This window comes from Microcaecilia unicolor, chromosome 2 (assembly GCF_901765095.1).
Source record: "Microcaecilia unicolor chromosome 2, aMicUni1.1, whole genome shotgun sequence".
Taxonomy (NCBI): domain Eukaryota; kingdom Metazoa; phylum Chordata; class Amphibia; order Gymnophiona; family Siphonopidae; genus Microcaecilia; species Microcaecilia unicolor.
The window spans coordinates 172665487-172953844 of NC_044032.1; the positions used below are offsets into that span (position 1 = coordinate 172665487).

The following is a 288358-nucleotide window of genomic DNA, read 5'->3' on the forward strand; positions in this document are numbered from 1 at the left end:
ACTATGCACTAAAAGGAAGTGTATTTGTTTTAAGACAATCTATGCTTCTATTTGATATTATTGGTATAAATTGTTTTGTGGTTTTAATTTTATGTTTTTGTTTGATGTTGTACACCACTCTGTTGGCTAATATCGTTGAAGGACAGCCAAGCAAATTTTATAAATAAACAGTCTACAGAGTATTGATTGATGAAATGTACAAATGTCATAGTCAAAGCACCTGTTGAATCCTTAATGAAAAGGCACTTCCATAGCAAGTAAAGGAGTATGTCTTCTACTATATACCCCTGGTTCAGTCTTTACTTGCAAAGGCATGAAGGGGCAATTTTCCTAACAGACCTCCCAACACAGCCAGCTGGTGGTTCACTGGTTTGGGAGGCTGAAGCAGAAAAACAGGAGAAATGAGGACGAGGAGGTTCTAAGCTACATATACATTCTCTCTTCCTTCACGCATTACTCCCCTCACAAGAGAGCTGCTCTTTATGTATTCTGTATCAGATAATAGAATAGTTTACAATCTTTGGTATCTCTACTGGCTTTGCATCTTTTTTCCCATCCTCTGCCCTTGTTTCTACTCCATTTTTTTTATGTTTCTCTTTGGCGTTCTTCCTTTTCTGTTCCATTTCAGTTCTCACTCTTCCTTCTTTATACCTTTCATTCAGCAGCAGATATTTTAATAATTTCTCTTACTTCATTGTCTGTCTCCTGTTTTTTTTTTTTGTTTAGTTCTTTCTTCTCTTCCTTTTTGTCTTTACTCCCAGTTCTTCCAATCTGCTGTCATTTCATCATTCCTCCAAAAGAGTAAAATAGATTTCATGCTGCTTATATAAGCAGTAGATTCTCCCAAGTCTACTTAAATAATGGTTTACGGAAATCCTACTATGTTAACTGCTTTTACCATATTCTCCGACAATAAATTCCAGAGCTTAATTGCAATCTGTGAAAAAATATTTTATCTGATTTGTTTTAAACATACTACTTAGTAGCTTCATTGTGTGCCCCCTCTCCCTCCGCCCCATGTCCAGCATCTCCTTTCCCCTTCCCTTCCCCCCGCCAGACCTTTGTCACTGCTGCTACCGCCATAGCTTCTCCCAGACATGAAGCTGCAAGTGGCCTGAATGCGTTAAGCACAGGCCCATGCTCAAGTGCTATTGCAGTCCACGTTCCTCTGATGCAGACTTCCTGTTACAGGGGGATAGGGTTCAGCAGTGCTTCTGCAGATGCCTATGTGTAAAGGCCCCATGCAGTGCTTATTTATGTATTTATTTTATATTATTTGTATTCTGGGTAGAGAGCAATAAATGTACACAATCAAAAACATTGCATTCAGAAAATAAAAAATAAGACAACACAGCATTACTCAGCTCTTACATCAGCTCTCCCTGCAGTTTTGGGCCAGGAGGCAGGTTGTGCAACAACGGTGGCAGGTCTAGCAAGGGGAAGGAAAGAGGGAGGAGATGCTAGATATGGGGCAGTGGTAGGGAAGAGGAGATGAGATGCTGCTACCTCCCACAGCCATTCCACCCCCACCTCCCATCCCAATTCTGCTGTTCTAGGCAGATGCCAATCTGTTTAGTGGCAGGGCCAGCCCTGTCTCTCTGCCTCTCTTTCTCCACCCTCCCCCAACACTTCACACACACAACAAGCTCTTCCTGTGTTGCAGGAATTGATGCATAAATTTATGATACTTCAGGAGTCAGACAGCACACACCAGAATGAGAGAGTAATCTTCTTTATTTGCCAGCAAACAAAGTAGAACATCAGCATTAAGTCTCTTCTTCTCTTTCTCAGCTCTCTTTGTCTCTCTCTCAGCTCTCTGTGTCTTTGTGGCTTCTGTCTCAGCTGCTTCTCTTCTTATGCTGTCTTCTCCTTCTTCTGTCTGTTCCTTCTGTCCTTCTCTTTCTTCTGAGCTCCTTCTGACGTAACCTGCTTCTTCTCCCACTTAAATACAGTTCTATCTAGCCTAGCCTAGCCCCCTTACTCTCCAATTGGTTAAGGAATAGATTGATTACCTTGCCTCAACCAATCAGCTCCATACAAATATCAGTTACATAGGTTCCAGACATCCTAAACTGACCTGTGACCTGGGGCCCCTTACACCAGACATTTGGTCTCCAGAACTCCTGCATGTTATTATGATTGATTTCTCATCTATAGCTTAACCTGGGTTCCCTTAGAGGATAATGGATATTCTTACATTTATTATTCTCATATTCCTAGTACTAACTGCTAACTAAACTCTGGTATTCATTAAAGGGGTCAAGGGCCAATCTTACTTAATAGCATACATATCAGGTTATTACTTTCAAGACCATTTCTACATTTTACCTATAATTAATCAAGGAGAAGAGAGCTGACTAGTCCTGACCTCTTTCACCTATCAGCTTATACATTGAACCAGCCAGAACTGCAGATAACTTAAAACACATGTTGGCCTCTTCACTGCAGTCCTTGCTTAGAAAGTCAGACAACGAATTGAACAAATATTCTACATAGAAATTACAGAATAAAACATATTCTAAAATAAGCATCCTTATAAAACATATTCTAAATATCAAGAACTTCTAAATAATATTTCAGCCTATTCCTTAAACTACAATGTGTCATATGTCTGGCTCATGCCTGCTTACAAAACTACAGTATGCCTAACAGTATACAGATGTTGAGCTAGCATTGGCAATTCACAAGGGTGAGAGTTTCATTTCTCACTGACCTTTCTAACCTTTGGCTCGGCAAGCTAGACATTGAGTAATTAACCTGAACCATCTGGCATTCCTTCATTTTAGTTGCAAAACTGAGAATTTAAAATAGTATTTGAGCACCTTTAAACAAAATTAACCCTTAATATGATTTCTTATATATATTATGCCCATGGCTGCCTCATTCCCCCCTTTGAGACTAAAATCAGCTTATGCAGAGATAAGTCTCACTACTCAAACTCTGGAGATTATAGTGATCCTAACTAGGAATAGACTTATGAACCACCATTACCCTACTTGTTAAGGTCCGACGGCATACTGCCGAAGCACATGAGGCCAGGAAACAAAACAACAACCCTGCTAAAACTAAGACTATTAGGGAAATGAACAAAGGACGTATCCAGGAGGTCAATGACCACCACCAGGAGGTAAGGTCTAATCCTCCTCGGTAATCCTCCACATTAAGGCTGGCCAACTGTAGGACTTTATCCATGGCATGCCTAACTACATGCGTCCTATTTATGACAATAGTACAACACTCTGAAGAATTTAGCACTGTGCAGAGACCACCCTGGGCTGCAAAGAGATAGTCAAGACCCATACGGTTATACCGAGAAACTATACTTAATTCATTAATTTGATCCTGCAATGCATTGACTACCACATTCAGCTCATGAACTAGAACATGAAGTAGGGATTGAAGTCTCCGGGTGGCCATACCTAGTTCAGTAATACCCGCTACCGGGCCCCCAATTGGAATCCAGGCCGTGGCAGAAAGGGCTACAAGTCTCTTTTTAGTCAGAGGATAAGTAGAGTTAATATACTGGAGGGCTAATTCAATCGCCTCATCCTCTGTGGCAACGGAGGAGGGTAAGGACAAGGCCTCTCGCTTAGAGCGGTGCGGGGATGGTGGCTTGAGAAGAGGAATAACTTTAGGAAAATAATTCAAGGTTACCAATACACAAAAATCATATGTGGGGGGAAGAATCATGTGGAGGACATTATCACAGAGCCAGTAATGACCAAGGAGAGGGCGACGAAAGTTCCCAATAAATGTAGGCACAGGATGGAGATTAGGATGCCCATAATGCGAGCCCCTATCCCAGGGGGAACGAAGAAGAAATGGAGACTTTGTACACCATAGGTGCCAATCCCCAATTGTAACAGACCGCTCATATGATGCAACCCCTTCATACCCCGGGGACTTATGAAAGTAGAAAATAGGATGGGACACTATAGTCTTCTCAGTAGTATAGTTAGGAGCCAGATAATCACCTTGGTCATAATCTACAGGTATGGTAGTAGGGCACATAGGAGTACCTGGAGAAACTACCCACACAGGTTCCTCCTTCTCTGGGAGAACATTAGTATAGTTACAGGGAATGGGAAGAACAGTTGAGATGTCTCTTGTTAAACAAAACACTCCAGAAGCTGGATAGGGAGACGTAAAAACTGGCCTTAGAGAAGAGTCAGAGGGGGAAGTAGCATTATAAAGGACCACCAAGTATAATCCTGGCTCCAAGGGCCTGAACTCGAAAAGTAGGGAGGTATAAGAGCTGGGAGCTGCACAGGAACAGGAACAGCTGGGACATCTGTAGTATAAGGAGAAAATCGGGAACACACAATACAAGGGGAAGTAATCTTTGCCTGGCTAATTAGTTCCTGGACAGAGTGTAACCAAAGGTTGGAACGAGTTGGGGTTTTAGGAACAAGGAGGCAAGGAGTAGAAAACAACAAAAGCATCCAAACTACTAACATTTTCTTTCTTCCTAATCTAAAACAAATACAGCAAACTAATTAAGCAATAATATTTCAACAGTCTGTGCTAATCACAGATTACTCTCATATAATGTTCTCAGTCTTTGAGTTCTTATACCAGTTGGGATAGACCCTCAACTGACAAGGATCAAGCTCTCAAATTCCAAGAAAGCCAGAATCTGGACAGAAAGAGTCTCAGTGTGAAGCCGAAGTTCAGCAGCTCCTGCAGTATGCAGTTGACCCTTCTTTTCAGCTAGTAGATTCTTTGGTTCGGGTCAAGCGCAACTTCAATGGCTCCGCTGGATCTCTTTCTGCTCTCCACTGTTTAGGCTCCGTCTGATCCGTGCTGGGCTCAGTCTGGTCAGCAGACTTAATTCGAGACCAATGGACCCATGGAGTAATCCCTGCGACCTTCACAGCTGCAGGGGTAGAAAGCAAAACAGTAAAAGGTCCTTTCCATCGGGGCCCCAAAGGCTGGAGCCTCCAGTCTTTCACCCAAACTCTATCCCCTGGCAGGAAGGAATGTACCTGAGCCTGGAAGGGGACAGGGTTTATTTCTCTCACATAAGACTGAAGCTCAGAAATTATCTTGCCCAAGAGGGCTACCTGCTCCTGTACCTGGGCAGACCCTAAAATCCCTATGTCTCCCTTAATTCCCTGCAAAATGGCTGGGGGCTTCCCATACACAATTTCAAAGGGAGAGAGGGCTGTTCCTTTAGTTGGAGTGCATCGGAGGCGGAAGAGGGCTAGTGGCAGTGCCTGTGGCCATTTCAGTTGGGTTTCCTGACAAATCTTTGCTAGGCTATTTTTCAAGGTTCTGTTTGCCCGCTCAACCTGCCCTGAACTCTGGGGACGATAAGCACAATGCAATTTCCAGGTAATGCGCAATGCGCGGGACAGGGCCTGAAGTGTAGCTTCAACAAAAGCGGGCCCATTATCTGAACCTATGGCAAGGGGCAGTCCATACCTGGGGATGACATCCCTAAGGAGGGCTCGAGCTACTTCTGTGGCTTTCTCAGTGACTGTAGGATATGCTTCCACCCACCCAGAAAAGGTACAGACCATGACCAAGAGGTATCGGAGCCTACCGCTCCTGGGCATTTCTGTGAAGTCTATAACTAGGGACTCAAAGGGTGTTAGTCCCCTAGACTGAACTCCTGGTGGAATACGGGGTCCCTGACGGGCATTATTCTGGGCACAGAGAGTACATCGGGCTGAGGCAGTGGCAACCAGACTATCCAATCCTTCCAGCACCACTACTCGACTGAGTAGGCGGGCTAGTGCTGTTTTCCCTAAGTGTGATAGGTCATGAGCTTGAGACACTACAGGCCAAGCTAGGTGGCGTGGCACCAGAACTCTGGTATCAGGGAGATGTAACCAGCCATCAGGTCTCCTTACTGCACCTTCTTCTTGAGCCCATTTCTCTTCCATTTGGGTATACATAGGCGTCCATTCTTGCAATCGAATCTGGAACAGGGGAGTCACAGTACTTGCTAGGGGTCCTCGAGCAGCTTCCTTGGCCATCCGATCAGCATGGCGGTTCCCTCGGGCCACTGGAGTATCTATCCTTTGGTGTCCCCTGCAGTGAATAACAGCTACCTTCTTAGGGGCCCACACAGCCTCTAGCAGCTGAAGTATTTCGGGTCCATACTTAACAGGTTGGCCTGCAGCATTTATGAGTCCCTTTTCCTTATACAAAGCTCCATGAGCATATAGAGTTGTAAAGGCATACTTGGAATCAGTATAAATGTTGGTTACCAGTCCTGCTGCTAACTCCAGAGCTCGTATGAGGGCCACAAGTTCTGCTTTCTGGGCTGAAGTTCCTTGGGGCAGGGCTCTTGCTTCTATCACCTTGTCCTCTGTCACCACAGCATAGCCTGCCAATCGCTTAGAGTTCTCCACGTAACTGCTTCCATCTGTGAAATAAATTACATCTGGGTCCCTCCACGGAACATCTTTAAGATCTGGTCGACTGGAGTACACTTCATCCATGGTTTGGATACAATCATGATCCGGAGGTCCCTCAGATGCTGGCAAAAGAGTGGCGGGATTGAATGTAGCCACTGTTTCCAGGTGTATCCGTGGATTCTCACACAAGCTAGCTTGGTACTTAACCATGCGGTTATTTGTAAACCAGTGGTTGCCCTTATACTCCATGAGGGTAAGAACTGCGTGGGGGACTTTAACAACCAGTTCTTGCCCCAAGGTCAGCTTGTCAGCTTCCTGGACCAGTAAGGCTGTTGCTGCAATGGCCCTCATGCAGGCTGGCCATCCTTTAGCCACTCCATCCAGCTGTTTAGACAGGTATGCAACAGGCCTCTGCCAGGATCCCATCATCTGGGTCAGCACTCCCAGAGCAACCCCCTGTCGCTCATGGACATACAGTGAGAAAGGTTTCTCCACATCAGGAAGGCCTAACGCAGGGGCTTGGAGTAGGGCTTTCTTTATGGCAATGAAGGATTGTTGAGCAGTAGGTCCCCATTCAAATGGTTCCTTTTCACCCCCCTTTGTGGCTTGGTAAAGGGGTTTCGCCATCAATGCAAAATTTGGAATCCAAATTCTGCAGAATCCGGCTGCTCCCAGAAATTCCCTAACTTCTCTTCTGGACTTGGGTTGGGGAATTGCAGCAACTGCTTGCTTCCTACTGACATCCAGTCTCCGACTTCCCTGGGAAATACAGAAGCCCAGATACTTCACTTCTGACTGACAAAGTTGGGCCTTTGAGCGTGAGACCTTATAGCCTGCATCCAAGAGTAACTCCAGCAATTCTCTGGTAGCCTCAAAACACTCTTCCTGAGTCACTGCTGCAATCAGGAGGTCATCTACATACTGGAGTAAAACTCGCCTGGAAGGCTCAGATTTAAAAGTCTTAAGGTCTTGTCCTAGGGCAGTCCCAAAAATGGTGGGGGAGTTCTTGAACCCCTGTGGCAGGCGGGTCCATGTATACTGAAGCTTCCTTCCTGTTACTGGGTTTTCCCATTGAAAGGCAAAAAGCAGTTGACTGGCGGGGGCCACCCGAATACAAAAGAAGGCATCTTTTAGATCTAGTGTCGTGAAATGGGTAGCTCCAGAAGGTATCAATCCTAGCAAGACATATGGATTAGGCACTACAGGGTGTAATGAAATAGTGGATTTGTTAACCACTCGTAAATCTTGGACTGGCCGGTAGTCCTCAGTCCCTGGCTTCTGAACTGGCAACAGTGGCGTATTCCATGGAGACTGACAAGGACGAATAATTCCATGGGATAACAGACGATTCAGGTGTGCTTGGATCCCTTCCAGAGCCTTTCTGAGAATTGGGTATTGGCGAAGATGGATTGGCCGGGCATTTGGAAGTAAGTCTACATGGACAGGAGGAATATTTCGGGCCAACCCTGGGGGATTATCTTCTGCCCATACCCCTCTGACTTGAAAGCTATCTGCCAGGGGTAGGTCAACTTGGCCATGTGACTGATGCAGCCGCCATTCTTCTTCAAGGGGGCAGCAGAAACTCAATATACCCTTTGGGCTAGATGTCGGGGGCCGAAAGGAGACTGAAGTCTGGCCATCAGAGTCAAAGGAAATTTGGGCCCTAAGCTTGGACAGCAGGTCTCGACCTAACAAAGGGATTGGACAGTCTGGCATATACAGGAATTCATGAGTGACTGTGTGTGAGCCTAACTGGCATCTACGGGTCGTCAGGAAGGGCCTCCGGTTCTGCACCCCCGTGGCTCCCACCACTCGGACAGTTTTTCCAGACACAGGCGCTAATCGCTCCGTCACAACAGAATGTTCAGCTCCTGTATCAATCATGAATGGAATTGAGCGGCTCCCTATAGTTAACTTGACCATAGGTTCCTGGGAGCCCAGTTTGTAGGAACCCGGTCTGTCCTATTCGTCCCATTCTGCCATCTCGGCTATCCCGATGATGTCAGATTCAGGAGGCTCATATCTTCCCTCTCGAACTCGGCCTCGGCTTCCTCGATCTCCTGGTCCCCTTCTCAGTCCCTGGCGCCTCTGGGGGCATTCATCTTTCCAGTGCCCTCTTTCCTTACAGTAGGCACACTGATCCCTCTCCAATCTTGGTCTGGGATTCTCCCCCCTTGGCCGGGATTGATTGAAGGAATCTCGGGGCCTGGCTGGTGGTCCGGGGTCCCACTTTGGCTTCCCATTAGCTAGAGGTCGACCTCGATTAAGGGTGGAATTAGTAATGGCTGCCGCTAAAAGGTCGGCCTTCTTCTGCATCTTCCGGTCAGCCTCTCGACGCACCTCCTGATCTCTATTAATGAAAACCTTGGTTGCGATCTCAATTAGCTGGGTGGTATTCATCCCTGCGAATCCCTCTTGACGCTGCAACTTCTTCCGGATATCTGGCATACTTTGGGCCACCAATGCGCTATTCACCATTCTCTGGTTTTCTAGGGCTTCAGGATCAAATGGGGTGTATGTTCTGTAGGCTTCAATTAGTCGCTCTAAAAAGGCCCCAGTGGATTCAGTTGCCCCTTGGAGAATTTCAGAGACCTTTGCCAGATTAATGGGCCTCTTTATGCCTTTCCTCATACCTTCCAGCAAGTCCCGGCAATAGCCAGACAACAGTTCATAGTGCTGCCCATTATTTGGATCCCAAACTGGAGCTGCGCGAGGAAACCGAGCTCTAACCCATTCCTCTAGGTTCTGTGTCCCCTCGGGGGCACGCGCTCGCGTGATGGCCTCAGCATTTTGCAAAATCTTCCGCCTCTCCTCAGTTGTGAAGAGGGTCAGGAGAAGTTGTTGACAATCAGTCCAGGTTGGGTTATGGGTGGCCATAATGCTAGCCACTAGGTCCACCACTGCCTGAGGCTTTTCAGTATAAGAGGGGTAATGCGTCTTCCAATTCAGGAGATCGGTGGTTGTGAAGGGTACATACTGATAGGCCTGTGCCTGTATAACCTGACCCTGATTATTAGGATCCGGTCGAGTGGTAGTTACCTGACGGAGTGGCAGAACTCTCGAGGAGGTGGGAATGGAATCTGAGGTAGAGCTAGGAGCTACCCTCCTATCATGCTCAAAGGTGATTGCAGCAGGTCTAACCCATTCAGGGGAGGTGTGTTGAAACCCTGAGGGATGGGGAGGGGTACTCATAGACTGAGAGGTGGTCACAGGTGAGTCAGTCCATTGAAAGGGATGCCGGGCCCCTAATGAGTGGGTAGGGGTACTAGAGGGAGAGGCTGGGCTGTCAGGAGTTGAGGAGTCAGGGAGTGGAGCCCAAAGCGGGTCTACAGAGGTTAACAGGGAAGGATGTGGCAGAGGAGGGTAGAGACTGGCTGAAAGTCCAACCTAGGATGTGGTGGGGTTCGCACAGTGGGGGAGGAACTATCCGGAGAAGCCTGTACTGGAGAAGCTTGGGCTGGGCGGCGTGGATCTCTAGGGGCGGCACGAAACCCCAACAATGGGCCATAAGGTGGTGGCTCAAGATCTGAGGGGTCATCAGAGAGTATGGGTTTCTCAGGCAGGGTAGGGGCGGAAGCCACCGATTGAGTGGTAGGCTTCCTGGGGCTCTTTCCCTCTTCTAGTTTAGATTTTCTAATCTTTCTTTGAGCACGGCCTAACATGAATTTTACTGGGGATCCCATATAAGTTTTCAACCAAGAGGGAGGGTCAGTCACAAGGCTATCCCAGGAATCTATATAAGGGAGTTGTTCAGAATATTCTGGTTCTCCTACAACTATGCTGTAGACCTTCCGGATTACTTCAATATCTAAGCTGCCACTAGGGGGCCACCCCACTCCCATAGATGGCCACTCAACTTCACACAAGGTTCTTAAAGTACTTGAGCTTAAAGTCTGTCCATAGTCATTAATTAAAAATCCTTTTTTAAAATTCTTAAGCATACAATCTAGGGGGGTAGCAATTTGTCTAGATGATGTCCCACCCATAATGCTTACAGTTACAACACACAAAGGGGGAGGGAATTTTTGAAAGTGCAGTAAGGGGTCCGCACTCTCGAGACACTAGGTAGACAGACAGCAATCGCTTCCTTCCGTTGCTGGCCAATTGAACTCGCGTTAATTGGAAACGCAGCTATAAGAAGTCCGCACTCAGTTAATCATTCACGCATCACACATTCTGCACAAAAATCCCACCCAACAATTTCAAATTTCTCAGATACAGATAAGCTCAAGCGGTTTCGCTTCTAATCTCCACTAGACTAGAAGGTACTAGGGCCTTCGCTGAGAGTTGATCAGGCTCTCCTTCCCTCAATTTTTGAGGGGCTGGTTTACAATTTTCTAGCTAGAATTACAATACAGAATACAGAATACATACCCGGCGAATGTTCTCCAGTCAGTTGGGTGCTGGGATTAATGCAGGATTCAGAATCCCACCGCTGCCACCAAGAATTGTTGCAGGAATTGATGCATAAATTTATGATACTTCAGGAGTCAGACAGCACACACCAGAATGAGAGAGTAATCTTCTTTATTTGCCAGCAAACAAAGTAGAACATCAGCATTAAGTCTCTTCTTCTCTTTCTCAGCTCTCTTTGTCTCTCTCTCAGCTCTCTGTGTCTTTGTGGCTTCTGTCTCAGCTGCTTCTCTTCTTATGCTGTCTTCTCCTTCTTCTGTCTGTTCCTTCTGTCCTTCTCTTTCTTCTGAGCTCCTTCTGACGTAACCTGCTTCTTCTCCCACTTAAATACAGTTCTATCTAGCCTAGCCTAGCCCCCTTACTCTCCAATTGGTTAAGGAATAGATTGATTACCTTGCCTCAACCAATCAGCTCCATACAAATATCAGTTACATAGGTTCCAGACATCCTAAACTGACCTGTGACCTGGGGCCCCTTACACCAGACATTTGGTCTCCAGAACTCCTGCATGTTATTATGATTGATTTCTCATCTATAGCTTAACCTGGGTTCCCTTAGAGGATAATGGATATTCTTACATTTATTATTCTCATATTCCTAGTACTAACTGCTAACTAAACTCTGGTATTCATTAAAGGGGTCAAGGGCCAATCTTACTTAATAGCATACATATCAGGTTATTACTTTCAAGACCATTTCTACATTTTACCTATAATTAATCAAGGAGAAGAGAGCTGACTAGTCCTGACCTCTTTCACCTATCAGCTTATACATTGAACCAGCCAGAACTGCAGATAACTTAAAACACATGTTGGCCTCTTCACTGCAGTCCTTGCTTAGAAAGTCAGACAAAGAATTGAACAAATATTCTACATAGAAATTACAGAATAAAACATATTCTAAAATAAGCATCCTTATAAAACATATTCTAAATATCAAGAACTTCTAAATAATATTTCAGCCTATTCCTTAAACTACAATGTGTCATATGTCTGGCTCATGCCTGCTTACAAAACTACAGTATGCCTAACAGTATACAGATATTGAGCTAGCATTGGCAATTCACAAGGGTGAGAGTTTCATTTCTCACTGACCTTTCTAACCTTTGGCTCGGCAAGCTAGACATTGAGTAATTAACCTGAACCATCTGGCATTCCTTCATTTTAGTTGCAAAACTGAGAATTTAAAATAGTATTTGAGCACCTTTAAACAAAATTAACCCTTAATATGATTTCTTATATATATTATGCCCATGGCTGCCTCACCTGGAGATAGCCCCTTTTGTACTGTCCACAGACAATATCCCTCCAATGTTTTTAATCAGCAGATCTTACTCCAGACTTTTTTAGCCTTGAAAGACCAATGAATTAACAGACCTGGTTCAATTTCAGTGGATTTTGTCAGAACTGACCCTTCTATAAAGATGAAAGACTCAGGGGGGAAGGGAGACGGGGTAACAGTGTAGCACAGCAGAGCAGCAAGTTACTGTCAGCTCAGCAGCAGGCCTTTGAGTACCCCTTCAGACAGAAAGTTTGTATCAGAGGGGGCAGGACCCAGCAGGTCATGTGCAAGCTCAGTGCCAAAGTCTCACCACTGTGCTGAATTTCTTTGTGATGTAGGCTGTGGCTCCAATAGAGAATGGAAGTAGGATGGGGGTGGGAACAGTGGGAACAGGGAGAGGGGAGGAGGGGGAGAGCTATACTCCTTGTGGGGAGGGAGGAGTGTTGGAAACAAGAAAAATGCTAGACATTATGGGGAGTAATGAAAGGGAGATGCTGGACTTTGCTGAGATAAGAAGTGAAATGGAAGATCCTAGACTATGGGGGTAGGGAAGGAAAGGGAGACGCTGGATATAGATGGTGTGGTAGGATCTTGACCCACCATAGGGGGATATATGGCTAAATGTCTGCTTAGAGCATTAGATACCCTAAGGCCAGCCCTGGTCAAAACTTTAGAAAAATTATTCATTTCTGTTGGGATGTTTTCTAAAAGAATTACAAAGTTCTAATTGTAAAAATCAGATCTATTTGAAGGACCAGATGTGAGAAGCACTATTCAAAAGGAACATATAACCCTTTTTCCCATACTTTTGTGATGACTAATGCTGGAAAGTTTCTAACTTAGACATACAGCACAGTCATTTAGATTTAGACTGTGTCATCTTTTTTCTGCTGTAATTCTATTTTTGGTGTACCGTGTGTACTGGCTGTTCAGTAAAGTTGCTCTATTTGGCATTTCATTCCTAGACCAGATTTATATAGATTTTTTTCTCTTTTTAATCATCCCAAAAGAATCTAAAATGAGGTCTAGGGACTGACTCAGAAGTGAATGTATTTATATTTCTGAAGCACTGTGTTTACACACTTTACTAACTTTATATGAGGTTCTATAGCCTGGCAGGTACTCCATTTAAACTACCACTTTAGCTCTTAGGTCTATGAAATTATATCTCCTCACTATGCACTATTTCTAAACATGGTTATAAGCCTCATAATGATAGCATGCTCTCCTAAACTGCTTCCTACAGTCTGAACATGTGGCATTCGGAGGTCACTGAAAATTCAACTCAGACATAGAAGATAAAAGAAATCAGAAAACAAAAGGCAAGATACTGCAAGCTGTGGGGGGAAAAGGAAAATGAAAGGTCAAAAACAATTAAATGGAATATAGTGGATTATAAATCACCAAAGCTTTAAAAGAGAGCAATAGAAGTCAAAGACAGTTGAATCAGTACTAGAAGGTGAATGGTAGTCTTTGAAAGGATACTAGATTCTAAAGAACAAGGATGAAAACTTCAGTATTAGACTGTTCTGAATATCAGTGTCTTGGTTTCTTGCCTCTAGTGGTATTATTATGATGATAATAATGGAGATGATATATAGCACAGAACACAAAGCTTTGTCTGGTATTACCAAAGAATTCAGGCTTCACCCAGAAACTTAGTAATTATCCATCTATCACTGCAAAATATAGCTTGAACTCAACAAAACAGGTTTTGTTTTGTTTTGTTTTTGTAAATCCAGTGTTGTCAAAGGTTTTGTGGAAACTTGTGCAGCCTTGTTATAATTCCACCCAAATTTCCTATAAATGATTATAATGATGATGATTAGTAATTTGTATAATGTTACCCAGATGGGCACAGAGGTACATAGAATCCATGCTCCTTAGAGTTTACAATCTACACAAGACCCAGGGGAATGATTTTAATACAGAACACCCAGGTAAGAAAGGTATATAAATGCATATGTTGCACTTACCTATGTGCCTTTATATTAATAACCATACCATAGTTGTATTTATATCCCACCTGTATCTACATAAAAATCAAAGTGGGTCACAAATAATAAAACAAATAACCTCACCAACACAGTTATATCTGCTCCAAGGCAGGTATAAATAAACTGATGTATGTGCCAGTAAGACTGGGTGCATATGGACATGCTATAAACTACACACATAAGTACCAAGCCCATTGCCATTTTGCTTATTTACTACTCCCCACGTCTTGAAATGTCTACCTGTATATCATACAAAAGTATGTGCTGTGTGGCAAGGTTTTATGCACCTGTGCCCTGAGCAATTATTATTATTATTATTATTATTAGCATTTGTATAGCGCTACCAGACGCACGCAGCGCTGAACACCTGACACAAAGAGACAGTCCCCGCTCAAAAGAGCTTACAATCTAAGTATATGAATGTCCTACTGGTTACAGTATTATTATCTAATGGAAATTGGGCACTCACATGATCTTATTAAATAGGGGATGCCTAAATGGAGGCATGCACTTATAGAACTGCCCCCTACAATAGAAGTGAATTTTAAAGATTGTTTTTCAACTCTGCCTTGACCGACATTGCACTCGAGGTCTGTATTTTTGAATTCTATTTGTGTGAAAGATAAGAGACAGCTCTAATTAATTTGGTATGTGAAGGGAGAGGTGGAGCCTGTTTCAAGTTCAGACTGGCCACCTGGACTGAGAAACATGTGACCACCTTCCCACAGTATGGCTTATTTACCAAAACAGAGAAATTCTCAAGCATTCTGTAATTTTCCTTAGCTCTGAACATGAGTTCTAAGCCTAATAAAAATGGGGACTTCTTATAGTGCAGCCAGAAGCTCATCTATGGATGGACGAATTGCATAGAACCAGACTCCTGGTCATGAGACTCTGGCTTCGCTGAAAAAGGGGCTTCTCTCAGCTGATGTAAAAAGCCTGGATGATGTAAGGACCAGTGATGTATGTATAGGTATTGTTTATATTATAGTGTATTGCTTCTTTTCCTGGCCTAGAAACTCCTAGCATTGCCTGGATGCAGGGACCAGTGATGTAATGATTGTTTCTTTTTAACTATAGATAGGTATTGTTTCTTTTTAGTTATATAGCTTAATCATTGTGTATATTAGACAATAATGAACCTCTAATAAAAGTCTCCACAGTAATTACTGAGTAGTCTGTGTTAGTGCTTGTGTCAGTGAGGCAGGCTGTAAAACCAGGTCAGAACACCCCCTAAGAGTTTAAATCAGGCACCATTCACTGAAGGAAGCATATATAAACATCTTGAAAATTTGAAAGTGGACAAAGCTATGGGGCCACATGGAATATATCTCAGGACATAGAGGAAGCTCAGACAACTCCTGGCGGGATCTCTTAAGGATTTAATAGATCTTTAGAGATGGGAGAGGTTCAACAGGATTGGAGACAAGCGGATGTGGCCCTCTTCATAAAAATGGGGACAGGGAAGACGTGGGAAACTACAGGCCAGTAAGCCTCACATCAGTGGTAGGAAAAATAATGGAGTCACTGCAGAAGGAAAAATAGTTAACGTTCTAGAAGCCAACAGGTTGCAGGATCCGAGGCAACATGGCTTTACCAAAGGAAAATCCTGCCAAATTAATCTGATTGACTTCTTTGACTGGGTGGCCAAAAAAACTGGAAAAAGAACATAAGCTAGACGTAACCTATTTGGATTTCAGCAAAGCGTTTGATATGGTCCCTTACAGAACATTCACAAATAAGTTGAGAGGACCCAAAGTTGTGAACTGGACTGGAAACTGGTTGACCAACAGGTGACAGAGGGTGTTGGTAAATGGAATCTGCTTCGAGGAAAGGAAGGTGAGCAGTGGAGTACCTCAGGAGTCGGTGCTGGGGCCAATTCTGTTTTAATATATTTGTGAGACTTCTATTATATACAAATGCAAGCTTAAGAGAATATCTTTATATCATACAATTTCAATAATCCCCTTCTAAAATGATCAGTTTTAACAGTTGACTTCAAACCACATATTTCATGTATATTTTTAACAATTCTTCAACGGAAGAGGAAAAAGCCTCAAAAGAGCTCCTACTAATTGTGGCACAGCCTACTTTATCAGGGAGCATACACTTTCATCATCAGCAAGAAAACTCCATCCTCCTTTTAATTTTTACTATAATTTCAATATACAAAAGTATTTTAATATACCAAAAAATGTTTTTACTAGCTGAGCTTTTTGGCTGAACTTATCTGTGCACGATGTCCAGTGTTATCCAAATGCCACGGTCGACTTGTTCCAACTGGCCAAAGCTTTGAACCTTCTTCAGGGTCTGTGGTGAGTCTCATTCACTGATCTGGCGCCCGGTGCACTACTTCTGCAGTTCTCTAGTGTCCTGATAAAGTAGGCTGTGCCACAATTAGTAGGAGCTCTTTTGAGGCTTTTTCCTCCTCCATTGAAGGATTGTTAAAGTCAACTGTTAAAACCGATAAGCTTAGAAGAGGATTACTGAAATTGTATAACATATTGGTGAGAGACATTGCTGAGGGTTAGAAGGAAAAGTTTGCCATTTTGCATTTACAGTTAGTCCAATTTCTAGATTGTTTAAATGCTTGTGATACCAGCATTAATTTTTCTAACAATATAAGAGGGAGACAACTAGGTTTTTGGATGTACATTTGCCTTTAGTTAATGGGGGTTTTCAGACAGAGGTTTTAGAAAGCCTACTGATAGGAATGCTGTCCTTCATTACAAAAGCCATCACCCTAAGGGGTTAAAGGACAGCATTACTGTAGGTCAGTTATTAAGAGGAGTGGCCTAGTGGTTAGAGTGGTGGACTTTGGTCCTGGGGAACTGGGTTTGATTCCCACTGCAGGCACAGGCAGCTCCTTGTGACTCTGGGCAAGTCACTTAACCCTCCATTGCCCCAGGTACAAATAAGTACCTAAGCCGCATTGAGCCTGCCATGAGTGGGAAAGTGCGGGGTACAAATAAAATAAAAAAAAAGATTAAAACGGTTTAATAGGCAGGCTAGACAATAAATAGATAGGGGTGTTATCCTAAAAAAAGTGATTCGTTCAGCCTATAAACGAGCTTGTAATGCCCATAGATGTTGGCTGATTGATGACACTTTGCGTCAACAGAAAAGTGAATCAGTGGTAAAAAGTATTTTACCTTTTTCGACTCAGGGGGCAGCCTTGAATTGTATTATTCGGAAGCATTGGCCCATCCTCCAGGTACATACACAGTTTACAGAAAAGCCACAGATTGCATATACAAGAACTGGTAATTTGGGGAACCTTCTGTCCAATAGTAGACGAGAGGGACAACAAATTTGGGGGAGTAGGACACACAAGTTGTCAATGATGTGTGTACTGTCAATATGCTATTATTACTCAGCCTCATCCTAGAACGGGGAAAAGTATTTTATTTATGGGACAGTACTAATTGTGATTCAGATCAAGTAGTGTATGCTATCCAATGTCCTCGTTCCAACTGGTACATCAGTCAAGCTAATTTCTAAATTAAACAGCAGATAATGGAGCATCGGAGCAATTTAAGAACACATAAAAAAGAAGCACCACTAGTGGATCATTGGATTTTGCACAATCACTTGGAAAGTGAATTGCAATTTGTAGTTTTGCTGAGAATCAGTTTAGCATGGGGGGGAGGGGAGATGTGTCTGCTTTGTTATTACAGAAGGAGCAATGGTTTATATTTGATTGGGCAACAGTTTCTCCTAAAGGGTTGAGTAAGGATATTGAGTGGATAATTTGACTATTACATCATGGATCTGCACCAATCAGAATAGAGGACTGTTGTATTTGAAGATCACATAAGTTAGAGAAGTAGTGAACATTACAGCATGTGTCGGCATCCTGAGCAGCAGAGCGGAGTAGGAAGAAAGGTCTCTTCCAAGCTAGCTGATAATGGATTATATTGAGAAAACAATGTTTGAAAGATGTAAAGACTTCTGAAAGAATACAGTAGGTTTTTGAGTAATAAATAACTATGTAGGTTTCATTTAGTTTATTGTATTTTTAGATTGATGTTCTCCTGAAGATGTCATTGGGTGGCAAAACGTGGCACCGCATCAAGAACAGAGAACTACAACTGCAGGAGTTAGGTTTTGATTCACGGACTCACAGAGGTTACATTTGTTAGTGATAATTGAAAGCACACACCAACTCCACAGGACTTCCAAGCTAACTGATTTTTCAAACTTTTGGAAGACATTGATTTTGATAAATGAACAGTTGAGAAATATTGTATATACAGTGAATATAATGGTTGGTACTCCAATAATATTAACAACTAATTTAAAGATTGTTTGATAGGGCAGGAGGTAGGGGAATGATGCAATGATGGAACAGTGCTTCAATAGGTGTTTCATTCACACTGAGCACCAAAGAACATTTTTAAAAAGAAAATTTTTTATAGTATTAACTAGTAAAAAAGCCCCGTTTCTGATGCAAATGAAACTGGGGCTAGCAAGGTTTTCTTCAGAGTGTGCATGTGGGAGTGTGTGTCCCCCTGCCCTCTGCCCTCTCTCCCTTCCCCTGTGCTGTCTGTCCCCTCCCCCCTCCGAGTCCAGTCCTTCAGTGTTAAGTTTCCTGCTGTGCTGTGTTTGTGTTACAGAGAGAGTGAGGGCGTCTCTCTCCCCTCCCCCCTCTGAGTCCTTCACTGTTACAGAGAGGGATTTCGTGCTGTGCTGTTTTCCTTCACTCATGGGGAAACCGGATATCTCTGGCGCTTCACACTTCCGGCTGGAAGCTTCATTAGAACGTTGGTGGTGCCTTTTATATATAGAGATATGAGTATATGAATAGGTTTACACTGGTAAAAAGATAGTAGTAGTTAAAATTAATGCCAAGAAGTGCAGAGTGATGCAGCTGGGGTGCAGAAATCCAAAGGAAATGTACTGGATAGGAGGAGATTGATAAGAATGGTTCAGGCGAAGGACCTTAGGGTGATGGTGCCTGAGGATCTCGAGGTGACAAAACAATGCGACAAGGCAGTGGTCACAGCCAGAAGAATGCTAGGCTACACAGAGAGGGGTATAATCAGCAGAAGAAAGGAGCCTCCTTTTCTTCCTTTTCTGAAATCAGTAGAGGAAACTGCACATTTTCTTTCCTCCTCAAAACTATCTGTTTCTCTGATCCTATTCCCACCCATCTACTTAGCGTTATCCCTTTTATCTGTCATATCCTCAATCTTTCACTTTCCACTGTGACTGTTCCTAATGCCTTCAAACATGCCGTAATCACACCACTCCTCAAAAAACCTTCATTGGACCCTACTTGTCTTTCCAACTATCGCCCCATCTCCCTCCTCCCTTTCCTATACAAGACCACTTGAACGTGCTGTTCACTGTCATTGTCTTGACTTTCTTTCATCTCAAGCTATTCTTGATCCACTTCAATCTGGCTTTCGCCCTCTTCATTCAACTGAAACAGCACTTGCTAAAGTTTCCAATTATCTGTCCTTGGCTAGATCCAAAGGTCTGTATTCTATCTTTATCCTTCTCAATCTCTCTGCTTTTTTTTTTTTTTTTGTTACATTTGTACCCCGCGTTTTCCCACTCATGTCAGGCTCAATGCGGCTTACATGGGGTAATGGAGGGTTAAGTGACTTGCCCAGAGTCACAAGGAGCTGCCTGTGCCTGAAGTGGGAACCGAACTCAGTTCCTCAGTTCCCCAGGACCAAAGTCCACCACCCTAACCACTAGGCCACTCCTGTTGATTACTGCCTACTCCTTGATGCACTGTCTTCACTTGGATTTTAGGGCTCTATTCTTTCTTGGTTTACTTCTTATCTCTCCCATCGTATTTTAGTGTATACTCTGGTGGATCCTCCTCCACTTCTATCCTACTATCAGTTGGTGTAGCTCAGGAATCTGTCCTGGGACCTCTTCTTTTCTCCATCTATACTTTTTCTCTTGGCACTCTGATCTCATCCCATGGTTTTCAGTACCACCTTTACGCTGATGACTCCCAGATCTACCTCTCCACACCAGAAATTTCCAGGCCAAAGTATAAGCATGCTTGTTTGACATTGCTGCCTGGATGTCTCGTCGCCATCTGAAACTAAACATGACCAAGACTGAGCTTCTTATCTTTTCCCCTGAACCAACCTCTCCTCTTTCCCCAATCTCTATCTTTGTGGATAACACTCTCATCCTCCCTGTCTCATCAGCTCGTAACCATCTTTGACTCCTCTCTCTCCTTCTCTGCACATATTCAACAAACTGCTTAAATCTGTTGTTTCTTTATATCACCAAAATTCATCCTTTCCTTTCTGAGCACACTACCAGAACCCTTATCCACAATCTTATCACCTCTCGCTTAGACTATTGCAACTTGCTTCTCACAGGTTTCTCACTAAGCCATCTCTCTCCCCTTCAATTTGTTCAAAATTCTGCTGCACGACTTATACTCCGCCAGTGTCGCTATGCTCATATTAGCCCTCTCCTCAAGTTGCTTCATTGGCTCCCTATCCGTTTCTACATACAGTTCAAACTCCTCTTATTGACTTTCAAGTGCATTTACTCTGCAGCTCCTCAGTACCTCTCCACCCTTATCTCTCCCTACACTCCTCTCCAGGAACTCTGTTCACTGGTTAAATCTCTTGTATCTGCAGTGCACCCTTCTCCTCCACTGCTAACTCCAGACTCCGTTCCTTTTATATTGCAGCACCATATGCCTGGAATAGGCTTCCTGAGCCGGTCCGTCAAGCTCCATTTCTGGCTGTCTTCAAATCTAGGCTAAAAGCCCACCTTTTTGGTGATGCTTTTAACTCCTAATCCTTACTCACTTGTTCAGTAACCATGTTTTATCATTCCCACCTTAGTAATTCCCTTATCCCTTATTTGTCCTGTTTGTCTGCCCTAATTAGATTGTAAGCTCTCTCGAGCAGAGACTGTCTCTCTTCACATCCAGTGTACAGCACTGCATATGTCTAGTAGCGTTGTAGAAATAAGTAGTAGTAATAGGTAGCGTGGGCACATTAACACATACTACATGATTAGCGTGGGAGTAGCGTAGGAGTCCTTACCACCTCCTAAATAGGTGGCGGTAAAGTATCCCACGGTAATGACCATGCACTAATGAGGAAATTAGTGTGTGACCGTTTCTAAAAAGTATGCACCCATTTTACTGCCATGCTAAAAGTGGCCATAGCGTGTGGGAAAACACACACGTTGACACCAGCATCATCCACTTATTAGCATGACTTGGTAAAAGGACCACATGCAGGGGCATAATCAAACAGGGTGCCCAAGTTTTCCTGAGGGCGTCCTCACAGGACGTCCCTGCAAAGGGGCGGGAAAACCCATATTATCGAAACAAGATGGGCGGCCATCTTTCATTTCGATTATATGGTCGGGGACACCCAAATCTCCACATTTAGGTCGACCTTAGAGATGGTCGTCCCCGATTTTCGGCAATAATGGAAACCGAGGACGCCCATCTCAGAAACGACCAAATCCAAGCCCTTTGGTCGTGGGAGGAGCCAGGATTTGTAGTGCACTGGTCCTCGTGACAGGCCAGGACACGAACCGGGCACCCTAGGGGGCACTGCAGTGGACTTCAGAAAAAGCTCCCAGGTGCATAGCTCCGTTACCTTGTGTGCTGAACCCCCCCCAAAACCCACTCCCCACAACTGTACACCATTACCATAGCCCTTAGGGATGAAGGGGGGCATCTAGATGTGGGTACAGTGGGTTTGTGGTGGGTTTTGGAGGGCTCACATTTACAAGTTTAAAAAGTATGGGGATGATGGGCCTGGGTCCGCCTGCCTGAAGTGCACTGCAGTACCCACTAAAACTGCTCCAGGGACCTGCATACTGCTGTCATGGAGCTGGGTATGATATTTGAGGCTGGCTTAGAGGCTGGAAAAAATATTTTAAAAGTTTTTTTTAGGGTGGGAGGGGGTTAGTGATCACTGGGGGAGTAGGGGGAGGTCATCCCCTATTCCCTCCGGTGGTCATCTGGACATTTAGGGCACATTTTTGTGGCTTGGTCGTAAAAAAAAAGAACCAAGTGAAGTCGGCCAAGTGTTCGTCAGGGACGCCCTTTTTTTTCCATTATCGGCCGAGGACGCCCATGTGTTAAGCACGCCCCAGTCCCGCCTTTGTTATGCTTCCGACATGCCCCCGTGAACATTGGTCGTCCCCGTGATGGAAAGCTCTTGAGGGCGCCCAAAATCGGCTTTCAATTATGCCGATTTGGGCAATCCTGGGAGGACGCCCATCTCTCAATTTGTGTCAAAAGATGGGTGCCCTTCTCTTTCGAAAATGAGCCCATTAGTGTCTCTTCCATCATGCTCTAATTTCTCTGGATCCATTTTCTTTTGCACCACGCCTTTTTTAGTTCAGTAGAAAATCTCACAGAAATAGGAGCATATTGTGATACAATCAGGTATTTCAAAACTGCCTTACTATTTGGTTGACATCAAATTTATTTGACATTTTTGGCTTTTTCAGCTCACCTGGAACTGGCCATCATTGGACTTAAATATTATGAGCCTTCTTTCACAATAACTTGGGGTTTTGCCCATATTTATTTTTTAATTTTTAACCCTGACCCCTCCTTTTCTTATTGTGGACTAAAGGTTTTTTTGTTTTAGCCTTTTTTAATTTATTGCTTATTGTAATTTTCTTATATCAAGTGTTAATTGCTTGATATGAGAATATATTTGTAAAAAAAAATTTTTTAAATTTAACTTTTAATCAACGTATTCCACCAGTTAATGATGGCCCTTGATCTCATTCAAGAATTCTGTATGTGTGCATCCTAAATTTAGCCAGCAGATGCCACCATTTCAATGATTTCTGAGAATATTTAATTAAATGAATTTCTGTGTAAATATTTAGTTTTGGTTTTAGTAAATTAGTGAAAAAAATGTCAGATATCTTTAAAAATGCTTGCCTCTGTCCAAAGTATGGTTTATTAGTATTTACTTAACCAGCTATATTAGAAACACAGGTTAAAGCAGTGTACAACAAATTAAGGGAGGTCTTTAAGGCAATTTTTAGATTCACAGTAGAAATCAGCTGGCGCTAAACGCTGAGACGCCCTTAGGAATATAATTGGTGTCTCGGTATTTAGCACCAACTAAAAAGGCTAGTGCACCTTAGTAAAAGTACTACTAGTAGTCATTTCTATAGCACTACTAAATGTACACAGTGCTGTACACATTAGCTACTTTCTCTATCCCTAGAGGGCTCACAATCAAGTTTTTGTACCTGGGGCAATAGAGGGTTAAGTGACTTGTCCATGGTCACAAGGAGCTGCAGTGGGAATTGAACACAGGTTGCCAGGATCAAAGCCCACTGCACTAACCATTAGGCCACTCCTCCCCTAAGGAGAACTCAATGGTGTGGTGGTATGTTCTCAGCTCCATGAGAATTCAGCTGAACTGAATTGGCATTTTCCTATTTGAGAGAGAAAGGGATTTGACATATTGGGGAAGGCACATGGAACTCTGCTCTCTAGTTCACAAAATCCTACATGGTGAAGTACCTGGCTATATGATAGATCTCATCAACCTGCCGCTTCGGAATACTTTCAGACTCTCCCGTTCATATCTTACCCTTCATTTTCCCAACTGCAACGGCATCAAGTACAGGTCCATGTATGATACCTCCTTCTCTTTCATTAGCACTCAGCTTTGGAATTCTTTGCCGAGGACCATAAAAACCATCACAGATCATCTAACTTTCAGGAAATCTCTGAAGACCATGTTATTGGAAGTGCTTATCCCACGGCTTCTTCATGTGTCTCCATTGCTGGAAGCGCATCGATCTAGAGGACACTGGACACATCCCCCTTCCCTCACAGTTTCCCTTCTCCTTTCATCCATTCCTACTCTTCACCAGTATCTCTTGTAGGTTTTTTGCTGTATTAGTTTCATTTTACTGCATTGGCATCTGCCTCTGTGGTGTATTGTAAGCCACATTGAGCCTGACACTGTTGGGAAACTGTGGGGTACAAAATAAATAAATAAATAAAATGTAACCTTGAATTACTTGGAATGAAATTGTATGAATAGCTGAAAAACTTATTTGTGTGTGTGGTGTGGGGGGGGGGGGGGGGGGGGGATGGGGTACAGATAGGCACAATAATCTTAAAAAAATAACTTCCCTGCTGGAAAACAGGCTAACTGGTAGGGGATAAATATGAACCGCTATATGTCTAGATTACTGTTTCGTTGCCTTTACAAGTAGTACATTCTTCCCAATGTTCAACTCAATCATTTTTGCAGTTTAAGCCTATTACTTTTCATGTTCTCTATACAAACAACTGATGGGTTGGATGCCCAAACAATTCTTGTATTTGTGTTCCCCCTATCCCACCCCTAATTAAGAAAACTAAATGTCTCTGAGTACGCATTATACACACATAATACACACTTTTATTAAAGAGGGCTCCTACTGTCCTGTGTGATTACATTCAGAATTGTTGGAAATAGTAATGGAGATTCCCTTGCCAGATGTCTGAGACACATGAACCAACTCTTCTGCGGCCAGTACAGGGATATTAATTTAAAGTTTCAAGTTTATTAGACTTGATATACCTACAACCCAATGAGATGCCCTTCTGAGTAGTTCACAATAATACATCAAAGTTGCATAGAAAATGTATGTGGAGTTTTCTCAAGCCTTTTGAATGGTCTTGGTTATTAAAGGTATCAGTGGGAATACATACAGGAATTTGCCTGACCATGGACAGGTGAAGGCATCCAAAGCAATTCTTTTTGTACTTGGATGCAAGGAGCAAAACATTTTGCATTTTGTGTTCTGTTCTGTTGCAAATAAGTGTCCCATTTCCAAAACAATCCTCACACTATTGTAGTGTTCAAAGACAATTTGTGCAGATTTAATTGCTTGCTGAGCCTGTCTGCTGAACGATTTTGACTTTCTGGAAGGTACATAGCCACAAGAGTAGTATGTAGGTCAACTGCAATTCTCCAAATGAGCATAGCTTCCTATACAATTTCCAGAACCCAGGCCACCCTACTTTTTTATGTAAAACACAGCCACTTGATTGAATCTGTAGCATTGTTTTGTGCAAAAAATTCTTGAAAGATTAAATTGCATATCGATTTTTCTCAGCTCCAACAGATTGATGTGGAACTGAGATTCCTCCCTAGTCCATGAATTCTGAATTTGCAAATGACCAAGGTGAGAGCACTCGACTTTGTGATGGATGCAGCTATTGTCAACACTATTTGCACGTGAAGGCATCCAAAATTCTTCCCTACCAGAAGATTCATATGGTTTCCACACCACTGTATTGACACTTTGAAAATCTGTATTATTGGAATTTGTCAGGAAATTGGTTAAGTGCACTGTTTCCAGTGCTTTTTTTAGATGCCACTACACTGCTCTCAAAGGCACACTAGAAGAATGGCCTACGGCCTAATAACCTGAGGACATGTGTTACTGTAGCATAAATTCTGGAAGATAGTTCCTCAACTAAATGAACTATTTTTCCACTGTTTACTGGCAATGTTACTAGATGGAGTTTCATGACAATAATTGTGCCTATGTATTCCAAACACTGAGTTTATGTAAGAATTTTTGTAATTTATTAAGAATCTCACCTTTGCGAGCAATTACACAGCTCTAAAGACACTCTGGCACTTTCAAAGAAGTGACTGTTATTAACCAGTCACCCAAATATGAAAAGACTACTAAGCTTCCTTTCTTGAGTTGCACGGTTTTGGGGCTACACACTTCATTAAAACTCACGGAGTTGAGCGACTGAAGGGGTGACCCCTGAACTAAAGTTTTTTCAAAAATCTGAAATGGAGAAAACGCCTGAGAGCTGGAAAAATTGGAATATGTAAATGCACATCTTTGTGTCTGAATACTTCATTAGGTCAACCATCAGTCTTTTCTTTAGGATAAATCAGCCAAGCACTTTTTACCTTATATGGCAGACTGGCACCACACAGCATATCCCAGATGCGCTGCCATTTTGAAGTTGATGGTGTCAGAGACAGGAGAGAGTGGATATCTCTCTTGCCTCATTTAAGGTACGAGCTTGGGGTGGCCTGTAACATGTATATTCATTATGGAAATCTTGAAAACCCAACTGCATTGTGGCCTCAAGGATTATGGTTGCCTACCCCTGTTTTATATTTTGGTGAGGCAGGGGGGAGGGAGTTGGGACCGATACAGATTGCAGGGGCTCCATGCTGCTTCAGACTTGGTAGTAGAATTCTGTCATTGTGCTCCATGGTAGACATCAGCGGGCTAGCTAACAGACTCTTTCTATCATACATTTTCTGCAGCCCACAGTTTTCTGCATCTGCTCCTATGCTACTGAGAATTACTGTTTGTATGCTGTAGTTCTAGGAACTGCTTTTTCCATTTGGGATGGTCCATCTCTCACCACATTTAGAAACTTCCCTCTGCTCACCTCCTTTTCTGTGGCTAGAGATGGCTTCTAGTGCTCCCCTCATTGAATGGATCCTGTGCACTGTCTCCGCTTCTTATCCTGGAAACAGAACTGCCAGGCTTACTCACGTGAGGGAGGATTGGAGATCTGCAGATAATTTTTAAACTCAGAAAAATGTCCAGACCTATTAACCATCCTTCTGGCTTCCAAATATGAATGTAAGAGCTATACAATTCTGAAAAAGCCAAATAGTTGTTGACCTTAATTTCCTGAGTCATAAGCACTTATCACAAGCCCAAACTTTGGTCCCTAAGTATGTTCCTAATTTGCAAATACCTTAATCTGGCCCTGACCACAGCAACATATATCACTTTGCAGTACACATAGCAACAAAGAAGAGAATAGTACAGTTTAGTCAGAAGGTTTCATAGTAGAAACCAGGGGTGTAGCCAGACAACAGATTTTAGGTGGGCCTAGGAAAGAAGTGGGTGGGCACCAAGTGTTCTCCCCTTCACCCACCATGAAAAAAAAAAATCTCAGTTGGTGGGAAAACGCTTCTTTCCACCTTAGCAGTCTGCAGCAGGCACGTGCTGAAAACTGAGCATGCGCAGGTGCTGGTATCCTGGAGAATAGCGTTTTCATTACCATCAGGGGGAAGTCTTCTGCTAGCGGAGCTTGGGATCCCCACTTGCTACACGTGCTGCTGTTGGGTGGGCCTGAGCCCTAATTGGGTGGGCCCCCGCCCACCTGTGGCTATGCCACTGGAAGAAACAACAAGGAAAATGAAATTTCCTTAGCATTCTTACCAGACCAGAATCTGTAGTTTATGCCTTTTGACCAGCAGATAGAGAGACTTGAATACTGTCTCTGAGTTCTGCCCTATAAGGGCACCATGAAGACTTAAGTCCTCAGTATTTTCTGTCTCCAATAGATGGATTGTACAGCTCCTGAACCATTTGGAGGACTGAGTCTCATTTAAGCACCGTGTGCCTATTAATTAGGCTTTAGCTCTAAATTATTTTATAAAAAAGAATTTAGTCTGTGGAGTGAAAGATTTCTCAGAGGAGTCTTGAGATCTCTCCTCTCCCTCCCCCCAGACTGCCTAGGGTCAGGGTATTTTCCTTTAGGTGCAATGTCAGGAAATACTACTTCACAGAAAGGATGGTGGCTGCCTGGAATGCCCTCCCACGGGAGGTTGTGAAGACAAAAATGGTAACAGAATTCAAGAATCTGTGGGATAAACACTGAGGAACACTATATAGAAAAAGGATAGAATCCAATTAAAGCAAAATGTAATGACCTCATAACTGGAGTGAGCTTTTGTGGCAGCTTCAAAGGTTGAGAAGTATGACCAATGCTGGGCAGACTTCTACAGTCTGGGTCCCATAAATGCCAAAACAGATCAGGATCAAGACTGGAGTGGGCTTTGATGGGAAGTAGGCCAGGTGCCGGACAGAATTCTGCACGCTGAGCTCCAAAGCCGGCAGGGAGAGACAGAGATTAACTGTACCAGTATTTAATCATGAAGAAGTGGAACCTGTGCAGAGTGCCAGATTCAAATTTGCCCCCTTTGTTGGTCATACTGGATGGACCATGCAGGCCTTTATCTGCCCATATTTACTATGTTACTATTTTTGGGAACAGAAGGATTTTATCCAGGTAGGATTGCAGTGTAGGGGCTCTTAGTTACTAATTGGGAGTGGTGGTTGGAGGGGTTCCTCATTGTTCAGTTGCTGCCAGGGGAGCTTGGGCAGGTGTCTGTGAGTCGGACCTGTGGGTGGGAGCCATTCTGATTAGACCATAGCACCAATTTTAAATTTCTCTCGCAACAGATGCACCTGAAGAGACGTGCAGGATAATCCCTGGATGGAAGCCCTGGCAGAGCTTGAAAAGTGCTGCTCACAGTATGGAGGCCAGCAGGATCCACCAGTAGTGTGTTCCTCTTATCAAAGCAGCTCCTGGTGCAGATCACAGGGAGAGCCCAGTGAGAAGATAATGGAGCATTTCTGCACAAAATGAGTCTTGCCAATTTTGTTTAGGCCTGCAGTTTTCAGGTGGAAGCCACCAAAAGAGCTGTCATTTTACCACAGCGATTTTCTGAGGCAGCTACAGATTCAGTATCCTCTGGGTTGAGGATAAAGTGCTCAATCCAACACTACCTTTAGAAATGGGTCTGTATAGTTTTTGCTGAGGTAGCTGCTAATGTTTCGAGACCTTCTAGTGATTTGACAGTTTTTTCTGGGAGCAGGGTTGTAATTTTCACCAAAGTTTGTAATATTCCTTCATGAGCAATTTCTATAAAGCGCTCTTAGATGAGCCAAGGAGAACAGGTTATTCTGTTGCTTCCTGTGGAGATAAAGGGAACTTCATCAAAGAGAAGATATTTGCAGATCCTGGATGATAAGGACACTAAAGTCAAGAGTGTCAGCTGCTGTTTGAAACCGACCTGGATCATTGGGAACTAAGTCATGTTCCCTTACAAGAGCAACTGAAAATTCCCTCACAGAAGAAGGAGATGATCCAATCTTTTTTTGTAGAGAAGACCTTCCTATAATCATCTCCAAAACCCTGGAAGTTTTGAACATTTAGATTGGAGACATCATGGCATGACCTGCACAAATAGGATGAGAGCTGATATGGAGGACCAGGATTGGGATTGATATCCCCAGAGGAGAGCAGGAGGAGCAAGAGAGTACGGAGAAAATTAGGAGAGGCATGATGACAGTGACGAAGGTGATATGAACTCAGATAGAATGGAGATGGTTGAATGGAAGGAAGGAAGGAAATGTTGACGATTGAGAGCTGAGAATAAAGGAGAAGACAAAAGAGATGGTGAAATGATGAAAGCAGAAGGTGGGCAATATGTTCCTGCAGTATACAGTGGTTTCAGATGGAGAAAGAGATTAAGAAGGTACAGTACCAAGAGGAGAAAGTGTACCGGAGCCATAAGAAGTAACTAGGTGAAAATACAAAGTGTATACAGAAAAGTTTTTGGTGCGTGGCACCACGAATGAAGGCCTTGGGAGGATTGGGGTGGACCTGGGAGTCACCCCAGAAAAGGCTGTGAGGATATGCAAATGGACTGGAAGTCCTCCACAGCACCTGGAAGGCAGCTGGCGGGGGCGCTGGGCACCTGATTAGCACAGGTACGCCTACTCTCTCTGCCCATGGGCACTCCCCTCCAGCAATGGAAAATAAAAAATACTTTCCAGCACGAGATTAGCATGTGCTGAGCGGGAAACTACCATGGGACACCTCAGCTCATCCTATGGTAGTCATCTTTTAGTGTCCATGTTAAGCCTACCACGCCTTAGCAAAAGAATTCATGAATGAAGAAATAATTCTTTTTTTATAGGGATATTCAAGTCAAAAAGACCAGCGATAAACAAAACTAAAAAAATATTTTCCAGCACGGGATTAGCATGTGCCGAGTGGGAAACTACCATAGGACACCTCAGTGCGTCCTACGGTAGTGCTCTTTTAGTGCCCAGTAGGCCCATGTTAAGCTTACCACGCCTTAGTAAAAGAACCGCTTAATGAAATGAAGATTATTTTTTTATAGGGATATTCAAGAAGTCAAAAAGTAAGACCAGAGATAAACGAAATAGTAAGATAACATAAAAACATGGCATATGACAGAGCTCTGCTTAAGCTGTAAAGCTTCACTGAAGAAGTAATTCATAGCATAACGATAGCTGCTTAGTTCAGAAGACTTCTTCCTGTTTGATGTGGTCCATATATTACTGGCTTGATTAAGAAAAAGTGGAGCCAAGAGGAGCTATTGTTTGACAACATGAAATTAGGAGATCTAACCCCATATATTATACTAATATATGCTTATATATGCTCAATGTTGATACCGCTTGATGTTCACACAAATTGCTTAATATATGCTTATGTATGCTAAATATGTTTAATGTTGATACAAAATTTCGTTTACTACCACCACCAGACATCACCAACCATTACTAAATACAGCCAATATGAATACCAACAAACTGCTCATGATAATCTATTTCCTTCCCCTAATCTACCACACATGGACCACTCCCAATATAAACAATAATCTACCCACAACACATAAACCCTACAGACAACCCAATTACAGCTCACCAGTCCAAAAGAGTAACAACCAACAAAAAGGAAAAATAAAAACATTCGGAAACAACCAACATAAAGGGCAGAAAGGACACAACAGAACCAAATACCAAGAAAGCAGGCAAGTAATAAAAATTAACACAACCACGTCCCAAACAGAACCTTACCGACCAATCCAAATGGGTTACGTAAATGCCAGATCAGTAGTAAATAAAACAGATCATAACAGATTGGATCACCACAGACAATCTTGACCTACTATTCATCACCGAAACCTGGATCCACGACCTCAAAGACCCCATAATCGTAGATTTATGTCCACCAGGATATAAAATCACCCACTGGACAAGAAACGGAAAAAGAGGGGGAGGAATAGCCATAATATATAAAGCGGAGTTTACCATCACAGCCACAGCCGAATCCATCCTGCCACAACTTGAAATTGCCTCGGTAAGAATTAATCACCCTAACTTACAGGAACACCTTAACGCAGTCCTGCTCTACAGACCGCCAGGCAACTGGCAAGACTCCCAAACACACTTCATGGACTTTATCTCGAATACTTATGTCTCTACCTCAAACCTCATCATAATAGGAGATATCAACCTGCACCTTGAAGATCTCAACTCAACAAGCACCCAAGAATGCGAAGAGTTCCTACAACTATGGGATCTTCACAGTACAAACACGCAGCCAACTCATATCAAAGGACACACACTAGACATTGTCACACACAAATTTGATCCCAACTCAAACCTTATACTAACAGACACAAAATGGACATCCACACCATGGTCCGACCACTATAAAGCAAACATCTCCCTCCAATGGCGAATGAAAGGCTCAGTGAATGAACAAGAACGGAAAACCTACACAACGAGAGGAAACATAGACCTGGTAATATTCTGGCAACAGATCTACTTCAACGAATGGACAATTAAAGCAGATACAATCCAATTCCTCTCAGAATGGGACGACAGATGCAGATCCATATTAGACAATATTGCTCCAATCCAAACCAGAACCTCACATAGAAAGAATTCAATACCATGGTTCAACTAAGAGCTGAAAAAACTTAAAACACAAGTTAGAAGGTTAGAACGAGCATGGAATAAAAAGAAAGACGACCCCACACTTAATGCATGGAAACAACTCCAGAGAAAATACAAATACACCATAAGACAAACTAAAAGATTATATTACAAAACTGTAATCGGACCAAACTACAAGGACACACAAACTCTTCCAACTCGTGAATAAACTACTAGATACTAAACCAGTTACAACCACCAGCAAAGACGCACCAGGAGCAGACAATCTCGCGAGATACTTCAACGAGAAAATCATACAATTACGAAGATACCTGTCGGTACCATCGACTATGCTGAACTCCTTGACTGTCTAGACCCAGACCCTGGCGTTTACCCAGCAGACAGAACCTGGACCGATTTCAAGACACTATCAGAGGACATTATCTCCCAAACGCTCAAAAGATTTGCCAAATCTCACTGCAAACTAGATATATGTCCAAACAACCTTATGACATCCGCTCCTCAACAATTTATAACAGACATAACAAAACACCTGAACTATATGCTACAAAATGGAATCTTCCCGAAGGACAAAGGAAACATTCTACTCACGCCCATACCCAAAGACGCAAAGAAAAGTGCCAACGAACTAACCAACTACAGACCAGTAGCATCCATTCCCTTAATAACCAAACTAACGGAAGGGCTGGCGACCAAACAACTCACAAACTACCTAAATAAATTTTCAATACTCCACGACTCCCAGTCAGGATTTCGGTCCAACCACAGCCCCTACGAGAAAAATTACACTGGCTCCCACTTAAAGAACGCATCACGTTCAAAATCTGCTCCCTAGTTCATAAAATCATTCACGGCGAAGCACCAGCCTACATGTCAAACCTGATAGACTTACCACCCAGGAATGCCAAAAGATCATCCTGCACTTCCCTTGATCTGCACTTCCCTAACTGCAAAGGTCTAAAATACAAATTGATGTACGCGTCAAACTTTACCTACTTGAGCACACAATTATGGAACACACTGCCGCGCAACTTAAAAATGATCTACGAACTAATGAACTTTCGCATCTCTTTAACAAGGCATACCACAAAGACCAACCAATGTCAATATACACAAACCCTCCACTTATATTCAGAACAATCTAACAATATCTGCTTGTTTACTCAAATATTATGTTCTATCTTTATTCTGTCGCCTAAGATCTTTCTGTAACACTAAATGTCCGTTTTCTAATATATTTCCATCACTCATGATGTATTGTAAACCACACTGAGCCTGCAAAGAGGTGGGAAAATGTGGGATACAAATGCAATAAATAAATAAAATTTCTCTCATCCCTGTTTTAATGTGATGATTTCACAGACATGTTATATACCCCTGAAGCAAGTGTGCGCCGAAACATGGCCACATCGGGGTTTTTGTTAAAAAAATTAACTTAATCACTTTCATTCATCCCTGGTCTTTTTGTTGACTTCTATTTCTTGTGAGACTATGCCTCTCGTTTGACTGTCATCCTTTTAGGGAAACTGGCCATATATTTTTGGAATGAGCCACTTAGTCTATAGAAAAAAAAGTCTATTTTGCATCTGGAACTTTGAAATAAAAACATAAAGGCTTACTTAGGGAGGTGGGGGGGGGAGTAGACTTCTAATATATACTGACACGAATAGTCCAAACTTCATTCCATTATCGGTATTTATTTTAAAAATTCAAACCAATTGACCAAAGTCACATTTACAATATTTTAAACAACACTTGCTTGTTAGAGCTTTTGACATGTAAAACTCTACATGATTTACATTTGTACAGAGCTTTCAGATATTATAAAGGAAAAGTAATTATCAGGTATATTAATTTAGTAGCTATATTGCACAATGATCCATAAAAACACTTCATAGTGTTTAAAGTGCTATTTTATAAGAAAATTATCAACTTTAAAAATATCTTATGCCACTGTACTTTATTTCTACAACAGAAGAGCCCCACCCCTTGCAATGTCAAAACTTTTACACTATAAACACAAGAAAAGATTTCATATTTTAAAAAAAGAGACTTCCTACACATTAAATGTGACCAAAGCATTCCAGTAATAATGTATTTAAAAATACACAGTAATATACACTAAGCCCAGCATACACTGTCCATATATAATAAATTTAAACACTATTAAAAACATAATTAGCCAGTTTGACCAGACAACAATCTCTTCTGGCTTTTATTCCTTTTCTGGGAAGAAATGTATAGACTATTAATTTGAACTGGATATATACTAAATAAAATAAATGAATATGTGCCCAAAAGCTGCCTGGGTGATTTCAGATGTAGTATAGTGCATTAATCTTGATGCAGGAACTATTGCTAAAGGGTCATAGCAAAAAATAGCCTATAGGTAAAAAATGATGTATCAACAAAATGTCATAGGAAATTAGATATTGAAAAACACACCACTAAAACTATTGTGCTAAAGTACTTAAGGCCCTGTTTACTAAGATGCACTGTAGGTGCGTAAACATTTTAGCGCGTGCTAAAAATTAGCACACGCTAATACTAGAGACACCCATAATGGGTATCTATCGTTAGCGCACGCTAAAACGTTTATGTGCCTACAGAGTGGCTTAATAAACAGGGCTCTTAATCTTTCAATATTAAGTGTTTATCCCAACAGTGGAACATACAAATAAATGTTAACTGTTCTGTGTAGTATGTGTGATCTAAATCCAGTTTCTCAATTAGTCAACATTTTTCATAAACCTAGAGTGCATCTAGCTTTTTATTAGTTTTCTCAAAATCAATACCAAATAAAATTCCACTTTTTTTAATCTAACAAGCTCTGTATTAGGAAAAATATACAAAAAATGAGCTTTATTGAACCATTTAAGCAGGGTAAATATAAACCAGTTTTAAGAATCATAATTTGAATTTCTAAACAAATTGGACCTGTATAATCAGATTAATTTTTTCTAATGCCTCTAGGTATCTCAATCAGTCTAGCATGTTTTTAAAACATTTCTTACCACCAGAAGGTTCTATTCATCTATTGTCAAGAAGTCAATACTGACAAGAACTCTTTGGCCATACAATGCATAGGATAAAAACCTGGCTCAAACTCTTGGAACGAACAATTAGAGAACAGACACAAATTTAATATATTTTAAACTCTGTTTTAAAACAAAAACATGAAAGTGCACAGTAGGAAACTAAAGCACATCATAATATACTGGATTGATAACCCTATAGCCATTTACAATGAAATTCAATATCAATACAGAAGCAATTTTCAGCCCTCGATGTAACATTCATAAGAGCTAAGTAGCTACTGAAATTTGTTTTCAACCTGAGAAAATACACATTTATATCCACATACACAAACCAAGGAGTTGAAAAGAAATCATAGCAGCCCAAGTTGGTGGATAAGTAAAATGATAGTGATGTTTTCTTCTTTAAATAAAGTTCATCCATAGCCTTAAGGACATATAATGCAATCAACCTGAATTCTTACAGAACATTCTAAAAATCTTCTCATAACAAAACAGCACCAATAGATATTTCTATTATATGTCCTCTGGATATTCCACATGCTCCAATGAAAGGGGTTCTTCAAGATGAATTCCACCACCACCCATTAATGCAAAAGCAGGATACATTGTGCCACAGCATTCTATCTGTCGTTCATACAGGCATTTCATGCTGTCTGCATCATAGAATTCAATGCTGCCTTTATCATAGTCAAGGCAAATACCAATATGCGATGTCATAGAAAGAACTCTGTTAGACAAATCACTGGCAATATTAGATGTTTTTGGGATGAAGAATTTCCTCATTCCTATTGTAGCCAAAATGAAAGGTTGTGATGTGTCAAAGGAGGCATCTTCACTCCCACTGTCATGGCCACTATCTTGATCATACCTAGAAGACAAAATTGTACCTGTATTATAAATTTATAACCCAAATAAGCATAGAAAAAAAGCTGATTAACTTATGTTGTCCACAAGATAGAAGTATAAAAAGGTGTCAGGAGATGACCACTTAAATCCACCCAGTTTGCCTCTTTGTCCCTGCCCACAGTGCTGTCACAGGTCTTGCTTGCTGTGATAATTTCCCCTCTTTCTGTCAAGAACATCCCTTTACCTTTATCCCATACATGCTTGAATTCTTTCTAGGGTACATCAAGGTGAGGGTCTCACCAGAGATTTAAAGAGGTAATATTACTTCCCTTTCTATTTGTGAAGGTTCTTTTTATACATCCAAATATATTATTAGCGTTTCCAACTGCTTTGTCACACTGAGAACTGAATCCAGCTCTTCCTCTCCAAATGTTCTTCAATTAAAGCACAGTTGCAGATTTTCTTATCTGCAAACTTGTAAATCTTCCCTTATACAGTATCACCTAAAAATATATTTTAGACAGCCAGACCTAGGATCCCTGCTACATCCTTTCCCTTCACTAGCATGAACCACTATCAAAAACAGGACTCAGAAAAACAGCAGTCAAACAATGTTTCATCCAGTTTATATTCTTTCAGACTAACTAGCCTGCCGTGGAAGTATCAAAGAGTTTATCTGTTATCTATATTTGCCACATGTACTGCATTCTCTGATCAACCACCTGAGAAGATAATCACATAATACCAGCTCTCTGTACATCATGACGTACAGAGAGCTGGTATTATGTGATTATCTTCTCAGGTAGTAGTAACATAGTAGATGACAACAGATAAATGGATCACCCAGTCTGCCCAATAGCAAAACTCATCAATTCATGATTAAACCGTGTGTATATATATATTACACACACACAGTGCACTCCATTTAAGTGCACGTCGGATAAGCGCATGCTCTATTTAACTGCATGCTGTACTTCGGTCCTGTTTTTGGTGCCATCAATCTCTATGGGGCCAAACTTTGGTTTAGCGCACCACTGATAAGTGCAAGATTCGCTTATATGCATGGTTCAAGACCGCTCCTCTGCAGGAAAGACCACGCATAAGCGCACGCATGGAATATGGAAGCCGATTGGCATGTGACAACCAACGAGATTTCAAATTTACTGCCTCTTTAAGTGACACACGCAGAATAAGCGAAAGAATGTTGTTAGAGCGTACACCGGCGTCGGCGTCGCAGCGGAACTGTAAGACTTTAACACTGGCTGAATGAATAGAAGTTCTTAAAAAAAATTAGAAAAACAAAAGTCAAGCATCTATTGGTAAAGAATATGGTGTCAATCCCAGTCAAATTTCACATGTCTTGAAGCAGAAAGACCAGCTTCTGGAAGACTGGCAAAAAAAATACAAATCCACAATGGAAACGAAAATGGGCAGGAAAAGCTGAGGAGGTAGAAGATGCTCTTCTTCGGTGGTTTTCTCAAGTCAGGAGCAGACAGTTTCCTGTCAGTGGTCCACTGCTTATGGAGAAAGCTAACCAGCTAGCTGAAAAGTCTTGGACTAACTGAATTCAAAGCCACTGTTGGATGGTTGGACAGATGAAAGGAGAGGAACAACATAAAATTCAAGAAACAGCATGGTGAAAAACAAGACGCTGATGATTTTGGTGCTGAAAATTGGGTTGTTTCAGTTCTTCCTACCATCTTGAACGAGGTTGCACCTCGTGACATTTTCAATGCTAACGCAAATTCATGGATGACTGGGGAAATTTTGAAGCAGTGGCTAAAGAAGATAGACACTAGAATGCGGGCACAGAAGCGTCAGATTTTGTTGCTTGTGATAATTGTGCTGCACACAGGGATGATGTCAGGCTGTCTAACGTCAAACACTACTTCTCTGATCCAACTTATGGATCAGGGCATAATAGCCAATTTCAAAAAACATTATCTGGCTCTTGTGCTACGTCGTCTGATGAGCGTTATGGATGACCAGATTGGCAAGGATAAACGTGCTGTTGAACTGGCTCGTAATCTATCACTGTTGGATTCCCTACATATGCAGAAAGAAGCCTGGAATCATGTTACACAGGCAACCATTGTGAACTGCTACAAGCGGGCAAGCTTTGTTAGGGATGTGGAGAGGGACGAAACAGATGCAGCTGTTGCAAACGCTTCAGATGAACAGGCTACTGACATCCCAGCCGGTATTACTGAAGAGGAGTTTCATCACTACATAGCTGTTGATTACGATCTACAAAAAGCTGATGACAGCACTGATGTCGAGATATGCGCCTACAAGCAGGCAACGGCTGATGATGAAACAGATGATGAAATGAGCAGCGAGGCACATGCTGACGAAATTCAACAACCTCCTCCTGTCACTTTTGCAAGAGAGCTGGAGAGTCTCAACACCATGCAGGCCTATCTGGAGGCCACTGGATGTCAGTGCTATGACAGTTTTTACCGTCTGGCAGACATAGTCTATGGAACTCACAGACACAAAGGGTACAGAGGACTATGAATGATTACTTCAAGTAAGCCTAACGTCAGTTAACGGAGACTGTATTCTGTACATATAATAAACAGTTCTGTACATATGTTTATCAGATGTCAAGAATTTTTGGGTCACAACGGTTAAGTGCACACTCCGGTTAACTGCATGTATTTCTTTGGTCCCAGACCCTTACACTTAAGCGGATTGCACTGTGCGTGTGTGTGTATATATATATATATATATATATATATATATATGATATACACACACACATATATACACATACATATACACTGTGATAGTTACATCCAGGATATTTGGGTTAAGGCAGTTTCAGTTTGAAATACAAGTCCCAGAAGGCATTGCAGGCAAAGAGCCAGAGGGTGAGATGAAGAACCCTGACTGGACTCCTAGCTGCAATCGGGGAAGACATGGGTGTAAGCGGGCAGGATGTGTAGAGTGGCTGCCACTAGGGGGAAAGAGAGATAGGAAACCCTGTGTACAGGAGCTCATCATTAGTCTAATGTTTAACTCAGCTGCTATGGGTGTGGGGGAAGCTAGTGGAAGGAGAATGATTGGTTGTGAGAGCACAAGCCAGGGATTGATTAGGCAGGTGGGAAGGAGTCCCAGAGGAGTTCAGTTCAGGAGGAGAGAAGAAGTGAGAGAGAAGCAGTTGCAGGGAAAATCTCTTGGGTGTGAGAAGTCCCTAAAGGATTGAAACCTCCTGAAGGTAAAGGCTGCTTTGTGATTTAACTGGGATGATGAACTGAATGAACTGTTTGACTTGGGAACTGAACTACTGTTTACTGTGCACTGGATAAAGAGCCCAGACTGAAGCTGACTGTGAGCCTGTATTGAATCCTGGTAGGTGCTGGCCGCCTACTGCTTAAAGGGGCCTATTTGCCACACACTTTCAGGTGGTTTACATGTGTTTAAGATTGAAGGTGAATGCTGCTGTTGGAACCGTGTATCAGGTCTACTAGAAACCTGCATGGAATAAAAGCCTTAAGATTGAAGTTGCTGGTGGACATTTGTTTCTTGATTGTACTGGGAGCGCTCTCCCTGGTGACAACACAAATACAAACAAACACTCTGAAATGTCATCATTTACACATTTCTGATGTGAAGAAGGTGGTATTGCTTTGCTTTCAAAAGCTAATAAAAAAATATATTGTTGGTCCAATAAAAAAGTATCATCTTATTTTCTTTGTTTTGTTTTACCTCTATTACCTGTTTTGAGCAGAAAGGGCAATTTCTGTTCTTGAATTTGAGATGGACATGGGGGAAGCCACTGCTTGCCCTGGGATTGGTAGCGTGGAATGGTGCTAATTGTGTTTCTGCCAGGTACTTGTGACCTGGATTGGCCACTGCTGGAAGCAGGAAACTAGGCTGGATGGACCACTATTCTGACCCAGTATGGCTGTTCTTATGTACGTTCTTATGAGAAAACCCTGCTATTGAGCCGAATTAGGTCACCAGAGCAGGTTAATTTGAAACGATTGTTTACTCTTTCAAAAGTACAAAGACTAGGGACATGTCATGAAGTTACATAGTAATACTTTAAAAACAAATAGAAGAAAATATTTTTTCACTGAATGCATAGTTAAGTTCTGGAATTCACTGGCGGAGGATTTGGTAAAAGTAGTTAGTGTAGCTTGGTTTAAAAAAGGTTTGGATAAGTTCTTGAAGGTAACGTTCATAAACTATTATTACGATAGTTCCAGGGGGATGGTAGCATGGAATCTTGCTACTTCTCCAGATTCTGCCAGGTACTTGTGACCTGGCTTGGCCACTACTGAAAGCAGGATATTGGACTAGATGAACCTTTGGTCTGACTCAGAATGGCAATTATTAAATTCTTATTAAACAAGACAGATATCTTTTTCTGCTACTGTATTCCAGTCTTCTTTTCGTACAAGATTCTAGATATGTCTGACTTATAGCTCATCTTTAAAAGATGTTAGAACATCATTATAACACTCTCAAACTACTCCTAAATACTTTACAAAAAGATGGTCTTGATTTTTGGAAAACAATTTGGCAAACATCTCAGGGCTATTTTTATTTATTTATTACATTTGTATCCCACATTTTCCCACCTAATTGTAGGCTCAATGTGGCTTACATAGTACCAGAGAGGCGTTTGCAGACTCCGGTGTGAACAAATACAAAGTGATGTTGTGGTAAGATCAAGTTCATGTGGCATAGCCACATTAGGGCATCGTATAACGGAAGAGTTGTGTTATGTCCATTACGTACTTTAGTTTTGTTGTGTTGCAGATATCAGGCATTTATGTTGGATCGGAGGGTATGCCTTTTTAAACAGGTTAGTTTTTAGTGTTTTCCGGAAGTTTAGGTGATCGTACGTAGTTTTCAAGGCTTTGGTAGTGCATGCCACAGTTGCGTGCTTATGTAGGAGAAACTGGATGCGTAAGTTGATTTGTATTTGAGTCCTTAACAGCTTGGGTAGTGCAGATTTAGGTACGTTCATGTTGATTCGGATGTGTTTCTAGTAGGTAGGTCAATCAAGTCTGCCATGTATTCCGGGGCTTTGCCATAGATAATTTTATGAACCAGGGTGCAGATTATGAAAGCAATGCGTTCTTTGATTGGGAGCCAGTGGAGTTTTTCACGGAGGGGTTTTGCGCTTTAAAATCGCGTTTTTCGAAGATAAAACTAGCTGCTGTGTTTTGAGCGGTCTGAAGTTTCTTTAAGGTTTGTTCTTTACATCCCGCATCTTGTAGTAGTCTACATGGCTTAGTACCATTGATTGTATCAAGTTGTGAAATGTTTCCCTCGGGAACAATTGCTTCAGGCATCTGAGCTTCTTGAGTGGAACATTTTCTTTGTCATGGATGTCACTTGGCTCTCTAGTGTTAAGTAGTGGTCCACTATAACGCCGAGGATTTTCAGGCTGTCTCAGATAGGGAGGGTGTAATCTGGGGTGTTGATGATTGTGTGGCTGTCCGCGCTGTGTTGGGATGAGAGGATGAGACAGTGTGTTTTTTCTTTGTTGAGTTTTAGTTGAAATGCATTAGCCCAAGAGTCCATGATGTTCAAGCTGTTCTTGATTTTGTTGGTGATTTCTGTGTTATAAGGAATGTATATTGTGACATCGTCTGCATAGATGAAAGGGTTAAAGCCTTGGTTGGATAAGGACTTGGCTAGTGGGGGTCATCATTAGGTTGCAGAGGATCGGTGATAGCGGTGATCCTTGTGGTACTCCACAGTCTGCTTTCCACGGTGATATGTTTGAGTTTGCTTTTACTTGATATGTTCTTGTGGTTAGGAAACCCTTGATCCAGCTAAGTATGTTTCCACCGATCCTGAACTTATCTAGTAATCTTATTAATATAGTATGTTTTACCATGTCGAATGCACTAGACATGTCAAACTGGAGGAGGAGGTTGTTTTTGCCTATTGCTATTTCCTGCTTGAATTTGGCTAGAAGAGTGAGTAGTACTGTTTCTGTGCTGTGGATGGGGCAAAAACCTGATTGTGATTCGTGTAATATTGAGAATTTGTTTATATAATCTGTAAGTTGTTTGGCTACCATGCTTTCCATCAGTTTGACTAACAACGTGATGGATGCTACTGGACGGTAGTTAGTGATTTCATTTGTTTTTTTTTCTTGGTGTGTTTTGGTATCTGGGTGAGTAGGATGTTGCCGTTTTCCTTAGGGAAGAGACCTTGCTGAAGCATGTAGTTTAGGTGGGATGTGCGGTCTGCTATGAAGCGGTCAGGGGCGGATTTCATTAGGTAGTTGGGACAGGTATCTAGTTTGCAGTGAGTGTTCGAGAACCTGCTGATCGCCTGTGTAACTGTATCAACGGTAAGGAGGGCGAAGTTTAACCAGGTTCGGTCAGCCGGGTTTTCTCCAGTGGTTGGGTCCAACTCAATAAGGAAGTTTTCAATGTCAGTGTTGTCATGAGGTAGCGTGTTGCGTAGGTTTACAATTTTTTCATTGAAATACTTAGTAAGTTGAACCATGGTATCGAGTTACTCTTTCGTGAGGTTCTTGTTCGCAAGGGTGCTATTTCATCTAGTATGCATTTGCATCCTTTTATCCTATTCCATGAGGAAGTATATGGAATCTGTTTATGCTGACCATTCATTGTTATATATCAGTTGCCAGAATGTTTTCGTGTCTCCTTGACCTCTTGTGCTGTAGGATGTGTGTTCTTGTATTTGGTGTAATCCCTTCTTCCACCAGTGTAGGGATAAGTTTAGTTTGTAGTGATCAGTCCAGGGTGTTTCAGTCCATTTAATATCTGTTATTATTAAGTTCTGGTCTGTTGAAAGTTTGTGTGAGATCAGATCAAGTGTGTGCTCTTTGACGTGGGTTGCTTGCATTTGTGGCCATTTGAGATCCCATAAGTGGAGAAATTCCTTACATTCCCGTGCGTTGATTGAGTTTGGGTCTTCTAAGTGAAGGTTGATGTCTCCTAGTACTAGTACATTGGAGTTGGTTACACATGCGTTTGAAATGAAGTCCATGAAGTTAGTTTGGCCTTTGTTCCAGCTTGAAAATCATGGGCTCATGGGCAAATGCATTTCAACTAAAACTCAACACAGCAAAAACACACTGTCTCATCCTCTCATCCCAATACAATACGAACAAATCCACAAACATAAACAACCCAGATTATACCCTCCCTATCTCAGACAGCCTGAAAATTCTCGGCGTTACAATCGACCGTAACCTCACACTAGAGAACCAAGTAAAATCTACAACAAAGAAAATGTTCTACCACGCGTGAAACCATTCTTTCCGAGGGAAACATTTTGCAACTTGATACAATCAACGGAATTTATGCGGGATCCAAAGAACAAATTATAAAGAAACTTCAGACCGCTCAAAACACGGCAGCTAGGCTTATATTTGGAAAAACACGATTCGAAAGCGCCAAACCCCTCCGAGAAAAACTGCATTGGTTCCCAATCAAAGAACGTATTGCTTTCAAAATCTGCACCCTGGTCCATAAAATTATCTACGGCGAAGCCCCGGGATACATGACAGACCTCACAGACTTACCAACCAGAAACATGAACATACCTAAATCTCCACTACCCAAGCTGCAAAGGACTCAAATACAAATCAACCTATGCATCTAGCTTTTCATACATAAGCACACAACTATGGAACGCATTACCAAAAGCCGTGAAAACAACTTATGATCACCTAAACTTCCGGAAATCATTAAAAACTAACCTGTTCAAAAAGGCATACCCTAACGACCCAACTTAAATGTCTGTACCCTGCAACAGAACGAAACCAAAGCTCGTAATGGACATATAATAACTCTTCCTCTCTACGATTCCCTAATGTGTCTGTACACACAAACCTTATTCTACCACAACATTAGTGTATTTGTTCATACCGGAATTGGCGAACGCCTTTACAGTACTATGTAAGTCACATTGAGCCTGCAAATAGGTGGGAAAATGTGGGATACATAGTAACATAGTAGATGACGGCAGAAAAAGACCTGCATGGTCCGTCCAGTCTGCCCAAGACAAACTTATGTTTGAGGCCAACCCTGCCTCCAGCTGTGGGGGTGATACAAATATAACAAATAAATAAATAAATAACCTGGAGGTCTGTAAAACAAGACACAATTCAAATGATCACGTAGGGTTTTGTTGTGGATTCTGATTGAGGCAATTTCAAGTTGAGGTGTCATGGTTTTGGTGGTAAAGTGGGATCAATAGATTAGTGCTATGCCTCCGCCTATCTTTTCCTTTCTGGTCCAGTGTGTGACTTTGTATCCTGGAGGGCACAGGTCTAGGATTATAGGGTCCTTTTGGTCTTGAATCTAGCGTTCAGAGATGAAGAGTAAGTCAAGGTCTTCTGCCATGATTCAGTCTGTTAGTACTGCTGTTTTGTTTACAGCGGATCTGGCGTTGATGTAGCCCACTTGGATTGTTTGGAATGGGTCTTCTGCGTTTGGTGTTGTGTGGACTTTTAATTAGTTGTCGTTTCTTTGTTGAGGTAAGTTTGTTTGGACCCTTCTTTGCATTTTGTGGTGGTTGTCCGCATGATGGTGTTCTTCCTTTGTTTAAGTTGTTGCCAGTTTGATGAGATGTGGTGTATCTGATCAACCTTTGATGATTGTATAGAATGCGTATACTGTTACTTTCTGCGAGAGGGGTGGTTAGTGTTAAGTGGATCAGTGTTAAGGAGTAGATTATTAGGAGTAGTTTGAAGGTATTCATTTTGGTTTCTATTCACTGTGGACTACTAATAAGACCGTGTTCTGATGACTTGGTACTTGGTAGGCCTTTTGTTCTTTCGTGTGAGGTCTGGTGTTCTGGTCTTTTGTGTTATTTCAGCTTGCCTTTTAGCTGTTAAAGATCAGTACTGGATCGGGTTTCAGTGATAAGTTAATGAGCAGAGGAGTTGAGAGGGAGGAGAGTAGCTCTGAGTCAGGGTCCTCCTTTAATCTCTCTCTTAGCAACTAATTGCTTCCCATCCTCCTTGCCCAGGGATCTTCAGGGCTCCTAATTCTGGCTTTGGCTGGAGGCAGAGGGGGAACTTCAGAGCACTTTCAAGGTAATTAGCAGGGAGGTGTCACATATGCAACACTGAGAACTCAGGTTTGAAGATTTCAAATTCAGAGCTCCTTCAAGGTAATTAGCAGGGAAGTGTTATACATGCAACACATAGAACTCAAGTTGGGAGATTCCTTCTCACTCTGATATCCTGCTTCAGAGTTTCTGTTCAGTTCTGCAATAGTACTTTAAGTTACTTTCAATTCTAATCTTTCTTACGCTTGCTTAAAATGTTAAAATGTTCACAGATTTGCCTATACAGAAACAGTTTCTCCTTCTAACATCTCTGCCTGTCTTTGATTACTGACAAGTCGGTCCAGAGGGGAGGGGTTGCTCTTGATCAGGGAGAGGTACTTGAAGGACAATAGGAAGGTACTTGACTTAATTGCTCATTGGAATGTGGTCAGCAAGGAATGCTATGACTTGAACACTGGTTTTAAACTTCCATAAAATCTGCTTTTTCACAAACAGCTCTTCAAATTAATGCACTTAAACAGTCCCAAACATTGCTTTTCTTAGCTGAAAGCTCACTTGTGTACAGTCCAATTAACATCCAGACTGATACAATCAGAGTTACTTGATTCACTTTCCTTTCTGGTTTGATTGGTTTACCCAAATCTGCTCTCTTCACAGCTTAACTTTTCTAGTTTGATCAAATTCAATACAGAAGGCTCTTTTAAAGGCACACTTGTCCTGCTGAAAGTGTCCTCATCTTCTGCAGTAACTATTTGGTTTTTACTTTGGTTTTTGCTGTCAGGCCTCTTAAGACTTGTTAGCTGTATCAATATCTTGAGGTGTAACCATTAATTTACTCACAGTCAGATGTCCAGATGTGTTGCACAGAGACGCCGTAATTCTGAGAGTTGTGTCAGTGGTTGGAGGTAGAAATCTAAAGGGAGGCAGCAGCCTCAGGCTGCTGCTTCTGCTGTGTGCTGAGCCCCCCCGGGGCCTGTCTTCAGGACACCCCCGCCGTGTTGCTCCTGCTCCTCCTGCTGCTGCTTTGACTGCTCTGCGCGTGAGGTGTTGTCGGCTGAGCCCTCAACGGCTTTTGCAACTCTCGCTGTGAGCATTTTCATGTCTCCACAGCTCCCATTCTCCTGTGGCAGCTCCACCGGACATGGGCGCCTCTCCTTCTACTGCCATCACGGAACTAGAGACTGAGAAACCGGCGGGTGGGCAAGTAGGCAGGGCCGGGCGCGCGACTGCTGTCATGCAAGCCTCGCTCAGTCGCCCCTCTCGGCTCCGAGGGTGGCAACGGCGCTGCTCTCGTTCGGGCTCTGTCGGCCGGTTGCTGTCTCCCCGAGCACCATCTCCTGCCTCAGCCCGGGCTCTGCTTTCTTAGATTACTGAGTTATCAAAGCCGAGAGGATGCTGGAAAAGGTACAGATGAAGCTTCCTTCACCTTTCCTCTTATTTTACCCATCCCTGTGATCACCTAAGGTAATAAAAATCAGGCATAAACTGAGGCGATCAGGAGTTGCCAGCCCGACATCTTGCCCCAGCAGCCATCTTGGGCAGCATACTGGCTACTGGTAAGTGATTCCATTTTGCCACAGCAATATAGTTACAGGATCCTTCAAACATTCTTTTAAAGCGAACCTCTTTCCTGGAAGGAAAATATGACATACTGAAAGTACAACATTCTATTATATGAAAATCAAACAAATTGTACATGTATTTCAGTGTAAACCCAATCAACATTTTAAAGACATGACACAGAATTTTAAACTGCATCCATGTGCATATCAGATGTGACATTTGTAGAATTGGGAAAGCTCTATCATATTTCTTCACTGTGGTACTCTGCAAAACCTGCAATCTACTCATCAATAAGGTATTTATTCCAGCGTAAAGAGAATTACAATAATCAGCACATGTCAAGCTCAGACTCTGAACATATAATCTAAATTGCTCTTCAGGAAAATGAGATTCTATAATTCTATAAGTTTCTATAAAACCTGTCTAACTTATTTATACTTGTTTGATCCATAGCTAGGGCAGAATTTAACACTAAATTTTTTTTATAGAGAGAATTCTAATGATATGACAGAATTAGATACAAGCAAATGTTGCAAATGTTTTTGGTAGAGCTGGATTCTTAGCCACAAGAAATTAGTCTTTCTTGCATTTATAACCAACCTATGTGATTTGGTCCAATTTAAGGCCGAATTAAAATACTGATTAACAATACTGATCAAATTATTCAGGAATAGGGATTAACAGCAAAATATCATCTACTTATGAATAATAATTTATACCCAATTCATGCAAACCCCTCCCAAAATAGCTATACAGGTATTAAATAAACTCAGAGAGAGCGGGGAACCTTGTGATAAACTCACAAACAATTCCCGAACCAATCACCAGATTACCAAAACTATGAAAACAACCTTTAATCAATCTAATTGAACTATTTGAATATTCAACAACTCTTCAACTCTCTGAAATATACACATACGAACTTGGAGGAAGACCTCAGATGCCCACAAAAAGACAAATATTGTCTGTTAATTTGAGTTCCTCATGCCTTTCATCATTCTTTTAAAAACCCCATTGTGTTATTTTTAAAGAAAGTTTGGGCTAGTTTATTATATAAGTACAAGGCTATTGTTCAAATGGAAATAGTGCAATATTGGTAGAACACCATAAAGTTTCTATATTTCTGTCTTCAGGCTGACTAATTATTTATAACTAATAACTGCTTTCTTGCATTGTGTTTTTATATTTTTATGCTGAAGTAGTTTTAAAGGTGCTTTTATTATCAGAATTAGGTATTGTGCTTTCATTCAGAGTTGCCTGTGCCATAATATCTGGTGATTAACAGTGAGGAGGGAGGGGCTGTTCTGGAGAGCCATTTGGTAAAAAAAAAAAAAGAATATTTTCTTGCTTTTGGAGCACTGCCAGTGAGCTGAACTGTGAATTTTTCCAATTTGGTTTGATTTCATAGAATCCAATCTGATTTTACCTGTCTCTTTCTATTAATATCTCCTTGATAATCTGCTGACTTTACCTTCACCTATCCTATAACTACAACAAAATCAAAAAACCTCTCTCCCTTTCTTCTGAGCTGCAGAGGTTCTGACTCTATAGTCCCACCCTGCCTAACCCTCTCCTACCCACCCCTAGGTTAACTACCTCTATATAGGAATATCAAGAGACAAGTATCTTCAATACACCCTAATTGGTCAATCATACTCATTCATATCCCTTAACACAGTTCACCTTTTCACACTTGTGAATCACATCAATATGACCCTTCATTCAATGTAATACATGTTGTGCTTTAATCCTAAGGCAAACCATCTGGAAACTTAGAGCTTGCCCCATCTGTCTCCAAATATCAGCTATGAAAGATGAGATCAACCACCTCAAGAAGGAATTGGCTACAATTAAGGAAGCATCCAGGATTACCCAATTCCCAGCCAATTTACTACCAGCACTGCTACAGAGAATAAAGCAACAGAGGAATAGATGGGTCATGGTAGGTTCAGGTAGATTAAGACCTGTGACACAGAAGCAGTCACCCTTTTAACCTTTGCCCCTCTATAATTCCTTTGCTGCACTGAATCATGATGATGCTGAGAAAAGAAGTGATGAGGTGGAACCAGAGGCAAGAAATGTAGTACAATGCAGGAAACAACCCCAAAACAATGTCAGATTGGTGTAAAGTAGAAAATTATTTCTGCTAGGAGATTCCAATATCAGAGGCATCAACTTAGGAACATGGTTCATGGGTCCCAACCTAGTGAAATTCCTTTCAGGATCCACAGCTACCCAAAGTACCAACCAAATACGGAATGTGATCCAAGAAGAGAGCAATGATTCTAATACTGATGTTGTAATCCACCTGGGGACAAATGACCTGGTCAACAATAGCAAGTTTAGAGCACAGAGAACATTCCAGAAGCTTGGGGAGGGACTGAAGTCTTTGGTTCGGACTGCAACTTTTTCTGAAATAATTCCTACATGTGGGAAGCGAGAGGAATGACTACGCAAAACAGAGAAATTTAATAATTGGCTCAAATCTTGGTGTAAAGAAGAAGGTTTTAGATACATAGGAGAATAGGGTAATACATGGAAAAATAACAGACTTTATAGTAATGATGGGCTACATCTTTCTGTGACAGGAAAAAGGATACTTGGAGACAAATTCAGACAGTATGTTTCTAGACATTTAAATTTAAGGGTGGGGGTGACAAAGGGAAACAAGGGAATTCAGACAGTCACCCCCAGAAAGAACATGAAGGCAGAAAGAAAGGTCATGTAACTATAGCAAACCATTCAGACTCACTTAGCAAGTGGAAAGCAATGAGCACAAATACTCGTATTCAAAGTAAAAAGGTTCAATATTTGCAAGCCCTGATGTTTGAGGAAAACCTGGACATTGTTGCTATTACAGAGACATGGGTCAACGATTTGAATGGGATGTGACCATACCGGGCTATAATTTTTTTAATGAAGGATAGGAAGGGCCGAAGATGTGGAGATGCGGCGCTGTTTGTGAAAAACAATATTAGGGTGGCTGAAATGCAGGGAACCTGGAGAAAGGAAGAAGCTATATGGATCATCCTGGAACAAGAAGATAAGTAATGGCATACTGGGAAAAGACCAAGGGTCCATCGAGCCCAGCATCCTGTCCACGACAGCGGCCAATCCAGGCCAAGGGCACCTGGCAAGCTTCCCAAACGTACAAACATTCTATACATGTTATTCCTGGAATTGTGGATAGAACCTGTATCCACACGGCTGTTATCTACAGACATCCAGCACAAGTAGAGAAGCTGGACAAGGATCTGATAGAAGATATTCAAAAGCTTGGAAGAAAGGGGAGAGATTTCAACTTGCCTGATGTGGATTGGAATGTCCCGTTTGCACAATCAGAAAGTAGAAGAGAGGTCATTGATGCCTGTCAAAGCGCCTTGCTCAGAAAAATGGTGACAGAACCCACGAGGGAAGGGTCGAGACTGGATCTATTGCTCACAACTGTTTCCAATGTCCATGTGGGTGCCCACTTATGCCGCATTGAGCCTCCCATGAGTGGGAAAGTGCGGGGTACAAATGAAACAAAAACAATAGTGATCATCATACAATATGGTTTGATATAAGAGCAAAAGAGGTGTGTGGATGTACAAAACTCAAAGTACTGGATTTCAGATGTACTGATTTTAGTAAAATGGAGGAATACCTGAAGAAGTTGCTGACGGCAGGGGTAGACACTGGAGAAGTGGAAGTGCAGTGGTCCAAGCTGAAAGCTGCTATAAATATGGCAACTGATCTTTATGCAAGAAAAGTAAACAAAAAAAGAGAAACAGGAAGCCTATATGGTTCTCCAAACAAGTGGCTGAAATAAGGGCAAAAGAGGTTTTGTTCAATAAATACAGAAGAACACAAGAGGATCGGGAAAAGATTACCAGATTAAACTCAAAGAAATGAAGAGACAAATATGGCTAGCGAAAGTAAAGGTGGAAGAAAAAAACGGCTAAAGATGTTGAGAGGTGACAAGACCTTTTTCAGATATAATGGGGAAAGGAGAAAAGATAGGAATGGAATTAGTAGAGACTGAAAGATGCTGAGAATGGCAATGTGGAGCATGATGAGGAGAAAGCGAACATGCTAAACAAATACCTCTCTTTGGTGTTCACAGAAGAAAATCCTGGAGAAGGACCGAGGTCGGCTGCCGGGAGAATATCTGGGAACAGAGTAGATATGTGCCATTCACGGAAGAAAGTGTTCATACACAGCTTGAGAATCTGAAAGTGGACAAAGCAATGGAGTCGAATGGGATATATCCTAGGATACTGAGGAAGCTCAGAGAAGTCCTGATGGGACCTCTTAAGGATTTATTTAATAGACCTTTAGAAATGGGAGAAGTTCCTCAAGACTGGAGACGAGCTGATGTGGTCCCCTCTTCACAAAAGTGGAGACAGAGAAGAAGTGGGAAATTACAGGCCGGTAAGCCTTAAGTTGGTGGAAGGAAAAATAATGGAGTCGCTGCTGAAGGAAAGTATAGCTAACTTTCTAGAAGGGTCTCTCTCCATCAAAATTTATTATTAAAAAAAAAAAGTTTTTTTAACATAAGAACTGTGTCCCTTTTGTTTTTAAAGGCCCTTTGGGCTGGTTTGTTTTTTTTGCTTGGACTTTGCTTGTACTCAGTTCCTTCTATTTGTTACACTAAACTCTCTAGAAGCCAACATGTTACAGGATCAGAGGCATCATGGCTTTACCAAATCCTGCCAAACGAATCTTATTGACTTCTTTGAATGGGTGACCAAACAACTGGATGAAGGACATGCGCTAGATGTAATCTACTTGAATTTCAGCAAAGCCTTTGAAACGGTCCCTCACAGAAGACTCCTGAATAAGCTGAGAGGGCTGAACTTAGGACCCAAAGTGGTGAACTGGATAGGAAACTGGCTGACAGATGGCAGAGGGTGGAGGTAAATGGAATCCGATCAAAGAAAATGAAGGTGAATAGTGGAGTGCCTCAGGTCTGTGCTGGGGCCGATTCTGTTTAATATATTTGTAAGAGAAATTACTGAAGGACTAGAAGGAAATGTTTGCCTTTTTGTGGATGACACAAAGATAGCCAATACAGTGGATATCCTGGAGGGAAGAGAAACCATGAGACGAGATCTCCAAATGTTAGAAGAATGGTCAAAGGTCTGGCAGTTAAAATGTAACTTATTACTTTACTTGAATACCTGTGATAACCAAATCCAATTTACATCGACAATAGGAGGAACGAATATTCATTTTCTTGACATCGAGATCAGTTTGAACTCCACTACATTCGAAACATCTGTATTCAGGAAACCTACGGACTCCAATTCACTCCTACACTATAAGAGTTTCCACCCCAAGTCCTTAAAGAATGGGATTCCAGTTGGCCAATTTCTTAGGATCAAGAAGCTATGTGCCTCAGAGGAAAGTTTTCAACATCATGTGAAGGACCTGGCTGAGCGGTTCAAGAATACAGGTTATCCAGTCAAAACTATCAAGAGAGCCTTTAAATGAGCTGCCAATGCTCAGCGTTGCTGGCTTATGCAACCACTCTCAATAAAACAAGCAGGGATAGACTGACCTGTATTCTTCCTCATTCATGTCAAGCCACATCTATTAGAAATGCTATTGTTAAATACTGGCCCTTATTTTCGATCCATGGGCTTCATCAGCTTCCTTACTTTTCTCATACTAGAAGCCATAACCTGGAGGAGATTTTTGTTAACTCGAGAGACCGAGTCATCAACACAGAGGATTTGACCGGCCATTGGCTATGCCACCATTGTGTTTATTACAGATTCGTCTGGGAACATCGGCTGTTCAAAACCCTAAGACTGGTCACATGCTTAAATTGACAACTTCTTCAAATTGTAATTCAGCACAGGTCGTCTACGGTATTAGGTACCCGTGCCATAAATGGTACAATGGCCATACTAAAATGAGAGTTTAAAAAATTGCTGAACATGTGAGCAATCTGAGAGTTCACAAAAAGGATGCCCCATTGGTTGAACACTGGGAACAAAAGAAAAAAACATCTTGAACAGGATTTGCAATATGTAGTTCTTCAAATATCTGCACCACATGGGGGGGGGGGGGGGGGGGGTCTCAGCTCTCCTACTGAAAAAAGAGCAACAGTTTATTTTTCGCTGGGATACACTGACACCTAGCAGTTTAAATGGGGAGATTGAATGGAATAGGTTGTTTTAATTCTCCCGCCACTGCTCTCTATAGATCCTGCAAGAGGCATGTGTCGGTTTCTGCTGTCAGAAACTCGTACTTGGTATGACCCCATCGCGGACCGCCTAAGTAGGCAATGCCCATTTATTTCTGTTATACAATGATTTGTAATAGATATTGTTAAGTGAATGGTTATGATGGGCCTCCTTTTTTAAGGGATTTGATTTTTTTACCACACGGCTATAAGAAATATTCACTGATTTGATGGCATTACATTGACCCAGAAAGTACTGTGGAAGCTCAACTTCTATTACTCCCGTCCTCACAGGAGCCAGCCTGCCGTTTTCAACAAAGCTAAGTGACTTTCTTTAAACTTTACTTTGATGCTTGATGAACATGTATACCCTGGAGGAAAGGAGAAATAGGGGTGATATGATACAGATGTTCAAACATTTGAAAGGTATTAATCCGCAAACAAACCTTTTCCAGAGATGGGAAGGCGCTAGAATTAGAGGACATGAATTGAGGTTGAAAGGAGGCAGACTGAGGAATGATGTCAAAGAATATACTCAGAGAGAGGGTGGTAGATACCTGGAATGCCCTCCTGTGGGAGATGGTGGAGATGAAAGTGGTAACGGAATTCAAAAATGTGTGGGATAAACACAAAGGAATCCTGTTTAGAAGGAATGGATCCAAAGAAGCTTAGCGGAGATTCAAAAGCAACACTGGTAATTGGGAATCAAAATCCGTACTGGGCAAACTTTTACAGTCTGTGCTCTGATCATGGCTGAACAGATTCAGCTTCAGAAGTTGGAGAACAAGGCCATTGCTGGGCAGACTTCTACAGTCTGTGCTCTGATTGCAGCTGAATAGATTTGGATGGGCTGGAGTGGAACTTTTCAGGGGCTTCAACGTTAACTTCAGAAATTTTAGAACAAAGACAGTGCTGGGCAGACTTCTATGGTCTATACCCTGAAAATGGCAAGGAAAATTAAGCCCAGGTATGCATATGAAGTATCACATACTATATGTAATACGTTTATTTGCCTGGATGGACAGTACAGCGAAGTTACTTACCTGTAGCAGGTATTCTCCGAGGACAGCAGGCTGATTGTTCTCACAAGTGGGTGATGTCCGACGGCAGCCCCAGGTCCGGAAATCTTCCTAGCAACAAAGCTTGCTAGAGCCCTCGTGCGCATGCGCGGCTATCTTCCCACCCGTAGTGCAAGCGTGCCGGCTTAGTCAACGTACAAAGCAAAGACAAGGGAAGAGACAACTCCAAAGGGGAGGTGGGCGGGATGGTGAGAACAATCAGCCTGCTGTCCTCAGAGAATACCTGCTACAGGTAAGTAACTTCGCTTTCTCTGAGGACAAGCAGGCTGCTTGTTCTCACAAGTGGGGTATACCTAGCCCCCAGGCTCACTCAAAACAACGAGGATAGGTCAATTGGGCCTCGCAACGGCGAGGACATAACTTATATTGATCTAAAACCAGAAACAACTAACTGAGAGTGCAGCCTGGAACAGAATAAAAATGGGCCTAAGGGGGTGGAGTTGGATTCTAAACCCCAAACAGATTCTGCAGCACTGACTGCCCAAACTGACTGTCGCGTCGGGTATCCTGCTGTAGGCAGTAATGAGATGTGAATGTGTGGACTGAAGACCATGTTGCAGCCTTGCAAATCTCTTCAATAGTGGTTGACTTCAAGTGGGCCACTGACACTGCCATGGCTTTAACACTATGAGCCGTGACATGACCTTCAAGAGTCAGCCCAGCTTGGGCGTAAGTGAAGGAAATGCAGTCTGCTAGCCAATTCGAAATGGTGCGTTTCCCGACAGCCACTCCTCTTCTGTTGGGATCAAAAGAAACAAACATTTGGGCAGACTGCCTGAAGGGGCTTGTCCACGCCACATAGAAGGCCCGTGCTCTTTTGCAGTCCAATGTGTGCAACTGACATTCAAGCAGGGCGGATATAAGGCAAGGGAAAAAATGTTGGCAAGACAACCGACTGGTTCAGATGGAACTCCGACACCACTTTCGGCAAGAACTTAGGGTGCGTGCGGAGGACTACTCTGTTATGATGAAACTTAGTATAAGAAGCATGGGCTACCAAAGCTTGGAGTTCATTGACTCTACGAGCTGAAGTAACAGCCACCAAGAAAATGACCTTCCAGGTCAAGTACTTCAGATGGCAGGAATTCAGAGGCTCAAAAGGAGGTTTCATCAGCTGGGTGAGAACGACACTGAGGTCCCATGACACTGCAGGAGGCTTGATAGGGGGCTTTGACAAAAGCAAACCTCTCATGAAGCGAACAACTAAAGGCTGTCCTGAGATAGGCTTACATAGTAACATAGTAGATGACAGCAGAAAAAGACCTGCACGGTCCATCCAGTCTGCCCAACAAGATAAACTCATATGTGCCACTTTTTGTGTATACCTTACCTTGATTTGTACCTGTCTTTTTCAGGGCACATTATATACCTTCCACACGATAATGATAAGCACTAATTGCACTAAGATGAACTCTTACGGAGTTGGTCTTAAGAACAGACTCAGACGTGCAGAAGGTATTCAAGCGGGGTCTGTGTAGGACAAGAACGAGGATCTAGGGCCTTGCTGTCACACCAGATGGCGAACCTCCTCCATTTGAAAGAGTAACTCTTTTTAGTGGAATCTTTCCTGGAAGCAAGCAAGACTCGGGAGACACCCTCAGAAAGACCCAAGGAGGCGAAGTCTACGCTCTCAACATCCAAGAGAGCCAGGGACCGGAGGTTGGGATGCAAAAGCGCCCCCTCATTCTAAGTAATGAGGGTTGGGAAACACTTCAATCTCCACAGTTCTTCGGAGGACAACTCTAGAAGAAGAGGGAACCAAATCTGACGCAGCCAGAATCATGGTTCCGCGATCCTGCTTGAGTTTCAGCGAAGTCTTCCCCACCAAAGGTATGGGAGGATATACATACAGGAGGCCCTTCCCCCAATGGAGGAGAAAGGCATCTGACGATAGTCTGCCGTGGGCCTGAAGTCTGGAACAGAACTGAGGGACTTTGTGATTGATCCGAGTGGCAAAGAGATCCACCAAGGGGGTGCCCCACGCTTGGAAGATCTGGCGTACCACTCTCGAGTTGAGAGACCACTCGTGAGATTGCATTATCCTGCTCAACCTGTCGGCCAGACTGTTGTTTACGCCCACCAGATACGTGGCTTGGAGAAACATGCCGTACCAGCGAGCCCAAAGCCACATCTGGATGGCTTCCTGACACAGGGGGCGAGATCCGGTGACCCCGCTTGTAGATGTAATACATGGCAACCTGATTGTCTGTCTGAATTTGAATAATTTGATTGGACAGCCGATCTCTGAAAGCCTTTAGCGCGTTCCAGACCGCTCGCAACTCCAGGAGATTGATCTGAAGACCGGTTTCCTGGAGGGACCAAACTCCTTGAGTATGAAGCCCATCAACATGGGCTCCCCACCCCAGAAGGGACGCCTCCGTCGTCAGCACTTTTTGTGGCTGAGGAATTTGAAAGGGACATCCCAAGGTCAAATTGGATCGAATTGTCCACCAATAGAGGGAATTGAGAAATACTGTGGACAGCTGGATTGCATCCTCTAGATCCCCCGCAGCTTGATACCACTGGGAAGCTAGGGTCCATTGAGCTGATCTCATGTGAAGGTGGGCCATGGGAGTCACATGAACTGTAGAGGCCATATGGCCCAGCAATCTCGACATCTGCCGAGCTGTGATCTGCTGAGACGCTCTGACCCAGGAAACGAGGGACAGAAGATTGTCTGCTCTCACCTCGGGAAGGTAGGCATGAGTCATCTTTGAGCCCAGCAGAGCTCCTATGAATTCTAGTTGCTGAACTGGAAGAAGGTGGGACTTTGGGTAATTTATAACAAACCCTAGTAGCTCCAGGAGCTGAATAGTCATCTGCATGGACTGTATAGCCCCTGCCTCAGAGGTGTTCTTCACCAGCCAATCGTCGAGATAAGGGAAGACATGCACTCCCAGCTTACGTAGCGACACTGCAACTACCGCCAGGCATTTGTGAATACCCAGGGCGCAGAGGCAAGCCCAAAGGGCAGCACACAATACTGAAAGTGCTGTGTTCCCAGACGGAATCGAAGATACTGCCTGTGAGCTGGCAGTATCGGAATGTATGTATAAGCATCCTTTAAGTCCAGAGAGCATAGCCAATTGTTTTCCTGAACCATGGGAAGAAGTATGCCCAGGGAAAGCATCCTGAACTTTTCTCGTACCAGATATTTGTTCAGGGCCCTTAGGTCTAGGATGGGACGCATCCCCCCTGTTTTCTTTTGCACAAGAAAATACCTGGAATAGAATCCCAGCCCTTCTTGCCCCGGTGGAACAGGCTTGACCGCATTGGCGCTGAGAAGGGCGGAGAGTTCCTCTGGAAGTACCTGCCTGTGCTGGAAGCTGAAGGACTGAGCTCCCGGTGGACAATTTGGAGGTTTGGAAATCAAATTGAGGGAGTATCCTAGCCGGACTATTTGGAGAACCCACTGATCGGAGGTTACGAGAGGGCACCTTTGGTGACAAACTTTTAACCTCCCTCTGACCGGCAGATTGTCTGGCACAGACACTTTTATGTCGGCTATGCTCGCCTGGAGCCAGTCAAAAGCCCGTCCCCTGCTTTTGCTGGCCCACTGAGCTAAGACACAAAGTACAAGCGTCAGGGCGATAACCGGCCCCAAGACACTGAATACACGAAGCGTGTGGATCAGTGGCTGAGATTGCCCGGCTGCACAGAGTGCACATCTTGAAGCCGCTGGTGATCCTCGATGTCATCGACGGAAAAATAGTGGCGGCGAAATCAAAAGTCGCGATGGTGCCAAAAAGAAAGGCACAAAAAGGGGAAATCCCGTACGGGCAGCCAAAATGGCCGCACACGAAAACGAAAGGAAACATACCGGGCAAACTAAGAAGTACAGGAAAAGTTTTTTTTTTTTTTAAACAAAGAATAACATGAGCGAACTCGCACGGGAAAGAAAAACCCGAAAAAGACGCTAAAGCGTAAAACAGCGAAGAGGGCTCTCTCCTGAGGCACAGAGTGACCGAAAAAACAGCCGCCCGAACCGCGGAAAAAAAGAGACTAAGCCGGCACGCTCGCGCTACGGGCGGGAAGATGGTAGCGCATGCGCGGTGCACGCATGGGCACGAGGGCTCTAGCAAGCTTTGTTGCTAGGAAGATTTCCGGACCTGGGGCTGCCGTCGGACGTCACCCACTTGTGAGAACAAGCAGCCTGCTTGTCCTCGGAGAAAGGTCTTTACCTGCCGTCATCTACTATGTTACTAAGAAAGTGGAGTGTATTCCTCAGTTTGAGAACGTTTAAAGAACAACGTGTTTTCAAGACAGTTAAAGATTTTTGGACCATTGTAATAAAATCTTAAATAAAATTATTTCAACTTAATGTTATTGATTATTAAAGTGTAAAAGAGCAAGTGGTGTCTGAGCTTATGAAAGATAATACGTTAGAAGAATTTGAAATGAAACAAAAATTTAAAGGACACATTGGAATAAAATCTTAAATCAAATTTATTTCAACCTAATGTTATTGATTATCGAAGAGTAAAACAGCAAGTGGTGTCTGAGCTTGTGAAAGATAATACATTAGAAGAATTTGAAATGAAACATAAAAATGTAAAGGACACAAACTTTAAAGATGGCTTAAAAAATGTAAAATGAAAAAAAAAATTGCTAGGGAAGAGAGCAGGGGTATAGCCAGACCTGACATTTTTTTTTTTTTTTGGGGGGGGGGGGGAGGGGACACTAGTCATATAGGTGTGAGTAGTGCTTGGTAAACTCCTAAATGTCTTAGAGTGCACTTGATAATGGATTCTTAGTAAACAGTCTGCCCTGCATCAACATAAACCACATACACACTTATGGAAACCCAGGAAACACTGACATTTTTAAATTAATTTGTATTATCCCAAAGCAAACATTGCCATTATAGTAGACGAGCCTGGTCAACCTCTAAACACACATCATAGTATCCTGGAAAATAATTACTGAAGTCACACGTATCCTTCAACTTTGCTTTATAACAAATATAAAATGCCTTATTAAGCTGTATTAATAAAATAAGTAAATACCTTTGAAGTCTTCTTGTCCCTTCCTTTGATTCTACTGCTTTCTCTCTTTTCTGAGGCTGACATTAACCACTTCAAGTACCTGGAGTTCCTGACAGTGTTCTTTCTACCCCCTTCTACTTACAAAGGAGCAGACAAATAAAGGATTGTCATAGACACGGAAAGATCTTCACAATGGACACTGCGATAGCAGTTAAGAGGCATTCATAGCAATGTTTGACAACATAACTGGGGAGACTGAATAACTAAATGTTTTCTTCTATTGTAATTTGCAGTACTTCTCTGTTTACTGAAGGATGAGGAACTAAGAGGTCTTTTTTTGAAGTTGACTGTAGCAGCAATGCTGCTCTGACAGTGTTTCCTTTCCTCTTTGCCGTCAGGACTCCCCTTTGCAGACACTATCCCTGGCAGGTAAGTGTGGTATTCACCTGTAGTAGCCACTTCACCCCTTCAGTTGAGTTTCCAGGTATTGGTGGCTGCCAGGGCTTGGCTGCACAGACAGGGCAGGGAGTAGATCTTAGAGCAGGTACAGGGGAAGATGCTGGCCATGAACCAGGCTGAGCTCAGGAACTCAAGAAAAGGGCTGTCCCAGAAAAGCTAGAAGATAGCCATACTCTGTTTCTGTTGGAACAGAGATGTATCTTTATTGTCTCTCCGGAATGTGTCTCCAAGTTAGTGAATTTTCCACACACCAAGACAGGAGTGAACCTCACCCCTATGTCAAAGTATATTTGAGGTGATATGACTCTCAGATGAATAAACTGCTATCTCATCAGTTGAATTGTACCAAAGAGATTTCTTCTGCAGTTTCTAAGGTAGAACAACATATAAAGGAACTTATAAAGGGATCAGTCAATGATTTATTTCTATCTGCATCCTCATCATGTTCTTCAGACGTGTTTTTTGTTTCGATCTTCATCCTTGCCATGATCTTCTGGATATGTTTTTTTTTAAGTAGCTTAGCAAATAACTTTGTTTCGCCATGGGGGTAGATTAAGGAACACTGTCTGGAAACTTCTCTCTTGGAAGCTAAAATCATAACGAACTTCCATAACTTAACATAAAAGATCCTTACTTCCTAAATAGTGTGCAGTGGAAGAATAATATAATGACACCATGGGCAATAGAGGTAACATGCACAGAGCAGCAGTTCTGAATTTTCCTTCACCACCCCCCTCACAGATTCTGGTACCACTTCAACAGCACAAAATCCCTTCACTGCCAAATCCTGCAAAGAAGCTTCTCGGACCTATATAGCAAACTTAACAGCACTAATTCTGAACACATAATCATCTCCTTCAATTTACTAAGGAGTGGGTGTGATATGGAAGGGCTTTGTATGAGGGGGTCCTCTTATAAAAAGCCCAGCATTTCCCCTGCCCTTCTCTTTATCCCATCCCCCAGCCTCTCATAACTCAGCATCAATCCTGCTCCCTACCCCCAAATCACTTCTGCTTTTCTCTATCCTTTCCACCTGCACTGACTCTCTCAAATCTCAATCCCACCCCCCAAAGCCCAGCAATCGTAAAGTATATATATATTTTTTTTCCTTGACACTATGGAGACTGGAGAGGAGGCTCAAGATTGAATAGTGGCAGGCACTAGTAGTGCCTGTGGGAGGGGAAGACAGGCTTCAGCGCCTATGATCAGCAGCTCCTCAGCAAACCGTGTGTATGTATATATATATATATATCTCCTCCCCCCAATGGTCTGTCAGCTCTTCTCCTTCCCCTCCTGCTCCTCCCCATGGTCTGTCAGCTCTCTCAGTCCCCTTCTGCTCCCTCCCATGGTATGTAAGCTCTCCCCGTTCCCTCCTGCTCCTCCCCATGGCCTGTCACCTCTCCCCCTTCTCTGTTAGCTCTCTCCTCTCCCCCCCCCCCCCTCCCGTGGTCTGTCATGTCTCTCCTTTGCGGTCTGGCATCTCTATCCTTCCCACCAGCGATGTGGTGGCTTTTTCTCCCCCCCCCCCCCCCCCCCCCCCCCCCCGGATGCTGCGTTTCTTGCTTCCTGCATACTCTCCCCCCCCCCCCCCCAGCAGGATCCTGTATTGCTCATTCCCTTCCCACTCCCTGCAATGATGCCCTCCTTCAATTTTCCAGGCCACCGGCAAAGTCAGCAAGGTAAGTACATTGCCTTCGGCGACCCCGGCAGCTTTTCCTTCTGTTGCAGCGTCCTACCTTTGTGGGACAGGAAATTGTAGCACAGGGAAAGCTTCAAGGCTGTCGAAACCAGTGTGCTTGCTTCACTTACCTTAAATCATAGCAACTCTATCCTACTTCATATGCCTGTTCAAATAACAGTGTCTTCAAATTTTAAAACTCCCTAAGTTCTGAGCCAATCTTCGATTCATTGGTAAAACATTCCATAAAACTGTACCAATTGATGAGATAAAGCTTTTATCATAGGGATTAACTTTTGTATCTACAACTTTTTATTGATGAGTTTCGGCTTAATATAGATTTTGAAAAATTCATTAGGTCTTTGCAGATCAAATTTTTTAATGATAAAAGTCATTGACAAGACTATCATTAATCTACCTTCCACATGGACACCATCGGGTCCGGTTGATCTGATCACCAATGTGTTCAAACAAGTAGTTTTGAAAGATGTCAAATTTTGGCAATTTATTGAGGAAAGAAAGGTTATCTTTGAGAAGTTTGAAAGATGACGACTAATTATCAAAAAGCAGATGGGGAGGAGCAGTTGTCATACAAGACCTGGAGATTCATGTGCAAGAAGTTAAATGATGTTTATCAGAAAATCACTTTAGATCCTACAAAACATTTACCATTTGTAATTGGCAAATTAACTAAAAAGGAGTTGAAGGATTTTTAACTTCCTGGGATCATAGATTTTTTTTTTTTAATTTGAGACATCTGTATATTCCATTTTTTGCGTGGTAAGCACACATTAGTGTGCACTTTGCCTAACATTCACAAACAGTTACACAATCCAGCTGGTAGACCAGAGTACTGAGTGATCTAAGATGTCAAAAGCAGATGAGAGGTCTAATTGCATCATAATTCCCTTTTTTTTCCTTCTGGAAAGAAGTTGCCTAGCCTCAGTTGTCAGTGTAATTAACAAAATCTCTATACTAAAACAAGGCACACTAATCTGGTTCACTGGATTATCATGTTTACATGCAAGAACACTAAATCAGCGATGATGTGCTGATGTGCAACCAGGCAAACAAATTTCCAGATATAGACCTACCTAAAGTAGCAGTAGCAGGCCATTTTAAAATTTGATTTCTATTATATACAGCTTTGCTACTTTTTCTACACTAACAGAGAAATGCCATGTACCTTGGACTGCTTGTATTGCGAGGATTCTGCAGCCATTCTTGCAATTTTGTATCCGATGCTACGCCAACTTTTACAAGGTAAGAATAAGGTTCCACATGGAAAGCCCAGAAATATTTCCCTTTTGTGATCCCAGTGTCTCCAATTATATAGTCCAGGCACATGTAACACCCCATCTGGATACGTTCAGCCCCAAGCAGCAGAGGAAATCCAGCCATGCTCTCCACAGAATCTCTCTTGTTGTTCAGGACAAGGTGTTCTTTGTTGTATCCACATTTATCATCAAAAAGGAAACTGAAAACTAAAAAAAATGTAAGAATGCATTACATAACATATAGATAGATAAGATACATACAGATAACCATGCAAATAACTTTGGCAGTGTTATTTTAAACGTCATTTAATTCAACTAGAAACTACAATACACAAATCACAATTTCTGTGACAATGAGGGAACCAAAACAAAATTACCCAAAGAGAATAAATTTTGCAAGACATTTTCACATGACCTATATATAGAAATAAGCTTTTATGTGCCTGTCTTCCCAGTATACAGTGAAACCTTGGTTTTCGTTGATAATCCGTCCAAAAACAATCAACGAAAACCGAAACAGACGAAAACCGAGGCAATTATTTCCATATGAATCAATGTAAATCCAATTAATTTCGTTCTAGACACTCCAAACTACATACCAAAAACACATTTTATAGAGAATAAATATAGTCCCATGATGGAGCTAAAGGGAAAGGGTTAACTTATTAGCAAGGGAAGCACTTAACAGGGAAAATTAGATTTGTGCACATGTGATTTCATCTTGCGTGCGTTGCATTAGACGTGCGGGGTGATGCTCACACAATGAGAAACAACGCCACAATGAGCAGGAGAACGCGTGGATCGCCCTTTGTTTTCGCAAAATTAGCAGTGAGGTCACGTGGGCACGCCAACGAAATCCGAGGCAACCAACAAAATCAGAGACAAATTTTTCACTGAAAAAATCAATGAAAACCGAAACCAACGAAAACCGAGGTCTTACTGTACATACAAACTTAGATGTACACAACCTTGAATATGCCTGTTTACCCGAATTGTGTGGAGGCACTCCCTGAGAGGGGTTACTGCATATTTGCACATTTGATAGAATACACACCTATATGCTGACGCACAAAAGCACAAACTTATTTCTAACTCTGTGCAGGAATAATTTGGTACAAAATCTTTTAGGAAGGGTATTTTATAATATAGGTGAAACACATATGCCTACGTACTTTTACTTCCTAGGTGCCTTGTTTTGAAATTACACACGCATGACTAAAAGGGAACTATGGATAGTTTATATATGTGATAGAACAGTGTGTTTTAAACCTGTAAAATTGCCTTTAACTCTTGAAGTGCATTTGACATTTGTGACGAAATACAACTCACATACAAATAAAATGATGATCATCAAAAAACACATTCCTATGTTAAATGTCCACCCTTGTTTTCAAAATCTTAGAATTCTGTTTGCTTTTCAAAGAAACAACAATTTGAGTGATATACTATGTCCGGCAGAAACTTGGAACCGGGTAGGTATTCCCATTCATGAAGGGGGGATATCACAAAGTCTCTGGTCGATGTTCAGTGTATGACATCATGAGTGAGTCTAATGCTTTTAAAGATGTCCGCACAGGCAGATTATATCCTCTAACTGCAAAAACTACTTGCACATCTGAAAATGTGATATATCTTTTGAGTTGCCCATGTAACCTGTATTAAGTGGGGCAAACATCGCGTCCTTTAAAGACTCGACTAACTGAACACAGGTATTGTATACTGGCAGAAAAAAAAGTTATGAACCTTTAGTATCACATTTTTTGACAAAGCAACATAATTTTTCTGATTTACAGTACATCGTTTTGGAGATAACAATCACCGAACGTAGAGGAGACATAAGACAACTGCTCAGACAGGAGGAACAGAGGTGGATATTTGTATTACAAACTGTGATTCCTAATGGATTGAATGTTTCCATCGAATGGAAAGCCTTCTTTTGAAGATCTACATAAATGGCACGTTTGTACGTCAATACAACTAGACGTCATTGATTTCTTATTCTTGTGGTCGATAACTATTTGAAACTTATAAAAAAAATATATATGTTTGTCTATATAATTTATTTCTAAATCGTGTATTATCATCCATAAAAGTGAAATTATGTTTGTTAAAAAGCTTAATAAAGATAAAGTTAAAAAAAAAAAATACAACTAGACGTCATACGCTGGGTATAAATCTTGATATGTCTGGAAGAAGCTAATCGTCATTTTGTAAAAGTGCCGAGGAGAGACTAGTTAGGTGAAGAATATAATCTTGGATGTATATAATTGGAATAAATTAACTTCCCCAGCAGGGTTCCCCTGTTGGGAGAACTGATCATTATTATCGCGAAGAGGATAATTTTGTCATCCAAGATAAGTAATATCTGGTTATATGCTTTCACTATAACATTGAGTCTCATCCCATAGGTATTGTGGAAAGGTGGTTATGTAGCTGTTTCATGAATATGAAATTGTATGTGGAGTTTTTTTTGAGGACTTATGATTAATGAGGAATCCTCTTTACTCAGAAAGGCGTGTCCTTCAAATTGAGGTATCTCCGTGAACAGTGGTCTTTTTTTCTCCACCAACTCTTCACTGAAACTTACAAGACACACCTTCAAATACCTGGTATATAATTATAGAATTAATGCCATAATATTGATATTGAATTCTACAGATTCCAAATATTGTTAAGTTTGGGTAACTGAAATCACCCATAATTACAATGTTGCCGAATTTGCCAACTTTCCTAATTTCTGTAAACTTTTCTTCATAAATCTGTTCGGTCTGTCCTGGCGGATGATAGAACAGCCCTACCAGAATACTTCTTCCCATCACACATGGAATTTCTATCCATAAGGATTCTACACTGCAATCTGTTTCATGTAGAATGTTTATTTTGTTTGACTTAATTCCATCATTAACATCCAGTGCAACACCCCCTCCAATATGATCCACTCTATCACTATGATATAATTTGTACCCTGTTAATACAGTGATCCATTGATTATCCTCCTTCCACCAGGTCTCTGAGATGCCTATTAAATCTACCTCTTCATTTAATTCTATATATTCTAACTCTCCCATATTATTTTTTAGGCTTCTAGCATTTGCATGCAGTTATTTCATATTGTGTTTTTTCCTTGCATCTATAAGCTGCTTAGAAGTTGACGGGGATAATGTGCATCCTTTACATTGCTCTCCCCTTAAACACTCCTGGCTTTCTTGCATCATTTTTGAAACCTCTCTATTGGGATTCCCTAAATGTCCTGTTTCAATAGTAACGAATAGTACCAAACCATGCTCCCTTGGATGACTGTTGGCTTTCCCTCCCATTTTTGTTTAAAAGCTGCTTTATTAGGCTTCTTACTTGTGCATATCATCACTATCACATCCTCTCTATATACATCACTGACTCCCAATCTCTTTTCGAATTCATCACAAGATCCTTACATTTGCGCATAAGGTTCTATATCTCAGTATTCCTTTATATATTTCCTCTCTTCTTGTTTCCTATACCCCACCCTGTATCCTTCATTCTGCTACTGCAAACTGTTTGACTCTTCCCATGGTCCACTGTTCTCGCCTTGAGTCTACTCTGCATTTTTTCAAGCCCTAACCTCTGGAAGACTATGCACAGCAAGTCAAACAAAGGCAATACAACAGTGCATAGTATGGCACAGTATGCTACTTACAATGGCAACACAATACCTAATAAAACATCTTTAATGCAAAGCAAAAGGTGTAAGTGGAGGTGGAACATACAGACAGATAAGACAGAAATATGCATGAATATGATCTCAACTAGGGTAGGAATGGATAGGCTTCATACAGTATGTGCAGCTGGTGCGTTAGTCCTTGTGTGTGTGTGTGGCCTGCAAATTAGCGGCTTCTTCCATTAACGGGCTGGGAGAAGACCGAAGGTTTCACCTGCTTCCTGAACTAGAGTCCTGCATTGAGCAAAGCCTTTCTGAGAGTGCATTCCAGAGTGTGGGGGCTACGCCGGAGAAGGCTCATTGGTGGGTGTCACTGTGTGATGCTCTCTGGAGAGGGTGTGGTTAGGGATATTCCTTGGAAGGATCTTGGTGACCCTGAAAGTGTGAAGAGGGAGATCCTGTTCAAGTACTCTGGCCCATTTCCTTTAAGGGCCTTGAAGATCAGAGTTTTAAATTTATCCCTGTATTGCACTGGTAGCCAGTGAAGTTTTTGCAGAAATGGTGTGATGTGATCATGTCACTTACAACCATTTATTATTTTTGCTACAGCACTATGAATCAACTAAAGCTGGTGCAAACCCTTTGTAATCAGAGAGTGTAGAGTGCATTCTAGTCGATGTCATCATGGTGACATTGACTAGACTTGTCTTGTCAATGCATAGAAGCAGCATAGCTGTCGTAAATGATAGAAGCAGCTCTTGAAAGTTGCTTGGATTTGGGGGATCAGTTTAGGTACCGAGTCTAGCGGTCCTCAAGATTTCTTTAAGCAGGAGTTTATCTCCCAAAAGATATTTCAATGTCAGGTGTGTACCTACTTGTTTTAAGGACCCAAAAGAGCTCAGTTTTGTGTTCAGACAAATGTTTTACTAGCCCATTCTTAGTTGATGTTAAATAGATAGTCAAGTTTATTCAGAACTATAGATAAGTCTGGATCAATGGGTATGAGTAGCTGCACATCATCCGCATAGACATAGAAGTGAATGTCCATCCACCGATCAGCCTGGCTAGTGGCGTAGATCTATATCTAGTGACTACTAGATAAGATAAATGACTACTACAAGGTAAAATTATGTATCATACCTGATAATTTTCTTGCCATTAATCATAGCTGATCAATCCATAGACTGGAGAGTTGTGTCCATCTACCAGCAGGTGGAGATAGAGAGCAATCCTTTTGCCTCCCTATATGTGGTCATGTGCTGCCGGAAACTCCTCAGTATGTCGATATCAAAGCTCCATCCGCAGGACTCAGCACTTAGAGAATTACACCCACAAAGGGACACTCTGCCCAGCTCACCACCGCCAAAACGGGGGAGGGGAATCAACCCAGCTCATCCCCACACAAGTGGGGGAGGGGAATCCGTCCAGCTCATCCCCGCGGAGCGGGGGAGGGACACCACACCTGCCGATGTGGGGGGATCTGGCTTATCCTGCGACCGCAACCGCGGGAACAGCTGGCTGACCCTAACACCGCCGAAGCGGGAGGGATATAAGGCTACCCTACTGCCGCACGAAGCAGGAGGGAGAGCCGGCAGAATTTAGGTCTCAATCCAGCCCCGTAAAACTGTAACACAAAATCGTCTCAACTCCAGAAGAATTCAATCGAAAAAACTTGAACACGAAGATCCTCCTGAACAGGAACTGAAGACTAAACTTGAACCTGAAATGCAACCAGAATATAAACAGTACAGATATCTGGGAGGGGCTATGGATTGATCAGCTATGATTAATGGAAAGAAAATTATCAGGTATGATACATAATTTTACCTTCCATATCATCATGCTGACCAATCCATAGACTGGTGGGATGTACCGAAGCAGTACTCACCCAGGGCGGGACATAGAAATCCCTGACCGCAACACTGAAGCTCCAAACCGGGCCTCCGCCCGAGCAGCCACAGCCAAGCGGTAATGACGGGAGAAGGTATGAGCCGATGCCCAGGTTGCCGCCTTACAAATCTCTTCCAAGGAGACGGACCCGGCCTCTGCCATCGAGGCCGCCTATGCTCTAGTGGAGTGAGCCTTCAGCTGGATAGGCGGCATCTTCCCCGCGGCCACATAAGCCGCTGCAATGGTTTCCTTGACCCATCGTGCTACTGTAGGCTTGGATGCCTGCAGACCCTTACGAGACCCTGCGAACAGCACAAACAGATGATCCGACTTCCGGAAATCATTGGTCACTTCCAAGTATCTGATGATGACTCGTCTCACATCTAGATATTTGAGAGCAGAGTACTCCTCTGGGTAGTCCTCCCTACGAAAGGAGGGTTGGCAGAGCTGCTGATTCACATGGAAACGAGAAACAATCTTGGGCAGGAAGGAAGGCACCGTGCGAATAGACACTCCTGCCTCAGTGAACCGCAGGAAGGGTTCCCGACATGATAGCGCCTGGAGCTCGGAAACTCATCTGGCTGAAGTGATAGCCACCAAAAAGACTGCTTTCAACGTCAGGTCTTTCAGAGATGCCCTCGACAAGGGTTCAAAAGGCGGCTTCTGCAAGGCTCTTAGCACTAGATTGAGATTCCACGCAGGCACCACCGAGCGCAGAGGAGGGCGTAGGTGATTAGCTCCTTTGAGAAAGCGCACCACATCTGGCTGCGAGGCCATGGAAGCACCCTTCAGGCGACCCCTGAAGCAAGCCAGAGCCGCTACCTGGACTTTAAGGGAACTGAGCAACAGGCCTTTCTCCAGACCTTCTTGCAGGAACGCCAACACTGAAGAAATTGGAGCAGTGAAGGGAGAAAGAGAGCCTGCCTCACACCACGATGCAAAGGTACGCCAAACCCTGGCGTAAGCAGTAGAAGTAGAGCGCTTCCTCGCTCTCAGCATAGTGGCGATGACCTTGTCTGAGAAGCCCTTCCTCCTCAGACGCTGCCGCTCAATAGCCAGGCCGTAAGACCAAAGGGGGAGGGATCCTCCATCACCACGGGACCCTGGTGCAACAGGCCCCGCACCGCTGGCAGCCGCAGAGGGCCGTCCACCGCGAGCCTGATCAAGTCCGCATACCAGGGACGTCTGGGCCATTCCGGACCCACCAGGATTATCCGACCCGGATGCTTTGCCACCCGGTCTAGCACCCTGCCCAACATGGGCCAGGGCAGGAACACATAGAGAAGCTCCTGTGTCGGCCACCATTGGAGAAGAGCATCTACTCCCAGAGAGCGAGGGTCCCGTCCTCTGCTGAAAAAGCGCGGCACTTGGCAATTGGCTGATGACGCCATCAGATCTATGCTCGGCTGGCCCCAGCGCTTCGTGATGTCCAAGAACGCCTGAGCCGATAGCTGCCACTCTCCGGGATCCAAGGTATGGCGACTGAGAAAGTCCGCCTTGACATTCATGACTCCCACAATGTGGGCCGCCGACAGCTGTTCCAGGTTCGCTTCCGCCCACTGGCATAGCTTCATGGCCTCCTTGGCTAGAGGGGCACTCTTGGTACCTCCCTGGCGATTGACATAGGCCACAGCCGTGGCATTGTCCGACAGGACCCGTACTGGCTTCACCGCCAGTACCGGGAGAAACTCCAAAAGTGCCAACCGAATGGCTCTGAGTTCCAGGAGGTTGATAGACCACTTTGCCTCTGCAGGAGACCAGAGCCCCTGCGCTGTTCTTCCCAAGCAGTGGGTTCCCCAGCCCGTCAAAGAGGCGTCCGTCGTGACGACAACCCACTCCAGGATCAAAAGAGGCATTCCTGCGGACAGCTTGTCTGTCCTCAGCCACCAGCTCAGCGCCTTGCGCACCGCTGGATCCAAGGGAAGGCGCACAGCGCAATCCTCCGACACTGGAGTCCATCGCTGCAGCAGAGAGTGCTGTAGAGGTCTGATATGGGCCCTGGCCCAGGGCACTACTTCCATCGTGGCCGTCATAGAGCCCAACAGCTGCACATAGTCCCAAGCCCGAAGAGGAGAGGCTACTAGGAACTGGTCCACCTGAGCCTGAAGCTTGACAATCCGATTGTCTGGCAGGAACACTCTGCCCACTTGGGTGTCGAAACGAACTCCCACATACTCCAGGGACTGAGTCGGGCGCAGCTGGCTTTTCTCTCAGTTGATGATCCACCCCAGGGAGCTCAAAAGAGCAATCACCCGGTCTACAGCTCTGCCGCACTCTGCATAAGAGGGGGCTCGGATCAACCAGTCATCCAGATAAGGATGGACTTGTACTCCTTTCTTTCGTAGGAAGGCCGTGATGAGCACCATTACTTTGGAGAAGGTCCGCGGAGCAGTAGCCAACCCGAACGGGAGGGCTCTGAACTGGAAGTGTCGGCCCAGGACTGCAAAACGCAGAAAGCATTGATGAGGAGGCCAGATGGGAATATGCAAGTAAGCTTCCTTGATGTCCAAGGATGCCAGGAACTCCCCTGCCTTCAACAAAGTAAATGAAGTAACGTCCCTTGCCAAGTTGATCTTCTGGCACCGGAACGACCGAACCCAGGTGGATCAGATTGTCCAAAGTCTGCTGCACTGCCACAGCTTTGACCGGAGACTTGCAGGGAGAGTGCACAAACCCGTCTCTTAAGGGTTGGCAGAACTCTAGCTTGTAGCCGTCTCTGATGATTTCCAGCACCCAAGCGTCTGAAGTTACCCCGGTCCACTCGCCCAGAAACAAGGATAGGCGTCCTTCAATCTGCTCTGGGCCATGGACCAGGGCCCTGTCATTGGGTACGAGACCCTGGGGGAGGACCGGAGGACGCACCTCCGGGACGGCGGTCTCTGCGAAAGGAATGCTGCTTGGGGGACAAGTTCCTCTTGAAGGAAGAGGGGGCAGAGGAGCCCGACTTGCCCGGGCGATACCGACGGGCTTTCTGAAACCGTCCTTTGGAGGAACCGGGGCGGGCACCACTGGCCCGAGCCCTGACCTCCGGTAACCTCTTGCCCTTAGACGTGCCGAGATCGGTCACAATCTTGTCCAGCTCGACCCCAAAGAGCAGCTTGCCTTTAAAAGGCAACTTAGCCAGGTGAGATTTAGAGGCGTGGTCAGCAGACCAATGCTTCAGCCAAAGCCAGCGCCGTGCAGAGACTGTCTGAGCCATACCTTTAGCCGAGGCTCTCAAGACATCATACAGCAAGTCTGCCAAGTAGGCCAAGCCCGATTCCAGGGCCGGCCAATCAGACCTCAAGGAAGGATCTGAGGGGGAAGCCCGCTGCACAATTGTCAGGCACGCCCTGGCCACATAGGAGCCGCAAACTGAGGCCTGCAAACTTAAAGTGGAGTGGAGGAGTGGCCTAGTGGTTAGGGTGGTGGACTTTGGTCCTAGGGAACTGAGGAACTGAATTCGATTCCCGACACAGGCAGCTCCTTGTGACTCTGGGCAAGTCACTTAACCCTCCATTGCCCGCCGCATTGAGCCTGCCATGAGTGGGAAAGCGCGGGGTACAAATGTAACAAAAAAAAAAAAAAAAGCAGCCGCCTCGAAGGACGACCTTAAAGCCACCTCCAACCTTCTGTCTTGGGCGTCCTTTAGGGCCGTGCCACCTTCCACCGGCAACGCCGTTTTCTTAGTCACCGCAGTGATTAAAGAATCCACGGTAGGCCAAAGAAAGGCCTACCGTTCACCTTCAGGCAGAGGATAGAGACGGGACATAGCCCTAGCCACTTTCAGGCTCGCTTCTGGGACATCCCATTGAGCCGAAATCAAGGTGTGCATGGCATCATGCACGTGGAAGGTTCTAGGCGGGCGCTTCGTCCCCAGCATAATGGCAGAGCCAGCAGAGGCTGAGGGAGAGACGTCCTCCGGAGAGGAAATCTTCAAAATGCTCATGGCCTGCACTAACAGGTTGGGCAAATCCTCTGAGCAAAGATCCGCGCTGCAGAGGGGTCATCCGCTCAATCCGAGCGGGAATCCGTCTCCTCCAAGGAATCCCCAAAGGACCGTTGGGAGAACTCAGATACGCTGCCCTCATCCACATCAGAGGAGACAGAGTCCTCTAGGGCCTGGAAATCCACCCGAGGGTGTTTGCTTCCAGAGGCCTCAACCCCTTTATCGGACAGGGGAGCAGGGGCAGCGTTTTGCATAAGGAAAACCTGATGCAGCAGCAAAATGAACTCAGGTGAGAAACCCCCCAGACTGTGCACTTCTGCAGTCTGGGCCACGGCCCTAGACGCACCCTCAACCGGCACTCGCAAGAGCGGGGGAGAAACATGGTGCGCATCCAAAATGGCATCCAGCGCGAAACTCCGAGAAGGAGCCACGCGGGAAAAACGGCGCTTAACTTTGGCCGCTTTCTTGCCATCGCCCGAATCAAGGGCGACCACAGCATTAACGTCTCCCACCTCGAGGGCGGCCCAAGAAGAAGCTGTCCGAGCAGAGTGGCCGGTCAAAATGGAGGGAGCGAGCAGCGGGGGATGGGCGTTTATGGCGGAAAAAACCGCTGCACCGGAGGAAGAACCGGGACACTGACCGGACTCCAAACTGACGCCCAAAAAAGGCGATTCAGGCTTTGAAACCCCCGCATCCCCGCTAGACGTGCACACGCGGTCCGGGGAGCGATTCTTCGCGCCCTCGCCCTCCGACGCTATAGGCCACGTGGAGACCGATCAGGGAACCCCCTGCCCGCTACAAAAGGTAAAAATTACCTGCTTCTCACTCCGAGCTGTAACAAACTGGTGTCCCAGTGAGCAGCTGCAACAAAAGCTGATATAAACGTTGAAATAAACACCCTTAAAGGACGTTCAATTTTTTTTTTTTTTTTAACGGAGCCAGCGGGAGGGGGGAGAAAAGGAGGGCACCACCAGGTTTGCACTTGCTCAAGAAGCGCCCTCAACCCCAGGTACTCAATAAAACCTAAGAATTAGGCTTGGAGACCTAGCCAGAGCTGCTGCTGTGTGTGACCACCACCTGCTGAGATAGAGAACATACTGGGGAGTTTCCGGCAGCACATGACCACATATAGGGAGGCAAAAGGATTGCTCTCTATCTCCACCTGCTGGTAGATGGACACAACCCACCAGTCTATGGAATGATCAGCATGATGATATGGAAAAGGGTGTTAATGTTTAGTCTCACAAGCGCAATCCTACAGGAGGACAGAACACGGGAAGGTTTGAGATGGTGAAGTCCATAGATTCCCCTTGGCAAAGCCTGCAGCTACAGTAGGCTGGTCATCCCAACAGGACTCCCCAAACCAGATGAACTCAAAGCAATCCGCTAATACCAGACCTTGTTATTCTCTGCTAAAGCAAATGTGTGAAGAAGAAAGACTAAACTCCCAGCTGCCAATAAAAAGGCACAGCTATAGCAGGACCTGGACAGCTTGCCATCAGTGATGGAATCATGAATTATGTTTTATTCAGAAAATTCTAGAAAAGAATGTCAAACCATCCATCTATGGAGGCTAAGCAAAAGGTGGGTCATGCTGCCGTGAAACCAAGCATTATCAGACAATGTTCAAACAAATCTAGTACAAAGCAGGTGAACAATTTCATATCTTGGATTGGCCAAGTCAAAGTCTTGACCTAAACCCTATTGAAATGCTGTCACAAGACCTAATGTCAGAGATGAGAGAGTTCCATAAGGATGAACAGGCCATAACATCAAGGACAATATGAGAGACTGATAAATAGTTACAGGAAATGTTTAGCTAAAATTCATGGTGCTCAACGAGCTGCCACCTTACCAAATGAAGGGTTCATACTTATTGCTGAATCCCTTTGTTACATAAAATATATAATTTTTCTCCAAGTTATTGAATATGGTTCTCTCTTTCTGGTCATGGTTTAGATTAAGATTTAATCACATTTTGTGTATAAATATAAGCATCCTAAAATATAAGCAATCCTAGGAGATTCACATGCATGCTCTGTATTCTACCTATAAAACAAAAACCTTTCAAAAGACTAACATCTCAGAAATTAGTCAACCAAACCTGTGCATTAAAAATTGATGCCATTCTATATGCTGATTACTATTTACCTGGAGCTGGAGGTGTACGGAAAGTCACAACCTTACTGTAAGGACTGCAGGCAGAGCCTCTAAATCCTCGAACTCTGAAGGTATATGCACTGTTGATTTCAAGACCAGAGATTACTTGACTGGTACCAGACAGCTCTATCTCCTTCCAGGCAAAATCATCATCTTTACCTAGCTTTCGGTACTCAAGTACAAACGTATCTGCTGCAAGTGTGTCTGCACGCTGTTGCCAACATATCAACGCCTTGTTATAGATTCTGCTCCTTTCTTCATTGATCTCTGGTACATCAAGAGCTGAAATATTAAACAAATGTCAGCAAAATGCATTCAAAGTACAGAATTGAAATGTTGCTACTGCTATTTATTTATTCAGACGTTCTATACCGCCTTTGCTACCCAGCAGTTCAAAGCAGTGAGTCAAGATCTGATGGACGGAACAGAGGAGGCTTTGTCTGATTGATTCACAAAGAGGGAGAATCAAACTGAACTCCTGAGGTGGGAGAGGGAAACAGTGGCATAATTTTTTTTTTTTTTTTTAAGATTCCACTCAGTATATTATCGTAAATCAGAAAAGTCAGACTCTACTTTAAGAGCCAGAGGTTTCCATGAGCACTAATTATGTTGCTGAACCATGTAAATATTTGGATAAATGGAATAGTTTTACTAGAAATAATTCTGCTTTCTGTTTCCCACAAGAAGTATGCTTTAGACGTGAAATATTGGTGTATTTAAGAGAAGTTTTAGAACATAAAAAGACTGCACAACAGATCAATGGACCCAGTATTTTAAATGATATAAGGAATGTTTAAAAGGTGATAAAGGACATACTCTATCAGGTTTGAAAAATACAATGGAGAAAAAGGTTGATGAAGTTAAAGGTGAAATGGAAAAGAAACTGGCTGAAGGTTAAAAAGACAGCTTATTTTGAAAATAAAAAGTACTTTGTATCCGGTACTTTCTCCCACTGCCCCGCTTCTTGAGTGAGTTGAGCTCAAAAATAAAATATTTCTCATGTTATAAAGTGGTACCTATGTCACCACCTCTCTACTTTGAAGGTATGGTTTTAACAAAAGAAATGTTAGGTCTTGACTGGAATGTTCAGCAACTATTCAATGTTGTACCAGGGGTGCATTCAAGATCTGTCTGTTACATACTACTCCTGTGCTCAATAATATGTGTTTTTACCATCCCCTTAGTCTTGCTTACAAATCACAAGGACATAATATAACATAAATGGCTTGTGATGTGCAACAATTTGTGGAATGAATGAGTTTGAACACACTTTAATTGTGAGTCCGTGAATGTGGTCAAAGTGGAAAAAATGGATTCTTTAATCCAATGAGCAATGGCTGGCTTAGAGGCCACCCTAACAAGAGCACAAATGGTCAGAACATTAAAATTTATTGGTAGCTTGCAGGTACTGAATGAGCACCTGGCGTACATCAAAAATGTAAGAAGTCAAAATCCTTCCCACAATCCTCCTTCATGAAGGATGGACGAGACAAAGGTTGGTTCAGATGGAAAGAAGAAACCACTTTAGAAAGGAAAAAAACAGTACGAATGGTGAAACCTGCAAAGAAAGAGATCACAACAGGACAGGACTTGCAGTTCAGAAAATCTGCAGAACAGAAGTTATAGGTACCAGAAAGACAGACTTCAAGGTAGCCTTCCAAAGTGTCTCAAATGGTGCTATCTAAAGAAAACATAGGACCAAATTTAGATACCATTCAAGACAAGGATGGTAGAGAATTCCTCTAACTTGTAACCTTCTCTTATAATGTCCAAGACCCATTGGTCTAAGTAAACTTGGTCCGCTCCTCCTAAAAGTGGGTGAGACATCCCCATATGATCTCTGACAAAGAGTGAACCGGAACCTCGTCATTTTGAAGAACAAGAGGCAGAGGAGGAGGATCTTGCTGACTGGGCAGCCATTTGCTTGTCTTAACAATAGGAATGTTTGGACTGGTATCTGGGCCTTTGAAAGGACCAGGTCTGAACCACCTGGCGTCCTTAAGACGACAGCGTGCCTGATTTGACTTAAAGGAGCTTCAATGCTTAGAATCCCTCAAATCCTTGACTAATTTTTCCAAGTCCACCCCGAACAAAAGCCCCCCCCCCAAAAAGGAAGCTTTGTAAGCCATCTGCTACCCAATGGCGCAGCCACAATAAGCGTCTAGCGGTAACTACCAAGGCCATTTGTTTGGTTGAAGCTCTGATATCATACAAAGAGTCAACCAATAGGCTAACCCTGTCTATACAGCAGGGAATTCAAAAGAAGCCTGAGGATCCGAGACAGAGCAAGCACCTTCCTCTTTCTGGACCCAACTAACGCAGGCTCTAGCTGCATAAGAGCTAAAAATAGCTGCCTGGAAAGACAGAGAGCTGAAACATCAAAGGACAGCTTTTAAGATGATTCCAGCTTCCTATTTTAAATATCCTTCAGAGCTATGCCACCTTCCATAGGAAGGGTAGACTTTTTAGTCACTGTGGCCACCAGGGCATCCACCTTAGACAATTTAAACCTCCAGTTACTCCTGAGAAATGATAGAGACAAGACATAGCTCTTGCCACCCTGAGAGTAGAATCCGGCGCGGCCCACTGTGCTGAGATTAACTCTTGCAAAGCCTCATGAACTGGAAAGGATTTTGTAAGCGTTTTTATACTGGCCATCTTAGAATTAGAGGAAGACGACAGAGAGTCAGGGGACAAAATATTCAGTACCTGCAGGACTTTATTGATCAAAGAAGGCAATTACTCTCTATGAAACACAAGGGCAGCCATGGGATCAACTGCTACATCCTGCAAAATTTCACCTTCCTCCAACTCCTCAGGTAACACAGAAGGCACAGAAGCTGCAGAAACACTCCTTTCAGAGGGGGTAAGAGAAGAAGGAGAGACCAAGACTAGCCCACAAACCACATCTAAACGACTCTTCTTGGAAAGGAGATATGATGGCTGAGGCTGAGAAGCATGAACAAACCCAGAACAGGATTGAGACCTTCATAAAACTTTGGGAAAAATGGTTTCTGGGAAGAAGCTGGAGCCCAAGAAAAAAAAAAAGAGTCACGAGAGTGCGAACTCAACCACGAAGAAAGAAAAGGAGCCTGTCCATTTCCTGAAGAGCACTCACCCTAAGTTGCACTGCAGGATTCCAAAATGGCCGTAGATGCCAGCAAACATGCAGAGGGGAAGGGAGAGAGTACATGGCAAACACTCTCCCATATGGGAGCCCAATGGCCTCGCTACTTCCAGTGCTGAATCAGACGAGTTTTGGGCCTGAAAACAACCCAGAACCTGCCCCAACGCTCATCTACGCTTCCCACAACGAAAGCACTGCTTAACCACCTCCGCCACCATGGGAATAAAGAAAACAATGCAACAAAAAAGTGAAACCAGACAATTAAGAATTAAAGCAGCACTCACATAAAAGAGAAGACTCTTGCCTCTTGCCAGTTTATCTGCTCAGACCATGCAGTTAAGACTGACAGGCGTGCAGAATCAGTTCCCTCCTAAAAAAGCTGCAGCAGCAGTATTTCTGCTGGATTTTCTCCTCAGTAAGGCGGAGCAGTTCCCTTTCTTTGTTTTTCAAATTTGAGTCCCTTGGAAGAAGTAGTGAAGAAGCGAGAAAATTGCAGGATTGGGGGGTTGGGGTGGGACCGGGCGCCACCAGGTCTACCAGTAAAGAAGGCACCAAGCAGACTAAACATCCCCAGATTGAGGGATGGCTCCTAACACCTAGCCTTAGATTTAATCAAAATTTCCACTCTTTTGCAAGCCACAGGCCTGACTGGACTGCAGCATCCTTCCTGGCTTACGATTAACTCCTAGCCTTAGATTTAATCAAATTTCCACTCTTTTGCAAGCCACAGGCCTGACTAGACTGCAGCATCCTTCCTGGCTTACAATACAGCGAAAGCTACATACCTGTAGAAGGTATTCTCCGAGGACAGCAAGCTGATTGTTCTCACATGTGGGTGACATCCAACGGCAGCCCTAGATCGGAGATCTTCCTAGCAACAAACGTTTGCTAGCCCTCGCATGTGCGTGCACGACCGCCTTCCCGCCCGCACGAGAGCGTGTTCCTCAGTCTAGTAGACTAGCAAGACAAAGGAAGAGACAACTCCAAAGGGAGGTGTGCGGGTTGGTGAGAACAATCAGCCTGCTGTCCTCGGAGAATACCTTCTACAGGTATGTAGCTTTTGCTTTCTCCGAGGACAAGCAGGCTGCTTATTCTCACATGTGGGGTATCCCTAGCCCCCAGGCTCACTCAAAACAACAAACAGGGTCAATTGGGCCTCGCAACAGTGAGGACATAACTGAGATTGGCCTAAAACTTATCCAACTAACTGAGAGTGCAGCCTGGAACAGAATAAAAATGGGCCTAGGGGGGTAGAGTTGGATTCTAAACCCCAAACAGATTCTGCAGCACCGACTGTCCGAACCGACTGTCGCGTCGGGTATCCTGCTGAAGGTAGTAATGAGATGTGAATGTGTGAACGGATGACCACGTCGCAGCCTTGCAAATCTCTTCAATAGTAGCTGACTTCAAGTGGGCCACTGACACTGCCATGGCTTTAACACTATGAGCCGTGACATGACCCTCAAGAGTCAGCCCAGCCTGGGCGTAAGTGAAGGAAATGCAATCTGCTAGCCAATTGGAGATGGTGCGTTTCCCAACAGCCACTCCCCTTCTGTTGGGATCAAAAGAAACAAACAATTGGGCGGACTGTCTGTGGGGCTTTGTCTGCTCCAGGTAGAAGGCCAATGCTCGCTTGCAGTCCAATGTGTGCAGCTGATGTTCAGCAGGGCGGGTATGAGGACGGGGAAAGAATATTGGCAAGACAATTGACTGGTTCAGATGGAACTCCGACACCACCTTTGGCAAGAACTTAGGGTGAGTGCGGAGGACTACTCTGTTATGATGAAATTTGGTATAAGGAGCATGAGCTACCAAGGCTTGAAGCTCACTGACTCTGCAAGCTGAAGTGACTGCCACCAAGAAAATAACCTTTCAGGTCAAGTACTTCAGATGGCAGGAATCCAGTGACTCAAAAGGAGGTTTCATCAGCTGGGTGAGAACGACACTGAGATCCCATGACACTGTAGGAGGTTTGATGGGGGGGCTTCGAGAAAAGCAATCCTCTCATGAAGCGTACAACTAAAGGCTGTCCCGAGATCGGCTTACCTTCCACACGGTAATGGTATGCACTAATCGCACTAAGATGAACTCTTACAGAGTTGGTCTTAAGACCAGACTCGGACAAGTGCAGAAGGCATTCAAGCAGGGTCTGTGTAGGACACGAGCGAGGATCTAGGGCCTTGCTGTCACACCAGACGACAAACCTCCACCATAGAAAAGAGTAACTCTTCTTAGTGGAATCTTTCCTGGAAGCAAGCAAGACATGGGAGACACCCTCGGAGAGACCCAAGGAGGCAAAATCTACGCCCTCAACATCCAGCACCAAAAAGAGGGAAAAACCCGTACGGGCAGCCAAAAAGCCCGCTTTCGACGAACGAAAGAAAACTTAACGGGACAAAACTAAGGAATACAGGAAAAAGTTTTTTTTTTTTTTTTTGTAAAAAGAACATGAACGGAGTAATCCGAACACTTTCCGAAAAAGCGGCGAAAAAACGCGCAAGGGGTCTCCTTGAGGCACAGACCAACTCAACTGTAAACAGCCATCCTGAGCTGCGGAAAAAAAGACTGAGGAACACGCTCTCGTGCGGGCGGGAAGGCGGTCACGCATGCACGTCGTGCATGCGCACGCGAGGGCTAGCAAACATTTGTTGCTAGGAAGATCTCCGATCTGGGGCTGCCGCTGGACGTCACCCACATGTGAGAACAAGCAGCCTGCTTGTCCTCGGAGAATTAATTTTAAACCTTTAATACAGTGGGCTCATCCTATGGTAAGCCTTTTAAGTCAGGCAAAATACTTTAAATGCAATTCAAACTGCAATATGAAGCTAATGGAGTGGTAAAAGCGAGGCAGCCCATCACATTCTTAAACATGGTACTATTTTTGCTGTTGAATTCTGAAATCTTCTGAAGACATCCTATCATTTTCTTTGGAATACATAAATAAATATAACTGCAATAATCTGAGTTAACATTATTGTCTGCATAATCATTCTAATGTTCTACGGATGTAGCAAACTATACAACAGTATCACCATGCATACCCTAAGATGTACTTTCTTTGTCACCAACTCTACTTGTGGCTCCACTGATAGTGCTAAGCCAGCAAAACCTCCAGACTTCACTATAGTCACCACCAAACTCTTAATAGCATCTAGTGGTTCAAAGGACAATTCTAAGGGCAATAGGTCAGAACTGACCCACAAAATTTCAGTCTTCCTAAAATTCAGTACTAGCCCATTCTTCATACCCATACTTTATCACTTGGATAAAGTCAATTAATTCCATGCATAACATGCATATTGACTGGGAAAAAAAATACTCATACATCATTAGCATATATCTAACAGTCTAAGGGCCCTGTCTACTAAGGTGTGTTAGTGTTTTTAGCGCGCCTACGCTAATCATGTAGGCGCCTATAGAGACATTGTAGGCACGTACATGGTTAATACGCGTTAAAAATGTTAACGCGTCTATAACGCTGCTTAGTAAACAGAGCCCTAAATATGTTATACTAAAGTAGTATATGGAGATGATCAAAAGTATCAGGAACAGAGGTGAACCCTGCAGAAAGCCTAGCTCTAACTACATGGGCTCAGATTTTAACTTCCCCTGAAGAGCTACGTAGGTGTAATCTTGTGAAAGTCTCTCACCTCCAACTCTGCCGCATGTAACACACAAAAATCAAGCCATATGACAAGAGCTGAATATGCCTCACACTCATCATCTTTTTAATATATTATGTAAATGAAAAATGAGTGCTACAAAGGCATGTGAAGCCACTTTTTGATGTCTCTAATATCTACATTATAGTTTTTGAGGTGGTATACTTGGGACAGTTTTGGAACCAATAATAATTTCTCGTATGTCCTGATTTTTGCGTGTTACTTGGTTATTCATTCGTCATATGTTTTGTGATATCTACATGTAACAGTGTCATGACTAACCATGTCAAAGGCAACTGATCCAACCGCACCAAGATCAAGACCCTTTGGTTTAGCCACCTTTTCATATCATTCAGTAATGCCAACTGGTGGATTTCTATACTAAATTCCGTTTCAAACCCTGATTGAAAAAGGTCCAATTCCCCTCCTAGCTTTAAGAATCCTTGAACTGATCTGCTACCCAAGCTTCCATAACCTTAGCTAGCCTTGAAGGTCCATGATTGACAGTAACTTGAGGTCTCAGATGGGTCCAAAGTATATTTCTTCAGTAGTGGTGATAATTGCTGTTTCAACCCTTTTTTTTGTCATGCTTATGACTGAACTCTAATAATTTAGAGAACTACAAACATCCAGCTTTTTAAGTCTCTATAGCCTTACTGCACAGTACCGAGTCAACATGAGCAATCAGTACACAAGGGTACACAAAAGACAACACAGAGTCTGGCAATTCTTTAGGCAATTGCGTTGGACCTAGGATTTAAAAAAAAAAAAAAAAAAAAACCAGAACCCCCTTTCCCAAATACTAGAGTAGCCTTTTGATCTGATCACTCCCTGGTGCTTCAAAGGTCTCCACCCCTCCCTACCCCTCTCCAATCTACTACTACTACTATTTAGCATTTCTATAGCACTACAAGGCGTACGCCTTTCTACCTTTCTACCTGTAGCACCTCCATTCTACTTATGCAACCTTGATCTCCTTCCTCCACCTGAGCCAGGTACTGCCTTGTTTCCTAAACAAAACAGCTAAATTTGTTAGGGCAGGGCCTCTCAATGTTTTTAAGATTAACCATTGACCCCCCTGCCATCTCGCAAACAAAATAAACTTTCCTTACTGAATTACTGGCTGAGAGAATCCATTGGGTGACCAAGGCTTCCCAATCTGAAGCGGAGATACTTATCTGTAGCAGGTATTCTCCAAGAACACCAGGATTCACATTTTCACAAATGAGTAGACAATCCTGTGTCACCCAGGGCAGCATGATACTAAGCAAAAAAGTTTGCGAGAGCCTTCTGTAGCATGCGCAGTGCTCCAATGCGTATGTGCGGAGTGTCTTCCTGCACGCAGCACGGCCGCACCTCTTCAGTTTAATACAAAAGCATAAAAATGAAGTAAAAAACAAAGAGAACAACTCCAAGGGGAGGTGGGCGGGACTGTGAGAATGTGAAGCCTGCTGTCCTCGGAGAATACCTGCTACAGGTAAGTATCTTCGTTTTCTCCGAGGATAAGCAAGCTTACATTCTCACAAGTGTGGAATCCCTAGCATCCAGGCTCACCCAAAACAACAAACAGAGGTCAATTGGGCGTCACAACGGCACGGACTAAATGCAGATTTAACCTCAAACTATATACAAACTGGATGAGAGTGCAGCCTGGAACAGAATAAAATGGGCCTAGGAGGGTGGAGTTGGATTCTACACTCCAAACAGATTCTGCAACACTGACTGCCCAAATCAACTGTCACGTCGGATATCCTGCTCAAGGCAGTGGTGAGATGTGAATGTGTGGAATGAAGACCACGTCGCAGCCTTGCAAATTTCCTCAATGGAGGCTGACTTTATAGGCCACTGATGCAGCCATGGCTCTAACATTATGAGCTGTGACATGACCCCCTAAAGTCAGCCCAGCTTGGGCATAAGCAAAGGAAAAGCAATCTGCTGCTAGCCAATTGGAAATGATGCGTTTACCGATGGTCACTCCCTTCCTGTTGGGATCAAAATAAACAAACAACTGGGCGGACTGTCTGGAGGGCTTCGTCCATTCCATGTAAAAGGCCAACTCTCTCTTGCAGTCCAAGGCATGCAAGCTGCTTTCACCAGGATGGGCATGAGGTCAGGGAAAAAATGATAGCAAGACAATGGTTCAGATGGAACTCCGACACCATCTTCGGTAGGAACTTAGGGTGCGTGCGGAGGACTACTCTGTTGTGATGAAATTTAGTGCAAGGTGCATCAACTACTAAGGCCTGAAGCTCACTGACCATATGAGCTGAAGTAACAGCCACCAAGAAAACGACCTTCCAGGTCAAGTACTTCAGATGGCAGGAATTCTGTGGCTCAAAAGGAGCTTTCATCAGCTGGGTGAGAATAACGTTAAGATCCCATGACAGTGGCGGAGGTTTGACTCTGAGCTTTGACAAAAGCAAACCTCTCATGAAGCGAACAACTAAAGGCTGTCCAGAGATAGGCTTCCCCTCTACACGTTAATGATAAGCACTAATTACACTAAAGTGAACCCTTACGGAGTTGATCTTAAGACCAGACTCTGATAAGTGTAGAAGGCATATTGTGTAGGACAAGAAAGGGGATCTAGGGCCTTGTGTCACACCATACAGCAAACCTCCTCCATTTTAAAGAATAACACCTCTTAGTGGAATCTTTCCTGGAAGCCAGCAAGACTCGGGAGACACCCTCCAAAAGACCCAAGGAAATGAATTCTAGGCTCTCAACATCCAGGCCATGAGAGCCAGGGACTGGAGGTTGGGATGTAGAAGCAAACCCTCGTTCTGCGTGATGAGGGTCGGAAAGCACTCCAATCTCTACGGTTCTTTGGAGGACAATTCCAGAAGAAGAGGGAACCAAATCTGACGTGGTAAGAAGGGCGCAATCAGAATCATAGTTCCGTGGTCTTGAGGTTCAACAAAGTTTTCTCCACTAGAGGTATGGGAGGATATGCATACAAAAGACCTGTCCCCCAATGAAGAAGGAAGGCATCTGACGCTGGTCTGTCAGGGGCCTGAAGCTTAGAACAGAGGGACCTTGTGGCTGAGTGAAGTGGCAAAAAGATCCACCAAGGGGGTGCCCCATGATCGGAAGATCTTGCGGGCTATGCCCATATTTAGAGACCACTCATGAGGTTGCATTACCCTGCTCAATCTGTCGGCTTGGAGAAACATGCCATGACGGCGCACCCAAAGCCATATCTGGATGGCTTCCTGACACAGACGGTGAGATCTGGTGCCCCCTGCTTGTTGATGTAATACATTGCAACCTGATTGTCTGTTTGAATTAGAATAATTTGATGGGACAGCCAATCTCTGAAAGCCTTTAGAGCATTCCAGATCGCTCGGAGCTCCAGGAGATTGATCTGAAGATTTGTTTCCTGGAGGGACCAAGCTCCTTGAATGTGAAGCCCATCTACATGAGCTCCCTACCCCAGGAGAGATGCATCTGTCGTCAGCACTTTTTGCGGCAGAAGAATGGTAGTCCCAAGATCAGATTGGACCAAATCGTCCACCATCGAAGAGAGCAACAAGCTCCAGGGACACTCGAATGACATCTTCCAGACTGGACCCTAGCTTCTCAGTGGTATCAAGCTAGGGTTCACTGATCAGATCTTATATGAAGAAGTGCCATGGGTGTAACATATACTGTGGAAGCCATGTGGCCCAACAATCTCAAGTCTGACGAGCCGTGACCTGCTGTGATGTCCGAACCTTGGATGTAAGGAAGAGAAGGGTATCCGCACTCATCTCCGGGAAGTAGGCTTGGACATTCTTTGTATCGAACAGGGCTCCTATGAACTCCAATTGTTGAACAGGATGGAGATGGGACTTGGGGTAGTTTATGACAAACCCTAGTAGTTCCAGCACCTGAATAGTCATCTGCATTGACTCCCGAGCACCTTCCTCCGAGGTGCTCTTCACCAGCCAATCGTCGAGATAAGGGAACACATGAACTCCCAGTCTGCATAGCAACGCTGCGACTACCGCTAGACATTTTGTAAAAACCCTGGGAGCTGACGCGAGACCAAAAGGCAATGCATGGTACTAAAAGCAATGTGCTCCCAGCCGAAATCAAAGATACTTCCTGTGAGCTGGAAGTATCGGGATTTGAGTGTATGCATCCTTTAAGTCCACAGAGCATAGCCAATCATTTTCCTGAATCATGGGAAGAAGGATGCCCAGGGAAACCATCCTGAACTTCTCTCAGACCTGGAAATTGTTCAGTGCCTTTATGTCTAGGATAGGACGCATCCCCCGTCTTCTTCTGCACAAGGAAGTACCTGGAACAGAAACCCTGCCCTTCCTCCCCTGGTGGAACAAGTTCGACCGCATGGGCCTTTAGAAGGGCTGAGAGTTCCTCTGCAAGTACCTGCCTGTGCTGAGAGCTGAATGAATGAGCACTTAGTGGGCAATTTGGTGGTTTGGAAAACAAATTGAGGGTGTATCCAAGACAGAATATTTGAACAACCCACCGGTAGGAGGTTATGACAGGCCTACCTTTGGTGAAAAACTTTTAACCCCACTATCTACCCTTCTCCATTGAGAAAACTGACCATTTAACCCTACTATCTGTTTTCTATCCTTTAACCAGTTTTAAATCCACAATAGGACACTACCTATCCCATGACTCTCCAATTTCTTTTGCAGTCTTTCATGAGGTACTTTGTCAAACACCTTTTCAAAATCCAGATACACAATATCAACCGGCTCGCCTTTATCCACATTTGTTCACCCATTCAAAGAAACGTAATAGATCGGTGAGGCAAGATTTCCATTACTAAATCCATGCTGGCTTTGTCTCATTAATCCATGCTTCTGAATATGCTCTGTAATTTTCTTCTTTATAATAGTCTCTACCTTTTTGCCCGGCACCTACGTCAGGCTCACCGGTCTATAATTTCCTTGATCTCCTCTGGCATTACATGGGCTACCCTCCAATCTTCCGGTACCACACTTGATTTTAAAGATAAACTACATATTACTAATAGTTCCGCCAGTTCATTTTTCAATTCTATCAGTACTCTGGGATGACTACCATCCGGTCCAGGAGATTTGCTACTCTTCAATTTGTAGAACTGCCCCATTACATCCTCCAGGTTTATAGAGAATTCATTCAGTTTCTCCGACTCGTCAGCTTCGAATACCATTTCTGGCACCGGTATCTCTCCCAAATCTTCCTCGGTGAACACCAAAGCAAAGAATTCATTTCATCTCTCTGCTATGGCTTTGTCTCCCTGATTGCTCCTTTTACCCCTCAGTCATGTAGTGGTCCAACGGATTCTTTTGCCGGCTTCTTGTTTTTAATATACCTAAAAAAATTTTTTACTATGTGTTTTTGCCTCCAATGCATTCTTTTTTTCAAAGTTCCTCTTTGCCTTCCATATTAGCGCTTTGCATTTAACTTACCATTCCTTATGCTCTTATTATTTTCAGTCGGTTCCTTCTTCCATTTTCTACAGGATTTTCTTTTAGCTCTAATAGCTTCCTTCACCACACTTTTTAACCATGCCAGCTGTCGTTTGGTCTTCCATCCTCCTTTTTTAATGTATGGAATATATTTTGCCCGGGCTTCCAGGATAGTACTTTTGAACAGCATCCACGCCTGATGTAAATTTTTGACCCTCACAGCTGCTGAAACTTGTTGCCAGAGGATGTGGTAACAGCGATTTGCATGTCTGGCTTTAAAAAAAGTTTGGATAAGTTCCTGGAGGAAATGTCCATAGTCTGCTATTAAGACAAACAGGGGGAAGCCACTACTTGCCCTGGGATTAATAGCATAGAATGTTACTACTATTTGGGTTTCTGCCAGGTACTTGTGACCTAGATTGGCCACTGCTGGAAACAGGATACTGGGCTAGATGGACCATTGGTCTGACCCAGTATGGCTACTCTTATGTTCTTATGTTTTAAAGCTGTAGCCACCTCAGAATCAGCAAGGACTATTAAAGGGGTAAGGCCTCAAAACACATCTAAAGCACTGTCTTTTCATAATGTAAATCCTGATGAACTGAACATGTATATGGACATAAGCAACCTAATTTTTAACTCTGTCAAAATTGTACGATCATTTTTCTTGATTGTTGCTAGCAGTAATTACACAAGCTTTCACTGAAAGAAAATAAAAACCTGCATGCCAGTTTTGTAATCACAATTGTTAAAATGCAGTGTTCCTATTCCTTGCAATACCGCACCCACACCAAAAACAAGTGTATGGTTGGGGAAGTTTAAACATAACTTAACATTGGAAATAAAATGCATAATTGATCACAAGTACATGTTCAGCTGAATGCACTTAGTATGTGGACATATGATTTTCACTATTATGCATCCACAATTATTCATTCATTCATTCAGCTTACCTGTCACTCAATCACTCATAGCAACCCCACCACTATATACACCCCACAAATCAGCTTAGAAATGATTAAAATATACAATACAATAGCATCCACAATCTCTGTAAAAAAAACAAAACAAACAAACAGTCCTAAAAATAATTTAGCTCTACATTTTGATCTGGGAACTGGCATGAAACTATTACACAGCTAGAATACTGCTGTAAGAAAGAGAGGCCTCTGGCATGTTTTATGTATGAAAACCTTACCCTTAGAAAAGGTCACATTTCCCAGGATCTCTTCTTCCTTTGATACATCAAGAGCAAATTCTTCAAAAGAAGAAAGAGCTGCTGGTCGAAAAGATTTCAGAGATTCAGCTGCTTTCTGAATTCTATAAGATCAATATTTAATAGATAAGCATTAAAGAACTATGAAGCAAAAAAAACAAAACAAAGAAATATACGAACAGGTAGCATGCATAAGAATGTGCTTGTTATTACCCAAATGTGCAATGGAAACTATACTAATAAAACAAAGGAAAGCATTCCATGAATCTTCTTGATCAAAATGTTTGTCTACTCACAGTATCCAGGGTCTCTATTTACCATCATTTAGATCCTATTCAATATCTATTGACAACAACTGTTTTTTTTGAATAGTTGAAGCTATCAAGTAGACAAGGTAGTGCTGATTCATCCTCCTTGATGGAGAAAGCAAGAAATAGCAAAAATGCAAGATAGAACTCGGAAATACAAAACCCAGTTTGCTACTGCTCCGGTACAAAAAACCTGAGATGCAGGTAATAGAGAAATTGCAGGCAGACTCAGGAAGGACCTGCTAGAATGTGCGCTCTGTTTTTTTGTTGTTGTTGTTTACAAAACAGTGTGAAGAGCGGAGCTCACCCGACGCCTGCTAAGGCAAGCAAGGCACTGAAAGAAAACAGTAATGGTGGCTGCCCACAAAGTTTCCCGCCTAAGAGAATTTGATGACTAAGCAGGAAAACGGGACTCCAACAAAAAAAGAAATCCATAGAAATGAAATTCAAAATTAAGGGAAGCAACACTCCCAAAAGTGCAAAAACGATTAACAGAGGCTTTGGGCAGTAACGCTCTGGCGCTAAGAAAAAAAAAAACAACGGGTAAGTCTAACCGCCATAGCGGAGCTCCCTCTGCCATGAAAAAAACATTGCTTCGCATCTTTCTTTTTTTTTTTTTTTTTTAACTACCCGCTGCCAAAACGCGAGGAAACAGATCAAATATGAAAACTGCTCAATGAAATAATTATTTACTTCTGCTCTTGCAGTCCACAAGAACTCGTTAAAACTGTGGGGAAAGAAAAAAGGCAGTTCCGTTTAATGCTCTTTATTTCCTATATTACTTTTAAAAGTAATAATGGCTGCCTCTCCCAAAGGCAGTACACCTTTCCAGAGAAAGGGTAGCCCTTCCCATCTAAGCAAGGGAGATGGGGAGGAAGGGGGAGGGACTCGGGACACCTGAGTTTAACACCCCAGAGGCTGTCAAAGAAAGCAAAAGAAAAGAAACCCTGTCAAGCCTCTAATTGAGATTCCAGGCACAGAACTATTATAAATATCTCTAATATCTTAAAGAGAAAAAGAGAGAGAGAGAGACTAATGGGCTCACCTCCTGCCTGCTGGAGACTGAGAAAATACTGGGGCTAGGGTCACATGGCCAGGGCTCTCATTGACTCTCTAGTCTTAACAATTTTCTCAGTCTCCACCTGCTGGTAGGCGTACACAACCCATCAGTCCAACCCTGGTCCAGTCTGGAGGGACGCTAAGGAAGTGCTTGTTATTACCAAATTTGCAATAGAAACTATACTAATAAAACAAAGGAAAGCCTTCCATGAATCTTCTTGATCAAAATGTTTGTCTACTCATAGTATCCAGGGTCTCCATTTACCATCATTTAGATCCTATTCAATACCTTTTGACAACAACTGTGTTTTTTGAATAGTTGAAGCTATCAAGTAGACAAGGTAGTGCTGATTCATCCTCCTTGATGGAGAAAGCAAAGTTGCTTACCAGTAACAGATGTTCTCCATAGACAGCAGGATAAATCAGACTCACAAGAGGGTGGTGATATCCTATGGCACCTGAAAAAAGTAGTTCTCTCACAGCTCAGAAGCAACTAGATATAAGTTCAGAATGCACATACCTTCCTGCTCACAGCATCCCTGAGGAGGAACTGCAATTAATCTAGAGCTCAAAATCAGAGGTGAGAGGGATTGCAATTTATCTATCTATGAAGAACACCTATTAAAGGTATGCAACTTCTACTCCTGGAGGAATTGTAAACAACTGCCCAGCGCAGAATTTGCACAGAATTCCCCACCCCCGCAGAATGCAAATTATTATTATTATTTGTAGCATTTGTATCCCACATTTTCCCACCCATTTGCAGGCTCAATGTGGCTTACATTTGCTGTTATGGCGACTGCCATTTCCGGACTTTAGATATGCACATGATTTTGCAGTCAAGTGCGTACATACATGGTAGAAGAATGCATTGTGTGCTTGCGTACTTGTTAACACGTGTTTTTGCAGTCAAGTGCATATGTATGTGGTAGAAGAATACATTGTGGTCTTGTGTAGGTGTCGGCTTTATGTAGTTGCTCAGATGATGGTATTATGGTGAAAGTAATAGTGTTGGGCAGTGGTTATGTCGTTTCGGTCTTATTCTTCGTTGTTGTTGTTTAGAAGTTAGGACGATTGTTTGTTGTATGCTTTTTTGAATAAGTCCATTTTCAGTAGTTTACGAAAGATGGTTAGATCTTGCGTTGTCTTTATGGTCTTCGGGAGTGCGTTCCATAGCTGTGTGCAAATGTAGGAGAAACTGGTTGCGTAGGTGGACTTATATTTTAATCCTTTGCAGTTGGGGTAGTGGAGGTTGAGGAATGTACGTGCTGATCTTTTAGCATCCCTAGCAGGTAGGTCTATGAGGTCTGACATGTAGGCCGGAGCTTCTCCATGTATAATTTTATGGACCATGGTGCATACTTTGAATGCAATTCATTCCTTTAGTGGAAGCCAGTGTAGTTTCTCTCTTAGCGGTTTGGCGCTTTCGTATTTTGTTTTCCCGAATATAAGTCTGGCTGCCGTATTTTGGGCTGTCTGAAGCTTCTTAATGACTTGTTCTTTACAACCCGCGTATATTGCGTTGCAGTAGTCTAGGTGGCTTAACACCATTGACTGTACTAGGCTGCGGAATGTGTCTCTTGGGAAGTAGGGTTTGATTCTTTTAAGTTTCCACATGGCGTAGAACATTTTCTTTGTTGTATTTTTCGCATGGTCTTCTAGTGTAAGGTTTCGATCAATCGTTACTCCCAGGATTTTCAAGCTATCGGAAACCGTAAGAGTGTAGTCTGGGGTGTATATAGTGTTGTTGTTGTTTGAGTTGTATTGTGAGGATAGGATGAGACACTGTGTCTTTTCTGCATTTAGTTTCAGTTGAAATGCATCCGCCCATGAATTAATTATTTGAAGGCTATGTTGGATTTCTTTTGCAATTTCTGTTAGGTCATGCTTGAACGGGATGTATATCGTGACATCATCTGCATAAATATACGGATTAAGACCATGGTTGGATAGCGATTTAGCTACAGGTGTCATCATTAGGTTGAATAAGGTTGGTGACAACGGTGATCCTTGTGGGACACCACATTCTGGTGTCCATGGCACTGACATTTTTGATTTTGAGATCACTTGGTAGGTTCTAGCTTTTAGGAATCCTTGGAACCACTTTAGTACATTTCCTCCAATCCCGAAGTAGTCTAAGATGTTCGAGAGTATTTGGTATTCTACCAGAAGAAGGAGACAGAGAAAATAGTTCCAAGTAAACCGCCCCTTAAGGGTATTGTGCAGCCTGGAATGTTCAGTATTTCGAATAGCCAAGCAATGGTGCTCTGAAGTCTAGAAGAAAACACAGTTAATACCAAACAGGCAAACTCTTGAAGCCAATGTGCAGAACCTCATTGTTCCTGCTTGGCCAAAGGCAACTGCAACCTCCCCTCACAGTAAAGTAAGCGGGAGGGAATGGTCCATACCAAGCGGGCCCAAGCACATAGAGATCTACCCCTGAATCCGGGGAAAGAACTCCGTAATCCCAAGTAACAGGAGCCATACAGAGCTGGCACAACAACAAGTGGCAGGAGATTGAATACAGAAGATGAAGTAGGCAGTGCTGTAGGACATCCCACCATATTGAAGAGTCGTGGAACAGCCAGGAATACCTAAAGGAAACAAAACTCTGAGAAACTTTAGCCAGGGAGGGCATCTGGACTGGTCTGGTAAGATTAAAGGAAAGAAAATTATCAGGTAAGAAAATAATTTTTCCTTCCTTGTCATCTATACCAGACCAGTCCAGACTAATGGGATGTAGCAAAGCAGTTTTCCAAAGAGGAGTGGAGAAAAGAAGAATGCAAAAGGTTGAAAAATCAACAAAGTTATACACACAGCAAAAACTGATCAGCTGAAAAGGATTTGACTATCCGAACCACCAGACTACCAAAATGGAACAGAGTTAGACAGTAGAAAAGGAACTGAAGCCGTAGGACGTAAAACAAACGTCCTGAGCAAAAGAAAAACTAGGTACCCCTGTCCCGAGAGTAACAAAAGAAGCGGCAAAGATACTCATGCCAAAGGGCCCCCTTGGAAGGAAGGCAACAGTCATAGCTGAGCAACAAGGAGAACTGTCTCTCATAGAACAGGATACGCTTCCCTGAACCCTGGCAGGACAAAGACTAACTCCCAAAACTTCCAGTCTGCCTTGAGTCCAAGATGGTAGGAGGAAGCGACCCTAACAACTACTAGGAGTATGCAACCCCAAACAGTGTGCCACATTTCATAGAAGAAAGAAAGCAAGGCCCAGGAACCACCCAGACCCGTGCTTAGTGAGAGAATCAAACTCCACAGAACAAGAAGAGAATCCAGAGTCGAGAGAACCAACTAACTGGAGCGCTAGTCTCTCCAGGAGAACCATGAAGAAAAGGGCAGCAGCAGCATACAAAGGTACAATCATAGAAAGAGAGTACTCCTAAACCAGCTCACTCTGGACTTAGGGGGATGAAAGAACAGAGCCAAGAGAACAGAAGGAGACAAAAAGAAAGAGAGTCGAGAGCCACACTGTGGAGAAAAGACCCCTAAGGTGCCAAGAAGCCACAAAAGGAGTAGAAACGAATTCAAACTCCAGCAATGGAGAAGCTTCTCACCAGCCACCAAGAGCATATGGCAAGAAAAGGTGCCACAGGAATGGTAGCCAACAAGAGACAAGGCAGCCTTGTCTAGCAATCTAAACTGTGGTATGCCACAGCTGCCGAGAAGTTAATGTATCCAACCCGTAGAAAAGAGCTGGGGTTGACTGACAAGGTGAAACAGTGCCCAACAAGCAAAGGTGAAATATGCTCCACAATCAGAGACTGAACTGTGCTCAAGGGACAGAAATGAAGCTGCGCTCATCAGGCAGAGTAGGTTATGTGCTCAACGAGAACAAACGGATTTGCACTCAAAGCACACAAACTGAGCCAAGCACCACAGGCAGAGAAGGAGTTGCACACCTCTGGCAAAGATAGAAATGCACTGAACAAGCAGAGAAGAAGCTGAAAGTAAGACAGAGGATGAGCAGTGCCCCACTGAAAGAGCTGGATGTTAGAGGTACCTGCAGAACTGAAGCTGCAGTAGCGATGAACTGTGTATAAAACGCAGACAAGGAGCTGCTTTCCACATGCAAACAAGGAGCTGTGCTCCTGACACCAATAAGGAGCTGCGCTCCAGACACCAGCAAAGTGCAGCGCTACACACGCCGACAAGGAGCTATGCTTCCTACACAGAAATGAAGCCGTGCAGCACCTACAGTCACAGAGCTGTGCTCCACATACCGCCCTAGAGCTGTGCTCCACATACTGCTCTAGAACTGAGCCCAATCTGCAGAGAAGAGTTGTGCTAAACACACAGAGATGGAGCTGCACTCAACAGGCAGTGAAGCTGCGCCCCGCACGCAGACAGGGAGCTGTGTTCCATACGCAGAGAGAGAGCTGCATGCCACACACAGACAAGGAGCTGCGTTCCACAGGAAGACACAGAGCAGTGTTCTACACGCAGACACAGGACTGTGCCCCACACTGAGACCTGCAAAGAACTACACTCAACATGCGACAATGGAGCAGCGAAGGAACATCACTCAACATGCCATGATAGAGCTGTCCTCAACATACAGCAATGGAGTTAAAGCCTACCTGGAACTGTGCCCAACATGCAGCGATGGAGCTAAAGCCTACCTGGAACTGTGCCCAACATGCAGCGAAGGAGCAGAGTCCAACATGGAACAAAGAAGCTGTGCTCAACATGTATTAATGGAGCAGTGCTGAACATAGAACGATGGAGCTGTGCTTAAATGCAGTAACATAGCAACCTAGTAGATGATGGCAGAAAAAGACCTGCACGGTCCACCCAGTCTGCCCAACAAGATAAACTCACATGTGCCATTTTTTGTGTATACCTTACTTTGATTTGTACTTGTCTTTTTCAGGGCACAGACCGTATAAATCTGCCCAGCACTATCCCCACCTCCCAACCACCCGCCCCGCCACCGGCTCTGGCACAGGCCGTATAAGTCTGCCCAGCACTATCCCCACCTCCCAACCACCAGCCCTGCCTCCCACCGCCGGCTAAGCTTCTGGGGATCCCTTCCTTCTGAGGAGGATTCTTTTATGTTTATCCCACGCATGTTTGAATTCCTTACCGTTTTCCTCTCCACCACCTCCCACGGGAGGGCATTCCAAGCATCCACCACTCTCTCCGTGAAAAAATACTTCCTGACATTTTTCTTGAGTTTGCCCCCCTTCAATCTCATTTCATGTCCTCTAGTTCTACCGCCTTCCCCTCTCCGGAAAAGGTTCGTTTGCAGATTAATACCTTTCAAATATTTGAACTTCTGTATCATATCACCCCTGTTTCTCCTTTCCTCCAGGGTATACATGTTCAGGTCAACAAGTCTCTCCTCATACGTCTTGTAACGCAAATCCCATACCATTCTCGTAGCTTTTCTTTGCACCCCTTCCATTTTTTTTTAACATCCTTCACAAGATACGGCCTCCAAAACTTAACACAATACTCCAGGTGGGGCCTCACCAACTATGCTCAACATGCAGCAATGGAGCTGTCCTCAACAAGCAAAATGCATAGATGGAGCCCCGTGGAACAGCCAGAGAAGAAGGTGCTGCCAGGAGGCCAACAAGAAAGGAGCACAACTTGTGGAAATGCAGACCTGGCGCTGCACTCTCCTGGCCCAGAGGGACTAAAACTACAAGAAGAGAAGGCCCCGTGCCCCAAGAGACACTCTTGGCCCCTAAGTGGTCTCTGAGCCACAATGACCGCCCTCCTAGGCAATCGAGACGGAGCAGTAGTCAACGTAGAGAAAGAACTCCCGCCAAGAGGGAGGTGAGCACCACAGATCTGGAATCCTCAGACCATAGGATGCAGCCATAAGGCAGTGAGGAAGAAACAACTCTCGCCAGGCCAGGAACAAAGAGGAAGCTGGCCACTAACACCAAACCAAGGAAAAACCAGCTAAGGGAGAGTCAAACTCCAGATCTAGAACAGAGCCACTTCCCTGTAGTAAAGTAGAGAAGAGCGCAGAGCTATGAGGCGATAATCCAGATGCACAGCAATAGATCTGCTCAGCAGGAAAGAACTGCGCCCCATACAAAAAAAGGAAGGTGTGCCAAATGTGCCAGGAAAGAGGCGCCTGAAACTAGAAAAGGCAAAATCCACCTGTGCCAGGCTAAAATTCCCACCAGAAAGCAAAGGAAAGCAAGGAAGAGCTGTGGCAAACTAGTCCTAAAAAGGCACATTCCTGTAAAGAGACACTGAACTGAGTCCAAGCAAAAGACTGGCAAGAATGGCGCTCCCGAGGGTACTCAGAAGAGGGATAAGAGCTAGCAGTTGCACACCAAGGGCAACTTGGACCCCCGCCAGAAGGAAAGTACCCTGCAGACAAACCAGAACAGACAGGAGGGATCCACGAGGACGAGAAAGCCAGAACCTCCCTAAGGAAGGGAGAAAAAACTGCTGCCAAAACAAGAAATCAAATATCATGGGCATCTCTCAAGCAAGATGCCTGAAGCAGCAGAGACTAGACGGTCTAAAAAAGAGCTGACCAACAGTCACGTAAGGCTGACAGGAAAGAAAAAATAGCACTGGACTAAAAAGACTGAGCCTGAAGCCAAATGGAGCCAGCAAGAGACTTCCCCCACTTTGGAAACGGCAAAGGTACAAGTTCCAGCAACGGGGCCACCCTCTGAACAGCCGCCGTATAGAACCGTGAAGAGTAGAAAACCAACTGAGTTTCGTGATCCAGACCTGAGCCATGCCCACAAAAAAAAAAAAAAAAATCAAAGCAACTGGTACCAGCTTGGAAGGGTCCAAGATCAGAATCAGACGCCGCCTAGCGAAATTCAAAGAAACTTTGCAATCGGCCCCCTAGAATACGTTGCCAATGGCGAGAAAGAGCAAAAACACCGCGAGGGAACAAAATGGCCCGACTAAACCTGAGAGAGCAGAGAAGCAAAGCCAAATGCAAGAACAGCACCCGCCAAAAACAAAGGAGGCCCCGAGAAGAAGGAACTACAAATAAATCAGGTAACAGGCAAGAGAAAGAAGGAAAAACAAAGTTGCTGCTGTTTCTTCTTCTTCTTTTTTTTTTTTTTAAACAATCTTCTTCACTAGTGATAGGAATAAATAAAGGTTTATCTCAGAGGCAGAAAAGGAGGGAAAAACAAAGTTTCTTCTTTTTTATAACAACCTTCTTCACTAAAGACAGGAATAAATAAAGGCTTACCTTAGAGGCAGAAATTCAGGTATGCCTATCACCACAGGAGAGAAGAACCCCCAGAGGGGAGACAAGTTAGTCCATGCCACAATCAACCATCACCCTGCTAGAAAGACAGCCAGGTGAGGTAGGAGAGGGGAGGGAACCAGGGTCACTGGATATCACCCTAGCTGTCAGTTGAGGAACTCAGGACCACTGAGTGTCATCTAAAACTAGCCCCAACATGGCTACCAGCACACCCCTGGCTCCACTGTCACCAGAAGAATCTGGGACAGGATCTACCAGCCAGCAATACAGAGCAGCTGCATGATCCATCCACCATCCGCTATGAAACAGGCTGCATGATACCCTAAAGGGGCTGTTTAATTGGAACTATTTTCTCTTTCTCCTTCTGCTGGTAGATGGACACAACCCATTAGTCTAGACTGGTCAGGTATAGATGACAAGGAATAAGGGATTCAAAAACTGAGTGTGCCCCATGGGGATTTGGGGCCATGGGGTGAGGCAGAAGAAGCAGAGACTGTGCCACCGGTATGGGAGGGAGAACCAAGCTCGGGGGTGTGCCCTAGGAGGATGAAAGAGAAAGAATGAGAGGTGGGGGTGTGTGCCTGTAGGGAGGGAGACAGAGGTGGAGGGGGTACTGCATGTGGGGGAAGACTTTAGGGGCAGAATTAGAGGTCTTCCTGGTAGTTATAGGAGAGACAACAGCAGTTAATGTAAAAGATAGATTCTGAAGAATGATCAAGGAAATGTTCTAGAAAGGCATGAAAAATTGGACTACGTGGCAGCTCTACAGGTATCTTACATCGAGACTTGTCTGGGCTACGGATTACAGCTGTACTGAATAGCATAGCATATTTTACTACTCAACCAAATATGAATAATGAAAAATACTATTCGGCCAAATACGAACACTGAATACAAATAACGGACACTGAGCTTTAATATAAATAATAAAAGAAGCAACATGAAATCAGAGATCAAGGATTTATTTCAGTAAGATTAAGCACAGTAGAGCTCCGGATTATTCGTATTTGAATTGAAATACCTATTTCGCCGAATACAAATTGAATACGAATATTTGGCACATCCCTACTAAGGATACTGAACAAAGGATACCTACTGGTGAAGAGACAAGAAAGGTATCATTGGTTCTGACTGTGCACCAGGGTTAGGGTTGGGCAGGGCAGGGCAGATTAGATGTTGTCAGTCTAGAACAGTAGTAGGTGCAGAGTTGGGAGGTTGTAGTATTGCTAACGTACCAGTCTTCACTTTGTCAAGAGCAGCAGCAAGGAGAGAGATGAAGACAAAACAAAGGATGAACATGGAAGCAGCGTCTAATTTAATGGTAACTGCAGCCACGGGGTAAACAAGTTTAATAAAGCTACAAATCTAAACCAAAACCAGTCTTCTAAGCCTATGTAGCGTTAATGGGCAGTACCTAGTCACTGCCAATATGTTGGTGCTGACACACTCCTAAGGAGCTGTAGCCTGCTGGTGCCAATTCAGGAAACAGTAATGATGCTAGGCTACAAAGACCTAGATTATTTGCATTTCTAGATCTCTAGATTATCAAGGAGCTCAGTCAAGGCATAGCAGGAAACAGGGTTCTGAATACTGGATTAGGAATGGAAACTTGTGTGGTTATTTATTCAGGAGAGAGGCAATGTATGAGGAACCAAATAAAAGCTGGTTGGCAAAGCAGAGGAAAATTACAAGCCATTAAGCTTCAGCAGCTAGGATCTCTCTACTGCATGGACATATTAGCCAGGCAGACTGGATAGGACAAGTGGTCTTCCTGCTATCAATTACATAAAATATTAACTTGACTGCTGATTGAGTCTTGTGCCAAGTTTAAACTTCTTTGTTTTTATAGAGTCACTTTACAGGGGATTGTTGCAGACTTGGACAGATATATCAATTTCTGAGAGTTTGTCCATCCACTAACAGCAGGGATTGCGGCACTTGCCTTCCCTTTCTGACATACATTTATCAGACAATGAGAACAGTATTTCAATACCAGGGGTCCTACTTTTGGAACCAACTCCCACTAGAATTTAGAAGAAATTAAAAATCTTAGATGCGGAAATTATGGCTGTTAAACATTATTATTCTGGTGTGTGATAAGGGAAGTTTTATATATTTTTGCTTTTTTGTCTTGTATTTTTGCATTTTAAATGTTTAAGTGGAAAGAAGTAGCATATCAAATGAAAAAAAAAATCAGATCATTATATTAATTACTGATCAGCTCTTATACATCACTGTATAATAACTGGTTCTTGATTTTCTGTTTAATTCATGTACTTATACTTTTCTTTATTCAACTTCTTTTTGTGCCTGTTTTGGTTTATTGTGTGACTACTGAAAACAAGATTCTGATTCTGCAACAACTGAACTTATCATCATTACCTGTCACTCTCCCTTAGGCCTCCTTTTGGCTTGGTTTTTGTGCATTGCACTGAGATAGACTTACAAAACCACCAGTTTCAGATCTAGACAAATTATCCATGCCAAGGAGAAAAGTGAATGAAAAATAAACTTGATTATATAATGATACTATAAAACAGAAGTACTTTCTAGCCTCTTTAAAATAACTTGTCTGATTCTTTGTCCCATTATTCCAATTTGTTACAGCTATTTCTATTTCTTTGTTTTTTAAGAAGAGAGTGTGCTGCTCTACTGTAACTACTCACACCATTAAACAGAAATCCCAGCCCAAAAACTTAAGCTGTTTGCATAATATTTACAATTTTTGATATAACAAGGGATTCTGGTAAAGATTCATACTGTACAACCTGAGTTAATTAGATTCATTATGGAGGAGAATAGCTAAGAAGAGGAGCTTTCAAAACTTTGGATACCAACATCTCCTCAGAAGTCAAAGCACAGAAGCTTACTTTTCTCTGTTGACAGGAGATAAATCAAATAAATTAGTGCGTGGGGGTCATCTAACAGCACTGATAACAGCCTTCTCAAGTCTCAGAAAAACAGAAAAAAAAACATTTCCAGCACATGTAAAGGTCCTGCTCCACTGCCACCTTACCCCCAAGCTCCTTGTGACTCTGGGCAAATCACTTAACCCTCCATTGTCCAAAGTACAAATAAGTACCTGTATATAATATGTAAACCGCTTTGAATGTAGTTGGAAAAAACCACAGAAAGGCAGTATACAAGTCCCTTTCCCTTTATGTACAAATATTAGAAAAGTGCTCCCTGAGAAAATGGGAGATTGTGTTATCTGATTTATGCTACTCTCTATGATGAGCCCTGGTTGCAAGTAAGTGACTCTGCTTTCTTCAACAAGCATATAAAATCAATCACACTACGAGAAATACCTGTAACTAAGTGCTGCCTTAAAAATTAATTGGTTCTGGCTTATTAGGGGCAGCATGATCAATTTGGAACGGATTGACTGTAAATTGAATAGGTTCTATAGAACTGCTGATCTTAATGTGTCATCTCTTTGGGACATGTTGTTCAGGTAGTAGTAAATGCTGAGGCCTACATGAAAACATGTTGCAGCCCTCCAGTCTCAACTGAGATACAGCTGAGATGGCTCTGATCAAATGTACTTTCATAGCAACTATAAAGTGTAATCCTGCTAGAGTGTAGCCCATGAGCCAGTGTATTTGGATCATAGGATGATGTCCTTTTTATGTAGTTACTAGCCGTTGAGCCCGTTAAAACGGGCTATTGGGTCGCCGCTGCCCCCCCCCCCCCCCCCGAGTCGCCGCCGCCGCAGCCACCCCTCCACCCCCGTCTCTTCGCTATTCAACTTACATCTCCGGAGCAGGCAGATCAGCTGAGCTCCCGTCGGCCTTCCTTCTCTGCCTATGTCCCGCCCTCGTGTGACGTAACGTCGGCGAGGGCAGGACATAGCCAGGGAAGGAAGGCCAACGGCAGCTCAGCTGATCTGCCTGCTCCGGAGACATAAGTTGAATAGCGAAGAGACGGGCCGGGTGGAGGGGTGGCAGCGGCGGCGACTCCGGGGGGGGGGGGGGGGGGGGGGAGGGTACCAGTGGCGGCAACCTCGGCGGTTCCCTCCCCTTCGCGGTTTCCCTCTCTGTCCCGCCGCCCCGTCATCACGTATTGACGCGGGGGCAGGACAAAGAGGGTAGTCTACTGCGCATTTGCGAGTGAGTACGGTCACTCGCCGTTTATGTTTGATTTTGCAGTCTAGAGTGTGAACATTTATTTTATTTATTACATTTGTACCCCGCTCTTTCCCACATACAGCAGGTCCAGTGCGGCATACATAGTAAAAGAAAGCGAATGATACATACCTGTAGCAGGTGTTCTCCGAGGACAGCAGGCTGATTGTTCTCACGACTGGGTTGACGTCCACGGCAGCCCCCACCAACCGGAAGAAAACTTTGCGGGCGGTCCCGCACGCCCACCGCACATGCGCGGCCGTCTTCCCGCCCGTGCGCGACCGTTCCCGCTCAGTTGAATGACAAGCAAAGGAATGAGGAAAAACGCAACTCCAAAGGGGAGGAGGGAGGGTAGGTGAGAACAATCAGCCTGCTGTCCTCGGAGAACACCTGCTACAGGTATGTATCATTCGCTTTCTCCGAGGACAAGCAGGCTGCTTGTTCTCACGATTGGGGTATCCCTAGCTCTCAAGCTCACTCAAACCTCGCAACGGCGAGGGTATAACAGAAATTGACCTACGAAGAACAACTAACTGAGAGTGCAGCCTGACCAGAATAAAATCGGGTCCTGGAGGGTGGAGTTGGATTCAACCCCAAACAGATTCTGCAGCACCGACTGCCCGAACCGAATGTCGCGTTGGGTATCCTGCTGGAGGCAGTAATGAGATGTGAATGTGTGGACAGATGACCACATCGCAGCCTTGCAAACCTCTTCAATAGTGGCTGACTTCAAGTGGGCCACCGACACTGCCATGGCTCTAACACTATGAGCCGTGATATGACCCTCAAGAGTCAGCCCAACCTGGGCGGAAGCGAAGGAAATGCAATCTACTAGCCAATTGGAGATGGTGCGTTTCCCGACAGCGACCCCCTTCCTATTGGGGTCGAAAGAAATAAACAATTGGGCAGACTGTCTGTGGGGCTGTGTCCGCTCCAGATAGAAGGCCAACGCTCGCTTGCAGTCCAATGTGTGCAACTGACGTTCAGCAGGGCAGGTATGCGGGCTGGGAAAGAATGTTGGCAAGACAATTGACTGGTTAAGATGGAACTCCGTTATGATGAAATTTGGTATAAGGAACATGAGCTACCAGGGCTTGAAGCTGACTCTATGAGCTGAAGTAACTGCCACCAAGAAAATGACCTTCCAGGTCAAGTACTTCAGATGGCAAGAATTCAGTGGCTCAAAAGGAGGTTTCATCAGCTGGGTGAGGACGATGTTGAGATCCCATGACCCTGCAGGAGGCTTGACAGGGGGCTTTGACAAAAGCAAGCCTCTCATGAATCGAACGACTAAAGGCTCTCCAGAGATGGCTTTACCCTCTACACGATAATGGTAAGCACTAATTGCACTAAGGTGATTCCTTACTGAGTTGGTCTGGAGACCAGACTCTGATAAGTGCAGAAGGTATTCAAGCAGGTTCTGTGCAGGACAAGAACGAGGTTCTAGGGCCTTGCTCTCACACCAAACGACAAATCTCCTCCACTTGAAAGAGTAACTCTTTTTAGTGGAATCCCTTCGAGAAGCAAGCAAGACACGGGAGACTCCCTCAGACAGACCCAGCGAAGCAAAGTCTACGCCCTCAACATCCAGGCCGTGAGAGCCAGAGACTGAAGGTTGGGGTGCAGAAGCGCTCCTTCATTCTGCGAAATAAGAGTCGGAAAACACTCCAATCTCCACGGTTCTTCAGAGGACAACTCCAGAAGTAGAGGGAACCAGATCTGACAGGGCCAAAAAGGCGCTATCAGAATCATGGTGCCATGGTCTTGCTTGAGCTTCAGCAAGGTCTTCCCCACCAAAGGTATGGGAGGATAAGCATACAGGAGGCCATTCCCCCAATGGAGGAGAAAGGCATCCGACGCCAGTCTGCCGTATGCCTGTAGTACCTACGCTTGCTGTAGGCGTAGGGTGCAGCCTACCGGGCCCGGGAAAAACGTCCACCTGCTGAGGTGGATGCTGAAGGCGCCCGGTGGGAGAGCTTGTCGAGAGCGGTTTCCCGCTGGTGTAGTTGGTCCACCAACTGCTCGACCTTCTCGACGAAAATGTTATCCCCCCGGCAAGGGACATCTGCCAGCCGCTGCTGGATGCGGTTGTCCAGGTCAGAGGCATGCAGCCAGGAGAGTCTGCGCATCACTATACCTTGGGCCGCAGCTCGAGATGCCACATCACAAGTGTCATAGATACCCCTGGACAGCAACTTTCTGCACGCCTCCAGCTGCCTGACCACCTCCTGAAATGGCCTGGACTGCTCCGGAGGGAGCTTGTCAACCAGGTCTGCCAGTTGCCGCACATTATTCCGCATGTGGATGCTCGTGTAGAGCTGGTAGGATTGGATGCGGGTCATGAGCATGGAAGATTGGTAAGCCTTCCTCCCAAATGAGTTCAGAGTGCGAGACTCCCGCCCAGGGGGCACAGAGGCGGTATGCCTCGAACTCCGTGCTCTCTTGAGAGCAGAGTCCACGACCGCTGAGTCATGAGGCAATTGAGGCCGCATCAACTCAGGGTCTGAGTGGATTCTGTATTGGGACTCTGCTTTCTTGGGGATGGTGGGATTAGATAGCGGCTTCAACCAGTTCCGAAGCAGCGTCTCCTTAAGGACATTGTGCAACGGCACCGTGGAAGACTCTCTAGGTGGTGATGGATAGTCGAGGACTTCGAGCATCTCCGCCCTCGGCTCATCCACAGTAACCACGGGGAAGGGAATGCAGATAGACATATCCCTAACAAAAGAGGCAAAGGAAAGGCTCTCAGGAGGCGAGAGCTTCCTCTCCGGTGAAGGAGTGGGGTTGGAGGGAAGGCCCACAGACTCCTCTGAGGAGAAATTTCTGGGGTCCTCCTCCTCCCCCCACGAGGCCTCCTCCTCGGTGTCGGACCTGAGCTCTCTCAGCTCAGACCGCAACCTGGCCCGTCTCGACTGCGAGGAACCACGTCCTCGACGATGGCGTTGAGCGGTGGACTCCCGCGCCGGCGGGGAAGAAGCTCCCTCCATCGATGTCGACTCCACCTGAGTGGCGGTCGACACCGGTGCCGCAAGCAGAGTCGGTGTTGGAGGCCTCAGCATCGGGCCAGAGCCCACCGGCGCCTCCATCGATGGCGCCCGGGGCGCAAGCACCCCCGGTGCCGGTAGAGCCTGGCGCATCAGTCCTTCCAGGATCCCGAGAAGGATGGCTCGGAGGCACTCGTCGAGGCCTGCTGTCGGGAAAGGCAGGGGGGCCAGTGTGGGTGTCGGTGCTGGAAGCTGCTCGGGTCCAGGAGACGGTACCGAGATACCCGCGGGCCGGCGCAGCGACACCTCTTCGACCGAGGGGGAATGCTCCTCCCGGCACTGCCGCTTCCTGGGCGTCGAGTCTTTCTTTCAATGCACGTCATCGGCGCTCCGCGGAAGGGACGAGGAGGAGGAGGAGGAGGTGAAGCCCCCCCCCCCGGCCTCGAGGTATCGGATCCGACAGGGTTCGGTCCCGATGGCCCTGAGCAGCGGGAGTGGCTGGGGCATACTGCCCGCGCGGCCGCTCACCACCGCCGTCGCTGGCAGGCCAAAGGTACCTGGTCTCTTGGGGTCAATGCCATAGTCGGCATCGGTACCGAAGACCCGGCCGTCGACACCGATGCCGTCGCAGTCGACGTCGAAGGGCCGGCGCAAGTTCCAAAAAGACGGTCCCGGAGAACTTGCCTCGCCACCTGCGTTCACTTTCTTAAGCCGAGACACAAGGTGCACGTCTTGGAATTATGCTCCGGGCCAAGGCACTGGAGACACCAAGAGTAAGTATCGGTCTGCGAGATCTGCCGGCCGCACTGACCACACATTTGGAATCCGCTCGGGACCTTCGAGGACATCGATGGAAAAATCGCGTCGGCGAAGTCAAAATCGTCGATGGTGGCAGTGAAAAGCACACCCGAAAAAGAAATGACCGCCCTTGTGACTAGGAACGACGAGGAAAACTCTTTTTCGTTTTTTTTTTTTAAAGAAAAAAGTAACTCAAACGCGTACACTAATAAAGAAAAACCGCGGGCTAGGCCGCAATTCGGGTTCCGGGGCTGACTGAGAGAGGGACGTAAACACATCTCTCTCCAGCGCGGAAAGGAAAAAAACTGAGCGGGAACGGTCGCGCACGGGCGGGAAGATGGCCGTGCATGTGCGGTGGGCGTGCCCTGCGTGTGGGACCGCCCCCGAAGTTTTCTTCCGGTTGTTGGGGGCTGCCGTGGACGTCAACCCAGTCGTGAGAACAAGCAGCCTGCTTGTCCTCGGAGAAAGCATCTTACATGGTAAAGAATACAGTAAAAACAAGGAAATGTAGGAACAGTATTATAAATTGTGATGATCATAACTACTTACATTATGAAAGGCATTACAAAGGACATGTGAAAAGAACGTAATGAACTAGACTAGGGAAGTTAGACAAGGATATGATAGGTGAAAGGGAAGGAGAATGGGAGGGAAATGGTAAAGGATGGAGGGAAGAAGATGAGGGATTGAGTATAACATTGGGGTCAGAGTAAGCGTCAACGTCTTAGCAGGAGTATCGTAGGTGATCTGGTGGAATTAAGCTGGTCTATTAGGGTAAACTTGCTTGAAAAAAATGGGACTTTAACATTTTCCTGAAAGGTAAATAGTTATTAATAGCTCGGATGGGTCTTGGGAGAGCATTCCAAAGTTGACTACCCAGAAAGGAGAAACTTGATGCATAGTATGTTTTGTACTTGAGACAGGGAAGAAAGTAGGAAGCATAACACTGACACCACCTTCTGCAAAAAACATAAGATGTGTTCAGAGAACTACTGATATGAAAACATTGCAGACAAACTGAATATGAGATTATAACATTTATTTTGTTGGACAGGTACTATGACTATTAATAACAGAACCTTCACAGACAGATCTGCACAGATTTGAAGGACGGTTTCATGAGCTGACTTGACTACACGGAAGGTCCACAGGACGAGAGTTTGTGTAACTCAGGGTTTTAAAATGCTATAACCTCCTCAAAAGCTTGAACTGAAATCAGGTACTGAATTCCAAGTATTAAAAAAGGACGGAAGACCAAACAACAGCCGGCACGGTTAAAAAGTGAGGTGAAGGAAGCTATTAGAGCTAATATAAAATACTTCAGAAAATGGAAGAAGGAACCGACTGAAAATAATAAGAAACAGAATAAAGAATGTCAAGTCAAATGCAAAGCGCTGATAAGGAAGGCTAAGAGGGACTTTGAAAAAAAGATTTGCGTTGGAGGCAAAAACACATAGTAAAAAATTTTTTTAGGTATATTAAAAGCAGGAAGATGGCAAAAGAATCGGTTGGACCGCTAGATGACTGAGGGGTAAAAGGGGTGATCATGGAAGACAAAGCCACAGCAGAGAGATTAAATGAATTCTTTGCTTCGGTCTTCACCGAGTAAGATTTGGGAGAGATACTGGTGCCAGAAATGGTATTCGAAGCTGACGAGTCGGAGACAAGTCGGAGAAACTGAATGAATTCTCTATAAACCTGGGGGATGTAATGGGGCAGTTCTACAAATTGAAGAGTAGCAAATCTCCTGGACCGGATGGTAGTCATCCCAGAGTACTGATAGAACTGAAAAATGAAGTTGTGCAGCTATTGTTAGTATTATGTAATTTATCCTTAAAATTCAGCAGAGTACCGGAAGATTGGAGGGTGGCCAATAACGTCGATTTTTAAAAAAGGTTCCAGAGGAGATCCAGGAAATTATAGACCGGTGAGTCAAAAGCATGGATTAATGAGACAAAGTCAACATAGATTTAGTGAAAGAAATCTTGCCTCACCAATCTAATACATTTCTTTGAAGGGGTGAACAAACATGTGGATAAAGGTGAGCTGGTTGAATTGTGTATCTAGATTTACAGAAGGCATTTGACAAAGTACCTCATGAAAAAATCCAGAGGAAACTGGAGAGTCGTGGGATAGGAGGTAGTGTCCTATTGTTTATTTAAAAACTGGTTAAAAGATAGAAGACAGACAGTAGGGTTAAATGGTCAGTATTCTCAACGGAGAAGGGTAGTTAGCGGAGTTCCCCAGGGGTCTGTGCTGGGACCGCTGCTTTTTAACATAGTTATAAATGACCTAGAGAAGGGAGTAACTAGTGAGGTAATTAAATTTGCTGACGACACAAAGTTATTCAAAGTTGTTAAATCGCGGGAGGATTGTGGAAAATTACAAGACGACCTTACGAGACTGGGCATCTAAATGGCAGATGTCAGCAAATGCAAAGTGATGCAAGTGGGAAAGAGGAACCCGAATTATAGTTACGTCATGCAAGGTTCCACGTTAGGAGTCACAGACCAAGAAAGGGATCTAGGTGTCGTCATTGATGATACGTTGAAACCTTCTGCTCAGTGTGCTGCTGCGGCTAAGAAGGCAAATAGAATGTTAGGTATTATTAGGAAAGGAATGGAAAACAAAAATGAGGACGTTATAATGCCTTTGTATCGCACCTTGAATACTGTGTTCAATTCTGGTCGCTGCATCTCAAAAAAAGATATAGTGGAATTAGAAAAGGTGAAAAAGGGCGACAAAAATGATAAAGGGGATGGGATGACTTCCCTATGAGGAAAGGCTAAAGCGACTAGGGCTCTTCAGCTTGGAGAAAAGGCGGCTAAAGGGAGATATGATAGAGGTCTATAAAATAATGAGTGGAGTTGAACAGGCAGTCTGTTTACGTTTTCCAAAAATACTAGGACTAGGGGCATGCGATGAAGCTACAATGTAGTAAATTTAAAACGAATCGGAGAAAATTTTCTTCACTCAACGTGTAATGAAACTCTGGAATTCGTTGCCAGAGAATGTAGTAAAGGCGGTTAGCTTAGCAGAGTTTTAAAAAAGTTTGGACGGCTTCCTAAAGGTCCATAGACCATTATTAAATTGAACTTGGGGAAAATCCATTATTTCTAGGATAAGCAGTATAAAATGTTTTGTACTTTTTTGGGATCTTGCCAGGTATATGTGACCTGGATTAGCCACTGCTGGAAATGGATGCTGGGCTTGATGGACCTTTGGTCTGTCCCAGTATGGCAATACTTATGTAGGTCCTATGGATATGTGCATGTTAGGCTGCTACTGGGCTCAAACATGCCTTTATTGAGGAAGTAATTATCCCAAAATTTTTACATATCATATTGCAGATTCCAAATGGTTAAATAAGCATTTGTGCAGGTTTCTCCCAAAGGGTTTCTCTACACAAGGAGAAATTTTTGACCTGGAGACAGACATTTTTGTGGATGATTTCTGAGGTCATGATTGGGTTAATAATATCAAGAAGACTCCATTCTGTATTAATGTCTTTCAGAGTTCAAGATATAAGCAAAACTGAGGGATAGGCTGTAAAGGAGGACTGTTCCCCAGTGCATGTTTTGACCAGCACAAGTGATCAGCTCTTTGGGATAGACAGACGTGGAAATACCACTCTGGATTGGAATCCCTTGAAGAGTCAAGCTCCTTGCAGAGGGGGGGGGGGGGGCGGGAGCAAGGAAACTAGGAAGGGCCATTTGTGAGGAACCAGGCAGCAGTGAAGTCTGCAATCACATTCTGCTTCCCCAGCAGCTATGAGACTTAAAGACATCCAATGCAAGATCATCTCATTAAAAATTTTAGTATTTTTTGTTGAGGGTGTAAGAATCGGATTCTTCTTACTGTTTTACAAAGAATATAGCAACTTGATTGTCTATCTGAATCAAGACACTCTTGTCCATCAATACCTTGTTGAAGGTTTAGAAAGCACTGAAGTTTTTTCTTTCCAGGAGCTTTATCTTTCTTCTTCCAGGTCACTTGACTGTGAAGAGACTGAATGTCTGTTCTTCATCTACTGTTTGATTCATCCACAGTTAACCTTTTGTTGTGCTGTGGTATGATTAACATAAGCCCTTGAATTATGTTGGCTTCCACTATCTAACAGAGTACCATCTGACTGCACAGAAAATTCAAACATCTAATGAAGCAGATGATCAGAAGATGTATACAAGCTTCCTTTGGATCTAGGAAGCATAATCAGTTCTTCATTTCTAGGAATGGTAATATGGTCTTTAGGGAATTCCCAAATTAGAAATTTGCTCAGGTCCAATATTGGCCTCGAACCTAACTTCTTTGGAATTAAGAAGGATGGACCAATTCTTGCGACTGAGAAGACTTTGTTCTTCCCTGGAAGATTATAAACATCATGTTAAAAGCCTTACCGATAAATTTCTGGAACGTGAGTACCCTCTGAAGACTGTTCGGAAAGCCCATTTGCGAGCACGATATTCCTAGCGTGAATTACTCCTGAATTACAGAAATCATTAAGAACAAAATCGATTGATCTGTGTTTTACCATACTCATCGCTGGCTAAGTTTATTGTACAAATCATCATGTCTCACTGGCACATCATACAAATGGATGTGGTGTTTACAGAAAAGCCTCTTATAGCCTTTACACGAACTAAGAATATAGGAGAGATACTGTCTTGGAAAAAGCATTACTGGGCTGTGAGACAAGAAGCACCATCTCATACTATATGTGAACATTGACAGTGGTGCCGAACCTCAATAACTGGATCGATATGGACCGATCCTCAAGTACATCGTAAAATCAAAACATTTACTAATTCGGACTGTACCACCACAATGGTGGTATATATTATCCAATGCCCCTGCAAAAAGATACATGTATGGAGAAGTATGAGAGCAATAAAAGTTTGTCTTACTGAACATAAATCTAGGATCCTTACTAATAAACTAGAGGCGCCGCTTGTACAACATTGGGTGGAATGTTATCATCAAATATCAGATTTACAATGGCGGATAATAGACCAAGTAAAAGAAGGATGGGAGGGAGGCGACGTTGAGAAAATATTGAAATTCAGAGAGCAATTTTGGATTTTTACCTTAAATACAGTAGAACCATATGGGTTAATCGTGAATTTGAGTGGCAAACACTTATTTGAGATTATCTATGTATTGCAGCTAAATAATTTGTCTTTAACTATTCTACTTATTAGATACCGGTCAGGTGTTCGGTCTTGGAGTTGTGATTGGTGCTTTTGTCACATGAGGATTTAACTGGCTATAAAGCCTGCCTTGAAAAGAGGCGGCAGCCATCTTAGATGCCGCCAGTCAGAAGCACTCTTGGTTAGTAACGGTCAAGATGTGTAGCGGTACATAACAGTACTGTCAGAAGTTAAGAATTATTGCTATATTTTTCATAGGAGACTACCTTGAAACAGAGTGGAAGCGAAACATGGATCTATGTCGGTGACATCTGGTCTCCACTATGAGAGTTTCGTAAAAGCTAAGTATCATTGTGAAACTGCTACATATGCATTGCATAAAGAAAAGTGAAACTGCTATATATAATATAAAGAAAATTGAGAATATAAATTGCTCGGATGTAATAACAAGAAATAATAGTTAAAAAAAAAAAAAAAAAACAATCGGATTGATGAGGATTGCGGTACCACCTCTAAAACGTATGCTTGGCTTATTGAATGATTCAGCCAAAACAGGGGCAGGTACGCTAATCTGACAGATCCTATTATGATTGTCCGATCTTACTGACCTATGTGAGATAAGATATAAATGTGAAAAAGCTGAGTATACTGGGAATTAAGTGATTGTGAGCGCCCTTCAATCTTTACAATTACAGTGGTGGAAATAAGTATTTGATCCCTTGCTGATTTTGTAAGTTTGCCCACTGACAAAGACATGAGCAGCCCATAATTGAAGGGTAGGTTATTGGTAACAGTGAGAGATAGCACATCACAAATTAAATCCGGAAAATCACATTGTGGAAAGTATATGAATTTATTTGCATTCTGCAGAGGGAAATAAGTATTTGATCCCCCACCAACCAGTAAGAGATCTGGCCCCTACAGACCAGGTAGATGCTCCAAATCAACTCGTTACCTGCATGACAGACAGCTGTCGGCAATGGTCACCTGTATGAAAGACACCTGTCCACAGACTCAGTGAATCAGTCAGACTCTAACCTCTACAAAATGGCCAAGAGCAAGGAGCTGTCTAAGGATGTCAGGGACAAGATCATACACCTGCACAAGGCTGGAATGGGCTACAAAACCATCAGTAAGACGCTGGGCGAGAAGGAGACAACTGTTGGTGCCATAGTAAGAAAATGGAAGAAGTACAAAATGACTGTCAATCGACAAAGATCTGGGGCTCCACGCAAAATCTCACCTCGTGGGGTATCCTTGATCATGAGGAAGGTTAGAAATCAGCCTACAACTACAAGGGGGGAACTTGTCAATGATCTCAAGGCAGCTGGGACCACTGTCACCACGAAAACCATTGGTAACACATTACGACATAACGGATTGCAATCCTGCAGTGCCCGCAAGGTCCCCCTGCTCCGGAAGGCACATGTGACGGCCCGTCTGAAGTTTGCCAGTGAACACCTGGATGATGCCGAGAGTGATTGGGAGAAGGTGCTGTGGTCAGATGAGACAAAAATTGAGCTCTTTGGCATGAACTCAACTCGCCGTGTTTGGAGGAAGAGAAATGCTGCCTATGACCCAAAGAACACCGTCCCCACTGTCAAGCATGGAGGTGGAAATGTTATGTTATGGGGGTGTTTCTCTGCTAAGGGCACAGGACTACTTCACCGCATCAATGGGAGAATGGATGGGGCCATGTACCGTACAATTCTGAGTGACAACCTCCTTCCCTCCGCCAGGGCCTTAAAAATGGGTCGTGGCTGGGTCTTCCAGCACGACAATGACCCAAAACATACAGCCAAGGCAACAAAGGAGTGGCTCAGGAAGAAGCACATTAGGGTCATGGAGTGGCCTAGCCAGTCACCAGACCTTAATCCCATTGAAAACTTATGGAGGGAGCTGAAGCTGCGAGTTGCCAAGCGACAGCCCAGAACTCTTAATGATTTAGAGATGATCTGCAAAGAGGAGTGGACCAAAATTCCTCCTGACATGTGTGCAAACCTCATCATCAACTACAGAAGACGTCTGACCGCTGTGCTTGCCAACAAGGGTTTTGCCACCAAGTATTAGGTCTTGTTTGCCAGAGGGATTAAATACTTATTTCCCTCTGCAGAATGCAAATAAATTCATATACTTTCCACAATGTGATTTTCCGGATTTAATTTGTGATGTGCTATCTCTCACTGTTACCAATAACCTACCCTTCAATTATGGGCTGCTCATGTCTTTGTCAGTGGGCAAACTTACAAAATCAGCAAGGGATCAAATACTTATTTCCACAACTGTATATATAGAGCCTGATTACTATTCAAATAATAATAATGGCATTCATATAAGTGGTGCATTACAAATTAGCTACTTGTGTTCACTTTTCTCATTTTAAATATAGCTACTTAGCATATTTTAGTACTGAGAGATGCAAAGAAAAAGTACATACCTGACATGGAGAATTTTTGCTGTTTGAACAAAGCAGGACTGGTCAGTTTCTTTCAGCACTTCCTGTGCATATCCCACAAGACCACTGTTTTCTAATAACCCCTGGTATTCCTCCTTTTGATTTTGTAGCTTTTCCAGTTTCATAGCCTTAGTATTACTAATTGTTTTGAGAACTGCAGCCTTCCGTTCCTCTAGAACATTAAACAGCTTCTCAAAATTACTAGATGCTTCTTCTTCTGCTTTGTCTCCATTGCACTACGGAATGCAAACAGTAAAATCTTAAATAATCAAAAATCCAAACACATTTGAGACAACAGAGTGTACAGAACAGTACCATTGGAATTTAGCCTAATAGTCTTCTTTGGATAAAGTAGCAAAGCTTTTAAAATAGGCTGAAATGTTTGAAGTGAACATGAATACACCAAGGGGGCAATTCTGTAACTTGGCACCTCTATTTAAGAGGTGCTGATGCTGTGAACTAAGCACCAAGTTTATAATAGCATCTGTGTGCCAAGATGCCATTATAGAATACTTAACCTTAATTGGCGTGCCTAACGTTAGGCATGACCATTTAGACCAGGTCATGGCAGGCATAAATACACACTTAAGTGCACCATGCAAAGCATGTGTTTCTATAAATTACGCATGCAAGTTGGAGACATGCCCATAGTCTGCTCATGCTCCGCCCACATATGCACCCTATTGTAGAATGTGCTATAGCAGCGTTTCCCAACTTCTTCAAGCCAAGTACCCCCTAAGTTTAACAAGTATCAACTGAGTACCCCCTAACACCGATTGGTCCAATCAGAAGAGATTTTGAAATGGACATTTTATTTTTAAACAGTTAACTAACTTGGCAACATATATAACACGTACAGATCATTGGAAATGGTACTCAGAACAAGACACAGTTATGTTTCACTCCCATATAAACTGTCTGGCCCCTTGACAGCTGGTATGTTGTTCTTACAATCTGAGTAAAAATGAACAATGTATGGGTCTATTTATAAAAACAGGAGAAAAAAAAGTTCTCCACAAAAGTGAAGAACTTCCCCGTAGTGACCAGTAAGATTTTTGTTTCATTTTCCAAGAGAATAAAAGATGAATCTTGATTGATCATGGGCAACTTCTCTACTTTTGTCTTAATAAATGGTTCCCAATGAAGCAAAGCACTTTTTCATGCACATTAACAAATGAAAACTAAAAATAAATAGCATATAGTAATGACATAGAAGTGCAAATTGTCCAGAATATGCAAGGAATTCAAACACAGCCACTTAAATTAAAATGTGGCCTGTTATCTCTTTTAGCATTCTGTGCTTAGAAAATCAGCACAGTTAAAAATTATTTGTTATATTTCATGCTCATGTACATTCCAAAAAAACTGACCTATTCTAACCAACCATAGAAAATAAAATCACTTTTTCTACCTTTGACGACTGTTCATTTTTATAATTATGTTGGTCCCAATCTCTGTCTCATGCTTTCGTCTGTCTTCTTTTCTTTCTTTTGCCAGGGTCTCCTGTCCATTTAACATTTCTTCTCTCTCCATGTCCATTATCTATTTATCCTCACTGTGCCCCTGTCTTTTCCCCACATGTTCAGCATCCACAGAACAAGACAGTGGCTTGACATATCCTTCCACCCCCACAGAAACAGAAAGACAGGCTCAGTGGCTCCATTAAATTAGTGGGAGGTTACAGAAAGGGGCTGTCAAGATTTCTTGCTGTTTTTCTGAGGCTGGGATACCTCCACCCCTACAGAAAACAGGACGAAGGCCTCAGCAGACCCAATATATCACAATTGTTTAAGTGGTCAGGTCTTGCCACATCTGAGTAAGTTCCACTTATTCAGACATGGCAAGACCCGAACTTCAACAACCATGATGCCAAAAGTGAAAGTATAAAAGAATCAACATATCTCCTTCCAACTCCAGAGAAAAATCAAGAGGGGCTTGGCAGCCATGGCTGTGGAATCACCCAGAAAAGTACACATTTGTAACATTACCAACAAAATCTTGGACTAATCGGTGTTTTTCTTAACATTACACATTTGATACCATACTGTTCTCCTCAGAAATTTTTGGCAGCCGGGGGGGGGGGGGGGGGGGGGGGGGGGGGGGGGGGAGGGGGGGGGGAATGAAGGAGTACTGCCCTGCAATGGCAAAAAGAAGCAAGTGTATTTTTACACAAGGCAGAGTAGCTGGGTTGGAGCAGAGGAATGCTTACATCTCCAAAGACCTTTAGTCTGGCACAGTGCAGCTGTTCTCATAAATTAAACGTAAACATTAATCCAACCTCCCCCCAAAAACAGGTAGGACATTTCTCCTTGGAAGTCACCATAGAAAAATATTCTGATTCTCATGTCATCTGAGCAACAGCAACATAAATCTCTCCACTACCAGGCACACTATAAAACCTGACAACTCACCATATATGTAGCAAACCTGACACATATAGCACTACCACTAACTCCTAAAATTCAAATAGCAAGAACCCTATCCATGAATAGGCAACACTACAAATATTACACTAGGCCATAAAACACCAATACACCTACCACTTGGTCAAACAGAACAGGTGGCATTTCTACAGATCTCTACACAAATTACATGCAAACAACAAACTGCACTTCAGTCACAGGCAAAACACAGCCACACAGGAGCTACGTATGTAGATCTAGTGGGTACTGAGCACCCCCAATATTGAGCAACCTCCTTCATTATGTCTAGGGAGGGGTTCTTCGCATTATCTGGCACCCCCAATCATTTTGAAACATTAGCACCTATGCAGAGACAGACCTTACACAAATAAAGATCAAAAATTAGAAATAGACATATGAAAACAAAAATTGAACTATAACCCCCAAGACAAGAAGTCAAAATTCAGCACTCAACACTAGAAAAATAAAACAAAATTAACTTACTCTTGTAATGAACACAATACTAAGATACCCACGATACGCATTTGCCAAAACGAACATATTCCTGTTTATAAATTCAGAATAAAAATACTTTTTTCCTACCTTTGTTGTCTGAACATTTTATTTTTCCAATCATGTTGGCACCAGTGAGTTTCTCTCTTCTGCTTTCCTGTCTGTCTTCTGCCCACTTTCTCCATTTGTCCTTTCTCCTCACGCCTCCTGTCTTCTATTCCCTCAAATCTCTCTGACATATTTATCTTTCCCTTTTAGCTCTTTCCTCCCTCCCTTTCTTTTCTATCTTTCCGTCCATTCAGATTTCACCCTCCATCACCTGCCAGTTCTCCTTCTTTTTACTATTCACATACCTATCAACTTTCCGTTTCCTCCTCTTAGTCCTTAGCTTTCCCATCTCTGATCTCACTCCTTCCCCATTCTCTTATTCCCTTTTCTCCCCCTCCCCACATTTTTATACTCTGTACTCACCACCCTCCTCTCATTCATCTCCTTAACAACCCCTCATGGCCTCTCCCACAGGTTCCATCATGTTCAGCATTTCCTCTCCTTCCACCTTTGTAGCTCAACATCTCATCTCTCTCTCCTACTCACCACCCCCACCCTTAGAGTCCATCTTCTCTCTTTTTCACCCCTACTCGTGGTAGCCAAATGATTTCCCTCTCTCCCACACCCCCAACATTTGTAGCCTATCATCTCCCTATCCCCTCTTCATTACCTACCACAATAGAGCAGCATCTCTCCTTTCTGGCCAACAATGTAACTCTCCTTCTCCCATACTCAGCTCCCCCTCTCTATCCCTTTCTTCTCCTTCCCCCCATAGTCAGCATCTCCCACTCTTTCTCACTTCATGTCTAGAATCATGCTGTCTCTTCCCTTGTCCCCATCATGCCCTCTCCTCCCCCTGTCTAGCATTTCTCCTCCTCCCCAGTGGTCCAATATTTCTCCTCCATTCCTACCCGCCCTCATTTGGTCCAGCTTTTTCCTTCTTTCTTCCTCACCTACCATTGGTCCAGCTTTTACTCCTTCACCTCCACCAACCAACCATTGGTCCAGCTTTTCTCCTTCTCTGCCCTACCCACCAACCACTGGTCCAGCTTTTCTTTATCCCTCCCTACACGTCACTTCGCCTCAGTCCAGCTTTTCTCCTTCTCCTATCCCCTACCTCATCCCACCCACCATTAGCCCAGCTTTTCTCTTTCTCCCCCCTCCTACCTACCCACGTCCAGCATTTTTCCTCCCTCCAGGCCTACCCCCAATTACATCGGTCCAGCATTTCTCCATCTCCTTCTCTCCCTCCCTCCAGCTCCCCCACCCCCCAAATTGGTCCAGTTTTTCTCCATCTCCTCACCCTACCCACCCAGCCATCATTGGTCCAGCTTTTCTCCTTATTCCTCCTTCCACCCACCATTGGTTCTGCATTTCTTCTCCCCCTCCCGCAGTCCGGATTCACTCCCTTTTGTTCCTTCTCTAATTCATGATGGCATCCCTCCCTCCCTCTCTCCTCCCCCTATACCTTTTTAAAGCTGTCTTAGATTCACAACGTGCTTCCCGTGTCGACATCGGAGCCTTCTGTCTGACCTTCTTACCGCTCAGAAACAGGAAATTGCATTGTATAAAAGGCTCCGATGTCGGCAAGAGCACCACGTTGTGAATCTCTGCCTTGCTGCTGGCAACCTCAGCTTTGAAAAGGTATGGGGGATGGGGAGAGGGGGGATGCCATCGCGCATTAGAGGAGCAAAATGGAGAGAAACCAGACAGTGAAAGGAGGGACCAAGAGGGGGACCAAACGAGCTTTTTTTTTGTCCAGGAGCCACATACCGGGTACCACCTGGGGAAGTCTCGGGGTATGCATACAGTGTATTGGGAAACTCTGTTCTATAGCATTTAGGCACCACCTTATAGAATAGTATCTAGTGCACTTACATGCATAACTGCCAATTTTGGTATCTCTGATGAATGGCCAAGTTAGAAAATTGCCCTTCAAATGTGTTTCATTTAACAACTGATTATTTTGGGTAGTAGAGAATATAACTTATATCCTGAATTTGGGATTCTTTTTTTCAATACTTATTGGGCAGTAGGAAACATATGCCAGGCCTTGACAAATTTTCATTAAATCTAGGAGCCAGCCCAAAAAACAAAAGCCAGCAGCTGAGAGCTCTCTCGCTTCTCCTTCCTATCCCTCCAACATTAATTCCTCAAGGTGCCTTTGCAAGTCACTGGCAGAGGCCACCAGTCTCCCTTCCAAAAGCATATGGTCAGCTGTGTGACAGCATCGCCTTGATAGGTGAAGCAAAGAGACAACTGCCTCTGTCTCACATATCACCATGGCCTGGGTCCTCATCATGCTCTCTCTCTAAACAAGCAAAAGGAATAAAACCAAAAACCTCTACAACAACTTTAAAGGACTAAACAACCAGACTACCAGAAGGTCCCCGGTGTCCTTAGAGAGAGACAAAAGAGTGACAAGCCCATGCATAAGCTGTAAAGCCTGCCACTGAAACAGGTCCAGGGGTGGGCTACTGGAATAGTGTGAAGAACTAATGGAAAGAAAATTATCAGGTAAGCCCCAATTTCTCTTTCCATTTCGTCATTCCCACTATTCCAGGACGTGTGGGATATTCTACAGCAATCTCTAAACAGGTGGAACCCTGGCTCCACCGCCCAGAAAACCAACACCCTGACCTCTCCCGCCAAACGGCCACAATAACCACCGAGAAGCCCAGCAAACACATACAGCAACAACCATGTCACTGCTCTGCCAAAAGCTGCCAGGCCAACAAGGCAGATGCTGCCCAGGATGCCGCCATCCGACATGTAGAGACAACTGAACTAAGCGGCCCTACCAACCAAGAGGCAAAGGTGACCAAGGACGCCCCGAGACGCAACCTCTGTCACCCCTAACAGGGCTGAACAGACGAACCAAACATCAGAAAGAAGGGGAAGCCTCAAGGAAGCACAAACGAATCCAACAGCCACCCAGAAAACTCAGGGAGGCGAAATGCACCATCCGGGCGAAACACCAGATGACATGCCAACCAACTGACATGGAACACTGAAACCAACAGAGGCAGAGAGGGACAGACTGAACCGAGACCCCAGAGGATCAGGTCCCAGCACTACTGCACCCGGAACTCTGCACTACAAAGTACCGAGGTAAGAGACATCAGAAACACCTTCCGCAAGAGGTGAACCATCGCACTGGTCTTCCAGAGAGGGCCAAAGGACAGATGCACAAAGTAGAGAAACCATACCGATCACGAAGCCTGAAAAGGGTGCCCCATTCTAAAAGGGACCTCCTCCATATGGGATGTTAAGGAAGAATGCCGCAGCCGGCCCCAAGAACAAGATGAGGGAGCCACTGGACTAGCAAGGAATCCAAGGCCACACCTTTCCGGATCCCTGACGAAGAAACACCAAGATCAGAGTGAAAGAAGAGAAACAAACTCTGCTCCGCGCACCAGCCCTCACACGTACGCCACATCTGGGCATATGCAGAGGTAGCTGAGCGCCCACGGACAGCCTATCATTGGAAAAAAAAAAAAGGACAAATGAGGCCCCACATCCAGCCCCTGCTTAGGAAGAACAACCAGACCTAGTGCCTGCTCCTGCTGGTGACTGAAAGGTTGTTGACCCTAGGAAAGCCCACTAGGTGTCAAAAGATGGGGCTCGGGAACCCCCCGGCAAATCACGAGAAGCAGAAAGACCAGTCAGACAACTCCCCCCCCCCCCCCCACACTCCTGAAAGAAAGAGGACCTGCTGAGAAAGGTTGTCACTACGTACAAGAATCCCTCAAAATGTGCCTTTGACAGACAAACAAAAGACACTTCTGCCTAGACCAGGAGCAGCTTGGCCCCTAACGCCACTGGAGTGCAGCACGGCCCCTCTTGCATGAAGCAGCAGGCCTCCACTGCCACCCTGGCAGAGAACCTCTGCACTGGGGTACCCCTCAACAGCAGGGCAAGAACAGCCACCCCACAGAATGGCCTCCATGGTCCATATTTCCCAATGCAAAATAGGAAGCGGAACTCTGAGGGAGGGCGGCTGTGGGAACAACCCCCAGAGAATGTCTTGCCCGGCGGACCAATTCCAAGGCCACCGCCGCAGAGAAGGGAGAACTGCCACGGACACAGAAGACATCCCCCCCCCCCCCCCCCCCCCAAAGAAATCACTTCCCTGGCTACAGACCTAGGCCCCAGGACCTGCACTGAGTCCCCGACAACTCCGAAGAAGAGGAAACTGCCATGGCTGAGAAGCCCAGGAGGCATCTGCAACTCCAAAGAGGAGACTGCCATAGCTGTGAAGCCCCACAGGCTTCTACAACTCTACCCAAAAGGAGACTGCTGTGGCCAAGAAGACCAGGAGATGTACTCAGAAGTGTGACACTACTGCAGCAGTGCAGCCCCAAAGGCATCTGCAACTCCACAGACACTGTCGAGGCGACAAAGCCCAGGAGGCGCTCGCAACCCCCAAAGGGAGGAGACTGCCACAGCTGATGAAATCGAGGTGGTGTCTGTCATTTCGAAGAACAGAGATTTCTGTGCCGGTGAAAACTAGGAGGCATCTGCAACTCCTGAGAGAGAAGACAGCTGGCGAGACCCTCAAGAGAAAATCACCAGAGATGCAACAGAGAAGTATGTTTCAAGTCCTTACTCAAAGCCCATCTCTTCTCCCTTGCTTTTGGCGCCTAATCGCCCTCCCCATTCATGTTACCTACACTGACTACATAGTTTGTAACCTTTAGATTGTAAGCTCTCTTGAGCAGGGACTGTCCTTCCCCATGTTAAACTTGTACAGCGCTGCGTAACCCTGGCAGCGCTATAGAAATGCTAAGTAGTAGTAGTAGTAGTCTATGGAATAGAAGTGGTTGCTGCCATGGAGACACACAGGAAAAAGAATGCCCCCAGAAAGGAAGCTACAGCTGCCACCCCAAAACATAGGAAAGGTCTGCGACCAAAGAGATGAGACCACTGCGGCCCTGAGCCAAGAGACTGCTGGTGGTCAGAGACCCTTGCAAAGAAAGAAAAGAGGACCCCTGAAGACTAATGAGAAGACCACATCGGGGACAAAACCACAAGAGGCTGAAAGACTCCAGAGGAAATTGGAAAGTCATGGGATAGGAGATAGTGTCCTATTGTGGATTAAACACTGGTTAAAAGATAGAAAACAGAGTAGGGTTAAATGGTCAGTATTCTCAATGGAGACCCCAGGGGTCTGTGCTAGGACCGCTGCTTTTTAATTTATTTATAAATGATCTAGAGATGTGAGTAACTAGTTAGGTAATGAAATCTGCTCACGAACAAAGTTATACAAAGTTGTTAAATCGTAAGAGGATAGTGAAAAATTACAAGAGGACCTTATGAGACTGGGAGATTGGGCATCTAAATGGCAGATGACGCTTAATGTCAGCAAGTGCAAAGTGATGCATGTGAGAAAGAGGAACCCGAATTATAACTATGTAATGCAAGGTTCCACGTTAGGGAGTCACCAACCAGGAAAGGGATCTAGGTGTCGTTGTTGATGATACATTGAAACCCTCTTCTCAATGTGCGGCGGCAGCTAAGAAAGCAAATAGAATGTTAGGTATTATTAGAAAAGGAATGGAAAACAAAAACGAGGACATTATAATGCGTTTGTATCATTCCATGAATATTCCTTGAATATTCTGTTCAATTCTGGTCGCCGCATCTCAAAAAGATATAGTGGAATTAGAAAAGGTACAGAGAAGGGCGACAAAAATGATAAAGGGGATGGGAAGATTTCCCTATGAGGAAAGGCTGAAGCGGCTAGGGCTCTTCAACTTGGAGAAAAGACGGCTGAGGGGAGATATGACAGAGGTCTATAAAATAATGAGTGTGTGGAGTTGTACGGGTAGACGTGAAGCATCTGTTTACTCTTTCTAAAAATACAAGGACTGGGGGGGCACGCGATGAAGCTACAAAGTAGTAAATTTAAAACAAATCGTAGAAAATGTTTTTTCGCTCAACATGTAATTAAACTCTGGAATTCGTTGCCAGAGAATGTAGTAAAAGCAGTTAGCTTAGCGGGGTTTAAAAAAGGTTTGGATGGCTTCCTAAAGAAAAGTCCATTGACCATTATTAAAATGGACTTGGGGAAAATCCACTGCTTATTTCTAGGATAAGCAGGATAAATGTATTGTACTACTTTGGGATCTTGCCAGGTACTTGTAACCTGGATTGGCCACTGTTGGAAACAGGATGCTGGGTTTGATGGACCTTCAGTCTGTCCCAGTATGGCAACACTTATGTTCTTATGTTATAACCTTGAAGGCACAAGACCCAAGGAAGGTATGGGGAGTATAAAGGTATATGACTATGCTTCCCAGATCACCAAGAATTAAGAAACAAACAGCATAAAAAAGTAAAACACAGCTGCAAAAGTTTTCCCATTGGAGAGAATCTAGAGCAGGGGTGTCTAACCTCAGCCCTCACCAGGTCAGGTTTTCAAGATTTCCACGATGAACATGCATGAAATCTGTTTACATACAACGGAGGCAATGCATGTAAACTCATGCTTGGGGAAATCCTGAAAACCTAGCTCTTGTGGGGGGGGGGGGGGGGGGGGGTGGCCTTCTGGACTCTATACATGGATTCCATCTTCCTAGGAACTAGTGCACAGAGAGAAGGGTCTCCATATGGGGGAGGACAAGGCCTTGGGAAAGACTTGTCGCTACCACGTAGCACTATGACGCCTGATAATAGAAGTAAGGATGGGGTAGCGAGGTGCTGTTAACTTCATAGCCTTCAGGAATGTAAGAACCACAAAAAAGGCAAGGATATTAAAGTTAGTTAAGGAGCTAGTATATGTGTTGCTAGTAGAAGTATCAAGCTGGAGGTAACCTGTCAACAGAATATTGTTTAGGGAATTTGCAGAGACAGTATCTTATCTGAAAAGAAAGTACTAATGTTTGAGCTGATGGTAAAGAGTCAGAGGAATCTTTCAAAGTGGGTGGTGTAGTAAGGGATTTGAGAATGAAGTAAGGGCCTTGTTAATATACTGTGTATAGTATCGCTTCTTGCCTTCTAGGATAGAGGATTTGTAAAGGCGTGCTTGGTCTTTATAAGCAAAGGGTGAGGTAGGAGTGCAATTTCATCTTCCAAAGCTAGCATCGTAGGAGAGTACGGTTTAGAGCGTACCCTGTTTCTCTGGTATTGAGGAATAGGTTTGGAGGACAGAGGGGGCTATTTGATTGAGGGCTTGTTTGAGGGTAGCACCTAGGGCTGTAATGAATATTCGTATTCGATTCAGCCTCAAATACATTATTCGTATTCAGCCGAATAGGCGGGTCAAGAGCATTCACTCGAGATGCGCGCAGTATTATAGAATAAGGGGGATCTGTGGAGGAGTAGCCTAGTGGTTAGTGCAGTGGACTTTGATCCTGGGGAACTGAGTTCGATTCCCACTGCAGCTCCTTGTGACTCTGGGCAAGTCACTTAACCCTCCATTGCCCCTGGTACAAAGTAAGTACCTGAATATATGTAAACCGCTTTGAATGTAGTTGCAAAAACCTCAGAAAGGCGGTATATCAAGTCCCATTTCCCTTTCATGGTAAAGCTCAAAGCCCATTCATAGTCAGACAAATATTATTTTTCATTATTCGTATTTGGCCGAATTGTAAAATATGGTATTTGGTACAACTCTAGTGGCATCCCACTCAACGGAGGTCAAGAGAAGATGCAAGGGATTCCGATGTCAGATTATTAAGGTCTTCACAGATAAGTATCTGAGAGGCCTGAATGGGGTATGAACATTAATACAAACAATAGAGATCAGGTAGCGATCTGTCCAGGGTATAGGGTGCATTGAGAGGTTAGACTAGTATCCAAGGTGTGCCCTGTAACATGAGTAGGTGAGCTGATAGGCTGGATTAAATTAAGGTGAAAGAGGAAGTCAGCAGAGTACAGTGCAATAGGGTCATCAAGGAAAAATTAGTTAATTACCTGATAATTTTCTTTCCTTTAGTCCCAAAGGGTCAGACCAGACAAATTGGTTGTGACCATCTGCCAGCAGGTGGAGATACAGAACTCTAATGAGTTGTGCCTCATAAGCTCCTGCGCTTAGCAACCAAACAGGTATTCGATAAAAGCAGTGAAAGAGTGACTTCCAGAGAAAAACTCCAGCCTCAAGATAGAAATAGGTGGGAAAATGTGGGATACAAATGTAACAAATAAAATAAATAAATAAAATGTTTTAAAAAACTACGAAATAAAGGGCAAAACTCGTGCCTTAGAAATAACGGAACCACAACAATACAAACACCCGAAATTACATAGAACCTGGAAAAACTGAAACCATCACAGAAGGGTAGGCTCTGGACTGATCCTTTGGGACTAAAGGAAAGATATTTATCAGGTAATTAACTAATTTTTCCTTCTATTATGTCCCAAGGATCAGTCCAGACAAATGGGATGTACAAAAGCAATCCTTAAGAGGGAAGGGACTGTGATATACCTGGCAGAGAGAACCGTGCCCCAAAGGAAGCATCTGCTTGAGCAGACAAATCCAAATGATAATGCTTAAGAAAGGAATGAGAAGACAACCATGTCGCTGACCAACAGATCTCTGGCAAAGAAACTGCCCTAGACTCTGGCAAAGTCGTCGCCAAAGACCTGGTAGAATGAGCCTCGATGTGCATGGGAGCAGATCTACCCCTCAGAATGGAAGGCGAAGAAATACCTCCTTAAGCCATTTTACACTGTCGCTTTGGAGGCCAGAAAACCCTTCTGGGGTCCCGCAAAGAGGACATAAAGATGATCAGACTGCCTGAAATCGTTGGTAGCGGTAAGATAGCGGATAAGGACGTGCTTCACATCCAACAGTCGCAGGGAAGCGTATTCTGCAGAATAGACCTCCCTGCAAAAAGAAGAAACAGAATCTGATTGACATGAAAAAGATATACAATCTTCTGCAAAAGGACGGAACTGTCCATATGGAAACTCCAGAGTCAGAAATACGGAGAAAGGGATCCCTACAAGAGAAAGCTTGAAGCTCTGACATTCTCTGTACCGATGAAATGGCAACTAGAAATACTGCCTTTAAAGTAAGATCTTTGATAGTTGCCGAACGAAGGGGGATCAAACGCAGCCGACTGAAGAGCCTTAAGAACCACTTGAAGACTCCACTGAGGACAAGTATTGCAGAGAGGGGGGACGCAGATGACCGACTCCCTTGAGGAACCACACTATATCAGAGTAAGCAGCCAATGAGGCAGTCTGTATCTTGCCTCTATGACAGGCCAACACTGCTACCTGAACCATGAGCGAATTGACAACCAAGCCTTTTTTGAATTCTCCTGAAGGAAGGATAAAATTTGAGACAAGGAAGCACGAAATAGAGAAACACCATTCTGTGCAGACCGGCTCTCAAATATTATCCACACTGTAGCATAAGAAGTGGACAATTTTCAGGCTTGCAGTAAGGTAGTAATATCATCCACGTAACTCTTCTTCCTCAATCGCACCCTCTCAAGAGCCAGGCCATAAGACCAAAGTGAGAGGGATCCTCCATAAGGACTGGACCTTGGAGCAATAAGCCCCTCTGTGGAAGAAAGGTCAACCAAGGAGCGATTTGAAGATGGATGAGCTCCACAAACCAAGGACATCTGGGCCAGCCTGAAGCTACAGGAATGATCTTCCCAGGATGACATGCAATCCTGTGCAATTACCTTCCCATTAGAGGCCACGGAGGAAACATGTGAAGGAGGCCATCCAGTGATTCCATTCCTAGGGAATCTCTCTCCCTGAAGCAACTGTAGAACCTTTGTACTTGCGCATTGAGTCTGGATGCCATAAAATCCAGAACCAGAAGGTCCTACTGTGTGGAAATTTTTTATTTGTTTTAATTTATTTATTTCTGCATTTGTACACCACATTTTCCAATCTAGATGTTGGTTCAATATGGCGTACAGTTTATTTCAGATAGACAAGTTACAATGTTATTTGGAGTAGTCAAGAGCTTAGTTCATGATGTTAGTGGTCAAGCAGCAAGGTATGTTGGTTGTTGTTCAGGCTGTCTGTGTGGATTCATCCAAGAAGAACTTTCTGAAGAAGTGGGCTTTCGGGTGTTTGCGGAAGGGTGTGTAGTCATTTGTGCATTTTAGCGCTTGTTCCAAATCTTGGGGCAGATGTGCCTGAAGCTGGTTGAGTGTGAGGATTTGTATTTAGTCCTTAGCACTTAAGGAAGTGTAGTGCGAGGTAGGTTCTTGCTCCCTTGATTGAATTACGTATAGGTAATTCAATTAGGTTTGACATGTATTCTGGTGCTTGGCCGAATATTATTCTGTAGGCCAGAAAGCATATCTTGAATGGTTTACGTGATTTGATGGGTAGCCAGTGTAGGTTTTGGAGCAGTGGTTTTGCGCTTTCGAATCAGTTTATTCCAAATACCAGTCTTGCAGCTGTATTTTGTGCTGTTTGCATTGTCTCGATATCAAGGGTGACTGATATATTCCTGGATCCCTCTGGACAGATGCTTCCTGTTAATGCTACCAAAGACCTATTCGTGCTGCTTTTTATAGTTCCAAATTCTGCTGTCATTTGCAAGAACAAATAGCATTGACAGAGTTCATGACTGAACCTACAGCACTACAAGCAGCAGTTGTGGATATCCATACCAGATGTGATTTTGCTGCACAATCTTAACTTTTAAAGACAATTGGGAACCTATTTCAGGGATTCTTTTACTGAAAAGGACAGTTGTTGCAAAATCAAAAAGACTCAAATTTTGCAAAATCAGGCCCAGCTGGACTGCCAAGCTCCCAAAAAAGGGGAAGCAAAAGGTCAGCATGGAAAAAAAAAAAAGAAAGATGTTGACAACTAGAGATGTTTCAGAGGAAAAAAAAAGGGAAGAGGTCCATGTATGACAAATATTTTTGAAGAGAAAAATTTTGTTTCAAACTGCGGATAACAGGTATGTCTTACCAGCTTCATGGAAAAATGGAGGTGCCACACAACATAAAGCAGAACATACCTGCATGTGCAAATCAGCCTTGCAAACGATTCCATAATTTTTTTAAAGCTGGATAAAGTTGATATCCCTCTTGTACAGCCAAGAAGCCATCAGTGCAGAAAAGGCACAAAAATAGAGTGGACATTCGAAGAAAGGCAAGGGAAGGGATGAGAAGACTAGAACAATGATATTTATCCAAATGTTATTTTAAATAATCATGCGTATTTTATTGAGATTTTATTATTAGCACACAAAAAACAGAATCCCCATTTTGCAATATTTAGAGGAGTGGCTTAGTGGTTAGGGTGGTGGACTCTGGTCCTGGGGAACTGAGGAACTGAGTTCGATTCCCACTTCAGGCACAGCTCCTTATGACTCTGGGCAAGTCACTTAACCCTCCATTGTCCCAGGTACAAATAAGTACCTGTATATGTAAGCCGCATTGAGCCTGCCATGAGTGGGAAAGCGTGGGGTACAAATGTAACTACCTTTACAGACATCAGTTCCATTGCATAGCATTTGTACCGTTTATCAAATTGATTTAATTTCTTACCTCAGTCCGTTTTATCAAGTGCTCAAGTTCAGAAATCTGATTTTTCACTTCACTTTCTTTGCTAATAAGATAACCAATACCTCTGGAAAGTTTTTCCTGTTAATATAATAGTATGACATAAATTAACTAAAAGAATACAAGGCATTTACACTTTGTGCACATACAATTCATAAACCAACAACAGTTGATCACATTACTTTTTGTACTACTAAGGAACCACTCTTCCCCATTGAAGAAAGATAACATAGGATGTCTAGAAGTACATATAGCAGTGGTTACACTTAACTTTTGAATGGACACATCTCTGTAGCCCAAAGGGGACTACCAAAAGTCAATAGCAGAGACTATTCACTCCACCTACATCACTGGAAGAAAACAACCTCAGTCCTCAGTTATCACTCCTTTTCCTACCTGTGGCACTGCAAAACCCCTTGAAAGAGCCAGGACCAGAGGGGGGAGACAGGGCAAGTGCCATGAGTGTCACATGCTAAGGGGAGTCAGGGTAGGCCACTTTCCATAATGAAGTACTACTGCCTGTGGCTTGGCAACTACCCTGATCCCTCTCTCTCCACCACGCACCTCCCAGGCAGTCAGCAGACGGAAACATGTTTCACATCAATCTCCTGCTGCTGTGGAGCCAAATCTCACAGCTCTTCTCTTGCACCATGGCAGCCAGGAGATGTCAAATTAAACATCTGTTCTCAGTGGTGTGCTGGTAAATTTTTAAGAACAGGCTCTCTCCCAGGTCCAGCTCTGCGCCCCCCACCAAAAAACTGCAGAACTGGCTATACCCAGGGAGAGAGCCTGGGGGGGGGGGGGGGGGGGCAATGTATTACTCTCTCTGGGAATTTTTATATTTAAGCTGGTAAAAAAGCCCCGTTTCTGACACAAATGAAACGGGCGCTAGCAAGGTTTTCCTCGGAGTGTATATGTTTGAGAGAGTGTGTGTGAGAGTGACTGTGTGAGAGACAGAGAGTGAATGTGCGAGTGTGTGAGTGTGACAGAGAGAGTGAGACTGGGTGCGAGTGTGACAGAGAGAGAGAGTGTGTGTGTGAGCATGAGTGTGTGTGCCAGGGCCCCCCCTCCCTCCGAGTTCCAGGGTCCCCCCTCCCTCCCGCCCTCCGAGTTCCAGGGTCGTCCCCCCTTCCCTCCCTCCCTCCGAGTTCCAGGGTCATCCCCTCCCTGCCTCCGAGTTTCAGGGTCCCCTCCCTCCCCTGCATTATGCTCTCTCCCCTGCATTCATCCATATGGAGACAACATCCTCTTTGCCCTGCCCCCTCCATCCATCTATGTGCAGCATCTCTCCCCTGCCCCCTCCACCTCCCTCCGAGTTCCAGGCCCCCCTCCCTCCCCCGAGTTCCAGTGTCCCCCTCCCTCCCTCCCATTTCCAGGGTGCCCCCTCCCTCTGTCCCTCCGTCTCAGTTCCAGGGTCCCATGGAACTGGGAGGGAGGGGGGACGGAGAACGTTGGAGGAGTGACGTCAGCAGGTGGTTACAATCCCAGTGACACACATTGGAACGTTGGAGGAGTGATGTCAACAGGTGGTTACGATCCCAGTGAGACACATTGGAATGTTGGAGGAGCAAATTATTATATTAGATACTCCCAGATTCCAATCTAATTCATGTTTAATGTGGGATAAAATGCCATAAGTAAGTAAATAAATAGATAGAAACTCTGAACGTTGAGAACCTGATTTCCATAACATGATGTCTGTTTTAGAAGCCCATTAACAGGAGAAAAAAAAATCTCTGCACCAATAACAGGGTTAAATATCATAAATAACTAAATAGATAGAAACTCTGAATGTTGAGCACCCGATCCTTATGACATCTGTTTTAATGGCCCTTTACCAGGAGAAAAAAGATCTCTGCACAAATATAATACATGCTAGGGTGTCCCTATAACCAGCCCCTCTAAATGACACACTTATTATGATTTATAACAAATTACTACTCTATCTATGAAAAGTTATTCCATTACTACACTTCCTCTGACCTCCGTGTACATCTGTATGCTGCAAAAGCTGGCATGTTTGAAAATATGGGAAAATTATGTTCTTACCTTGGTAATTTTCTTTCCTTTAGTCACAGCAGATGAATCCATTAACTGATGGGTTGTATCCGCCTACCAGCAGATGGACATAGAGAACACTGAAAAACCATAGTGTCCCCTTGGACGGCTAGCTCCATCTGCCTTCAGTATTTGAAACTTCCAAAGCAGAGTGAATCCTCAAAGTAGAATAACATGAACTTTCCTCACAGCGAACAAACGCCCCAGAACAGGAGCAATAACCACACAAAGGAGGGACGATCTCAACCTCTTGTAACAGAACAGTATATAGAAATCCTGAAAACTATTTTCCAACTCCTCCCAATAAGGGAACATATCTGCATGAGAAAACTGAACAAAAAAAACAGAATCAGACAGGGAGGGATCATGGATTCAACTGCTGAGACTAAAGGAAAGAAAATTACCAAGGTAAGAACCTAATTTTCCCTTCCTTGTCAACAGCAGCAGATGAATCCATTAACTGATGGGATGTACAAAAGCACTCCCTAGTTAGGGCGGGAACAGGCAACTCCACGAGCAAGCACTTGCGCTCCAAAATGCACGTCCCGCTTCGCAGCAACATCCAGCCTGTAATGCCGGACAAAAGAAAGCTGAGAAGCCCAAGTAGCCGCACTACAGATCTCTTGAAGAGAGAGTGCTGCCGTTTCAGCCCACAAGGAGGACATCGCTCTGGTGGAATGCGCCTTGAATGAGTCAGGTGGAGACCGCCCTGACAGCAGATACGCAGAAAAAATGACTTCCTTGAGCCAACGAGCTATAGTGGCCTTAGACGCTGGAGACCCTCTTCAAGGACCTGACAACAACACAAAAAGGTGATCAGAGGTCCTGAAGGCATTTGACATCTTCAGATATTGCAACAGAGCCCCGCGGACATCCAAAAGACGCAACTGCCCGAAAGATTCCGGAAACTCCTCCCAGAAAAGGAGGGCAGATAAATGGGCTGGTTCAGGTGAAACGCTGAAACCACGTTAGGCAGGATGGAAGGTACAGTTACTCCGGATTCTGAGAATTGTAAGAAAAGTCTCAACAGAACAGCGCCTGGAGCTCAGACACCCGTCTCGCCGATGTCTTAGCCACCAAAAAGACTGTCTTTAGAGTCACATCCTTCCGCAGTGGCTGGATCAAGGCCTGGAGTTCAGGGGTGGCCCCCTCAATGATGGGGTGCCAGTCCATTCCTCGATTCCTGCAGTAGGAGGACGCCTTTTCCTCTTTCTCGAGGAATGGACCAAGATTACCTCAGATCAGTGGGTCTTGGACCTGATCAGAGAAGGTTACTGATTGGAATTCGGCACCCCGGTGGGAGACGTGTTTGTGGTGTCCCGATGCGGCACTGCCGTCAAACGGGCGGCGGTAGAGGAGACCTTACAAGTCTTGTTGCACCTCGGAGCGGTGATCCCTGTGCCTCCCACCGAACGCGGCTGCGGTCGCTACTCCATTTACTTTGTGGTGCCTCGAAAAGGCGGGTCTTTCCGACCGATCCTCGACTTAAGGAGAGTCAACGAGGCACTAAGAGTGCGGCATTTTTGCATGGAAACCCTGCGCGCCATCATTGCGGCGGTACAGCCAGTAGAGTTTCTCACGTCTCTGGACCTAAAAGAAGCTTACTTGCACATTCCTATTTGGCCCCCGCATCAACGGTTCCTCCGGTTTGCGGTGTTGGGAAAAAAATTTCCAGTTTCGGGCCTTGCCTTTTGGCCTCGCCATAGCTCCCCGCACCTTTTCCAAGGTAATGGTGGTAGTAGCTGCCTTTCTCAGGCGAGAGGGTATCAGGGTTCACCCGTACCTCGACGACTGGCTCATCAGAGCGGATTCGGCAGACGAAAGTCGTCTGGCCACAGCCAGAGTGATCACAGTACTGCAGACTCTAGGCTGGGCCATCATTATGCCCAAAAGTCACCTGACCCCCCTCTGTGTCTCGAGTATTTGGGGGTCCGGTTCTACACGGCCTCGGGGTTTGTCTTTCTTCCTGACCAAAGGCGGTGCAAGCTTCAGAATCAGGTCCCATCTGCTCCTGAGGATGCCTCGCCCGCGAGCTTGGGACTTTGTCCAGCTGCTGGGGTTGATGACGGCCACTTTGGAGGTAGTGCCATGGGCGAGAGCGCACTTGAGACCACTGCAGATTGCCCTTCTTCAACTATGGTCTCCTATGTCCCAGGATTATCAACGCAGACTAACGTGGCTCCCTGTAGCCCGGCTCAGTATGGAGTGGTGGCTCTCTGACAGCATGCTGCGGCGAGGAATGCCGCTAGCGCTTCCCTCCTGGTGCCTGATGATAACCAATACCAGCCTGGTCGGCTGGGGAGCACATTGCCAGGGAAGCTATGCCCAGGGTCTGTGCAGAAACGGGGTGGTCCATCAATCGCTTGGAACTGAGAGAGATATTCCAGGCTCTTCTGGCCTTTCGCAAGACTCTGGAGGGGCTGTCTGTCAGAGATCTGTTGGACAACATGACAGCGGTGGCCTACATAAATTGCCAGGGTGGCACTCAGTGCAGAGCACTGGCCGCGGAGGCCGCTCAGATTTGCCACTGGGCCAAGCTACACCTGCAGCTTCTTTCTGCAGCGCATATAGCAGGTCAGAGCAACGTGCAAGTCGATTTTCTAAGCAGGCATCAAATCGACCCGGCAGAGTGGGAACTGGCAGACGAAGTGTTTCTTCAGATCTGTGCCAAATGGGGAATGCCAAAGCGCAAACGTCAAAGTCCCTTGCTTTTTCAGCAGACGGAGAGAGCCTTGCTCTGCGGGGTTGGATGCTCTGGCTCAAGCCTGGCCCTCGGGCCTCCTTGGCCCTTGATAGGGCGTGTCCTCCTGCAAATTCGGCTACATCGAGGAGTGGTGATTCTTATTGCCCTGGATTGGCCCAGGCGTCCGTGGTATGCGGACCTCCGGCGGATGCTGGTGGAGGCCCCTCTTCCTTTGCCTCTAGTGCCGAACCTGTTGCTGCAAGGACCGGTGACCATGGAGGATCCCTGCTGCTTTGGTCTTACGGCATGGCTCTTGAGAGGGCGCAATTGAAAGACAAGGGCTATTCTAACAAAGTCATCTCCACCCTCTTGCAGGCCTGCAAGCGGTCCACCTCCGTTGCTTATGCTCGGATCTGGCGCCAGTTTGAGGCGTGGTGTGTTTCAAAGGCGATCACACCCACGCGGGGTACAGTCTTGCCGATACTGGACTTTTTGCAGGATGGCTTACAAAAAGGCTTGGCCTATAATTCCCTGCGAGTGCAAGTGGCAGCATTGGCATGCTTTCCAGGGAAGGTCTCTGGCCTTTCCCTGGCCGCTCATCCGGACATTGCTGAAAACGGGCACGTTGAGAAAACCCAGCAGAGCGCCCCGGGCGATACCTGCGAGCTTCATGGAAGCGAGGTCTGGAAGAGGAGGGCCACAGAGAACCTTTGGAAGAAGGCCTCGGCCTATCCTCGGGTAACCGCTGGGGCTTAGGGTCCCCCAGGTCTTTAACAATTTTCTCCAGCTCCTCTCCAAATAATAGGAGGCCACGAAAGGGTAACCTCACCAGCCTGTGCTTAGAGGCCATGTCAGCCACCCAATGCCGTAGCCATAGAAGGCGGTGGGCAGCAACTGCCACAGACATCTGTTTAGCCGAAGCTCTGACCAGATCATAGAGGGCATCAGCCAAAAATGACAGGGCAGACTCCATCCGTGGTGCGACCTCAGCGAGGGACTCCGCACCATCCACGGGCTGCTCCACTGCCTGTTGTAACCAGGAGAGGCAGGCCCGGGCAGAATAGGAACTGCAAATAGACGCCCTTAAGGCGAGGCCCGATATCTCAAAGGACCGTTTCAGAGCGGATTCAAGCCGCCGGTCCTGCATGTCTTTCAGAGCAACCCCTCCCTCTACGGAGAGGGTGGTCTTTTTAATCACTGCCGTGGCCAATGCGTCCACTTTAGGCATTCCCAAAGGGGCCAAGGGCTCCTCACTCAGAGAGTAAAGTTCACCCATAGCCCTGGCCACTTTCAAAGCCCCATCAGGGTCAGACCATTGAGCTGAAATAAGCTCTTGGATGGAGTCATGCACAGGAAAGGCTCGAGCAGGCTTTTTAGTACTCGCCATCCAAGGGTTACTAGAGGCGCCATCGCCCTTCACAGGATTATCAATAGAGAGGGCCTGCAAGGCATCAGAAATGAGTGCTGGCAGCTTGTCGCGGTGGAAAATCCGAACCGCATTGGGATCATCCAGATCCGGTGGCAAACCGGCACCTTCCTCTGAACCGCATTGGGATCATCCAGATCCGGTGGCAAACCGGCACCTTCCTCTGGCTCATCAGACCATGAGGCCCTGCCAGAACCCTCAGAATCCCCACAGCCTGACCACGGGGAAGGGGGGGGGGGGGGGGGGAAGGGAAGTGCGCCACTCTCCGACGGGGAATTTACCCGTCTAGGTTTAGCGTCCTTCCAACGCTCGGGGGAAGAAATAACTTCTGTAGCCAGCCCCGGGCCATCAACACCCGAGGGGCAACCAGGTAGCAGCACAGTGTCAGACACCTGTGGCAGAGCTCTTTTCAGCATAAAGGCTATATGCATTAAGAGCACAAGCTCAGGGGAGAAAAACTCACCCTGACCCTCCGCCTCCGAATTAGGAGTAACAGGAACAGGAGTTCCTCTGGTAGCCTCTGACCGAGGCGTCCCCCTGCACTCAGACTCCTCCGTAACAGCGATGGTCGAGACATGCGACACTTCCAAAATGGCACCCGCTGCCAGCTCCACTGAGCGGGAAGAATCATTGCTCGCCATGCTCGTACTAGATCTAGCATCTAGAGAGTACGTCTTACAGAGCCCCGCTGCTGATCTGCGTTTACTACAACGGGAGCAGCGTTTAACTCCCTCAGCAGCCATCGCCCAACCGGACAGAATTATATAAGAAATATGGCGGCTTCGCGCCAAAACTTACCCCGTTCGGAACGGAGTCCACGAGACCTCCCCGGAGGAGCTGGGCACCACTCTCACCTCAAAAGACCGAGTCCAACGAGCTCCGCTCAAGCTGCACGCAGGAAACAGCCTCAGAATAATTACGCAGAATCAATGCGTACTCATTTTTTTTTTTTTTTTAACGCTGTGAGGAAAGTTGGAGGCAGGCAGCAACAGAGGTACTCCGGGAGGCGGGGGGATGGGTAAGGCAGGGAAAGGGTGAACCTATATGCCTTCAAAGTGGGCACCACCAGCCACAACACCCCTGCTCAACTGGTAAAGCACAGGAGCCACCCCAGGCAGAATTTTTCCAGGAGCTGATTAAGCTACGTTCACACCTGCTGGGAGATAGAGAAATACTGAAGGCAGATGGAGCTAGCCGTCCAAGAGGACACTATGGTTTTTCAGTGTTCTCTATCTCCACCTGCTGGTAGGCAGATACAACCCATCAGTTAATGGATTCATCTGCTGCTGATGACAAGGAAAAGCGAGACTGAATTAAAATGCTACCAACAATAAAGAACGACAACGTGGATGCAGCACATAATGTCTGTTTTAGTGGCCCTTTACCAAGAGAAAAAAATCTCTGCACAAATATAACACATGGAAAAGGGTGTCCATATAACCAGCCAAATGATACACAAAGTACGATTTATAACACATTACTACTACCTCTATGGCTGGCATGTTTGAAAATATAAGTGAGAAAAATTAAAATGCTACCAACAATAAAGAACATCAACGTGGATGCAGCAGCTCAAAAGTTTGCTTGATTTTGTTTTGGATTTAACGGCGAAGACAGCTGCGCGGGAAGAGGAAACAGACTAACCTAATTAGCTTCAATTTTTTTTTTTTTTTTACTTCATGCTGTCTCCTCTTCTCATCCAAACACAGCATCATCTCCCTCCCGCTCCTCTGCGAGTTCTACTTCACTCAGCTTCCATTCCCTCTCTGGCCATCCTTCAAACCTTACTCTTCCAGCAGCTCTAGCGGTAACACACTGCCTGGTTGATCCGGAGCCTGGTCTCTGCCGTGTACTGCCCCGCTGAGGCAACTTCCTGCTTACGCGTGGGTGGGATCTGGCAGAGAAAAGGCTCTGGGTTGGTCAGGCAGTGTGTTACCACTAGCACTGCTGGAACAGTAATGTTTGACAGACGGTGGTGAGGGGGGATGATTAACCTGAGGGAGGATATGATGAGGTAGGAAGCTGAGGTATTCTGGAGGCTCACGGGCGGGTGGGGGCCGGGGAAGGAGGGCGAGAGGAGGAGAAAAAAAACCCAGATGTTTGTGTGCTCGAAGCCTGACTCCATCAACAACCGGTTCGCAAAATTCAGTAAAATTTAACGGCTCGTACGAGCTGGCTCCACTCAGGTTGACAGGATGTGAAGAGGGATGACAGAAGAAAGGAGGGGTAAGGGGAAACGGCTTGGGAAGGATACATCAGGATAAGAAGTGAGGAAAATAACATCTAGGGGAAGGAAAGGCATAAGAAAGAGGGAACAGCCTTGAAGGAGAAGGAGAGAGTGTTTGGAAAAAGAGGGATGAAAGGAGGAATATTTTCAGAAGGGGGAAGTTATCTTAAGTACGGAAGGAAGAAAGGGGGGGAGCCTATAGAAAGAGTAAAAGATCCTCAGAGTATGAGGGGAGAAGGGTAAAAGGACAAACAGCATTTGGGAGGAAGGGATCAAGTGTAAAGGGGAAGGAATATCTGGAGGGAGAGAGTACAAAAGGAAAAAGAGTGGAGGAAGGAGTAAGAAAGGGTAATAGTCTGGGAGAGGGAACTGGGAGGGATCAGAGAGTGGGTGTGAAGGTCAAAGAGCCTTTATAGGTGGAGCAAAAGGGTGAGAAAAGGGAAAGAGCAGAGGCAGGGTGGAAAGATGACATAAAGGATCTGGGAGGTGCCAGGAAGAGGTTGAGAGGAAATATAAAGGAACAGGAAACTTGGAAGAGATGAGAGGCTGTGGAAATGAGACCAGGGAGGATCTGAAAGACCGGGAATGGGAGCTGGGTAGCGGTAAAAAGAAGAAAGGGCCTGGATATTAGGCTGAGTGACAGAGAAGGAGTTAGGAATGATAAGCAAGTGAAAGAGCAAGATAGATAAGAGTTAAGGAGAAGGCAGGCTGCTTTCCACACTGAAGCACTACCTGCGGCTTTAGCAATTCCTCTGATCCTGTCTCTCCACCATGCACCTGCCAAGCAGATGGCAGCAGACTGCCTAGCTAGAAGTGGGTGGCTTAAGTAATTGGCGATCAAGGGATAAGGGGGTAAGAAAGAAAGAAAGAGCATGATTGGCGATCAAGGGATAAGGGGGTAAGAAAGAAAGAAAGAGCATGATTGGCGATCAAGGGATAAGGGGGTAAGAAAGAAAGAAAGAGCATGCGCGAGTGAGCAGTGGAACAGTTTGGGAGGGGGAAAGGAGACTGAAGATTAGAGGGTAAGAGAAAGAATAAATGAGGGCTAAAACAACTGGGTGGAGAGGCAGAGGAGAGAAATATGAAACTATGAAAAGGAAAATCGGTGTACGATAGATCTAGAGAAGGAAAATACGACAGAGAAGGAAAAGACACCCTGTAAAAGAACTTAGAAGACTGGCAAAAAGAAAATGCAAACAAGACTAGCACCAATCCAGTTTTACAAAATTGGAATGCCCATAAAAACACAGAAATGAAATAAAATGCATTAAATATTTAATGATTGGAAAGTGTCAACTTTGGGAATATGTGCATCTCTTCTATTTTTGTATTTTTCACAGAACAGAAGAAAATGCTCTTTTGCAAGTACTGCCTTTGTAAATGAGCGCGCTGGGGTTGAGCCTGGGCAGGCTGCCGAGAAGCAGGAGTGTACCTACACCTAGAGTAGGTATAGGGGGCACTCCTCCTCCCTCCAAAAAACCTCCTAGATGAGGAGGCAGTAGCAGAAGGTGCCCGGTGGGAGAGAGAATCCACAGCATCATTATGCTTCTTGATTTGATCAACTAGATCCTCTACTTTTTCTCCAAAAAGATTGTCCCCCCCGGCAAGTAACATCTGCCATCCATTGCTGGACAGAATGATCCAGGTCAGAGACACGCAGCCATGAGAGTCTGCACATCACTATGCCTTGAGCAGCGATTCTGGATGTCACGTCAAAAGTACCCCTGGCCAAGAACTTGCGACACGCATTCTGCTGCCTGACCACCTGGCGAAAAGGCTCAGCCAGCAACATAGGGAGTGCATCAACCAAGCTGGACAGTTGACACATCGAGTTCTGCAAGTGTACGCTCATGAAGAGCTGGTATGATTGAATCTTGGCAGCAAGCATAGCAGCCTGATACATCTGCCTCCCAAAAGAATCAAGAGTCCTAGCTTCTCTGCCTGGGGGCGCCGAAGCATAGCCTCTAGTACTCCTGGCACACTTGAGCACGGAGTCCACCACCACAGAATTGTGGGGTAACTGAGACCTCATCAACCCAGGTTCACCGTGGATCCGATACTGGGATTCAGCTTTCTTCGGGACTACGGGGCCAGACAGAGGGGCTGACCAGTTTCGCATAAGGACTTCCTTCAGTACCTTATGCAAGGGAACTGTCACAGCCTCTTTAAGTGGAGAAGAATAATCCAAGACCTCGAGCATCTCAGTCCTGGGCTCAATCTGCACAGGAAAGGGAATAGCTGTAGCCATTTCCCAGACAAAAGAGGAAAAGGACAGACTCTCCGGTGGAGACAGTCTCCTTTCTAGCAGAGGGGAAGGATCAGAGGGAATCCCAAAGTACTCATCAGAGGAGAAGTACCTAGGATCCTCATCTGACTCCCACGAATGCTCCTGCTCAGTGTCAAATAAAACCTGAGTTAAGGTGCTTCGGAGAAGGCTGCAGGGTCGGTGGGATAGGTGGTATCAGAATCCGTGGAGGCTCGGGAGCAGGCATCGGGCTGCTAGAATACCGACGCATCAGCACTTCCTGTATTGAGGAGGAGCGATCCTCTCGGCGCCAACGCTTCTCGGGTGCCGACCCTCTCGACGTCCCAGAATTCCCAGTACCGTGCGTCAAAGGAGAATGATGACGGTGCTTCTTAGCCTTCACTCGACACCCGTCATCGAGGCCTCGAGGTAGGTGGAGACCCACTCGACGCCTCACTGCTCCCAGCACAAGTTGGTCTCATAGCAGCCATTACCTCTCTCCCCAACGTCAATGCTCCCTTCGATGTCGACGCCCTCGGTACCGATGTTGAAGGACCGGACTGAGCCCCAAAATGTTTTTCTCATTGGGCCTCTCGAGACACTTGGGTCCATTTCTTCATACGAAGACACAGACTACAATACTATGTATTTGTTCAAACCGTAATTGGCTAACACCATTAACGGTTATATGTAAGCCACATTGAGCTTGCAAAAAGTGGGAAAATGTGGGATACAAATGCAACAAATAATAATAAATAATAACTACAAGTGGCTGGGCTATGATCGGGCCCAAGGCACTGGATACACCAGGCGTGGGTATCGGTACCTGAGATAGTCCGGTTGCACCGAGTACAACGCTTGAAGTTGCTGGAAGTCTTCGATGACGTGGAAGGAAAAACGGCTTCGGCAAAATCAAAAGACGCGATTGTGCCTAAAACAGAAAAAGGCACAAAAGAGAAAGAGGAAACCCGACCGCGCGGCCTAAAGGCCAGCCGCAACGAAAAAGAAAGAAACTTAAAATAGGTGAAAAAAACTAAAAGGAAACTACGGGAACCTTTTTATTTTATCTTGAAAGAAAAAAAATTAAGTAATAGAAGCGCAATCAGTGAAGACTCTTCCTGGGCCTGAAAAGGAGCAGAAACGAACGCTGCCGCACCTCAACGCACAGAAAGAAAAACTGAAGAGAAGTGCTCACGCGACGGGCGTGCGCCAGAACGCTCTGGCAAAACTTTTTAAATATTTTGCTTGCAAAATGCAGATTCCTGGGCCGACGCAGATGTTGACCCCACATGTGAGAACAAGCAGCCTGCTTGTCCTCCGAAAAAGCTTGTTACAAGCTCCAGACCGGGCAACACAGGATCGCATAACCCACATGTGAGAATAGGCCTGCTTGTACTCGGAGAATTCTTAATTCCCAAATATGGAGGAAATATATACATGTTTTGAAACAAACCAAATCTACTCAAATAGAAACAAAATCTATATTAAAAAAGTATTAGCTATAATAGAACATTCCATGAGTTGTAAGTGTAACCAAAAACATGTCACAGAAATCCAAATATATGGTTTACCTTTAGTGTTTTATATGCAGTACTCATGGTTGTGACTTTGTGGTTTGCATGTGTTCCACCCAGCTTGCAAAGATGACAAACAAGCCTTTTACAAAGCTCACAATACATGTTTACTCTCTCCATTTCATGCTCTGGGCACATCAAAATCTGAAAGGAAAGCAATGCAATGTCATTTTGTATTTTACAGACAACTCACAAAAAACAAGGCTATCACCAGTGATAACTTATACCTTTTTTGAAAACTAGGAAACTGCACATGGTAAATGGCTAATGCTAGACATTGAAAACAAACTGATTAGAATTAGAATGTTGAGTTCTATAGGTAGAAATCTAAGGGGTAACATATAGGAGATGCCTCACAAATCTCCTCACAGAGGGAACAAGTGTCTCCTGAAAAAAATTAAGAATTAGGAAAAATTATATATTAGTACACTATAAAGATTAGGTAAGATGTAGAGTTACAAGGATAAGAGTTATGGGTATATTAAGATACATATGTGTGCATAATTTTAAATTCTATTTGTGAAAAAAGTAGTTTTGCACAAATAGAATTCAAAATTATGCACACTTTCCCCATCCCCCTCCTCTTAATTTCAATTAAATGGAGACATTAACACATACCAATTTGCCAAATCCAAAGGGAAAAAGAAACAGATATGGAACATTAATAACACAAAATATTTCCAACAGTCTGTATGTTCAATGCACCCAGCAAATTATCAGTTATCTGTTAAATAAACCAGCCTCAAAGATCCAGGGAGCTGCACAACTTGCATTCAATCCCTATATGGAGTCCCATATAGTATCATAGGCCAAGCAGATACCCAGAAAAAACAAAAAAAAGAGAACTGGAAGAAAAACTCAGAGAAACAAAATTCCCTTTCAAAACAACAGGTATCAAATATGTTTGTTTTTTTAATTGCAATAGCATAGCAAAGCAACTAACCTAATAAATTTTTCTATGAGCTTTCAAAGGCCAAAACCTACTTCCTCAGGTCAGGACAGTATACTGCTGTTATAATTATAGAGACCTAACCAAGGAAAAAGGTTTTGACCTCTGAAAGCTAGTCAAAAATGTTGTCTATTTTTCATGTATTTACATCATTTGGACTGGAGATGGATTTAAGACAACTTTGTATCGTAAACCATTCTCCATTATTCCAGTTTTCATCCAATTAGAATGAAAAATGATATCTTTCTCATAATTTTTCAGATATAAGAGAATTAGCTTGAAAAACATCAATTTAACTGTTAATGTGATGAAAAATAGATTTTTTTGAATGAGGTTATATGATAAGGAAATTAAAGAAGTCTTGGAGAGCTTCTTTTCTCAATTGACATTTCAGCAGGTTGATGAGAAAATGATTTTTTTTTTTTTTAAACAAATTTTCACATTTTTCACCTAAAATTAATTCTATTGCGAGAACATAACGGGATATCCTATTTCTACAAGAATGCTATATTATTCTTTCAGGGCAAGGTACTCGGTGGTCCTTTGATTTCCAAGGCCACTCACCACCAACTTGACTTGCTTTGGAATGGGATGTGGTTTTTCCAATCCCAATAAGCCTCCTCCCTAAGGGCCCTGTTTACTAGGGTGCGCTATCTTTTTTAGCACGCACTAAAATCAGCATACGCTAAACGCTACAGACACCCATATATTCCTATGGGTGTCTCTAGCGTTAGCGCATGCTAATTTTTAGCATGTCCTAAAAATGCTAGCGTGCCTATAGCACAGCTTAGTAAACAGGGCCCTGAATCTCTAATTTACCTCCTTATAGGAGGAAGTGTCCCATTTAACTTTCTTTCTGAGAAGTTCTGAGAGAAGAGGATATTTCTCTGGGCTAAGTGACATTATTTTGCTCTGTGCTTGATAACGTAAAGATTGGGATTAAAAGGGGAATTGTAGGTTATTGATAAACACAATTAGAATTTTAAAAAAAAGCACTTTATTAACTAGTCTCCATACCCTTTTCCCCATAGTTTTAAAACTTGAATTTTCTGCCACAGCATGCATTAGTTCAGGCCTTGGAGGAGGGAGGTCTTCTAAAAGGACCACATCACCCTGGTGAAGCTGAAAGTAATCCTGTAGCCAGGACCAGCCCATCAGGGGATACAATAGCCTCTCGCACTGAGGATGTGTCTCCAGAAGTTTCTGCCCAGGAGGGAAGGGTTAGGATGGCTGATGTAGTTGGTGATTCGATTATTAGGCATGTAGATAGCTGGGTGAATGTGAGGATCGCTTGGCCACTTGCCTGCCTGGTATGAAGGTGGCTGACCTCACACGTCACCTAGATAGGATTTTAGATAGTGCCGGGGAGAAGCTGGCTGTCTTGGTACATGTGGGTACCAATGACATAGGAAAATATGAGAGGGAGATTCTGGAAGCCAAATTTAGGCTCTCAGATAGAAAGCTCAAATCCAGAACCTCTCAGATAGAAAGCTCAAATCCAGAACCTCTAGGGTAGCATTTTCAGAAGTGCTTCCTGTTCTACATGCAAGGTCCAAGAGACAGGCAGAGCTCCAGAGTCTCAATGCGTGGATGAGGTGATGGTGCAGGGAGGATGGTTTTAGATTTGTTAGGAACTGGGAAACGCTCTGGGGAAGGGAGAGCCTATTCCGGAATGATAGGTGGGACCAGGCTGCTGGCATCAGCATTTAAAAAGGAGATAGAGCAGCTTTTAAACTAGAAGTGGGGGAAAGCAGACAGTCATTCAAAGGCACATGGTTTGGAACAAGGTATCTTTCAAAGATATCACCAAACAGGGAAGACAGGGCATCCTGATAGCGATGTTGCCAATACCTGAGAGCGAGGTTGCAACAGAAACCACAGTAGACCAGGTGTCTTTAAATAAAAAGCAGGCAGATTTTCAAGATTGCAAATTATCACTGTCAACTGCTGAACAAGATGTAAATAGGAACAACAGTTTGAAATGTCTATATGCAAATGCCAGAAGTCTAAGAAATAAGATGGGTTAGGATATACTGCACTAAATGAAAAATTAGATATAAACTACGAAGGGCCTGCATCAGCTCCAATTCATTCAGAATGCAGCAGCAAGACTAATAGAAGGTTGCAAGCGACATGACATCACATCACACCATTTTTGCAAAAACATCATTGGTTACCAACACAATACAGAGCTAAATTTAAAACTCTTTGTCTGATCTTCAAGGCCCTTAAAGGAAATGGCCCCGAGTACCTGAAGAATAAGATGATCCTCTATACACCTCCAAGGACACTAAGGTCCTCCCAAAGACTATCACTAACCACACCCTCTCCAAAAGACATTACTCGATGTGATACCCGCATGCGAGTCTTCTCCGGAGTAGGCAGTACACTCTGGAATGCACTCCATCCCTGAAAGGCTCCGCTTAACACAAGACTATCTCTAAGCAGGTGAAAGCTTGGCTTTTCAACCATGCCATTAATGGAAGAAGTAACTAATTTGTTAGTCTCACTCACACACACAAGTAGCGACATAGGCTGCACATACTGCAGCAAGACATGTTTATCCACTCCTACCCTAGCTGAGATAACATTGAACCATCTCTCTGACTTCATGTGCACATTTCTTTAGTCACCTTATTTTCTAACTTCTCTTACTCTCTTACCTATCTGTATGTTCCATCTGTGCTTATACCCTACACCGTCGATTAAAATGTTCTATTATGTATTGCATTGACACTGTAAGTAGTATATATCCGATTGCGCAACTCTCTATCTTGTCATCCTTATTCTCTTGTAACACCAACTGTATCTCTACTCTGAAATGGCAAATGCCATAACGGAATATTGTAAGCCACATTGAGCCTGTAAATAGGTGGGAAAATGTGGGATACAAATGCAATAAATAAATAAATATTTTGTATTTGAATATTTTACTGCTGTAATTGTCTATTGCTCGTTTGATTTATTCTTATTCTACACCGCCTTGAGTGAATTCCTTTAAAAAGACGGTAAATAAATCCTAATAAATAAAATCTCTGAGATCTGGTGGAAGGAAGGTAACCACTGGGACACTGTCATAAAAGGGTATAAATTATATTGTAGTGATAAGGGTGCACTGAATTGGTGGAGAGGTAGCATTGTATGTTAACGAGGGCCTTGAATCAAATAGACTAAATATTCTGGACACAGAACACATCTTGGAATCCCTATAGATAGAAAGTCCATGTATAAATGAAAGGAGAGCGTTAGGAGTGTACTACTGTCCACCTGGCCAGGATAAACAGATAGATGTAGAAATGTTATCAGAAATTTGGGATGCTAGCAAACTGGGTAACACGATTTCAATTACCCAAATATCGACTGGGTAAATGTAACATCAGGGCATGATAGGGAGGTAAAATTCCTTGATGAAATCAAGGACTGCTTTATGGAGCAGCTGGTACAGGAGCCAACAAGAGCAGGAAAAATTCTAGACCTAGTCCTTAGTGGAGCACATGATCTGCTGCAGAAGGTAATGGTGCTGGGGCCACTTAATAACAGTGGTCATAATATGGTCAGATTTCTGGAGTAAGGACACACAGGAAATCAAATACGTTAGCATTTAACTTTCAAAAAGGAGACTATGATAAAATGAGAACAAACAAACAAAAAACTTAAAGAGGAGCAGCTGCAAAGGTGTTCATTATATTCCATGTACTAAAAAAAGGAGGAAGGCAGGCCAAATGACAGCTGGCATGGTTAAAAAGTGAGATGAAGGAGAAAATCCTTCAGAAAATTGAAGAAGGATCCAACTGAAAATAAGAAACAGAATAAGGAATGGCAAGTCAAATTCAAAGCGCTGATACAGAAGGCAGAGAGAGAAACTTTGGAAAAAAAAAAAAAAAAAAAAGATTGCACTGGAGGCAAAAACGCATAATAAAAACTTTTTTAGGTATATTAGAAGCAAGAAGCTGGCAAAAGAACCAGATAAACTGCTAGATGACAAAGTTATTCACTTCCCCTAAAGGTATTAGATTCACATCATTAAATGCACTGACTACCATATTTATCCACAAAATATTGGAATGATTTACCAATTCAGATAAGGACCACTACTCGTTGTGGGGCATTCCGCAAACTTTTAAAAGCTTATTTATTTAAAAGATATGTTTTAGGGAATGTATCTCTCTAATAAATGAGCTGTGACCGATGTGCCGCGCATGTCACGTCACAGGTCTCTTCGCCACTGCCGCACCTCTTCGTGAAGGGCCCAATAACTAAGACACCACTCCCACACCTACACCCCCACGAGGTCGCCGCAAAACCCTCCCTGAGGTCACCGGTGCAAAAAGCTACACCCCCCTCCGTGCTGGACCCCCTGCACTGACATGACAGTGTCTCTCGCCTCCGTGTTAAAGCAATGCAATCTTCTGCTGCCTGCAGCACTTTAACACAGAGGAGACATGTCAGTGCAGGGGGCTCAGCACAGAGGAAGGAGGGTACGGTGCCGAGGAGGGTTGCTGCACGGGGGGGGAGGCCAGAGGAGAGTTGCTGGACATGGAGGAAGGGCAGGGGAGAGACCAAGGCAGCCAATGGGAATGTTGTGTGGGACCGCGGTGGACAAAAAAACAGAAAACCGCAAGGAACAACAAAGAACATGGAGACCACTATGCCACTGCACCCGACCCAAACTAAGCGGAGCCGCCCGCACAAGCTACCGAACCTGACCGCATCAAAATGTAAGTTTTAGTTAAAGAGACATTAGAACAAGGAAAATTAATTAAAGGATCTAATACTGTTTACACAAAGAACATAGTATATACAAGTGTACTATAGACATCAACTCACATTACGTTCATCAACTTTTAAATTACATTTCAGAAATAAAAAATCTTGCCCGTTTTAATGGGCTAAACGGCTTGTAACAATATAATGAACACCTAATTACTGTATAGCTGACTCCTATGCACCACCCAAACATTGTAGCTGGATAAGCATCAGTAACACCTATGACAAACCAAGAATAAAATATGAGATGGCAAAAAAGCTGATGCAACCTCCATACTGAGTCAACCAGGAAAACTCCCAAGGCTGAAGAAAGACACCAAGTCTTTATCACATCTTTTACATTATCTAAGCCCGTCACTCTTAGGGTATACAGCCATCTCTTCTGTTCAAGGGAAATGATACAAATAACCTGATTTAAATACTTTGGAACACTTTGCGAAAACAGCCCACAGTACACCAAAACACTTCCAACACTGCCATCGTAAAATGCAGCAAAGCCATACAGCAGTCACTGGAGCCCTACACATCCCGTCCCTTGCAGTAGCAGCTGTATCCTCCCACCCAGGCTTCTCGCATCCCTCTTCTCACACCCCTATTGCATCAGCCAGCGAGTTATGGGAAAGGGTTCCACACAATTTTTGTTTCTTTACTTGTTCTCTGATGGCCTGACGGAGGGGAGCCAATACTTCTTCCAGCAGGCTGTCCGTGTTGTGTCTCACATTGGCGGCTGCTGCTAGACACGCGCCACAGGCAGACAGTACGAGGTTCCTAAATGCTGGTGGTGCTTGTCTGGGGATTAGGTAAGAGGCAGCATGACACCAGGGGAGCAGCAAGGACACTAGTGCTCTACCTGGCGGCAGCAGCGGGCACAAAACCACCAGGAGCATGGACCAACGAGGGCAGCAGTAGCAGGAAGAGGGCAGTGATTGTATGAGCGTCATCAAGATCTTATACACAACTCTTGGAATCTCAACAAGCTTTAAATGAGCTTTTACATCAAAATACACAAAAATCTATTGGCCATTATAAGTACTAACTATACAAATATGCAAATAAGAGCAGTAGATTGTTAGTTCAGCAAAGTAGAGGCCCTGACAAGACTACCCTGAGAGATTTGACAGAAAAGTTGATACTGAGATTAATACCATTCTTACAACATTTATATTCAGCACCAGATACTGCTCTAATTGATAGTGAAACCTATCTAGTTTAAATCTACCCAAAATATCAGAAAGGATGTCACGTCAAAAGTGTCAAAAGTACCCCTGGCCAGGAACTTGCAACACGCCTTCTGCTGTCTGACCACCTGGCGAAAAGGCTCGGCCATCTCCGTAGGGAGTGTCTCAACCAAGCTGGACAGTTGACTTATCGAGTCCCGCAAGTGTACGCTCGTGAGGAGTTGGTATGATTGGATCTTGGCAGCGAGCATAGCGGCCTGATACATCTTTCTCCCAAAAGAGTCAAGAATCCTAGCTTCTCTGCCTGGGGGCGCCAAAGCAGTTTCTAGTACTCCTAGCTCTCTTGAGAGCGGAATCCACTACCATGGAATTGTGGGGTAATTGGGACCTCATCAATCCAGGTTCACCGTGGATCCGGTATTGGGACTCAGCTTTCTTGGGAACCAAAGGGCCAGACACAGGGACGGACCAGTTTCGCATAAGGACTTCCTTCAGTGCCTTATGTAGAGGGACTGTCGCATCCTCTTTAGGTGGAGAAGAATAATCCAGGACCTCGAGCATGTCAGTCCTGGGCTCATCCTCAACCTCCACAGGGAAGGGAATAGCCACAGCCATTTCCCGGACAAAGGAGGAAAAAGATAGACTCTCCGGTGGAGATAGTCTTCTTCCCAGCAGAGGAGAAGTGTCAGAGGGAATCCACAAGGACTCATCAGAAGAGAAGTACCTGGGATCTTCCTCCGATTCCCACGAGCGCTCCTGTTCAGTGTCAGACACAACCTCTGTCAAGGTACTCTGACACTGGACCTGCCTCGATGCCGAGGAACAATGTCCTCAGTGGCAATGTCGAGAAGTCGATGCCCCATCCGATTGCGGTGAAGCTTCCTTCACCGACGTCGACGGGGAGTCGACCTGGGTGGCAGCCGAAGCCGATGCCGCAGGCGGCACCACAGTCGGAGACCTCACCACAAAAAAAGGGCCAGACACCGCTACAGCAGATGGCACAGAAGGTGCAAGCACCCCCGACACTGAAGCTGTCGCAGTAAGCCTTCCAGAAGCTCTGAAAACAAGGCCCGGATATGCTCGTCAAGAGCCGCCATCTGATAAGGCTGCGGGCCAGTGGAACAGGCGGTATCAGAATCCGTGGAGGCTCAGGAGCAAGTACTGGGCTGCCAAGAGACCGAAGCATCGGCACCTCCTGTACCGAGGGGTAGTAGTCCTCTCGGCGCCAACTCTCTCGACGCCCCAGAGCTCCTGGTACCGTGTGTCGGAGGCTCGGGAGTAGGTACCGGGCTGCCAAGAAACCGACACATTGGCACCTCCTGTACCGAGGGGGAGCAGTCCTCTCGGCGCCGACGCTTCTCAGGTGCCGACTCTCTCGACGCCCCGGAGATCCCAGTACAGTGCGTCGAAGGACAACGATGACGATGCTTCTTAGTCTTTGCTCAAATGCCCGTCATCGAGACTCCTTGGTACCGATGAGGACGTGGAATCCTCACGTCTCCTCAGGGCCGGGTCCGACGAAGGTCGGTCCCGGGGGGCTTGCATAACAGGAGGCATTGAGACAGGTGGAGACCCACTCGACGCCTCATTGCTCCCAGCGCGAGTCGGTCTCTCAGCAGCCATTACCTCTCTCCTCGACGTCGATGCTCTTGTAGATGTCGACAACGATAACCTCGGTACCAATGTCGACGTCGAAGGACCGGACTGAGCCCCAAAAAGCTTCTCTCGTTGGGCCTCTCGAGACACTTGGATCCAGTGCTTCATACGAAGACACAGACTACAAGCGGCTAGGCTATGGTCGGGCCCAAGGCACTGGATACACCAAGCGTGGGTATCTCTACCTGAGATGGTCGGGTTGCACCGAGTACAATGTTTGAAGCCGCTGGGTGTCTTCGATGACATGGAAGATAAAACGGCTTTGGTGAAATCAAACGACGCGATTCTGCCAAAAAAGAAAAGGCACAAAAAATGGAAAAACCTGACCACGCGGCCCAAAGGCCGGCTGCGTCGAAAAAGAAAGGAAACTTTAAAAAAACTACGGGGAAAACTACTTTTTTTTTTTTTAATCTTTAGGAAAAATAAAATGAAAATAGAAGCGAAAAGAGCTGCGAGAGAAGTCTTCTTCCTGGGCCTGACGGAGCAGAGCGAAAACACTGCCGCACCTAACTGTGGAGAAAAAAAGAACTAAAGAGGCACGCTCGCTCGCGACGGAACTTTCTCGAAAGACTGATTTTTATTTCGTTTGCAAAATTTGTTCACCGATTCCTGGGCCGCAGGGCACGATGACCCACATGTGAGAACAGCAGCCTGCTTGTCCTCGGAGAACTGAAATTGCCCTTTAGTGCTCATGAGGTCGTATGGAAATGACGGGTCAGACAGAAACAGGATTCTCATCCTGCTAAGGGAATCGGGTCCTAGGTGCAGGACTAGGTTGTGGTTTATGTTTTCTGTAACACCAGGGTCACAAACCTAAATTAAGTCCTTGCTTTCAAGGGGGGAGATGTAGAATTATGAGCACAGTCATGCACTATGGAATGGATTAAAAGGCAGAGATTGATAAGTCTGTATGGCTCTGGAATCTATCAGAGATTGACAAGCCTGAAGGACTCTGGAATTTATGATCTATTATGATACTCTTACGGGCAAGGCAGGCCTTGGGAAAGAAACTAGTGCAAACAAAAAGGTCTAAACAGGTTTAGGAAAGCAGATGTTGGGAACCAGATAATAATCTGTGAGGATGATTTACAGAGAAAAAGTCTTGAAATCATTGTCCGAAACAAACGATATAAGCAGCAGAATTAGAACAGTATTTCAGAGATGCAGACAGTGAACATCTTTTCATGTAACTGTATTGATCTCTCATGAGAAACTATTGTATTTGTATCTGGTAAGGAAATAAAACTGACTTTCTCATATGCATGGCTGGCTCATGCTAATTTGGGAAGGGATACAAGCAGCCTAAAAACACACCATACGTTTAATTTGACTTCATTAATGCATTTTTTTGTATTATGGAGCATGAAAGCTCTTAAATAGTATGGGAACCTACCGTGGCTCACCAAGGAAAAAGTTCCGCATCCCAAAGAATAATACAAAAATAAAATTTTATAAGGAGATATCTATACAAAGTTTACAGCGCAATGTATCTGATTTCCATTGCTATAATTTTTTTCTCTTTAATACCATGTCTCAGTGGAACTTTCAATTCCCCAATCCACAACATAAAAGGTTCATGACAGAGCTTGTGGCTAGCATGGTCAGATGAATAAGAATGTTTAGTCAACAGGAACGTTAAGTAGAATATATAAAACAAAAAAAGAAAAATGCTGGCACTTTTACTAACCAATATACTGAACCATGAACCTTAAATATAAACCTTATGGGCTAAAAATACTAGGACTAGGGGACACACAATGAAGCTACTAAGTAGCAAATTTAAAATAAACTGGAGAAAATATTTCTTCATTCAACATTTAATTAAACTCTCTTGAATTTGTTGCCAGAGAATGTGGTAAAAGTGGTTAGCTTAGCAGGGTAAAAAAAAAAAAAAAAGGTTTGGCTACTTTGCTAAAAAATAATCCATAAGCCATTATTAAGATGGACTAGGGGAAATCCACTGCTTATTTCTATGATAAGCAGCATAAAGTCTGTTTTACTGTTCTGGGATCTTGCCAGGTACTTGTGACCTGGACTGGCCATTGTTGAAAACAGGATACTGCGCTTGATGGACCTTCAGTCTGTCCCAGTATGCCAACGCTTATGTTCTTATGTCCAGGGCCTCTGCTCTGGGTGTCAGAATGCGCAAACTTGCCTAGATGTGTGCCTCTGACCTGGAACCAGAGGTTCAGAAGATTGAGGAAGCTGCAGACCTCATCAAGGAACACGCCAATACCATTAAGTCATTCTTCTTGCCGACACTCGCTTGCCTACTCATATGCATGCTAGAAAGCGTTGGACTAGCTAGTATTTCCATTATGACCATTTAAGGTGGTATTTTATTAAAATACAAATAATTGAGGCATTCAAACAGGCTCTCAGAAAATTGTCTGGATAACATATGCATAAAAGTAAGCATAGAGAAATCATAGTGCCTCCCTCCTATGTGATATATGCGTACGTGTTCCCAGAGGAAGGATCAGCAATTACGTATGTTTTTATAAAATACGTGTTACTGGTCCAGTCCTTACCAACATAGTTACATCTGCCTCAGAGGAGATACAAACGTGTGTGCCTACTTTCCAGGGTAATAATTTTATAAAAGGCATGTAAGTACATATGATGCAATATATGTACTTGTGTACTTTGACAGCCTAAGCCATAAAGCAAAAACACATCCTCGTAGGTTGCAGATTTAGTGCTCTGAATGGAACCTTAGGAAGCAGACTGTTTAATACTGGTTATGAGCTTCCATGCCAAGTATCACAACACTTACCTTTGGTCTGAAAGGAGTAGTTGGTCCCACATACTCATGCTGAGCTTTTGAAGTCCCCCAAGGGTGATGTATCTTGAAGCATTCATTACAGTAGTTTGCATTGCAATCCATGCAGCTTTTGGTAGATTCTTGAGGTGGAGGTTTGCAAAGATCACACAGAATAGCTGTTGCCGCTCTAGCTGCTTGCCTATATCGCTCTACAATAGTTTCCAAGGTAAAGTTTCGAAATAAACCATTGATGCCACGTTCTCCGAGTTCTATATCATGCCGACAACCAGGACATAATAAAGTGGTGAATTTAGAATTCAGAGAGTTGCGTTTTGAGCCTGTATGGATATGCAACATAAAGGCAAGAAACAAGTTATTCACAAAACTGATAGAGGAACAGTCCTATGTTTTATACCCCTAGTTCCCCTCTTCACTACAACTGTGGGAAAAAAAAGTCTTGTGAGGTACACAACTTTTCACCTAAATGAGGTCAACATACAGTCATAAAGAAAAGAAAAAGGCAGGTACCAATAGTGGCGTATTTATACTAGGTGCATGTGTTGCATACGCACCCTGTGAGACCTGATCCCCCCCCCCCCCCCCCTCAGCCCATACCTTATCACCTCTGCTGCAGTCTTTGCCCAGGCAGTGGCACTCAAAGGCTGCCTATGGCCTGCACTGGGACTTCCTCTCTGAGCCATCCTGCCCCTTCCAACGCAACTTCCTGTTTTGTGAAGGGCGGGATGGCTCAGAGAGGAAGTCCTGGTGCAGGCCACAGGCATCCCTATGAGTACAGCTGCCTGGGCGAAGACTGCAGCAGAGATAATTTTAAGGTACCTGGGGAGGGGGGCGTTACACTACTGCATACCAGCTCATATTTCATAAAAAGTAAATTAAAACAAGCTTCCAGATACAACATTGTTATAAATTATCTTTATAGAAACAGTGGATTTTATTGGGTGTGAGGATGCCAGAAAACATTTTACTTCTTAGTTTCCTGAAGCTCTAATGAAGCTTGTAAAAAAGCAGGGTTCCTACATGAAAACAAGTTAGAACGGGAAGACAACCTTTATACACAGAGAGCCACAAGAATGTCAGTTTTATCCCTAGCAGGCTATAACATTACATAATGTTGGAACCAGAAATGCACACAGCTTCATACACCTGCAATAAATAAATAAATGTAACCAAAAATGATAACTGCTAGAGTGACTATTCTGGAAATATTTGCTAAATGCAGTATTTAACCAGAGTTTGGGCAATTTGTAATGTTTTCTGTGTTCCCATGGTCTTGAGGGCTGCATAAAATTAAATGGCAGGCTGCATTTGGCCCGCAGGTTGCCCAACCATGTTAGAACCACAAAGTTGTTACTTCTCTCAAAACACAACCAGATCATTTTCTGGTTTCAAAATCCACCTGAATCGTTCCACAAAACAACTCTTGCTAAAAAAACATCCCCTGTAAGATCATGGTTGCAGTTTTTCTTATTGCTGTTGCAAAATGTCAGTATAAGAAACTACAAATATTGCACTGCTCTTTTGAAAAGGTAATTTTGAGATTAAAAAGATTAACATGAGTGCTAAAATACAACATATTTTCAAAACTTATTCCTACAGTAATTTCTGTACACTTCAGATGAATTTCCTTTGTAATTTCATGTAATAAATCATTTTCTTTTCAATTTAAGTGCTCTGTTATACCAATTTATAGCAGCTCTGAGGAAGGCAAAAAAATATTTCTATAATACCTATCACCTAAACAAAATAGACAAGAAAGCCTTCCACACAAACATGCTTATTTCTAGAACAGCATCTGAAATATGATACTGTAAAGTCTCCCCCCCCCTCGATTTCCCCTATTATTGAATATATGTTGTACTGAATGGTTTCTGATCTTTAAATAAAATAGACAGAGGGAATCTGAGTAAACACAACAGTTTTTAAATTACTACTACACAGTGGCGTTCCTAGGGGGGAGGGGCGGTCTGCCCCGGGTGCACGCCACTGGGGGGGGTGCCGCACGCGCCTGTCCGTCGTTCGTTCCATGCTCCCTCTGCCCCGGAACAGGTTACTTCCTGTTCCAGGGCAGAGCGGGAGCATGGAACGAACGACGGACAGGCGCGCGCAGCACCCCCCCCCCCCCCAGCGGCGTGCACCCGGGGGTGCATCGGCGATCCGCCCTGGGTGTCAGCCCCCCTAGGAACGCCACTGCTACTACATTTAAGGAACAAAGTTATTCAATGCCCATAGTCACCCATGTGAAAAAATGAAGTTACTTACCTGTAGCAGGTGTTCTGAGGACAGGACACATTACCACAGTTGGATGACGTCACCAACAGAGCCCCACTGCGGATGTTGCCCAGCATTCTAAGTGTCTAGAAACCTTTGGATGCCCTGACCGCGCATGTATGCTTGCCTTCCAGCCCAACTCAATCACACGGGACCAGCAGTTGACTTAAAAAAAGCTTAGGGGGGGTCTTTTACTAAGCCACGGTAGCATTTTTAGCTCACGACTAGTGGTAAAAACTGACACACTCATTATATTCCTATGTGCATCTCAGCGTTTACCGCCAGCTGATTTCTACCGTGAGGTAAAAACGCTACTGCGGCTTAGTAAAAGACTCCCTTAGAGAATCCTACTCTTAGGGAAGGTGGGAGGTTCTGTGGTAATGTTACAGATGAGTAAATTAGCTTTCTCCAAGGAAAAGCATGACTTCAATTACCACATTATATTGCAGGTTATACCGGTTGTATATTCGCATCTTTTGACATTTTTGTTCTTTTTATTTGCCTCTCAGTACAGTATGTTAGATACACAGCCCACTCCAGTGAAATTGGCCTAATAGACCCTCTACTACTTTTCAGAAGCCTCCTCTTAGGTCGAGAGTATTACATCCTATTTCTTTGTAGCATTTGCTATCTAACACTATCGATACCAACAGTGTCACGCTTCGTTTGAGTCTTTTGAACGTATGCTCTCTTAAAGGTAAGCAATATCTTCTTAGTGATCTTATTAGTTCCTCTAACCTAGACATTTTTGTGTCTTACTGAAACTTGGTTATTGCAATCAGAATTAGCGAACTTGACACATTCCGCCTTCCTCTGATGTAATTTCCTTTCCGCGAGGGCGGGACGCTGAGAGGGAAGGGAAGCGACGAGGAGGCGAGCCTGCCTGCCTGCTGCTTTCACTGTCAGTTCGCTGCTGCAACTTAGGGAAAATAGATTTCAACACGGGGGGGGGGGGGGGCACAAACAGAAAGTCAGGGAGCTGAGGGTGGGCAGGTGGGGCTGGGGTTGGAATGATATCGAGGGCAGGTAGGTGGAGGCTGGGGCAAAGTCAATGGACATGGAAGGGAGGGGGAGGATAGGGGGCAAAGGAGAATCACTGGACATGGAGGAGAGGGGAGGCCAGAGGAGAATCGCTGGACATGGATGTGAAGGGAGGGAGGGAAGGGGAGAGAGGAGAATCACTGGACATGGATGTGAAGGAAGGGAGGGAAAGGGAGAGAGGAGAATCACTGGACATGGATGGGAGGGGAGGGCAGGGAAGACAGGAAGGAGATGCTCATGGATGGAGGGGAGGGGAGAGGAGAAATGCTGGACATGGATGGAGTGGAAGGCAGGGAAGAGAAATGTTGGAGAACAGGGAAGAGAAATGTTGGAGGGAAGGAAAGATAGAGGATGGAGATGTACACGGATGGAGGGGAAGGGAGAGAGGAGAAATGCTGGACATGGATGAAGGAGAAGGAAGACAGAGGAAGGAGATGCACATGGAGGGGAGGGGAGGGGAGAGAGTTGAAATTCTGGATATGGTTGGAGAGAAGGAAAGAGAGAGGAAGTGAGATGAACATGGATGGAGGGGAGGGGGAGAGGAGAAATGATGTACATGGATGGAGGGATAACATAGGAGGAGATGCACATGGATTTAAGGGAGATGAAAAATTCTGGACATGAATGGAGGGGAGGGGAGCAAGTTGAAATGCTGGACATGGATGGAGAGGAGGAAAGAGAGGAAATGAGATGAACATGGATGGAGGGGAGGGGGAGAGGAGAAACGCTGTACATGGATGAAGGGGAGGAAAGACAAAGGAGGAGATGCACATGGATTTAGGGGAGACGAGAAATTCTGGACACGGATGGAGGGGGGAGGAGAGAGTTGAAATACTGGACATGGATGGAAGGGAGGGAAGAGAGAGGAAGTGAAATGAACATGGATGGAGGGGAGGAGAGAGAAGAAATGCTGGACATGGATGGATGGATGAGGGGGAAGAGTGGAAGGAGATGCATATGGATGAAGGGGAGGGAAGAATAGGAAAGAGATGCATACTAACGGAGATGAGGAAAAGGGAAAAAAGGAGAAAAACTGCACATGGAAGGAGAAAATAGGCAAAAACTGAATCCACTCTATACCTCCTCCAGTCAAGTCTGCGGAGGACCCAGCTTTTACCTATGGATGTAGAGCAAGAAATGAAGAAGAAAGTTGGAAAGTAAAGAAATAAATAGAAAGGAAGCCCTGGAAACAGAGTTAAGGGAACAGATGGAGAGCAGCAGAATCAGAAACTGGGACCAACATGATCAGAAAAACAAAGTCACCAGTCAATAAAGGTAGAAAAATCATTTTGTTTTCATTTTAGTGTTTGCAATATGTCCAAATTGAGAATTTACATCTTGTCTTTTTTTGCACTGGGTATACTGGAGCTGTAACAGCTTACAGAAATTATTTATAATGAAAAAAAAATCACGCTATATTTTTCTCCTATACTGGTATAGTATTTTCAATGATACCTGTTTATATGCGCCATGGCTGGTTTAAGGGGTGTAGCTACCATATGGGCAGATCCATATATGGTGACCCCACCCATAATAAGTACCGGTACCTTTTTTCCTACAAAAAAAAAAAAAACACTGACCATACTACTGCAGGCCACTTTTTGCTGTGTCTTAGTAAAAGGACCCCATTTTTGTTGTCCACAGATCCTATCATCCTAGGAGATTTTAATATCCAGTAAAACAATAGTTCAGCTCCTCAAACTGCTGATGCATTGGCTCTTACCCAAGAGCATGGCCATTCTCAAATGATTTCTAGTTCCACACATAATAATGGTCATATTTTAGATACAAAAATGATCTCCCAACCTAGGGTTCCAAATCTGATAGTTTTTCCTCCACAGTCATTTCCTTGGACTGATCATTGACTCCTAATATTTCAGCAACATTAATTATTTCTGATTGCCTACCTTTGAAAGAGAGACATTCCACATCCTATAGGGATTCATCTCAGCTAACCTAAGACAATTTTGCGAAAGTATTCTATTTGGATAAGACTTTTTTTTTCAGCAGGCTTCGCTTACAAATAAATGCCAATTATGGACAACTGCTTTATCTAATGCTTATGATACTTTAGCATCTGTACAAACTAATACATCTCATGATCCATAGTCACTCTCTTTTACTTTTAAAAATGTCAGTTGAGACATAAAGAGCACCACTGATGCAAAAGGCGTTCAACCGCACTGCACACAAATCATTAGCTTATCTTTATAAATATTCAATCCAATCAGCAAAGAAGAATATATTTCGCAGTGTATATCAAAAGCACTGCACTCAGCAGCATTATATAAAATACTTCAATCATTGACAAACCCTAGATCTTTGGAGGCTTCAAGATCTATCTCCTTCAGCACAAGATTTAGCTAATTTCTTTTACTAAAATTAGGTCATTACATACTGTTTTTCCCAACTATGTATTTGCTGTACTGTCTGCGTCTTCACCTGTCTCTAAACTTCTCTTTGATGGGCTTTTTTCCTGAGTTTAATATATCTATGTATACTTTAACTAAAGCTCTTGGGGCTTTAAAGCAAAGATACTTACCTGTAGCAGGTATTTTCCGAGGACAGCAGGCTGATTATTCTCATACGTGGGGGTTGATGTCCGTGTCGGCCCAGGAACCGGCATTTTGCCACAGCAAAGACAAAAAAAACTTTGCTAGAGTCTTTTGATGCGCGAGCAGCACGCACTGCGCATGCACGGACTGACTTCTCGCCCACCGCGTAAGCGCATACCTCAGTTGAATCAAAAAGCAAAACAAATAACAAATAACTCCAAAGGGGAGGTGGGAGGGATTCTGAGAATATGAAGCCTGCTGTCCTCGGAGAATACCTGTTACAGATAAGTATCTTTGTTTTCTCCGACGACAGGCAAGCTGCTTATCCTCACATGTGGGGTATCCCTAGCATCCAGGCTCACTCAAAACAAACATTGGTCAAGTGGGCATCGCAACAGCAAGGACTTAACACAGGTTAACCTGAAACTATATACAGACGTTGAAGGGGAGTCGATCTGGGTGGCAGCAGACACCGGATCCCACCACAGGTGAAGGGCCAGATGCTGCTGAAGCAGACGGCACGGAAGGTGCAAGCACCCCCGACACCGAAGCAGACTGGCACAGCAGTCCTTCCAGAAATTCTGGAAGCAGGGACCGGATACGCTCGTCAAGAGCCACCGTCGGAGAAGGCTGCGGGGCCGGTGGAGCAACTGGTGGCAAAATCTGCTGAGGCTCAGGTGCAGGTAGCGGGCTGCAAAGTGGCCGACGCATCAGCATCTCCTGTATGGAGGGGGAGCGGTCCTCTCAGCACTGACGATTCTCAGGTGCAGAACCCTTCAACGCCCTGGAGCTCCCAGCACCGTGTGTAGAAGGAGATCGGTGACGGTGCTTCTTTGCCTTTGCTCGATGCCCATCACCGAGGCCCCTCAGTGCCGAAGAGGACAACGTGGAATCTTCACGTCGGGTCGGGTCTGACGATGCTCTTTCCTGGGGGGCCTGCATAGCAGGAGGCCTCAAGACAGGTGGAGACCCACTCAATGCATCACTGCTCCCAGCGTGTGTTGGCCTCTCAGCAGCCATTACCTCTGCTCCTGACGTCGATGCATCCCTCAATGTCGACGCTGCCAACCTCGGTACCGATGTCAATGCCGAAGGACCGGACCGAGCCCCAAAAAGTTTCTCGCATTGGGCTTCTCAAGCTACTTGGGTCTGTTTCTTCATACGAAGACACAGATTACAAGCAGCTAGGCTGTGGTCGGACCCAAGGCACCGGATACACCAGGAATGGGTATCAGTACCTGAGATGATCTAGTTGCACCGAGAACAACGTTTGAAGCCGCTGGGTGTCCTCAATGACATGGAAGGAAAAATGGCTCCGGCGAAATCAAAGGACTCAACTGTGCCAAGATAAAAGGACACAAAAAGGAGAAACCCAGCCACGTCGAAAAGAAAGAAAACAAAGCTTGGGGAAAAGAACTGAGGATTTTTATAAAAGGAATCATCTTCTTTTACATTTTTTTTAAACAAAGGAAATAAAAGTAGAAAAACAGACGCAAAAAACTCACCAAAAATTAGCAAAAATCAAGACTTTTCCCGGGCCAAAACGAGACCCAAAGGAGGAACCTACCGCACCTCGTCGCAGAAAAAAAGAAAACCGAGGTACACGCTCACGCAGCAGGCAGAAAGTCAATTCGTGCATTCGCGGTGCACGCATGCTAGAAGACTAGCAAAGGTTTTTATCTTTGCTATGGCAAAATGCCAGTTCCCGAGCCGACGTGGATATCGACCCCACGTGTGAGAATAAGCAGCCTGCTTGTCCTCGGAGAAAGTCAACTACACCACCACGTGACCCTATTAAGAACATAAGAATAGCCATACTGGGTCAGACCAATAGTACATCTAGCCTAGTATCCTGCTTCAAACAGTGGCCTATCCAAGTCACAAGTACCTGACAGAAGCCCAATTAGTAGCAATATTCCATGCTACCAATCCTGGGGGCAAGAAGTGGCTTCCCCCCATGTCCATCTCAATAGCATACTATGGACTTCTCTCCTTCTGGAACTTATCCAAACCTTTTTTAAACACAGATATGCTAACCACTGTTAACACAACCTCCGACAGATATTTCCTTCTGGATCTCTGAAATGTTTTTCTAATACGTTTATACCTTTCATATCTGTGATGGTAACAGAAAGCTTACGTAGTAGTGGTGTAGTTCCCAATTGGAAAAAAAATATTAGTCCAAAATTTAAAAATCCCAATATGAACACCTTTGGGACCATTGATTTCATCCAATTTCTAATCTCTCCTTTATATCTAAACTTGCAGATTCTATTGTGCTTGAACAGTTGAGAGGACTTTCTCGGTCAGACTGACACTTTACATCTTTTCAAACCAGGTTCAGAAAAGGTCATAGTATAGAAACTACACTCATTGGAACTGACGGTTCGCCACGACTTCAGGTAATTAGAAGATTTCAACGCAGGGAGCACAAACAGAAAGCCGGGGAGCTGAAGGCGGGCAGGTGAGCCAGCCCTCAGAAAAAAGGTACCAGTATGCTGTACCGGCACAAAAAAAAAGCACTGGTTGCACCACTCTGCAGATGGAAGATTTTATTGCATTGCAGCAAGAGCAGAAATGGATTTTTTATTTCAACACCTTGGAACCTAACAGCTTGAACACTAAAATAGAATGGTGCCACCTCTACTGACTTGTTGCATTTGGACATACAGATACATTTTTTTTTTATTGTGCTGGGAGTTGGAGTCGCTAAAAGAATTTTTGATTGGTTGCTTGATAGTGCATGTGTCTGATGTCATCTGTTAAATATGGGGGCCATTTTCAAGTACCACAAGAGCCTTTTGATATCAGTCGTGTTTTTGCGGCACTAATGAAAGTATGCATTACGCATATAGGAGTTTTATTAAGCTTTATGTGATCCAGTATAGGCTTTAATTCTTTTTTTCTCCAGTTTCCAATCTATCAACCTGAAGTAACTAAACGAAACGTGTGTCATGGGTGTATTAAGAAAGACTTTTGACGAAAGCCTGACGGCATCAGTAGTGCAACAGCAAAGCTAAGTCAAATTCTTTAATCTCTATTAAAATATTAATAAGAGTTTAATATGCTTTTGATAGAAGGCTTTCTTCAGCCAATGACAACATGCTTTATCTCCATAGGAGCTCTTTGAGGCTTTTTCCTTCCACTCTTTTGCATCTTTATATCTGCATAGCTTCTACTTGTTTTGAGAACATTTACTTTTTTTTTTTTTTTTTTTTTTTTTTTAGATTTATGCTCTAAGTTCTCATCCTGTTGGTTTTTTGAATTAATAAATATAATGGTGCCATACCATGAACAAGTCTAAATACCAAAGAACAAAGTTTAAAAGACGTGCGAACCTGTATCGGTAAACAATGAAAATAGTTCAAGAGGAGCAGCAGGTCCCTATTTTTCTGCCCAATGAATAAGTCTGGCTGAAATATTTTGCACACATAACTTGGAATAAAGGTTTGATTTACAATATACGTCTTCCCCGGTTTCTTGGAGGAGCCTTCACTTCCTACTCCCTGCTGTGTGCGTTTCCTTGCGTAGGATCCTAGTGTGCCTCCACCTTCTTGGTGGCATTTTCCTCTGTGAAATATTTTGCATCATCTATAATTGCTTTCTCATCTTTTCTGTACAACCTATATCTATATAAATAATTCTCACCTCCAACGTTCTGAACCTCACTGTGTGGTAGGGAAACACTGAAGCCCTGTAGTCTTCTAGGCTGTCAGCACCACTCACTCTCACTCATAGCCTTGCCCTCAGCCACGCCCCACCCACACATAATTCACAACCCCAACATTCTAAATGTAAATTTGTAGTTGCAAGATCCCATGAGTGTCTGCCCCGCCCTCGCGTCACGTGATGACATGGCGGGCAGGGCTATGACACTCAGCCAATCGCCACGTCCACCGCCCTCCGACGCCCTCCCCCCCGACACACAGCGAGAAACAGCGACCTGCGCAGGGCCTCCAGCCCCCCCCCCCCCCGATGCACAGCGACAAACACCGAGTCCTTGCGATGCACACAGACTGAAAATCCAGTGGAATATTTTACTTTTACCCTATTACTTTTAAGCAATTGGACGACACGCAGCCGCACCGAGCTAATGAGAACGAGGGACAGGAACTGGAGGGATTTACTCAGAAAAGGGGCCTCTCTCCCGGCAGTTCCTTAACTGCCGCCTGAAAGGAAAGAGGAAGCCATACGGTACAGCCCTTCGACATTTCTACCCGTCCGCTCGCACTTTATTACCACAGCCTTTTTGGTGACGACAAAGGTCGTGGTAGGTATAACAGCTGTGATTCCAAAGCTGAAGCATATCAAGGTCCTTCAGGCGTTCGCTGTGGGCAACTGAAACGGACAATGGAGGCAATAGAACGATCCACCGGGAGCCCGAAGCTGCCGCCCTCAAAAAAAAAAAAAAAAAACCTACCCACCTGCACCCTTCCCACGCTGCCGTCCTGTGCCCTCCCAACGCTGCCGCAGGTAAACCTTGCTAGCGCCAGTTTCATTCCTCACAGAAACGGGCCTTTTTTTACTTATATATATAAATAATATTACAATAATCCAATGAGGCTATTGTTTTAAAGTGTTCTAAATGAAGATAAGAACTAGAAAGTTTCTAATATATATATATATTTGAAGATTAGTCTGAGGCTCCATGGATAAATAACAGTCGGTGGGGAGGTTAAAGCAGACCCAACTGCAGTAGCTTGGTTTTACTAGTATTTTAATATTGACTAGCCCTTTTCAACTAAAAATTAAGTCAACTTTGTACAGTAACTTCAGGACTTACATTTTTAAGAGTTATGGGTTTCATTAAAGTAATGTCATCAGCATAAGAGAAAAAAACTTTTATGCTTAGATTTGACAAAAAAAAGATCTGAAAAAACTCATTAGTATATTAAATAGGGGAAGAGGGAACCCTGCAGTACCCCCCAACTCGCTTTCCAGGAATTTGAGAACTCCTCAAAATGCTTCACTCTAAGTCCTTTCTGTCAGGAACCCCAGAACCAGTTAAATACTCTTGTCAATATCACCCAACATTTTTAATAGGAGATAATGGTCTATTACATCAAAGACTACTGAAAGGTCAAATTTTTGAATTATAGCTTGTTCACCTTTGCTAAATAGGTCTTTTGAGGAAATTTATCAATATTTTTAATAAGGTTTCAGTGCTAAATCATCCTCTAAAACCATATTGTGTTGGATTATTTGGATTTTCATAATTTATACCTATAAAGATTGATTTGCGACTACACCCACCAGGATCTTAACAAAAAAAAATTGAATATTAGGAAGTGGTCTATAAATACCAGGGTCTTGTTTATCTCTGGATGAGTTTTTCCAACAGCAGAATTAGTAACATATTCCAATGACATAGGAAATAGACCAAAGCTTCAATACGGATGCAATCCAAACATGAACCCAAATTATAAAATAGACTGGAGAACATAAAAGGTAGAACAAGAAAATTGTTTAATCATATTTTGTAATTTTACTGCTGAATAGTATGGAAAGAATCCCAATACGTACCAGCTGGAAACCTATACCATTGATTGCATCATTAGATAGTTCCACAAAAGGCTCTGTTTTTTGTAGAGCATTTATATCTTTTCTGATAGTCAAGATTTTACTTTGAAAAAATTCTACTGTCTCTTCAATGAAGAACATTAAAGAGGAATGTTAGATATCAATGCTTCAGCAATGCACCAAGCCAATATCCACTCCAACTTCTACTGCAAAAGGGCCCGGAGCCGATCCTCTGGGGCAGGCATCAGTAAAGGTGGGCTGATAATCGGTGCACAAACAGCCTGCAAGGATAGAGCTGAATTGGAAGGCCAGTCCTGGTGTCGAAGAGACTGGCACTGATTCCACAGAGGGGTAGCAGTCCTCTCAGTGCCAACATTTCTCGGGTACTGGCAGTGCCAATGTCCTGGAGTACTGGCACTGTGCAAGAAGGTCTCATGTTGGTGCTCCTTCACTCGAAGCACAACATTGGGATCCCTCAGTGCCGAAAAGGATGACATTGAATCCTGCAGGTCATCAGTGTTGGGTTCGATGATGCCTGGCCCAACAGGACCCTATAGCCCGATGGAAACCTCCTTGATGTTGGTGCACCCCCACTGTCCAATGCAGCCTCACCAGCCATGGGGAACAATGCCTCGGATACTGATGTTGATGGACCAGACTTAAAAGCACGAAAGGTTCTCACAGTGAGGTTCACGACTCTTGGAGTCTTTTCTACATTTTAATATACAGTTAGAGATCTTGTGGACAGGTCCTAGGCACAGTGAGCACCAATCATGAGGGTCAGTCACAAAGATGACCGTACCACACTGAGAACACTTCTTAAAACCACTGGGAGTTTTAAGGGACATCAGGGAAAAATAGCCAAAGGAAAATCAAACAGCTCAATTTTTGATGCTAAGGCCTAAAATGGCCAACTAAAAGGGATTGCAAAATAAGGAGAAATTAGGTCTTACCTGATCATTTTCTTTCCACTAGTCCTTCCCACTATTAAAGAACCTGTGGGATAGCTGTGTCCTTCAACCAGCAGGTAGAGATAGAGATCTGAAAAACTGAGCTGAGATATCTCTTGGCATTCAGTCCAGCTCCTCAGTATTTATTGTAGACAAGCAGTAAGGAGACACTCAGAACAAACACAACCACCTTAAACAACTTGCAAATCTAACACTAAGCAGACAAGAATACATACATGGACCTCATCTCTGGAAAACTTGTAGGGAACAAGAGATATGCAGAATACACCACAAAAGGTGACTTGTCCTTACTTGACCCAATACTTCGCACAAACCAAACATCTTAGAAATCTCAGGCAGGCCTATGGAATAGCGAAGACGACAAATGGGAAGAAAATTATCAGATAAGACCTAATTTTTCTTTTCATTACATAGCTTCCCACTATTCCAGAACCTGTGGTATGTTCAAAAACAATCCCTAGGAGTGGGTGGGATCCTGCTATTGCCTCCCTGAGAATTGAAACCCCAAAACTGGCTTCTGAACACACTGCAATAGCCACCCTGCAGTGCTTCGCAAAGGTATGCAGCATCAAGGAACTCACAGCCTTGCGAATATCCACCAGAGACAGTAATCTCCGCACAGGATGTTGCTGTATGTCTTGTAGAATAAGCCCGCAAGGCCTGAGAGGTGCCTGCTTCCCTGCAAGCAAATAAGCTGATGCGATAGTCTCTGTTAGCCATCTAGCAATTGTAGGCTTGGAAGACATGAGGCCTAGCCTCCGTTTACCAAAAAGCAAAGTCTATCCAATTTGCAAAACTCATTCGTGCCGTCCAGATATCTAATGAGGATTCCACGTACATCGAGAAGCTTTTCAAGGAAAAATATGGAGCCTCTTCATCCTCTCTACGAAAGGACAGAATCGCCAAAGATTAAATTGGTTGAGATAAAATGCCAATACCACTTTTGGAAGAAAGGAAAGAACCATGCACAGGGAAATTCCCGCCCCTGAAAAACAAAGAAAAGGATCACGACCAAGAGAGCCTGAAGCTTCAAAACCCTACATGCCAATGCAACAGCCACAAAGAATGCTGTCTTTAGCCTAAAATCTTTCAAGGCAGCCTTCTGAAGTGGCTCAAAAAACAGGTGTCAGAGGAGCCCAAAGGACTAAATTAAGGTTCCACTCTGGACACGGTGTATGAAAGGGAAGATGCAAAGACCCACTCCCCATATCAGAGTCAGCTACGAGAGATGTCTTCTGTAGTCTGGCCCTGAAAACAGGCCAAAGCCGCAACCTGAAATTTTAGAGAACACAACGCCACTCCCGCTAAAAAGTGCGTGATCCAAGCCCGTGCAAAGGACACCAGCGCTCAAATGCCCTCCACAACCTCTAAATGCCATGGATGTAGAACATTTCTGAGCCTGAAGTAAGATAGAAATGACCAAATCAGAACACCTTTTTCGTCTCAACCAAGCCTTTCAATGGCCAAGCCGTAAGACTAAAGGGGCATAGATCCTCCATGAGCACTGGACCTTGCCTCAGTAGACCATGTATCTGTGGAAGATGGAGAGGACCCCTGTCCAGCAGTCAAATCAGGTCCATGTACTACGGCCCACAGGGCTACATATATTATTCGACCCCGATGCAATCCGATCCTTTTCAACACACTGCCTACCAAGGGCCAAGGACAGAAGACATACAGTAGATGTCTCTGACGAAGGCTGCAGTAGGGCATTAATCCCATTTGAGCCTGGTTCTTTCGATGGCTGAAAAGCTTGGGAAATTTTGGCATTCTTATTTGTCGCCATCAAGACCAGAAGAGGAGAATCCCATCAGTCCACTATCATCTGAAAACCCTGGCAGGATAGTTCACATTCTCCCAGATCCAAGGAGTGACTACTGAGAAACTCCACCTCCACATTCAAGGACCCAGTGATATAAGTTGCCTCTACCTGTTAGCTCCGGAGGAGAAAAATAAATTGCAGCTTCCCAGGGTATGCTCCTGTGACTAAGACCATGATGCCGGTGGAAGAGGGTATTCCCCTAAAAGACCTACAGGATAGGAAGCTAGAAGGCTCGCAGAAACAACTACTACTACTACTATTTAGCATTTCTATAGCGCTACAAGGCGTACGCAGCGCTGCACAAACATAGAAGAAAGACAGTCCCTGCTCAAAGAGCTTACAATCTAATAGACAAATAAATAAATAAATAAGCAAAGCAAATCAAATCAATTAATGTGAACGGGAAGGAAGAGAGGAGGGTAGGTGGAGGCGAGTGGTTACAAGTGGTTACGAGTCAAAAGCAATGTTAAAGAGGTGGGCTTTCAGTCTAGATTTAAAGGTGGCCAAGGATGGGGCAAGACGTAGGGGCTCAGGAAGTTTATTCCAGGCGTAGGGTGCAGCGAGACAGAAGGCGCGAAGTCTAGAGTTGGCAGTAGTGGAGAAGGGAACAGATAAGAAGGATTTATCCATGGAGCGGAGTGCACGGGAAGGGGTGTAGGGAAGGACGAGTGTGGAGAGATACTGGGGAGCAGCAGAGTGAATACATTTATAGGTTAGTAGAAGAAGTTTGAACAGGATGCGAAAACGGATAGGGAGCCAGTGAAGGGTCTTGAGGAGAGGGGTAGTATGAGTAAAGCGACCCTGGAGGAAGATGAGACGGGCAGCAGAGTTTTGAACCGACTGGAGAGGGGAGAGGTGACTAAGTGGGAGGCCAGCAAGAAGCAGATTGCAGTAGTCTAAACGAGAGGTGACAAGGGTGTGGATGAGGGTTTTGGTAGAGTGCTCGGAAAGAAAGGGGCGGACTGTACGGATGTTGTAAAGAAAGAAACGACAGGTCTTGGCAATCTGCTGGATATGAGCAGAGAAGGAGAGAGAAGAGTCAAAGATGACCCCAAGGTTTCGAGCTGAGGAGACAGGGATAATGAGAGAGCCATCAACAGAAATAGAAAACGGGGGGAGCGGGGAGGTGGGTTTGGGGGGGAAAATGAGAAGCTCGATTTTGGTCATATTTAATTTCAGGTGGCGTTGAGACATCCAGGCAGCAATGTCAGACAAGCACAAACCTTTGAAGTGGCCTCTTTGAGCCTTCAATCAATAGTGTGCAGCTTGTCTGTGGCAAGAGCGTTCCTGAAGTGGTATCAGCAGTCGGCAACACAAGATGGGTGCCATAACACCCAGCTTGAAGAAGGATTGGCCTACGATGCTATTTGACATGTTACTGGTTATGGCCTGCAGTATGTCTTTGGCTGTGATGGCATGTTGGCAACTCTAGTTGCGGCATTGGACAGAGGATGCAGCATGAGTCACATCCAGTTAAAATGCCCTTTCAGGGCAAGTGGCTATTTGGAGAAGATCTCAGTAACTTGGTGAAAGAACTGGGGAAAACTAAGCCAGAGCGGTTGCAAGCCGTAAACCTCTTATCATTTGTCTTCAGGGGGCCAGCCTGGTTGCCAACAATATGGTTAGAAGTTTTGCTTTCAGGCATGCCCATCTTTCTTTTGTGCGAATAGGAAGTTGTCCTCTCACAGCGCCTGATGCTTCCAGAGCTTTGCAATGATGCGAAGCTGATCCACTCTTCTCTTCCTCCAATGGAAGGACATCTTCAGGAGTTTTGGGAGAAGTGGGCCAGTGTCAGACAGTGGGTTGGATATTATTACAGAAATATTACAAGTTGGTGTTCTTCCACTCGGTTGCTCCTCTCTTCTTGCAGTCTATTTGGTTCAGGGAACCAAGGCGGTTGAGGTTCAGGCCACAGTAGATTCCTTGCTGGTGCTCCGGGCCATTGCTCCAGTTCTGAATGGGGACAAAGCAGATACTCTATGTCATTGTACCAAAGAAGGAAGACACCTTTCGTCCAGTCTTGTGCTACTTTAAATGTATACCAGAGTTTGATTTTTTCCTGTTAGGAAGCAACGTAATGGAATGAAAAACAAACAAAATAAAATAAGAGGTTGCGCATAACACAAGGGAAGGCACCAGAAAAAGAAAAACTCGCATTGAGGACCAGAAAAAGGTGACTGCTCTTCTCCGCAGAAGACTGCTGGTCCTGTGTGATCAAGCTGGGCAAGAAGGCACCCACACATGTGCAGTTCACTGCTGCCAAAGGCTTCAGTAATTTCTAGAATGCTGTGTAGCATCCATATCAGGGGATGTCGCCCATATGTGGTAAATAGGGTCCTGCTTGTCCTCAAGAGAAAACAATGCTTAAAAATTATTCAAGTATTAAAACCTGCAAGAAGCAAAATCATGACATTTTGATTGCTAGCAGTGATGAACACAAAATATTCAGCTCTTTAGGATAAAATTCTGCTACATACCTGATCTAATAAGTCGGTCTATTCTCTCATATCTTTCAGCACTTGGAGAAAAAACCTTAATTCGAGGGCTCCCAGGGGCAGATGTATCTGAGCATGCATCAGTGAAAGAGTCTTCATGACACAGGAAAAGAAGTTCTTTCACACACTTGTGGCAGACACTGTGCTGACAGGGAAGGATCAGTGGATGGATAAACAATTCTTTGCAAGATGGACAGATAAGCTCTCGTTCAATATTCTTGATTGTAACCTTGAAAAGGAAAAAAAGCAAGATAGCCAAAATGAACCCTTGCTTTAAAAAGGTTAGATGCAAAATTTAAAATAGACAACATAATTATATTATGACGGTAGTAGTCAAAAAAAGGTCTTGCAGCTGCTTTGTAGTTCTACGCAGTTAAATAGGTGCAATTCCTTAACCACAATGTAAAAGTGAATTAGTGTACGTATACTGCAACTGGTGTTGCTGCTTCTACTACAGAAATATATTTGCTTAAGGACGAACTGGCATTTTTTGGAGAGCGTTCACTCAATCATCTGCCTCCTATGATTTCCCATTAAATACAGAAACAAAACTACCTCCAGATCACCTCCACCCTTCCTGTGACTAGAGCTACCATCCAGTCCACTGCCCCTACTGTCTTCCCATTGACTGGATCCTACCTACAGGATCTCCAGCTAGTTAGAAAGAAGTAGGCAGGACAGGCTCACTCACATGGAGGGGAGGTGGGGAACTAGAGTACTGCAGATAGAGGGTTTTTTTTGTTGTTGTTATTTATTTCTTTATTACATTTACAGATTACTTCAAGTAGAAATCTTGAAACAGAAAAGGTGACTATAAGTCAATATAAAGTCTTAAGGAAATTAGTTAATACAAACTTATTTAAATCTTGATCTTTTGCTCATCTTAAGTCTACAATAAGGAGGCATTACACAATACAGAGGAAAAAATAGATTAATATCTAAATTATAGAAAAAGGCGACCGAGAGTTTGAGCGATATTTAAACTTTTTATGGCATTGAAGTTGTTACATTCCTTGGTTGTGGCGTTGATTGTTGTTCAACAATCTTAGTTTCCAAAAAAGAATTTAGTTGTTTAGAATCAAATAATATATATTTAACAGAATTTAACTTTAAGACACATTTACAAGGAAAGTTTAACCAAAATAAAGCGCCCAATTGGAGAGCTTTCGGGCGCAATTTAAGGAACTCTTGTCTTTTCTTTTGTGTAGTCTTAGAAACATCTGGATACATTCTTATTTTACATTTGAGGAAATTTTGATCTGTATGAAGAAATTAGTATCCAGTCCCTATCAGGTTGTAAAATGAAAGTTACTTAAGTGTTGCTGTTGTCAAACCCACTTTATCATCTTCAAGTTTTTGTGTTAAGTTTGTCTAAAGTCTCCACAGGTACGTCGTCCACTCTATCTCCGTATTCTAAGTCTTTCTTCAGGAAAGGCGATATATAGTAAATTTTTGATATAGGAGGATGTGACTGTTCGGGAATTTTCAACACCTCCGTTAAATATTTTTTGAAAGTGGTAAGAGGTGAGACTGAAAGTTGCTTTGGAAAATTTATAAGTCTAAGTGTATTTGAACGCTGATAATGTTCCAGAATTTCAATCCTATTTTGCAGGTAGAGATTTTCTTTAATCATATTAACTTGAATCTGTTGACAATTTTGTATAGTCTTAGAATTATTTTCAATGTCTTTAACCCCATAGTTGTAATCTTTTTGTCTAGTATTGGTATTTTTTCAGACAGAGTGAAATTGTTGGTTTAGAAAGGTAAACTTCTGTGAAAAAGAGGCTTCTAGGCCCACTAGGGCTTGCCAAACTGTGTCCAAAGTTATAGTCTCAGGTTTCGGTGGCAAAAAAAGACTTACTTGAGAAGCCTAATTCAGGATCTGGATCCATCGATAGCTGTCTATCAAGTGCCATCAGATTTCCTAAACAGGTAATCTAATACTCCAGAGAACTGCAAAACAGCCAAACACAATCCAAAGGGTTGTGTGGAATGAATGTAAAGAAATGAGGAAAGTGGGAAATACCCTCAGAAACCAAGGCTTCTGCCAAGGTCTAATCAACAAGACACTATTATCTATACAAGACTTTGTGCCCGTGATCAAATTTCTTACATGGGGTAAATAAATATTCCCTATCCCACTCATTCAAAAATGCCCATATAGAAGCATCATGCAAAATTGCCCATAATAGAGCACAAATATTGAAGATAACTGAGTAACAAAAACTGTTCAAGCTACAGCATAGCATGCATCAACTTTAGCTTAATGAATGCTGGCTTGACAACCCCACAGTTCAACTGTTGATTTCAACGGGGCCCGTTCGTTTCACCCATAAAAGAGATTCATCAGGAACCACTCAGTTGGATCATACTGACAGGGGTATCGGTCTCAAGCTGACTAAACTTCTCTTACAACCGACGGGGACCCACGCCTGGAGACCCCGTCGACCTTTGGACATTCGGCGTCTCCTGGACTGCTCTCGGAGCTTCCACCAGCATGGGAGGGGGATTTCGCGTTTCAGGACTCAAAGATGTTTCTGCTTCCAGCCAGGAGAATGGCAAACCTCTCCCCAGTTTCTCCGGCAGCGAAGAAGCACCCGTTGGAACACTCGATGTCAAGAATCGGTCCAGCGGCCTCACCGAAGCAAAGGCAGCGCCGCAGGGCTAACACGCTGCCTGCCTCTCCTTTTAGGCATCAGGAAAATATAAATTTTTCATAGAAAGGAGAGGTAAGTCTGGAGCAGCTTCTCTTACTTCTCACTTGGCCGCCATCTTCGTTTGTCTCAGTTTTTCGCCCAGATAAAGGTTTTAAACTCAGAAAAAAGCCAGACACATTACCTATCCTTCTTCTTTCTCAACATTAATGTACAACTCTGCTGACTTCTGAAAAAAGCCAGACAGTTGGCAATCCTAAGAGTCCTGAGCACATCTCACAACCCCCACCCACATACAATGCATATGGGAACAAAGTATGTGCAAAGTTTGACAAGGGCTTAATCTGAAGAAGTTTTCAGAGAACAAATATGAAATGTGATAGAGAAATGTTAACATTCCCTGTGTGCACATCTGTGGGGTCTGCATGTGTTTTGTGTGCCTGTATGCTGGACATGTGTTGTGTCTGTGGAGGAGGGTAGCTGGGCTGGCAAGTTTGATTTGGGGGGAGGGCCCAGTTATCTCCTGGGAAGAACGGAGAAGAGAGACACTGATGGCTCCAGGAGTACGAGGTCCATCAGGGAGGTTTGCTTGCCGTCTGATAACAGTTTCTTTGCTAATTACAAAGCCTCTCTTTATGACCATGAATTTGTGTGGACATTATTATGCCAGTTGTGATTGGTCCATAGGTATGATCTGACACAGATCGATGCCAACATTGGACAGAAGAGGAAGAGGAGATATAAGACTAGAAGACTGGTTGGAGAAGGCTCTGAGAGAGAGAGAGAGCAAGAATCTGATTTCCTACACCACTGAACTGTGTACCTTGCAACAAACTGACAAGGTTAGCTCAGCTACAATATACGGCCTCACCTTGAAGACTGTGCCATCTGTATCCAGAATACAGACCTTGTACTTTATTCCTGGACTGAGAGACTCGCTGGGGGCTTCAGCTTGAGTCTCAGAGAAGGAATCCGCTTCTTTACCATTGGAAGTCTGCCATAAAGACGGCAAGGTGAGATAACTGGATATACTACTTATGGTCATGGTTTAGTTAGTCCACGGTTTTATCTGTGATAGATTGGTTTTATGTCAGGATTGGTGGTCAGTGAATCATTAGCTGCTAAGTGTTTTGCACAAGGCAGGTTAGTGGTGTAAGTTTTCATAATCAGTAGGATATCAGTTTTGTGATTAGTTGTGTGATCACTCATTTAGATAGTCCGTTTGGATAATCATATATCTTTGTATATATTTTGGGGATAAGCTATTTTTGGTACAAGCTATTTTTGTAATCTTGCTTTGCCATAGATAGCTATTATTTTTCTATTCATAATAAATCATAATACAGTGCAATCCGCTTAAGTGCAAGGGTCTGGGACCAAAGAAATACATGCAGTTTACCAGAGCGTGCACTTAACAGTTGTGACCCAAAGAAGCTTGACATCTGATAAACATATGTACAGTACTGTTTATTATACGTACAGTATACAGTCTCCGTCAACTGACGTTAGGCTTACTTGAAGTAATCAGTCATAGTCCTCTGTACACTCGTGTCTGTGAGTTCCACTACGTCTGTCAGACGGTAAAAACTGTCACAGCACTGGCATCCAGTGGCCTCCAGATGCACGGTGTTGACTCTCCAGTGCTCTTGCAAAAGTGACAGGAGGTTGTTGAATTTCATCAGCATATGCCTCGCTGCTCATTTCATCATCAGCCGTTGCCTGCGTGTAGGCGCATATCTCAACATCAGTGCTGTCAGCTGTTTGTAGATCGTAATCAACAGCTACATAGCGATGAAACTCTTCAGTAACACCGGCTGGGATGTCAATAACCTGTTCATCTGAAGCGTTTTCAACAGCTGCATCTGTTTCGTCCCTCTCCACATCCTTAAAGTTTGCCCGCTTGTAGCAGTTCACAATGGTTGCCTGTGTAACATGATTCCAGGCTTCTTTCTGCATATGTAGGGAATCAACAGTGATAGATTACGAGCCAGTTCAACAGCACGTTTATCCTTGCCAGTCTGGTCATCCATAACGCTCATCAGACGACGTAGCACAAGAACCCGATAATGTTGTTTGAAATTGGCTATTATGCCCTGATCCATAGGTTGGATCAGAGAGGTAGTGTTTGGTGGCAGGAAGACCACCTTGACGTTAGACAGCCTGACATCATCCCTGTGTGCAGCACAATTATCACAAAGCAACAAAATCTGACGCTTTGTGCCCGCATTCTAGTGTCTAACTTCTTTAGCCACTGCTTCCAAATTTCCCCAGTCATCCATGAATTTACGTTAGCCTCGTATGACTCAGGAAGTCGCTTAACATTCTTGAAGCAACAGGGGCTGTTTGCTCTTTCCAATGACAAGGGGTTCCAACTTCTCACTCCCATCCATATTGCAGCAAAGGAGGATCGTCAGTCGGTCCTTCAACGTTTTACCTCCAGTAGTTTCAGCATGTTTGAATGCAAGTGTTCCATCAGGAATCGCTCGCCAGTAGAGACCGTTTTCATCAGCATTGAAAATGTCACAAGGTGCAAACTCGTTCAAGATGGTAGGAAGAACTGAAAACAACCCAATTTTCAGCACCAAAGTCATCAGCGTCTTGTTTCTCACCATGCTGTTTCTTGAATTTTATGTTGTTCCTCTCCTTCCATCTTTCCAACCATCGAACAGTGGCTTTGAATTCAGTTAGTCCAAAGACTTTCAGCTAGCTGGTTAGCTTTCTCCATAAGCAGTGGACCAGTGACAGGAAACTGTCTGCTCCTGACTCGAGAAAACCATTGAAGAAGAGCATCTTCTACCTCCTCAGCTTTTCCCGCCCTTTTACATTTCCTGTGTGGATTTGTATTGTTTTGCCAGTCTTCCAGAAGCTGGTCTTTCTGCTTCAAGACATGTGAAATTTGACTGGGATTGACACCATTTTCTTTAGCAATAGTTGCTTGACTGTTTGTTTTCTAATTTTTTATGAACTTTTATTCGTTCAGCCAGTGTTAAAGTGTTACAGTTCCGCTGCGACAACAATGACTCCAGTGTACACTCTAACAACATTCTTTCGCTTATTCTGCCTGTGGCATTTAAAGGGGCGATAAATTTGAAATCTCATTGGTTGTCACGCACCAATCGGCTTCCATATTCGTGTGCGCGCTTATGTGGAGTTTTTCCTGCAGAGGAGCGGTCTTAAACCACGCATACAAGCGAATCTTGCACTTATCAGTGGTGTGCTAAACCGAAGTTTGTCCCCATAAAAATTGATGGCGCCAAAAATGGGACCGAAGTATGGCATGCAGTTAAACAGAGCATGCGCTTATCTGACGTGCACTTAAATGGAGTGCACTGTATATCTTTTCTGTGGCATTGTCCCTTTCATTGGTATAGCTAGCTAGCCGAAGGGCCAATTAGGTACTGCCATTCCCCTGTGCAAATGAGTCTAGAATAATTGCTTTTGTGGTGATTATCTGATATAAAAAGTACCTATGATATATATTAGGAGTTTATCCTTCTAATATAGCCCTCTAGCTTTCTGATCAGCTCCTCAGGGGCGCATGCAGAAAGTCTCTCAGTAGAGCCTGCACTGTATTAAGAAAATAGCATAATGCAGCATGCTATAAGCTGGTTAAAATCACGGCAGTAATCCACATCTCATTGCTAAAATGTCACCTTTCCTGTCTGTGCCTGAGCTGTGACTAGGGCATCATTGCTAAAATGTCCCTTTTCTTTTAATGCATGAGCAGGAATGAACTCATGCACTGATTGAGAGAGGGGCGTTTGGGGGAAAAAAAAAAAAAAAACACCATTGTCTACACCCCTCTCCCCAACCACATTTAATTAATTTATTTAATTTCAGCACTTGATATACTGCAAGTGATCCCTGAGGCGACTATGAAGTTTACAATTTCTATTACAGGTACTTTGCACTGTCCCTAATGGGTTCACAATTAAGTTATATATTGTACCTGGGGCAATGGAGGGCTAAGTGACTTGCCCAGGGACACATGGAGCTGAAGAGAGAACTAAACTTATTTACCTGATAATATAGTGCAGTGCTTCTCAACCCTCTTCTGGAGGCACACCTAGGCAGATGGGTTTTCAGGTTTACTACAATGAATATGAATGAGAGAGATTTACTTACAGTACTCACTTTATACAAATCTCTCTCATGCAGCATATTCATTGTGGTAGTCCCGAAAACCTGACTGGCTAAGTGTGTCTCCAGGAGAGGGTTGAGAAGCAATGATCTAGTGAAGTGGATTTCAACCCAGTCCTCTGGGATCACCTGGCCAGGTGGATTTTCAGGACATGATTTTCAGGGTGTCCACAATGAATACACAGGAGAAAAGATTTGCATGCACTACCTTCCTGGTATGCAAATCTCTAGTATGTATATTCATCATGGATATCCTGAAATTCCAACTGGCCAAGTGGTCCCTGAGGAATGGGTTGAAAACCACTAGTCTAATGGACATCTGGTAAAACTGGCCCCACCCAATGCACTGTGCAGGGTAGAGCACCGCCATTTGATATTGTTCCTGCTCCTGCCTTATTTAAGATATATGGTTGGTGGGGGGAGTCCCACTTGACACCAAGGACGTTTTAAAAGTAGGGTCAGAGGAGAAGAGGGAGTGGGTGCACTCGACACCAGGGACTTTTTTTGGAAGTGTGGGTAGGAAGGCAGACAGGCCACTAGACTACCAGGGCAAAGGGTGGGGTTTGTTTGTTTGTCTTTTTAAATATCAGGGAAGAGATGGGTCCATTCAAGAGGTGGGAGTCACTAGGACCACTGCAGAAAGCAATCCACGGCAGGGTGGAATGAGAGGCAAGTTACTTAACTCTCCGTTGCCCCAGGTACTAAAAAACTTACTGGGCTCATAATCTAGCGACAGAGTACCTTAATATAATAAATGTTAAATCGTTTTAGTTGTACCAGAGAAAGTTGGTATATATCAAAAATTCATAACCCTTTACCAGAGGGGATGCCACTAAACACCCACTCCTATCAACCTACCCTACTCCGGACCTGGTTATAAATGTCTGGCCCACAAAACGCATCAGACTTTTTTTTTCTTCATTCCATGACTGTAATATCCATAACGACCGCATTACCCATGCATTTCAATGCAGTGCGCTGTAAGGGTTCCGTGCAAGTTTACACCTACACCGAACTCTAGTAAAACCCACGGTCAGAGCTGGATTAAGGCATAGGCAAACTAGGCATGTGCCTCAGACCCAAAAAGTTAGGGGAGGCCCTGTAAGATGCACTCATGATTCAGGAGACTACGATCACTGTCTAGATTTTTTCAGGATTATAAAAAAAAATTTACGGTTTCAAAAGCAAAAGGATAGCTAAGTGTGTGGATCCAGCCAATGGGCAGGCTTCTAGTCACAGAGAGAAGGAGCTGAGCTGCAAGAGCTATGAAAGAAGCTGAGCTCTGCACCAAGGAGGTTTAATAAGAAAGAAGATGGCATGACGTCAAAAAGTTGAAGCCAGTTTCCCTTAGCAGCCACCATATTGGTGTACCCAAAACAAACCCCTTGAAAACTCCCTAACCTCCCCCCCCCCCAACTCTCCTCCTAACAGAAAGAATAGAAAACCAAGGAGGCTTAATAAAACAATATAAACCTTACAAGTTTGCCATTGTTTTTCAATAGAGTCTGCAAATGTTTTGGTCACTCATATGGCAGCAAGCTTCAGTCCACAAAATGGGCCAGATAGGCTCATGCGGTCTCCTGTCTTATTAAACGTCCTTGCTCTGCACCGGTTCTTTGGAAAGAATCAGTGGAACAAGTGAGTGTTCTGGGGGGGGGGGGGGGGGGGGGGAGGGGAACATTTCGGAGTAGGACTGAACAATGGGTGAAAGTGTGAAGCCTCTGCTGTCAGTAGAGGAAAAGAAGTGGCAGCAAATGCAAAAACTCATGATGGTGGGCAGACGTGGTGGGAGGTGAGCCTTGCATGAATGAGCACATGAGCAGCACAAGAAAAGAGCACTAGAGAGTGCATGCACATGTTTATATTTTGTGTCTCTGGTGAGGACAGTCTCATAAATAAAGATTCCCGTTGAAAATATGGGTTGAAATTGACATGTTCACTGGCACAAATGTACCTGTAGACATACTAAGTGAAGGGAAGTTTTCAGCACAGGGAATTTACCCTAACAGTTAAATTACTTGGGTAAATTCCTTTGAATACTGTACTAATGCTGCCTCCACTCTGCCTATATCCTTTAGTAAAAAAGCTAAATATTTTATTTTGCTTTTTACATTTGTGAACCTTTCTTCACACACTAAATTTATATTTTGGACACATGGTCCTTAAATCTCACTCTTTCGAGCAGTCCACACTTGGAATCTCTGGTCTATGAGAGGTAATAGAGAGTGAAAATGACTTGCCCAGCTTCCCTGGTTCTCAGCCCACTGCTGCAGAGCTGCCAAGTTACCCAGCTCCAGGAGGGAGACTTTTCAGTTGGTCCTATTTTTGAACTTATATTTCAGTGTTCTATTTGTAGTCCCTGATACCACCAACTGAAATCAGCACCTCAGATCCCATAATATACCGGGATAGGGTTGCAGAAATCCAAGTCTGAATTTCTCTTTTGGAACTGGGTAACTTGGCTGCTCTCCAGCTCTAACCATTAAGCTTCTCCATTCAAAGCATGTGCTTGCATAGTCCCCACGCTCACTCTCAAACTATAACTGCTATCTTACCTACAACTAGGCTCTGCATTTTTCCCTGCTACTTCTTAAAAAGCGAAATAATGGTGGGGGAGGGGGGCCCAAAAATATGTGGTTGCCTAGGGTCCAATATAGTGTTAATCCAACCCTGCCCACGGTAATTGTTTCTAGAATGAGTCCAGGGCCTGATGCACAAAGGCAGCCGCAAATTACGACCGCCTCAGTAAAATTTACCGAGTCGCAAACAGCAACCAATGCACAAAGGGGATTGAATGCAAATGAGATGAATGGATCCCCCTTCGGCATCAGTTGCTGTTTCCAACTCAAAGCTGTCAAATGCATTTAATAGCTTGTACAAAAGCCCTGGTGGTCCAGTGGACTGCCTCCCGACCCCCCCCCCCCCTCAACAAAATTGGTGGTCCAGTAGACCCCAGACCCCCCTCCCCCAAACAATCCATTGGTGATCCAGTGGACCACAACCTGGCAAATGACCTTGGTGGTCTAGTGACCCTCCCCGGTACCTTAAAGTTGGGCAAGGCTCTTCCCTTGGGTCCCGCCACTTTCAAAATGGCTGAATCCAGCTCGTGCCTGATCCATTCTAGGATGCACTGCACAGGGCTAAACATATAATAAGAACTCCTTATATGGTGTTTAGTCCCACCAGCTGCATCCCAGGGAGGGAGGGCTGTAAAAAAGGTGGATGCTATGTGTGGGTAGAAATGTATCAGTTTACTGAATTGTTACATGGTTGAGCTAAGCAAGGAGGTTTGATAATAGGAGACATTATGTCATCAAAAACCTGAAGCCAGTCTCCACCCACTAGACCTAAGGTGGTTTTATTTCTCCCCAATGCAGTCGCTGCCATCTTGGTAGACGCAAAAGAATTTAATTGATATAGCAACAAGCTCTGACTACTGGCTTCAGCACACACAATGGGCCAGATAGGCTCATGCTGTCTCCTGTTATCAAACCTCCTTGGAGCTAAGCAAACAGGGAGGTGGAGCAACACTAAGGCCGCAAACTCTCATGAGACCGCTGCGAGAGGTCAAAGCTGCCATTTTGATTCTTGGAGCTGGCACCACATGCACAGGCAGCAGTGACTGGGGATCAGTACTGCCCAAGGGAGAGGTGTTCTGCATCAGAGGCAAAGATGGAGAGGTGCTACATAATAGGAAGGGGGAGGGGGAAATGCACTTGGATAGGAAGGTAGGGAGAGGAGGAAATGCACATGGATGGAATGGAATAGAAGGGAAGGGATGAAAGGCAGCAAAGGAAGAGAAGAGGGGAGATGTGGTACACATGAAGTTTCCTAGTAGCAGGTTATTTTGGTGCTCTAGGGCCTGTTTTGACTGCCTTTTTACCGGGTTTTGTGTTATTTTTCAAAGTGTCTGGGCTGTTTATTTTTCAAACATGCTCAGGACTAGCAGGGTCTCAGGGTCTCCACTTCTGATTGAGCAGTGATGGGCACACCCTGCCAGATGGGTTTTCAGGATATCCACAAGGAAGATGCATGAGATTTTCATATGCCTTCTTGGTATACAGACAGATATCCTGAAAACCCGACAGTCAAAGATTGTTAATGTAAAAGTAAAGTGTGAGGGGGGAGAAGGTTATGTATGAAAATGTTGTTTTGATTCCCCCCACCACCACCACCACCACCACATACATAGCTTGCCTCACTGTTGCCACCCCAAATATCTATGTCTAGAGACACCACTGGAGACAGACTACGGCTGAAGGGGAAGGGTTGATTTAAGAATCCACCACCCAAGAATTATAAACCGTCATTTACAAATAAAATGGCCAGTTTTGTTGGGGGGGGGGGGGGGGGGGAGGGGGAAGAAGGGAAAAAAACAAACAAATAAAATGATCAACTTTTGTGTGGGAGGGATGGAATATAAAGTTCTGCCTTTAAAAAGGGGTTAATTGAAACAAATACATTATGTTTTATTAAAAACTAAAAAATAGAAATTGAACAGGGGAAGTTTTAAGTTGTGTATTTGTGGATCACGTTTAGCTAATGATCTTTTTGTCCTTATGTTTACCACAGCTTGTTTACTGATTGTAGTCCCACGCAGTAGAGCCAATACATGAACAACATCTTGATTTTCCATATTCCATTACTCAATTGTCATCATGGGAAAGTTGGCACAGGATAGAAAAATTACAGCAAGAACTAGGAAAAAGATGATGCCTTAAAGGACTGGATACGCAGTGTGCCGGGTGACGATACCAAAGCTTTTTACTAGTATTGTAAGTGTGACATCTGTGCATATCATAGTAACATAGTAGATGACTGCAGAAAAAGACCTGCATGGTCCATCCAGTCTACCCATGCTGATTTGGTTAGCCATGCCTCTACAGCCAAACATAACCGGAATGCAGCACATTTTTCCAGTGCACAGACTTTATTTGAAGTCGGCTATCATTTGACTACACTGTCAAGACAACAGAGCAGAAGGTGGAAGCACATTTTGCGTGCCATTCCAGTATTGCAATAATTGATCACTTAGGCAAGATCATCAAGGACATATCATGCAAAAATATAGCTCTACACTGAAAAAATTTTCTACACTCATCAAGCATGTCCTAGGCCCTGAAGTCCATGAAGAATTAATCTCGAACCTCGATGAAAAGGAGACATTGTACTCACTGATTATCGATGAAAGCACAGATAATATTGGCCTAGAGAAGCAGTCGTTCCTTGAACTATATTACCACATTTCTATGAATAATATCGCCCGAGTCTGGTACAGCGGAAGGAATATTAAGTGCCATTACCAAGTTTCTTGCAGCAAATCATCTTGCGATAGACAAATGCTTAGGCATAGCAACCGATGGCTGTAGTACCATGTGCATCAAAAATAATTCAGTTATAATCAAGGTTTTGTGAAGTGTGCCCTCCTAACATTGTACACAAAGTGTATTTGCCATTCAATTCCGCTGAGTTCTTCACATGCACTGATGGTGATGCCAAGGAACACTGAATTCATGGTTGCTGCGATCTATAACTGGTTCTGCCATTGTACTGTTCGCCAGCAGAATTACAAATTATTTGAATGCATTAATGTTGGCAAAGATCCACTAAAGATCCTGAAGTTGTCAGACACTCGCTGGCTATCCATAGCTGCTTGTGTTCAGCGTGCCCTTGAACAATATGATGAACTAAAGTTTCACTTCCAGATTGTCCAATGATGAGGCACGCAACTACACTGCTAAGCTGCTGTATCAGATGATCAGCTCACCTGAAAACAAGCTGTACTTGGTATTTTTGAGGCCCATACTACAGGAACTCATCCGAGTTAACAAGCTATTTGAGTCTGATAAAGCGAGCCCTGTCCAGCCACTCACTGAACTGATAACATTGTATCGCAACTAGAGAATGACATGAGGACAAAGTTTGTCACCGTCCCCACCCCGTCCCCATGGGTTCTGTCTCCATCCCCACCCCATCCCTGCAGGCCTTGTCTCCGTCCCCGCCCTGATCTGCAGAAGCCTCGAACAATTATGATTTTATATTTAAATCCTTTTATTAAAGTATAAAAAGAAACAATATGCTGTACAACTATTGTGTATGAATTACAAATAGAAAACAATAGTAACAGTGAGCAGCTATAATAACCCTCCTCACCACCACCTTCTACCCTTCCAACCCCAACAATAGCTGATTTCTACTACCCCAGGGAATCCTAATCCACCCTGTTAAAATGTCCAGGGGTACAAAATACAACTTGTTCTGTATGCCCTAGAAGGGAAAATATGTCTATGAAGCACTGTCAAGCTCTCCTGTCTTCCACAATCCTTCCTTCAATAGAAGATGTCTTCTTAGAAGATGTGCTGGTAGCAGAATGTACAGCACCCCCCATGCAAATTTTGCTAGTTGTGGCCAGCATGTTTGCTTGTTTTTCCAAAAAATCAAAATATCGTTATCTACATCACTCAAACATAAATAAGAGCCCAGTTCATTAACAGGCTTCAAAGTAGAAAATGACATAGGGCCAAAGTTTGTCCCCGTCCTTGTGGGCTCTATCCCCATCTCCCCGCCCCATCTCCGTGGGATCTGTCCCCGCAAGCTGTCTCCATCCCCATCCCTGCAGTTACTGTGGGTCCTCATCCCCATGTCATTCTCTAATTGCATCATGCTGTGGTGAATTGTGAGGCCAACCACATTCATATTGTGGGGAGCAACTCTGGCTTACAATTTGGAAGATAGGTCTAACCATCTACCATTGGCGGCTATTAACTTTGGGGTCAAACTCCAGTTGTTGCACGAGGCTTGAATTGAATGCACGTCTGCAGAACAACCAAAAGAGAACTGTAGGGATTACCTATTTGAACTTCTGAAGGAAATGCATCAAAGGCTACTGTCAAATATATAGCAGCTAGAGTGGCAGATCTTTCTCCATCTGTTGTCCTTGGAGCCCAGAAACCTCAACTATCAAAGTTAACATTTTTTATTATTATTATTTATTGCATTTGTATCCCACATTTTCCCACCTATTTGCAGGCTCAATGTGGCTTACATAGTACCCGTGATGGCGATCGCCAGTTCCGGTATAACAGATACATAGTGACATTGTAGAAGATTTATGAATGATAGACACATCAGGGAATAAGAGGGAAGGGTTGAGGTGTGACCAGATCGAGTATTAGTTTCGTTGTGTTGCAGGATCGAGGCATTTAGGTTGGGTCATTAGGGTATGCCTTTTTACCTCTATATAAGAGGAATCTTAGAGATCTGGAGCACCAGTGGATGCAAATCAGCACATTGTTGTGGCCAACCTTCAGTGACAATGGCATTGAGCAATTCTGGGTGACTGTGGCAAATCACACATACTTCAGAAGATCATGATTTCCTTCAGCTGGGGCATTTTGTACTATGTACGTTGGATTTACCTTTCAGCTATACAGCTGTGGAAAGAACTTTTTCTCAGATGAACCTTATCAAGACAAAGCTGAGGAACAGGATGCGGCAAGATATTCTGGAAGCCTTGCTACGTATACACAGCTATATAAGGTGCAAAGGCATATGCTGCAATGAGTTTATTCCAACAGCTGCGATGCTTAGTAAATTCAACACAGATATTAAGATATAATATTTTCAAACTATCATTGAAGTTTTTGGTGCACGTTGTTTATTAAAAATTGAAAGAGTTTTTTGTGTAGGTTTAACCAGGTCATAAACCTGTACAGCAGTGTCTTGAATGGAACCCCCCCCCCAAGCTATTTTTTCAGCACGAATTGGGCTGGACAATTTTTGGCCACCTGGCAACTCCTTAGGTTTATCCCTCACAGGAAAAAAATCTGCCTCATGATTTTCTGCACTCTAAAGTACCCCTGAGATAAAGGCAAGAAAGGAAGAGCAGCTGAAATGAAGAAACCAAAAGCACAGCTCAATTCCGTTTTGAAAGACTCTCCACAGGCAGAATTATTATTTTTCTTTTGGCTTAAATAGCAGGAAGATCATCAAGATCTTTTATATTCAAACTGTATACCCTTTAATATATCAGTGGCTTTCATTGTGCTTGACACTATAAATTTAAGGCTACAGAATGCTGCTCTACTATTCCCTAACAGAATATCAGATAATTACAACTATGCATGCAATTAGAATATAAACTCATACAAAAGATATATGTAGTCCATTTTTCAATTTGTATTTGAAAGCATAAAATAAATACAGCTCTACTATTCCATAACAATGTCAATTAAATTACAACATGCATACAATTAGAATCTAAACTCATACAAAAAATATACGTAGTACTTTTTTCAATTTGTATTTAAAAGCATAAAATAAATACATACAGCTTAAGAACAAAGCAAAAGCCTAGCAATAAAACAAAACAAAACAAAAAAAAGCCATAAGAACTTCATGTCAAAAAGTTCCCACATCTAACTCTGGAATCATAGTCCCTTTTCTGTAAACTTAAAAAAAAATGAAAAGAACATTATTTCTTCACTTAAATAGAAAATCATCCTTGCAGTTTGCGCCATCTTCCTTACTTAAGCAAACAAGGTAAAGCAGGGTACGTTCGAGCAACCGATTTCACAGCTAATCAAAAAAAAAAAAAAAGACCCACCCAGGCCAAAAACAAGTCGAGAGAATAAAAGTAACTACCACATGGAACGGTTTCTAAACGGTCCCGCAAAGTTAGCGGCGCGTCTTAGCACCGCCTAGCGGACGCAAACGCTTCTCCAGCAAGCGGAGCTCCGCACGCAACAAGTGGCCCGCAAACAGCCCGGGGGCCGATGCGTCACTGTGCACTGCACTCCTCCTCACTGGCTCCGAAGTTTAGAGCGAACCCCTATCCAGGGACCAAAACATCAGGAGCCGTTTGCCCCTATCTGCCTGCCTCCCCTCTAGTCACTATCGCGTCTCAGATTAAGTCACCTTTGGCCGCAGCCCCCCTCCAGATGCGGAAAACTAGAAAAACACAAAGGCAGCGGCGCGTTACTTACGGTAGAGTTTTCCGCTTGCAGTTTGGTCTCCATGGCCGGGGACAGAAGGGACGCACGTGCGCACAGGTAAGCCAGGCTGCGATATGCAGGACCTCGCCCCAAGAATGGTGGTGGTGGGGGGGGAGGCGAGCCTTCTGCGGGACGGCGGTTTGCAGTTGCCGGAGCTCACGCACAGGAGGGACCCGCGCGGACAACAACCACACTCGCCTCGCCTTCCCCGGCGCGAGGTGAAAACTCCCCGGATTTAAAACACGGATCCAGAGCAGAAAAAGTAGGCGGAGACGGCCCCCGCGTCACCATGGAGACAGTGGCCACTACACAATGTGATGACACTACAGAGGAGGGAGAGAGCGCAGGCTTCGGTGGCTGAAGGGGCGGGAAAGGAGGCGGAAGGAAATGGACCGCTTTAAGTATTTTCATCTGCAAAGTACTGCAGGGGTGAAAGAGGGACACTTTCTTTTAGTATTTAAGTTTAGTTTTGGAGATCTCTTCAAAGTACTTTAGTAAGAGCAGGAGGGATAGGGCGGTGCCTTTGCCGCCAGTGGGGTCTGGCACGCCGGAGCTGTCCAGCACTGCAGCACCAGCTATTCTCTCCCGTCAACGCTTCAGAGTCTTGGGTTGGGTCGGCGTTTGTATTTCATTCTGGACTTTTCTTAGCGCCTTTACCACGGATGTGATCCAACTACTTATAAAGCATGAGGCTAACAGACTGTGCTCCCTTTGCAGTTGTATTGCCTCTCCGCCTCCCTATGCTGCTTGGAGAAGAGGAAGGAATAACAATCCTTAGAAACTTAACGAGCAGTATGCTACACTAATTCTATTATCTCACGCGCAGCTGTACAGTGCAGCCTTGTACCAGAAGGCACAAAGACAGTGGTATGTGTAACCTTATTGTTGGGGATGTTAATGGGATAGGCTGTAGCAGCAGTCCAGCTCTGCACTAAAAATCACCCTTCTTTGCTTGCAGCCCCGCCTCTTCCTCGCAAAGGAAAATGTTTGCTACAGCTACCACTAAAGGATTTAGAAAGTCTCTTTGGGTATGATACATTACATAGATAAAAACCTGAAAAGGTTCAGCAGTCCCCATTACTGATGAATCAGCTCAAACTATAGTATGATGTAGCCAAAGCTGCATAGACCAGACTGCAGATGCTGTTTCATCATGACAGTCTAAGCTGTAATAGAACAGAACCTTCCCCAAAGTCAGTACTTCAAGTTATAGATTCAACAGATAGCTACAAACACAGTGTGGTAAATGATCCCACACTGGGGACCAAGTTTGTTGAAAGGAGTTCCAGGCTCTAGGTTACTGCCTACTTGCATCCACTCTCTCCATCTTCATTAAATTGAATAGGTCATGCCTCCAAGCAGTAACCGATGGAGTTGCAGCCTGTCTCCAACACATCAAGATAGGCTTTCTAGCTAAAAAAAAAATGCCTTATACAGCACAAGATTAGGCCCTGATCACAGATGCAAGGAAACAAAATTTGAAAACAATTGAAGGTCTGCCTGGAGAGGTACGTACGCATCTACCCAATATTGCTGAAAGGTGGGTCTGCACCCGCACGCAAAGAGGTCTTATTAAGGGGCAGGTCCAGAACATATTCACTAATGTAGCCGGCTCACTTCTACAACGCTGCCATTGCCGCAATTCATGCCAAAAAGGGCCAATAAGGGAAAATGTACAAACAGTGCAAAAACTGATATTGCTGTTCTTGAAAAGCTGATGAACATGTAAGGCACTTCATGTGCTTCATGGGCAACCGCAGCTGATCACTTGTAACTTGTTCTTCCATCAATAAAGTCCTGTTCCAAACATCAGCCAGAGTCATTGCCAAAGACAGGAGCCAGACTACGTAAGCTGATCTGATAAAGGGATAAACTTGCTTTAGAAGTGCGGGATAAGAGCAAAGTTTCAGCAAGTGAGTCTGCAGCATCTTCATTTAAGGTAGACGCATCCAGCGCATGTACATAGAGACGTACCTGATGGTAAGCAAGCCAGGCACCTGATTGCAGACCCCCCCTCTTCTTAGAGCTGTTCAAAGGACTTCATAGATCCCTCATCCGGCACGAGGTCCCAAACAAGTCAAACTGTGACGTAACCAACATTTAAATACAACTTGGTCCCATCAGGATCCAAATCCTTATTACTCCAGAGAGAGGGAGCAACACAGTAGAGGAAGAGGGAAGTTTCAGCTGCTTACAAATCTATTTCCAACCCTTGGTGCATAGTTTTTAAAATAGGATGTGCTGTATGAAGATAGCACAATAGGTGTGTTGGCACCAGCAACTGTTGTTCCTGTTAAATAGCGGTAAAGTGAGCTGTTCCTTTTATCCAGTCCACTAGATGCCTCACAATACAAGCCACGTTATTACATCTCAAGTCAGGCAGTTTTAAGCCCCTTTTCTCAAAAGGGGAGAGAGAGAGTTGAGATAAAGAGACACTAGGCCTTTTATTATGCCAAAGAAATTTGTTAAGACTTCTGAAAGACAGCCACATCCCAGTTAGTAAGGTATATAGGAAAGGTCTGCAAGACAGAGACATTGCGGGAATAACACCATTTTATATAAGGCTATTCGGCCCATGAGGGGCATTGGTACCCATAAAGCAAAAACATCCAAAGTCTTTCTGAGAAAAACTGTAGTTTTTCCGATAGGCCTCTGTCAGCTTACTGGTCAAATAAATTCCCAAATATTTCATTTTATGCTGCACTTTCTTCAGTGGAAATGGGTCACCCCAATCAGCAAATTGATACCCTCCCAGGGCCATGGCCTCAGATTTACTAAGATTAAGAGAGAAACCAGACACCATGCCATGAGTGTACCAGGTGCACAAGCGTCCTCAGTGATTAGGCTAGGTGTGTAAGAATACACAGCATGTCATCCGCAATTCCATACACTTTACCATTTCCCTCCCACTAGTAAGGCCACTGACCTGAGTCTGCCCACAGTGCAATCAACAGGGGCTCCAAAACAAACACAGAAAGCAACAGCACCAAAGGGAAATAATCCAAAATTCTCCCACTGACTAGCACCGCCAAGAGAGGGTTAGTATATAAAAGTTTTATCATGTCCAAAAAGGGACCCCCAAATCCATATTTATCCAATAAAAGTCCCAATTTACACAGTCAAATTCCTTTTGGGCATCTAGGCTGATTAAAAGAGCAGGAGCATTTTCAGTAGTGCAATGTCCCATAGCTGCCATAACCTTACAGACATTTGAAAGCTCCTGACAGGATTGTACAAAGCCCACCTGATCCTCATGGATAAGATCTGGCAGCAGGCCTGACACCCGAGTCACTAAGATCTTAGCTATCAGCTTCGCCTCAAAATTGAGCAAAGAGATAGGTCTATGCAAGTCCAGCCGAGTGGCTTAGGTAATACCACTATAACTGAATGGTTTGCATGAGCCGGAAAAGCAGCAGTATCACAAACTCGTCCAAGATATGCCTCCAATATGATCCTGGAGAAGTTTATAAAATTTGGCACTTAGTCCATCAGGGCTTGGAGTCTTCACCAGTGGGGCCTGTTTTATGGCCTGAAAGATCTCCAAAGCTGAAATCAGCTCATGCAAATTCACAGCCACCACATGTGGGTCTATCCTAGGCAAAGCCAGAGTAGAGATATAGGACTGAACAGTTTCAAGTAAGACAGAGGCTTGCTGATAGAAGCGAGCAAAATATTGCAAAAACAAATGTATCAGCTAGTCCTTATTAGACTCAAATTTTTCTTGACAACGTATACCTTTACAAAACTGAGGACCCTCCCAGGGATGGGCTATTCCCACGTCTATATAGCTTATGTTTATAATACACAAGGGACTTAACAGTCTGGTCATGCACTAGAGAATTGAGGGCCACCCTAGCTGCCTGTAAATTGTCTTTGGCCATTGTAGGAGGACATTAATTCGCTCCCTCTTACATCGGTCAACCTGACATTCCAAATACAACAGTTCTTTGGTCTGTTTCCATCTCCTAGCAGCCACATAGACAATGGTTTCCCCTCTCAAAATAGCCTTCGCTGTTTTCCAAAATAATATAGGGGCCGAAGCATGGCGCTCATTATCCGCCAAATAATGTTTCCACTTCTGGACAAGATAAGATCTAAAGGAAGAATCCCAATACAAATATGATGGAAAATTACAAAGTTTAGGCGCCCGCTCATCCAATACACCCTGCAGATCAACTCGTATAAAGGAGTAATCTGAAAGCATTAGGAGATCTATATTTGCTTCAGTAACCCTATGGAAATGGGTGGATGTCACAAATATATAATCAATGCGAGACATGACTGAATGTGCCCTAGCAATATGGGTAACATCTTTGTTCAGAGGATGAAAAATCCGCCAGGAATCCACTAAATCTAAGACTTTGCAACAATATTGAAGGCCCCAACTAGGTCTAAGATCGACAGGCACCACAACTTTAATCAGTGTTTGAAAAAAAGGAGAGAGTGAAAACATTAGGGGCATAGATATTCAGAATGACCAGCTCTGAGTTCTGAACGGTCAAATGGACCAAAGTATATCGACCCTCACATCCCTCTAGCACCTTATGAATCTGATATGGTATTGATTTACTGAGCAAGAGTGCCACCCCTGCACTACGGGTAGTGCCGGATGAATAGTGTACTGCCCCACCCAGCTACGCTTCAATTTTTGGTGTTCCTCATCGTTTAGGTGGGTTTCCTGAAGACAGGCAATATGAAAACACTTTTTATTTAGCTCCTGTAAGATCTTTGTCCTCTTAATGAGCGAATTAATACCCACCACATTCCAATAACAAACCCTCAGGGAGGTTCCCACTGCACAATGGTAATACTCATCCAGAACAGATTTCCTGGGGTCTCCAAATGCCCAGCCTCCACCAGGGTCCCCCCATTGTACCATAGACCATTAGCAAGAAACACCATACTCACAGCCATCCACACAAGCAAACCTGAAGTACAACTTCTAACCCCCAAAACAACTGTCCCATCCAACCGCCCCTTCCCCCCCAAAGTCCCCAACACCCTATCACACATACCCAGAAAAAGACTCCCCCATAAACCAACCCCCATCCAATCAAAGGTCATACACACAATCATTCCCCAAACATACCATCCCCAAATCTGGCTCCACACTATACAGCTCAACAAGCAAAAAGTTACCACTAGCCAGATCACAAAACTACAAGTCCTAAGCCAGCAATTTAGTCCCTCAGTAAGTTCCTCAGATAATGTCCACATTATGTTTAAGGAGATGCTGGAATAGCCAGGCCACGTGCCACAGGCCTCCAGTAGAGGCTAGAGAGAAAATTAAACTATAAAGTCAGGCTCCCGATTCTGATGTAGATGGAGAGCACAGGCTGTTTTCCATAGAGAGCGAGTCCAAAAAGGCCTGTGCCTCTGCAGGGGTGTCATAGAAAACAGTATGGCCCTTATGGATCACCCGAAGGCGGGCTAGATAAAGAAGCACGAAGCGGATCTGGCATTTATATAATACTGTGCATATTACACTGAATTCTCGACAGCAGGATGCAACTGAATAGTCTTGAAAGCATAGAATCTTATGATTGTCCACTTGCAAAGTTTTACCCGCATAGCGCCCGCAATGTTTCCACCTTGTGGGCAAAGTTCAGAACTCTTAAGATCACCACAAGCGGTCTGGAACCTTCGGGCCCATGGGCCCCCAGCCGGTGAGCTCGCGCAATCTGGAATGGTCCGTGGCATGCACCTAAGTGCATACTCTAGCTAATTTTTCAAATAGTTCAACAAGTCTCCCTCCTGAACACTCTGGAATGCCCACCAGGCGCAGATTGTTACATCTAGCATGGTTTTCCTGATGTTCGATTTTGTATTTAGATTTTTAGTAATTTATTGTATTCTTAAATTTCACATATTTTACCGTTTTGCATGTATAATATGCATGGCCATTATAAGACCACTGTCTCTATGAGACATTCTGCATCCATCATGTATATTTTATTTAAATATATTTTATCTGTATACTTTATTTGTTATTTTAAATTTTATACATCTTTGGTTCATTATATACATGGGCTGTGATTACACACACATTATATAAATGGGTTGCGATTACATATATGCACTTTAAACGTATACTTTTGATATAAAATTTTATTTTAAAGCCACTATTATATATGATATGTGTCTTTATGGTTTTATTATATATGTTATATTTTTGTTTTAGACCCCTGAAGAAGGCCTTTTCGGCCGAAACATGGACCGTGTTGGGTCGCAATAAATTATTCTGGTTTCCAACATTTGTGGCTTCAGTCTGGTCCTTCTGGATAGCTTCCGCTTGTTTTGTTGTGGTCTTTGATTTTGTATGCCAGGGAATTAAACTGTTTATAGCATCTTGCCTAGTCTCCACCCGATGCAGAGTCCTCCACCATGCCTGTTCGCTGCTGCACCTCATCAGGTTCCAGGCCCAGACTATCCAAGCATTCATGAGCATTGTCAGTTTTATTGAACTGTTGTAATTTTTTGTCAATAGCAGTCTCTACAGCTGCTTTCACTTTGGAAATTATTTCCGCAGTCCATTCTGAGCTCACGGCAGGGCTTGGCAGGGGTGCTTGCAGCTCCATCTTGGTGTCCCACAGTTCGGCTCCTGTCTTGGCCCTTGCGCAAGCCTTTCGCAGCCATAAGATTCGGAAAAATGCCCCAAGGAGCACAAGCACATGAGGTAAGGGTTCCAGGAGATAGCCAGCTACACGGGATGGGTATTCAATATTTGCAGGTTTTTAAGGAGGGAAGCAGATAGCAGCGCTGTTCAGCGTCCGCTCTGCCTCATGGCTCCACTGGAAGTCAAACACCATGTTTTTAAAAGTAATCCTTTTCTAAATATCTTAATCTAGCATTAGGATCATGGAACCTTTACTTTATTTCTGCATGGACATTACTGCAACTATTTAAGGGAAAGTATACTCCTGCAGTAATATGAGGAAACAAAGGGCTCTCTTAGTAAAACATATAGCAAGTTTTTGCACTTACTGCACTGAACAGCAAAATGTATTAACTGCAAAGGCTGTACTGAAGTTGTTGGGGGTGGATCCAGCATGTCCTCTGCAATTACTGCACTGAAATGTCCTTTATCCAGCATTAAGAATGTTTGCAATTAACGTAGATCCAATTAACACCTCCTCTAGAAGAAGTAGATGGTAGATACATCCACAATAACTATACAAGTGATAGCTCATGGTAAAAGGTGTGCACTCACTACAGTGTGAAGTCTCTGCCCATTCTATGCCTAGTTCTCACCTCCTACCACAGCATGCAGTTAATACAGGAATTAGCACACGTACTGTCATGGAACCGTCCAAGTTATCATGCCTATAATAGTAATAGGGTACACTAATGCACTTTAGTAAAAGGTGTCTAAAGTTCCTAGTATTGTAGTAACTAAAAAAAAAAAAAAAGTCAGCTCTTCTTTTTAAAGGCATCATTTAAAATAGATATTACAGCCCTCTGTGGTAAAGGGTACAGCAAATCCAAGAAAACAGGAGGAGCCTCCACGGAGAATCAAAGCAAAACAGCAAACGTAGATGCTGACAAATGTGCAAACCAATAGGGAAATAATATCAAGAAACAGTTTATTCAGAATATATTCTGAATAAAAGGGTACAGCAGCATCATTCTCCCTAGATACTTTGGCAGCTGGTTAACATGAAAGAGTAACTGAGTGTGTGTGGGGGGGAGAGTACTGTGCACCTTTATTCTGTTAAATTAGCTGGGTTGTCAGTGAAATCATCTGAGTAGTGTGCCCATTCAAAAAGAACACTGAGCAGGACAAAAATAAAATCCTTAGAATTGAAAAGCAAAAGGAGTCAATTACCTGTGAAAGTCAGAATTTCCTGGATCCTAGTTGTGTGAATTTCCTTTGATATTGGTAGCTCCCAGGTTACTAATACATGCATGGGAGGACCTGGACCTGTAGCTCAAATTCAAACCTCGGTTTGAGGTAACCTTAGTGATTACCTCTTTCCAGAGGTAATTTCATTTCATTCAAGGAAGAGAGATGAACTGCCCACTCCTCATTTCTTACTTAGGCCCAGATGCATCAACCAAACGTAAAAAAAGCAAAAACATAAAAGCCATTACCGAATTTAAAAAAAACGAACAATGCTCCAAAAAAACAAGTTGCACATGTTCGGTGCGGTATTGTAAAGAACAATGCATCAAACTGGTGTAATCCCCGTCGGTAATCGGCTCCTAAAGCATGCGCAGAGCAGCCCAGCGTTATGCTGTCTGCTCTGCGAATACCACAAACGTCAAAAAACACAAACACATGGATCGGGAGGGGGCAAAGGCGCTCAGGAGCGTCCTGTATGGATGGCCTTGCCCCCCCTCCCCCGCCCGTGGTCGCCGCTGCTGCTCCCCGCTTCCTCTGCCAGCATTAAATAAAGAAAACAAAAATCAAAGCTTTAAGAGCCCCGGCCCCCCTCCCTTCCTGTCTCTCAACTCTTTCTTTCTGCACACAGCTCTGCCTCCCGCCATCCTCCGCCCCGCCCCGCCACCCCCCTGAGATCGTCTCCACCGCTCTCCCCCTCCCCCGGGCCCCCCCCCCCACGCATTACCGGGCCCGTGCAGCGCCTCTCACCTCTGTATGAAGGCGCTGCACGGGCAAGAAGACCATCAGATCGCTGCAGTCTTCAGGACGTCTCTCTCCTTCGGTCTTCCCTGACCTGGGCCCACCCCCGTCTGACGTAGGTTTCTTACGTCAGACGGGGGCGGGGCCAGGTCAGAGAAGGCGAGAGACGCCCTGAAGACTGCAGCGATCTGATGGTCTTCTTGCCCGTGCAGCGCCTTCATACATAGGTGAGAGGTGCTGCACGGGCCCGGTAATGCGTGGGGGGGGCGGGGCATGGGGGCAGAGGATGGCGGAAGGCGGAACTGTGTGCAGAAAGAAAGAGTTGAGAGACAGGAAGGGAGGGGGGCCGGGGCTCTTAAAGCTTTGACTTTTGTTTTTTTTTAATTTAATGCTGGTGGAGGAAGCGGGGAGCAGCAGCGGCGACCACGGGCAGGGGGGGGCAAGGCCGTCCATAAAGGACGCTCCTGACGAGCACCTTTGCCCCCTCCCAAACCTTTTTTTTTTCTTTTTCACTTTTATAGTGATGCAGGGAGAGCGAGGAGCAGCAGCGACCTCGAGTGTCAATAAAAGACGCCCCTGACTCGCGTTTTCGCCCCCTCGCTTTTTTTGTTTTTTACATTAAAGTTTTTTAGTCGGATAGCCCTAACGACAGGTACAGACCTGTCGTTAGCTTTCCGGCACTTTTCCTGCGTTAGGGTAGTCGGAAAACTTTGATGCATCTCGTTTCTATGGGGTTTCTACACAATTTGCTCATCAGCATTCCATTTTCGTTTTCTGCTACCGTGGTCGGAAAATGGCCTTTAATGCATGCCACGGTTTGAAAATTCTTCGTTACAGGGTCGTTAAAGGGTCATTAAAGTTTAGTGCATCTGGGCCTGTTTCCTACATCATTGGCTGATTTTCTTGTATAAGCTAGTAACGGGTAGAGTCCTCCTTTTACCTACACTCAGCACCATAGACTTATTACATCTCTCCTACTCTGATTACTATTTTTCCTCTTTATTTCATGGAACTTTTTTTTATACCCCCTGCTTGAAGGATACCTCCTTTGGTACTGATTATCTACAGTAACAGCAATAGTCATTGCTCCATATAACCACAGCTGCTCTGTCTGCATTCCCCCTCCAATAAAAGCTCCTATTACAGATTCCACTGAGACACAGCCATCTGTTAATGGCTGAAGGGGAAGAAGAGAGAGGGGAAATGCTAACATCCTGGCTATGTACTACAGGATTCTCTAACAAATGTACTCCACTCGTTTGAAAAACATATTTTTATCAATTTAATCTATTTGATTATCAAAACATCTTCATGCTATATACTTAAACCCACTACTGGTTTTGTGAATATCACATTTTCGCCGTATCACATAGCATCCAGCAACTTAACGTTCATACATTATTCACCAGGTTCTTGTCCTTAAATCATCTCAATTGCCTTACATATCCTTAGATAGTTCATTTTCAAAACAGGTTTTTTTCATATAAAATCAACCCACTTCCTTCGGATATAAGGCAACCTTGACTTGCACTGGGAAATGAAAATAGTTCAAAATGTCAAAAGTCTCTTGCCGTGCCGGATGTGATGGATCCACTGTTGCTGTTGTTAATTGTCCATCTTTTGGTCGCGTGAATAACTGAAACTCTTTACGGGAATAGGATGTCCACAGAAACCGCCAAACTCAACTATCAGTTGAAATAATGCCGTTCCTCAATGCGAGACCGCACTTCGGGATTTCCTTCCTCAAGAGGAACTATTTCTCAGATCCTTCGGGACTAGTCTCCAAGTGGGGTGTCCTAAGCCCCGCCCGTGGATAATTTATTTATTTCCTCCTATGCACGGCAGTTAGTGCACGCCAACTGGTCACTGCACATGTAGCACATGAGCCCTTACTGCTAGATCAATGGGTGGCGTTAAGAGTTCAGGCCTGTTTTATGCGCACGCTGGTTTCAGTTTTACCGCATGCCCTTTCCCCGTCCCATTTAAAAAAAAAATAAGCCCTTTTTTGCAGACGCAGTAAAAGCTGGCCTGGCGCATGCCCAAAACACATGCCCACACTACCGCAGGCTACTTTTTACTGCAGGTTAGTAAAAGGACTCTTCAATTTTTTATTCCAGTTGGTGCCTTATTTGCTATGGCAGTTGCACAAGTTGAAGCTTGTTTAGCAACAATACCTAGATGTTTCAGCACAAACTGGCTTTGAATTTACAGAAAACAATTTCTGTACCCCATTTGGAAAGGATTGTCTTCCATAACTTCGTCACTATTAACGGGATGGATATTACACTGTAAACCGAGGTATGATTTGGGAGTGCTTCTGGATCCTACATGATTTTTCCTTCTGCATATTAAAGGTAGCGATTCATAGTAAGTTTTTAAACTGCAAATTTTGCAGAGATTGAGGTCTTTTTTTGGTTTTGGTTATTTTGAGTGCTGAAGATTTCTGGATGATGCTTGAAGCACTGGTGGTTTTGACTATTACTGTAATGCATTCTTTGTGGGTTTGCCAGTATCATCTTTTGGAATCATTTCAAGTGATTCAAAATGCCGTGGCATAACTAATTATTGGTGCTTAGCAATATGATAACATTACCCCCAAACCTGCAGGCACTTATGGGTTACCAGTGACTTGCACATTCAATTTAAGATCATTCTGCTGGTATTAAGGGCACTGTAAGGGATGGTTCCAGGCTCATTGACCAGTATGATTAAGTTGTATTTTTCAAGGTATGCATTTCATTCAAGTGAGTATGGTTTGGTTATGTTACCTGCTGCATTGTCTGTTTGTCTGGTTCAAATTCGCAAACATGCAGTCTTTAATGTGGGTCCTGTGTTCTGGAATTTTCTTCCAGAAGAGATATTAAGCTAAAATTTGACCTTTTGAGCTTTAGGAAACTGGTAAAAGCATATGTTTTACTTTATCTTTTGGGGCATCTGGAGCTGTGGGCCAAGGGGTCTTGTCCGAGTGTGTTTGTTTGGTGACAGGCATTAATGTGGTCTGATGTACGTAGTTGTGTTTTGGTTTTGTGATATTATTCTGATATGTAGATATATTAGATTTATTTGTATTTGTTGTTGTCATTGCATATGAAGATGTATTTTTTGTGTTTTACTATACCCTGCCTAGTATTGTGGATACTGCCACACTAGTATGGCACTATTCTACTCAAAAGCAAACTTATGCAATACCAGAAAATAGTAGAAATTCTAGAGGAGTGAACCACTATCGGGTATTGCAGATTTTAGGGGAAGTCTCATATAGTCACCGGGTTCTCTTGCATTATCTCGCTCGCCAATCAAATGAACCCCTCTAGGTGACAGTTTTAATCATAGACAACCCCCCCTAGCTTCCTCAGTGTGCAAAAAACAATTTTTTTATAATTTTTATATTTTTAGTTTCACTGCTGTGTCACTGAATGCACTTAACGCTTCACCCACGCACACTCTGTCTTTTAACCATTTCAATGCTAATGATGGTAGGCTCAAAAAATTACTTATCCGAGTATTCCGGTGTGCATGTGGACCCCGACCGGTGCCTGTTTCGCTTTCAAAGCTTTGTCAAGGGATAAATGTAGCACCGGATCTGTTGGAACAAAAATAGGCCTGTCAGCATTTATATTACCACTGTTCCTCCAGCAAATTTAATCATCGTCACGGCTCACTTTCACTCCGTTGTCTTATCCGTTGGTCTCCATGCAAAAAGCATGGCAGCGGCGTCTTATCAACAGTAGCTATCCCAGAAATCACCGACGTCTCCTGGCACATCCGGAGTCTGGATTGTGTTTCACATAAAACATCCCCAATGTATGTATGTATTAAGCCCTTTGGGTTCCAGGGTTTCTAAGTGGTAAATCCAAAAAGATTTGTGCTGCAATAGTTTCCTGTTGTGATCACCACCCTCGATGAGGGGACTACATGATCTATCACCATGCATCTTAGGTCAGTCACTCTACGGTTATTTTGTACGCAATGCTGGACCAACGGAGCTCCAATATTCTGAGCTGCTATGCGTGATCTGTGTTCTGTCATCCTAGCATGAAGCGATCTGCTTGACTTCCCTATACAGACCTTGTTGCACGGACACCTTATATATGATGTCTGGAATGCGTGGTGTGATGTCTCAAATGATACTCATGGCCCTCATGTTGAAAGCTGGTCGCTTCAACTGTGAGCTCGCAAGCTTCCCAGTTCAACCTATTGCATTTATAATGGCCCAGTGTCTTCTTTGGAATAGCGGATGCTTCATCGGGTAGCTGCGCAGGACTCAATAATTCCTTTAAATTTTTAGCTCTTGAAAATGTCGTCTAAGGCGATATTGTTTAAAGAGTGGATGTGTTCTCATTACATCCCAACGTTGTCTGATAATACCTGCTGCTGTTTCACCTCCTGGAGCAAAACGCACGACAAATGTCATAACTGGGTCTCTGCCAGGCACTTGTGACCTGGATTGGCCACTGTTGGAAGCAGGATACTGGGCTAGATGGACCATTGGTCTGACCCAGTATGGCTGTTCTTATGAGGGACTATCAAAAGCTTTCTGAAAACCTAGATACACTACATCAACCGGCTTACCGTTAGCCACACCTTCAAAGAAATTAAACAAATTGGTGAGGCAAGACTTTGCTTGGCTGAATCCATGAATTCATGCAGACTCTGTCCACGTTAGTTGCGCCATTTGCACACGGTAATTTGTTTCTTTGAATGTTTTTTTTTTTGACTGGGCATGACAGGTGCAGAGTGTGAGCATTCCTGCACTAACCAGTTAGCATGCAGTAATGTACAGTGGGGGAAATAAGTATTTGATCCCTTGCTGATTTTGTAAGTTTGCCCACTGACAAAGACATGAGCAGCCCATAATTGAAGGGTAGGTTATTGGTAACAGTGAGAGATAGCACATCACAAATTAAATCCGGAAAATCACATTGTGGAAAGTATATGAATTTATTTGCATTCTGCAGAGGGAAATAAGTATTTAATCCCTCTGGCAAACAAGACCTAATACTTGGTGGCAAAACCCTTGTTGGCAAGCACAGCGGTCAGACGTCTTCTGTAGTTGATGATGAGGTTTGCACACATGTCAGGAGGAATTTTGGTCCACTCCTCTTTGCAGATCATCTCTAAATCATTAAGAGTTCTGGGCTGTCGCTTGGCAACTCGCAGCTTCAGCTCCCTCCATAAGTTTTCAATGGGATTAAGGTCTGGTGACTGGCTAGGCCACTCCATGACCCTAATGTGCTTCTTCCTGAGCCACTCCTTTGTTGCCTTGGCTGTATGTTTTGGGTCATTGTCGTGCTGGAAGACCCAGCCACGACCCATTTTTAAGGCCCTGGCGGAGGGAAGGAGGTTGTCACTCAGAATTGTACGGTACATGGCCCCATCCATTCTCCCATTGATGCGGTGAAGTAGTCCTGTGCCCTTAGCAGAGAAACACCCCCAAAACATAACATTTCCACCTCCATGCTTGACAGTGGGGACGGTGTTCTTTGGGTCATAGGCAGCATTTCTCTTCCTCCAAACACGGCGAGTTGAGTTCATGCCAAAGAGCTCAATTTTTGTCTCATCTGACCACAGCACCTTCTCCCAATCACTCTCGGCATCATCCAGGTGTTCACTGGCAAACTTCAGACGGGCCGTCACATGTGCCTTCCGGAGCAGGGGGACCTTGCGGGCACTGCAGGATTGCAATCCGTTATGTCGTAATGTGTTACCAATGGTTTCGTGGTGACAGTGGTCCCAGCTGCCTTGAGATCATTGACAAGTTCCCCCCTTGTAGTTGTAGGCTGATTTCTAACCTTCCTCATGATCAAGGATACCCCACGAGGTGAGATTTTGCGTGGAGCCCCAGATCTTTGTCGATTGACAGTCATTTTGTACTTCTTCCATTTTCTTACTATGGCACCAACAGTTGTCTCCTTCTCGCCCAGCGTCTTACTGATGGTTTTGTAGCCCATTCCAGCCTTGTGCAGGTGTATGATCTTGTCCCTGACATCCTTAGACAGCTCCTTGCTCTTGGCCATTTTGTAGAGGTTAGAGTCTGACTGATTCACTGAGTCTGTGGACAGGTGTCTTTCATACAGGTGACCATTGCCGACAGCTGTCTGTCATGCAGGTAACGAGTTGATTTGGAGCATCTACCTGGTCTGTAGGGGCCAGATCTCTTACTGGTTGGTGGGGGATCAAATACTTATTTCCCTCTGCAAAATGCAAATAAATTCATATACTTTCCACAATGTGATTTTCCGGATTTAATTTGTGATGTGCTATCTCTCACTGTTACCAATAACCTACCCTTCAATTATGGGCTGCTCATGTCTTTGTCAGTGGGCAAACTTACAAAATCAGCAAGGGATCAAATACTTATTTCCCCCACTGTACATTCTCTTCTAGAGTTGGAGAAAGCTTACTTTAGTCCTTATAACTTAATCACCTTACTGCATACAGAAAACATTTCACTGCCACAGACGTTGAAACATTGTATACTTTTGTTACCTTTACGAGCATCTTGGAGAGGTTTGGCGAGGAAGCTGGGGGGTAACCCCAATGTATCAGAATTGTTGTCTTTAAGGGGAAATCCGCTGTTCCCACCAGGGTTGGAAAATCCGGCCTTTACACAACGGAAGGAAAAAGGTTTTGTATGTTTGAAGACGATTTTAGATGGGGAAGGGAAATTAAAAACTCTAGAACAACTCACACTAGAGGGAGAATGGAGGCACATTTTTAGTTATGGTCAGATGAAGCATTATATTCAGTCCTGGAGAAGTGCTTAAACTTCAATTAGGTGAGAAAATTCAGAAATTTTTTGATGATATCTCAGATGAAGCCCCATCAATCTCGCAGCTTCAGAAGAAGCTATGGACCCTGACACCGCGGGTGGGGTTGACTCAGCTCCGTCGGCGGTGGGAGGCAGATACGGGAGCAGATTTATTTAACTGGGATGTTGAAGCCTATATTAAAAGTATTCCCCGACTAATAAGTGAAGCCAATTACAGGGAATGTGCATTCAGGGTGTTACACAGAGCCTATATCACACAAGTTCAACTGTCCTGAATAGGAGAGACTCTTACACCAAAATGCTTGAAATGTAATCTTGTGGAGAACACTTTTTATCATGCATTTTGGGAAGGTAGTAAATTATTTGACTTCACTAATATCACGTAGAATAGTAGGTACTCCCCTGCAATTGATACTGGACTACCCAGGCGCATTTCGGGGCCTAACCACAGATGAAACACTTTTATGTCGTAAGCTATGTTTAGTGGCGAGAAAATGCATATTACAATCTTGGACTTCAGATAAGCCTCCTGAATATTGGCATTGGCGCAACCAGACACACCAACTGATGACATGGGAAGCAAGAGAGGCAAAGGTTCATGCCGCCGTAAGGCGCGTTTTCTAAAACTTTGGGGGACAGTGTTAGACACATTAACTCAAAGAGGACACATTAACACGTTATGAACGGGAAGCAAGCAAAGATACACATTTATGACCTTACTTCTACATGCACACATCCGATGGGAAACAAGGAGGGAGAGAGTAGGGGGAAGAGATAGGGGGGGATGAGGGGGGTAGGGAGAAAGGATTATAAGGAGTGTTCGCTTACTAATTTGCTGTAAAAAGTTCCTTTGAGCGTTGGTTTAATTGGAAGGGGGAAAAAAAAAACAACTAAGATGCAAGTTGTGTATCATGTTCAATACGGCCGAAAATCTTTGTCTGTCACACTTAAGACCAAAAGCTGATGTATGCCCATAAAGTGTGTGTAATTTCCTGGAATACAGGTAGAAACATTAAAGTGGTACAGACTGATGATAAATTGGCTGATAGAATACCTGCCTGATTAGTTATAAGTTTGAAGCAGTTTTACTATATAAAGATTTGAAGACCATATAGGTCACAGTTTAATAGTTAATAGGGATTATGACTTACATGCTGTCCATAAAACAGCGAGAAGAGGGGGATAATAACTAAATGATTGATGACTGTATGGAACAACTTGTATTGACGGCAGGAAATCTTGAATATTTAAATGATGTTGTGTCAACACTGAGTAGGAGAATTCCCTGTACAGTCACTACTAAAACAATGTGTAAATGGCAAAGGGTCATCATCCATAGCATTAGAGAGGGGGGATGGGGGATAAAATGTGAAAAGTTGATGGTGATCTGTAGTAAGTTAACAAAAATTTTTTTTCTGTGAACATTTATATCTTTGAGGCTGTGTACAAATGGACAATGGACTGTATTTTATTGAAGTGTTATCAATAAAAACGTTGAAATATAAAAAAGGGAAAACTTGGCTTAAATTTGATGGAAACCTGGGCCTCAGAATCTAAACTAAAGCTAAATAAAGAAAAAACGAAATTCATGGTCATTACCAACCTATTTGACCAAAATGACTAAAACAGTTTCACAATTGACAACACTTCATTCCCCACTGACAATAATCTGAAAATTCTAGGTATAATTATAGACAAACATGCTATCTCTCACTGTTACCAATAACCTACCCTTCAATTATGGGCAGCTCATGTCTTTGTCAGTGGGCAAACTTACAAAATCAGCAAGGGATCAAATACTTATTTCCCCCACTGTAGATGTGCTAACTGGTTAGCAGACGATTAACACAGGAGCACTTTCCATCTCCATAACAGGCGACAATAAGTGCTCCCGTGATAATTTTTGTAAATGGCTGCACACTAAGGCAAACAGCGCATGGCGATATATTCAACAAATGGAAAAATACCCCTTTTTCACAGCCATGGAACAAATGGCCTAAGTGTGGGAAAGACCCGTATAAGAATGTGCTAAGGCCATTTCTTACTGCAACTTAGTAAAATAACTCCTAAATGGAAACACTACAAAGTTGACAGCCCAAAGCAAACTTCTTCTTTTTTTTTTTTAATCACCTTACCTAACAGAATGTGCCACAAGGATCTCAAAAACAGTCAGAACAGCTCCTAAAACATGAGCTACAGTAATGCATCTTTTTAAAACAGTGACTTTCCCCACTCTGTCTATGACTGACAACTGAACCTGATTAGGACAATAACTGGCTCAGCATCACACCAGCCCAATTTTATTGTGTTGTTTAAGGACCATAATGTAAGAGTGGTGTGGTACCCATAAACATGAGTATGAAAACGTGGAATGCATTACCAACTCACTTGAAAATGATCAACGAATTAACTAACTTCCGCAAAGCTTTGAAAACCCATCTCTTTAATAAAGCTTACCACGAGAACCAATAATGACTAAAACACTACCCCTACACGTCTTTATCCAGAACGTCTCACTGTATAGCTGCATAACCTGATCCTCTTATCTTCTTTTATCCTTTATAACACCAATTGTATTTCTTCTCTGTTACGGCGATGCCATAGCAGATCTCTGTAAGCCACATTGAGCCTGCAAATAGGTGGGAAAATGTGGGATACAAGTGCAATAAATAATAATAATAATATTATGTTTTTGATTACAGTGCTACTTTGGTAATGAATATCAACTGTAGATTTTATTTGCGATAGATGGCGGCATTTGTAGAGGTAATGGAGCTGTTGAGTGTTTAGAGCAAAGATTTTCTTTTAAATTCCTTATATATTTTTTTTTGCTTATTTTTCACAGGGTTTCTATTTGATGCATTCACAGAAGGTGGTGGGTAGCATTTATTCCTTGTTGTTTATTTACAATCAATAGAACCAAAACTTTGATAAAGAAATAGAGAAGTTATATGACAGAAAACTAAGTTTAAACACAAAAGAAAAACATACTACAGTCCACTTTGAGAGGGGAACCAAAATTGAAAGTTTCATTTAGAAACTGGAACAAAACAAAAAAGAAATAAGGGAGAAAAAAAACCCACCGAGTCGAGACCCACTGTTTAAACATCAAAAGGCCTAATAACTAAGGAGAATTAGTGGAAGCCCTTGGAATACCTTAACTTCAAGGAAATATTGCAACTGTTCAGATTCATGAAAGAGATATCTATTACCTTGATAGGAAATAAAACATTTACAAGGAAAGTGCAGCTGAACTGTGGCTCCTAACAAAGTTCATCCATCCAGAAACATCTAAAACAAATAGCATAAGCGATACCATACTAGGATAGACTGAAGATACATCAAGCCCAGTATCCCGTTTCCAACAGTGGCCAATCCAGGTCACAAGCACCTGGCAAGATCCCAAAAGAGTAAAACAGATTTTATGCTGTTTATCCTAGAAATATGCAGTGCATTTTTCCAAGTCCATCTTAATAATGGATTATGGACTTTTCTTTTAGGAAATTATCCAAACCATTTTAAACCATGCTAAGCTAACTGCTTTTACCACATTCTCTGGCAATAAATTCCAGAGTTTAATTAAACCAGAGAAAATATTTCTTCACCTGTGTATTTTAAAATTTAAGACTTAGTAGCTTCAATGCATGCCCCCTAGTCCTAGTATTTTTGGCAAAAGTAAACATGCAATTCACATCTACCTATTCCACTCCACTCAGTATTTTATAGACCTCTATCATATCTCCACTCTTCTCCAAGCTGAAGAGCCCTAGCAGCTTTAGCCTTTCCTCAAAGGGAAGTCATCCCACCCCCACCCACCTTATCATTTTCATCACCCTTCTCTGTACCCTTTCTGAGATGCAGTGCCCAGAATTTACAGTATTAGAGGCGAGATCGCACTGTAGAGCAATACAAAGGCATTGTACCATTCTCATTTTTGTTTTACATTCCTTTCCTAATAATTCCTAACATTCTATTTGCTTTCTTAGCTGCCGCTGCACACTGAGCAGAGGATTTCAATATATCATCAACGGTAACACCTAGATCACTTTTTCTGGGCAGCAATTCCTAACATGGAACCTTGCATCACGTAGCTATAGCTTGGACTCCTCTTTCCCACATGCTTCACTTTGCACTTACTCACATGAAACATCAAACATCATCTGCCATTTGGATGCCCAGTCTCGAAAGGTCCTCTTGCAATTTTTCACAATCCTCTTGTGATTTAACAATTTTGAATAACTTTTTATCATTGGTAAATTTAATTACCTCACTAGTTATTCCCATCATTACATCATTTATAAATATGTTATCAATAGAAATCAAACAAGATAAAACATGGAAAAGAAAATAAGATGATACCTTTTTTATTGGACATAACTTAATACATTTCTTGATTAGCTTTCGAAGGTTGTCCTTCTTCGTCAGATCGGAAATAAGCAAATGTGGTAGCAGATAGTATATATAAGTGAAACATCCAAGCATTACTTTGATAGTCTGACATGGTGGGGGTGGGTAGGAGGTATGCATGGGGACATCAAAGCATTTCATTGAAATTCTAACAGGATGGGTGTGGGTAGGTGAGAGGCGGGTGATAAACTGAGAAATACAATTTTATGGTTTATAATGGGCTAGAAAACCCAGATTCATGTTAAGTCCTGTCTGTTGGGTGTCAAAATATTCAATCATTCTGACTTCAAAGGTCTTGTTCCTGTATTGTTTTAAAGTTACCTTTCAGGATTCTTACTATGAAATCACTGGTGCAGTGATCTGGTCTTGTAAAGTGCTGGCCCACCGGGGTGGGAACCTGACTGGCACCGGCTATCTTCAGATTCCCACCCCGGTGGGCCAGCACTTTACAAGACCAGAACACTGCACCAGTGATTTCATAGTAAGAATCCTAAAAGGTAACTTTAAAACAATACAGGAACGTAAGACCTTTGAAGTCAGAATGATTGAATACTTTGACACCCAACAGACAGGACTTAACAAGGATCTGGGTTTTCTAGCCCATTATAAACCATAAAATTGTATTTCTCAGTTTATCACCCGCCTCTCACCTACCCACACCCATCCTGTTAGAATTTCAATGAAATGCTTTGATGTCCCCATGCATACCTCCTACCCACCCCCCACCCTGTCAGACTGTCAATGTAATGCTTGGATGTTTCACTTATATATACTATCTGCTACCACATTTGCTTATTTCCGATCTGACGAAGAAGGACAACCTTCGAAAGCTAATCAAGAAATGTATTAAGTTATGTCCAATAAAAAAGGAATCATCTTATTTCTTATTTTCTTTTCCATGTTTTATTTTGATTTCTATTGATCACCTTAAGAGTGGACTAACACAGCTACCACACCTCTCTACTTAAGATAAATATGTTAAAAAGCAGTGGTCCCAGCACAGAACCCTGGGAAACCACACTATCGACCCTTCTCCATTGAGAATACTGACACTACTCTGTTTTCTCTCTTTTAACCAGTTCTTAATCCACAATAGGACAATATCTCCTGTCCCATGACTTTAATTTCCTCAGGAGTCATTCATGATGTACTTTGTCAAATGCCTTTTGAAAATCCAGATACACAATATCAACCAGCTCACCTTTAGCCACATGTTTATTCACCCCTTCAAAGAAATGTAGTAGTTTGCTCACCAGACTAAATCCATGTTGGCTTTATCTCATTAACCCATGCTTATGTATATGCTCTCTAATTCTGTTCTTTATAACGGTCTGTACCATTTTACCCGGTACCGATGTCAGGCGCACCGTTCTATAATTTCTTGGATCACCTCTGGAACCCTTTTTAAAAATCGGTGTTACATTGGCCACCATCCAATCTTCCGGGTACCATGTTTGATTTTTAAAGATAAATTACATAAAAACATAAGCAGTGCCATACTGAGACAGACCAAAGGTCTATCATGTCCATATCCTGTTTTGAACAGTGGCCAATCTAGGTTACAAGTATCTGGCAAGATCCCAAAACAGTACAAATCATTTTATGCTGCTTATCCTAGAAATAAGCTGTGGATTTGCCCCAGTCCATCTTAATAATGGCTTATGGACTTTTCTTTTAGGAAGATATCCAAACTTTTTTTTAACCCCGCTAAGCTAACTGCTTTTACCACATTCTCTGGCAATGAATTCCAGAGTTTAATTACACGTTGAGTGAAGAAATATTTTCTCTGATTTGTTTTAAGTATACTACTTTATAGCTTCATTACGTGCCCCCTAGTCTAAGTATTTTTGGAAAGAGTAAACAAGTGATTCACATCTACCCATTCCATGCCACTCATTTTATAGACCTCATATCTTATCGCCCCTCAGCCATCTTTTCTCTAGACTAAAAAAAAGCCCTGGCTGATTTAGCCTTTCCTCATCCTCTATCATATCTCCCCTCAGCCATCTTTTCTCTAGGCTAAAAAGAGCCCTGGCTGCTTTAGCCTTTCCTCATAGGGAAGTTGTCCCATCCCCTTTATCATTTTCATCATCCTTCTCTTTACCTTATCTAATTTCACTATATCTTTTTTGAGATGCGGTGACCAGAATTGCACACAGTATTCAAGGTGCGGCTGCACCATGGAGCGATACAAAGGCATTATAACAGCGTCATTTTTGTTTTCCATTCCTTTCCTAATAATACCTAACATTCTATTAGCTTTCTTCACCAACACTCCACACTGAGCAGAGGGTTTCAGCCTGTCATCAACAATGACACCTAGATCTTTTTCCTGGTCAGTGACTCCTAACGTGGAATCTTGCATCACGTAATTATAGTTCAGGCTCCTCTTTCCCACATGCATCACTTTGCACTTGCTCACATTAAAAGTCATCTGCCATTCGGACACCTAATCTCCCAGTCTTGTAAGGTCCTCTTGTAATTGTTCATTATCCTCTTGCGATTTAACAACTTCAAATAACTGTGTAGTCAGCAAATGTTACTTCTTCACTAGTTATTCCCATATTTAGATAATTTATAAATATGTTAAAAAGCAGCAATCCCAGTACAGACCTCTTTGGAACCCCACTGTCTACCCTTCTCCATTGAGAATACTGACCATTTAACCCTACATTCTGTTTTCTATGTTTTAACCAGTTTTGAGTGGCCTAGTGGTTAGAGTGGTGGACTTTGGTCCTGGGGTACTGGGTTCGATTCCCACTGCAGGCACAGGCAGCTCCTTGTGACTCTGGGCAAGTCACTTAACCCTCCATTGCCCCAGGTACAAATAAGTACCTAAGCCGCATTGAGCCTGCCATGAGTGGGAAAGTGCGGGGTACAAATTAAAAAAAAAAAAAGAACACTACCTCCTATCCCATGACTCCAATTCCTTCCAGAGTCTTTCATGAGGTACTTGATCAAATGCCTTTTGAAAATCCAGATATACAATAGACAGGCTCATCTTTATCCACATGTTTGTTCAGCCCTTCAAAGAAAGTTGGTAGACTGGTGAGGCAAGATTTCCCTTCACTAAATCCATGTTGGCAGTGGCATAGCCAAGGGTGGGCTTGGGTGGGCCCAGGCCCACCCAGTACCAGCATAACTATAATGTGGCTGGCAGGGATCCCCAAGCCCCACCAGCCGAAAACTCCCAACAACTGTCCCTCCTGCATTCCTTGTAAATAGCAGATCTTCGCCTGCAGTGAGCAGTGACTGATGCATACTGCTCGCACCGGCCCCATAGCCTTCACTCTGATGTATTCTTGCCTAGGTGGAAACAGGAAGTTGCTTCAGAGGGAAGGGTATGGAGCCAACATTAGCAGTGTGTATTAGTTGCTGCCCGTTGCCGGTGAAAATCTGCTATTTGTAAGGTATGCAGGAGAGGGAGGATATTTGAGAGACAATATGGCATGCAGGTGAGAGGAGAGACCACATCATCTGTGGAATGAGGCGGGGTTCTTCTGCCCACCCACCTTGGGCCCAGGCCCACCCAAAATTGGGTGTCTGGCTACGCCCCTGCATGTTGGGTTTGTCTCATTAATCCATGCTTATGTATATGCTCTGCAATTTATAACTATTTTGCCTGGCACAGACGTCAGGCTCATCGGTCTGTAATTTCCTGGATCACCTCTGGAACCCTTAAAAAAAAAATTTGGTGTTACATTGACCACCCTACAATCTTCCGGTATCTTGCTTGATTTTAAAGATAAATTACATATTACTAACAATAGTTCTGCAAATTCATTTTTCAATACTGTCAATACTCTGGGATGTATACCATCTGATTCAGGCAATTTGTTACTCTTCAATTTGTCAGATTGTCCAATTACATCTTCCAGGTTTACAGAAACTTGATTTAGTTTCTCTGACTCATCAGCATTGAATACCATCTCTTCCACATCTTCCTCGATGAAGACTGAAGCAAAGTATTCATTTAATCTCTCATATTGCTAATAGCTCTGCAAGTTCTTTTTTCAATTCTATCAGTACTCTGAGATGTTATATCATCCGGTCCAGGGGATTTGCTACTCTTCAAGTTGTCAGATTGCCCTATTGCATTTTCCATGTTTCCAGAGATTTGATTCAGTTTCTCCGACTCATCAGCATTGAATGCCATTTCTGGCACTGGTATCTCCCCTCACGTCTTCCTCAGTGAAGAACAAAGCAAAGAATTAATTTAGTCTCTCCGCTATGGTCTTGTGTTCCTTGAGTGCCCCTTTTGGTCATCTAGCAATCCAGCTTCTTTCTTCAAATATACCTAAAAAGGTTTTTACTATATGTTTTTCCCTCCAATGCAATCTTCTTTTCAAAGTCTCTCTTTGCCTTCCTTATCAGCAATTTGTATTTGACCTTGCCATTCCTTGTTCTGTTTCCTATTATTTTCAGCCAGATCCTTCTTCCATTTTCTGAAGAATTTTATTTTGGCTGTACTAGCTTCCTTCATCTCACTTTTTAACCATGCTGGCTATCGTTTGGCCTTTTTTCCACCTTTTTAATACATAGAATATCTCTGGTCTGGGCTTCCAGGATGGTATTTTGAATAGCATCCATGCCTGATGAACATCATAGGGACACAGCTTCCTGGACAACTGAGTCCCCTTCGGAGGATCTGCCCATAAAGGTACAGAGCACACACAAGTTGGGCAGCAATACTAAACGGTAGGCCTCACACTATAATAGAATACATATTAAAAGCTTTGCCAACAAGGCCCATCTTATGGCAGTCCACAGGAATAAGTATGACCTGACTTATGAAGGACACCAATTTTGTTTGTTCCAGGACTATTCAGCCCAAGTGGCCAAGCAGGCAATGGCACCATATTGTACTGAGCTTTATAAGAGAGGGATGAGATTCCCCCGTCAATTCCCGGCAAAGGTGCATCTCAAAACAAATATTTTTTTTCACAAAATGCAGGAATTGAAAACCTTTTTTTGGAGAAACTACCTACAGATTGAAACACAGGTTTGGCAGCTTCACCATGTATATATTAGTTCATAGTGCACCTTTATTTACTATACCGCAAATACAAAATATTTAAGTGATTTACATTACATTTTTAAGGAAAGGGGGGAAGACGAGGGAAAAGAGAACAAAAGGAGGCTTAGGTTACATTAATCTATTAATAAAGAGGGAGGAGAAGAATTTTTTGGCATGAAGACCCAAAATACAAAAAAAAAACCAAAAGATACAGACCATACAGAACACAGCGGCAAGATTTTCAAACTGAAGCGTCTCATCATGCCTTACCAAACTACACTGGCTACCCATAGCTGAAAAAATTAGGTTTAAAGTTGCCTGTCTAGTCTACCAGATGCTACAAGGTGCTACCTTCAAACTGTTAATATTTCATCTGTTCGCATCATTCATTCAAACAGACAGACTAAAAGAACAATTGATCTTAGCACCACTGTTCTATAAGGGAATCCGATTTCAGAAGATCTTTAATTTTTTCTTCCCTGTATCAGGAACCTCTCTTTGGAACTCACTCCCTCAAGCAATTAGATCAATTACCTCAACTTTCAGAAGAGGCTAAAAACAAAAAAAACTATCCTATTTCCAAAGTCTGCTACACAACAATCTCTTTAAATCCCTAGACGGACTATAGCGCAATGAAACAAAATACCAACCACTCTCACGCCCTCTGTTATATAACATTGTATCTAACCCACAAGATTGTATTCACACAATGTCCCATCTGTAATATTGTACCATCTTTGCCCCACCAATGATGTAAATCACACTGAATCAGGGGATATTAGTGGTATATAAGATCGGAATTGAATTACGAGAAGTCGATTTAATCATACTAAGACACAAAAGGAGGGGGGAGTGAAGAAAGTGACAAAGGGAGTGATGCTGTAGTAGGATAAAATTATACAGAATTAATGAGGGCATATAATGATGGTAATAGGTAATCTACAACAACATAGTGATTTTTTAATAATGCTTTAAATTTTTTAAATAATTCAGAACAAAAATTTAAAAGGTAGAGTTCCATAAAGTTGGTGCAGCAACATTAAAGCAAAAAGAACGCACATAGAATGTGAACATATTTGCAAAAAAGACGGAATAACCAATAGTGGCTCATGTGCACGATGGGTATAGGGAATAAGAAAACAAAACGGAATGACGGGATTCCAGAGTGCAAAATTTGATGAGTGTTTTTTTTTTTAACTGAATGCTATAAAAAAAGATAGGAAGCCAGTGGTCTCTTATCAGAAGAGTGGAAGCACTATCGTATTTTTTTACACTATAGATCAATTTAACCGCTGTGTTTTGAACTACTTATAACCTATGAAGCTGATAGTGGATAGACCATAAAGAATTACAGTAATTCAGGCAGGACATAATTGAGTGAATCGGCTAAGTCAAGAAGAAAATGAACTGCACTTAGTTGAGTGTATAAAATGATTTCTGTATCAATGAGAAGATAGCTATCTAACTTAACTCCGAGGATTTTAAAGCAGATCTGAACATTATTAATCATTAGAAGGGAGCGAAGTGTAGCAGAGTCAAGGGAAGGAAAGAGAACCACTATTGTTATAGAGATGTTTAATTTGATTAGATGAAAGTCAATTAGCAATAAGATCAATTTTCTGTGAAATACCAGAAATTGTTTGAGCAGAACAGGATTAAAGAGAAAAAAATGACCACATATCATCAGCATAAATGAAAAAAGAAGTTCCAAGTGATTGAATAAAAAGAGCTAGGGTGAGAACGATGTTAAAAGAGTATTTTGGCTCAAAAAATCAAGCCCTGGGGAGCCCCATTGGTTAAATCAAATGATTTAGATAAGGAATTAAGCCACTGAACCTGAAATGTCTTACCATGCAAGTATGACCGAAACCATGACAGTATGTTCCCAGATATACCTAGTAGTATAAGCCGGTGAGGAAGTATTGAATGGTGAACCAAATCAAATGCAGCGCTAAGGTCTAAAAATACCAAAAGCACCTCATTCCCTTGATCTAAGTAGGTACGTACTAAATGAACCAACGCTAAACATTGAGTGTTCAGCACAGTAAGATTCTTTAAATCTGGTTTGATAAGGACATAAATCATTAGTTTTGTCTAGGAAAGATTGCAGTTGTGAAATGAAGTGACCACCTTTTCAGTTAGTTTCAATAAAAAAGGAAGCTGAAATTGGATGAGGTTTGAGGGGTCTAAACTGTCAGCATGAATATTCTTTTGTCAAGGCAAAAACAATGGCATTTTTACATACTGCAAGAGAAGTACCTGCGTTAAGGCTTGATAAAATAATAAAGTGAAGTTGTGGAAGAAAAAAAGAGTCACAAATCTGTTGTAAGAAGTGGGTATTGGGTCAGAAGGGGCAGTGGAAGAATTGAAGTGAACTATGATGTTCTGCAATTCTGTGTAAGAAGGAATAGTAAAATTTATCAGAACAGGTTTACGTAGGGTGAAGGTAGTAAGGGATAAAACAAGATTAGAGGCCAAGGGTGGTAGAGTCCGTTAGACATCCACAATTTTCTTGTGGAAGGCCTGGGTGAAATCAGTAGCATGAAGAGTACTCTATGAGCAGTGTCGAGAATAGTTTGTGATTTGATGGAGTACCTTATAAAGACAAGATGAATTAGAATCCCTTTAAAATAATGAGGTAAAGTAGGATTTTTTTTTTTAGCTAATGTAACAGAATTCCTGTAATGTGCATTCCTTTTCAACAGTGACAAGTAATGTGGAAGTTTATATTTTCTTCATTGGTGATCACAATGGCAGAGTTGTTTCAGAAGCTTAAGGCCCCAATGAAACGAGAGGAGCGGATGCCTTTGGGTGATGTTTAATTTTTTTTCATAGGGACAGCTTTATTAAAAACAGTGGAATTCCAAATACTAACCTGATCTACAGGAAGTGATTGACAATCAGATGGAAAAAGATCACAACAAGAAAGGAATAGATCAGGAGCAAGATCTCGAACATTCCTAAGCTCTTTAGTTTTTGCAGGTAGTGTTAAAATGGCTTTGAATTGGAGAATAGTGAAAATGAAGAAAGCAATAATCTGACCTTGATGCCACTCGGAAGCATGCACCGAAATTCACCGAGGAAGAGCTCGAAGTTTTGGTGCATCATGTCCGTGAAGAGTTTTTAAAACCTTTTTAAAAAGTCATGGCTCTCCATAGGCCACAAAAATCAAATCTGGAAGAAGAGCTCCAAGTTTTGGTGCATCGTGTCCGTGAAGAATTTGGCCGCCTTTTTAAAACGTCACGACTCTCCGTAGGCCAGAAAAATCAAATCTAGAAGAAGATAGCAGAGGAAGTGAGTGCCCTTGGTGTGCAGAGGCACACTGAGAAGCAGTGCAAGTTCTTGTCAAATCCAAGGCACGAAAGCAGTGGAAGCATGCAAAGGGTATGGGGGAGGGCCCTTGCTGCACCATGAATCTGACCCCCCTGGAGGAGGCTGTGTTGCCCACCCTCAGCCGCAAGCAGGTAGTGGGCCTGCGTGGTGGTGTTGACACGCCGGAGGCCATTGATGAAATGATAGGTGAGTTGTGTTTGTTGTGGTACAGGCAAGTAGATGGTGGCAAGACCAACGGTGTGCTGCTAGTCATGATCAAACTGCCTTGTAGTTGGCTTTGTAGGGGAACATCTGGAAGCTCCCACAAGATTGCTAGGTCAAGAGTCCGAATCAACCAGCATCGAGGGCAGAGACGGCGGTGAGTAACATGATGTGCCATGGGGGTGATGGAATGGAATAGTAGTGGTGGGTGGGGCAGCTTGTTATTCAGCTGGCTTTTGTTTTTGTAGGGGAACATCTGGCTGCGGGCACTTCCACAGGGGTATCAGAGCCTATAGCACCATGTAGCAGCCAGTACGACCGAGAAGAAGGTGAGTACAGAGGGGTGGCATGTGTGTTGCGGGGATCTTGAAATAGGATAGCGGTGGTGTGTGTGTACATAGCTTGAAGATAAATTTCTACCCTTTCATTTTTCCCGCTAAGGGGTGTGGCCACTAACACCCACAGAAGGAGGAGAGGATGAGGAGCCGGTTGCGGAAACTGTGACCCTTCAGGTCGATGTTACTCATCTTCTGCCATCAAGTCACACCATAATCGCCCTCCAGCACCCCTTACAGGTATGGCTGGATCAGCACCAGCTGTGGGAGAGGCAGGAGAAGTGGAACGAAGGTGTCAATAGACTGCTTTCAGAGGTGGCAGGTCTTGTAGAGCATTCCACAGATGCCTTATGCAGATACGGATCATGTCTGACATTGAGCAGCAGAACTTGGTGGGCAATGCACTGTTGGAGGAGTTGCAGAACACCAAACGGATGGACAACCATCTCCTAGAGTTGCATGAGTCAGTAAAAAGGCATTTTCATGAGCAGCAAGCCGAAAGGCATTTTCAGGAACAACAGCAGCAGATGAAGATGCTCTTTCAGGGCCTCTTTCGGGATTTGAGGCATAAAGGCTTGCGGGATGACCCCGCAGGCAATTTCCACTGTGCAAATAGTACTGTTCCTTATCAATTCCTCTATATTTCTGTCCCACGTACACATATTTCCCCCCTAAACATAATGTGTTTTAATGTGTGTGTTCTTATTTTTCCCCACTCGTGTCCCAGCCCATCTCTCAATAGTATCTCCCATGCCTGGTATATTCATATTTTCCCACCCAATTCACAGCTTGACAACATTCAGTCCTAATTGTTCTTTCTTGCAAGGTGCAGTGAAACAGCCAGATCAAGCAGTCCTGCGTGACAGTCGACATGGGACACCTTGAAGATCAACCGTCTCTCTGATATTTAACCAAAAATATTGTCTGTGTTAGGTGTACAGGTTTACCGTCTTAATTGTACATTTTGGGAAGTAGGTTTTTGTTGGATTTTATTTTTATTTATAGCATTTATACCCCGCTCTTTCCCGCTCGATAGCAGGCTCAGTGCGGCTTACAATATATAGGTACAGAGCATCACAGGGATAACACAATTTGAGGGTACAAAGTATCAAAGAGGTAATACAATGTATGGGTAAAAAGTGTCACTTAGATAATACAGTTGTGTAGAGAAGGGTAAAAGGAAGAGATGTGGGGGAAGGATTGAGGTATGTTCAATGTTAGTGGTGTGGGTTAGAGTCATAACAACCCAACTTGTTGTTTGGATAGGCTTGTTTGAAGAGGTATGTTTTCAGCAGCTTTCGGAAGCTTAGAAGTTCGGTTGTAGTTCGGATGAATCTTGGTATGGCGTTCCAGAGTTGACTGCCTAAAACTGAGAAGTTGGATGCATAGTAGGTTTTGTATTTGAGACCTTTGCAATTAGGCAGGTATGTTCGCGAGGATTTGGACCTGTTCCTGGCTGGAAGGTCGATTAGGTTGGTCATGTAACTTGGAGAGTCTCCGTGTAGGATCTTGTGGATCAGTGTGTGGACTTTGAAGTGTATTCGTTTTTTAATGGGGAGCTAGTGGAGTTTTTCCCGGAGAGTTGTTGCACTTTCGAATCGTGATTTACCGAAAATTAGTCTGGCTGCCGTGTTTTGGGCGGTTTGGAGTAATTTTTTTAGAATGTGGGCTTTGCAACTAATGAAGATACTATTGCAGTAGTCAGCATGGGTGAGTACTGTTGATTGAACCAGATTGCGGAATGTTTTTGGGGGGAGGAATGGTTTTACTCTTTTCAATACCCCACATCATGCTGAACATCTTCTTCGTGATTGTTTTTGCGCGAGTTTCTCGAGTTAGATGGTTGTCTAATGTTACTCCTAGGATTTTCAAGTTATCAGATATTGGAATTGTGACGTCGGGGGTGATTAGGGTGGTTGGGAGTGGATTGGAGTGTCTTGAAGAGAGGATTAAGCATTGAGATTTTTCTTTATTCAGTTTCATTTTGAAGGCATTGGCCCAGGAGGCTAGGATGTTCATACCATTGAATACTTTATCAGAGATTTCAACAAGGTTGGAATGAAAAGGGATGAATATGGTGACGTCATCAGCATAAATGAAAGGGTTTAGGCCAGCTTTGGATAGGGATTTAGCAAGAGGGATCATCAGAATGTTGAAAAGGATCGGGGATAGAGGCGATCCTTGAGGGACTCCGCATTGTGTGGTCCACGCAGATGATATTGATGAGGTTGATTTGACTTGGTATGTTCTGGTGGTGATGAAACTTTTTATCCATTTAATGATGTTTCCGCCTATCCCTAGTTTGTCCAGAAGTTTTGTAAGGATATTGTGGTCTACCATGTCAAATGCACTGGATAGATCGAACTGCAGAAGAAGTATGTTGTTGCCAAATGAGATTTCCTGTTTGAACTTGGATATTAAGGTGAGTAGTACTGTTTTGGTACTGTGTGCAGGTCGAAAACCGGAATGTGACTCATGAAGTATGGAGAATTTTTGTATGAATTCGTTGAGTTGGGAGGTCACTCGATTTTCCATTATTTTGGTTAGGAGAGGGATGGAGGCCACAGGTCGATAGTTAGTAATGTCTTTCGCTGTTTTTTTTTTGGTAATGGTGTGAGTAGAATATTGCCGTGTTCGGAGGGGAAGGAGCCTTGTTGAAGTAGGAAATTTAGGTGGGTGGTAAGGTCTGTGATGAATCGAGCTGGGACATTTTTCATTAGATAATTGGGGCATGGGTCCAGGTGGCAGTGAGATTTGGAGAGTTTGGATAATGCTATAGAGATTTCCTTCGTAGTGAGGGGGGTGACGTTTGTCCAGGAGTGGTCTGCCGGGATCTCTTCTGGGTCGGGGTCCAGTTCGTCTAGGAAAGTATCAGTGTTTGCATTGTCAGGTGGAATTGATTTGCATAGATTAATGATTTTGTCGTTGAAATGTTTGGCCAGTTGGTCGGCGGATGGGCAGTTTGAGGGTGAAGTTGTTACTGGAGTCGTGTTGATAAGGTTCTTTATGATTTGGTATTGTTTTTTTTATGTCTGTTCCGGTGGCTGTGTTTTGTTTTGTTTTGTATAGTATGTTCTTTTGGCTCATTTAATGTCGTTCTTGTATTTCTTTTGTGTTTGTTTCCACGAATTCAGGGTAAGATCATCTTTTGATTTGTTCCAAATTTGTTCAAGTTTTCTGGTTTGTTTTTTTTAGTTGCTTTAGTTCCTCGTTGAACCATGGTGAGGGTTTTTTCTTTGTGCGTAGAGTTTTGGAGTGTAGCGGGGCGATTTCATCCAGAGTGAGTTTGCATCTGTGTTCCCATTTTGTGAGAAAGTGGTTTGAGTTTGGATCAGTTGACCAGTCATTGTCGTACATTTGTTGCCAGAAGGTTTCCTTGTCAATTCGTCCTCTGGTTTGGATTGTTATAGGGTCAGGTGGTTTGGATTGGTCTTTTTTCCGCCATTGTATGGAGAGGGTTGCTTTGTGATGGTCTGACCAGGGGGAAGCTGTCCAGCTAATATCTGATGAGATGAAGGTTTGGTCTGTGGAGTATTTGTGTGTAATGATGTCGAGTGAGTGTCCCTTAATATGAGTTGGTACTGTTGGAGGAAGGTTGAATTCACATGGTTGGAGGAAGTCTATGCATTCCCAGGTGTGGGCAGAATTGGAATCTTCTAGATGGAGGTTTAGGTCTCCTATTAGTAGTATGTTGGAGTTGTTGATGCATGTATTTGATATAAAGTCCATGAATGTGGTTTGGTTATGGTTCCAGTTGTTGGGAGGTCTATAGAACAGTATACAGGTTAGGTGTTCGTGTAGTGTGGGGCTATATAGTTTTATAGAGGCGATTTCGAGTTCAGTTGAAATGGACTCTGAGATGGGTTCTGCGGAGAAGTAGGATCTGTAGACGAGTGCAATCCCTCCTCCTCTTTTGTCTTTTCTAGGCCAGTGTGGTATTTCGTATCCCGGAGGACAAAGATCATTTATAATGGGGTCTTCTGAGTTGTGGATCCAGGTTTCCGTGATGAAGAGTAAGTCTCAAGTTTGTCCGAGGTGATCCAGTCTGAGATGATTTCGCTTTTATTTACCACTGATCTTGCATTGATATATCCTATTCGGACGGATAGGTGTGGATCAGCGGTTTGGCGAGCTGGGCGGATTTTTACAAGTTGTCTTATTTTAGGAGTTTTGGGATAGTGTGGGACTGTTTTTGATTTTATGGATGATATCCTGGATGATGGTGGGTTTCTCTGGTTATTGTTGGTATGAGAGGGGGTGAGAGGTGTGCGAGTGTTTAAGTTGTGTTGAAGGATTGATGTCATGTTGTGTTCAGTTGATGGGGTTGTGAGACTTGCGTGAGTTGTGGCGAGTAGGTTGATAGTGAAGATTAATTTCAGTAGGATCATGCTGGTAGTGTATTTAGGTTAGATAGTAAGATAGTGGGTGTAAGTGGGATGATAGGGCAACATATCAACCTAGCAGACATATGTACAATTGGATAATGGTATTGTAGATGTAAGATATCTAGATAACAGTGAGGCGTATTTTCAAAGCACTTAGCCTTCCAAAGTTTCAGAGTAACCTATGGAAATTTCTAAGTCTAAGTGCTTTGAAAATGAGCCTGATAGTGTGATACTGCTTTAGTATGCTAGCTGGCAATATCACAGATAATAACAGCAAGATAGTAACTGTACGCTTCAGTATTGCAAAGAAAAATGGTGTTGTGAGTATGAGGTATCTAGTTGTTGTACTTTGGTGCTACTGTCTTGTGCTAGCAAGGTAGTGTTTAACAGGTAGTATCAGCAGTATAGTAATAATAAGTCCTACTACAGTTCAGTATTATGCTGTAAAATGCATAGAACGCGTAGAGTCAGTATTATGCTGTAGAACGCATAGAACGCTTAGAGTCAGCATTCGAGACATTAACTATGACTGTATTCAGAATAATTCTGCGAAGAACAAAATTGGTAGGCCACAACGGAAATGTATATATTCTACATTATTGTATTCTGTTCCTGATCACCACCCTCAATAAAGGTGACAGTATCACAGAGAACGCCTAATTTTTGTAGGAGAACTACTATAGTGTCTGAAATATGTTTGCAGTAAAACAAACGTCCAGGGCAGCATTTGTGGTCTCCTGCCAGGCCTTGACCACAACAGATACACCCTCAAACACTGAATTTTTTCTGTGGTAATATAGATGGTTTCTCCGGAAAAGTATTGGTTTTGTGCGAAACATAAAAAAGGTATATGCGATATTGGGCACACTAAACACAAGGGTTTTGTCTCCTATTAACTTTATTGCATTAAATAGATGAATATTTAAACCTTTTCTGAGTACATAGACGGTATCTCTCCTGAATGAAATATAAGTTGTGGTTAAAAAAAAAAACACTATGCATATGTCTTCTAGGTTCAGTCCGTTATCAACCTTAATTGCATTACATATATGAGACTGTACTGCACAAGTTGTAGCGGACTACACAGGCCATGCAAAGTACTCCTGATCAGCTTCTGTCGCACCGCATTTCCCCTGGTTACATCTGATCCTCCATCCAAGGGATTTATATTCACCTCTGGTGGCACTACTATGTCGACCTTGAGTCGACGTTTCAGTGCGGATGTTATGCAGCATGCAGCACACAGTCACAATGTCCGTCACCTTATCGAGGCATATTGCAGGGATCCTCCTGAAAGACGCAAACAGCAGAACTGGCTCTTCAGTACCTCAAAGGTCCGCTCAATAGTACACCTTGTCAAGATGTGCGACTCGTTGTAGTGCTTCTCTGCCTCCGTCCAGGGCACTGTGAGCAGGATCAACAGCCATGGTTTGGACCCATATCCAGCATCCCCTGCAGGAACACAGCAGTACATTAGTACTGAGCACACAGTATTAGTGCCTCCCACTATCCAAAACAAAGGCCCTTCCCTGAAGTCTAGTGCCACTTTTTATAGAGGGTTGGATATGCATCCCTCTGGACTCCTGCCACATCTGTTAAAAAAAACAATAGCACTCACCAAGTAACCACCCGTGTCAGAATCTCCCCTACACAAATTTTTGCCCAAGCAAACTGCCAGGATATAAGAGTCATAGCAGCTCCCTGGAAAGCGTGACACATCGAGGATCCTCACGTTAGAATCGCAGACCACCTGGACATTCAGCGAGTATCCCATCTTGCGACTGAGGTACTGGATTTCTTGATCCATCGGTAGGGTGAATGCAACGTGAGTGCAGTCAATGGCTCCCAGGACATTGGGCATGCCAGTGATCTTGAAAAAGTTTTGTTTAATCCTCTGCTGTTCCTCTTCCCCCGCAGGGTATCTAATGTGGCGGTGAACACATCTTTTCAGGGCACACAGAACCTGCATCATAAAAGGCAAAAAAGGGGAGCAAGATTAGACCATAGAATTGTTATGGTGCTTAACCATTTACATGGGCCTCCAAAGTCACCATTCTCCAGGTACCACCACCAGTCAGAAGTCCAAATGTAGAGCAAAGGGGGGTCATAATGTATGTGATCTATTCTGTCTTTCTTTCTTCCACTTTCTAAACTGTCTATTGCCCAACCATGTTGAAGAGGTCTACAGTTCCAAAAATAAATACAAGTGCATAGCACAATCTACTATAATAAAAAGCACCTCCAACGTTCTGAAGCTGACTCCGTGGCAGTGAAGGGTTTGTGCTGCCTATAACGCTGTATCCATCGCCTGTCCTGATGTTAGCGTGCTACCTGGTTCGTCACAAGCAGCACTGACCAACCACACGATAGCAACACAAGGCACACCAACGGATTCAAAAAATAGTGCAACCTGCATGCCCAGACACAGATTCACACACATAACTTCACCGAAGCAGAAAGACAACCAGCCTCAAGACTGCCGGTACCGCCGGGTAACCCCCCCACAGCCAACGTCCAAAACCTCAACACTACTGCTACCGGCGCCAGTGACAACCACCTAAGATAATTTACGCCACACCCCCACCCTCAGTCCGCGCCCAACGCAAACACACAAAAGCTCTATCAGAAAGACACACCAAAACGCAACAACATGGTCTGAAGGATACGTCAGCCTCGCAACGGGAACCCCCCCCCCCCACAGCCACACTGTCCCAGTTTGCCAACCAAGGCCCCCCCCCCCAATAAGGGGGGAGGGGGCCCTGGAATGTTGCTAGCACCCGTTTCCTTTCTGTTCGAAATGGGCCTCTTTTACTAGTAATGGAACTAAGAAAAAGGGGAGAAACAATGGGGGAGGGGACAGCTACCATAGAGTGGAAAGGCAAGAGGAGAGGAGAAAGAGGATATGGGGGGTGGGCAGGGAGAAAGGTAAGACTACTACCTGTGCTAGATGTCTTGAAACCGTAGTTTGGTCCACACCGCTGTTACCCCCTATCACGTGCTGGAATGTCCCTGTAGTAAGGAACTGCAGAACAACTAGCAACTTCACCAGCCCAGGTCCCGAGGACAGAACACAAGGAGGTGGGGCTGGACATGGGCAAGGGGTGCAAGCACAGGTCGCCTTGGCTCCCATCTTGGCTTGTCAGCTTGCCTCTTTTCTACAAAGTCCAGCCGCACCAGGTAGAATCCACCATCCATTTCCCAGTCACAGCGAAACATGTGCAAGACAAACGCCCAAATAGCACACTCAGGTTTGTATGTCGCTTTTCAATGATGTGAAACCTCCCCAAAGCTACCTCTATTGCCATGTCATATGCATGCACCTACATGGCCAACGCAAGGAGACTTGATGATATCAAAAAGTTGAAGCAGATTGGTTAGTCTGTGTTTCCCTCCCCTAAGTAGCCATCATGTATTACACTTGCAAATGAGGTGCTGCCTCGCTGTCGTTTTTTATCTCTCAATTATATTTTCACACATGCTGGTGTGTGCAGCATATGGATGTACACAGAGGAGGTACTGGTTCCATCAGAGTTTTCATTTCAACATTTTAACATTCTCTACATTGTCGTTGAAAAACATCCGCCCTGAACCCCCCCCCCCCCCCCCCCCAGCATTACATGACTTATAACTAATTTCCTCACTACTTCAACAACGGTTTACCTTAGATCACAAGAACAACACACAAGGTTAGTAACAAAAATTTGTACTTGTTAAAAAAAAAAAAAAAAAAAAAAAAAAGGATTAGGGAGAATATCTACAATATATACACAGGGATGGGGAAGGAGCAAGGGGGTTGGATACGGGAGCCAGGGAGAGGAGAGAAGGTCATGGGTGCGGCACAGCGGGGTCTAGGTGGGAGGAGAGATACTGGACCACCTGGGAAAGGTGCTCCAGTGTTTTCCCTCCCACATGCATCAGCTGTGCTGCCTCCAGCTCCTCTCTGGTAAGGCCTGGATGGGAGAGAGGTATGGGTCTACAAGGGTGGAAGGGATAGGGGAAGTAGATCTGTGGACAAGGGTGGAATGGGGGTGGTGCAGCGGTCGACAAGGGCAGAGGGGGAGTGAGAGAGGATGTCCTCCCCTGTTAGGTCCACCACGCCACCCGCAAGTAAAGAGAAGTCCTGTCAATTTCCATACAGAACACCTCAGACACACACACACTGGTATATGCTGTACCTGTGCAACTCACTATGGACAATTATGAGCTCGAAACGCTCCAGGAGGGGGGTAAATTCTTCGGAGGGGCCCCGGCAAGGGCGGCCATGGGTGTAAGGGTGGTTCAGTATGAGGGGGTACCATGGGTTGGAGAGGAGGTGCCGGGTGGAATGTCATGGGGGGGGCAGGACCAGAAGGAGGGAGGAGTGACACCTGCCATGGAGCCCTCCTCCTCCTTATCATCATCATCCTCCTCTTCTTCTAAAGAGGCTTCTGCAGCGAGACAAGAGGGGAACTGTCACAACCCCTGGGCATTCAAATCAGATCTCCCGTTGTAGTTAACCCCATAGACAATCAATGAATACCTGGACTGTTATCGAGGTACACTTTAACCTCCTGGAGCCAGGGTCTATTATTTTTCTGCAGTGCCCTTGCGCGCTTTTTCAGTTCTTCCACCTGGAAAACATGAGGCCCTCAAGTGTCCTTGCCATCCCGAGGTGGACAAAAGAAGTAGAGGACAGAAGAAAACATGGTAAAAGGGAATTAACAGCAACATGCAGCTTTTTTTTTTAACATGTATATTATGAACGTATAAAAATACCATATGATATGCTGACAGCCGTCCAATTATTTGATAATGAAGGCAGGATGGAGGGAGGGAAGTGCACAGTGAGAAATGGCGGAAATACTCACAGATCTCGGGTAGGATGAACTCCTGTTAAACAGGTGCTGCACCACTTCCCAGCCCTTGTCCACCCATTTGATATTTCTCCTCTTCCCCTACTGGAAGAGGAGGCGCTTTTTGTTTACAACAATCAGCTGTGCCAGCCACAGCACATCTATGTCGGAGAAGTTGAGCTTTCAGCCGCAGGGACCAGATTGCACAACTATGACTTCTCCAACACGGATGTGCACGTACGCACACACGCACAAACAAGTCGATGACAGCGCTTATACATACACTTTATGGATGTGCTTATGTTGACAGCAGATGACAGCTCCTGAGCACCCGTAAAATGTATCACGTTAAAGGTGTGCGGTCCTTCCCAGAGTTCTGGGTATGACTCCTAAAGTTTTTTCCTCTGAAATGATTCCTCTTAGTATATTAATTCAAAAGGAGTGAAGCCTGTGAAACTGGGATTATCTTAATCAGTGGGAATTGGATTAGAGATTCAAGTGTTTGTATTGTTAAATAATTTCTGGTTTTAAAAAAGAAAAAAAATGAAATCAGGTGTATTATTTCCAATGAAATTCAGTTCCAATTAAATTAATTGACTATACACTGTCTTGGGTTTGAAGAAGCCAACCAGACAATGTGGAATAATGATTCAGATAAATAATACAGTAACTGGGGATAATCAGGTTAATACCACGTTTTCTTTATGGTTGTTTAATTGATCTCCTTGTCTTGTTTCACTCTCCCTATTTATTTTGTGGTCTAAGAAAGAGAAAGATTGTATATAATCCATTTATCTAGTTGAGATTGTTTTCCTCTAATATTGTATTAATGTACAGTCATTTCTGTATTACTGTTTGCAAGTGACCCTTGTAAAATGAAAAATTATAAATAAATGATTAAAGGTGTGCGGTCCTTTGTGTGCATCGCCTGTTGGAGAGGAGGTGCCGTCATTGCCATAATTTGAATGAGAACCAGCTAATTACCATACATTTGCATTGCGTTTTCATTGTGTACTTGTAAATACGGTAGACAGGTTGCTGTAGGCTTTTGCACATTCGTCACAAGATACAGTGATCGCTAAACTGGCTGAAAACACTTGTTGCCAGCCAGTAAGTTTTGTGCATCCGCCCCCTTAGTCAGGCTTTCCCACCATAATTCTTTTCTCCTTTCCCTTATTCCTCTGGTCTATTTCCATGGATGATGCCTCGTTCAGTACACGTTTTTTTTTTTTTTGGGGGGGGGGGTCTTTTTTGCCTCTGAAAACTCTGAGATTTATTGTAAAACACCCAGATGTCACATGGTGATTGGTGGTATATCAAATAATAAATAGGAATGAAGTTTTTCAATATGTAATTTAGGGGAATATAAAACTGTTAAATCCTCCTTCCTTTTCCTCCTGATTCAGTTGTGGGAGGCAGTTCAAACAAGTCTGCAGCCAGGTTCTCCTTTCAGACTGCTGGGAATGTTTAGAAGTTTTGTGCATAGTAACATAGTAGATGACGGCAGAAAAAGACCTGCACAGCCCATCCAGTCTTCCCAACAAGATAAACTCATATGTGCTACTTTTTGTGTATACCTTACCTTGATTTGCATCTGCCATTTTCAGGGCACAGACCGTAGAAGTCTGCCCAGCACTAGCCCTGCCTCCCAACACTGGCTCTGCCACCCGATCTCCGATAAGCTTCTGAGGATCCATTCCTTTTCAACAGGATTCCTTTATGTTTATCCCATGCATTTTTGAATTCCGTTACCGTTTTCATCTTCACCACCTCCCGCGGGACGGCATTCCAAGTATCCACCACTCTCTCCTTGAAAAAATACTTCCTGACATTTTTCTTGAGTCTGCCCCCCTTCAATCTCATTTCATGTCCTCAAGTTCTACTGCCTTCCCCTCTACGGAAAAGGTTCATTTGCGGATTAATACCTTTCAAATATTTGAACGTGTATCATGTCACCCCTATTTCTCCTTTCCTCCAGGGTATACATGTTGCAAGTCTCTCCTCATACGTCTTGTAACGCAAATCCCATACCATTCTTGTAGCTTTTCTTTGCACCGCTTCAATTCTTTTTACATCCTTAGCAAGATACAGCCTCCACAACTGAACACAATACTCCAGGTGGGGCCTCACCAACGACCTATACAGGGGCATTAAAACCTCCTTTCTTCTGCTGGTCACACCTCTCTCTATACAGCCTGGCAACCTTCTAGCTACAGCCACCGCCTTGTCACACATAAGCGTTGCAAGAAAGACCCATCAGAAGAAGGACACAACTGATAAAGCTAAGTTGTTTCCAATCTATAAGAACGTGTTTAACTGTGATGAAGTAAATGAGCCTTATATAAAGGCTATATATCACGAGGTTTCCAGGCCAATGATGAAGCAGCCCAGCCCCCACAGCCAATAGTTCAGTAGCTGGGGGCTTCTTGAGGCCTTTCCTCCAACCACACGTAAAGTAAGGTTTAATCATGTGTGATAAGGCTAGATAAGCCCAATACAAAAATAATACTGGATTGTCAGTTAACAATGGAAAGCCAAGTGAGAAGTTTGAGCAAAACAATTTATTTTAAGCTCCATCAGTTAACAGCCATCAGAAGTTTTAGTTCAAGCAATAATTTTGTCACATCTGGATTATTGTAGTGCACCATACTCAGGAATGCATAATAAATTACAGAAAAGGTTGCAGTTAATGCAAAGCATGACTGCAAAACTGATTTATAGTGTAAAAAAAATTTGATTGTCATGCCATTGTTGATTGACTTGCATTGGCTGCCAGTTGTCGCATGTATTGAATTCAAAGTTGTATGTATGGTTTTTAAGATTATTCATGGTTTATGCCCAAGTTCTCATGTACAATTATTATCCGTACCATCCTTCAGATCTTCTCGATTTTGTTCCACGTTAAGTTTGAGTTTTCCCATAGTTCAGAATGTGTTACTTATTTCATGATAGCTCTTTCAGTTACCAAGCCAGTAGTTTATGGAACACTACCCCAGTAACTAAAAATGGACAATGACTAATTATTTGTTATTCTAAAAATTATTGAAGACCTATCTGTTTAACAAATATTTAGAATGACTCTTGACCATGTTTTTATTAATTCTTTGTGACCTTCTTTGATTCTTGTGTAGATACAAGTGGGATATAAACACATGTATGGTATGGTAAGAGAGGATTTCTCGTGATTCTCCTTTTAAAATCTCTGTTTTAAAATTTTATTTGAAAAGAAGGGAAAAAAAAAAAAAAAAAAGACTAAGCATGCCTCTTGAGCGCCAGTGGTGAGGAACAAATGTGTGGGAGTCTGAGCAAAACCTAAGAACACATTGGCACTTGTTTTCTGCGCTTAAGTATAAGCTTTTCAAGTGGAAAATTTTTTTTTTTTAAGTTTATATTTAAGGAACAAAATGTGCCTGCACTTCAGGGTTTGAATGGGCATGCACACAAGAGCTTTGCTTAGTGCAAAACTCTTGTGTGCATGTGTCAGGCACATTTCTCCTCCTTGCACTGTGCATATAATTTGCATGCTGTCAATGTTGAGCATTGGGGAGTTATTTTTGTGCACTGGTTTTGTGGTATTTCCAGCGCTGCTTCCTAGAGTGCCAGAGTTCTGAGCTTCAGCCCACCAGTTTGGTATCACTGTTGGGGTCAGATAACAGGTTAATATACCACCCCTATCAGTGTGTTAAAAACAGTCTGGAAGACAAGATTTGCTTTATTCAGAGGGTACTAACTTGATCTGATAATACAAATAAGTTACCTTGTTTTTGTATTACAAAGGCAGTCTTATCTTTTATGTTCACAGGGTGGGGAAAGGATTAAAAAGAAGCTGTCTGAAATAATGCAGTCTTTGAGGTTTCAGGAACAAAGTCAATAGTAAGAAGTTTCCTACCAGGACACACCCTGATATTGTCTTCAGCATCCAAGGGTTGATGCAGTTACCTTGCCTTAGTACCATGCATTACAACTAAGCATGTGGCTGTCTAATGTAAACATAACACAAATATTATGCTCCCTAATGCTGTAAGCCAATAGCATGCAAATAACTGCTTTGTTAAAAATAAAAATGTGCCATCTGTAAAAACCACACAGCACTGAGATAAGATGCAGCTGTCTGCTGGATACTTCCCCTACTCCAGCTCTCCCTGCAAAAGGTAGCCTAGTGGACCCCAGACTCCTCAAAACTTTCCTGGTGGCACAGTGACCCCTTGTCCATGACACTCCCATCCCAAAGATTTCCCTGGTGGCTTGTGGGCTGCACCCCCTTCCCAGACCCACTCACCAAATTTACCCCAGGGGACCATATAGATTCCCCCCCCCCCCCCATGTCTCCTGACTGACCCAGAACCCTCAAATCCCACCTTTCAAGTTGGGAGGTAGGAGCAATGCCCAAGTGCTCTTGCCTCTGTGTGGTGCTCCTCGAGATACATTGTATGGGGGGAGGGGTCAATATTTATTGCCTTATTTGGCAAACTGACTCCATTCAGTGCATTCTGAAATCCAGCACAACAGCAGGACCAAGTGGGCATCACTCCTACCTCTAAAGATCAGATTTCAGGATGGATGTGGAGAGGATATTGGAGGAATCTACTTGGGCACGTGTGGTAAATTTTCATGGGGGACAAGGAGGGTTCCACTACCAGGGAAATCTTTGGGGCAGGGCAGGTTGGGACCAGAGTTCACTGGGTATTTTTTGTGAGGATGGAGGAAGGGTTCAGGTCTGGAGCCCACTGGGTCACCAGGGCTCTTGGATCATCTATGGTGGAGTGCCACACCACCTCGGATAATCTCTTTGCTCCCTTGCTACATCTCTATTCCAGTCTAAGGCCGGCATTAAAATTCAGCACAAGTTTAAAAAAAATTGTGCTAGATCTTAGGACAAGTTTTTTTTTTTTACAATGCGTAAAATATTACTTCCTGTTCCAGGGCAGAGGGAGCAGGGAGCCAGTGGAGCCAACAGGCGCGCAGTTGCTCTCTGCACCCTCCAGCAGCCAAGAATGCACAGGGGGTGTCATTGCGCGGGGGGGCGTCATGCTGCACCCTGGGGGGACAGACACCTCTGCACCCGGGGGGAGGGGTGCGCAGCAGCAATCCGCCCCAGGTGGCAGCCGACCTAGGATCGCCACTGCAGCAGCCACTTGGATCCTACAACCACTACCTGCAGGGACTTCTCATCCAGATTTCCTTGATACATCATGTTATCACATCAGATGCTGCCTGTCTCTTGAGGTACTGTTCCAGATCGCTGTCCCATCTGCTCTTCTGAGGGTTGTTGGTCTGGGGAAAGAACCCCCAAAGAGGGTCAACCTGGGAAACAAGTTTTTTTGCAAAGACTGGCCCAAGGGTATTTGACATCCTTGGTCAGAGATCTTTGCCATTTTTCAAACAGGGGCCAGTTTGTCATACCAAAAAGAAAAAAAGAAACTCCATTCAAAGTGAGAGCCAAGACCATCACCAGACAAAGCAGCAGACAGCCTGTTAATTCCATCATCCTGTTCCCCCTCCCCCCTCCCTACACACACACAGATGTGAAGCTCCCCCTGGCCTATACTTTCTCCAGAGGCTTGTTTCTGGTGCCACCTTTTCAACAGCAATTTTGTTTTCTTCCACCACCCATACAGTTCACAGTAGGTTTGAATTACATAGTGCAAGAGAGTGGGATTTTGGACAATACATAGCCCAAACTCATCAAAAGCTATGTGGTACAGGAATTAAACAGAACCGTTACGGTGATTTGCCAGCAAGTCTGAGGAAAAATGGGTAGACTACACAGGGGAAAGCGTCAGGCCTGCACACAAGGGTCAGTGGGAGCCACACTAGACCCTGAGCTGTACATTGAAGAATACTGCCCTGGCTCAGTGATTCCCAAACTTGGTCCTGGAGACACCCCAGCTAGTCAGGATTTTAGGATATCCACAATGAATATTCATGAGAGATATTTGCATGTACTGCCTCCACTGCATACAGATCTCTCTCATGAATATTCATTGTGGATATACTAAAAACATGACTAGCTGGGGTGCCTCCAGGCCCAGGTTTGGGAACCACTGCCCTAGATGAACCTTCAGCTGTATTTCCCCTCCCCATGTCTAGCACATCTGTCCTTTCCTACTCCCCCCCCCCCCCAAATCAGTGGCCAACATCTCTCTCCCTTCCCACCTCCCCTCCCTGAGGTGTTCAGTATCCCTTCCTGTACTCTCCTGTGAGGTATTCATCAATCTCCTTCCATACCACCTCTGTGATAATACTGGTACCAATTCTGCAGTCATGGTGTTTATATGGCCAGCGTGGAAGGGGCAAGACCTGTGAATGCTATGACTACCACATCACTGCTGCCCCCAGCGAATACCTAGTCCACCTAGTGGATGGGCCTGCCTTGCCTCTTTCATGTGAATTTCATACTGCTTCAATTACAAGAAAGAGTACCAGCCTCCTCGGAAACTGATCACTGACAAATGCTGCTTTTGCGAATCATAACGGAATTAGAAAAGATTCAAAGAAGAGTGACCAAAATGATAAAGGGGATGGAACTCTTCTCATATGAGGAAACACTAAAGAGGTTAGGGCTCTTCAGCTTGGAAAGAGACAGCTGAAGGGCAATACGATTGAGGTCTACAAAATCCCAAATGATGTAGAACGGCTGAATTTATTTTTTACTATTTCAATAAGTACAATGGCCAGGGGACACTCAATGAAATTACATGGAAATACTTTAAAACAAACAGGAGGAAATAGTTTTTCACTCATAGACTAGTTAAGCTCTGGTAACAGCGGTTAGTGTATCTGGCTTTTCAAAAAGGTTTGGCAAGGTCTTGGAGGAAAAGTTCATAGTCTGTTATTGAGACAGACATGGGGGAAGGCACTGCCTGCGCTGGGATTTGACAGCATGGAATATTGCTACCATTTGGGTTTCTGCCAGGTACTTGTGACCTGAATTGACCACTGTTGGAAGCAGGATACTGGGCTAGATGGACCATTGGTCTGACCCAATATGGCTATTCTTATGTCCTTATCCATGGCACTCTTTGAAAGATGGGCTCAGCAACTCATCTGTTTAGACTTTCAACAGTGAAAGTATTCAGCAAACCACTTACCCTCCCATAGCACTAAAATACCTCCACACCTGCAATTTTTGGTGGGATCTTATCTATGGATCCTGGGGTTGAGGATGGATGAGAAGATAAAAGGCCAAGCTCATCACTGAAGCTCTCAATACGCTTTAGCCGGGGTTGAACAAAAATAGCTTCTCCTTCAACATCTCCAAATAATATAAAGTTGTACAGTAGCAGAAGGCTGTTCCTGTAGCCTTAAAGTACCACATCTAGATTAACCAAAATGTGATTTTACAAACACAAAAGTGAATTGCTATTACCCTGGACATCTTGTATACTGTCAAATAAATTATCTTATAGAAAATACAATTTAGATGTAGAGCATTAGACATGATCTTTATCACACTCTATAGTGTAAGAACATAGCCACAACAGGACTGAAAGCTTGGCCTTACGCACCAAAACTAACAACCTAAATACTAAAAGATCGGCACGCACATTCCTAAATCTTCACTTCCCCAGTTGTAAGGGTCTAAAATATAAATTAATGCATGCATCCAGCTTTTCATACTTGAGTTCACAAATGAACCTGAAAATAATCCACAACCTAATTAATTTCCGTAAGGCACTAAAGACACATCTCTTTAACATGGCATACCATAATAACTTATAATTGAACTGTATTTCACCATCATTTAACTTAACAATAGGTTTACTCTCTTCCTACACTATTGTTTAATTTTAATATGCAATCCATGTTCAATATGTGATACCATTTGTATTTTTTTTATACCATTTGTATAATTTTTTCCTTTTTATTCGACTTATTTAGCATTCATGTTCTATATATATTACCAATTGTATATGTATTCTGAAATGACATAAGTCATGACGGATAAACTGTAAGCCACATTGAGCCTGCAAATAGGTGGGGAAATGTGGGATACAAATGTAACAAATAAATAAACCTGCATTCTTTCTAAGAACTGCCATCCATTAAGTGATATACTAGTGAATGAAGAATCATCATTTAAATAATGAAATAAAATATTAGGTTTAAGATAATTCCCCCACCACCAAGGGGGCAAAACGCTGTCACCTTGAAAAAATGACCCATCCCTGACCATCTATAAGCACATGCAAGTTCCCATAACATACCTGCTTTTGGCTAGACTGATCCTCAAGGTGTTTAATTCCCCCCCCCCCCCCCCAAAGTTTATGCTTAGCATACAAAATTACATATGCAGTTATGCATGTAACTTAATTGGTGCTAATTGGGACTATTTTGCAGTTACACACATGACTATATTCTCTAATTTTAGGGCACAAATTCTATGGCACATAACTGCAAGGGGGTGTGAACGTGAAAGGGGCATGGGTGAACCAGGGTCTTGCCCTGTACTATCACACTGAGATAATAGAATATTGGCAGTTATAGGTGCAACTGTAACATTTAGTTGCAGACATTTACACCAGTCATTGAAAGGGTGTAAGTGGCCATGTCTAGTATTCTAGTATTACGTGCATAATTACCAATGTAGAATCCCAGTCCTAACTTTTGGCCTTTTGTAGAGAATTACTCCCCAAGCGACATTTTCACAAGTTACATGCTACTTTACTGCTCATGACTGCTTGCATAAACCAGCAAGTGCAAAGTATGTACTAATTTTAATACACATATTTTGAGTGACTTTTTAGAGAGAACATTACTAGGCTATGTTCTCTTTGAAAATTTGCATAAACTTGGAGTGTTATTTCAAAATTGCCCTCACATTAATAAGAAAACATTTGCCCCTATATTTCTCCTTGGGAATGGGTTACTTGCTGCATTAAAAATAAAAAAAGTACTTTCAGTTTGGGCCTTTTTGATGCCTTGTTTTCATTCCAAGACCCCCACACCCAAAGCTATTAACTTCATCTCTGTTGGGAGGGTTAAAAAGAACAAAAATACCTGGAACATCTCAGGTAAGTATTATAATATCTTTCTCTTAATTTTATATCTATGTATTTGGAGACTTCTGTTTCCTTGACTTAGCAGACATTAAAACCTACTGACCAAAAAGCACAGAAGCAGAAAATACAACAACAATGTGGCTCGATTAAAAAAAAAAAAACCTTCTCTAATGTGCATTACTAATTTTCCACTTTTCAAATAATATAATCTGAGTGCAGAGTAACAACACACCATTCTGCATTAATGTAAAAAAAAAAAAAAGTGTATGCTTAAATATTTTATATTAATCCTTATCAATACCCAGCTCCAATCGCTCCTTATCAATGTCTTTTATATAGTACTTAAAGGGTTCTGAGTATTGGATCCATCAGATAATCATGTCACCACCATTCAGGCTATATATATATTAAAGGGTTCTGAGTATTGGATCCATCAGATAATCACGTCACCACCATTCAGGCTATATATATATAAGCCAGGTAATTCATTATGGTGGGCATGTATTCGTCATTGATCCATGTTTTTCAACATTTTAACTTTATTATTATTTGTAGCATTTGCATCCCACGTTTTCCCACCAATTTGCAGGCTCAATGTGGCTTACATTTGCCGTAGTGGCGATTGCCATTTCCAGTCAATAGGATTACAGATGGTAATACATTCAAGTGCGTACATACATGGTAGAAGAATACATTCAGTCTTATAGCCTCTAGTGTACTTAGCTTAGATGAGCTGACATGAAATCATGTTTCGCACAAATCGCTGTGTGTGTGTTGACACAGCGATTTGTGCGAAACATGATTTCATGTCAGCTCATCTAAGCTAAGTACACTAGAGGCTATAAGACTGAATGTATTCTTCTACCATGTATGTACGCACTTGAATGTATTACCATCTGTAATCCTATTGACTGGAAATGGCAATCGCCACTACGGCAAATGTAAGCCACATTGAGCCTGCAAATTGGTGGGAAAACGTGGGATGCAAATGCTACAAATAATAATAAAGTTAAAATGTTGAAAAACATGGATCAATGACGAATACATGCCCACCATAATGAAATACCTGGTTTATATATATAGCCTGAATGGTGGTGACATGATTATCTGATGGATCCAATACTCAGAACCCTTTAAGTACTATATAAAAGACATTGATAAGGAGTGATTCTAAATAGTAGTAGTGATTGGAGCTGGGTATTGATAAGGATTAATTAATGATAAACCCCCTCCACTAAGGTTGAAACGATACTGTTTAAATTAAATATTTTATATAGCATCAATACCATATACCTCATGGATGCTTACATTCATAAATCTTTAAAGCCAGGTGAGCCAAACTTCCTAAATATATCAAAAGGAAGAAGTACCCTTTGAAAATGCATGTAGGCAAGCAAATTTTAAAGAACTAATATGTGCTGTTTTATGTTACAAGCTTATTTATCTGATGGCACTGCTGCGAGAACACAATCTGATTAGATCCGTTTAGTAGAGGTTCTTTTCTAATGGGAATGGGTCATATTTGCCTTATATACAAAACGGTTGATGGGAATTGGCTGAATTCAGGGACGTCACACAAAGGGGGGAAAGCTGCACTAGAGAAAATCTTAGATCATTGTTTACAACACTTTCATACACATGGGTCATCGACTTTTTATTGTCGTCCCTGCGAAGATAGGAACCAGAACTTTACTACCAGCCTTCTCCGGGTCCGCAGAAGAAATTACAACATCTTCAAATACTGCCCTGCAAATGTCAGCGGAAAAGCAGCAGCCACGCCTGCCCGTCTGCCCTTGTTTTGCCAAATCCGATTTCCATTAACTCTGCTCTAACCATTAACCAAGCCTGTCAAGAAGCCTCGCCAGAATTCAGCCAGGCTTAGAAATAACCCCATCCCTACAAAAGTGTTCAGCACTTTTCTCTACCAACTACTGTGGGGGGGGGGGGGGTAGTTTTTCTTACCTGACTGTTTGCTATTGCTTCCACTATAAAGCCAAATTCGTCTATTTCATTCAGTTCAGTCATGATTATAAATGTTTTCAACAAAACCCCACAGGGTCAAACTGTCTTCAGAGTTTCTTTTGGAGCGTTTTTTAACCAAAGTGAAAACCACCGCCCAGAGTTAATGGCATTGTATGAAAGAGGAGAGAATAGCGCAGCTGGAGCTTTATTGTTTTCCGATTGTGAATGTGATCCGATCTCGGGTATTGACTATCACAGGGCGCCGCAGTTCAGCAAAGGAAGCCAATGACAGGCTGCGGGAGCTCGGCCCGAGGCGTGTCCTCCCCTCACGCCTCCCCCCACAGCCCAGAAGAACTCATTTTCACATAGCTGGGGGGGGGGAGGGGGTCAAGGAGAAGCAATCCTTTCAAAGTGAGGTTCAGAGGAAATTAATTGACCTGCAAGTTCAAATGTGTAGGATCTAAGATGTTTATTCTTACGTTATTAGCACTGAAAAATAGGGGTGTAATAAATTATCTTTGGTAAAATGCGATATAAATAGTTGATATACAAATCAGGGATACAAATAGGTCCCTTTAGACATGTCTACTGGGGATCACAGGTATTCAAAATTGTAAAACCTCCATGACTTGTTCTCTACCTTTGCCTACTCTGATGGTTTGTTTTTTTTTAAATAATATAATAGGGGAAGGGTTATTTCCACTGGGCTTAGCACCCCCAATAATTTTGAAAAGTTGGCTCCTGGCTGTCCCCCTCAGACTGTTCCTCCCCATTTTCTACAGGCTCCCTTGCAACACTCATTTCTTCAGAAAAAGGTCTAATCCAGGTAATCCGAAGAGACAGTTCCAAATGTATACAAGGGGAAGGGAAGTTGAGTAAATTCAAAGCACCAGGAGGTGCAACTGGTAAAAAAAAAAACAAAGTTAGCAATGGCCAGATCCCTTTAACTAGGCAGGGGCTTGACGTATTTAGTTCATACGCCTCGATTTGAGAGATAGGTTCACACTTAACTAGGAGCGGTGGGTTGGTGTCCAATTCCTGAGGATCTTTTAAAGCATTTCATTTAGATTCAGAACTAGGAGGCACTTTTACTGAGGCACACCAAAAAATGGCCTGCACTGGTGTAGGCGCATGCATTGGATGCACGCAGGTCCATTTTTCAGCACGCCTGCAAAAAAAGCCCTTTTTTGTGGCTGAAAATACATGTGCGTCAAAATTAAAATGAGTGCACGTCCATTTTGGGCACAGACCTTACTGCCACCCATTGACTTAGCGGTAAGGTCTCACAAGTTCACTGGGTGGTGATCGTCAGCACGCATACACTTCCAATTACTGCCCGGTTAGCGCCATGCATAGAAAATAGAAAATATTTTCTGCTGCGTGTTTTGCACATGTGTCAAAAATAGAATTACCGCCTGGGGCACACGGTAGCCGGGCGCTAGTTCTAATTTGACGCGTGCTGGCGCCTACATGCTTTAGTAAAAGGGCCCTTAGATGCACAAAACTTTATGGGCTAGCAATGTGACAGGTTTGAGCTGGTTTAGTGAACACGGTTTTCAGTGAGAAATGCTCAAAGGGGCTCTGTGTGCTTTTTACCGTTCATGGTAGCAGACTATGAGAATCATGTGTAAATTTATTACAAGTAGCTGATTATTTAAATGTGCATTCCGAGCTATGTACAGAATGCAGCCCCTATCTTTTATGAGGAAATTTTTACCAGCGGTTAAGAGCTGTCATAACATGAGGATGGCTTCTCGGTGGAGCAGTGCTTTTAATGAAATGGAGCATTCCCCTTTTCTTAATAGTTAACTATCTCAGCCCTGAATTCCAAAATGAACTCATGTACCCTTTGTCCAGTTTAAACTGCAGAGCATCATGAGAACAAAAAATCTATACCTGGCTTTCATATACACACATAAAAGCCACATGTAACATAGTAACATAGTAGATGACGGTAGAAAAAGACCTGCACGGTCCATCCAGTCTGCCCAACAAGATAAACTCATATGTGCTACGTTTTGTGTATACCTTACCTTGATTTGTATCTGCCATTGTCAGGGCACAGACCTTATAAGTCTGCCCAGCACTAGCCCCGCCTCCCAACCACCAGACCCGCCTCCCCCCACCGGCTCTACTACTACTACTACTCATTTCCAAAGCACTACCAGACTCACGCAGCACTGTTCTGCCACCCAATCTCGGCTAAAAGCCGAGATTGGGTGGCAGTATGAAAGCCTGTGTAGCAGTGAAATGCTGTGGAAGTACATCCATAGCACACGGTGTTCTGGGCACGCATTTGGAGTTGTTTTTCTTGCTTCTATTTCCTACTCCTGTTTGTTCTGGCCAGAGTTTTCTAAACCAGCCAGTTGGTAGACCTGGTGACCTTCAAGAAGCTTCTAGCCATGTGTGTGAAATGCTGTGGAGGTGCAGCCATAGCACATGCTGTTCTGGACATGCGCATAACAGCCACGCTTAGTGAGTGGCTGCCCTACACATGCGTTGCTTAGTGGGTGCGCTGGTGCTTTCCCTACCAAGCTGCTTTCTATAAGTTGTGAGCAGCTCATTTGCATGCAATTTTGTGGCTTTTTTGAAAGAGTGAAAAATCAATTCACCTTTACCTGTTCCAGTCCACTCAGGATCTCACAAACCTTAATCACATACCCCTTCAACCATCTCCTTTCCATTAGCCTCTCTTCTCTGAACCCTTTCTAATTCCACTATATTTTTTTGAGGTATGAAGACCAAAATTGAAGGCAATACTCAAGGTGAGGTCACACCATGGAGCAATACGAAGCATTATAATATTCTTGGCCTTATTTTGCATCCCTTTCCCAACAATTCCTAGCATCCCGTTCACCCCTTTGGCTGCTGCTGCTCACTGGGCAGAAGATTTCAGCGTATTGTCTACAGTGACACCCAGATCTTTTTCTTGAGTGCTGACTCCTAAGGTGGACCCCAGCATCAGGTAACCACAACCTGGACCTCCCAATGTGCATCACCTTGCTCCTGTCCACATTAAATTTCATCTGCCATTTGGATACCCAGTCTTCCGGTTTCCCAAGGTCCCCCCACAATTCTCCACAATCTACATGTTCCCATCCATCTAGTGTTAAAGAAGCAGGACTAATTCAATTCTGCAAATCGTTTGGTGTTCTGGTTTCTTAATCTTTAATCTGTTACTTCTTTTTCTGGATTTTTGCCAAAGTTCCCACTATTTATTTATTTATTTATATTTATGACATTTATATCCCACATTATTCCAAACACGTTTGAGTTCAATGGGGCTTACAATAAACAGTGTTGGATACATAAGTAAGAATAATGCTTAAGAAAGTAATTTGTTGTAAGAATCTAATTTACAATACAGTATCGTAAACATACTGGGATAGCTATGGATGTTTAACATTTAGAAAATCTATTATGAATGAGAAATTGTACATGAAGCAAAGAGAAAGTTAATGGTAAATAGAGTAATAACTAATTCTGGTAATAATTAATTGTTTGAGATATGGTTGTTCTTTGTGAGGGTTTGTTTTAATAGGAACAATTTGAGGATTTTGCGGAATCTAGTTATCAATAGAAATCAAACAAAATAAAACATGGAAAAGAAAATAAGATGATACCTTTTTTATTGGACTTAATACATTTCTTGATTAGCTTTCGAAGGTTGCCCTTCTTCGTCAGATCAGAAATAAGCAAATGTGCTAGTATATTCCTGTATATTTCTTATTTTGGGTGGTTCCTAGGTAAGTGAAGTCTTCAGAGTGGACATTTTGTAGATCACATTTTTGCAATTTGGGAGGTGTAGTCTGAGATAGGTTCTTGCCTCATATTCAGTGTTTCTTTGAGGTAAGTTTATTATATGTGTACCTTATAATCTGGAGCTGTGCCATTTAGTATTTGAAAGATAAAGGTACATAATTTGAAGGTGATTCTTGCTTTGATGGGAAGCCAGTGTAATTTGATTAATAAACGGGAGGCACTTTCAAAACAAGAGATTTTGTATATGAACCTGGCTGCAGTGTTTTGAGCTGTTTGGAGTTTTTTCAACAGGTACTCCTTACAACCAGCATTTATGGCATTACAATAATCGAATTAGGATAATATTAATGATTGTACCATAGTCTGAATGTTTCTGATGAGAAATAGAGTCTGATCCTTTTTAGTTTCCAAAGAGATCTGAAAGATTTTTGATTACTGAGGAAACTTGAGTATCAAATGTTAAATGTTTGTCTATAATTATACCTAGAATTTTCAGATTATTGTCAGTGGGGAATGAAGTGTTGTCAATTGTGAAACTGTTTTAGTCATTTTGGTCAAATAGGTTGGTAATGACCATGAATTTCGTTTTTTCTTTATTTAGCTTTAGTTTAGATTCTGAGGCCCAGGTTTCCATCAAATTTAAGCCAAGTTTTCCCTTTTTTATATTTCAACGTTTTTATTGATAACACTTCAATAAAATACAGTCCATTGTCCATTTGTACACAGCCTCAAAGATATAAATGTTCACAGAAAAAAAATTTTTGTTAACTTACTACAGATCACCATCAACTTTTCACATTTTATCCCCCATCCCCCCTCTCTAATGCTATGGATGATGACCCTTTGCCATTTACACATTGTTTTAGTAGTGACTGTACAGGGAATTCTCCTACTCAGTGTTGACACAACATCATTTAAATATTCAAGATTTCCTGCCGTCAATACAAGTTGTTCCATACAGTCATCAATCATTTAGTTATTATCCCCCTCTTCTCGCTGTTTTATGGACAGCATGTAAGTCATAATCCCTATTAACTATTAAACTGTGACCTATATGGTCTTCAAATCTTTATATAGTAAAACTGCTTCAAACTTATAACTAATCAGGCAGGTATTCTATCAGCCAATTTATCATCAGTCTGTACCACTTTAATGTTTCTACCTGTATTCCAGGAAATTACACACACTTTATGGGCATACATCAGCTTTTGGTCTTAAGTGTGACAGACAAAGATTTTCGGCCGTATTGAACATGATACACAACTTGCATCTTAGTTGTTTTTTTTTTCCCCCTTCCAATTAAACCAACGCTCAAAGGAACTTTTTACAGCAAATTAGTAAGCGAACACTCCTTATAATCCTTTCTCCCTACCCCCCTCATCCCCCCCTATCTCTTCCCCCTACTCTCTCCCTCCTTGTTTCCCATCGGATGTGTGCATGTAGAAGTAAGGTCATAAATGTGTATCTTTGCTTGCTTCCCGTTCATAACGTGTTAATGTGTCCTCTTTGAGTTAATGTGTCTAACACTGTCCCCCAAAGTTTTAGAAAACGCGCCTTACGGCGGCATGAACCTTTGCCTCTCTTGCTTCCCATGTCATCAGTTGGTGTGTCTGGTTGCGCCAATGCCAATATTCAGGAGGCTTATCTGAAGTCCAAGATTGTAATATGCATTTTCTCGCCACTAAACATAGCTTACGACATAAAAGTGTTTCATCTGTGGTTAGGCCCCGAAATGCGCCTGGGTAGTCCAGTATCAATTGCAGGGGAGTACCTACTATTCTACGTGATATTAGTGAAGTCAAATAATTTACTACCTTCCCAAAATGCATGATAAAAAGTGTTCTCCACAAGATTACATTTCAAGCATTTTGGTGTAAGAGTCTCTCCTATTCAGGACAGTTGAACTTGTGTGATATAGGCTCTGTGTAACACCCTGAATGCACATTCCCTGTAATTGGCTTCACTTATTAGTCGGGGAATACTTTTAATATAGGCTTCAACATCCCAGTTAAATAAATCTGCTCCCGTATCTGCCTCCCACCGCCGACGGAGCTGAGTCAACCCCACCCGCGGTGTCAGGGTCCATAGCTTCTTCTGAAGCTGCGAGATTGATGGGGCTTCATCTGAGATATCATCAAAAAATTTCTGAATTTTCTCACCTAATTGAAGTTTAAGCACTTCTCCAGGACTGAATATAATGCTTCATCTGACCATAACTAAAAATGTGCCTCCATTCTCCCTCTAGTGTGAGTTGTTCTAGAGTTTTTAATTTCCCTTCCCCATCTAAAATCGTCTTCAAACATACAAAACCTTTTTCCTTCCGTTGTGTAAAGGCCGGATTTTCCAACCCTGGTGGGAACAGCGGATTTCCCCTTAAAGACAACAATTCTGATACATTGGGGTTACCCCCCAGCTTCCTCGCCAAACCTCTCCAAGATGCTCGTAAAGGTAACAAAAGTATACAATGTTTCAACGTCTGTGGCAGTGAAATGTTTTCTGTATGCAGTAAGGTGATTAAGTTATAAGGACTAAAGTAAGCTTTCTCCAACTCTAGAAGAGAATGTACAGTATGTGCAAAAAAAAAACCTCAATCTCTCACCACCTGCAATAAGCTAGCAAGGTTATAATATTGTAAATTAAGGAGACCCAGTCCCCCTTGCTGCCAGGCCCCCAGCAAAAAGTGCAGCTTGAGCTTAGCTTTCTTTCTTGCCCAACAGAACCGCCCCACTAACTGACAGAATCGTTTAATGTCTTTTTGGAGTAATTTCAGCGGCAAAACCTGCAGGACATATAACCACCTGGGCAGAGTTACCATTCGAATAAGGCTAACCCAGCCTATCAACGGCACAGGTAATGCCCTCCAGGTTTCCAGCTGTTGTTCAGTTTCACTGAGCAACCAAGTGACATTCAACTTGTATTTATCCTCCATGTGAGCCGTCAAAAGGACCCCCAAGTATCGAAACGAGCCATCTGCCCATCTCAAAGGGAAATCTTCTTTCCAAAGAAATCTGGTAGTCAAAGGAATAGCCAAAGCCTCCGACTTTTCTAAATTAAGCTGAAATCCGGAGTAATCTCCAAATTCTGCAAAAACTTCTAGAAGATCTGCAAGGGACTTGCGAGGGTTAGTAAGAGTCATTAACAAATCATCGTCGAATGCCGCAATTTTAAACTCTGCCTTCCCAATCGATATTCCTCTAATAGACTTACTAGAAATTATATCTCGGATTAAAGGATCTAAATAAAGAGCAAAGAGTAACGGTGACAGTGGGCATCCTTGTCTGGTTCCCCGATTAATCTCAAAAGTCTCCGACCACGTTCCATTTACCAAGACCCGTGCTCGAGGAGAGGTATACAAGGCTTGCACGAACCAGCCAGTGAATCCATATTTAGTTAGAACAGAAAATAAAAAGGGCCATTCTACACCATCGAACGCCTTTTCGGTGTCGAAGCTGATCAATAATGCTTGCTCCGCAGAGCTCCTTAATGTATCCAATGCCATCAAGATACTACGCAAGTTTTTAGTAACCGAACGGCCATGAACAAATCCCACTTGTGCCTCATGAACGAGGTTTGGCACTACCCTTCCTAATCTGTTAGCCAATATTTTTGCGATCAATTTTACCTCAAAATTTAACAGGGATATGGGTCGGTAAGAAGATAACATCATTCCATCTCTTTTTGGTTTTGGTAATACCACTATTTGGGTCAAATTAAGGCAGTCCGGTAGTCCACCCTTTGCCACCCACTCATTAAATACCTTAGTCAACGTGGGGACAATTTGATCTCCCATCAATTTATAAAATTCAGTTTTGAACCCGTCTGCCCCCGGCGTCTTTCCCAATCTACTTTGACCGATTGCCCAGGTAACTTCGTCACAATTTATAGGGTCATTCAAATATTGAATCTCTACTTGCGTTAACAGGGGGGCTTCTATATTTTGTAAATACAGATCACTGTGCAGGCCCTGGTTGCCTCCTGCTCTATAAAGTTGTTTGAAATAGTTATGAAAGGCTTCCCATATCTCCCAATCTGAATGTAGTAACCTCCCATCCCTGTCTTTAATAGCCACTATATGCCTAGAAACATACTGTGATGCTATTACTTTAGCTAGGAGTTTACCCCCTTTACTGCCATGTTTATACAGCTGGAACCGATAGTGCACCTGTGACTTTACCGCCCTCTCGTGTAACAGGGAGTTCACAGCTGTTTGAACCGACATTAATTCTTTTCACACCCCAGGGGTCGGAGTCTTACCATATTTTTTTTGTTATATTTGTACCCCACGCTGTCCCACTCACGGCAGGCTCAATGCGGCTTACATGGGGCAATTTGTTTTCTCAAACCTATTAATTGCTTCTCCAAGCGCAGTATTTCTCGATCTCGATTTTTTTTAATAGTGGCTGATGTAACTAATAATCTCCCCTCTTATGACCGCCTTGGCTGCTTCCCAGAATATCGACGAGTCTCCCACCGATCCTTCATTCAAATGTCTGTGTTCTTCCCACTTAGCTGTAAGGAATTCCCAAAATTTAGGATCTTTATAAAGATAACTGGGAAACGCCCAACCCCTATTTTTTTGTCTAGTATTATCTCCCACCTGCCAAGTCATCCAAACTTCTGCGTGGTCCGAGATCACACAGGGGCCAATAACAGCTTCAGTAATATGTGTAAAGGTCTGGCGAGATATCAGCAAATAATCAATCCTTGACTGGGTTTGATGGGCCCTAGACAGGTGAGTGTATTCCCTTTCCGTCGGATGTAGTGTATGCCAAACATCTATAAGGTCTAATGTATCACACATGTCTGGCAGACCTCTGGTGTTGATATCCCCCTTTTTCGGAGGGGGATTGGATCTATCAACCTGCGGGTCCCATACCATATTAAAATCGCCCCCCAGCATCATAGGGAGTGTTTCCATGTTGGTAAGGGTCAGGAGTACTCGTTTATAAAATTTAAGGTCTAATGTGTTTGGGGCGTATATGCTACCTAAAATTATCTGTCGCTTAGCAATGGTAACATTACAGAATACAAAGCGCCCTTCCGGATCTTTATGTACATTCTGAATTTGTGACGCCACTCCCTTCCTAATAAGTATAGCTACTCCCCCTTTATTGCCTACCGCAGATGAAGCTATACATTCTCCCACCCACCATTTAGCTAACTTTGTGTGTTCCAGATCATTGAGATGTGTTTCCTGCAAAAGGGCCACATCAGCTCCCATTCTTTGGAGGTACTGCAGGATTTTTGATCTTTTAATAGGTGAATGTATACCTCCCACATTCCACGTTACTAATTTAATCATCTTTCTTAAGAAAAGCAGTCAAGATCAACCAATAATGAGTCTTACTAGTTGAGAGAAGCCATCCCAGCCTTTGGCTCCCCTCTTTCTTACCAAGCATCTGCAGTATTTGCAAAAATAAAGAATACCAGTCACATTCAACCCTACACACATTCCGTTTTTCACCACATCCCTCCTCTGTCGTCCCTCCCCCTCCCTAGACCTCTCCCTCAGCCCCTCCCCTTTCCTCTCCGCCCTCCCCCTTGCTTTCCCCTCTATACCCTCCCAACATGTGCTTCCCTATATGAAACCGTCACTTTTCAACGCTTACCCACACGCTCCTCTATCATACAGCTCTACATTCCCATACACTCCCCATTGTCCCTTTATCTCCCCATATCTACAATTAACCACTCTCTCTTCCTTGTCTCCTTTCATTCTACAAGATTTCCACCACAGCAAACTTTTTACAATACGTCTGGAATCCCCATCAATAACTCACCCACTTTGTGCCAAAAACAGAATTCTGAACAATGTCCATATCAGAAGCTAACATCCATCAGTTACATCTGATATTTCTTCTTTCTTCCCAATAACCTTCATGTTTATCCTTAACTTATATTTCCCAGCTCACAAGTTGTGCTGCCTGAAGATTAACCCTCTATTAAGGAGTATTGAGGTTAATTCTGTCAGTTCTTTTATAGTTTCACGCTGGCTCATGCAGGCACTGTTTCTGCTGATGTAGTTGGCTCTAGCTGCTCCAGTCTGTCCACAAACTCCTTCGCTTATTTTTCAGACGTAAAGGATCTCATTTTACCATTATTCTCAAGGTAGCAGGATATTGTAAAGTGAAACGAACCTTCAGATCAAAGAGCCTTGAGCACACTGGCGAAAATGCCCTCCTTTTTGCTGCTATTCCCGCCGAATAATATTGGAAGCAGAGAACCTTTTTGTTCTCATAAGTCAAAGAATTAGTTGACCGTGCTGCTTGTAATATATGCTGCTTGTGCATGAAATTTAACACCCGGCATATTATCACCCTTGGCTTAGCATTTTCCATCTGTCGTACTCCCAGCCGATGAGCACGCTCTATTCTTAGAGGGCCAAGAGTTGCAGGGAAATCAATGCTTTTCATCAGCCATTCTTCAAGAAATCTTTCCAACTGCCGTCCCCCCAGCGCTTCAGGCATTCCCACTAGGCGGATATTATTCCATCTTGAACGGTTCTCCAGATCTTCAATTTTGGATTCCAGGTCGGACAGCTTTTTTTGTAAGTCCTGCTGAGTATTTTCTACTCCCGTCATTCTTTCTTCCACTTCGCTAGTTTTAGTTTGGAAAGCTACACATTCTTTAGTTAAGTCCTCTAGCTTAGTGTTTAATTGTTCCAACTTTTGATCAAGCTTCTGATCCAGCGGGGCAAGACGCCGGTCCAATAGTGCTTCCATTACCACTGTCAGTTCCGACGTAATCTCAACTACCCAAGCAGACGATACAGAGGGAGTTGTATCGGGAGGAGACGCCGCCATCTTGTACTCTGGCGTCTTTCCCCGTTTTCATTCTTTCTGGGCCGATTTCGCTGCCATGATCGGCGTCCCCGCTTTTTCAGTTCACCAGACACACTCTCGTAGTCTTCCTCTATAGTTTGTTGCGATATTGGGGAGATCGATTCTCTTGCAGACGCTCAAAAGAGCAGGTAGGCAGCAGAGAGAAGATCACCCACATCCTCTCTCCACCATAGCATCACGTGACCCCAAGTTTTCCCTTTTTTAAGATGTCTTGAATGTTCTTTTTGAAGGTTATACATATGGTAACATCGTCAGCATATATAAATGTTTTGAATCCTGCTGTTTCTAGTTTATTTATTTACAAACATATAACCCACCAAACAAAAAAAAACTTGTTCATGCTTTTTATCTGTGAGTACCTAGAATTAAACATAATCACACCATGACTAAATAGGGGACACCTTTTAATGACCAAACCGTGGATTTATTTTCATCAGCATAATTTCCAGTTCAGTTCTTGTTATGACGTGATGTTAATTTTATATGTGCCCCTCATCAGGTTCTGAAAAGGATTGGGACACAGGAGTTTCAGTGCCTGTACACGTTAATATCTCTTTGGGAATTAAAAAAAAAAATCCAAAGCAGAACCTGAATGAGGGGAGCTTTAAATCCATGTTCTTGTTTAAGTTATCCAATATATTTTAAGTGTTGTCAATACTATAAGTAGTTACATTTCAATTTGTCCTACAGTGGGTTTTTCCGAGGCCATTTGTGATTTCTTTTTGTTTCAAAAACTTCTTGGGTTCAGGGCCGTGCCAACACAGTAAGCGGGGTAAGCACTGCAGGGGGGCGCCGACCTCTGGAGGGCGCCTACCGGCACCTTTTTCCTGAGGTCAGCTCACTTGCAAAATGTTTTACCTGAAGCTGTGATTCTCCTCTCTCCCCTGCCCTCCCCTCTTCGACCACAGTGCTCATTGAGGCAGGCAGGCTCTGCTGAAGTTGTTTGAAAGAATACAACCAGTGCTATTTATGTCTTTGGTGTGGGACGAACTCCTCATTCAGGGTGAGCTTGAACAACATTCAAATTAAAGAGAACAGCCAGATTTGGAGGGAGGTGTGCAAATGAGACTGGGGAGAAATAAAAACTAAATAGTGTAATTGTTAAAATCTGTAAGTGGTTCAAAGTTTTTGGTTTTTTTTTTCTCTGAGCTTGTACACCAAGAGAGGCATGACTGCAATAATGTTTGCATAATTATCAGGTAACTGGATAGCTACAGCTAAAAGCCATTTCATTGGCTGAGGGTTCCAACAGTAACTTCAGAGGAAGTTTAGCTGATGTAGTGTAGAAGAGTTGGTAAGTGAAAATCTGATTGTTTTTTTTTTGGTGTTTGTTTTTATATAAAAGATTCTCCTTGGATAGGAAGAGTCTGTGATATGTGAAAATATATTTTGCTTTAATGAAATTGCTAAACTTTAGAGTCAGAGACTTATCAATGATCAAAAAAAGAAAGTCACCAGACAACAAAGGTAGAGAAAAATCATTTTATTTTCATTTTAGTGTTTGGAATATGTCCACTTTGAGAATTTACATCTGCTATCTTATTTTGCAATGTATAGCAATTTGTTTCTAAGAATATTGCTGATAATTCCTGTCAGTGTGGCAAGCGGTGAGCGATCATTTTCACAGTTAAAAATCATAAAAAACTAGTAAAAAATGCTTGTTTCAAAAGGGAAGGAAATGGGTGCTAGCAAGGCCATCCCCCACCCTCCCTCCCTTGCTGTTCCAGACTCTGCCGTCCCTCCATTTTCACCCCCCCTTTCCGCGACCCAGTCGACCCCCCCTTCTCGGCGAAAACCGTCCCCCGCCACCGTCCAGTACCTGTGCTGATGGGGGACCCCAACCCCCATCAGCAGAAGTCCTGTGCTGGCCTTCGAGGCGTTGCTTCTTCAATGATTTTGTGTCCAAGTTGCTCTGCGTGTATCTGACATCAGACGCACGCAGAGGAACTTGAACCGAAGATCATTGAAGAAGCAACGGCGCGAAGGCCAGCACAGGACTTCGACTGACAGGGGTTGGGGTCCCCCATCAGCACAGGTACTGGACGGTGGCGGGGGACAGTTTTCGCCGAGAAGGGGGGGGGGTCGACTGGCTCGCGGAAGGGGGGTGCAGTGGGCTGTAACACAGGCTCTGCGTGTTTCCCTACTCCTCCCCTTGCTTTGGTATCAGCTGTCACTGACGTCACTGACGTCAGTGCGTGCCTGCCTAGCAGACCACCTCCGAGGGAGGCACGGTCCCAGGCACATCCTGTTGGAGGTGAGAATTATTATATAGGATCATTTGCGGTCAAGTATTTCGCAAGAAAGGCTTGTAAGCCTTGCCGTGATTGCTATTGAGAATGATACATGTGCCCAGTTAGATATCAAAGATTTAATTACTAATTTCGTGAACATGAAAGCATGAAAAGCTAAGTGGTTGTAACCCCTCTATTTGTTCAGCAATCCCACAAAGATGCACTCCATCTTTCAGCTCCTATTTCCTTTGCATCTTGTGCCACATGGGGGGGGGGGGGCGCCAACTGATAGTCTGCAGGGGGGGGCACCAGAGACCCTAGGCACGGCCCTGCTTGGGTACCATTGTCTTTTCTGCAAAGGAGGATCTGATTATGAAAAACAAAGGTGTTTCTCTGAGGACAAGCAGGCCAGTTGTATTCTCACAGCTGGATGATGTCATCTAATGGAGCCCAGTGCTGACACTGACTAGCAAGGTTAATGTAGAATTTTCTATTAGCAGCATCCCACTGTGCATGGGCTGATCCCTCAGTCTTCATTTTTCTGCAGAGCAGGAAGGAAGGGTCATTGTGTTCTCCTCTCAGTCCATTTTTTCTGATTCTCAGTTTCTTCCCATGCTGGTATTTTTTGTTCTTTCTTTCCTCCTTATTTTATTCTGTTCCCCTTTCATTTTTTGCAAGGCTTCTTTAGGCCAGAGCACTGACCTCAATTTGAACACTGCCCCTTTTTACAATTCACAATTGAGGCAGGTCACGTGTCACCATGCAACAGAGAAGCGGCTGAAAAGATGAGCTCTGTTCGTCCCTCTTTTAGCAACGGCAATTTATCTGCTTTAACTACCCAAATTCAATCGTGGCTTTTGGTGGTGTATGCTAGACACCAACTCTACTTGAATACGGTGCTGAGGCTCCGAATTCTGCCCAAATTGCAACTAAAGGTAGGGAGAAACCACAGCCTGCTGACCATCCTAGTCCAGCTAGCCCCTCCATCAGCTCAACGTGGATGGCAGAACTCACTGCTGAAGTAATGGCATCTCTGGAGGCAGCCCTTGATAAAAATAAATTGCAGCAAATTTTTGATCGGGCAGAAGAAGCACATGAACATTTAGATAATGTTTGCCTGGAACTCGATGCAGGATTACAATGCATTTCTCACCTGGAGGACATAACAGCAACCATGATGCAGGAACATAAACACTCAAGAATAGAGTTTTGGAACTAGAGCAGAAGATTGATGACATTGAGAATCGAACCCTCCATAATATTTTGCGGCTGGTTAGAAACTGCCAGAATCGATATCAGACAAATATTTACCTGGATTTCTGGAAACTTGGATTCCACAATCTTGGAATCTTGAAGATAGTCTGCTTTGTAGAACGAGCCCATCATTTAGTCACTCAGTGGCAGGCCTCAGAAAGACCACGGGTAGTGATTCTGAAGTTACTCAAATTTGGACATAAACAACAAATCCTTTTTGCAATCAGGAGGGGTCAATCGCTCACTTATCAGAACAAAACTATATTGTGCTTTCAAGATTCTTCTCATCATATGCAACAGTCGCGCAAGTCCTTCACACCGATTTGTACATTACTGTTTAAAATCATATCCACTTTGTACTACTTTACTCAGCAAAACTGTGGGTTATGCATGCTGGATTCACACATCTTTTTGAACAAGTGAATGATGCACAAGCGTTTCTTACTACTTTGGAGCAAGATTCGTCTGCAGCTTGGAATGGTGATGGTTTCTTTATTGGATCTTCATTCGAAATCGGACAGTCCCAATGGGTGTAACAACCATCACCTTTGTACAATACGTTGCTTTGGGAGATAAATCTTCAGATGTGCATTGGAAGCTGCAGAATATTTCCTCTAGAGCTTTTCTCATGGAGGATATCATTTTGTGACAGGACTTTCCATACCTTTGATGACCTATTTTTTTGCAGTTTGATTAGTTGATTACCATGAGGTGAACTTGGACATTTGAATTATTCTACCTGTGAATCCATGCTCACAAACAAGTGCTATACTGGATTGGGACTGGTATAAATTCATCACTGGTACTATTCTGACAGCCTATTATCTTTCCATAAGTCTTTACTAGATTATTACTGGTTTGATTAACAGTGGTGTATGTACTGTTCTCCCCCAATGGGTTTTGTTACCCTGTTTTTGACCATAGGGGTATTTGATCCTTTTGAGGAAGAAGTTTTCTACCCTCGGTTGATACACCATATTCTTGAATCTTAATCAATTTACTCAGAGTATGCACTCTGGTTGGTTATATATGGTTTCAATCATAAGTAAATATATAACTGTTGGACTGATGGTAGTTGCATACTCTCTCTGTACCATAAAGCAGGGGGTCTTAACCCAGTCCTCTGGACACACTTAGCCAGTCAGGTTTTCAGGATACCCAAAATGAATATGCATGAGGTAAATTTGCATACAATGGAGGCATAGGAGCCAACTTTTCAAAATGATTGGGGGTGCTTAATTTATTTTTTCAGGTGGTGCATTTCTCCCCCTCCCCTCGCCCCCCTCTCCCTCTCCCTCTCTCCACTCACCTCCCCTCTCCCCTCCTCTCCCCCTCCCCTCACCCCCCTCTCCTCAGAGTTCCAGGCCCCCTCCCTCTCCTCAGAGTTCCAGTTCCCCCTCTCCTCAGAATTCCAGACCCCAATCCCTCCCTCCCTCCTTCCTCAGAGTTCCAGACCCCCCTCTGAGTTCCAGACCCCCCTCCCTCCCTCTGAGTACCAGACCCCCCCTCCCTCCCTCCCTCCGAGTTCCAGACCCCCCTCCCTCACTCCCTCCCTCTGAGTTCCAGATACCCCTCCGAGTTCCAGACCCCCCTCCCTCCCTCTGAGTTCCAGCCCCTCCCTCCCTCCGACTCGAGTTCCAGCCCGACCTCTTCTCCCACTCCCACAACAGTCCTTCGCCTGCCCCTTGCCTTCCTGCATGCCGCCCATAACTTAAAAGTCATCTTACCGGGGTCCCGGCAGCAGCAGTAGTGAAAGCCGAGCCTGCTCGTACTCGCCTTTCACTACTGCTGCCGCCAGGACCCCGGTAAGATGACTTTTAAGTTATGGGCGGCATGCAGGAAGGCGAGGGGCATGCGAAGGACTGTTGTGGGAGTGGGAGAAGAGGTCGGGCAGCGGCCTGGCTCCTGTGGAACTTCCATTTCCGGCGGGGAAATATTGGGAGTGCTCGAGCACCCACGGAGTTGGCGCCAATGAATGGAGGTAGTTCATACAAATTTACTTCGCGCATATTCATTGTGGGTATCCTGAAAACCTGACTGGCTGGGTGTGTCCCAAGGACTGGGTGGAGAACCTCTGACATAAAGAATGTTGTTATGGTAAAGGGAGGGTGGGAGGCAACATTAAGTGACTGATCCTTTTAAGGGACTTCTTGGGGTTATATAATGGGGATGGGGATCTAAGTTTAGGGATTTTTTTATTTTTCTTGGTATTGGGCTTTGGGGAGGGGTGGGCATGGGAGGGTAGGATATAGGTTTCTGGTGGGGAAAGATAGTTTCCATGGAAATTTGGGGGATGTTAGGCCTAACTGTATTGGCATGTGTTCTGCTTGGTTTCTGCTAATAGAGGAGGCATATTTGGGATGTCTGCAGCTGGGACAACATCTCAACAATAATGTTTCAGGTATTTCTTACATAGGTCTTTTCAACATGGGACTCACTTGATGGCTATAAAATTATTTTCTTGGAACGTAGGGGGAATCTCCTCCCCTATTAATTGGAAAAAGATTTTGTAGAGCCTTCATAGAAATTGGGCTACCATAGCTCTGTTCCAGGAAACTCATTTGACAGCAGAGGAACATTAAAAATTGAGAACTTGACAGTGGAAGACTATATTGATGTCCCGGCCATAGGGATAAAAGCAAGGGTCATAATTTTGTTTAATAAATCCTTGCAAGTTCATAAACAGGCTATAGTTGTCAATCTGGAGGGTAGATAAATAGTTGCCCAGGTTACAATGGATACGATACCCCTGCTTTTGCTTAATGTATATGCCCTCAATGTATATAATAAACAGTTTTCCAGAAATTATTTCTCACATATAGTTAAATGCTAATGCAACTAAAATCATAGGGGGAGATTTTAATGTTAGTGGCAGATCCAGACATGGACAAGACATTTGATCATCATAAAGAAAGATTGAACTGTAGCAAGGGGATTCCTTTGCTTTGTACAACTTTGGATGTAATTGATGTCTGGCGAATTCTCCACCCTGGAAATAGAGATTTTACACATTTATCAAGGGCTCACATGACACATTCCAGAATTGACTATGTATTAATGCAGTGGTTCCCAAATCTGATCCTGGAGGCACCCCTGCCAGTCAGGTTTTCAGTATATCCACGTCTAAAATCAGGTTTTGATTATACCGATTTGGACGCCTCTGGAAGATGGACGTCCATGTTCCAATTTATGTTGAAAGATGGACGTCCATCTCTTTCGAAAATGTGTCTGTGGGTGCCAGCCAGGGGCTCGAGAAAGAGGATAATCAGTGTACTAAAAGAGAGGAATTGAGAAAGAGGGAGGACAGACTGGTGGAAGCTACCAGGAAAATAGCCTGCCGGCCTGCACCAAATAAAAACAGAGGTGAAATGCTATCAGATGGGCAGATGATCGAAAGCCCCGCGCTGTTCCAAACAGCGCTGTAAAAATAGCGCTGGAACAGTGCTGGGCTTTACTGCCCCTATGATCAGAGATAATAGCAAGCACATTTATGTGCACTATTAGCTCTGATCATAAGGTTACTTCTGCAGGAGGATAGTGCCTGGGCATGTGCCCAAGGCACAATCCTCCCGCAGAAGTTGTTTGACAGGTCCAGGCTGTCAAAAGCCTGGATCTGTCAAACAGCAGAAGAGGTTTGACAGGTCCGGGATTTTCTCTCCCTCCTCAAACACAAGATCTGGAGGTCTGGTGGACCTCCAGGCCCCCCACCCCAAACCACAAAACCCTGGTGGTCCATTGGGACCGCTAGCTTCCCCCTCCCACCCTTCCCCACTGAACAAAAAAGCCCTGGTGGTCCAGTGAGTTCGCTAGCTTCCCCCCTCCCACTCCCCCACACTGAACAAAAACGCCCTGGTGGTCCAGTGGGACCGCTATCTATACGCCTCCTCCACCCGGCAGCCTAACTAGTGGTTGTGGTATTGGGAGGAGGGAGGGACTAGCACTTCCTCCCTCCTCTTCGGGTAGGATGCTGCAATTTTGTGAAGACTCCCAAAGAGGCTGGAGGGAGTGCTAGTCCCTCCCTCCTCCCACTACTACGACCACAAGGTAGGCTGCCGTCGGAAGGGGCAGATAGATACCGGTCCCACTGGACCACCAGGGTGTTTTTCTTCGGTGGGAGGGAATGGGAGGGAGAAGCTAGTGGTCCCACTGGACCACCAGGGTTTTTGTGCTTTGGGGGGTGGGGGGCCTGGAGGTCCATCGGACCTCCAGGTCTTGTGTTTTGGGGGGGGGGGGCAGGCTTAGGTTTGACAGGTCCAGGAGAAAATCCCGGACCTGTCAAACCTTTTCAGTGGTTCTCCCTCATTCCTCCCTCCTAGCAAACCCTAACGCCAGCTCCTAACTGGTGTAAGGTTTGCAGAGGTAGCAGTGCCCTTGTTTGGCGCACTGCCCACTGATCATGAGGGATGAATGTGGGAGACTACTGTTTGCATGCATTTGCATACAATTTGCGTTCAGAGCCGGCAAGCGCGTTATTACATGTGCTCACCGTCTTTGATCATTGGGCGGGCGCAAACACAGGCACTAGTATGGTGCTATTGGCCTCTAGCATCTGTGTTTGCTAATGATTATCGGCCCACAAGAGACACCTGCTATTACTACTGAGTTTTTCCTACTGTGTTGATTTGTGATTTGGACTACAGTACTTTGATTTTGAATTTTTTGTTGTTTTTCTTTGGGAGGGAGAAGGAGGGATTTCACCAATAAAGGTTCTAGACAATATTCAACCAGCGACGATCAGGAGCAGGTGGTCCAGCTGACCATGATTTGCCCCGAAACTAAAAAGAATAATTTTTTAGAATTCTGCCTACTGTGATTCCCCAGACTGTGCCTGGTGTACTTTCAGATAGTGCAGGTGTGCATAATATTATCTTCTTACAAGTTACACATTGACACGCTATCTCGTTCCTTTGTCAGGAAATGGAGAACATGAACTGATAGCCTGCCTGTTTGTTACGAGATACCACATAACCATATCAGGTACCTTATAACTTATTCCACTGTCAATGATTTATCTCAGCAACCAGATGCACTTACATTTTCTATATTGCTAGGGGGATGCGTTTCATGACATCTTTTTCCATTGGAATGAACAATGTTTGAGGAAAAGAATTAGCATCGATCGATGCAGTTTTAAAAAGCTATACATAATTTAACTTTATGTGGGAAGCATCTCTAATTCTCTCCATTCTGACTGAGTAACTTTGTCATTAGCAAGCGTAAAGGTATCTCTTCAGGATATGGAGAACTTTCATGGTGAGCTAACACAGATAATGGGCTTGAATGAAGGAATAATACGTTGACCTTCCAGGTTCGAGTGCAGGGTGCGGGCCTTTAAAATGGGAGACAATAGTAAAAACAATCAAGAAGGAAACTTGAGAGGTCAGAACTTCAGTTCTGGAACTAAAGCAATATTGTTGAAGTGACCTTAGTAGCATTTCTAGTGGATATAACTTTAAGGTTAAGAAAATATGAGCTGACGGCAGATGACGTTCTGAATGTGAAATATGTCACTTTTAATGACTGCAGTTAGCAGAGTGGTCTAATCAACTATGCACAAAACACAGTGAAGGGCCAAATAGCTGTGATGTTGATCATAAACCTGCTTCCCACTTGAGTATTCTCCTAAAGCCAAAATTTACTGCAGATATTTTTTTAATTCAGGGGCCAGTGGCATATACGTGCTTGTCACACAATAATTAAAAAAAAAAGACTCTTAAGACTCCCCTCCAGCATGGCACTGATGATAGGAACACAAGACATGAAGTCCCTAGTAATTTCAGTGGTTAGAATAAAGTCACATTTGTGTACTGCTCAATATTTCAGAGGTGTGTACAGCAAGCAGTAATACTCACATGCTATATGTAAGATTTATAAAACATGTAATAATTGGGAATTATTACTGACTTCTTTCTGCTGCCAGAAATTACAGTGGCAAATAGATTTCCAAGTTGAAGACACATTGCTACTGCAGCTGTCATGAGCAAATCAGTGGTGCAGGCAAAATGATGATCCTCGATATTCGTAAAACCTTTGTATACATTAAAAATACTATTCAGCAGGGAGAACCAGAGAGGGGTAATTTGAATTGTATTTAGCACCCCTAATCATTTTGAAATGTTGGCACCTATTCCTAACACTAACTGGAAGGGGCAGAAAGATTTGCATACTTGTTTGGTTATGATCATTTGTTTCCATTTATGTTGGATGTGTTAACCCTTTAATCCTCAAAGGTGCAGGGAACAGGGAGGTTAACTTTTCAATTGAAGTGACATGATACTAGTTTCTATTGGACATCATTTCCAGTGCTTCTAGTTTATTATGATATGAAGAAACTACTACCAATATAATCAACTTTGCATCACGCTAATGCAATTGTTAACGCATGTCCTGCAATGGAACATGTTGGGTACACCCTTTATAGCTCCTGTGTTAGTTTTGCAGTTAAGGTGCAAACATTTTTGCATTAAGCCACAGTAACTGCAAAATCTAACACGCTTTAATAAAGAGGCCCCATAGTGTCTCTAATATACCTTGCTCCGCTCATTCAAATTGCTTTAAAAATCTATGTAACAATTTTAAAATGACCTTTATTGCTGCCTAAATTCACCATTCGCGCGCTGTCATAATTTTTTTTCTTTAAAGCCCCTCAGACTGTTGGAAAGTTGGCTCGGAGTAGAGGAGCAGGTCTACTGGTTAGTGCAGCGGACTTTGATCCTGGGGAACTGGGTTCGATTTCCACTGCAGCTCCTTGACTCTGGGCAAGTCACTTAACTCTCCATTGCCCCAGGTACAAAATAAGTACCTGTATATACTGTCAGGTTTATTTTCGAAAGTGATCGCCGACCATTTTCCGACATAAATCGAGAGATGGCTGGCGATTTCGCAAAAGCGGCGAAATCCATATAATTGAAAGCTTCTGTTTTGACACCATTGCCGCTTTCCCTTCGCCTCACCGGCAAAAGTTCAAGGGGGCATGTCGACGGCAAAGCGAAGGCGGGACATGGCCGGGCATGGGCGTGGCTACCAGCTGGCCGGCTTTCGTGGATAATGGAAAAAAAAGCGGCGTTAGGCAGTTTTTCGCCGGGTTTACTTGGTCCTTTAATTTTCACGACCAAGCCTCAAAAAGGTGCCCCAATTGACCAGATGACCACCGGAAGGAATGGGGGATGACCCTCCCCGTAATCCCCCAGTGGTCACCAACCCCCTCCCACACTAAAAAAATAAAAATAAAACACTTTTTTGCCAGCCTGTATTCCAGCCTGAAATGTCATACCCAGCTCCCTGACAGCAGTATGCAGGTCCCTGGAGCAGTTTTTAATGGGTGCAGTGCACTCCAGGCAGGCAGACACAGGTCCACCCCCCCCCCCTACCAGTTACACTTGTGGTGGTAAGTGTTGAGCCCTCCACCCACTGTACCCACATGTAGGTGCCCCCCTTCACCCATAAGGGCTATGGTAATGGTGTAGAGTTGTGGGGAGTGGGTTTAGGGGGGATTTGGGGGGCTCAGCACCCAAGGGAAGGGAGCTATGCACCTGGGAACTTTTTGTGTTTTGTTTTTAATTTTTAGAAGTGCCCCCTAGGGTGCCCGGTTGGTGTCCTGGCATGTCAGGGGGACCAGTGCACTACAAATGCTGGCTCCTCCTACAACCAAATGCCTTGGATTTTGCCGGGTTTGAGATGGCCGGCATTCTTTTCCATTATCGCTGAAAAACAAAACCGGCCATCTCAAACCAGGCGAACTCTGGCATTTGGCCGGGCTAAACCATATTATCGAAAAAAAATATGGCCAGCCATTTTTTCGATAATACAGTTCCGGCCACCTGTTGCGCTGCCACCAAAATAGATCATCGGCGATCTATTTCGCCGGCAACGTTCCATTATGCCCCTCCACGTAAACAACTTTGAATGAAGTTGCAAAAAACATAGAAAGGTGGTATATCAAATCTCATTCCCTTCCCTTCCCCTTCTTAATGGTCACAGATATACTGTTTGAAGAACATTCTTCTTTCTTACATGCATTGTATATCCACTGACTGATCCACCAATTTTATGTTTAGACCATGTTCTGACTGGCAAAATGGGCTGCAATGTAATGCTACGGCTTTGGTCAGTAACTCAGACTAATGCAAAGCTACCAGTTGTCGTAAGCTGAAACAAGAAATTTGAATGTACATACACCTGCTAAGAGTTTCATATTTAAATATGCAAACTACGCAGTGCATTGAAAGGTGCGGATTGTACAGGGGGAGAAGGTGCTTTTGCCAAAGAGAGATCAAGTATGTTTTGTCACTCTTATGGAAAGAGCTTCGTGTGTTTCTAATATATTGTTGGGCCTTTGTTCTTTGAGTATAAATCATTTGAATTTCAAACAGAAACACCTTCTCTACCCTGGATTATAATTCTTCCATAACAACAAATTTTTCTTCCTGTGCCAAATAAATTAATTGAAATGCACCAGGAAGATTGTTTTGGCTTTGTTTTTGTTTTGTTCTTTGTTTTTTAGGGTGAGGGGATTGCTTTTCAGAAAGGATTTTAAAAAGTTCCTTAGACCTCACCTAAATAAATACTAGCCTTGCAGAAGGAATTTTTAAAATTTGGCAAAGCATGCAGAAGCATGGTTTCAAGAATGCTTACCAACATTTGTGGAAGCCTAGGGGTCCTTTTACTAAGGTGCACTGAAAAATGGCTTGCGATAGTGTAGCATGTTTTGGGCGCACGTAGATCCATTTTTCAGCATGCCTTCCTGTATCCCTAGTGGTCCAGCGCAATCATTGGGGGCAGAAGTGCAGCCCCCTCGCAGTGGCGTACCAAGCGGGGGGCAGTGGGGGCGGTCTGCCCCGGGTGCACGCCGCTGGGGGGGTGCCGCATGCCGGTCAGCGTCGTTGGTTTCCATGCTCCCTCTGCCCCGGAACAGGAACTGTTCCGGGGCAGAGGGAGCATGGAAACCAACGACGCTGACCGGCGCGTGGCACCCCCCCCAGCGGCATGCACCCGGGGGGTGTCCCTTCACTGGGGGGGGGGTCGTGCTACACGGGGGGGCGCATTGGCGATCCGCCCCGGGTGTCAGCGCCCCTCAGAACGCTACTGCCCCCTCGCTCCTGCTCCTTGTGACGCCAGTCTAAAATGGCTGCCATGACCTCTAACTGCAGCTCACTGTATTTCATCCCTACAGTATGATCTCATGTATGCATTGAGAATATAGTGCTCTGACTGCCTCCCAGGCCCTGTGTGCAGAACTGGGAACAGTTTCTGAGAACGCTACCCTGAAGATTCTGGATTGAAACTTTCTACCAAAGAACCTAAATTTGGCTTCCAGAACCTCCCTCCCTCTCCTATGTCATTGTTACACACATGTACCAAGACAGCTGGCGCTTATCTAGCACTGTCTAAAATTTTATCTAGGTATTGTGTGAGGTCTGCCACCTTTGTACCAGGCAGGCAAGTGCCCAAATGATCCTCATACCCACCAGCCATCTAGCTATCTACATGCCTATTGATCAAATATCTGTTATAATAAATGTATGTTCCCCTCTATTTCCCATATCCACGATGAATTGTAAGCCACATTGAGCCCGCAAAAAGGTGGGATAATGTAGGATACAAATGCAATAAATAAATATCCTACTATAATGGTCATCCTAACCCTTCCCTCCTGGGCATAAGCCCCTGGAGACACATCCTTAGTGTAAGAAGATATTGCATGCCCTGGAGGACAGGTTCTGGCTACAGATCACTTCCTGCCTCACCAAGATGATGCTGTCCTTTGAGGTGACCTCTTTCCTCCAAGGCAGCACAGAGGTTGCCAGACTAGAGATGGGGGACATCATTACTATATCCCCATAGGTCTTCCCTGTGTAGCTGTCTGTCTGTCTCAGCTGCTCCAAGTCTGTTACTCTAGTCTCTAGAGATCAGACGTTCTCTGACAACCAGGAAGAGCTCTTTGCCTTGAGCACGAACACATATGACCTTTCACCAACTAGGAGATAATCATACTGTACTTACAGGCACACAGTACAAAAACACTAGATAACAAACATCTCATTGCTGGGTGTCTACATCATAGTATTGGTGAGGAAAAAGAGGAGATAAACAGTGTCAGACAAGGAACAGAAGGCTGGAGGAGTAAGGCAGAGGAAGCAATGGATTGACTGGAGAGCAGTGAGAGACAAAGACAAAAAACTAGTAGGTAGGTAAGAAGAAAAATATTATTTAATAACATTAGTATGAATAATAGTTTATTAAAAAAAATTCTGTAAGTAATATTTAATATTCCCTGTGTGTCAGTTTTAAAAATAAAATTAATATTTAGGTTCTTTTTTTGTTTAGCCACAGATTTTTGTATTTAGTGTGTCACAGACATAAACATTGTCTGTGAGGTATGTTGCAACAGTATTACTAGTCTGGAGAGTGGCGGACACCAGCAGTCTTTCAGTAGAAATAGTAGAATCGAAAGCAGTGGCAGAATTCAACTATGGTTGGTACAGACAGACCCAAAGAGGGTAATTCTGCAAACTACACACTATCAGTTAAGTGCCGATTAAGTAAAGAAATCATTAGAATAATGGCATATACCCATATATGTGTTCGAATGCACATTTAAATGCCGAAAGTCCATCTAAGCACTATTCTGTAAATATGTGAATATCTTTCATAGCGTATATTTCACTGTTAGATGTACACATAGGCAGAGGTTGGATAGAGCATGGGCGGGACTCAAACATGTAACTTCTGGAATACTATAAGTTATACAAGTATCACCAGAACTTAGGTGCGCACACTTACACCAAGCTCTATGGCCAGCATATGTGCTCTTCCCTAAATTATAGATGTGTATTTTCATTGTTATGCTAGTATTATGTAAAGGAAAGTAGGCATCTAAAATAGGCTCTACCAGGCATAGGAGCCAACTTTTCAAAATGATTGGGGGTGCTGAATTTTTTTTTTTTTTACAGGTGGTGCATTCCCCCCTCCCCTCGTCCCCCTCCCCTCCCTCTGTCCCCCCTCCCTCGTCTCCCCTCCCTCCCAGTTCCAGGCCCCCCTCCCTCCCCTCTCTCTCTCCTTTCCCTCCTTCCCTCCCTGCCTTCGAGTTCAGGCACCCCCTCCCTTCGAGTTCCAGGGCCCCCTCCCTCCGAGTTCTAGTGTCCCTCTCCGAGTTCCAGGGTCGTCCCCCTGCCCCCTCTGAGTTCCAGGGTCGTCCCCCCTCCCTCCAAGTTCCAGGGTTCCCCCCTCCCTCCAAGTTCCAGGGTCCCTCTGAGTTCCAAGGCCCCCTTCCTCCCTCCCTCCCGAGTTCCAAGGCCCCCCTCCTACCTCTCTCCCTTCGACCCTCCTCCCTCCCTTCCTTTGAGTTCCAGGCCCTCTCCCTCCGAATTTTAAAAGTCATCTTACCTCGTCAGGGTTACGGCGGCAGCAGCGGTGAAAAGCGTGCAGGCTTGGTGCTTAGTTCAGTCTTCCCTTCTCTCTCTCTCAGCTCTGGTCCCATGGGAAGGGAAGACTGAACTAAGTGCTGAGTCTGCACGCTTTTCACCGCTGCTGCCGCCATAACCCCGACGAGGTAAGATGATGACTTTTAAAATTTGGAGGGAGGGGGCCTGGAACTCAAAGGGAGGGAGGGAGGAGTGACGAAGGGAACTTCCGGTGGGTGAAATATTGGGGGTGCTCGAGCACCCATAGCACCCACAGAGTCGGCGCCTATGCTACCAGGTGCCCTTTGGGTGCAAATTTATAGAATTACACCCATAAGGGACCAAGTGATGGATGGCTATAAATCAAGAAAGACCTGTCATAGTATGAGAGCACAGTAAGCATGTACAAGTGAGCAGGTTGCTCATTTGAATTTAGTGGTCCTCAATTACCAATTACAGTACAGTCTTGATTATCCAACATAAACAGGACCGACTCATTGGAAAAGTACAAAGTTAGATAATACAGAAAACACTGCATAAACCCCTGAACAGGGGCGTAGCCAGGCTTCAAGGTGGGAGGGGGCCAGAGCTGCCCCCCCCCCCTCTGCCACTCAATGTCACCACTGTACATCTTGGCTGGCGGAGGTCCCCAACCCCCACCAGCTGAAGCACCATCGCTGCAAATACCTTGGCTGGTGGGGGTCCCCTTAACCCCCGCCAGCTGAAGACTTCATCCAGTGCTGGTCTCCGACACCACCGCATTGCCAGTCCTGCTCGCTCTTCCCCTCACGTCCAGCATGCTCCTTTTAGTGAAATTGCTCAATTTTACTAAAAGGAGCGTGCTCAATGTGAGGGGACGAGAGAGCAGGGCAGGCAATGTGGTGGCAGGGGTTAGGAACCCCCACCAACCAATCAGGGACCCAGAGCAAATTTGGGGGGCCCAAGCTCCCGTGGCCCCACCTAGCTACGCCACTGCCCCTGAAACAATGTATAAACAAAGGCAAGGAGTTCCTGATTTTCAAAAATTGTTCTAAAACAAAGATTTTAAATAGAAATAAATGCGATGATGTCATAGGGGGGGGGGGGTCTGTCAGATATGCCGGATGGTTAGATTAGTGAAGATCGGATAATCGAGATTGTACTGTATCCTGTTTCTATACAACACTTCTATTCTGATGGTCTGAGAGTTCAAGTTTGCTTGAATAGACCTGGAGCTGAGCAAATATTAAATGTGTCAGTACATAGACCGGACCAGGGATCCATTGAGTCCAACTTTTTTTCTGGTTTCCTAACAGCTTTCTGTACATGATAATCCAAGGAAGTCAATCTATTGGTACAGCCAATTCTGTAAGAATTAAAACAATTCCTTGTCAAGCCTAAATATGGCAATCACTGTACTGTTTGCAAATATTATTAGCTTATACCCAACACTACATGAAATATCTACAAATTCCACCCTGAATAGTACCATAAAAGTTCCAAAATATTTTCTCTTCTAAATTTAGGGTGTAGATGACAAGTCATGATTTTTGACCCTCGCTCATACTAAATCCAAATATTTGCAGGCAGTCCAAAATTAGGGGATTGTAGTCCAAAAATATCTTGATTATCAATCACTGTATACCGTGCTCCACATGTTAATAATCTCGTGCATTTACTGTGGTCTTAAGTTTCTGACATAAGAAGCACCAAAACATCCAAACACTGCAATTAAACAGCTATGCCGCACTGAGAAATATGACTTTGTCACACTGCTATTAATAGAGAAATAGTGGCCTTCTGTTCTATACAAGACTAAGCTCAAGATCCTTATTCTGTTCCATTAGACTTTTTATACTGCCATACTTCAGCATTTATTCACCGGGCTGGTGAAATGACACTGAGTGCCCTAGGTAAACCTTCAGCCTTCGCACATACCCCTTCCCTCTCCAATGCTCAATTAACTTTAAGGCCCCTACCCTGCCCCTTCCCAAGATTTTCATCATTAAACGCAACAATCATGTTCACCCCCAACAAACCTATAAAAATGCATAACTGGACATCAAATATTTAAATAAGTAGATACAGTGTGTGTGTGTGTGTGTGTGCGCGCGCGTGCATGCGCGCATCTGTTTATCTAGATATAGATGCAGATAGCTCTTTGAGGACCTATTGTTTTTCTTCAATGGCAGCTGCTCCTTGCTGCCCCCCAGAAACCATAGCCTTAGGCAACCGCTAGTCATGCCTAATAGTTAAACCAGTCCTTTATATTCACCTTGGTGGTCCCTTATATGTCATCCTATTTCCTCCATTCTCAACATGCAATTCTAGCCAGTCCTCCTATGGCATGTTCACGTTTAGAATTAACTAAGCATTTAGCAAATTTTTTTCTTCGTTCCTTCATTTTGGAATTCACCTTTCTTCATCTTTCCACACTGAAATGTCTTATAAGAAGTTGAAATCAGGCCTTAAGACTTTGTTTTTTTTACTTAGCCTTTAACAGAGTGAGCAGGTCTGGACACTGAAGTCTGTTTGGGGGAGGTAGGCGGCTCTGTTTATGTTTGCGTTGCCTATTTGTTTAGATTGCAGTTTCTATTTGATTTTCATTGCTTTATATTCCAGACCAGGGTAGTTCACAAGTTACAAACGGGTACAATTAACTTACAGTCTAAGGGACTGACGTAATAAGCCATGTGTTGGAGCTGTACGCTGAAATTCAGCACAAGTTACCTAATGTATGCTCTGATGCAGTAGAGAAATTTATGCAAATAGGAGGAGATTCTATATATGGCACCTGAAAAATTGGCACGGAAATCATTGCCGAATAAACATATTCTATAAGTGGTGCCTAGATTTAATCACAGTATATAGAATACACTTAGTTGATATTCTAGTGCCTAAAACTACACGCATCCATTTACACCAACGAAAATGTGGTGTCACAGATATCAGGAAAAATAAGTGAGCCCTTGAGCTGGTCCAAAGACCAGCAGTCAGCAAACCAACGTTTCACCTGCAGCGACCACCGTTCCCCAGCGGTTGAGCCCCTGGGTTTGGGTGGCCAAAAGGACTTAATAAATTGGGGAAAATACAAAAGGGGCTCAGGATCAGACAGGAGGGGGAGGTAAAGTCAGACCTAGGCAGAAGTCAGAGCAGGTGATGTCCCAGCAGAGGTCAGGTCCAGGCAGAAATCTAGGCAGGTAGTAAGCAACAGGAGAGAACACACCAGTACAACCAACAAGATAGTAGCCGAGGCAAAGAAGTACTGCAAGATTCCTGGTTCTAAGTTGAAGGCGTCTGATGTCACTGTAGACGCATTCAGACTGTAGGCGCACCCAGACGTAGACGCGCTCAGAGTGTAGACACACCCAGACTCTAAGCACTCTGGAGGAAAGGGATCAACAGCATCGTGGGCATGTGCATTTGGCTCGGCACTTGACACTCCAAGTTTGTGGCATGTGGCATAAATCCTGACGCATAGATTTAGGCGGACTGCGCCATATTCTGTAACAATGTTCGTAAATTTTGAAATGCCACACGAAACGCCCATTTCCCCCACCCATAACCATGTCCTTTTTGCCTGCACGCATTAGAAGTTAGAGGCACTGCATTACAGAATGCGTTTAGTGAGTTGTGCATGTAAATTCTAAATATTACCAATTAGTGCTCATTATTGCTTGTTAAGAGCCGTTGCCAACGCTGATTAGCTTGTAAAGCCAATTAAGTTACGTACATTGTTATAGAATAGGCTTGGATTTCGGAATGGATCTCTAGGCACGCTATATAGAATCTTGGGGATGATGTGCATGCAAAAAATGTGCTCAGACGTGAGAAAGCGTGACTGTTATCATGGAAACATGTATACATTCTAGTGATTAGGGCATGCATTAGCAGCAGAATCACAGAGGTTGTACTAGGATGTTGAGGAGTGTCGCTTGTGCATTACATAGCAATATACAAATATTAGATTATGCACATTAGGAGGGTAATTTTATAAAGTCATGCCTGGTTAATGTGTGCTTTCACATGCCTATTTCACTTAACCCTCCATTGCCCCAGGTACAAAACTTAGGGGTCCTTATACTAAGGTGCACTAATGATTAGCGCATGCTAAATACTGCACAGCTCATTGTATACCTGTGGGCTGCATGGCACTTATATGTTTGTATTTTTTTATGTATGTGATTTTGTAATCTGCCTTGGATAAAGGCAGACCATAAATAATAAACCGTAAACCACTTAGCATACGCTAAATCTGTTAGTGCACCTCCATTGCCCCATGTAAGCCACATTGAGCCTGCCATGAGTGGGAAAGTGCGGGGTACAAATGTAACTAAAATAAAATAAAATAAAAGGATCCCTTAGAATGTGAGCCCACTAGGGACAGAGAAAGTACCTGTATATAGGTAAGCTACTTTGGTTGTACCACAGAAAAGCAGTATATCAAATACACAGGGCTGCCGGGGGGGGGGGGGGGGGGGGGGGAAGGGGGCAAAATTCCACTGGCCCGGCCTCCAAAGGGGAGCCTGGCGCCGGCAAGCTCCATCCTGCCTGCCTGCTTCCAGGTCTGTCTCTCTCCTGCTCCTGCATGCCAGGACCTGGATGATTGCAGGCAGGGGGCAGCGGCCCGAGTGAGGGGGGGGGGGGGCAGCGGCGGTGGGAGTGGGTGGGAGGGCGGTTCTGCCCTGAGCACAGCTGTGTCTCTCAGCGGCCCTGCAAATACACTATCTTTGCCCTTAATATAAAGTACCATAATACCATAAAAATCTTACAGAAAACTCTCCACATTGTTTTGTGATGTTTACATTTGCATCAGCTTAAATTCACTTGGCAATTAATGTCTGAGTCTTGGGGTTGGCTTTAGATTCACAATTCAAAAATAATTTTGGATGCCCATGTTTAATCTGTTTTTTTCTTGTTATTGAAAGCAAGCAAGCCACAGAAATATTCACGATCTTTGCTTTTTTTCTTTAAACATGCTGACCAAGCTTTTGAGCATAGCATTTCTTCCCCATCAGGATCCTCTCACTGGATACTGTGTTGGGGTACCTCATAAGGCAGACATGAGTGACAGATAGCAGTTTGCTTGACATCAGAAACCAGTTGAAAGTGATAGTACGGGAGAGGACTTCTCATGTTACATGCTTGCTTCTTATTGCATTGTCCCATGTGCATAGCCAGGTTATGTTTCACTGAGTAGCAGAAGAAAGAAAATGTATGAGAGAAGGGGGTTTTGTTGCCTTCTCTGTGGAAAGAGGGGTAGCCAATATTAGATTTTTAGGGGGGCCCTGGGTGAACTGGGGAAAGGCAATATATTTCCTCTCCCTCCCCCCAGCTGCCCCTGCCACATTCCTTACCTTTGCTGGTGGTGATACTCAATGCCCACCAGCCAGTGAGATCTGTTGCCGGAACTGCCCCAGTGCTACCTCAGTAGGAAAGAAGTCGGTGGCCTCCCTTCCTGCTGCTGACATCAGCACTTCCCATCCATGCTCAGCTCATGCGCAAACTGAGCATGCATGAGGAGAACCGATGTTTCCAGTGTAGTACCATCAATGTAGAAGTATTCATATGTAACACCAGTGTTGAAATCTTCTGACCCTACTGTGGCTCATAATTATAGACCTATTTCAAATTAATGTCTGCCTGCAAAAGTTTTAGAAACAGTTACTTGATTTTTTGGAAACTACTAACATGTTGCATTCTAGGCCATCTGGATTTAGAAGTGCTCATAGTACAGAAACAATAGTTAGTTGTTTTGTGAGTACCCATGAAACCTTAGAGGACAGATCTATTGCTTTAGATCTGGCCTCAGCATTTCATGATTTATTGTTGGATAGGTTGCAATCTATTGGAATTACTTCCACAGCATTTATGTTGGTTTACCTCTTTTTTTTTAAAGATGTTATTCTCTTAGGTTTGGACATTCTTGTTCCAAAACATTTCAATTGCATATTGGAGTACCGCAGGGCTCCTCACTGTCGCCGATACTTTTACAGCCAGTGGACTGGGAGAAACCCCTATGATGATGTCAACTGGGGGACTTCCCAACCTTCTGTGTCAAGAGTGACAGCAGTGAAGAGGCAGAATTTAGCTCCGAATTGGAAGAAAAAAACAAGAGATTCCCAAGCACCAGGGCAAAATCAATTGGGGGCAGCCTGAGAGGAAGCAGGTACAATTGTGGAGCAGCTAAGCCATATCGGGGGCATGTACAGAACATGGACGCTTACTGAGAGACTCTTTGCATGTGCTTGGTGCTTTCCCTACCGAGCCACTTGCAGAATTTCTGTGCATCTGATTTGCATGCGATTTCCTTTGAGCATCAGTCGCTGTTTAGAAATCAGTAAGTTCAAACATGCGTGCTATTTAATGGTGACTTGAGCATCTGCCCCTTGGAGCTGTATAAAAGACAAGAAGAAACCATAGCTTGCTGCTTATGCAAAGTGAGCCTTCTAGGGGACAAGTGTGTGATACACTTAGAGCAAATAGAATTTAAGAGTAAAGCTCTTACATGGTTCAATTTCTCCTGGATTAACAGTATCCAGAAAGTCTGTTGAAAGATAAGATAAGTTTTCATTCTCTTATTAGTTAGTGAAATGTGGAATGCCCCAGTGATAAGTATTGTCCTCTATACTATTTAAAGTTTACTTATGGGATTTCTTTGTTCAGGTTCATAGCTTAGAATTGTACTTGTTTACTGATTATGTGGACAGCAATCAAGCATCTTTTATCACAAAGCTACAAATGGACTTGAAAGTTATATCAGATTGGTTAAATTTGTATTAATGAATGATCAGAAAAAAGTAGACCATTAAGCATCTGACCTTTTAGGAGTTACTTTAAAACTAAAGAAGGTGTTTACCAGGCTAAGGAGTCTTCGGAATAAGGAAATCATGAACTTCAAGGTTGGTCCTACTCCCAAGAGGCAGCATGCTATACTAGATGGTCATTGAGGTACAGGAGGATAAATATCCAGCTTCTCCTATGTAAGTGCACAACTATGGAATGGACTCCCAAAAGCTGTAAAAATAATCCATGACCATCTAAACTTCAGAAAATCACTAAACACCAACCTCTTCAAAAAGGCTTACCCCACCGATTCAATGTAAATCCCCACACCCAGCAACATAGCACAACCAATGATTGTACTGGACAATATACAATCTTCATTCCCTTCGACCTTCACGGTGCCTGACACACACCTACCTCATTCAACCACAATACAACCTTGTATTTGTTATCAACCGACTGGTGAACACCTTTACGGTATTATGTAAGCCACATTGGGCCTGCAAATAGGTGGGAAAATGTGGGGTACAAATGTAACAAATAAATAAATAAACTAACACAAATACCAGGCATTTTCTGAACACCCTCAAGGCCTTCAGCTTTACCATGCATTTGTGCCTGTACTGCATTGTATAGAACTACGCATTCACATTACTGCTTTGAGAAGGATATCTGACTCAATAGTCTGTTTGGACAGATAGTTCTGCAGAATTTGTTTGGGGTCTAGAATTCAACTCTACTCCTCTAGGCCAGTTCTGTTCAGTTCCAGGCTGTACTCTCACCCAGTTGTATATAGTTTCTGGTTAATTACTATTTTGTCCTCGCCATTGGCGAGGCCCAGTTGACCTATGGCTGATGTTTCAATGATCCTGCTTGCTAGGGATGAACAGTAATTCTGCCACTGAGTTTCAAGGTCTGGTAGACCATCCCGCCGATGATTTTTAGGAACCTCTGGTCTTTCCCTTGTGGTAGGCTGGGGTGGTTCTTGGATCACTTGGCTATTTTAGTGGCTTATTCAACCACCACCAGCTGGTATGCCGAATTTTGTTGAACACCAAGTATGGCTGCACCTTGTACTTGTGACTAGGTTTCCTGTCCACCAGATGGTATGAAACCAGGCTGTGCTACGTTCTAGATTACAACTCTTATAGCAGGCAGTGGATAGGTACTGCTACTGCTTCTGCTTCATGTGGTAAAGGTTGAATACTTGTGTAATTAATGTCCTCTGGAGGAAAAGTACTCCTAGGCTTGGGTGGAGATGGTCTGGAAGGTAGTTCTGTTTACCTTTGTGCCCCTGAACACACTGGTTAGGATGGCAACTCCAGTCCCAGAAAAGATCCCACACTGGGAGAGTGGGAAAGGTGATCCAGGAATTCTGGGTATGGTTCCTGGTTTGAATGAAAGGACTCTTCAATTGTTGCTTCTCTGAGGGAGAGGACTCTCCGCTTTGATGGGGAATGAGCAAATGTTATCCCAGAGTGGCCCTATACCTGAACTAAGGAGGCCCAAACATCTTGGAAAGATAATGCCCTATTCTATAGTTGATCCAAAAACAAAAAACTGCACCCCCGCTCTTCAGGATGCGCAAGGAACAAATCCAAGAAAAAGTTTTTGATGAGTTGACATAAGTTTACAGCTGGGCTGGAGCTTCAGGTTTTAGGACATCAGCCCTTTTAACCGTAGGACAAGGGTGGGGAGGGCTGGTGTCTCTGTGCCAAAAAAGTTGATGTTCATTCTGGGGAGTGGTGACAAAGACACTTGCTTTGGCACCAAGGGTTTGTGCGTTACCATGATACTCGTCTTTGCCGATATGGAGTGTGCCAATATGGACTTTTCCATGGGAACTGTGCCAAAGTCCCTGGTTCCATTGCATCAATGGGGAGGCCATAAATGCAACTCTCTTCATTGAGAAGCTTGGGATGAGGACTTCTTGTACCCAATTACCCATGGACCTCTTCTTGTGGTTTTCCCCCACTGGCCCCTTAGAGAAGATAATTGATTCTTGGATGAGAACCAGTATCTTTTTCTTCTGGTTGTCTTCCTGCTTCTTCTTATCTTTTTTGAGTGAGGCTTCAGAAGAGACCAGCTGCTCAGGAGTACAGAATGACATGGGATAAATTTTGTCCCTGTGGACTCTGTATCCGTCTCCTCAGGTTCTGTCCCCATCCCCATCCCTGCAGGTTCTGTACTCATCTGCTCAAGCCTCAAACACTTATGATTTTATATTTAATTTTTTTATTAAAGTAGAAAAAGGAATAATGTTCTGTATAACTGTATGAGTCACAAATAGAAAACAATAATAACAATGAGGAACTGAAATAACGCCCCCCCCCCCACCACCACCATGCTCTACCCATTTAACCCTAAAAATATCTGACTTCTATTACCCAAGGAACCCTAATCTACCCTGTTAAAATGTCCAGGGGGATAAAATACAACCCACTCTGTATGCCCTAGTGGGGGAGAAATATGCCCTGTGAAGCATAAGTACATAAGTACATAGTACATAAGTACATAAGTACATAAGTAATGCCATACTGGGAAAAGACCAAGGGTCCATCGAGCCCAGCATCCTGTCCACGACAGCGGCCAATCCAGGCCAAGGGCACCTGGCAAGCTTCCCAAACGTACAAACATTCTATACATGTTATTCCTGGAATTTTGGATTTTTCCAAGTCCGTTTAGTAGCGGTTTATGGACTTGTCCTTTAGGAAACCGTCCAACCCCTTTTTAAACTCTGCTAAGCTAACCGCCTTCACCACTTTCTCCGGCAACGAATTCCAGAGTTTAATTACACGTTGGGTGAAGAAACATTTTCTCCGATTTGTTTTAAATTTACTACACTGTAGTTTCATCGCATGCCCCCTAGTCCTAGTATTTTTGGAAAGCGTGAACAGAAGCTTCACATCCACCTGTTCCACTCCACTCATTATTTTATATACCTCTATCATGTCTCCCCTCAGCCGTCTCTTCTCCAAGCTGTATAGCCCTAGCCTCCTTAGTCTTTCTTCATAGGGAAGTCGTCCCATCCCCGCTATCATTTTAGTCGCCCTTCGCTGCACCTTTTCCAATTCTACTATATATTTCTTGAGATGCGGCGACCAGAATTGAACACAATACTCAAGGTGCGATCGCACCATGGAGCGATACAATGGCATTATAACATCCTCACACCTGTTTTCCATACCTTTCCTAATAATACCCAACATTCTATTCGCTTTCTTAGCCGCAGCAGCACACTGAGCAGAAGGTTTCAGTGTGTTATCGACACCCAGATCCCTTTCTTGGTCCTTAACTCCTAACGTGGAACCTTGCATGACGTAGCTATAATTCGGGTTCTTTTTTCCCACATGCATCACCTTGCACTTGCTCACATTAAACATCATCTGCCATTTAGCCGCCCAGTCTCCCAGTCTCGTAAGGTCCTCTTGTAATTTTTCACAATCCTGTCGTGATTTAACGACTTTGAATAACTTTGTGTCATCAGCAAATTTAATTACCTCGCTAGTTACTCCCATCTCTAAATCATTTATAAATATATTAAAAAGCAGCGGTCCTAGCACGGACCCCTGAGGAACCCCACTAACTACCCTTCTCCATTGTGAATACTGCCCATTTAACCCCACTCTCTGTTTCCTATCCTTCAACCAGTTTTTAATCCACAATAGGACATTTCCTCCTATCCCATGACCCTCCAATTTCCTCTGTAGCCTTTCATGAGGTACCTTGTCAAATGCCTTTTGAAAATCCAGATACACAATATCAACCGACTCCCCTTTGTCCACATGTTTGTTCACTCCTTCAAAGAATTGAAGTAAATTGGTCAGGCAAGATTTCCCCACACAAAAGCCATGCTGACTTGGTCTCAGTAATCCATGTCCTCGGATGTGCTCTGTAATTTTGTTTTTAATAATAGCCTCTACCATTTTCCCAGGCACCGACGTCAGACTCACCGGTCTATAATTTCCCGGATCTCCCCTGGAGCCTTTTTTAAAAATGGGCGTTACATTGGCCACCCTCCAATCTTCCGGTACCATGCTCAATTTTAAGGATAAGTTGCATATCACTAGCAGTAGCTCCACAAGCTCGTTTTTCAGCACCATTATGAATTTTTATTCTGTGGATGAATAATAAGACATCAACAATCTCAGGATTCAGTCTAGCTCTCCTGTCTTCTACAGTCCTTTCCACAATAGAAAATGTGCTCTCAGAAGACACGCTGGTAGCAGGAATGAACAGGATCCCACATTCAGGTTTTCCCAGTTTTGAAATTGCTTGTTTTTCCCAAAAAATCAAAACATCACCGTCTACATCACTCTAACATAAATAACTGTCCAACAGCCTACAAAGGAGATATTGTTCCATAAAATCATTCATAACATTACTAACATCCATTTTCATTCTTTTAGAGGGGGAGGGGGGCTCTTCCACAAATATGACACTTTCTGGGAATGTGGATTGTGGAGGATCCTGAGTTGTTGATGTTGGAAAAAACGTGTCAGTTAAGTGTTGAAAATGCTCCTTGACACCAGCACAATGGATGAATTTGTTGCAACAACTGTAAGATGCTTGAGCAATTGGGCATGTGATGGAAGGGCGTTGCAGAAGGTAGGAGTCTGATCAGCAGACATGACTTGTTGCAACATCAAAAGCAGAAAAAACACTTGATATCATTTAACAGATAATTTAAATCCTAAAGCAGCTTCTGCAGTTTTTTTTAATAATTGAATTCAGTTGCCAGTTGTCTAAGATGTGTTGGGAGGGGGGTTGTCTTTATTTTTATTATTTTTTGCAAAGTGTACAAAGCAAGTAGCATTATAAAGCATTAAAATCAAAACCAAACTAGCAAGTGTGTCCCAAACTACCTTAACTATACCATTTAGAGTGTTATGTGTTAAGTTTTTACATATTGATTCTAGCATTTTATAGATGCTGCTCCATGTAGTTGGAACAGCCGGTTTAAGGCTACTCTCAAGCTTTTAAAGAATGTCATGGGGACAAAATTTGTGCCTGTCCCCGTTCCCATGATTTATCACTTGTCCTCATCCCTGTGTCATTCTTTACTCAGGAGATGGTGACCTCGGAGCCTCCATTTTTAGAGACCTGAACTTCTTGCCAAGGAGACGTGGAGGGGCATTTTGCAAAAAACGTCCAAAATCTGAATAGCAAAGAAGGTTATTTTAAAAAAAGAAATACATCTATCTTCTGTTTTCGAAAATAGAAGGTTTTGTGATTTGGACATTTTATTTTTTGTTCCATTTTCGAAAATAAAACGTCCAAGTGGAAAATGCACAAAATCAAGCCATTGGGATGTAGGAGGAGCCAGCATTTTTAGTACACTGGTCCCCCTGACATCCCAGGAAAGCAATAGGGCACCCTAGGGGGCACTGCAGTGGACTTCATAAAATGCTTCCAGGTACACATCTGACCATTGTTCCCTTACCTTCTCTGCTGAGCCCCCCCCCCCCCAAAAAAAACCTACTACACCTAACTGTACACCACTACCATAGCCCTTATGGATGAAGGGGGCACCTATATGTGGGTACAATGGGTTTCTGGTGAGTTTTGGAGGACTCACATTTTTATCCACAAGTGTAACAGGTAGGGGGAGGTAGAAGCCTGGGTCCACCTGTCTGCAGTGCACTGCACCCACCACTAGAGTACTCCAGGGACCTGCATGCTGTTCTAATGGACCTGTGTATAACATCTGAAGCTAGCACAGATGCTGGCAAGTAATGTTTTTCATCACATTTTTTTGGGGGTGGGAAGAGGTTATTGACAACTGGGGGAATAAGGGGAGGTCATTCCTGATTCCCTCCAGTGGTCATCTGGTTATTTAGGGTACCTTTTTGTGCCTTATTCATTATAAAAACAGGTCTAGCTCAAACCGTCTTAGTCCTGGGCGTTTTTGTTTTCTTCCATTATGGCTGAAAAACATCTAAGTCTCAGGAATGCCCAAATCCTGCCCTGAACATGCCCCTGAAACTCCCCCTTGAGATTTGGACGCACTTCTGACGGACTTCAAAGAAAAACTTATAAAAATAGGTTTTGAAAATATTGATTTGGACTTTTTTTGTGAGAAAAACATCCAAATGCTGCTTTATGCCACTTTTTAGACATTTTTTCTGTTTTGAAAATGAGCCCAATAATGTCGCAGTAGCCACAGTTAGACATTGTGGTGTTGCCAAGGCATTCATGATGGGCATTTTGACATCATAGAGGCATTTCTTGAAGCCTGAAGGTGGCTTTGCCATGGAGAAATGGTAGATGCCTTGTCAAATTCAGTCTTCAATCAGGGTGACAAGGAAGGTAAAACAGTACAAGGGTTTTGTTGTTTTGTTTTGTTTTTGTTGGATCCTGCTCTTTATACCTTTCAGCTTGCCTGCACCAGAGATTGTAACTTATGCTCTCTCTCATTTTTTTTAGCTACTTTTTTTTTTGCCCTGATCCCCTCAAAACAAAAACAAACAATCTCTGGTGCAGGCAAGCTGAAAGGTATAAAGAGCAGGATCCATGTCAGAGAGGAAGAATGGACAAAAACAGATTGAAGAACAGGAATACAGCCATTGCACATGAAGCCATGTGCATTCTTAGAAGGGTTTGGCTTTTCTGTGCTGTAAAAGAGTAGGTTCCATTGTTGACACCACTGGAGAACATCACCCACTAACGTTGCTGATTTTGTCTTGCTTGTCAACAGAGAAGCAAGCTGAGATCTGGGATTGGATTTGTGGTGAAATTTCTGTAGGAAAACATGTCAATGTTTTCATGTCATGTAAGCCATAGAGAACAGAGCACAGGGGAAAGAATGATAGAGAGAAAAGATATGAGGACCTGAGACAGAGCCCTGAGATTCATTGGCAGCTGGTGGAATAATGCTGGAGGAAGAACCACTAGAGGATACTTTAACCCCCTCATTTTATATAGAGCACCAAAGTTCAGTCACCAATCTGGCATATATCTTCCACTCTAAAATGGCAGTTATGTACCAAAATGGGGCTGAAACAATAGGTATACAAGTAAGTGCACTCAGGCACTATTCTATAGCTTGGCATCATAGGGTCCGATATTTAAAATGATTTAAACAGCTAGGAGAATCTGTTGGGGGCTATCCAGGCATTTTCAGTGGCAATATCCAGTTGAAAGTGCCCGAACAACCTGGGGGCAGAATCAGCATTGAAATTCTGGGTATAATATTGGTGGCAGTTAGGAAAACGCTGAGCAACGCTGAACACCACTGGCTGAATCTAGCATGTGATTGGAAAGAGGTGTTCACATGGGTGTGTTGCCAAGCAACATGTGCAGCTTCTAGATTTGTCAGTTGCACTTGCAAGATGCCACATTTACACCCGCTATTGACATGGCATACGTGGGTGTGTCTAAATGCTGGCACGTAATTGCCAACTTACTATAATGTATTTGGCACACAAATGTGGCATTATAGAGTACTAGCTTAGTGCACAGAGTTTTGGTGCCTGACTTTATAGAATTGACGGCCTTTATAGAATTCACTCTTTAAAGTATGATGGCAAAGGTGAGTAGAAGGTGGGCAGTTCCAGGGTCAAGTTATGTCAGGGAAGTAAAGGACAAGGAAGTGCAAAACAGAAAGGCACTTTTATGCCCAATTAGCTGTGTAAATTAATATTTAAAGAAAAAAAAACTGTACGCTAGGTCAGTGATGGCGAACCTTTCAGAGACCGAGTGCCCAAACAGCAACCCAAAATCTAATTATTTATCGCAGGTGCCGGTACTCATTATGGGCGGGGTCATCACATATGACTCCACCCCTATGATAGCCACACCCCTTACACCAGCCATGGCGCATATAAACAGACATCATTGAAACTATTATACTAGTATAGGAGAAAAAAATAACATGATTTTTTTTTTCATTATAAATCATTTCTGTAAGCTGTTACAGCTCCAGTATACCCAGTGCAAAATAAGACAGCAGATGTAAATTCTCAAATTGGACATATTCCAAACACTAAATGAAAATAAAATGATTTTTTTTCTACCTTTGTTGTCTGGTGACTTTGCTTTTCTATCCATATTGGTCCCAGTCTCTGATTCTGCTGCTCTCTATCTGTTCTCTTAACTCCGTTTCCAGGGCTTCCTTTCCATTTATTTCTTTACTCTCCTCCTTTCTTCTTCATTTCTTGCCCTCCTATTCCCTCTGCCCTCACCTCCATCCACCCATGTCCAGCCATCCTCCTCTCCCCTCCAGCCACCCATGTCCAGCCACCCTCCTCTCTCCTCCAGCCACCCATGTCCAGCCATCCTCCTCTCTGCCCTCCCTCCAACCCAGCACCAGGCATCACTCACTCCCTCCCTCCCTCCGTCCCACCCACCCAGCAGCAGGCATCAGGCCTCCCACCCAGCACCAGGCCAGCCTCCCACCCACCCACCCACCCAGCACCAGGCACCAGGCCTCCCACCCAGCACCAGGCACCCCTCCTTCCCACCCAGCATCAGGCATCCCACCCAGCACCCAGCATCAGGCCTGCCTCCCTCCCATCCAGCACCTAGCATCAGGCTTCCCTCCCCCCCACCAAGCACCAGGCCACCCGCCCGCCCTCCCTCCGAGCATCAGGGCCCCCCCTCCTCCGAAATTTAAAAGGCATAACTGGTCGGGGTTAAGGCAGCATCGGCAGTGGCAGCGAAAAGTGTGTTGCTTGCTTGGCGCGCCTTCGGCCTTCCCTTCTGTCTCTCAAGCTCTTGGATTTTAGATTTGAGTACTCATCTTCTCCAGATTTGTGCTCAAGGGCCCTCATGATCTAAAGCAAACTCCGGCGCTAGAGGCTGTTAACGCCATACTAGCGCTGGAGTTTGCTGCTGACCCATGATCAGAGCCCTCGAGCGCCTGAAACAACGCACTCGAGGGCTCTTAGCGCAAGTAGCATGCAAATGCATGCTAAACAGGGCTCTTAGCGCAATTAGCTTGCAAATGCATGCTAATCAGCACTTAACGCATTCATCCCCAATGATCAGCGTCCAGCGCGCCAAAGATTGGGTCGCTGGTCGCGGCAAAATCAATGCCAGCTCTGAGCTGGCATTTGACTTTGCGGATCATTGGGGAGGAATGGTGAGCCCTGTCCAGCATGCAGTTGCATGCTGGCAGGCCCCCGTTCCCCCCCAAGGCAAATGCGAACAGGGGGCTGGAGGTCCGGTGGACCTCCGGTCCCCCCGACGATCCCACCCCTTCCCCATGTTCAGGGAGGGCTGGAGATCCGGTGGGTCTCCAGCCCCCTCCCCCAAACACCCAGAAATTGTGAAGTGGCCGCCTCCGGCCAAACGCTCTCCCACCCAGCGACGGGGGGGGCTGGGGGGTCCGGTGGGTCTCCAGCCCCCCCAAACCCCCAGAAATTGTGAAGTGGCTGCCTCCGGCCAAACGCTCTCCCACCCAGCGACGGGGGGGCTGGGGGTCCGGTGGGTCTCCAGCCCCCCCCAAACCCCCAGAAATTGTGAAGTGGCCGCCTCCGGCCAAACGCTCTCCCACCCAGCGACGGGGGGGGCTGGGGGGTCCGGTGGGTCTCCAGCCCTCCCAAACCCCCAGAAATTGTGAAGTGGCTGCCTCCGGCCAAACGCTCTCCCACCCAGCGACGGGGGGGCTGGGGGTCCGGTGGGTCTCCAGCCCCCCAAACCCCCAGAAATTGTGAAGTGGCCGCCTCCGGCCAAACGCTTTCCCTCCCAGCGACAGGGGGGGTGGGGGCTGGAAGTCCGGTGGACCTCCAGCCCACCCCAACTCCTCCCCCCCAGCGTTCTCCTTTCAATCCCTGGTGGTCCGTGGTGGTGACAACCCCCCCTCCCGGCCCCCCTACCTTTTGTCGGAGGAGGGACGCAGCGATTCCCTTACATGATCTGTAGCCCCACCCAGCGCATCCCAGGATGCAATGGGCGGGGCTGGGCGCCGCCATTTTGCGGCGTCGACTGGAAGAGGAGGGAGGCAGGCTGCGTCCCTCCTTCAATGAAAAGTAGGGGGGCCGGAAGGGGGGTTGTCACCACGGACCACCAGGGATTGAAAGGAAAAACGCTGGGGGGGAGGAGTTGGGGTGGGAGGGTGGGAGAGGGTTTGGCCGGCGGCAGCCACGACGTTTTCTGGGGGTTTGAGGGGGGCTGGAGACCCACCGGACCTCCAGCTCCTGTTGTTCGGGCCTCGGGGCAGGCTGTTTGACAGGTTTGGGCTTTTGACAGCCTAGACCTGTCAAACAAGTGCGGGAGGATTGTGCTGAGCGCATGCTCGGCACAATTCGCCCGCACTTCTACATGATAATCAAAGATAATTGCTCTGCTTAGATTTGCATGCATTATCTTTGATCATCGATGCAGAAAAGCCCTGCACTGTTCCAGCGCTATTTTTAGAGCGCTGTTCAGAACAGCGCGGGGCTTTGGATCATGAGGGCCAAGGTGAGTTACAATTACAGTTCAAGTTCATGAGCTATTTCCTTGCCCAAGAGGGCAGTGGAGGGTGACATGTCTTGCCTAAGGTCATAAAAAGCATCAGCTGGAGAGTGAGATTTGAACCCTGGATTCCTTAGTTTCTCAAGAAACAAGAAAGTGTGACAGGCTTAAGAAATGGACCACCACTGGCAGAGTTCACACCAAAGACCTTGAAAGAAAAGCTGGTGTGAACTCTGCCAGTGGATGTGAGCAGGTCATACATTTTGCTGTTATCAGTAAATATGTTTCCTTGTAGTTAATGCTAAGACAAAATTCAGGCAGTAAATGGAAGCAAATGCACACCCAACATAGAATACACTCATTTGGGGTTTGCCCACAGTAAATGAGTCATACTCGATTTCCTCATTTTCTGTGCTGTGTGTTAGTGTTCAGAAGACATAAACAGTAATGGGCAGCTGCTGAGATTAAGTTAGTTTCACTTTCCTCTATCTAGCTTCATGCCACACACACATTCACTGTTTAAAATGTGCATTATGCAAACAATATGAGACACTGATGAGGGGAAATAGAAGATTGGTATTCAAAGTAACCCAAGGGTTGCAAATCAGCAGAACAGTATTGAATGTTTTCATTTATCCAATTATGTACCAATAACCATATTAGCAACCTTACTTCTTCTGTCACTAATGCACCAAAACATGTGAAGTGCACAGTATTTCATTTCCTGTGAGTGTGTGGTAAGACAGTATCGTTTCCTCTTGTGAGGTCAGGTTTCTAAACTAATGTAAGTATAGTCACTGTTTTTGAGCATTCAGCAGATTACAAAGGATGAATATCAACAAGGGAAATTTCCTACCTCCTAATTGGGTTTCTTAGAGTTCCACCTTTAATAGCTCAGAGGGTGAGTTCTTTCCAGCAGAGACAGAGCATGAACATTAGACAGAAGAGCTCACTGTTAAATCAGGCTGCCAGAGGCGGCCTAATGGTTAAAAACCTGGTCCTGGAGGCACCCCAGCCAGTCAGGTTTTCAGGATATCCACAGTGAATATTCACGAGATTGATTTTCATACCAAGGAGGTAGTGCATGCAAATCTCTCTCATGAATATTCATTGTGGCTATCCTCATAAACTGACTGGCTGGAGTGCCTCCAGATCCAGGTTTGGGAAACCCTGAGTTAAAGCAATAGGCTAAGAACCAGAAACATCAGAGCTCAAAATCTGTTTCTGACACACCTTGTGATCCTGTACAAATCACATCTCCCATTCCCTCAGGTATCCACTATTAGTAAAGGTGATAGAAGGCCTGGTGTCTAGTCAACTCATGGAAAAGAAAATAAGATGATACCTTTTTTTATTGTTCTAAGTCTGGGCTTTCAGAGGATAAAATTTCTGAATTATTAGGTGGTACACGTTTATTTTCTGATCCCCACCAATTACAAACATGTGGGTGAGAGGAAATTTTAAGAACGCATAAAGCGCTGGTGAGAACGGAGTTACATTCCGCTGCTCTGATTGAATATTGCCATGCACAAAGGGTCCCACGGGGACTACGCATTAATAAAGAACCACGATTCTTAGGTAATGAGCAGTATGTGGCACAATGGAACTCCGTAATCACCAGATGCTCTTTAGATTTAATGTTGTTGACTATCAATGTCCTCCAAGAGGAAATAGCTAAGTTACAACAGGAGTTAAATGAAAAAATTGAAATTATTAAGATGGCATATGAGAAATCGGTCTTTGATAAACAATGGGAGGAACACAGTTCCAGAGTAGACCAATATCGAAATCAACAACGAGAATTAAAAGTGTCGAAATATAAACGAGATGAGTACGATTATACAAAAGGTTACGTGTACGGATGGATGGATAAGAGAAGTAGAACACGGAGGGGCCGAGGGTCTAGCAGAAAGGTTCAATTTAAAATGTCATCAAGTGATTCCTCAGGAGAAGAAAATTTTAAAAGGGGAAAAGAACAACAAAGGGAGACAGGGCCCATTGGGGGTTTAGATACTGACAATCTTTTACCTGAATCTTTTTTACGGCTATTGCCACAGACTCAGGAACCAACAGATGTAGTCAAATCGACGACAAACAAAAGCAGCACGAGAGGACGCAAGATCAAGAAATAAATACGATAATTAACTTATCTAATTATGCCCTTTCGCGTCATCAGATTGAAGTATTAAATAAAGGACTGTCTTTTGTCCCTTACTCGACTTATGATGCATTTTCCACCAGACAAGGGCTGTATAATTTTTTTAGAGAGTTAAAATTACGGTTATATTTCGATGCCCCTCAAGCCAAAAATGAAGAGGGTGGTTTTTTACCACGCACAGGAGTGAAGTCCCGTTGGTCCCCGCCTGGTCCCCCTGATCCATCGATAATGGCATTTCAAAAATTAGTGTTGAGAGAATTAGAAAGGATGGAGACGGTTAAGATACCATTCAGGTATAACCTCTCTTTGAATCAATATTTGAGTATTCAACAGCTGGCAAATAATGAGCAAATTATAATAATACGAGCGGATAAGGGAGGTTCCACAGTGATTTTAGATAAACAAAAGTATATAAAAGAAGGGTTGCGTCAGCTACAACAAAGGGAATTCTATGATAGCTTATCCTATGATCCTACTGGATATCTACAAAATCTGATAACTGGGTATGTAGGAAGGGCAGTGATGAATGGGATATTCTCGGTAAGAGAACAACAATTCCTTTGCCACCCTAATCCAAAAATCCCTTATATATATTTTGTTCCAAAAGTTCACAAATCCATGGTGGACCCCCCGGGACGCCCGATAGTATGTACCAGAGATTCTGTACTAGAACCTCTTTCAAAATTAGTTGATAAGTATCTTCAACCTTGGGTTAGTACAGCGGCCTCATATGTCCGTGACTCTACAGATTTTATTCATACTTTGGATCAGATTAAAGATCAAGGGCTAGTTAGGGATACTACCTTTTTGGTGGGCCTTGACGTAGTAGCCCTGTACACAAATTTACCCCAAGATGGAGTTGTTGAAGTAGCTGGTGCCTATCTGGAACGGTGTGACATCCCTAATGAAAAGAGATTAGCTTTTCGCCAGCTTCTCTTTTGGGTCATTGGGTTTAATTATTTTCAATTTGAAAAGATGTTTTATCGCCAAAAGAGAGGTATAGCTATGGGCGCTACTGTTGCTCCCTCATTAGCTTGCCTATATATGACAAGATTTGAAGAGCAATACGTCTATCCTTCCCCATGGCACGAACATATCGTGCTATGGCGTCGGTATATAGACGATGTAATATTGTTCTGGAAAGGCTCGGAAGAAGAATTGGGTAAATTTATAAAATATCTGAATAGGGCCGATCCATGCGTCCAATTTACGGCGCGAATTTCCAGGGAGGTCATGGAATTTTTGGACATTAAAATTAGTAAAACGAATTATGATGACTTATCGACTTCCATTTATAGGAAAAGTACTGATAGAAATACCCTGTTACATTATTCAAGTTTCCATCATACAGCGTTAAGAAAAGGGGTCCCTGTTGGACAATATTTGAGATTACGTAGGTTATGTTCTTCTTTAGAAGAATTTAAAAATCAGGCTTATAATATGACAGAGAGATTTCTCCAACGAGGGTACCCACTATCAGTACTTAAACGGGCTTACAAACGGGCCCGATATGCCCAGAGGGATTGGCTTTTTATCCCAAAACAGAAATCAAAGGTTAAACCAATTGCTTGTGTTCTTCCGTTTTCCCGCAGGGCTCCAATGATCGGACAAATAATTCATAAGTTTTGGCACATTTTAAGTATTCATCCAGTGTTCAAAGAACACCCAAAAATGGCATATAGTCGTAAATTAAATTTAGGTGAGTTGGTGAAACGTCCTTGCAGGAACAAATCTGGGGGACATCATTCCCCATGTAACAACTGTGTGTATTGTAAATACGCGATGTCCACGAATGTTTTAAATATACCAGGTTTTCAAAATAAATATTTTTATCTTCGATCTGTCACGAATTGCAATAGTGAACGGGTAGTTTACTGTATAATTTGTCCGTGTAAAAAATATTATATTGGACACACAAAAAGGAAATTGAAGATCAGATTAGCGGAACATATCAGCAATATCAGGAATATGAGGGATGATGCCCCTTTGGTTGTTCATTGGAAGGAACACAAACATACTATAGAAGATATAAAGTGCATAGCATTGCTACAGGTTCCCGTGGAGAATCGGGGTGGCAATGTGAGTGAAACCTTATTTAACATTGAGCAACGCTTTATTTATCAGTGGAAAACTGTAATTCCTCTGGGATTAAATTTAGAGGTGGAATGGATTTGAATCAGTCGGTAGTTAGGAGGCGGGGCTTGATGTGGTATATATATGCGACATCCAGACTCCGCTCAAGAACTGAATGTCGTCATTTCCTGTTGGCCCAGACCGGGAAATTAGCCCGCTGGGTAAGTTGCCAATTACTTGTTTTTGATATTAATAGATGAATGATGGTTGTTATATATATATTTTTTTGATAAGGATTGTAGAGGAGTGTGTGGTGTTATGTTATATAGGTTTATATGTGTTCGTCTAGGGTGTTGATTGTGGTTCTCCTGATGAAGCTGAGAGCGAAATGCGAACTCGCATTGAGAACCGAAGAAGGAAATGTGATTTGAATGAGAGAACAAGGTGGAATAAAGATGAGCCATAGGTGCTTCTAGCACTGGAAGCTTCTATACTGGATGGATTGAAAAGACAAAAGACAAAAGATTAAAGAGTACTTTGAAAGGGGTCTTCCCATACAAAGCTCTTGGTATATATATATTTCACCTGGCATCTATATACCTCAAAGATAGAGTGGACAATATAAGTATGATATGGACTATGGACTACGAATAATCATCAAGGCTATATTGATATATTTAGAATATCTTAGCAGAGGATGTATGTACATGCTTAATTAAATAAGAAGCTCCAGTAACGTTACAAGCACTGGTGGGGGATATGTGTAGCATGTTACACGGGTTTTGTGTTCATATGTGTAAAACTATTTTTTATCAAAAGGTTTATACAGTTTGAATTAAAAGTATTAATAATTTAACAGAGAGTACAGTGATATTTGGTTTAATAATAGTACTTTGTGTTTACAAATAGAATTTTCCCTATTGGATGTTATTACCTTTTTTTATTGGACATAACTTAATACATTTCTTGATTAGCTTTCGAAGGTTGCCCTGAAAGCTAATCAAGAAATGTATTAAGTTATGTCCAATAAAAAAGGTAACATCTTATTTTCTTTTCCATGTTTTATTTTGTTTGATTTCTATTGATAACCTTTAAGAGTGGACTAACACGGCTACCACACCTCTCTAGTCAACTCATGAAATACCTTCTGACTCATAATATCTTGATCTCAATCGTGGTTTAGACCTGCATATAGTACAGAGACAGTTCTTACCACCTTGATAACCAATTTCATGATGGATCTAAGTCAGGCCAAGACAATTTTGATTTTACAATTTGATATGTCCAGCGCTTTTGACACTGTTAACTGTAATATTTTTCTGGGTCGGATGGATCAGTTTGGCATTTCTGGTGAAGTCCTGAAATAATAGTTCAATGGTTTCTTAAGTCAAAACAATATCAAGTAAAGTTATTTGGTAACATTGTTCACCCTGGCTCTCTCTGTGTGTAGGGTGCCCCATGGTTCCCCCCTTTCTCACAATCTGTTCAATATAGTGATGGTCCCACTAGGTAGATTAATGGAATCAAAGGCTTTAATACCTTTATTTACACTGATAATATCACTGTTTACATACCATTGAAAGAAAATTTAGATGAACTCTTGCCTAGAATTAAGTCCAACTTTGATCTGATGGAACCTTGGGCTGCCAAAGACATTATGAAAAAAAACCCCAACTTGAATAAGTATAAAACCAACCAAGTTCCTAATCCTAACCAATTATGTCCACCCAATGACTAATCAAAATTTCACTATTGATAATGTGTCCTACCCTTTTTCTACCACTATGAAAATCTTGGGAATAATTATCAACCAATACCTATCACTTGAACCTCAGATTTCTGTGGTGATTTCTAGTGTGTTTAATTCTCTGAGGGGATTGAAAAGACTGAGGCCTTTCTTTTCTAACTTGTTTTTGCTTTTTAGTTCAATCTCTAGTGCTATCCAAATTTAATTACTGTAATGCTGTTTACTCAGACCTAAAAGTCTCTCATCAAAAAACTTCAAATAGATCAGAATACTGCAGCTCATCTCTTATAAAAAGCCCCTCAAATCACCAAATCAGCTCCTCTTTTACTCAAACTGCATTAGCTTCCAGTAAATGCAAGAGTTACCTTTAAACTATGTGTATTTGTTTATCAAATTTTATTAGGTTTTTTACCTGACTATATGCAATAGTTGTTAGAATTACCTTTACGTAATGCTCATCCGACATCAAGAAACTATCTTCTCCTCCATTTTCCGTGTTGTAAAAATCTTCATTATAGATCTATTCATGATTCAAGCTTCACATACCAAGCTACTAGGAAATGGAATTTCCTACCAAAGTCACTCAGATGTGTTACTGACTACTTTGTTGAAAGCACCCTTATTTGGTGAATTCTTCGCCACTGTCGGTGATATTCTTTTAGGGGATCTTTTACTAAAGCTTAGCTTGAGTTATCTGCAGCAAGGCCTCATTTTATTTATATGGGCCGTACTGCAGATAACTCAAGCTAAGCTTTAGTAAGAGACCCCCTTAGTTAATTTGTTATTTCAAAATTAATCATCTTACTGCTTGGATGTTTTTACCTATTATTATTTTGTATTTTTGTTATAGTTCCCTTATTGTAATTTGCTTTAAAAGTTTGATGTAAGAAAAAAACAGAAAGCAGACACTGGAGGTCCAAACAGTTCCTTTATTCGTACAGGCCCGGCGTGGCCACATTTCGCCAAGTAAGGCTGCATCAGGGGTAGTAATATAAGACGGCTAATAAAAATATATATATATAAAAATAAAGGATATATAACCAAATATTTACATAAAAAAGCCAATTATAGTAAATACCAAAAACATATAAAAAGCACACTAATAAAAATCTTTAATTAATAAGTTCTTAAACAACACATAAATCAGAACATAAAAGACTAAAAGGTTAGGCTCATTGAGCAAACAATAAATGTCAAAACAAACATACCTAGCCAGGGACATAAAAAAGCTTAGCTCAGATAGCACAACTGATCATCCAAGATGAGCTAGAGGAATAATGTAAAAGCATACTAGTAAAACTGGAAGGCATCTAGCTTAGGCACAAAGTACTTGTTTTTAATTTTATCTGACTCAGAGCCAAAAAGGTAAAATCTTTTTAAAAGGGGTCATGGGACATTTACATAGAATAAGAGCATTGCTGGAGTGAAGGCTGAAAATAAGACTAAAACCAAAAACACCTAGGGGTGTGAAAGAAACCCACTCTATAGAAGACCAATTGTATATAAAAAGGTTCTAATGGTAAAAAGATATGAGACTTACGTCAGAAGTGGTTTCTTCACAGAAGTGGAGCAGCAGCTTCAATCCTCTGTATGGGAGCCGCCTTCTTGGATCAGCCCACTATCTATAATGCTAAGATAGCCTGTTCTCAGAATAAAAATGTAAAACTTCAAAAATATTTAAAAATAAAATGGCATCTTTGTGAAATCTTTTGAGGAATCAGAATAAAAACAATAAAATGTGTAAAAATGAAAAAAATGATGAAATAAATGTGTTAAAAAATGGCATTTTCACTGAAAAAATAAAAATACAAATTAAATACAAATTTTGATTCCTTAAGTAACGCCCTCCATAAAAATGTAATTCTTACTAAAAAAAAACGCCACTTAAAAATACTTTAAAAATTATGCGTTCCAGCGGCCATCTTGGAAGCATTCCAGTGATGTCATTGGGTGTCCCTGTGGCTAGGATGCTTGAAAACATACATAAAAATGGAATTCAAAGCCACTTGAAGTAAAAAAAACATTATTAAAACATAAAAAACTAATCTAAAAAGCATCAGACTCTACCTAACTCATGTTTAAGGCTATCATTGTGGCATTGTCATATACAATACATTTATATAAAAGGAAACATGTGTGATATGGGTAATCAATAAATACATGAATATACATAGAAACAATACATAAGAAATACACAAAACATGGGTACTTGCTTATACATAAAAACTTGTAAAAATGCCAATAAATACTATGAACATTCAAAGAGTAAAAACATAAAAATACATAGATAAAAACAGGTCACAAATTCAAAAATATGAGTGTGAGAACAAAATCATCATATACAAGCTACAAGATCCAAGTCCTTGTTCAAACCATAAGGTTGTACGGTGTTAAAATCAAAAATAAACATTTGTTCTATTTTAACAAGGATTTTGTCCACATCCTCACCTCGTCTTGAAGGTTGGATTTTACAGACGACAAAGAACTTGTATTCTTGGAATTTGTGACTGTGTGCCTGGGAATGCTTCACCAGGGGTTTCTCTATAATATTTCTCTTGATGGCACTTCTGTGTTCTATTATTTTTTTGTTAAGTGTTGGTTTTGCCTATATACATCAGATTGCAGGGACAAATGCAAGCATATATAACGCAACTAGACTGGCAATTCGAGAAATGTTTTAAAATATATGGTTTCTTATTGACAGGGTGAATAATGGATGTAGTTTTGGGATTGACTGGACAGACTGAGCATTTACCACAGGGGTACTGACCAAAGGGTGTGGTTTTATCATATGTTTATTAAAATCTGACGACACTAAAAAATCTTTCAAATTCTTACTTCTAAAATATCCTTATTTAAAAAGGCTTCATTTGTTTGTACTAAGTGCCAATGTTTTTTCATAATCCGTATAATCTCATTGGACAGGTGGTTAAATTCGAAAGTGCAAACCACCCTGTCACCGATTTGTCTTTTCTTTTTCTTTAGTAAATCTTCCCTAGTGTACTGTTCCGCTCTAAGGAATCCATTATTAATGCACTGATCTGGATGGGCTCTGCAAAGATACTATCCAGCTTGTTTTGGTCGTCTTCAACTGCACTTCCGTCACAGGAACAAACAAAGTTGACGGGGCGTGTCGGAGGCGTGGTGAAGGTGGGACTGGGGCGTGGTTATCGGCCGAGGAGAGATGGGCGTCTTTAGCTGATAATCGAAACAAGAAGGGCGTTTTTGACGAGAATTTGGTCCGCTTTATTTGGACCCTTTTTTTCAGGTTCAAGTCCCAAAAAAGTGCCCCAACTGACCACATGACCAACGGAGGGAATCGGGGATCACCTCCCCTGACTCCCCCAGTGGTCACTAACCCCCTCCCACCAAAAAAAACCCACTTTACAAACTTTTTTTTCCCAGCCTGTATGGCAGCCTCAAATGCCGTACCCACCTCCATGACAGCAGAATGTGTTCTATCCTCTGACAGCCTTTCCCTGGTTGTGATGTGGCTCTCGGGTGAGGGTGACACCTTTTCTGTTATGCGCACTGCAGAGTCACATCAGCAATGCATTGTGGTGGTTGTAGGGTATTGGGCTCCGTGATTCCACTAGCTTGTGTTACATGCTCACGATGTTGGTAATTGGTAGGCTCTACTCCCATGGTGCTTTCCCCTCTGCTTACTGGGTCAGAGTGTGCCCTGTTTTGTTTCTGGTAGTCCATGAGGTAGTGGCCATTTTTGTAAGCCAGTTTTAGATCCCTTTCATGTGTTAGCCACGTTACAGAACTTAGTTCTTACTTTGAATGTTGCTGAAAGAGGGCATTGTACAGCATTCTGCCAGCTCTGACCTACTGTTAATCTCAGTACCAGGGAGACTCTTTGCCAGTGGGGCACAACCTCTGATCTGCAGTTAACTGTGAGTAAATGTGCTTATTCCAATAAAGGACGTTTTCGGAGAGATTAGTCTTCAGGTGTCAACTGGTGTGCCAAGGTTATACAGCAGCAACAAGTCCTAGAGGCCTGCGTGTATGCAGGTCCCTGGAGCACTTTTAGTGGGTACCGCAGTGCACTTCAGGCAGGCGGACCCAGGCCCATTCTCCCTACCTGTAACACTTGTGCTGGTAAATGGGAGGCCTCCAAAACCCACTGTACCCACATGTAGGTGCCCCCTACACCCCTAAGAGCTATGGTAGTGTTGTACATTTGTGGGTAGTGGGTTTTGGGGGTGGGGGTTGGGGGCTCAGCACCCGTGGTAAGGGACCTATGCATGTGGGAGCGTTGTCTGAAGTCCACTGCACTGACCTCTAGGGTGTCCAGTTGGTGTCCTGGCATGTCAGGGGGGCGAGTGTACTACGAATCCTGGCCCCTCCCACGACCAAATGGCTTGGATTGGGACATTTTTGAGCTGGGCGTTTTTAGTTTCCATTGTCGCTAAAAAAAAAAAAACAAACGCCCAACTCGGAAACGACTAAATCCATGGCATTTTGGTCCGTACAAACCGTATTTTCGAAGCGGAAGATAGACGCCCATTTTTTTCAAAAATACGGTCTGTCCCACCCCTTCACGTACCCATTCTCGGACATAGACGCCCATGGAGATGGGCGTTCGCGTTTGATTATGCCCCTCCACGTCACAGAAGTTCATAGAGGAGTCTCAGTTGCAGCAGACTGATGCCATATTTACCCAAGGCCAGTGCAAGGTTATTTAGCACCCTAGAGGAATGTTCAGCCTTTCATCACCCCCCACCCACACCCACACCCACACAATTAACTTCCAGGCCAGATCCCTCCACAATTGTATCACTTCAGAATGGTCCTGTAAAACCACATAATTGGACACCATACTATTAAATATATGGTAATGGAGTCAATATTGCAATTTAATTGGCTAGAAATGGCTCCTGACCAGTTAAATTGCTTGTTCAGGGATAACCAGTCATATTCAGTGGCACTTAATCGAATAGTACGGTTGAAAATATGTCTGGTTAGTGCCCAATGCGAGACCTGCTATTTTGGGGGTGTTCTAGAGAGGAGTCAGCCCTTGGCTGATATTCAGCTAAGTTAACTGCATAAATATGACAGCGTAAAAGCCAGTTCTGTTTTTATGTGGTTTGCTATAGCCAACTAAGTGCTGAATATCGCACTTAACCAAATGTTTTTGCTGGTTCTGTATGCCCATAAATTCATTGCTGGGCAGACTTTCACGGTCTGGGTCTAGCAAATGACAAGATGGATTTGGATAGGCTGGAGTGAGCTTTGACGGCAACTCCAGTAGGTGGAACATAAGGACCGAGCAGGTGAACTTCTATGATCTATGTCCCAGAAACGCCAAAGAAAGAACAAAAATAAATACATAAAATAATCAGATTAATTTTCTTCTTCATTCCTGGGGTGTCTGCTTTATCCTTTGTCAAATTTACTTCACTGTACTCTTCATTTTCCTGCCCATGTGATACATATGTTTCTGTTTCTTTAATATTTGAATTATTTTATGTGTTGTACATAATAAAAATTCAATAAACATATTTTTGGAAAAAAAATGTTTGCACTGTAAAACTATCATTATTGAGTGGAGGAGAATAATATCATTATTGAGTGGAAGAGTGGCCTAGTGGTTAGAGCACCAGTCTTGCAATCCAGAGGTGGCCGGTTCAAATCCCACTGCTGCTCCTTGTGAACTTGGGCAAGTCACTTAACCCTCCATTGCCTCAGGTACAAACTTAGATTGTGAGCCCTCCTGGGACAGAGAAATATCCAGAGTACCTCAATGTAACTCACCTTGAGGTACTACTGAAAAAGGTGTGAACTAAATCTACCAAAAAAATTATTTGAAATAAAAAAGGGGGGGGGGGAGTACCATCTTACTGTTAATTATATCATAGTGGGCCAATCCAGGTGCCCAGTGCTCCCACCAGCTGCCTTCCAGGTGCTGTGAACTTGCAGCCCATCTGCATATTCTCACAGCCTTCTCCAGGGCCAGGTCCACCCTGATCACCTAGGGCCTATGCTGAACATCAAAGTATTTTCTCTATACACTTGTATTTTCTGCTAGTTACTTCTTATGTCTACAGTACACTTTCTCTTCTTGATACTGTCCCTTCCCAATCTCTTTCTCAATCTGAAACCACTGTATACTGCAGGAACACATTGCCCACCTTCTGCTTTCATCATCTCACCATCTCTTTTGTCTTCGCCCTTCTCAGCTCTCAACCTTCAACATTTCCTTCCTTCAATTCAACCATCTCCATTCTGAGTACATCTCACCTTCATCGCTATTATCATGCCTCTCCTACTCTTCTCCATACTCTCATTCCTTCTCTTGCTCTCTGCTGAGGATATCAGTCCCAATCCTGGTCCTCCCCATCACCTCTCTTCCTATTCGTTCAGGTCACAGCGTGATGTCTCCAATCTAATTTCTGTTCCTCTCCTCCCCCCTTCTTCCCTGCCTTTCTCGTGTGCTCTGTGGAATGCCCGCTTTGTCTGCAACAAACTTTCCTACATCCATGACCTCTTTATCTCTCGTACCCTCCATCTAAGAATTGGCTTTGCCCTGAAGACTCTGCTTCAGCCACGGCCCTGTGTCATAGAGGTTACCTTTTCTCCCATACTCCTCGCCTGATTGGCCTTGGAGGTGGTGTCGGGCTACTATTTTCACCTCGCTGCTTTTCTTCCTTGTAATAAAAAAACAGCATTAAAGAGAGATCCATCCTTTAAAAGCATCGGTAGTTCTTTTAAGCTCACCTCTGTGAAAGAGTTTCTAAATGTAATATGCCAGAAAAGATCAGTCATGGCAGTTCAGCATTCTATATGGACACGTAGCCTTATGACACATAAGACAGACAGAATTCTGAAAAAAAAAAAAGACAGGCAGGAACCACAATGCAAATGTCTAGGCTGAAGCAGGATACATTTACATTTAAGGAAGTATCAGAGGCAAATTTGATGTTAGAAGATACATCATTGCAGTTAATGAAATTAGAGAAGATACTACTGCTACTTAGCATTTCTATAGCACTACTAGAACACATAAGAGACAGTCCTTGCTCAACAGAGCTTACAATCTAATCAAGACAAACAGGACAAATAAGGGATAAGGGAATTACTTGAGGTGGGAATGATAAAACAGACATGGGTACTGAACAAGTGAATAGGGGTTAGGAGTTAAAAGCAACCTCAAAAAGGTGGGCTTTTAGCCTAGATTTGAAGATGACCATAGCTGGAGCTTGACGACTGATTCAGGAAGTCTATTCCAGGAATATGGTGCAGCAAGAAAAAAAAAGAATGGAATCTGGAGTTCACAGTGGAGAAGAAGGGTACAGATGAGAGAGATTTACCCCATGAAGGGGAGGAGTGTAGGGAGAGATAAGAGTGGAGAGATACTGAGGAGCTGCAGAATGAATGCACTTGTAAGTCAATAAGAGAAGTTTGAACTGTATGCAGAAACAGTGAGCCAATGAAGTGACTTGAGGAGAGGGCTAATATGAGCATAGGTCACTGGCACAATGCATTTCGTGCAGCAGAGTTTTGAACAGATTGGAGGGAAGAGAGGTGGCTCAGTGGGAGACCTGGGAATCTCTTCATAAAGTCAGTTAAAACATTTTACTAAATAAATACATAAAACTCGCTGGAACATATTTCCTTTAGAACTCTCTAATGAATTCTTATTTGTAGTAGATAGCAAACTGCAGTGAGGTTATTTATACACTGCCAACTCTGCATAATCCCAGAAACTCTGGTATTCATCAAACAGCTTGGTCACTGATCTGCACAGTACCAGTGGGCACCACTCTTTAAAAGCTACATTTGTAAAAGAAAAAATGGATGACAGAAATTGCTGTACACAATTGTAGATATGGACATGTATCGCCACCAATGAAAACAATTGAAACATAAGAGACAGGAGGTTATAAGAAAGAAAGCCTCTTGCCTGGGTTTTCAATTAGACTATTGTGGAAATTATAATGCATGGCATGCCTTTACATGACAAACCATGACTTCTTTATTGCTGACATATATGATTGTTTTGAAATGAAGTTTAGTATGTTCCATGTTCTTTTACTCAGTGGCGTTCCTGGATGGCACCCGGGGCGGAGCGCCAATGCGCCCCCCAGGTACGGCGCCCCCCCCCCCCCCGCTAGATGACACCTCCCCCCCTCTGGCGAAATGACCCCCCCCAGGTGCACGCCGCTGGGGGGGGTGCCGCGGGGCGCGCCTGGTCCTCCGAGTTTGCTAAACTTCGTTTGTTCGCTGCAGCTCCCTCTGCCCTGGAACAGGAAGTAACCTGTTCCGGGGCAGAGGGAGCTGCAGCAAATGAATGAAGTTGAGCGAACTCAGAGGAGCAGGCGCGTGCCGCAGCACCCCCCCAGCGGCATGCACCCGGGGCGGACCGCCCCCCCCCCCCCCTTGGTATGCCACTGCTTTTACTTTAATAAAATAGATTTAAACATAAAAGCTGCATTTGTCTCTATCCCACTACAATATCCTGGGAATCCTCTCAGAAGTGTGTCAGTGTACACTGCATGGGCTGTTTGATTCTTTCACTGCTGCTGAAATCACCTCGTTCTCCTGATCACATATAGCAGCCGCCTAAAACGGTCAGTATAGTACAAAGCCAATTATCCGGATGTTGGCCTGAGCACAAATATAGTACTGTACTGTAGTTTGTAATGTTTTCTGCCAACTTACTGTTGAAAATAAAACTAATGTTCAACCGATAACAGAGTCGTAGTGGGAGGCGGGGCTAGTGGTTGGGAGACGGGGATAGTGCTGGGCAGATATACGGTCTGTGCCAGAGCCAATGGTGGGAGGCGGGAATAGTGCTGGGCAGACTTGTACGGTCTATGCCCTGAAAAAGACAGGTACAAATCAAGGTAAGGTATACCAGTGGCGTAGCCAGACTGCCAATTTTGGATGGGTCTGAACCCAAAGTGGGTGGGCACAAAATTTTCTCTCTACCCCCCTCCCCCAACAAAATTTAGTCACGCTAATCAGATGCATTTGTCACACAGGGTAAAGTGCTGCTTTTCAGTGCATCAGATTTCAGAAAATTTATTTAATAGCCTAACACCCTTTCAGAGGCCAAAACCTCCTGCCTCAGGTCAGTATAATGCTGTTACGGTATCCTCGCCTGACCTAAGGAAGGAAGTATTGGTCTCTGAAACTTCATTAACACAGGTACCATATTACTTTATCCTAAATTAAAAATAAAATTATTTTCTTTACCTTTCTTGTATGGCCATTTACTTTTTCTCATTGTGTCGCTCCCAGTCTCTAGATTCTGCTTTCCTTCGTTTTCGCTTAACTCTTCTGCCACGGTTTCCTGGCCATTTCTCATTTTTCTCTCCTTTTTCTTTGCGTTCTTCAATATTTTTCTGCCTCTCTCTCTCTCTGTCCTGATTTAATTCATTCTTACTATCCATTCTTTAATTTCCTTCATCTACTTATGGCTTTTCATCTTTTTCTCACCCTTGTTCTCCCCATGCCCCTTCCTCTTATTCTCCAGTCTTTCACTACTCTCCTTTTCCATCCAGCAGCTCTCTTCTTTCTCTCCCCATTCTTCCAGTCTCCCCTCTCTCTCCCCATTCTTCCAGTAGTCTCCCCTCTTTCTTTCTGCATCCTTCTGTCCAGTGTCAC

The 288358-nt window shown here is 43.6% G+C and overlaps 1 protein-coding gene across 2 annotated transcripts; it reads right to left on the reverse strand.

The window, feature by feature from the left end:
- Positions 1 to 34159: 34159 nt before the first annotated feature.
- On the reverse strand, positions 34160 to 230322 carry TRIM36 (tripartite motif containing 36). 2 transcript variants are annotated; one of them, XM_030193496.1, is made up of 10 exons: positions 230112 to 230322; positions 165480 to 165726; positions 148817 to 149142; positions 137488 to 137634; positions 125263 to 125358; positions 110805 to 111058; positions 86714 to 86835; positions 73310 to 73600; positions 61613 to 61910; positions 34160 to 35494 (listed from the first exon to the last, which is right to left on the reverse strand). In XM_030193496.1, the coding sequence occupies exons 1-10, from the start codon at positions 230172 to 230174 to the stop codon at positions 35140 to 35142; spliced, it is 2199 nt and encodes a 732-aa protein (XP_030049356.1). In that variant the 5' UTR covers positions 230175 to 230322; the 3' UTR covers positions 34160 to 35139. The 2 variants fall into 2 exon arrangements, with proteins under 2 accessions (XP_030049356.1, XP_030049357.1); XM_030193497.1 differs by lacking the exon at positions 230112 to 230322 and adding an exon at positions 181276 to 181487.
- Positions 230323 to 288358: the final 58036 nt, after the last annotated feature.

Coding starts and splice junctions, on each gene's coding strand:
- TRIM36 (XM_030193496.1), bottom strand. CDS start 230,174: ATGACTGAACTGAATGAAATAGACGAATTTGGCTTTATAGTGGAAGCA. Junction 149,143..165,479: donor AGACCGACTTATTAGATCAG/GTATGTAGCAGA, acceptor ATATCCATACAG/GCTCAAAACGCAACTCTCTG. Junction 137,635..148,816: donor CTACTCCTTTCAGACCAAAG/GTAAGTGTTGTG, acceptor CTTTCCTTTCAG/ATTTTGATGTGCCCAGAGCA.